Source organism: Gymnogyps californianus, chromosome 20 (genome assembly GCF_018139145.2).
Source record: "Gymnogyps californianus isolate 813 chromosome 20, ASM1813914v2, whole genome shotgun sequence".
Classification (NCBI taxonomy): Eukaryota; Metazoa; Chordata; class Aves; order Accipitriformes; family Cathartidae; genus Gymnogyps; species Gymnogyps californianus.
Genome location: NC_059490.1, coordinates 9,374,238 through 9,662,595, shown reverse-complemented (window position 1 = coordinate 9,662,595; position 288,358 = coordinate 9,374,238). Strand labels below are relative to the sequence as shown.

Below are 288,358 nucleotides of genomic sequence, written 5' to 3'. Positions count from 1 at the left end.
TGGGGAGGCAGTGGGTGACTGCGCAAGGGCCGCCGGCCCCGGTGCGCAATTTATGGCTCCGGGGGAAAAATAGCAGCCAGTTTGGGAGCAGAGCAGTGTGCAGGAGGAGCACGCCTGGGGTCAGGCTGCTGCCCGGTTTCTCTCACTCAGAGCTCGTTATTCAAGCGTTGACTCTGCCCGTCACTCCCGTGCAGACGCCACAGCCACCCCGGCTGCATGGTGGGTGCAGCGGGGAAGGTGAGGAGCACACGTGCAGCAGGGCACGGCTCGGGGCACCGGGTGGAAAGCCTGCCATGCTCCTGTCCCACTGCACATCACAGCTCCTGGCACAGCTTGGGCAGTGGGGATGTCACCCCCTGCCATGGGGACATCTGGGTCCCTGATGCCCTTCACCGTCAGGCACCTACATGCACCAGTGCTCACGGTGAGCCGGCTCGGAGGCCACGTGGAGCAGTGAAATGGCCACGAGCTGGCCCTGTCCACAGCCCCGACACAGCGAGGCAGGCAGGCGGCCCTGAACCGGCTGATTAAAAAAAGCTGGGTGACCTGGGATGACACGGGCGGCTGGTGAGTCAGCACGGCCCCAGCAACGCACCCAGTGGGTCGGGACTGGAGCATCGCTGCCAGCCCCAAGGGCGGGAGCAGGAGGAAGGGCCCATGGCTGAGACACCCGGTGTGGGAGGGCCTGGGGGGCTGCTTGTGCTTCCCCGCAGGGTTGGGGTGCAGCCCTGGCCGGTGCCCCCAGCCCTGTGCCTGCTGCATGCCCAGGACTGTTAGTCGCACCTTGCCTCAGTTTCCCCTCTGCGCAGGAGATAGCGGTGCCCCTGTCCCCGGGTGCCCAGGGCAGTGCGCTGAGCTTTCGTAAGTTCTGGGGCTGAGTGAGCTGGAGAAAAGCAAAACTGGGAAAGAACGAATATTTTTGCAAAACCTGGCAAACGGGTGCCAAGGTCCATCTGCCCCTGGCGCAGCCATGCAGGGAGGAGTGCGGAGGGTTGCGATTTCGCGGCTGAGCCCCCTCACCGAGGACGTCAGGGTCTGCGTTAGCCCGAGGCTCCCTGCAGTGCCAGCCAGCACTCTCAGTCCTCCCGTTCACTCACAATTCAAAATAAATACAGGGAGTGAACATGACCTTGAGTGTATAGTCTAAAGCTTTTAAAACTCTCCTCTAATTCTTTTAACTTCCCGCACATCTATCCTCTGCACCAGCCGCCTCATTTCTCTTTCTCTACAGTAAACTTATACCCTTTCTAAAGTGCCCAGAGAAGACGCCGCAGATGAAATGTTGCTTTAGCTTAATTTCCTATTCCTAACATATGCTTTAATTAATGTCATTTGCTTTGATTTGCTGCCAGCATGCCAGTGCGGCACTTCCTTCATTTCCCAACCTTTACCGTAACCTTGTGGGAATGAGTATCAGGTGTTCCCAGCTGATTTCATCTGTTTCAGGGCGTTTATCTTGAGCTCCGTGGCTTTTCTGCGCTGCGTCGGTGGCACCAGCACAGAGGCAAAACCGCAGCGTCCTCCTTCACTGGAAGTGCTGAGTATGTGTGGTACGCAGAGAAGGATGCTTGTACATAGAGCACTGACCAACATTTCTTATCCATGTTTTTTACATTTTCTAGGGCTGAAGGTTCAATCCAGAGTAGTGAGGAAGACAGCAAAACAAGGGAGAGGAGGGATGGGACCCTTGGCTCCTGGTTTCTCTGCGTCAGGATCAGAGAGGTGTCCCTGCTGCCAGCCTGGGCGTGTGCTCATGGTGGTGGAGTGGTGGTTGGGGTCCGGGGCAGAGCCCCCTTTGCTCCCGCCCGAGCTGGCTCCCAGCTAAGTGCGGGGAATGGCAGGGGCAGAAGCCCCTGGTCTCCCTCCATAGCAGTGGTTGTGCTGAAGCTCAGCGGTGCAAACCTTCTCCATCCCGCTGCACTGAGCAACGGGGCTCCGTGGGCGAGAGCAGCATCTCCTGCTGTCCCCACTGCTCCTGCTTCTCCCCGAATTTCATCCTATTGGTTTACGACAGGTGCAGATGGACCAAGAGGACCAAGAAGCCCTTTTTCCATCCCTCTCGCTGTTCCCACTGCATGGTGAGATGCGTGTGCCCACATCATTCAACACAGCTGCAGACATGCGATGCCCTCCCTCCAGCTGGAGCTGCCCCGGCCTCGCTGCACTGCCAGGTCAGTGCCCTGAGCTGCTGTGTGAGAAGGAAAACTGCTAATTTTGGGGGATCTTTTTCCTTCCCTTCTCCTGATGGAGTCAGCTTGGTCTCCTGTCCCAGGCATAAAAGCACCATTAAGCTCCCCACAACTTTCTGTAACTGGTATGCTTGAGAGCAGCTCCCTGCACAGTGGAGCCCGGAGGAATATTTAGCAATTGTCTATTCTGGCCCCAAATCACTGGCACTTGCATACAGCAGGCCTGAAATGGCCCCTTTCCCAGACAGCTCCTTAAGCAAGGTTTTCCTGTCTCTTTATTTAATGAATCTCAGCCATCCTTTCTCTCCTCGCTGGAGCCAGGGGCAGATGGAGGAAAGGGAGCGTACTCCGCTCCAGCACTTCATCTCTCCTCTCTCTCCAGTTTCCTTCCTTCTACCTGCAGCATTTGGGGTTCCACAGCAAGTCATGTCCCACGGGGAGGAAATTCCCAGTTTCTGGGCCCCATCCCAGTTGGCTATCGTTTCTCTTCCCATTTGCTCCTATTGAGAACCTCCCCCAGGAATGGGAGCGTGATGCCTTTTTGCAGCTCTTCCCCCCCTTACTATGGGGGCAAAACCACCCCGAAGGCTGCGCCCTGCTTTCAGAGCAACCCCGCGCTCAGGGCGAGGAAGAAAATGCCCAAAATGGAGAGTGGCATTTGTCCCAGGCCTGGCCCTGCCCTGCTGCAGCCTGAGGAATGTGTTTCATTGCAGCGTCCCAGGAGCAGGACGCAGGCGTGGGAGGGATGTGATTGAGCAGGGAGCGAGCCGCCACATCCCGGAGGCCGGCTGGCGATGCGGGGTGGCTTCCTGGTGAGCAGGGTGACTGGGAACCAAACCTGGCCCGAGGGTTTGCCTCTTTGTGGGAGATACTCGGGGGGGGGGAAATCCCATCCCAGCATGTCCTGATGGCAGGTGGTGGGGAATTTTGACGGGCTTTGCCGACCTGCTTCCTAGGAAGGACCTTTCATTCCCCCTTCCCTCCCTCCCTCCCTCCCTTCCCACCGCCAGCTCCCCAGCAGCTCTGCAGCCTCCCAGGGCTGGGGCTGGCCCCGCAGCTGCTCCCCCCTCATCTGTGGGGCAGGAACCCGAGGCCATCGTGCTGCCCTGCGAAGCAAAACCCCTCCCCGAGGCGGCCCCTTCCCGCCGCAGCCTCCTGCTCCCCAGACCCGAGCAGCTCTCTTCCTCCCTGCTCTCATCTGCCTCTCACCTCGCCTTCCTCCATCCCGTCTGGCCGCCTCCTCGCCGGCAGCTCCACATCCGGATGCGTGTTTGTGCCTCTCTGCTCCAGCCCGTGAGCCCCTACGCTCAGAGGCTGGCCGCCTGCGCTGCTCACCGCTTCCCTCCGCCCTTTTAAATCACGGCTGCCTTCCCGCGCCCCGAAAGCCTCACGCCCCTAAATCTGCCCTGGGTGATTTAGCAAGGACCCGGGACACGACTGACCCCCAGGAGCATGATACACGGCTGTCGTAGGCATCTGGCAAGTGTTTAAATCCCCAGGGTCCCCGTTTGCTCCTGGCTTAGTGTTTCCCGTGAGCCCGAAAGAGAGGGTGTCCCCCCGCCCGTAGCTACAGTGCCGAGCCCTGCTTCGATCTGCTGCCGTGCTGCAGGGTCTGGCCCCAGCCCAGGGAGAAGGAGGAGGTTTCCCTCTGGGCAGCACCATGGTGGAAGGGGACTGGCCAAGAAGAGCCACAGGCTCTGGTGGGGAGCGAGGGCTTGCGTGCGCTGGCCTGGGATGTGGTGGCTTTGCCGGTGGCCGAGATGATGCTTTTGCCTAAATAGCAACTGGGACACTAAGGTAAACAGTGGGAGCGTGGGCTGCAGCCTCCGGCCCAAAGCATGGCAGTGCTCATCAGGCACTACTGGCACGTGCTCGTGCGTTGCTGTGCTGCCTTGCTCGGGCTGTTGGTCAGTAGGGTCTGTCCCAGAGGAGAGGGTCCACGTTGGGATGTAACGTTTAAACGTGGCTGCTTGACCCGACCGGCCCAGGTTGCCGCGGCAGAGCAGCGTGCTGTGCCACGTCAGGGGCTCGGACAGGGTCTGCACCCAGCTCTGGGGCAGAGACAGTGCTAGCAGCTGGCTGCCTTCATCCCTCTTGCTGGGAATTTCTCACCCAGACCAGCATTTTCCTCTGTTCACCCTGGAGGACAGCAATTTCCCATAGCAATAACTTCATGCTCATCCCCAGCACAAATTAAATAATAACTTTGGGCGGGACTCACCCCAAGCCCCTCATCCCCTGCACAGTGACGGGTGGATGATGCCAAGTACGCCGTGCAGAGCCACGACGCATTGCTCTGAGAGTGTGCTGGGCTGGTTTTGCAATACCTTAAGGCAGTTTCTTGCTCTGATGCAAGGCTTCTGAGGCAAGCCTCTCCTCTTTTCTTCCTGCCTGGTGAGAAGTGACTTGCAGTGTTGTCACTTGGTGGATTTATGTGCGTCTCGTTTTTGCTCGGAGCCCATGTGCTCCAGAGCAGCTTACCCAGGAGGTTCTATGCGTCCTCCTCCCGCTCCACCAAGGTCCCCGCAGGACACCGACCTGCCCTGGGGCTGCTCTCCCCTCTCCGCACACACATCAGGCTGCCGCCCCGTCCCACGCCGCTGCCCGAGTCCCTTCTCTCCCAGGCTGTCTTCCGGGCCTCGGTCAAGGTTACCCGGTGGTGCCGGTGACCGCAGCATGTCTAACCGGGGGCTTGTGGGACCAGAGGCGCTGACCTGCCATAAACGGTGCGGAGCGGCGATGGCAGGGCCTGCTTGGACCCCGTGCCAGCAGCACCATTTTGGCTTGGTGCAGGAAGCAGAGAGGAGCTGCAGCTGCCACGGCAGTTGCAGCTAGGCTGCATAAAAATCACAATGCGCTGAGCACTGGGCATTGTTCTGCTTTTATTTTTTAAACCATTATTTCCATTTCGGCATGGCCCCATTTGCCTGCTCCCATGCTCCTGCACGCTGTAGCTTTAGGGCTCTTTTCATTAAAAAACAAAAAGTAATTGCAAAGGAGATGGAGCAATTTTTTTATATATATTGAAGTTAGATCAGACCTTTGGCTAGGAAAGACCGTTGGGAACTATCTCAGTCTGACATTCACCAGGGCAGCAATCTCTGGACTATTCATTTTTATACAGAGTGTTGCTGAGCTCACAGTAAAGTCCCTTCCATACAAAATGTGCAATGGACTTGAAATGTTATTTTTCTAGATGCTACTTTAAAGAATAGTAAGACAGCATATTAAAAAAAAAAAAATCCAGAGCATTTAGACAAAATGAGTGTGTTTTACAAATTAATACAATTCCACAATTGTTTGCTTTTATTTGTAAAATATTTAAGCTTTTAAAAAATGTTTAGATACATGAATATTCATTCATAGTTTGTTTATTACTGGTTACATAGTGAACATTGCCTGTCTGCATCCTACGTAGCTTTGCTTGAAATTACGATGGGTAAGTACACTTGGTACGCTGGGACAAAATTATCAAATATCCCCCAAATATTTAAAAGCAGATCGGGCTATGGTTGTTCATTTGATTTACCCAGTTTCAGTGGAGCTTGGTGCAAGACTGAGTAACACATTAGTTTACAATGTTTTAAAACATTCGTTAAAATATTTACTTAATGGTCTAAAACAAAGCCTTAGAGCCTACAAACGTGCCCAGGTCAGGCAAATACATGCGGATAATTCGACTGAACGATTTAGAAGCAGAGAATCGCTTGCATTTAAAACCGTGCATATTTTCAATACCCCCTTAGTGCATCTATTTTAGGCAGATGCTTAAGATTAAAGGGCCGCATGTCAGCCCGTATCTTACCCATGCTTCCTGTCATCGTTTCTTTGCAATTTAATTTTGTGTTTTCCTTTCAGCCTAGAAGTGTTTGGTACCAGTCTCTTGGCAAAAGCGCCTGAGGAATGGAAGGGTAAAGAAATATGACTCAGCTGCTATGCACAATGAGGTTTGTAAGTCCTTGTATGGTATAAATAAGCATATTACACAGTTATTAGAAATTTGGCACTGTTTCTGTTTAGAAGCCCGAGTCCGATGCTGTGTAATTCCTCCCGAGTACATGCATAATTCAGTATTAGCACTCCATTCTTCCAGCCTTATTACTGGCCAAATTCGGCAACTTTTTCTCAGTCCTCATCCATTCAAACCCTCCTCGGCAGTGTAAACCGGTGAGTTTCCGCTCAAGCCAATAAATCTCTGCCAACCCATGCGGCCGAGGCTCGGTCCTCACTTCACGGGAGCCGGGGCCAGGGCGGGAGCGGGCCGGGGCCGGGGCCGGACCCCGCGGGGTTTCCCCCCGCCGCCCTCCGCCTCGTACGGGGGCTCCGAGTCGCGGCCGCCGTCGGGGCCGCCCGGCCTCAGGGTGCCGTCGGGTGCGGGCTCGGGGCTCGCTTCTCCCCTCGTCTCCGTCGTGGCTGGCAGGTTTTCTTTGGGGGAAGAGAAGCAGGTTTTCCTGGGGGGAAGAGGAGCGAGAGAAAGGGAGCAGCGCTGCCCGCCGCGGCTGGAAAAGCGGTGGAGCATCCCCGCAGATCTGAGCCCGCGCGGTTTTTCCCGGCCCGCAGACTGAGTGTAATTATTGGAGAAAAGCGACAGTAAACTTTTATTAATCGCCGGTGTTTAGGGCCAAGGCATGAGCGAGCTCGGTGACAGTGATGAGTGGTTTGGAGCGCTGGTCCCTGAAAGCGGGGCTTATCCTCCCCCTGCCTGCTCCTTTCACTCGGCGATGATGAGCCGTGAATAGGAGCCACCCTGCCGTCGGGGATCCGGCCGTTTATCTGCCGGGTGATGACAGTCGGGCTGGTTTCGAGCCTCGCCGTGAATTGCCGGAGCCTCCGGGAAGCGCACGGCGCTGCCGCAGCCGGGGGGGGCTCCGTCCGGTGGGGACGGCTTCGCCCCTCGGTGCCCGGCCCCGGCCCCCCCCCCCGGCCGGGGGATGATGAAACCGGCCGCGGCTTCCCCCAGCCCCGGCCGAGACCCACCGGCACCGACCCCGCCGTCTCGGTGCGGGCGGCGGCTGGGGGAGCCCCGGGGGGGCCCCGCGGGCCGGAGCCCGCTGCGGGCAGGTGCTGCCCGGGCTTACGGCACGGCGGAGCCGAGCACGGATAGCCTGAGCCGGGGCCGCACGGCAGGGAAAGGGCCCGACACCGCGCTCCAGCATCCCCCTCCGCATAGACGGGGAGGGCCGGGGGCTGGCGGGAGGAGGGGGAGGCTTTGGCTTTGATTTAATTTAAAATCCTCTCCCCACTTGGGCTTTGATTTAATTTAAAATCCTCTCCCCACTTGGGGATCGCCCCCTCCGCCCTTTTTTTGTGCAAGGGGGGAAAAAAAAAAATGCATTTAACGTAGGGAAGCGCAGGCAGCGTCCGTGGTTCCCGCTGTCCCTGTCCGCGGCTGCGGGAGGAAGGGGTGGAGGGAGACTCACCCAAACAAAGCCGAGCGACCGGCACCAGCCGCAGAGTAAATAAATACAAAAATTCACCTTGCCGTGGAGCCCGGCCCTCGGCAGCCGCCCCGGGCTCCGCAGCCTGCGGAGAGAGCCCGGCCCGCAGGTGGGAACCGGCGGCGGGACAGAGCGGTCCAAGCGGGGGGCGGCTGCGGTGCCCGGCTGCGCGCATCCTCCGCGGCTTTACGCGGGCTCTCCCCTCCCTCGGCGGTGGGCTTGGTGCTACGGGGCCCGTGGCTCAGAGGCAGCTACGACCCGCGGAAACCACCGCGGCCGCGCACGGGGCCGAGCGCAGCAGGTCAGCGGCGGGGAGCGGCGCTCCGGGACCCCCCCCGGCCAAGCCGGGCCTCCCCGCTCCCACCGCGGCCCCGCCGGGACGGCTCCTCACCCCCAGGCCGTCCTCAGCCCCTGCTCCATCTGTGCGGGGGCAGGATGGGCGCCGGGCGCCCCTCGCCCCGGCCCCGCAGGCGCACGTCGGGGCCCGCCGCCGGCCCGGTCTCACCTGCCGCCGGCCCCGGCCCGGCCCGCCGGCTCCTGCGGGAATTGGTCGCCGTTCCCTCGCTCGCATCCCCCGGCCCGCCCGGGCCTCTTTTTTTTTTTTTTTTCCCCTTCTTTTATTTTTTTTTTCTTTTTGGTAGGAGTGGGGAAAAGGTTCATTAAGAGGTTGACCCCAGTTTACTTTTTATTCTGCTCCTGTTCCCAATTTCGGCACCACGTGACGGTGGGAGTGAGTTTGGGTTTAAATTCACTTTCAAGAAAACCCCGATAAAAATCCTGCCCCGTGAAGCCCCGCCGGCTCATGGCGGTGTCCCTGTGAGCCCGGGGCTGCGGGAGGAGAGCGGCACCTCGGCGCCCGCCCGGGACCGGCCGGCTCGGGTAAGCGGCTCCTGCCCGCCGCCCTCCCCGCGGGCGCGGTGCGGGGCGCAGCCCGGCGGAGGGGGTACGCAGGAACACGGGGGGGCTCGATGCAGAGCAGAGCCAGGCGGGGCTGTCGCGATATAGGGCGGTGCGCAGCAGTGGGGCTGTCGTGATAGGCATAGCTACAGGGGGTAGCGCGGGAGCCTGGGCGCGTTTCGGCCGCGGGTGGATGCGAGGGGCCGGTTAGCACAGGGCGGGCAGCCCCGACAGCAACGCTGCGGGGGGGTGGGGGTGCTGTGTGTGTCTTGGTAATCGCGACAGCAGAGCTGAAGTGGCCCGTTCAGTCGCAACAACACTCGGGGACTCTCCCGAGGGGGTTCTCCCCCTGATTTGGGGGTTGTGGGAGCCCCGAGCAGGCGGTGCCCGTGGCCGGAGGGTGCGGGGGCTCCTGCCCGGGGGTGTGCGGGCCGGGGAACTCCTCTCCCCCTCGCCGCTCTCACCTCGGGGCTGGCCCCGGCGGCCCGGCCTCGCCGCTGCTTTGTCTGCGGCCGCCCCGCTCCTGCCCGCCTTGGGGCAAGGCTCGGGGCTCTCTGTCGCGACCGGGGGAGGACGGGGAAGCCCTGTCTCCCTCCCCGGGCTCTCGGGGAGACCGGCACCCGAAGACCGGCCCCAGGCCGGCAGGACACGGGCAGTTTGGCTGCCAGCGCAGCAGGGCCGGGGAACCCGCCGGAGGCTGCGGACCCTTCCCGAAGCGTGACCCCCTCCCGGGCCCGGCCCTTCCCCATCGCCTCTCCCGGGCTGCCCCGGTTCCTGCCGCGGGGTCTCGCCGCCCTGCCCTGCCTGGCCCGCCGAGCCAAGCGCCCTTCCAGCGCGGCCTGTGCCCACCGCGGCCCTCCTGCCCCCGCTGCAGCCCCCGGCCCGGCTCCCCGGCGGGCAGTGGGGAGCGCCGGGACCATCGGGGCTGGGAGGGGGCGGTGGGGCTGGGGGTGTCCGTGTCCCCCCCACCCCACCCCCAGGCTCCCCCCCGAGCAGCGAGCGGCTCCGCTTGCCGCCAGGCCCGGCGCAGCGCCGAGGCAGGCCGGGCAGGCCGGGGAAGGCCGCGGGCGGGCCCGGTGCGCGGGGGCCGGGCGGTCGTTGCCCCCGGCCGGTGCCCCCCGGTACGGGCCGTCGGGCGGGCGCGGGGCCGGGGCCGGGGCGAGCGGGCCGGGCCGGGCGGAGCGGGCCAGAGCCGGTCTGTGGGGACGTGATTGACAGCGGCAACGTCAGCAACAGGAGGGGAAGGGAAAAGGGAGGGGGGAGACAAAGAGGGAGGGAGTCGAAAGGCCCCAAACTGGATCTTTATGGAACATTTTCCGCCAAGATCAAGGGAAAGTGAATCCGCGCAGCGGGGGATGCCCCGCACGCCGCTGCCATCGGGGGCCGCGGAGCCGCGCCCGGCCTGAGCGCCCCGCGCAGCCGCCGCGCTGCCCCGCGGATGCCCTTCATGCCGCAGCCGCCCCCAGGCGAAGCCCGGAGCCCCCCGCTGCGCCTCCTGCCCCCCGGCCGGCTGTGTGAGTTCCCGGGGTGCGGAGGGAAGGAAGGGAGGGAGCGGGGGGGTCCGCGGGTGCGGGGCTCCCCTGCAGCCTGCCGAGCCCCCGGCCTGTGCCGAGGCGGCCGCCGCCAGCCTGCCCCGCTGCTCCCCCGGCCTGCGACCCTGCTCCGTCCCCGGGAGCACCGGGGGCCCTCCCGCGGGCAGAAGCCGGGCCCTCGGGGATCGCCGCCTCCCACCTGTGCTCCCCCGGGTCACCCGGCCCCGCGGTGCGGGTTGGCCGCCGGGAACATCCGCGCCTCGGCCGGGCTGGGGCCGTCCCCTCCCGTCCCGTCCCGTCCCGTCCCCCCGAGCGGGGCGGGGGGACGGGCGGTGCGTTCAGGGCACCGGGCGAGCCGCTGCGGCCGGGGGCTGCCGAGCGCTCCCTACCCGGGGAGCCGCGGCGCGTACGGTGCAACTGTGCACGGGAATTTGTGTGTGCCCGCTCGCACAGAGCCGGGCTGGCTGTCCCTCTTCGTGGCTGGAGCTCCGCCTGAAGCTCTGCTGTGGCTGGAGCTGGGGGTCTCAGCCCCGCTCTCCCCCTTCACCTCCGCAGCCCCGGACGGCGGCTCAGCCTTGGGCAGCGGCGAGGGGCAGGCAGGGCGCCGGGCAGGGCACCGGGGCCGGGGCAGAGGAACGCTCCGTCGGGAGCCGAGGGTCCGGGTGCCGTCAGCGTTTCCCCGTGGGGAGCTTCGGTTTCGGTCCCCGGGGCCGGGACCCCGCAGCCGCCTCGGGGCCGCTCCCCTCCGCGCCGGCGCTGCCCGTCCGCCTGTCCGTCCGTCCGTCCGCCCGTCGAGCGGGGAGCGGGGCGGGCGGCCGCGTCCCTCCGCGCTGTAAAAGTCGGGGTTGATGCGCGGCAGCCCCGGCGGAGCTGTCAGGCCTTATCTTTATTGGCTTTTCCCAGTCTCCGTCCAAGTTTAAGAGGGGCCCTTTTATCTCGGAGCCCAGCACTCCGCCTGTTTACGCGGCCCGGCTCCGCCGCAGCGCTTCCCCGCGGCCCCGAGCGCCGGCGAGAAGCCCCCGGAGCCCCCGCAGCCCCGACGGGACGGGGCAGAGCTATCGGCCGGGCCGGGCTGCCCTCCCCGACGGGTCCCGGCCCTGCACGGTGGCAAAAAGCTGGGGGGGGGCGGAGAGGAGAAAGGGTCGGGGCTGGGGTGCTGCGGCCACATCTGAGATGAGCTGCCCGGGCCTCAGGCGGGAGCGCAGCCACGCGTGGGCGGCTCCCCCGCGGGGGCAGGCGGGCCCGGCCCGGCTCTCCCGGGCACAGCGGCTTTCCCCCGGGGCCGGAGGTGTCACGTCCCAGTTTCGCCGAGTGCCGCCGCCTGAGGAAGGACCGCGGGCCGGGCCGGGAGGGCCTGACCCGGGAGGTGGCCGTGCCCGGGGCTGGGCGGGGGGGGGGGGCAGGGGCTGGACGTGGCCCCCGGTGCTGCGAGCTAACGGTGCACCTCTCTCCCCCCAAGGAAATGCTCCAGGAGAAAAGCCTGTCTGAAACCGAGGAAGGGTTTCCAACAGCCCCCGCGCCCGGCCATGCGGACTCCTCCGCCGGCTCCCCCGTCCTCGGTGTAGCCGGGGGGAGCAGCACGCCGCTCAGCAGCCCGCAACTCCCCGACCCCGAGCAGGTACGCACCGCCCGGCCCCGCGTCCTGCCCGACGGCTTCACCCCTCGCTCTCCCCTCCAGCCCGGCCGGAGCGCGGGTGGCGGTGCCGGAGCCGGCCCTCCCGCGACCGCGCATCTCCCTCGGCCCCGACTCGGGGGGGAAATTGAGAGGAATTCGCATTTTCCTTTCCTTTTCTTTTCTTTTTTTTTTTTCATTTTTGCCCCGTGCAAAGCAGGCCGCCCCGCGCCCGCCGTCGGGTGCGGCAGGTCGGTAACGGCGAGCCCGAGCGCCGCAGAGCCGCGGCCATCGGGGCCCGTCGGGTGGCAGAGCCGCGGCCGCTCCTCCCGAGCGGGATCCGGCCCGGTGGTGGGTTTCGTTGGTTTTTTTTTTCCCCGCTAAATAAAACGCCGGGTCCGCCCGCGGCCTCTCGGCACATCGCGGCTTCTCTGCCTTCGCCCCCCGCGCCTCCGCGTTGCCCCCGGCATCCCGCGGAAAGGAACGGGCCCGCGCAGAAACCACGGCCTTGGACGCGCACGTTGCTGAGCGGATCCGGGTGTCCCCGCGGATGCTTCTGGCCCCGGTTTTTGGGAGCCCCAGGGCGACAGCGGGGCCCGTCTGCCCCATCGGGGCACGGAAACCCCTACGAAAAAAAAAAAAAAAGAAGAAGAAAAAAAAAATCCCTTTGGCCGCAGTGTCCCGCCTGGATGTGAAAGTCTGCAATTAAAACCGGCTTCAGTTTGTTTCTCTTATTTTTGGCAAAGAGCAGTGGAATTTTTGGGACTCCATCCTCCTCCGGCACAGGCAGGACCGAGGCTGGTGTGGCTTCGCCCGGCGCCTCGGCTGCGGCGCTGGTCCTGGGTGCGCAGCCACCGAGCCCCACTGCCCTTCCCGCGGCCCTGCCCAGCCCCTTTCCTAGGTTTTCTCAGTCATTTCTTGCTATTCTCATTATCTTTATTTTTCCAGACAATAGAAAATATCAAAGTCTATCTCCATGAGAAGGAGCTATGGAAGAAATTTCATGAAGCTGGCACCGAAATGATAATAACCAAAGCAGGCAGGTTAGTGAAAATTCCCGGTGAACGTGTATTGCTTCTGATCCATATGAAATGTCCCTGTTTGCCGAGACTGGGTTTTGCAGACCTACTGCCATCAGTGGCATTTTAAAAAATTATTATTGTGATTGCAGATTTCAGTAAGATCATTTTTTTCGGTGTAAACTGTGCATGTGTTTGAGTGTGGCAACGAGATTGTGGATGCAAGAAAGAGTTGCGGAGTCATTTGCTACATTTAGTCCCAATTCTCTTCGGTAATTCTTCATTTTATTATTTGTTTTTTTAAGGTGTTAGCATGATTGTGGCTCTACCTTTTTTTTTTTTTTTCCCAAAGCAAACCCCGCTCCCCTTTTCTGCACAGTGTACTAAGACCTATGCTGGGATATTTGCACCAAAATTTTAGCAATGCGAAGGCTTAGGCTATGCTTTTAATCTCACAACTGAAAGAGAGACAGGTACCACTTTTATCCTCTTAGGTGTGGGACAAAATTCTGCCTTCCCTTGGAAACAAACAATGATTTTTACCAAATCAGAGCCCCCTCAGCATGCACACGCAGGCCCGGGCGGGAAGGAGCTCAGCGGCTCGCAGAGGCTTCGCTTCCTCAGGGAACCCATCCCTGTGCCTGCTCAGGGTTCCCTTCCCACCCGGGCTGCTCAGGTGGGAGATGGCAGAGTTAATGTCAGAAAATTAAACATCAAAATGAAAGCTCAGACCATCACAAGCCCGTGAGTCAGATGGTTCCCAACAAAACTAGCCTGCTCCCACTGTGGGCACCAAAATATCTGTCCCTGGCTTCCATGGCAGCGGGCTCGCATCGCTGTTGCTGGAAAAGAAAAATTGCCAGGCTTAGGTACGAAAATCTGTTTAATTGTAACACAGCTTGCCACGCCCTGCGATTGCTGATTTTGCACCGTGCTAGAGAGCTGTGGAGGAGGACACTCAAATAACGGGGAGAAAGCAGAAAAAAAATCCCACAATCAGTATCCATGCGGTCTTTTTTCCCTGTGGTCCCTGATCCTTCGTGCAGGGCAGCCGGGGGGCTCGGGAGGGGCATCTTTTCTCCCCTGTTTTCGGCTTGCACTGCGAGACCCAGGCTCCAACCCCCGGCTTTGGATTTGGGGAGTGATGGGCGGTTTCCCTCTCCTTTCCCCCGTCCCCGGCAGTGCTGCTCTGTGCAGCAGCTGGCCAGTGTGGGAAGCTTTACTCTAATAACCAAGATATTCCCATTAGTCCCCCTGGAGAGGGGGTGTATGTCCCAGGGATCTTCAATTTGTTTGCTATTTGGCCTATTTATGAAGTGATTGTGCAGGTAATTCTGTCCTTATCACACTACATTTTGGTGTATAGAATCTTAGGGCTTGTTCTGTAGCGTCTACTGATGTGAAGAGCCGGATTCATTTTGATAGGTCTGCTACCTAAGTCAGCTAAGACTAGGGGATCAAGACCTCAAATATTTCACCCTTAATTTATAGTATCTGAGTGTGTCTGTGCGGGACGTGTAATATCTTTACCAAATTCTAGACCCTAAGCATCCCAAATGTGCATGTTATCTCTTTGTAAGTCTTAACGTGGATTGTTTAAACAAATCCATATGTATAGGGCTCAGTCCCACATTCTTTGTCCGGTGGAGCTGGCAGTGCACACGTAGTCACCTTTCATGAGCATGTGGATAGGACTGAGAGGATGGGGGGATTGACCCCAAGATGTACAAAACTTTGTTTTTTAAAGTTTTCTAAGCCAAATTCTCAATTTGTGAAAATCAGCGCAGCACCAGCAAGCTAACAGCATTTTTATTTTTTTAATAAATAATTTTTAATTAAAAAAAAAAAAGAAATGGCTGAAATGCTGATGAAACAGGATAGTCACTTCATTTCTTTTCTCTGCATCCGGCTGCAAATGGTGTCAAAATAAAGGGCGACATTTTTATCAGTGTTAGCAGTGAGCCCAAAGAGTAGCCAGCTCTGGAGCCCACGCAGCGGGACCGCAGCCCGCCGCGCTGCCGGCCGGGGGCGATGCTGCCGGGCTGGGGCTGAGCGGAGCCGCCGCCGGGGACCCGCCGGTGCCAGGGCCCGGCTCTGTCCCGCCCTGTCCCGGGCCGGGCTCTCCAGCAGCACCGAAAGCAAAAATGCACCAAATAATTAGTACGAGGACGGCAGAAAAATCGAGCGACTTAAATCCCGTGATCGCTTAAGTCTCTTCGGTCATACCGAGGGCCAGGCTGAGCCACTCGTGTCCGTGCTGAGACCGGGGCAGCCCAAAAGCAGGAATATGCCGTTAATCGTCATGCAAATGACGAAATGAAAATTATTACTTCATGCAGATTTTATTTTACCCAAGCTATTTAAATAAAGAGTAGCTATAATAAACCTCCTCTTGACCCAATTAAAAAAACGATGGTTAGTGGAGATTTGTATGCACTTGCATTTAGCATTGGGGGGGGCGGGGGAGAAGAGGGAAAACGGCTAATTGCAGGCACTAATTAGGACTCTAATCCCCCTCCCAGCAGGCACAGAGATGCCCCTGAATGCAGTTAGTTGAAATCACTTAAATGTCGGTCTGTCTGACCTCAAGGGGCACAAACGAGAAGAAATTGAAGCCTGATTTTTGAATTTCAAACAACAACAAAAAAAGTGACTTTAATGACAAGTTCACTCAATGGAGAGGAAATGTAAAGCTCAGCGGAAGCGTTAATTCCATGGCAATGGTGTAAAATAGCCTTTTTGTATAAACAAGGCAAATATTGATAACTTAGTGGGGGGGAGAGGGGGAGTCATTTGTTTCATTCTTTGTAGAGCTCCATAGAACGAGCCAACTATAAATTATCGAGAATTTAGGGCTGAGAATTACTTTGGGGGATTATTACTCCCTCTTAGGACTGATCTGTAGGAGATATTAGGGGAACACAGCAAGCTCAGCATTGAAATAGAAATCATGTTGTTGCCAAGAAAGCTTGATTTATAAAGTGGAAACATCTTTAAAATGCACTCGCTATCTTTTTAATGTTCGGCTGCTTCATTGTGGGAGGGAAAAAAAAAAGAGATTATTTTATATTAAAAGGATCATCAAAAGATAAAAAGTTTATGTTAACAAAGTTCCCTGAACTTTGCATAAAACCGCTCGCCTCCTTCAGACATAAAATCCTGCCCATCGCAGCGCCCAGAGGATGGGACGCTGGGCTCCATAAATCAGGACCTTTTCTTGTTCCTTCTATTTGAGGTTTGTTCTAATTACGAATTGCTGCTCCAGAGGATTTTCTGTTGACGGTTTTTAAAGGCTGAATTATATGCAGTGCAAAAAGTGCCCCGTCTTTGCCGTTGCCTGGAGCTGTAGATACCCAAGGGCTGCCTAAACCGGAGGGAAACGAGAAGAAAACCGGCCACGCGTGATTTCTTTAAGCGCTGGCCGTCGCGAGTGGCATTTTGCAGAGCGGCTTTTTCGGAAGGCAGCGTGGCTCGGGCGCTGCCGCCGGTTGCAGATGAAACCCCGCTGTTCGGGTGGCTGCGAGCCCAGCTCGCTCCTCCGAGCAGCCTCTCACGGCTGAGCCCCGGCGCGGCGGCTGCAGCCGCTCCCCGCTCCCCGGTCCCCGGTCCCCGGTCCCGCTCCCCGGTCCCTGTCCCGGTCCCCGTCCCCGCTCCCGCTCCCAGCGCTGCCAGTACGCCTTCCCGGGATGGATGAATGAGCCCAGCACCCACACCGAGCTGTGCATGCCCGTGTTTATAAATAAGGCTATAATTGTTCACAAATCCTCCCATTTATTAAAAAAAAAAAAAGGCATTTTCCGGTGAGGTCCTATTAAATCGAATTAATAAAATCAATGTAGATGGTAATAAAGGGGACAGGGTATATTAGAGGATGGAGATGCAGAAGTACATCTGAATTCCTCCCTTCGAGCAGCCCTGCTGTGCGGTGCATCGCTCTGGATGCGCTGTCGGGCTGCTCGGAGCCGCAGCCTGCAGCAAGGCGCACACCTTTCCTGCTGGAGTTCAGGCATTCCGCAGTGAAGAAGTTGTATGAGGGGTGGGTAAAGCAGAAAGCAAACGAGAGACTTCATTATAGATCTTGCTTTCCAATTCCATCTTCTTGCTCTCATGTGCTATTATTTAACTGAACAACTGTAATTTTTTTTTTAACCTTGTGGCAATCCCCACTTTGTCTCTCATAATTCTTTGTGAAATCTAATCTTCCAGACCTTATTTCTGCAGAAAGTTAATCTTTGCTTATACAGTCTTCCTGGCTCAGGATTCCTTTCTTTCTGTTAGTTTTTATTTAGCTCTAGCTGTTCCCTGTTTTTTTCCAAGGTGCCAGTCTTCGCAGCATTGCAGTTTCTATCCAGATATTGCCAGGGACAAACAATTTGATGAAGCTTATGGCTAATCAGTGAAAAATACCAGTTCACAGGATCTCTGGTCACATTTTTGTGAACAATTACTGAAGAGAAAATAATGTGTCATTCCTCTATGGTAGCATAACCGTCCCAGAGATGTGAACAGGAGGCTCAAGATACTGAGATTGAGTTTTGGCTGGAGTGCAGGATGTGCGCAGGTACAAAGATAGCTTCACTCTTTATGGTAGCAGGTTTTAAGAAGCATATGTAGGAAAATATTACACAGAAAAAAAAAATCAATAAAGCAGCTTGCATGTGTGGAAAAGACGCAAACCCCCTTTAGATGTTCACGTTTCATTTTAAGAGTGGCTTATTTCAGTTTTAAAAAATCTGTTCCTAATCAACTTTAGTAAACCAAAATAAAACTAGTTTTTAGGACATCAAGGTCTGAAGAAGTATAAATACTTTGGCTAAGCTGGTGCAGCTTTCCTCTGCGAATAATCCTTTAAAAGTTAAATTTTCCATGGCTCTGTAGGGCATATGGATGCCCAGTTCTCATTACAATTAAAAGGAAATATTTGTCCAGAATCTTTTGAGGCAGTTACAAGAATCTCTGCTAAAGGTTTTTGATCCAAAGGCAAACCTTAATATCCGAGATCAGCGATGGAATGCGAGCCGTCAATTTAAAACTTGGAAATAAAGTAGATATTTAAGGAATGTTTGATCTGCTTAGTCCTAAATTCGGGGTCCTGGAATTACCCTGTTCGGGCAAACTCCTGCTTTTAGAGAAAGGAGCAGGAGCAAGCTCCAATGGCTCTTGGCCGTGCTGCTAAAGATGTCGACAGCTTTGGCAAGGAAGACAGAGCTTGTGCATGCCGAGTCGGGCAGTGATGGGGTTTTAGTTTTTAATACGCTTCTCTGTTCAAACAGCAATCCTTGCTTTTAGTTTGTGAAAGACATGGGATGCCCATGGTTAAGGGTGTTCCTAAAGCTTTCCCTGCTCGTCCTTAGGCTGGAGCTGCAGCAGTGCTGGCCAGGGTTGCAGGGGAGGGTTTGGTCAAGCCCAGACCAGCTGGGGAAGATCCCCACCATCGCTTAGGCTCTGCCTTTGCCTCGAAGGCTCCTGGGCACAGGGGCTGCGGATCATCTCCTGGTCTGCACCGACGAGCTGGCGCATGGCCTGGCGCCGCTGCCAAGGCTGCCCAAGGCTCCTGCGAAAGCCCCTGCGGAGCCCACACGGCTGGAGGGGCTGCACTGCGGCGGGAGCCGGGCTGGCGAGGGAGCAAACCTGCCCTGAAATGCTGCAACGCTGGGTCGTTGGCCACGCTCTTGCACAGCTTCTCTCTGAGGTACCTTTGTGCTGTGCTGCTGGTGCTGCTGGTGCTGCCAGCACCCACCTCTCCCATCCTCCGGCATGTTGAGACCTTTTCTGCTCAACTTCAGTTACGGCAAAACAAAAGCACTGGAGAAGCATCCCACGGCAAGAAGCCTGCCCGTGTTTCGAGTTACCGTGGGGCAAAGAGAGGAAATGTTTCTAGATCATGAAAGCAGCCATCCAGCTAACCAAGTTCTCAAGTATGTGAGAAACAATGTTTTATTTAAAACTTAGATGCGCGAGCCAGAAGAAAAAAATACAACCTCGCCATTCCAAAATATAAAAGTCCCTTAACTGTCTGACCTTCTCATCACTAGGTCATGGTCCTGCCACCAGATAAATCTCTCCTATCTGTCCATAGCCTGAGAGTTCAATGTTGCTTGTGTTAGTGACAGTGAATTTGGGGCTGAAAAATGAACTACTGATGAGAACTCCTGTTGAACCTGTATTGTTTGTTATTCTGAGGCAAGGATCTGGCATGGGCTAATCCAGCACTTCAAAGTTAACTGCTCTTACTTTGTATACAGAGCGTCATAGCGGAGTGGCGTGGGTGATAAGAGAAATAAGGGACTGAGGGTTAGGATACACTGGGAAAATGGGACCCTGTTGAAAAACTCTTTGATCTCTTTAAAGTATTTTCTGAAAGCAAGAATCTATCAAAAAGGAAATGCCATTTAAAAGGCTAAAAGAAACAGCTGACATCCCCAAATTTGTTTTAATCTGCTCTGGAGAATATTATTTTTAAAGATGCGTTAAGTCAGTGGAAGAAATACTTGTCAAAAGAAGGGAAATTAGAAAAAAACCAGAAAGGTCATCAGAATGGAAAGGTGGTTCTTGAAGCCTCCGCACACCATTCCTTTCCCTCCTAACAATGAAGATGAGGAGAAGCATCCTTAAGCAGCCATGGCCAATTCTCAAAAGAATTTAGGGCCACATTAGTCATTATCAGGGATGTAGGCACGTCATCTGCCTCGGTGCTTTGAAACCATCACTGGAGGCATCTTGGCATGCCCAGCAGCTTCTGGGGAGGTGGTCTTTCAGCCATGATATGGCTTGTTAGCCAAGACGTTGAGTGATTCCTTGTTTTTCTGATCCTTTCACAACCTGATATGCCATAAGCATCACCTTTCCAGACAGCATGGTACAGGAGCTACTGAAAATCCAGTCGTTGCTTTACTTGACCACCCCAAACTCAAGGACTGTAAATTCGCTGTCTGTCTTTGGAAAGCTTTGTCTTCTTGAAACTCCTTTTGAAAACAGGACTTCAGCTGCTGAGCTGCTGAAGGGCTGGGGGACATTTTTACTCCCTGAAGGGACAGAAGGAAGCACTTGGTAGTAGCTGAAGCACCATCCACACCACAGGGACATGCAGTGAGCACCAAGTCCGCACATTTCCATGGGCTTCAGAGAGCACCGAGAGCCTTTGGTGAGGACGTGACTTGGGTTGCTCCAACAGGACTCAGGTGTCTTGTTTCCGTGCAGTTTTCTTTATGGAAATACCACTTGAGTTCCCCATGGCTTCCCTGCTTACCGTGTGCTGGTCAGAGAAACCCCTTCCCAGCTAATGCATCAGTAGGAGCATCAGAAATGATGTTTGCATCTAGGCAAGGAAGGTCAGATCAAATCCCTGTAAGCAGGAGGGTGGTGAGGCCCGAAGGGTTTGCAGGCGCCACCTCGTCACCCAGCAGTACCAAGGCATGAGCCAGTGTCCCTGGGACACACAGGTCCCGGCGTGCAGTGTTAGCGCGGGGCAGTCGGTGCTCAGATGGGTGCTTTGAGCTCTTTGATCAGCTCTGACGCTCTCGGCTTTTCTGGCTGCACTGGATTGCTGTCCCCTCCCCAAAAAATAAGACTTTATTGGACCTGGGAACCTTGCAGTCACCCAGGTCTCCAGGACCAACCAGGCCTGTTCGTATGGGGATTAAAACACAAGATGCCCACAAAGTGGCCAAGCCAGGGGAGCCTGAAAGGCTGGGAACTGCTGCCCCAAACGAAAGCAAAGCTTTCCTCTTATCGCTCTCTTCCAAATCCAACCAACCAATTACACATTAATTAAACTTTGTTTGAACATAATAGAAGCTTTGGCTCCATGTCAGTAACTGCTCCATGGTTAAGGGGATTGGATAGTAATAGAATAAATAAATAAACAAGAGATGCTTATTCTAACAGTTCATTTTAAAACAATTTGTGAATATCATGTAGAGATAAAATGTGCCTAGCATAAACTTAGCTAAGCAATGACTGCTTCATTATCAGAACAAATAATTCACTCGCACATCATCTTTGAAGCTTGGGAGGGCCACAGAATTGTGCTGCTTGTTTATTTTCCTGGCTTTTACTGTTTTTGCTACATTTCATCTGCACAGAGCTGTGGGGAAGGGTTTAGCCGGGGCTGTGGCAGCGCGGTGCCAAGCCCCAGCGACGCTGCTCCCACCGCCCGCAGTCCCCAGAGCCAGGCTCAGCCCCTCTGCCCTCTCCAGGGCATCACCCTGCACTTCAGCCCCCAGCGACCGGGTGCCAGACGGTGGTATTTTAATGCCGTATCAGATGTCCAGCTTGCACAGGAGTGAGGCACCGTAGCCTTTCTCCCGTGATCGCTTTCTTTGAGGGCAGCTTTCTCGTGTGAATGTAAAAACTGATTTAAGTTTTCCCCTCCGAAGGGCAGCGAGAGCTGCTGCCATCGCACAGCAGCGCTGTGCCCCTGCCAGTGCAGGCAGGGAGGTAGAAACGTGCCTGTCAGAGCCACTAAACCCAGCAGAGAAGTTGGAGGGGTGCAGGAGACCATCAGGACGGTGCTGAGGAGCCTGGACGGTCCCTTCTTCACTGGCTTGAGCTGGAGGGAGGGAGAAGTGGGTTTTGAACGTGTCCAAAATTGGAGTCTTACTGAGTTGGTGTTTTGCAGAAGGAGACGCTGTCGGGGCTGATGCTTGGCTGCTTGTGCTGCGTCCCCCGTGCATCGCCGGCTGTCACACAGGCACGCCGTGGTCTGGTGGCCGGTCCTTGGGTGGGCAGGGGAGCTGCGGGGCTGGTGGTGGCTCTGTGGCTCCCGCTCACTGAGCTGGCTGCCCCGTGTTGGCTGGGAGCGGGCATCGCACCTAACGTGTGCTGGTGGGTTAGACACGCACTTTGTGTGGCTTTCAAAAAAATGAGCATAAAGGGGAAGAAATTGGTCCGGTCCTGGACTCCCCCACCCCAGGGATGGCGGTGGCGTTTGCACGTTCACGGCACTCGCTGCGGCCCCCAGACACCGTGTCCGACTGGGCTTTGGGTCTGAACAAAAGATGATGAGACCAGGAATTGCTGCTCTTAATCTCCTGATTACTGGTGTCTTAAACTTCACCTAACAGTTGGTTTATCCTGTGCTGCACATGTGCCCAACGCTTAACCTCCCTGAGCTTCCCCGTTTGCACAGCCGCAGCAGGGCTGCAGCCGCCCTTGGCGCAGGAGGTGTCGCTGAGGATCAGATGCCGCCTGCTTGGACACTCTTCCTGGGAAGCCCCAAATTCCCAGTTTTTGTAACCAGTTTCCATGCAGCGAAGCTCTCACCCGGTTTGGAGTCGTGCGTGGCAGCGGGAAGGAGGGTGGGTAAAATGTGGATCTGCCCGGGTCTTGCTTTAGACCTCCCACCAAAGCCAGGCTGAGCTTTCCCAGAGCTTGGCAAGACATTGGCAAGTTTTTATTGCCACTGCTGGTCCCTGAGCAATAGATGATGAAGCAAGCTATTGTCAGGGAAAGCTGGCCGAAGCGAAGCATCCTCTGCGGAGACGCCCATCCGCCCGACAGCTCCTGCCTGCAGAGATTTGGCAGAGGGGCCGGTTATGCAAAGCTACTACTGAGTGTAGAGCCCATGGCTGTGAGTAGCTCCATTGACCTGTAGTAAATTTGGGGAAGCAGGCAGGTTTTTGGCCCCTTCCCAGGGCTGATGGGGAGCTGTATAGACCCACTGTAGGCATGGCCTCGCTCCTGCAGCGGGCTGGTGCAGCCCGGTGCCTCCGCCGTGGTTTTTTGCTCCCCTCTTTCAAACGGGACATTTAATAAGGGCCAGGACATGATATTAGGTGCTCTCTCTTGCTTTTTTTTTTAAATTGAAACTCTATGACTGCATTTTCTTGGACCCAGCTCTTCGGTTTGTCATGCCTTCCCACCAGAAATGCACAACCCATGTTTGTATCGTATTGCAAAGAGATATTTACTAAATGAGTCTCTGCCAAGGGGTTGAGAAATATGTTTTCATTAAGAAAATTAAACTGACAAGTCCCTGGACAGCACATTAGTTGCATATTTTTTTTTAAGGCCAAAATGCAGCAGCTAATAATAATGATGAAATGTCCGTGCACAGCCAAATTACTAAAATCTACCCCGTGTTTTCCTGGAAAAGAATGCGGAGAGTTGGCAAACTTGGTTGTAGCTGGGTCTGTCGACTGCTGAGTACAATGCTACCACTGCAAGATAGCGAGCAGTTTGCAAGTTAAGCAACACCTTCAATCAGATGTGAGTCCCCATTTGTTATCCTTAAAGAATTTCAGCTGTATATATTATAGTAGTACTTTGGCTCTTTGTATTTATTTTAGAGGGCTATACTAAAGAACATTATAAACTCAGGCATGTCCATGCTATATGAACTCCATATGCTGAAGCTTAATTTTAAATGCCATTAAAAAAGCACTTAACATTTACAATATATCAGTCCAGCTACTTTAGCAGCTTGGATGTACTACAGTAAATGAAATGATTGAGAAAAAAAGAAATTCAGAAGCTAGATGTTATAAAAATCCCCGATGCAGGACGTTCGCCTGGTACGACGCAGTAACTGTCAAATCGTGTCCATATAATTTCTGGTTTTTAATCAATTTCTCCTCTTTTTTTTGTTTAATTTTTAAATGTCATTTTAAGGCCTAATTTTTTAAAAAAATCTTGGCATTCAGATTGGATTCCTTATGCAATTTTTTTCAATGTGTGAATTGGGCTGTGTATTCGCAAATTGAAATGTCCTACTGTATTTATCCAGGTGCTTACCTGTAGGAGGACAAGGTTAAGAGGAGTACAGAGTTTATGAATAAAAATCAAATACGGACATTGGTAAACCACCCCTTTTTAGTCCCGGCTAATTACATGGTAAACATCTGGAATTTATGCAGGGCGGTTAAAAGAGTCAATTGAAATGATTTCGAACAGGGCCCATTTTGTTGCCTTCTCCCCAAGCAGCGACAAAATGGTGCTGCAGACCTGGGCCAGCTCGGCCGGGCGCGGGGGCAACGCGCCGGGGAAGGAGGGATAAAGGGCAGGGGGCAAAGCGGCCTTGACGTCCGATGGAGAAACGACATCAGGATTTGGGCCCTTGTTAATTAGGGTAATTAAAATGGCTCCGGGATGTAGCAATTCTCATCCTCCTTCCCCTTACGCTGGTGGAAAGGAGAATTTTCTGCTCTGGGTAGTTGCTTGAAGGCTGTGGTGAGCCAGTTTGCTCAATTGACTTGTTTTTTTTACTGGATGAGGAGGAGGTTGGGAAGATGGAGCCAAGAAAATAGTTACTCTGAGGATGTAAAGTGCCTGATCCTGCAAATCCTGGCTCCTGCTGCAGTCTCGAGGGCTCGGGAAGCCCATGGCAGTGCCTGTACCCATCAGGGCCACCTCTTTTGGATCGCAAGACCAGACTGTGATGGTATATACTGGTTTCACGGCCATAGCTTTATAAAAAATATTCTTTAATATTGCAAAGATTATTTAGATATGTAAGATATATATAAATGTTCTTTAATGATACACTGGTTTATGTGATGTTCCCTGTTTGGTGTTGGTTGCTACGTGTCCACTAAAGTCAATGGTAAATCGGTGGGATGGGCGCATTTTCAGCAGGGAGCTCTGCAGTGCTCCTGGCTCAAACAAGGTTTAACAGGCGTGCTGTGAATTTGGGAAATTCGGGAAGGCCAGAGGAGCGTGGCTGCCCACACCACCGCAGGGTTTAACCCTTAGTCTCCCCCCAGGCTTTACTGATCCTCAGTTTTCAGTCTGTTGAAGGAAACACAGGTTCGGCTACTGCATAGGAGTAGTGGTGGGACTTGGTGTCATGGACATTGGGAATGTGTGAATGAGAAAGCTGTGTGTGCTTATTTTCTTCTGAAGTGTAGTCAGATCTCATGGCTTTTCATCCACTTTCATGGCAACAAGAAATCTGCATTTTTGAGGCTGCCATAAGCCACGTGGAGCTTCCTGGGGTAGTGAGGGCTCTCTGTCCGAGCCTCCCATAAGGAGGGATGTGCTGACCCCCTCCATATCTCTCTCTACACACACCTTTTCCTGGCACTGGCCCATAACATATACCCTCATCTGTATTTGTGCCCCATTTTGCACTAGCCCTGTGCAGCCCATGCGCTGGAAAGGGTGAGTTTAATTCAGGTGACGTATAAGCGGCGCTAGTGTTTTGTAGCTCATCTGTCCGAGCGTGAATTCATCACATGGTGGATCTGCCTTTTGGGGCGCTGCTCCAAGTTTCCATCAGTTCCAGTGCTGCTCCAGGTTGCTCACTAACGTGTTAACCCTTTGCTTTTCCTAAGGAGGATGTTTCCTAGTTACAAGGTTAAAGTGACCGGAATGAACCCCAAGACCAAGTACATCCTGTTGATCGACATCGTCCCGGCTGACGACCACCGGTATAAATTCTGTGACAATAAATGGTAAGAGAACATTTCTGTTTGCCTTCTTTTCCATTAGAAAATTGCAATTGGATCGACCATTAGCTGTGCGAACTCAGAAACCAACATAAATACCTTCCCACGGGAGGGATGCCAACATCCCAGAGCTCTCTTTTGTGGAGCAGCGATAGATACAAGAGCCAATGGCTGGAAGTTAAAACCAGACAAACATAAAATAAAATATTCTTAACAGGCTGGGTGATTAACTGCTGAAACAAACTGCTGATGGAGGTGGTAGATTGTTCATTTCCAAAGCGCTTAAGATTGGATGTCTTTTCAGAGGAGATGCTTTAGGCCAAGCATAGGTTATCTGGCCATGTGCAGGTGTAAGAGGGTAAAGCCACAGCCTCCAGTCCAGAGGCTGGACTAGATGATCTAATGGTCCATTTTGGCCTTAAAAATTAGGTATCTACATGAGTCAAGAAAAGTTTTAAATTCCTTTCTTCTATAGCAATATTTTGCTTTTAGGTGATCAGCTGTAAAGCAAGACGTGGAGTGGTTTACTCAAAGCCTTGGTTCAGCCACGCTGATCCGGCAGACGAAGGGAGCAGCGATTCCCCCTACTGCAGTCCAATGCCCGATCCAGTTTAGAGTTTTTTTTCTTTTAATTCATTCTTCCTCTGGAGTTCCTTCTGTTACTCTTTCCTTCCCTGTGCCTTTGACAGTAAAGTTACTTACCCGAGGGGCAGCTATGATTTTTGCTTTCTGACAAAGGAAGCATGTTGTTGTGTTCTCTTTTGATTTTTACCCCCAAATACGCCCAGCAGCCTCCCTCACTGCGACTGTTCGCTGTGCTTTTCCCAAACCCTTCCACCGACTGCTGCCTGGTGAAAAGACGAGCAATGGAAAACTTCATAGTCATCTTAATGGGAACGAGCCTGGTGACATCCTATAAAACTGTAATAATTTACTTGCACATTAGGGCTCCTCTAGTTTTAAAAAATCTCTTTTCCGCTCGCTTTTGTCCTGGAGTGCCGCTGGGTAGGAGGAGTGGACTGAGGGCCTCTGCGGCACGGCGGCCACTTTGTGTTTTAACCATTAAGCCCTAGATGATGGATAGTTGTTAACTCCATTTAATTTAGCTTTTGCCAGCCCTAGAGCTGTTTCCCCTTTTCATTTTACTGCTGCTGGAAAGTCTCTGTTGTTTTTGGTAACATTGCTTTTATTGGTGTTTTATAAGAGGAGAACAATGCACAGTAAAGGGGGAGTTGCCATTAAGTGATGTCTCATGGCTGGGTTTTGTGTTCGTGAGAGTTGGTGGTGGTGTTGAAGCGAGGGCAAGGGGAGCTGGCAGAAGGGTACGAGGGGCAGCACCGTGTGCCAGCACGCAGCTCCGGAGCGGGGAGCAGCCCCTTCCCACCAGAGCTGCCGCCCGGCTGGGGGCTGTGGGAGCCCTGCACGGCTGCAGAGGGTGCACCCACGCCAGTACCTGCTCCTGCTCACAGGTACCTTCTCCTGGGGAAGTGTGTGAGACCGTCTTCCCCTTGTAGAATGGCCTTTGAAGGCTTCATCCTCTCCAAAAGTGCAGACGAGCTTTCCTCCTTGACCAATGCCAACACAATTGCCAGGTAGAGACACTGCCCCAAGGAAATACCACGCAGGAGCAGAGACGAGGTTACTCGGCCAGCCTGTGATGCTGAAACGAGGAGCCCTGAAACCCCACGAGCAGCAGGAGCCTCTCCGAGCCCCCGTGCCCCAGTGCACCCCCCCAGGGCTGGCGGGAGGGTTGCTGGGTTGAGTTCAAGGACAAAACGCTCTCCTACGTCTGGGCTGGTGAGCGCTGCCGAGGTGATGCAATCTGTATCCGCTGTGTTTGCAGGATGGTGGCCGGGAAGGCAGAGCCGGCCATGCCGGGGCGGCTGTACGTGCACCCCGACTCACCGGCCACGGGAGCGCACTGGATGCGGCAGCTGGTGTCATTTCAGAAGCTAAAACTCACCAACAACCACCTGGATCCCTTTGGACATGTAAGAGAGACGTTCTGCAAGGGTTTTGGTTAGACGTGGGCCCGCGACGCTGAATTTGTGTCTGGACTGGGATGCTGGTTGGGATATCGCAGTTAATTTAATAATGAGGAGCAACATTTATTTTGTGCTGCCAGTGCTGCTGGGTGGGGAGTGTTTAATGCTGAGGGAGGGGGGCCGCGGTTGCTGCCTGCGTGCTTCCCCTGCTCTTGGAAATGCAGCCTCTGACTTGCTCGGTCGTGTCCTGCCGGATGCCACCGACCTTTTATTTTCTGCCCAGGAACTTTCCAGGCAGCGCTGTGGGATTTTCAGCCCGGCTGTTGCTGCGTGCAGTACATACAGCTCGCAGAAACAGGTTGCATAAACTCATGATTTTCCGAGCTGGCTTTGGCAGCTCTATAAAAGATGAAGTATTTTATTTGGAAAATCTTAATTCATGTGTATTGCGAATGCAGAAGTGGGAAGTACACAGTTATCTACCACAGTGCATTTAATAACTTAGCACAAGGGCCCTTCCAGCCTGCTAGGCAAATGAGTGCTTAGATAATGTGTATAAAAATACAGACCTGTCAGGTTTGCACTGTCTGAGCTGAAAGTCACGTGAAAATAAACAAAGCTTGCTCGCTGGAGGAAGGGAAGATAGAGTTTAAAATCCTTTTAGGTTTAGTGCCATCAGCTCCTCCTAGTACCACAGGTAAGAGAATCTACTTTGTATCATCAAACGCGGTTTTTAACCTGCCAGTCTTTTAAGTAGCAGCAGTTTGGGGGGTGAGGGAGGCTGTGAAAAAGTCCTGAAGAAGCGTGCGGAGGGAGAAGGGGTGTATCTGTCTTGCTCAAAATGGTCATGCATCAAGCTTTTAAAGAGCAGGTTTTCACGTGGAGCCAATGGTCCTGATGCCACCTAAAAGCCATACATAAAGCGCGATGCTGACAAAGCTAAATCAGACAGAGCTTTATGTGGTTGACTCTAGAGGCAGGGTGACCCTACTAGCTTAAAACACTGTGAAAAATGCAGAGTTTTTCCTGCATTCGTAATTTTCTGCAAATTTCGAACTTCAAAAAGCAAGTGCGCCTATCCCGCGTGTCACTGCCGCGGTGCCGCGGCAGAGCCGGCTCCGGCAGCGTGACACGGTGATAACCCAGCCCCGCGCGAAGCCGTCAGCTGCGCCGGGCACTGACCCTCTTCCCCAACCTACTGACCCCGGTGAAACATGTGTGAACTTCAAAGGCTAATCAGGACCATTTAATGCTGACATTATTAATCACAGGCGATCTCGCCCCTTCACTCTTCTTTAAGGGGGAAAGCACCACGGAAATGAAATGAAAACAACTGCGTTAAGGGTTGCCCAGTAAAAATTAGGTAAAGCCCACAAAAGCCGACGTTTTGGTGTCAACAGCCGTACCGACCTGCTTGCTTTGCACGTGGCGTTTTTTTACTCCCGTGTTTTTCTCTTGGTTAACTGTGTAGCTTAATATATGACTGTTTATGCTGTAAAATGTAAACCGTAAAACATACAGGATGTTCAATGTGGCTGTAAAACAAACAGGATGTGCAGTGTTGGTTTTGCAACTTTAAACGTTTGCTTTTCCTGACTGTCATTTTTTAACTGTGATTTTAACGCTGCGTTTTAACAGGGAAGATTTCCGCCCCCCGCTTCTAATAAACAGCCTGTTTGTCCTCCCACAAAGCTTCCCTAGTGACACAGAGGGGACCCTGGTTTGTGTTTTGGGGTGATACCTGCGGCATGATGCAGTGGCCATGCTCCAAACGAGCCCTGCTCCGTCCCCTTGTGCCATGCAAGCCTCGTACCACAGCCCAGCACACCCAGTCTCTCGCTGCTGGGAAAATGCCTGAAATAACCTGTTTTAAGTGCCCAGGTCACTGGGCTGTTCAGGCACTGACAACCTGCCTGGTTAAATGGGATTTAGCCCCTTCTCAGACAGCTCCTCGTTAAGCTTCTAATCATCTGCTTTAGCAAAGAGGCACTCCGCTTTTGCTGTGCACACGGAGGAGAGCGGGACTCTGTACCAGGCGAGCGTGAATTTTCCTATATCAGTTCATGCTGAGAACTGTTCTGCTGTTGCATGGGTGGCCGATGTCCCTGGGACAGGCAGTACCTGCAAAGCGTCTGCCCGGCACAGCGCAGTCCTCCCAGCCCTGCCTGCGAAGGCATTACATTATGAATAATAACAGCTTCTCATTTCTAGGAATTTGTTCCCAGCGATTGCAAACGCTCTCTTAAAGCTCCCGAAGAAAAACAAGTCAGAAAACCCACAGGGTTTGTTTGCCTTCTCGTGCTCCAGCGAAGCCTGCCTGCCATTTCCTTTTGTCTTTGATTTTCTCCAAACCTCAAAACCACGCCGAGCGATGATTTCTGCAGGCTGCCGCTGGTGCTTTTTTTGGTGTGCGGGCAGCTGCCCAGCCAAAGCTGTGCCGGCTCGCCCTCCCTGGCACCCTCGGCCGCTGCGGGCACCCGCAGGTGTCGCGGCACCGGGCTCCCTAACTGGCTCCCACCATCCCAGGCTCCAGCTCCTCCCGGCATCCCAAAATCCCGCAGAGCCCAGCCCTGCCCGCAGCTCTTTGCTGCTTGTGAGCAATTTCCTCCAGCCCCTGCCGTGCTCCGATGTGCGGGGCTCGGACAGAAGCCGCTTGCTGCTTGGGGGCAGGAGGGGCGAGGAGGCAGGGGAGAGGCGCACGGCGAAATATCTTTGCACTAAATATTCCCTTTCTGGACTAACTGTTTTTTTGGTAGACGCTTATTTGGGGGGCAAAAAGAAAGGAGCTCTTCCAGCTCCCTTGCCTGTTCACCTGCCGGTTAACATCGAGCGTAGGGAGCTGATCCTGGGGTCAGGCTGGAGCGTGCGTGGTGTTACGGGGATCTCGCAAGAAGGACGTGGTGGATTTTATGCGCTTGTGGTCGCAGACGCAGCTGGAGCATGACAGGCTGCTGGGCTTCATCCCCGTCCGCAGCCGCCGTGTGTGGCGTGGGAGGGATGCAGGTTGGAAGGGCAAACACATCACGGCGTGGGGCGCAGCTCCTCTGAGCCTGGCTCCTGGGCACCTGGGATCTCACCTGAAAAATAATCGGGCAGAAATTTTGCATTATTTCAAGGAATTCGTTGATAAATGAATCCATGCCCTGACTCTGTGCGCTGTAATACCTAACATCAGGGACAAGCAGCCCCACAGAGTTCATAAAGAGAAGTGTAGGTACATTTGAGGCTTAAAATAAGTTAAAGAGCTTAATTAATAAGCCATGGAGCTGAAGCCCTTGCTGCAATCCACGGAATTAGATTGAAGGTTATTTACTGTGCTGGCGGGAGGGGATGCCTTACAGGCGGCGCTGGAAAGCCTCGCTTTCTGACACCCAGCCCATAACACCCAGCCACCAACTGTTCCTCTTCAGTCTCAAAAACCTCACTCCTGCTTCTTCCACTGGCCAGTTATCTATTGCGGTAAATTATTAGTTACAGTCAGAGGCATGGGAGGCATTTTTCAATGCAGACACATAAAAACATGCAGATTTTAAATAAGAAGAAATTAAGTGCAGAGCTCTGTAATCTGCCTGCAAACCCCTCTGCTTCAGCAGGGTTTGCGGCAGGTAAGCCTGTGCCCAGCTCACGCACCACAGCCTGAAAATGTGGGCTGTATATTTTCCTCTTGGGGGATTTTTCGACCATGAAAGGCTTCTTTCACACCAGGCTTAACAACTGAGAAATGCTCATGTTGAGAATGGATTAAGAAATCAGCAGCCGCTGTAATGTTTAGCTACGGCGAGGTCTGTCTGATCCTAAAGAAAGCATTGTAAGCCGCCTATGCTTAGAGTAAAATCTTAATTTATGTATTTTCAAATCTTTACATGCAGAGATAATCAGCCTGATAGAGACTCTGATTTACGCGGGGCTGGTGAATGACAGCGTTAGTGATTCTGGCAGAGCCGATGCTTCGCTCTCTAATGCCACGTGAATAATAGGCGGTTGCATATGGTCTGTCTGCGGAGACAAAGATACTCTCTTAAGTGCCAGCACGTCGTGCAAGGCTGGCACATCCCTTACCCATTCCTGTGTTTTCCAGGTGAAAAATGGGAATGACTCCTTCATCATGAACCAGGTTATATCATTGCATGTCCTAACAGGTCAGTTGGCTAACAGCAGCTGTAGATGATGCACAAAAATAACCTTTCAATTGGAAAGGATAACGTAATACTTGTATTTCTTTCAGAAGGTTAGTTCAGGGCATATGGGGAAATATTGAGCGAGTCCTGACGAGTATCTCTGTAGTGATAAATGCTCATGAATGGAATTCCACTTTCTTCAGAGGTTTAAAGTATGTAAACAGCAGAGTGGAGGGTGCCCGTGAGATGGTCCTTATGGCCGGCGAGCTGCAGGGCGGCGCGGGCAGCTCCCACTCCTGGCCCCACCAGGTGAAGGATGCTCAGGGCGGGTGTGAAGCCGTTGAAGGGGCACGGAGGGTTTGCAGAGGGGCTTCGGCTCGGCCCCGCAGTGAGGCTGTTCTCCTGTGCAACTCATTTCAGTTAATCAATCAGGCTTTTGTATTGTTTCACTGTTTGGGCTTTTCTTCATCTCCTGACTCAATGTATTATTTAAGCTGCTGAGACTGGCAGCTCTTTGAAGCAAAAATCATCCCTTTTCTTTCCCGCTTGCAGTGCTGAGCAGTACAGCATGAGCGCCTGGGGCACGGCAACGGCACAGATAGCCGTAATAACCCCACGGCACACTCAGGCCCTCAGCCCTGGCTACCTGAGATCCTGCAAGTGCTGCCCTGGGCTTAAACAGTGGGCAGAGCCGGCGAGGGTGCCAGGAAGGGTCCCTGCTCCCACGGGATTGCGTGGGGCACGGGGGCTGCCTGCCCCGCAGCGCCCGCAGCACCGGGCGGCGTGCCATGCCCGACGGTGAACAACCTCCCGGCGCAGCCAGGCCTCCTGCTAATGGTACATAATAATGTATATAAAGGTGCATAATAATGCACATAAAGGTACTTAATGTACCTTGAGGGATGGTGAGGATGAGCAGCAAGGGCTAGAAACTACCCAGAAAGGGGTAAGCAGTGTCCTTAAACATGAGGGCGGCTGCAAAGAAGCAGAGGCTGTTAATTAGGGCAGACTTTAATTTTGTTTTACACTCTATACATGATAGATAGGGAGGACATGAGGACGCCTTTCAGGCATCGGTGAGAGATCTGGCCATGAAGAGTGCCAGCTTTAGGTACGGCATCGGGGAGGGCTGCGGGCCGGTGGCTCCTGAGCTGTCTCCAGAGATGTGCTGGCAGCGCCGGAGCCCAGCTTTGCTTGGATCTTTCTCCTGAGGACCTTTTGAGTGGGGTTTTCAGTATCCAGAGGAGTTAACGATGAGCTGGATGGCAGCTCCGAGGGAAGCCCGTCTCGCCAGATGCAATGTGTCTGGAAGCAAACGCTATCTGACTCTCAGGCCCGCTCTCCCCCTGGGTTTAGGCAGGCTGTGAACACGCAGAGCCACGTAAGGCCAGCGCTCGTAGGTGTGGAGTAACGCTGGAAAATAGCAGGGGAGCAAGCACATTACATCAGGGGTTTCTGCTTTTGTTGTTGCTGTTTTGTTAATGACTCCACTGAAATTAAACCTCTGCCAGAGGACTCAGCCTTTCTCATGGGCTTCTGCAGCCAGGCCAGCTTGGAAAGGGCGATAGCATCACATCAGTATTTCTGGCAGGTTTCAGCTGGGACCAGATCAATTGGAAATGATTTTCTTTTTTTACAGAATTTATAAAGATATTCCTGCGGGGGAAAAAAAAAAAGACAAGTAATAAATGAAGATTAGAAATGGAGGTTGTGACAAATAAAAGTAGATATTTAATTTAACCCCCCCCCAGTATCGCTGAGCTTGGTTATGTTACGTACCCTGTACCTACCTTGCTCCTTGGCTGCTGATGGTGTCTTCTAATTGCCGTAATGGACTTTATCTGCTTTTAAAGTATGGGGTTATTTTAGTTTCTGAGATGTAACCTACTGAAGTTTAAAGCTACAGGATATTATAGATGGTCTGTCACTTGTGATATTCCTGGTTTTCTTGACCCAAATCTGCTATTTACTGACTTTACTCTTTAATATTGATGGCTTTACTCTTTAATGCTGATGAGTTTGTTATTTCTCTCCAGATTTATTATTTGCACACTTGGTTTTATTTGATTATCACTGAAAGACTTAATTTTTCCCCTAGTCTTGGGGTTTCCCTCTCTTTTTTTTATTAATTCAATTTTAGCATTTTTCTGTCTTTGCTCGGCAGGCGCACTCAGGCACTTTAATTAGGTTAATGTCCTAGTAATCTTACGAAACCCTAAATTTTATTTAGAATTTTTTTTTTTATTTGTTTGCTTTATGACTTGCGGCCAAGCAGTTTCCTCGCTGCGCGCTGGTATGAGGTTTATGTGCCGCCTCGGCAGCAGCCTTCCCACAGCCCCGGATTGCCTGCGGCCGAAGGGACGGGGCCACGGCAGCTCCCAGGCAGCGTCTTGCCCGTGGGAAGGGACGCGGCCTCGCTGGCTGCACCCCGCTTGTCCTCATTTCGAGCAGTGCTGTAGTATCTCTGTAGCAAGAGAGCAGTTTCACATCCTTATTCCCAGCTAAAGATTTCTTGTATTTATATATATAAGACTTATTTTTTATATATATGTATGGTTTCTTATGTATATATATATGATTCTTTATATATATATAAGGAATATAGATAAAAAATATTTTTTTCTTGTATTTATATTTAAAAATAAGAAATATATAAGAATTTCATATATATACATATCTCCCGTTACTAAACTAGCTTTTTCCTCAGTCCATTTAAAACTTGAAAAAACCCTTTTGTCTGGCCCTAAATTTGAAGTCAATTTTTTTGGAGCATCACTAAGTCTTCTGCTGAAAGAATTTCCATGAAAAGGTTTGTTGGTTTTTTTTTTTTAACCATCCATTCTAAGAAATGTCTTACAGCTGATCTGAGAAGTAGTGGTGTCCAAATAAGTTATAAAGCCCAACGTGAAGTTTTACATTCTCTGCTTTGTTCCTGCAAAAAAAAAGAGGCAGAGCTGTGTGCTGCTGGGGATGGCATGTGTTTCGCAGGGATGAATAGATCCGAGTGTGCAATTTAAATAGCTGGGTAAGAAATGACCAGTGGAGTTCTTGGTTGAAAAGAAGATTTACATCTCTTGTGTTAAATCTTTTTATTGTTACATTACTGGTTTATATGAGTCAAATGCAGTGGGTTTTACTGAAGTTTAACTAGAATCAGATCCTGAAATTGCCTTCCAGTCTTGGGTGGGGAGCTGGCCTGGAGAAGGGCAAGTGGAGAGGTTACAGCTTGCCAAAGACCTTTTGCGTCCACGGGTGACACGAGGCCACGCAGCAGCGGGGGGGGGTGCAGGGGGTGCTTTGGCTCACGTAGCAGTGGATGGTGGGGTCCGCCCTGTCCTGTCCATGCAGAAACACATGCTCGTGAGCTGGTGTGGAGGTGGACTTCTCCTCCACACCAAAGCTGTATCACAAGGCCAGGAAACACTACGACAAATTTCAGCTGACATTAGATGAAAAAAGACCGAGGGGAAAAAAAAAAAAAAAAAAATCCCAGCTTTGGCCCTTTCGTAAGGAACAATTTGTCTGAGCTCATGTTGAATCTTTTCCCAGGATTTTCCAGCCTTTCTTTTTTTTCCCCATTGTGCGGCTTGCCAGGGAAAACGTGTGGGTTTGGGAGGCTCCTCCTCCGGCAGCCCGGCGGGGAGCAGCCCGGCCGGCTTCAGGGCTGGGGCCGGCTGGGAAGAGCCCCTTCCCACCATCGATGGGGTACTGCAGCACAGCCCTGCCCCGGGCGGCTCTGCGAGGCGGCCCGGCTTTGGGCAAGGCAAGGTGAACCCTTTCCTGGAGACGACTGAAAATAAATAGGATGAGGTTTAGGTAATTTTAGAGCTAGTGTTTTAGCTGCTGTCGCGGTTGTCTGAATACAGCGTTTCATTTGGTTGAACTTGATGATCTTAAGGGTCTTTTCTTTTCCAGCCTAAATGGTTCTGTGATTTTAACTGCTTGCTTTGGGGTGATGCATCTCTGCAAGCTCCCGAGGTGGATGCAGTGAGGGCAGCTGACCCGGGGCGGTGGCACTGCGCTCCCATCATCTCTCCCCTGGAGATGTCCCGTTCATCCTGGGCAGCGCAGCCGGGGCAACTCCTGTACTGGTGTGGGGCATCTCTGAACCATTTACTCGTAAAGAAAAGTTAGGTTTGGGATGGCTTATACCATCGAATGCTCTAAATATTAATCAAGATGAACTGCAAGCAGTGGTTGCGATTCTGGAAGAGCCTCGTTGATTAACGCGGTCTTTTTTCCATGCAGGAGGCTGAATCGTCAGGTTTTTGTTCTGGTCCTTCGCACCCCAGCTCAGTGTCACGGTGTGGGACAAGGGCCAGCCTCAGCTCAAAGGCTTTTTCACTTTGAAAGAATAGAAGGAAGGAAGAAAGAAGCAGAAAATATATTAAAATGAGAGATTTTATATTAGTTATGTGATCCCCCAGGAGCAACCATAAAATTATATGGCTTTTTTGTAGCCATTTACTATTCAATATAAAAAGGGTAGTTGCCATAACAACCACTGCATCATATGACATTTGATACCTTGGCGAAACAGGGAGCGCTCTTAAATCAACTCCCCAAATTTCATATGAAAGTAAATACATTTTACTGGTGATTTCAAGGCAAGTTTGCATTGTGACAAGCAAAGCAGTACCATTACTCCACTAAGCTTCTGGCCTCTGGGCCCGATCCTGCAAACTGGCAAATGTCTTCAAGCCCTGAAGCCGACATTACTCAGCAGTGTGCGAGATTAGATGCTAAAGGGGTATGTTTTCCTAAGTAAAATTAAATGGAAGGAGCAAATGACACCATTTTTTTTGACATTTGTTGCTGACTAGGGAATGCCAAAAAAATAAAGAAGTTGAGCTATATTACAGCTTAAGTTCCAGCTGCCAACTGTGTGATCAGCACAAAGGAGCGAGACGGGGGGGAGTTGTTAAAAAAAAAAAAAGCTGTTTGTGTAAGCTCACATTTGACTTTGGAGTTCGTCTCCCTCACAATCTGGTCTGCACGTGCGACGTTGAGGGGGTAGAAGTGACATCACCCTCGAGATCCGCTTTGGCTCCTCTCTGGCCAGCAATAACGCAGTTACGTGGCGACGCGGGGAGGTGCGCGGGCAGGGGGAGGCATCCCTGCCTGCTTCAGGCAGTGCGTCACGGTGCCTGCTTGGGAGGCGAGAGGCGTACGATGGTTCTCAGATACCAGGGGAGCTGTTTGGGTCTCGCCCGGCGCAGCCCGAGGAGGGTCCCCGCCGTTGGGTCCCCGCAGCAGCGCAGGTGGTTCATCACAGCCTTTTGGCGTCATCCGCACTGATGCTCTTAAAGAAGGTTGCCATTACCCACATGGGTATTTTTTAGCAGCCATTTTGTTTCCGGAAAATGTGTATTTTCCAGGCAAAGAGAGTGCTTGTGTGGCGGTGGTGGGAGATGGTATCCCCAGGGGGGCCCGTGTCGGGATGTCAAGCCAATATCCCCTTCCTAAATTTGGGGTTGTCCATCTAATTTGAGGATTCAGGTAGGGATATCTGTTTGATTTACCTTTTGTTAGGTTGTTTGGGTTTTGGGTTTTTTTTTTTTTTGATATGGAAAAAAAATACGTTTATTAGGCTGTTAAATATGCCCCCATCTTGTGTAAGCTGAGCTGTTTCTTTCATAGGCAAATAGACACGATCCCAAGATGCAGAGAGAGGCTTTCAGTTACTAAACCAGCATGCTCCAGTGTTGCTCAAGAAACACTTTTCCAGTTTCCCTTACTAACTTTGTATCCTTGTCCGTTGTCACATTAAAATTCCCCTCTAACCCATACACCAGTAACTATTTTCCGTGGCAAGACAAGACAAACACCGTTTCTTTTTCAGTAGTTAACCTATTTCAGACTACCTACGTTTTGTACCAAAAACAATTTTAAAATGTGCGTGACAGTGTCTGACACTGACTTAATCTCCCCATGCCCTCACAATGAAAAAGCTAAGTACAGGAAAATATGAAGTTATTGTTTTAACGTCATCTTTGAAGCTGAGAGCTCCTACATCACCTTCTGTCCTGCTCCGTGCTGCTGCTGAAGCCCTGCCTGCCCGGCACTGACCAGCAGCAGCCATGCTCTGTCCCGTCAATTAAAATACTTCTCATTTTTGACACAATTCTTTAAGTTAATCTTTCCACTGATGTTCGTCATCGGAGTGGAATTTACATTTGTTTTGTGTATTTTTAGCCAGTGACCAGTTTTCCACAGCAGCCTTGAAAACTATTTAGCCTGAATTGTTGGAGTTTCACTTTGCACAGCCCCAGTGTTTTGCAGCTAAGGGTTGGGAGGCTTTTTTGAATGATTTGTAGGGTTTTTGAATGCACGAGACTTACACCAAGCACAAGTAAGGAGGAGGCGTGTGCAGACGCAGCCTCTGTACACAAGTCCTTGTTTTCAAGCCTGTGAAATGTTGGTTGTGAGTGTGCGGAGAGTGGTCGCTGCCCCCCCAAAAAGATGTGAGAAATCACCCATGCAGCAGGCACAGGGTGCACCCATCCGAAACAGCACCACGACTTCCCATTTCCATCCCCAACCTGACGTGCTGACCGCTCTGCCAAATAGCTGAAGGGATTTTTCTTTGACATATGAGAATGGCATATTTTTATGGGGCTTTGCTTTGCTGGAAGCTGTTCCCCATCCGCCTCTGTGGACACTGACTCGATGAAGTTAACCTCAGAGCTCTGCGGTTCTCACATCTATTAATCATGTTTCGCGCTCAGTGATGGCTGTTTGGCTTTGATCTGGCACATCTCAAGGCACCTCCTTTCATGGTCGCGCACTCAAAGAAATTCGGCACTTTCCAACGGGTACTTACACTGAGACACGCGGGCAAATAGTCACTTTGGTGCAAGGGACAGAAATGCCCAACCTTGTAAATGCAGTGGCGAAATTAAACCATTTACGGTCCCCCACCCCAAACATCCCGCAGATACCAAGCAGTTCATGATGAACCTCCAGGCAGGTTTGCAGCCACAACTGTAACCTTGAGCATTTGTCAGAAATCTTTTCCTGCATGTGTCTATCAGGCTCCAAAAAGTATTGTCTTGTTCATTTTAGAAATTGTTTGAATGCCTTGCGTTTAAAGAGGTTATAACAAAAAAAAAAAAATATTTTTAAGGGGGTCATTATAGCCCAGTGGATACTACTTTGGAGGGGGAATACAGACTATTCGTCCAGAGCGTAATTTTCCCTTTGGAAATCTCAGTTTAAGATTGTTTTCTTCGTCCTGCTGTTGACTTGCTCTGACTCTGGGGACAAGTCACCCGTCTGTGCTAGACCTGGGCAGGCAGGGACAGGCGGTGAGGAGAGCTTAGCACACCGCAGTTTCTGCTCCAGACAACCATTATTTATCAGCTTGGCTCAACTCTTAATTATTGAAAATTAAAATGCCCCTTCTTATGAAAGTCTTGGCCCTCTGGCATTATTCATCTTGGCTTTGTTTTACGAGTGGCTGATACATGAAAGCAGAGAAAAGGCTCCAAACTCAAACCTGAGCCGACCCTCTCAGATCTACACCCTGCACATCAACAGCCGCAAAGTGGTTAAGAGACTTGATGCAAAGCTGATAAAATGCCAAAAATTCCTCATTCTCTCTCTTGGGGAGCAGGGAGGGTTGTCTGGAAAATGTCAACAATAAAAATTGCATTTAAGTGGTATATAATGCAGCCAGCTACTGTGGGCAGAGTTACGTGCAGCCAGACGAAGGGGTTTAAAGAGCACGAGCTCCATACGCTACCTCCCGTCCCAGCTGGAGCGCACAGAGCAGCGCCGCCACTGCGAGCTCTCCCCAGCGTGGACGGGCACAAAATAGAAAGGGTTCCCGAACACAAAAGCCGATCGCGGAGCAAATGTCTTCTGTTTCTTAGTAATTCTCATTTAAAATTGGCTAAATCCACGATTAGTGTAAACTGACGCTGTTCTGCTGCATTGTGTACATCCATCTGTCCGTCCGTCTGTCCATCCATCCATCCATCTACCCCTTTATCTACCACCAGTTGAAGACACCACCCATTGCAGTCTTCCCTACTTGGCCCTTTGCCTGTGTCTCCGTCGGGGACGGACATGTCCTTGCCAGCTGCTTTGGGCACCCCAGTAAGGGGAGGGGTGTCAGCCTGGCTGGAGGTCCCCTCGCCTCTAGGACCAGCCAGGCTCGGGGAGGACAGACTCAATTAGCCAATTTGGGAGAGGGAAGAAGAGATTGAAAAGGGTTACGCCAAGCAAACAAGGAGAAAGCAGTATTTCTTCTTTGCCCACTAAAAGGAATAAAGGCTTTTCTTAAAACCATCCCAGTTCTTAAAAGAGATTCCATTTTTTAAAACCATTTTCTTCTGTAGCATCTGGGCACATCCCCTCTTTGTGGAAGATCAATGCTGCGGGGCCAGGCTGGGACGGGCAGCATGGCCGCTCCCCGCTTGGGCAGCCCCGCTCGGCCCCTAATGCTCCATCAGAGCAGCCCCGCGCTGGCCTCAGCCCGGGCTGGGCAATCCCCGCTGGACCTCAGCCCTTCCTCGCCTCCCCTAGCCCCCGCCATAAAAAAGCGCTTGGTCGGCTCCTGCCTCTCACTCGCAGAGACTCGAGAAGAGGGCAGAAGCCGCAGGGTGGCTGCGAGAGGTGCCCGGACCCAGCCACCCGCACGGAGCCGCTCCACAAACAGGAGGAAAAAAAAAAAAAAATCTCCTCTTTTGTAGTTTTCTTTTACCAGCAGATAAAAGAAAAATAGCTTGCTTTTTTTTTTTTCCTGTGGTTTGTGTGATTTTTTTTTTGCCTCTGCTAAACTGTGTATTTTTCAGCTCAGTAAAGTATTTATTAGGAATCTTTATGGACCAGTCTGCTGGTGAATTATACATATTGTACAGCTTCAGCATGAGCTGGGAAAAAATTTATGACTTTTTTTCCACCCAGACTGACTCTATCCAATAGCAGTAAGAAAATGAGGGTTTACCAGGAAAGCTTTAAGTTCAGTTCTGCTTGCCAGAGCAGCAGATCCCTTTTCTGTCTTGGTTCATGTGCATTTATATAATGTAATTTTCCCCTCTAATGTGAAAGCAAAGCTAAAGCTGAGCACTAGTGGGCTTTGGTGTCCTGCTAGTAAAGTCTGTCTTGGTTTTTTTTTTTAGATTGGATTTCTCACTTTAGCATCAATTGTTTTTCAGATCATTCTTAATTCAATGCATAAATACCAACCACGACTGCATATTGTGAAGGCGGATGAGAACAATGCTTTCGGGTCGAAGAACACAGCCTTCTGCACCCATGTTTTTCCGGAGACATCCTTTATATCGGTGACTTCCTACCAGAATCACAAGGTAGGGTGCTTTTCTGGCTAAAGGTGCTTACTTTCTGTTCGCGGGCTTTTGCAACTCGCAGCTCTCTGCTGCCGACGGCTGCGAAATGATCTCCCAAATTGCAGCAGCACAGCAACGTCGCTGTGGTGCTGTGCTTTGATGAGCAGGATCTGTTTGCTCGGAGGGAAGGGGTGAGCCTATTATGCTGCTATTGTGCAGCAGAAAATGCCTGCTTTAAAAGACAAGTTTCCGTCCCAGCGTTAAGCAAGAGTGACGAGCCAGAGGATGCAGCTAAGGAGCAGCATGAACAGCGCTGGGTAACAATATTTTGGCAAACCCCGTGAGTCCAGACACTAATGAATTGGCGTGCTCATAACGCTAAGATGTCATTCAAAACAGTGAGCAAATCTAATAATGACTAGTAAAGCTTGTTCATAAATCTACAGTGAAAAGTAATTATAGTATGTGTATTTAGTGAGACATACGAGGAATGTAACCATAAAAACGCAGCTAAGAGCCTGCGCTGTGGTTAGCACGTGAAGGCAGGAGGGGGGCTGGGGGGCTGGATTTGTTTTGGGGGGAATATAAAGTACAAAGGGCTTGGTTCTGCGCATTGGGTGTGTGTCACAGAGACCCCTGTATTGTGGGGTTTGGCTTCTTTTCTTTTTTGAGCGTGTTGGTAGTGGCGGCAGTGGGTAGCGTTCTGTCTGAGGATTTTACCAACCCAGGTTACTAGCAGGATGGACAGCAATGTGACAGTTAATTGTCACCTCCCCGTGACAGCGGGTGCACTGCCACCAGGGCAGGGAGAGGAGAGGATGCCAGGCAGGGGATGGCAAGGCTCCGTTTGCAATCCTGCTACCGATTTGCCTGCCTTTGCACAAGCTCCTGCTCCCCTGCAGTTTTCCTAACGGGAAAGTCCGACTGCGGGGTTGTATGAGGATTAATTGGAGTTTTTAAAGTACATCAGGATTCATAAATAAAGGTGCGGAGTGAAGTGGCACCGCTGGAGCCCTCCTGTCACCCCGAATGTGAAATCTGCCATGTGTTACTGTCTCAGCTCCTTTTCTACACACTCATAGGAAAATACTACAGGAACAGGCACAGACGTGAAATTCTTCCTCCCCAATAATCTGACCAGACCTTTTCCTCCCAAGCAGGATGCCTGTATGCCCTTTGATGCTTGAAGCATAGAGTCCTTGCAAGATTTTGCAATTAGTAAGCCAGTTAAAAGACTCAGAGCAGAAACATGGATGTGTGTGTTATGGTAAGACGGGGGGGGGGGGAAAAGTCCCTATTTGGACACTGAAGTGAATCCTGTTTGAAAAGTTGTAGCTGTTGGTGTAAAATGACCAGTTGCCCAAACATGGTTAACCAGAAAGGCTCGAAAGAGCTTATTTAATACCTACTTAAAATGTCTCGCGTGTCAATAGTGCCTTTCATCCCTAAGGTTCCCAAAGTGCTTCATAAACTTAACACTTCCACTGTCATTGCTGTACAACCACTGCCGGGGGGAGGCTGGTAGCTGGGTGGCAGCACAGAGTGGACCTGAGGGGTTTAGGGACAATGTCCCAGACGAGCCCTAATTCTTTTGGGAAGATCCTGTGAGGAGCCGTCCCGGTGCTGCCCAGCTCTTGCTCTGTGATCTGCAGGCTGGGGGGGTTGGATGCCGCCCGGCGAGGGGGAGCACGGCGGTCTGCAGCAGAGGAGCGGGAGGCAGATGGTCTCGCCACGACCTCACTGTGCTCTTGAGAAAATCACAACCTCAGAGAAATATCTGAATGGCTTTACTTATTCTCTTAGGCATTAACAATTAAAAACCTGATCGGGGTATCTTTTAGAAAAAACAAACCACTGAACTAGTTTTAGCTCAGAAATATCCTGCTAGCAAGAAGTGTCCTTGCGAATAATCATCTTTCTAAACAAAAAATGGGAGTTGTGGTTACAGAGCTGAGTGTGGGCTCCCAGAGATGGAAAGCTGATGATAGAGGCTACCCCTAAGTACAGCTTGGTGAGGAAGGTGTAGGTGTTTCCCCAAAACTCCCTCCTGGGTCGGATGAAGCCAGGGGAAGGTGACAAGGAGGGACTGAAGCCCTGGTTCTGCTCATGTCAGAGGAAAACCACAGTCACTAAATAACAAAATTAAATTAAGATCTACAAACCTGGTGTTGGGCTGTGGGTTAGGAAGGGCCCTATGCTTCTTGTGGTTCATCAGCTGTTTGGGAGCTACCCTGAAGCCACTGTGGGCTGCGGGAGCAGAGAGGAAAAGCTCGAGCCCTCAAGGCTGGTTAAATTCACATGTCACCACCTTCCTTCTCCATCACAGAAACCAGCCAGCTGTTTTCTCAGGAGTTTTTCGGCGAGGGATATTTTTCAGCATTGCTAAAAGTGTAGTTGTTGGTTATAGCAATACTCTTGGAAAATCATCCGAACGCAGAACTTGCTTGTTATCCTCACCACTAAAATCGGATGCAGGCTGGTGCAAGCCCGCGGCCGGCTAGCAGGGGGGAGCAGGGCTGCGCTGCCTCGGACAGAGAGGGGACCCGAGGGCAGTGGGGCTGCAGGGAGATCCGTGTCCTCACCTCCCCACCAGTGTCCTGCCGCGCTGTCACCTCTCCTCCTCCTGGAAAAGGTCTTTTCAGTGATAACCGGGTGCCCAAGGAGATGATCCTACACGCTGGTGTCCTTTAGTAGGGAAGGACATTAATAAGACCTGTTTCTGACCAGTTCTGTCCGTGATATGTGTTAGACCTGTCTATAACCTTACTATCAAAGAGCCTTAGGCGTATGTTTGTGCACAGACACACGTACATCTCTTTGGGAGGCGGAAAAGGGATATTTTTAGGAGCTCCTGTGTCCCTACAAATGTTCTGGTGCTGTTCTGGGATTTTGCAGCTCTTGAAACCCGCTCAAGATGATCTTGTTCACTGCCTGTTTGACTTTACAAAATCCTTTGTTAAAGAGGTAGTTTATTTTCATTTTTCACTGGACAACTACGTACCCCTTCCCGGCATTCCTGACCATTGTATAGCTTTGGTTTGTACCTGCCTTATAAAGGGAAGGGATCGGGTGGCAGGATTGGGAAGGGAAAACTGTATTTACTGGGGCTGTAAGACAGATGAGCTAGTGAATATTTTTAAAGGAAATTTCACACAGAATTTTTTTAACAGAATTTTCATGAAATGGCAGAGTTTTCACAGTTCCCTTACAGAAGCTGAGCTCCATCAAAATTAAGTCTAGTCTAAGTCAATTCTAAGGCATTTTGACCCTTTGAATACACTGCAGCTCCTGGGGGGGAAGGCAATTCTTGCAAAAGGTAGCAACTTTCCCTTGCCCAAAGACAATTCACTATTTGAGCTATTAGTCTTTTCACAGAGAAAAGATGACTGAATGAAGAATGTAAAGATATATAAAGTTGTTATGGAAATGAGGGAGAGCCACACCATAAGGAATAGGGGTCTCTACATGGAGACATAGGAAATCTTCTTTTAAATCAGACAAATATATTCTTGCTAACAAGAGCCCAGAAGAAGAACACAGGACCTAGACTTAAGGAGATTTGCATTCCTGTCCTCATTCACAATCAGCAATTTTGCCAGCTTTAAAAGTTGCTTCTGCAAGATCCAGCACCGAACTTCACAGCTCAGTTTCTCTCTCAGGGCTGAATGCAGAAACGCCGTCTCTGCCACCACGTCTTTAGACGGCTGAAACTCTCGTGGACTCTGCGTTTCACGGGGTGTCACGTAGGACAGGGCACCTAGAGACCTACAGCTTCGGTCCTGCTGCTGCGCCCGTTGGTCTGATCTACTTGCAAACGCTTTACCCTTGGTTTCATTCTTTTAAAGATAACCCAGCTGAAAATTGAAAACAACCCCTTCGCCAAGGGATTCAGGGGGAGCGACGACAGCGACCTGCGCGTGGCACGACTGCAAAGGTAAGAGCGGAGCGGCGCGAGGAGGGACGGCGGCGAGGAGGTGCTCAGCGGGGCGGCCTCCTGCCTGGCTCGACGGGGTCGGGGAGCTGCTGCAGCGTGCACACGTGTGCACGCGTGCGTGCGTGCGTGCGTGGGTGCACTGAACCCAGGCAGCGTCTATGGGCAGGCGGTGTGCAGCACGCAGGCAGCCAGCGCACCCTTCAGACCCGTGCCCTGTGCAGAAGTAAGCCTTACAGCTGGGCTTTAATCCTCCTGCTGCTGCTGATGTGCTGCACCTCTCTGGAGAAGAAGAACTTAAAAGGTGCCCACACCGTGGGGGCATCACGTTTTCTTGTGCTTGAGGGCATTAGGGCTTTTAATGCCATTTATACCCCTGAAAAGCTCTTCCTGTAATTCAGTGACACACTCTGTGTGTTGTCATAACGCTTGCCCACACCCAGCAGAGTGTGATGAGTATGAGTTCATCGTATTTGGCAAAGGGTGTTGAAGTCATTGGATGGAGATGCTCTAGGGAAGCCAAACTAATATTTCATCTTTCTGTTAATGCTGATTGCGGTCTAACTGGCAATAATTTTTCTCACTTCTTTTAGCAAAGAATATCCAGTAATTTCCAAAAGCATCATGAGGCAGAGGTTGGTGTCCAGTCATGGCCAGCTTTCAACAAAGCCAGATGTTAACCCACTTCATGGGAATCACCAGACCCTTCAACATTATCAGTATGAGAACGGTGCTCACATGCAATTTGCAGCTTCAGATACTCAAGATCTGCCACTCAACACCTTCACAGCACAGAGAGATTCAGGGCTCTTCTATCATTGCCTAAAAAGAAGAGGTAACTCAAGTTTACAGCTAGAAAAATATTACAGCAAATAAACCTAAGAGCATGAGCACTGAAAGACTTCTTCGTAATTCCAGTTCTTTTTGGATCGGTCTCTTAGGCCTTGATCTTCAAAGATACTGATGTGATCAAAGTGCTTTGGAGGGTCAGTGCCCAAGAGCTGGGTTTTTGGGCAGTTATTAGTGGCTTTGTCCCATAGAAGGCAAATTCAGACTCCGAGTCAGAGCCGAAAAAAATAATCAGAATGCATAATTCAAATGGCACGAGGCTACACTGGAAAATTATCCATTGTTGGAATCAGTTGAATTAATAATTGTTTGGAGGAGGCCTTATCTATCCTGAGATGTTCTGACACTGCCATTAGCATTGATGAAGTTATACACATTCAGCACTTTTCCAGGATGAAGCCATTAGCAATTCTCTCGATGTCTGCAGATCAGTGGGACTGTGGTAGCTGGGTGTAAGCATCCCTTTCTTCTTATCCACTAGTTCTCAAGTTTAAGTGAGCTGTAACTACGTTCTCTTCCTTTTAGTCCAGCATCAGATGAGATCATGGCATGTTTGAAGTGAAACAGAAAAATTTTGCACAGAAAAAAATCCTCCTATTTGCATGTCTCATTGGCCACTAATTTATTTAAGCTGTGAGAACCCTCTGATCATGGGCAAGTGAAGACTCTAACAGCAGCAGTAATGAGGACTGCAAGGCAAATGTGTAATTTTAGCAGATGTTTAATCTGCAGATGAATTCACTAATTCATCCGGAGAATATTCCTAACAACTAACAGAAAGCTGCTGGTAAACACAGCCACGGTCACCGTAATCTGTAGGCGAGGGGCTACAGCTTCTCAGCGTAAAGCTGAGGGAGGGACTGATGACTGGGAAAGGGCTCCTTTATCTGGAAATATTTCTGCAGCTTTTGACACGAATATCTGGGAAATGTATAGTCATTTTTGTAATGACAGGAAGGCAGGCTGCGATAAGACCCTTTAAGAGACTTCTTGAATTTGTCAGGAGTAACACTGCAAGAGTGTCAGGGACCTCTGTTATCTGGATGAAGGTGAAGTAATCTCTGATGTGAGAATAGTAGCCCAAGTCACTCACTTAGCCTGATAAATGTCACCAGAATGCTTTGAGGCTGAGGGGATTAGCCTGACATTTGCAACACAATGTCTTTTTGACGTTGTACATTGTCTTTCCAAACTAAAATGGTTTAACTGGATTAATCTGACAAAAAGCACCAGTTGTTTAGCGAAGTAATCACAGATCGCATGCTCGGCTTCTAAGGGGACTCCATAAAACCACCCCAGGCTCTTAGCAGATTGCTGTTAAACGCCATCGCCCGGGAGCGGCTCCTGAACATGCATTTTTTTTTTGTTTGCAGAAAGCGCTCGGCACCTGGACCTGCCCTGCAAACGCTCTTACCTGGAAGCCTCCTCTTCTGTAGGAGACGATCACTATTTCCGTTCCCCGCCTCCGTACGATCAGCAGATGTTAAGCCCTTCCTATTGCAGCGAGGTGACTCCGAGGGAAGCGTGCATGTACTCTAGTTCTGGGGCTGAAATTGCTGGTGTCTCAACGGTTGACGACTTGCCGCCTCCACCTCCCCCCTTGAGCTGCAATATGTGGACTTCTGTCGCACCTTACACCAGCTACAGTGTTCAGACAATGGAAACTGTCCCTTACCAGCCTTTCCCTGCTCATTTTACTGCCACCACCATGATGCCGCGGCTCCCGTCCATCACGGGTCAAGGCTCGCAGCCACCAGGTAACAGCCACTTCAGTGTCTACAACCAGCTGTCCCAGTCTCAGGTTCGGGAGCGCGTTCCTTCTTCATCTTTCCCGAGGGAAAGGGTGCACCCATCTGTGTGCGAGAGAAAACCCCCCTCTCCGCACCTAAACGCGGCGAACGAATTCCTGTACTCACAAAGCTTTTCCTTGTCGAGGGAGTCATCGCTGCAGTATCATTCAGGGATGGGGACTGTGGAGAACTGGACTGACGGATGACTCTGACGGCCAAGCGATGCCACAGCCAACGTTACTGCTCCAGGACAGTGTTCAATCAGTGTTGATACCTGTGGGTAACTTGCACTTCGGTGAGATAAATGTGCATTTCCAGAGGGATTTGTGTGGGTGAAGAGCTTGTATCTTCAGACACACAGAGAATTACATCTCCTGTCTCGGTGGGCTGGATTCATCAGTCTCTTACTGACTCCCGAATAAATTAATTCTTGCGTCTTCATTACTGATCCAGTAGAAACCATCTTCATGACTAACAAGTGAAGTAGCTAGTCATTTTCTTTTGCTTGTAATATTAAACATCCATGAGCAAATTTTGGCTATTTGGGAAAAATATGAGCTTCACTTTTACGGTACTTGGTTCATGAAGTCACAGCATCCCAAAACGTAAAGGAAAAAGCGATCTGTTCGGTTGCGTAGTTCAAGGACTGCTGTAGCAGCACTTCTTTAGCTCTTTTTATCTGTAGAAATTACTTCTTCCTCTGGAAGTGACGGAGCCGTAGGAGCGCAGGGGCCGGCGGGGAGGCTCGGCGGTGGGGTCAGGGAGCTGCGGTGCCGCTCCGGTACCTCCCCGGCGCGGCGCAGGGTTCGTGCCATGGTGCGGAGGGGAGAAGGCACCGATGCACAAATGTCTTTTCTTCCCCCTACAACACCACCGTTCGTGGCTGTGGGAAGCTAAGAAGCGAAGCGTTATGCCCAAGGCCAAACAGCAAATTAATTGCAGTGTTAGGAACAGACCCAGTGTCTTCAGACTCCCATCCATTGATTGAACCACACTTGCTTATTGCAATATATTTATGAAGTTTAAGCTTAAAAGTCGCTAATACTTTCCAGAAACGATTTCTGTATTTGCTGGTCCTTGATTTCTTTCGTATTCAGCTGAAACGCGCCTTTTGTGCTATGTTTTTTTCTTTTGCAGCTAACTCGGAAAGAATTGTTTTCAGCATAAAGGAGGCATATAGTAATATTTTCTTAATTGTGGGGTGGGGTGGGAAGAGTTCCCATTACCTGTCAGGCTTTACAGTGTACAAATATTTGTAGAACAGGTAAAAATCTGTAACCAGTGTATACATTGCTACTATTGTTTACTGTGGAAGTATCTTGAACTGACTCCTTCAGCGCTGGCTTTGCCTACCAGAGCGTCCCTACGAGGTAAGGAGGGATCACTCAGCGACAGCCACGGCGCGAAAACAGCCTCACCTGGGAAAGCAAGCTGCGCTCTTTCTGGAACGAAACTCTCATTGCCTTCACCCAAAAAGCTCCTGAGCTGGGATGCGTCCTCCTCCGGTCTGCAGTGTGTCCATCCCGCTGAGCTCCCAGGCGATGCTGTCCCAAGGGATGGCAACACAGAGGTGACGCTGGGAGTTTGGTTCCACTAAAGAGCGCGACACGTAAGCTCTAGTCATGCACAGCGGGGAGGGGGGGGGGGTTCCCCACCCCCGCTTCCCAAACGGGCAAAGGCAAAAAGCTGAAATACAAATTTGGAAGTCGGGAGGTACTTCTGCGTTTTGATGAATCCATTCCAATGAAGAGAGGCTGATGGATGAGGGCGGCTGCTTGCAGTGAGACAACCCTGAGGCCACTAAAGTGGAGGTCACGTTTCAACCAGGACAAGCTCATACACCCATTCAGCAGACTACGTGTGTGACTGGTGTGGATTTTGTAATCAGATTTGGGAAATCACTACAATTTTTGCATGCTGAATAGCTATTTATATACATATATATTTTATATATATATATATAAAAATATATATATATCACAAATGCAGGCCACGTGTCCAATTCAGCTTTGCTTTTTACGAATGAAATACTTAATAAAAATGAATGTTGCAAGGTTTTTTTGGAAAGACATCTATTTAAGATTTTTTTATTACACACCTTTGATGTAAAAACTAAGAATTGGTTAGATAAAAAACATATATACTACAGATAAATCTTTATTAGAAACCACATTAGATACAGGTGGTATGGAATTTTAAAATGTTTGTTACATAGCATGGACATTTTATTTTACATATCAGAACATAAAGTCATTTTACTACTATAAGCTGTCTCTGGGTGCATTTCAATAATTAGTATAAAAATGTTCCGTGATGAATTACTGGATGCCTCGTCTCTCTTCTGTCTCCTGCTGTCCGAATATACCAATCTCACACTTCCCCAAGATGCGCACTTGAACCTTTTTTTACCATCTCAAAGCTACACCGTCAAACTTTAACTGCCCGCTGCAAGGCTAAAGGGTTTTGGTTTGTTTGTGATGATAGCAGCTCATGTTTCTTTGTTTTAATGGGCACATGAATTGATCTGAATACACCGAGCACTACTAGGCTAAGTTAAAAGGAGCCACTGGCCTGATAACAAGAGCACCAAAATGCTGCTCCTGTACTTACGCGCAGATCGGTTACAATGAGCATAGTGAAGAATTAAAGGTCGGAGGCGGGGGGAGAGGTCCGAGGGTGTCACTACCCATAATTTGAAATGCTCAGTTCATTTCTCGTAGTGACACTGAATCAACACTAAAGGAGACAAATGCTGCCACTATAACCTAAAAATTAATGGGGTCAGCAGCCCAGAGTCCAAATGACAAACTAGACTGGATCTTTTACCTGTTTTACAAATATGATTCACAGAATAACAATGTCATTTTTAATGACTAATCATTGCTTCTATTTTTAACCATTTTTCATATGGCTCTGCTCATCAATGCAATATCTATTGATTTAAGGCAGTTAACTCCTATAAGAATCGTTCCAGCAGCTTTCAGTTAATGCAGGGGATGTAGAGGAGACTTGAACATGTAATTAATCCAAGTTTTAACTTGCAAGCCCACAGCAGGCACTGCTGTCAGCCTTTGTAAAGGGCACAGCGAGGCTCAGCCTCAAACCAGCCACTGGAGCTGAGCGAGCGCCCTGTGAAACCCTGTGGCAAATAACAAGCTTTTAGTTATAAAAATAGTACATGATATTTGCGAGTTCAGGACCTAATTGTAAAAGGCTGAGTTAGTACATAAATGTGCAAAATTTGGATATATGCTGATCTGGTCATCTGGGCTCCTTTTATAGTCAGTGGAGAGAGATCAGGCATTTAGATTAAAATGGGATGAATCATTCTCTAGCGATGATCTTTTTCCACTCAAGAGAGGAATCTAGCTCAGCCACTTAGACTAGATTTCCCATTTCTAAATGGCAAAAGCTAAGTTAGTAGGATCCCCCTTCTGCCTGACATTGATAAAAGCATTTAGATAGCATTAAATAGTGGTCAGCTTACAAATCACATTCGACCTGAGCACAGATCCATAGCTAGCACATCCCCAAAGCACGTTCTGGTTGTATTAATTTATGGAATAGAAATGTGTTGTTCTTTTCTGGTTTTGGGGGTTTTCTTTTTTTCATTGCAATATTTCTAACCTGTTTAGGTATCCAATCCCAAGAGCAAGCTCATGGGCAAGGCGGGCAGCACTGGTCTGGCCAGATGAGGCACCCAGGTTCCGCTTCATTTCTTCTGCATTTCACATCTGGGTAGGTTTGGCAGTTGCTGAGTGTGCGACTCCCCGTCAAGCGCCCGGCTGTGCAGCATCGCTCCCGGTGATGCCTGCCTGGCAGCGTGCTGCCCAGCTGTGGGCATTCAGAAACAGAGAGCACAGCAATATCGAAGTATCCTTGAGGATTTGGTCTATTCGTTTTTCAAATCAGAAACACTAAACTGTGGACATCATTAAAAAAAAATCCCAACAACCTGCACAGCATTAAAATAGATCAAGTATGCTTACTGTGTCCGGGTTTGATTTACTACAGTTTAAGTAGCTTTTACTTCTCAAGAATGTGGAGAACTTCATGTGTGTGGAGGCTTTTTAAGCTCTAGCTCTGATTAGATGGCTTGTCGCATCGTAGCAGGGAATGGCAATCCAAGCGCAGAAAAACTAGGTCCATTTCAAATCAGATCAAGGCAAAAATTAGCAAGCGAGGAAAACTTGGATACACATGAGGTCTCTTTTCCATTGATGTATTCTAATCTGCACCTAAAAGGCTAGGGGATTTTTTAATTCTGTTTTTCTTTAAGGTAGATGTTCAAATTTAATATTGGCGCAAGCAAGCGTAGTTCCACCGAGTCCAACAGCACTTATGCCAGCACTGAGTTTGGACTTCACTCTAAATAGAACAAATATTTGTATCAGTTTGCTGAGTATGTGAGCAATACGAATATTTGCCAAAATTTAAACAAGCTAAACTTAAGTCATGCCAAAAGCCCCACCATTCAATTTGGTATCATTGGCAGCTCACAGGCTCAAGAGAGGCCTAAGTCTGGAAGAGCTGGGGTGTTTTTGGCAAATATTATTTTTTTTTCTCTCTCTCTCCACATTTTGGAAAAATTTGTGCCTCTCTCTATTAATTTATGATGTCATTAAATAATTCTTTTTGCAGCTTGTATAGAAAGAATGTTTCTTTTGAAGATGAGAACTCCCCTGAGGATGGTTATAGTGAAAAATTCCAGCAGGAGGAAAAAAACTCCTCTCTCCTTGGCCACTCATGTTTCTGCAGTAGTGTTTGAACAGCAAAAAAATTTTACGATATTTTAATTTAAGGACCTGCTCCAAGGAGGTGCCATGCACTTGACTGTGACAAGAGGCAGCCTAAATTCAATGTGATTTGAGGGTTTTTATTGCTGTGATAGTAGGCTGGAAGAGAAATCGTGAGTCCGTGACTTGCTGGTGGAGAGAGTAAGGTTTTGAACTGGTTTCCTTTCCACAAAGTACAGGATCAATATTAAAAAATGAAAGAGAAGAAAATATTGGGAACGGTACAACAAAAGCAAAAAGCCTTGTCCAACATGAACTGTGTTTTAATGTGAAAACACTGTCACGAGAGCAACCGTCCCTTGGGCTCTGCCTATAAAACAGTCACTGCAAGCATTGGCGTTTAGGTGGCAGCTTCATGCTAGGATTCACAGCCCCTCCTTGCACCAGCGCTGTGCAGTATAGGCCGGCCTGTGTTGTATTTCAACCGAAGTGAAGTTTAAAATTAAACTTGGCATGGGCTGCTCAACCCCGTTGAGAAACTGCTGGGGTAACGGCAAGGGAAGTTAAAACCCTTGGAGCTTTGTGCCATGGGGCTGGGCGGTTACGGCTGCCAAGCAAGCCCACCTACCTGCCTTCTGTCAGAAAGACCATTATTCCAGTCACGACCAGCAAACGTACCTGTCTGGCTACTTTTGAGATTGACTTTTCAAATGTCACGGTGGATTTACGCAGGGTGTGCAGCAAGGCAGACCCTCCGGGCTGAAAATTACACTCCTGAGCCTGAGTCTGCCTTGGAAGCGGGTCCTGAGAGAAGGAAATAAAAAAGTGTATTAATTAATGCAAAGTGCTGATAACGCTAGTTCAATTAAAATCAGGATAATTTTGACTTCTGTTAATTAGAAACTTTTTTAACAAAAGAAAAGCAAAACCCACTGGAATGAAAACAGGAGGAATAGCTGTAAGAGGTCAAAAGGCTCTTGTTCCACACAAAAATACTGATGGGTAAGAGGTCTGAATGAGCATTCTGCAAATGCCAACTTCTTTCATCTGTTTTTTTTGTTGCCGTTTTCCTTAGTTTTCAGCAAATACTAATTTTTGGCTTTCAGCCATACATTGTTACAGTTTTGATGAAATATTCAGTGGGGTTGTATGTACAAACTGGAGGAAGTCTTTTTTTTTAAAAAGAGAATTATGTGGAACGTCGGCACCATCTGCTTGGACATCAATGATTTTAACAATTCCGAAAGACAAAATTTGACAAATGTAGCTTCTAGTTGGGTGGTTTACACTGATAGCAGGAAACTGGGCCAAATTTGTGTACTAAGCCTTAGACCCTGCCAGCAGGAATGGATGCATCCTTTGACAAGTATTTACTAGAGAACAACATGTGCGGAGAACAATATGTGCAAAACTACTCTTTCCCCTTAACAGCCTCTATCTTACGTAAGGCAGACAACAACATGCTGCAGTTCAGCGTTCAGCAGAGATGAAAAAGAATATTTTCATGTTTTTGTGCCAAAATCATAAGGCTTAGTCCTATTTCTATTGAAGTCAATAGGAAAACTTTTATAGACTTCAGTATAGCAAGACCAGCCCTCTAATCTTTTCAACAAGCCCAGCTTGCAGCCTTGGCTGCGCAGTGTAGTTTAGGTAGGAGGCACAGCGCATTTGAGTTTGATGGATGACACAGCCACGCTCTGCAAATTATGGTTTACTCATGCCCAGTGCATCTGAGCAGCTACTGAGAGAATAATAAAATTTTGAATCTAATAGATTGTATTGTATTTAATGTCAGTTGTGAATCTAATACACAAATGGATAGCTCAAAACATAAGAAGAATGAGACTCAAACCATTGATTACCCCCACTAAATCCAAGCACTCATTTTAGCCTGAAACTTTAGAGCAGATTGCCCTGGACATGAGGAATCAATCATGAGACATCCTGGAAAGGTGATGAACTCGCTTTGTGCACCAGAAGTAATATGAAACAGTCAGCATGCAACGGATACCTAGACTGAAAGCAAAGGTGACAGCTACTGAGCAGCTACGTACAGGACAAAAATGGAAGTAGGGACAGGTAATCAATTCAATTTACAGTAAAAAATGAAAGTAGCCACAATGTCTCACCTGATTAGACATCTTTGAGTAAGGATTTGGTCTAAGACTTACTTATGAGAACCCCAAAGGTGACCAAGAGGAGAAAAATACCAAGGATTTTAGCCATGTAAAAATTCTCTTTTAAATGAATCTGCATTCTTCCTTCTCATGCTTCTTAAGACACAACCAGTTCAAAGCTTAGATAGTTTTCCCCCGTCCCTCACCCTTTCCTTACCACCATTTATCATTATGAAGGCAAGTAGACAGGTTAGAGGCAGGAAAAACTTCCACTGGGATTTCTGTCCAGTATCACAGAGAAGGACTAGATTTACACTCAGTGTTAGAACTGAGCACATGCCTGTTACATAGGTTTGGACGACCTGCAGTTTTTCTACATTTCTTCATCACTAACACGTAAGGAGAATGGGGGTTTAACTCTTTGTATAAACATTGTCCAAGCACTTCAAGACTGGAAGGTGTCAATGCAAGTAGGCTGGAGGGGTGTGCTTGAAAAAGCGAGAGGGCAAATCTCATACTTCAACATGTACAGGATATTTAGAGTGAGGCAAGGGAGGGCTGGAATACTGATGTCTTGATGGATCCACTGACCATCCTCCCCGGAGTGATACAGAAACTCGGGAGCAGCAGAGACATTAAATCAAGAACCTAGAAACAGAAATACCCTGAAGCTCTGAGAACCCAGGGGAAATGAGGACCAAACCTGCACATCCCATGCTAGGGCACGTCCCACTAAAGCAGAACAGCGTGTTCACAGTGTGACCAAATGTGCTGCCGCTAGCTCACTGCGTGTTTTAATGTCTACTGCAGACACAGCTCACTCTCCTCCTAACAAATGCTAAACTGAGTTAAAGATGCAAAGAAGCCACTACTAAGTCCTCATTTAGACCAGCTACTAATGAAAATCAGCACATTTGAAGCTAGAAAACTGTACTTACTTGTATTCATCTTAGCTGTGGTTTCAAAGGAGAAAACAGCTTCAATTGCAGGCTAAGAACTCCAGTGAAATTTAGGATTTACAAATGCTAATACCCTCAGTAATGATTCAGTCTACAGCCATCAGTGAACTACTGGCTTCGCTCATGCATAACATGAAAGTAATATTCACTCATTTCTGGGAAGTAGTTAATTAGATTGTTTGAAAGTTGGTTTTCATCCTATTAACAGCAAAAGCAGGGGAAGCAGGAAGTCAGTAGCCAGGAACTAAACACAAGGAAAACGTGAACTAGAAAACTAAAGAGGAGAGAAGGGGATGGAAAAAAAAAAACACAACCCAAAACTCCTTTTCTTGCCAAAAAGCAAAAGCGACTGGCAACATGCAAACGAGTTGCCTGAGGATCTGACTGTCGCTGGTGAATGCATGCACTTGTGCTTACATGCTGTGAGTAATGCAATCGACCCCCGTGCAGCTACGTGCAGTGCATAAGGTGAAGTTCCCAGTTCCATTTAATTGAGACTGGGACCCTAGTTTACCGCAGTCACATATTGCAAAGTTTGGCAGTATTGGATGAGATCATGAATGGTGTACACTGCAATATCACTTAGTGTGGAGTCAACAACTTTAGTGTTATGGAGAGAGGTTTAGGTTGTTCTCCAGGTTCACTTGTTTTAACCACTTCTCTTCTCATAGTATGCAAAGAACTGTGGATAACACAGCCATGCTTTTCATAGTATGAAAAATAGGTCTCTGAAAATGTGCAAAAAAGGAGAAAAGTAACTTTTATCCTATTTAAGACAGACTAAACATCCCCTTCCTCCTGGGATCTCTTATTACTTCTTTGGTTAAGTTTCAATTTTACAGGTATACGGGCCAGTCCTGATCATGTCATTGATGCTAATAAAAAAAGTCCTATTAATTTCAAAATGACAGGGTATTCTCCTACCACATATACTGTATGACCCTTTCCTGACAGGCTAATTTAGTAATAATTCCTTACTTGGCTCTAACACTATGCTCAGGTGTTTCCTTGGAAATATTTTGTTCCTTTCTGTCATTTCTTACTGCAGATTGAGATTCTTTGTGTGGCAATGGTTCCTTGAATTGGTTTTCCACAGCCTGGCTTCTTTTGCATCCTTCCCAGTTTTCCTTTCCATAGACACTAAAGTGCACCATTTCGATGAATCATGCTTTCTTCTAATAAAATATTATCTGAGTTCAATGCCAAAGGCCAGATTTCTATAAAAGAAATTCAGAATGAGCAATAAGTACAGCAAAAATGATTTTTTGTTGTTCTGTGGGTTTTTTCCCCCTTCGTTTTTGGGGCATCAGAGACTCCTTAGAAGACCAGTAGCATTAGAGGAACTGAGCAAATCATTGCATCTGTAATATTTGATAACTTTATTCTCATTTAAGAGCTACCTTTTCTGCTGGAGTCCATTAGCTAAGTAGGCTGGGTATTGCTGTCTTCCTTACGCTCCTGGGCAGGGCCATCAAGAGCTAGTTCAGTTCTTGGGTCAACAAAATATCTGTCCTCTTACTACTCTGACCTTTCCCACCCCCAGTTCCTAAAGCATACTGACAGGTAGCCCAGAGGCAGCTGCAAAGGGTCAGAGCAGAGGGGAAGGAGCAGGGGGCCCTGGGGTACAAGACTTTTCCTGAGCCCTCCAGGCCCAAGGGAAATCGCTCTGGTTATTCCTCTCACTCTCCCACCTCCCCTCTGGGCAAGAAGGTGACCCAGCGCCCAGTAAAGCGTTCGACCAAATACTCGGGACAATTACGACATAGAGCAAAGCTGAGCCAGGCTTCCTGGCAGCACGCATGGACAGCTTGGAATTAGGGATATGGTTACTGGCTATGAATAGCTGTTACCCAAATACCTTCAGTAGAAGGATAAAAGTCGGCAGACAGTACAGTAAGGCTTTGGCGTATAAAAGCCACTATAACTTATCAACAGCGATACAAAGAAGAGTTGCTGTGTACGGCCCACCGCGCCAGCAAGCCAAACAAAACTCATTTGTTCTGGTGTTGCGCAGATGACTTGGCTGTCTGTGCAACGAGCTTTGGATATCTTCCTGCCTAAACGGGCAAGATCTTCAGATCTTCAGAGTATCAACAATGTCTTTCATGTGTTGGTGCAATGCCTCACACAGGGGAACAACTGGGAATTACCAATATAAAGTGATAATAATGGCTGTCCACACATTTCATTTAACAGGGTACATTCCTCTTTGCAATATTACTGAAAATCACTAAAATAGAAATGAAATAAAAACTGTTCTTTCACTTACTGCTAATAACAGCCAGTCATACTGTCCTTGATAGCCACGTATAATAACATTCAAGAAATATTTTAAAATGGCTTGCTCTATGGTAAAATACTACACTATAAATGAGACTTCTGGAGATGTTACCTAAATTAGTCTTGTTCAAATGCCTTTGTGATATTTAATTATAATAATAAAAGTTAGAGTGCTTTTGCCTTTCCATCAGAAACCGGTCTTATATGTTTTGCTAGTCCCACTCTATACTGGCAACCTGGTGTCGTGGTGTATAATTTCATAGACACAAAGACACTTCACTACCATAGCTCTCATTATTAAACAATATATTTTAATTGTCACCACCTTTCTCATATAGACATGGGCCAAATCTATCCTTATTGGCTTCAACTGAGCTACACAAGGGATGAATTTGGCTCAATATATATAAAAATACAGCAAGTCAAGTAATAAAAAGAAATGTTTGGGTTTCTTTTTTTATAGCAGCCAATGCTTTTTGCCATAAGAACACACATGCCTGGCCAGTAAAATCCCATGATAAAGGACTAAAGTGTTTAAGACTTCATATGCAGAATAGCCCATGGTGTTTAATTACAATAGCAAAAGATACCATGTTATAAAAGCATTTCTTACCTGGAGAAGGGATCCATGCTCTCCAATGAAGCTTAATTACCCAAGACATGCTGAGTTTTTCCCTCCTGGCAATAACCTCTAACACCAATAACTCTGCTATTTCTTTTGACATCTCAATAGCTGAATATTGTTAATTTTTGTTCTAATTTCCTTATTTGGATTATAGCCTTCCAGTGTTTTACTTCCGATGAAAGTTTTGAACATTATAAGAGCTTCATTCCTGGGACATTCCTCTTTCTTTCTTCCACTTTTCCCCTTGGAATTTCGCGCTCTCTCAGCCCTGCTCTGGCACTCCTGCTCCCCCATCTCTTTACGCCTTCCCAGCATACTTGGCTCCAGATGTAGGTTTATGCATTTCCCCTCTTGTGATTCTTTCCTGCTCCACTAGAAAGGTTTCAGCTTCATCTCAGGCCCAGAAGATCCACATTTCTGCAGCATGAATTTACTTAAGACAGTTAAAGAGAATGCCTTGCCTGACTGTAAGTCCCAAGCACTCCTGAGTCATTGGTTTTACAGCTCACACACACACAAACACACAGATCCACACACAGGGCACAGAGCAGTAACTCTGAAATAAGCAGCGGAGCTTATAGGGAGTCCTTCTTTTACTTGTGCAAAAACCCCATCCAACTGATATTGTTTTGGGAAAGTGAGTCTTCATTATTTATTAAGTTATATTAGATTTATAGCTCAGATTTGTGTTGAACTTTTATTAATTCATAAGGAGAAGATTCAATTTTTATATAGAAAAACCTGCTTTTTTTGAGGCGAGGAGGAAACCTCTCCCTTGGAAAATGATGTGATATTGAGCCATGATTTAGAATCATCACCTGCGTTATCCTCCTCATCCTCACGCCTGCATCCTCGGCTTTTGATGAAGTCAATTTCCTGAGTGCATGTGAAAGCCTGTGGCTGCAGCCTGGAACAATCCTACCTCAGTGCTTCCCTTATGTTGTTGATCCTTTAATTTCCTCCAGCCGACTCCTGCAGGGGACTAGTTCGAAGTTTTATGCTACTCTTTTGGACTAATCATTTACGACTGACTTCTTAGAAAAAAAAAAAAATCACTTACATACTGCTACTGCTAGATAGAAGGGTTACTAATTGGGATGTGCTCCTAGCCAAATGGCAACAAAGGTTTAACACCAATTCATAGGAACCTAAAAATTCTGCCCAGAGCTTTATAACCAGACCAGTTATTTAGAATCTTATTCAGAAATTACGGTTGCAATCCATAAAATACCTCTGCAGTGCAAATTTTCACACCTTGAAAAACCAGGCTAGCAGAAAGTCATATAAAACTGATTAATAGACGAAATCACAATGGCAAGAGAAAGATCTCCTATTCTGATGGTTATGAAAGTGACACACAGGGCTCTTATCATGGGACCCAGTTCTATGTGTTAAAAACACAAAAGCGAAGAGTATCTGAAATTACAGATCTGAAAGAAAGACGCATGCTGGATTAGAAGCTTAAAAATATGTGCCTTAGGGGCTAACTGTTGACTAATGACAAAATAGGAAACAAGATGAAATACAGAAGGGACATACATTAATTTCTCCAAGATTATTGATGTTAGTACTCAGTAAAATGGAGAGCAAACCAGTAATCTTATTATAGAAGAAAACCAATATTCATTTAACACTACTTTTGTAATAAAATCTATTAAATTCCAACTTAAAGTTGAGAATCTGATGCTCATCTCTTAGGCAAGAGCCCTATTGTTTTGTTTTATCATGTTAATTACGTTATCACAGATGCACATCCTTCCAAATACTTTCTTTTTGAATAGTGTAGCTTTTCTGAGCTGTGCTAATGAGGAATATCATGACAGTTGTGACCCAGGCTTAAACACACAGACATGAATGGTCAATTATAATAATTATTTTTGTATTTGTATACATTATAGGTGATAAAATTGTTCGTGAAGAATTTTTTTTTGTTACATTAAAGGATAAATTTGTACAACAGTTTGATATATTTTACACACCAGCTACCACTACAAGCTATTGTTAAATCTTAAAATCAATACAAATACATTACTTCAAGTGAAAGCAAAGTCACACACTGTTTTCAAGAACAGAAGTGGGTTCTGCTGCTATTTCTGGCTGCATTTGTTAGCCTGGCTCAGATTCACTCACACAGTGTGGGTGAAAGCTAGCAATTCAACCATTTTACACGCCCATGATAAAAATCTGAGATCCGATTAAAAAATTATTCTGGCATACTAAACCAAATGTATTCCAAAATACTTTAGGAAACAGAAAGGAGGAGATAGAAAGGCTGAAGCGATCATTTGTATGAATGGTTATGTATGGCAGAAACAGAAAAATCTCAAGCAGCAGCCGATTTATACGCTGCTAATTCCTTCCTTAGACGATCAGACTAAGACTGGTCTGATTTCAGCAGGAAAATCTCTGCATAGACATCAACACTGGTCTCAAGCATAAGATCCTAATTATTTGAAAGGCATTTGTTTTCATAGCTTTTTTTTTATGTGTCCAAGCCGATGGCATTTTAATGCCTTATTAAATGGTTGTTTTACAGCAGCCCGTCTGTTCAGTCTCTGTGCCCATGTCTGTACTTTGTGCTGCAGGATTTTACCTTTCATGCTAGCCAAAAAATATTTTCCGAATTCCCTATAAAAGTTTTCGATATTTCCTAAGACAAATAGAGTGGTTTTTTACATACTCCAAAATGACATTGATATGGTAGATATGACATGTATGCCTCTCCATTTATGGTGCAAAAAAGGTGAAGGTTTGTGTTCATTAAAGGGATATGCTCGCTAGCTTGGGCCCAACTTTATATGACTTTTTTTAATTACATAAACAAATGCAAATGTTTTCATTTCTGTTTTTCTTTAATTCCGTTTAAATCCCAGCAATACAAAATATGCGAACTCTCCCCTACCACGTTTTTAGCCCAGACATTGCCATGTGCGATCTCTAAATGCACAAGAAATAAAAAAAAATGAACCAATTCAAAACCAACTTGAAATAAAATGAAATTGATGAGAAGCTTTTATATCACATTACTTTGAAATGCATGTAAGGTAAACAAACATTCAAATGTGACAAGGAAGGTAAATTTAAAAATTGTATGTTTACCAGCATTCTGACAATAGTACCAGTGAAATATTTCTCTTAAACATACGGTGAAGCCCTTGCTTTGTTGAAGTCAAGTGGCAGAACCCCTCCTGACTTCAATGGGGCCAGAATTTGTAACCAGGTAGCTCTCTCCCATCACTTATACACAAAGATTGTACTGCCTCTCCACTTGCGCGGAAGAATAGCTTTATTAGAGTTGGCATTAAATAACAAAAAGTCCTTTACTTATCTGTCTTATTAGTCCTGATGAATATGTGGTATGGATCAGCAAAAATCTTTTAAGATAAAGTATAATCTAAATTGCCTGTTTTCAGTTCTTGAGGGTTCTGTAGCAGTAAGCAATAATGAACAGACGATGGAAGCAGCCAGACTTACAAAAGAAATAGTATTTTAAAAGTACTGTACTTAGGGGAAAAAAGGTTTGCCTTTGTACATAAAGACCTCTATTCATTAAAAGAAGTTTTTACAAATGTGGTTATTTCAAATAGTCAAAAAGTGTGAAATACACTTAAAATGAATAAAATTTGTGGGTTTTCCTATGGGTTAAATATGTGCCATACTAATAAAGCTCTCCTCACACCTCTTCCTACCTCATAGTCTTTGGCCTCATTCTGCAAGATGTTTTGAATTGAGGGAGCTCAGCACTTTGTTGGAATGGACCATTAGCCGTTAAAGTCCCAGCTCTGTAAAGATTAATGGACTTTAAAGGGATCCAGAAGAAATCATCTGAATCTGACATTCAGCATGGCACACATCACAGTGTCCTGCACCAAGCCCACGAAGTACCTACGTGAGTGAGCTCCATGTGCTTACATGGGTCCTAACAATTCTGCCCCGAGGATCCCACTGGAGGACAGAGCACCCTGAGGAGTAGCTGTTACGCTGAGTAGCTAAGCAGGCACAATAAAGGTGAAATGAGAACGGAGACCAAGTCACACAAATCAGAAACATCAAGCAACCTCAAACCTTCTTCCTTACAGCCCCCAACAGGTCAAATTTTAAAGCACAAATTACTTTGAATTCTGCCTAGGTGCTCGGATCTTGTGTTACTCCAGAATCCAAGCACCTCCCAAGTACATACGGATCTGGGGTCATTGATTCAGAGGCCCTCATATCAGGCACAAATAACAGCTAACTGAGTCTGCTATTTCATGGCAATGTGCTTGTTTCTGCAGGAGGGCTTCCCACATTCAGAACCAGTTTTCTGATGCTCTCCTTCCCACTCCTGTTTTTAAAATGTACCTGGCACTTACGCTGCATAAAAATCCCACATCAACAGCTTACACATGAAAAAACCATCCCTGCTTCATGTTTCATGAGATGTACCCCTGCTGATGTAGATCAGTATTACTGGATAACCCACAGTAACCTAGCAGTACCGCTGATTTACATGCGAACTCATTCAACAGAGGTTTTACAAAGTGATGAAAATCTTTACACAACTGATTTTCCAGTGTTTGATCCCTCCTACTGTTTGAAGAAAGCTTCAAATAGCTTTAAAATGAAACAAATGTGTTAAAATCAGATTATTCATAAGTACCCACTTTCCTAGCTTTTGTCCTTTCAGTTTTCAGCTGCCTATGATGTCCAGAAGTTGAGATATCTGTGTTTAATGTGAATGTGTTTAAACCCATGCACTTATTTCCCTTTGCTTCTGTAACTCTGGTATCACGGTCTGTTGCTGCACATGTCAATGAGACATTAGAAATGTAACATGACGGCTCCATGATGGTTCAGATATAGAAAAACAAGACATTTAGGAAAGCATGGCTTTAGATACAAAAACTTTAAAGCTGAATCTCTGTTTGATATAGCAAAAAACCCTCAAAATTTCATAGGACTTGGTTTAATGTAGCAAGAAAATTATCAGTCTATTACTTAGTTCACGTGCATAGACCCCAGAAATCGTAATGATATTTTACAGATAGATAGGTATAAAACCACATATGTTTCAGCCACATGGTATTGTATCAGTCCTTCACTAAGGCACAGATTTTTCTTTGCTTTGTCTAACAGTAGGGATGGAGAATTTAATAGCAGCATACCTCCTTGAACACTAACAAATTAATAAAATTCAATTTATTGCAGCATACTTATGTCAGGAGAAGCTAACAGATGATAGAGCCCTGTGTTTCTTCAATACAATCATGCGTGTTTACAAAAAAAAAGTCCATAATTCTGCGCACAGCAGGAATCCCGTAACAGGAGATGATACCTTCGCCCACCGCTCCAACTCCCTGTCCCAAAGGGACACAGACTTTCAGGAGAGCCATTTTGACAACTGGGCATTGGGCTATTATCAGGGTTTCCCCAGGCGACCTGTTCCTCGTGTTCTGGGATAGGGCAGTGTTGGTAATGAACGTCCAACCTTGCTCTCTAGCTAAACCTGTGCTCAAGCCTGTTTCACACCATGGAAGCACAACATTCCTCCTTTCTGCGATCAGGAGGCAACGTGCCCTTCAGAGTCCCTCCAGCCTGCCGAGGATTTGTCCAAACCATATATCCTTTTCCAAAGAAATGGCAGTGAAAATGTTCTATAGATTTAACCACTGTCAGATGTTCTTTGAGCAGAATATTAATTTCTCTCCTGAGAACATAAACTTTTTGTTGTAATAAGCCACCATCCCCTCAAGTCCTTTGATTTCCTCTGTCAATACTGCCCCCAGACCATAAGCGCTAGCATCTGTGTCCAGCCTGAAAGGTGTTTGAAACATGGGGAGGCTAAAATGGGAGCAGTTACAAGAGCTTTTTTTAAAAACTGAAAATATTAAATCACACTATGCTAGCCACTGAAATGGCTTCCTTCTCACCGAACTCATGCAGTGGTTTTACAATATTAACAAAGCCACAAATAAGCTGCCTGAAATAGTAGTAGCAGTAATCCTTAAAAAACCCCAGAAACCTTTACCTGACTGCCATTGTCTGGAGAGCTGGTCAGGATTGTCCTGCCTCCATTTTCTTTTGGTCTGTGAAAACCATTCCCTGGCTGGCTGTGTACTCATTATTAATTACTTCTGCTTGCAATGATTCACTTGTCTTTGGATTTGATTTCAGGTTGGTGACTTTCAACGTATTACAGACCATTTGTAAATACGTCCGTTCCTGTTCAAATGTTTTACTTCATACCAAGATATCATCTAGAGATAATCTGAAACAGGCATGCTGTACCATACCTTCTCCCCATCCTCTAAAACGCAGCAGGTGCTGAGCCAAAAGACATCTTTTTGAATTGCAGTAGGTCTTGTCCTGCTCTGAAAGCTGTTCCCTCCCCCTTTTCCTGTTACTTGGCTCCACAGAATCTGCTCAGGCCACCATTTGACTTTAATCAGAACTGTGAGTGAGGTCCAAAAATTGTTGAAAGCTCACTTATCCCATCCCAGTTCATTTCCTTGATGCCCAGTAGCACTTCTTACCGCTTTGCTTTTGCTAAATAGCGAGGTGCGGTGTAATGGGTTGGTTTCCCTCAGAATCAATCTGTGGTAGACCACTGTGTGCAGGCTGTATATTTATTGGATCCAGAGAACTGATTTTTAACTGGAAAAAACTTTTAGGCAATCTAAACACTACACCGAAATTGTGATTGTGGCACAGCCGTGGTGTCTTTATCCTTGCTAACACAAGTACCAACAGCAATGGTGACTAACTTCAGTAGAGGCTCACAAGCTCAGTGTAGCGTGGCGGTACTTTGTGGACCTTTATGACTTGTACTGATCTCTGAGCTGTTGTATTTTCAAAGTTACAGTTAGCTGTGCTAGCTGGGTTAAAGCTAGAGCAAGTATACCTACCTACTGCATCATATGCTGCGAGGAAATCACTTGAGAACATGCTGCAGCTCTGCATTTAAATGAGTTTCGAATTTGAGTTTCTTAGTGCAAGAGAAAATTAACCTCTCCTTCAGATCTAGCAGCTAAGCAGCTAAGGTTTCTGCAAGGGCTTGGCCCTGAAAACGTGATTTCCATCACTCTACCTTTACTTGGATAAAAAGATACTGCAACAAGTAGCTGCTGTACTAGTTCGCTGCTGTACTAGGAAAAATTGCCCACTGCAAATCAGTTATCTACAAATATTATGCTTCACCTGGGCCACATAATTAAAGTAAATTTCCAGAGATTTAATTTGTAAGACAATACTTCCAGCATGTATTACTTTATTACTAGCCATAATGAAATCCAAATCCTTCCATAGCTTATCCATCATTTTAGTTACATTTCTTGCTCAGAAGAGGACAGATTTTCAAAATCAATTTTCCCACCTTTTGGATGCTTCATGTTTGCCAGCAGTCACTCTCCCTGCTCGAGACCAATTTATTCTTTTTCATTCCACCTAGTCCAATAACTTCAGTTTGAGAAAGGGTACTTGATTCCATTCATTTCACAGATCCTAATATACATTCAAAAAGTAAACTGACCAAATCTAGAGAAAAGCTATAAGCTTTATGCTCATTCCTTTGGAGCTCAGCACTTTCAGCTTCATGTCTTCACATTTCCTGAACTGATTGAAGAACTTTCCCTAGACGTTTCTGAGGCTCTGTCCTGGCCAGCCTCAGAACGGCTTATATGGCCAATTTTTTTCATAAGTCTAATATTTAACTGAATTACTTCCTTTAATTTTTCCACAGCTGCCAATTTTTCTTGTTTTACAAACCAAGATTATCACTTTTCCTAATGGTACAGTAAGGCCAGGGATCAGATTAGGATCGCCCCTTTTCATCATTCATTTTACAAACAGTACTTGAGTTACAGGATTTGGCTGCTAGGAGCTCCAGTTTCTGTCCATCTTTCCAGTCATTCATCGGGGCTGTGATTTGAACAGACCATATGTGCTCCTCCTGAAGCCCATAGCTCAGAAGTAGAGGGTTTGATATTTTTTGAGCTGATCTGAAATATCCTACCTGAGTATCTGTAAGTTTCAAATTACAAGTATTTTTTTCTCCTAATTTCTCATCTCACAGAGATCACTGACTGACAAGTGCTTTGTTACACTATGGACTTTGAATGTGACCTAAGATTCTTTGATTTCATTCCAAAATTGATCTTCATCTGTGCTAGCAAGTTCCAGGCTGGCCAAAACTTTCCTGCTTTCTGCTGTCTTCTGGTAAGCTTTCTGGGTGGCGGCAGTCAGATTTGAGACCATCTAAGGAACCTGAAGGTGCACAAGTCCATGGGACCTGATGAGATGCATCTGTGGGTCCTGAGGGAACTGGCGGATGAAGTGGCTAAGCCACTGTCCATCATATTTGAGAAGTCTTGGCAGTGCGGGGAAGTTCCCACTGACTGGAAAAGGGGAAGCATCACCCCCATTTTTAAAAAGGGAAAAGAGGAAGACCTGGGGAACTACAGGCCAGTCAGTCTCACCTCTGTGCCCAGCAAGATCATGGTGCAGATTCTCCTGGAAACTATGCTAAGGCACATGGAAAATAAGGATGTGATTGCTGACAGCCAACATGGCTTCACTAAGGGCAAATCGTGCCTGACAAATTTGGTGGCCTTCTGCGACGGGGTTACAGTGTTGGTGGATAAGGGAAGAGCAACTGACGTCATCTACCTGGACTTGTGCAAAGCATTTGACATCCTTGTCTCTAAATTGGAGAGGCATGGATTTGACAGACGGACCACTTGGTGGATAAGGAATTGGCTGGATGGTCGCACTCGAAGAGTTCCGGTCAACAGCTCGATGTCCAAGTGGAGAGCAGTGACGAGTGGCATTCCTCAGGGGTCAGTATTGGGACCGGTGCTGTTTAACATCTTTGTCGGTGATATGGACAGTTGGACTGAGTGCACCCTCAGCAAGTTTGCCGATGACACCAAGCTGCGTGGTGCGGTTGACATACTGGAGGGAAGGGATGCCATCCACAGGGACCTTGACAGGCTTGAGAGATGGGCCCATGTGAACCTCATGAACTTCAACAAGGCCAAGTGCAAGGTCCTGCACATGGGTTGAGGCAATCCCAATCACAAATACAGGCTGGGCGAGGAGTAGATTGAAAGCAGCCCTGCAGAGAAGGACTTGGGGGTGTTGGTTGACAAGAAGCTCAACATGACCCGGCAACGTGCATTTGCAGCCCAGAAAGCCAACTGTATCCTGGGCTGCATCAAAAGAAGCATGACCAGCAGGTCAAGGGAGGTGATTGTCCCGCTCTACTCTGCTCTCGTGAGACCCTACCTGGAGTACCACGTTCAGCTCTGGGGCCCCCAACATAAGAAGGACATGGACCTGTTGGGATTGAGTCCGGAGGAGGGCCACAAAGATGATCAGAGGGCTGGAGCACCTCTCCTATGAAGACAGGCTGAGAGAGTTGGGTTGTTCAGCCTGGAGAAGAGAAGGCTCCGGGGAGACCGTATAGCAGCCTTCCAGTACCTAAAGGGGGCCTACAAGAAAGCTAGAGAGGGACTTTTTACAAGGGCAAGTAGTGATAGGACAAGGGGTAATGGCTTTAAACTGCTAGAGGGTAGATTTAGATTAGGTGTAAGGAAGCAGTTCTTCACTGTGAGGGTGGTGAGGCACTGGCACAGGTTGCCCAGAGAAGTTGTGGATGCCCCATCCCTGGAAGCGTTCAAGACCAGGCTGGATGGGGCTTTGAGCAACCTGGTCTAGTGGAAGGTGTTCCTGCCCATGGTAGTGGGGTTGGAAATAGATGGTCTTTAAGTTCCCTTCCAACCCAAACCATTCTGTGATTCTATTGCTGGAGGAGACAGTGATCTTGTCAATTCAGTTCTTGGAGGTCTGTATCCAGCCTTCCCATGTGGCCTGAGAATTTTGTAGATGTCCCCAGATCTTTCTTTCTTATCACAGGTCTCAGTCCTTCCAAAAAGGGCTCCCAGACATTGCAGATTCTTGTTGAAATTACATCTGGCCATCTTTGATTTCTTCAAGTCCTGCAGAAAACAAGGTACTTGAGAAGAAAAGAAAAAAGAAGCAACAACTTTTCAGATACTGGTGCTTAAAAACACTGTCTGGATGTTCTGAATTAATATTGTGTTAGAAGCAGCCAAATGGCTGTATGCCAAGACTCAGCTCAAGGTGTATTTTTATGGCAAAGCTATAAACCCACAAAATAAGTGGTTTATAATGGAAATTCTGACACACTTTTAATATTAAGAGCAGAAATATACTGGTTGTGGCAAGTAAGTATTTGACAGCTGTGGTACTCACCTGTCAGCTGTACTGCCTAAACAAGTCCGTTTTGATGGTAGGATTCCTCCTTTATCTCATCCTGTTTCAGCCACACGATTTTAGGGCAGATGGGTCCAGCCATATTCTGCAATTCACTCTGGAGCCTTTCAAAACCCTTTTTCTGGCTGATTACAGGGAAGAGCAACAATGGGGATTCACAGAGTACTGAAGCCTGCCGTGTTCTGAAGCTTATTGCACCGACTTGGTTCCAGGCAGAGCGCAGCTTTCATCAGCGGAAAGATGAGAGTTTTCTATTGACACCGTTCCTTTTGAGTGGCACAGGGTGACAAGGTATTGTGGTCGGGAAGAACTGTGGGACTGAGCATATGGGCCTTGCTTTCAGTTTGAAACTCAAGCAAAAAACATCCTTGGAAACATGTAGATACCAGAGCTACAGATCAGCCCATGCACGACTGGAGAAAGGAGCAACCTCGAGTAATATTTAGGCTACTCTATCAGTTTACATAGGCATAAAGATTATTGACATGTTGTGAATGTGATAATAATAAGAAAATATTGGCAATAATGATAAAGGACTAAAAAGAATTTCATAAGGCTGAAACGTCATACAAATAAATACTATACCTAACACAATATGTTATAACTCTGATTTCAAAAAAGACAAGGAACAGTTTTATTCACGCAGGAATGCTCTAACTGGTCACCTACATTAGTAGCCTCCCATCACATATCATTTACTATATATCTATCTATCTATCTAAAGGGAAAGTAGGAGGGAGAAGTGTGAAAAGGCAGAGCCATTTTTCATTAGAAATATTCAAGATGACAATGTTCAAAACAATGGTATGCACTGGCTCTATAGCTGATCTGTCTGTATGGCATGTATTAAACCTGAGATTTCCAAATATAGTTAGGGGGGTTATGGATACTTTTCCCATTCCAAGCATCTTGATTTGCAGTCATGTTCTTCAGGAAAACCAAGAAAGAAATGAGTCAGTCTTTGATTGTCAGAATAGAGGTTGAGACATGCATACACACACTTACATACACATCTTGAACTTATTTCATACTTCACACACAAGTTGGAGAGAAAAGATTGTGTCTCAAAGTGAATGAAATCTAAACAGCTGACAAATAAACACAGGATGATGGATTAAACTTTCCAAGTAGCATGCAAGCCTTCTATGCTATAAGATTAACTTTTGCTACTCTTAATGCACAGATTAACTGCAACAGCAAACAACAATGCAGAAAGCTTTTTCTTTTAAATAAAATGGAGAGGAAATGAAAATCAAATTACACATTACTTAAAAATAAGCTATCTGGAGATGAAATAAAACATTTGTGACTATGAACCAGGATCCATACCTTTACTTCCAACATCTTCAATTAACACCTCTAGGAAATTTAACACAATTAAATCAATGTTCTAAAGGGTATGCTGGATCGAGGGAAGCAGAGCCTGGGGCACACTAACTGACTGCAGTCTTTAAGAGTCTAACAGCTTAAAGACATAAGCAAATTTTACTTGCATCTTGAGGATATTATTCATAAATTTACATTAGCTTAGTTTGGTAGATTCTAAGGGCATTTATAGAATGCCTAGAAATTAAATCAAAGCTAAAAAAAAAGGCATTGTTTTGTTTCAAATCACAAGCAGGCTGCTTGTCTCAGATTTGAAAACCTCTGTGGTTCTCCACAGAACTTTCTGTAAAAACAAAATGTTGCCATAACGATTTAAGACAGGACTGAAACACTATTGACCAACAAAAAAAGCTGAATATAAGGCAAGAATCAGATGGAAGCTGATGGAAAGACAGCATATGAACGAATCTTAACAAAGATACATCTAGATACAGCAATAATTATGTAATTAGAAGTTTTCAGAGGGCTGCGAATTCAGAAGAAAGTCAATGCTTATACAAGCTTGCGCTTTCCATGCTGGACACATTAGTAGAGTCAGCTAAACCGTCTACAGTCTGTCTGACAGACAAGAACGCCTTGGTGGTTATGTGCTCTAGCGTTTTAATTTGGAAATACAACTGGTCTGTGAGACTTCAATGCCCTGGCTTCAGCTTGGATTAGGAGATCATTATAAGGTAACAGACACACCCCCTTTTATCAGTTAGGGCCGATATTGTTTTAAAATGTGGTACAAAGCATGTTGCTGTTCTACTTAGTCGATGTATCTTTAAAATCTGCGTATCTACATATCTAGTCTACATACCTTTAAGTTAATTATTTTAGTGGCTCTTTTCATGTTTGTATATAGATAAAAGACAGATGGGTGTATTTTTAATATTCTGGTAAAGGAGGTTATGCTCAGGCAATCTTCTGTCATCAACAGAAATAGAGGATCCTGCCTCCTGCCTTCATTCTATATCTTTTCTGAACAAGTTGTACCTATTATATTTTGCGCTATTTACTTCAGTAAGCTTTTTGGGTGCTCCAAACATATACACACACACATAGTTAGAAATTAACTTTCATTTTTAAAATATAAAATCAGTTCTGATGCAACCTGGTGAGCTGAAGGAAAGTATCAATGTGTCTGGGGAAAGAGTCTTTGGCAAGAGAGTTTATTTTTCTTTTTGTGGAGATCAGGCTTTTCTTTATGATTAGTCTCATATGTTTCTTGTTGGTTACTTAGGTTAATTTTTAAATATAAATTAATGTCTATGTTAGTTTAATCTCTCTATTTGGATGCTATTGGAATGGAGCCCCAGCCACGGGTACATGCCCAGGTCTTCTCCAGCTGTGCCTTGCAAATGAGGAAAAGGAAGGAGATTGACAGCAGCTCTTGTTGCTCCCCAGACCAGCTCTGCAAATCTACAACAGCCACAGTGCTTTCTTTGGACCAGCCTTCCTCTTTTTATTAGCTCCTAGCTGCTTTTCTGGGTAAGAAAATCAATGGAAAATGGATTTTTGAAAATACTTGTTTTGGTGTAAAACAAAGATAGCCCAAGAAAAGTACTTCAGGCAGAAATCTCATGACTGGAAAATTAGACTGGTAAGATTTTAAAACCAAGTTAAGAGTTAAGGGTTTTCTTGGTTTTACTTTCTTTGGAAGCAATAGAAACTAACAAACCCTTTTTTGGTACAATGATGCTCAGGACCCTTTAGGGTCTAAGTATCTCCTTCTGACATGATTTAAGTCAAGAGATTTTTCTTAAATAGTATTAACTATTAGAATATTAGATTTAAAGAAAGATATACAACTTTCACCATTGAGATGTAAAAGGTTTAACAACTCAGACCGCTCCAGTCCAAGGAGCAGAAGAGCTAGAATATTTCCGCTATGGCATGGGAGCAGGATGTGGAAAGTTGGAAGGTCATTGGAAAAAATATGTGCCATAGGAACTCCATTTTGTGCCATTTTGAAATCATCAGGGGAAAATTGAGGGATGCAAGCCATGAGTATGAATGCAAACCCAAGCAGGGGGAGTGCAGCTGTTATGGAGCTGCTGCAGCTCCGGGTCTGCAGTGGGAATTTTGGAGATCCGCTTTGTCGGCGTTCCCTGAAATGGCCACCCTACACCACTGTGCAAACCCCATTTACCTGGGCATTGCACAGAGGCAGAGAACCGATCCAGCATCTGTGAATGTGTCATATATAGTCACTCTGGATGGAGTAGAAGAAATCCTAAAATCACTCAAAGATAAATCTGTTTCTTAGGCCCTGTCCAGACTACGAAAAGATGGCTCCTGTCCCTCGCTGCCAGGGCTGGAGAGGATGTGGTCAGCTGGGTACATTTGATCACGTATATGGTTGGACTGCACAAAACAAATTGCTTTGCAGAACCAGTGTTCGCTGAAAATATTATGCTAACCCTAGCAGTAGCCTTGCTGGGCGGACAATGTCAACCTGCCAAATACAAAAAATGAGGTTTTGTTAAGCTACTTGTTATTAGCTGCTCAAACCTTGACTGCAGCTGAATGTAGAAACCCCAACATTCCCACGACGAACACATGGCTTAACCAAAATACAGGAGGTCCTTTCCTCAGAGAAGATGACAAGCCTAGGAATAATTGTTAAAATAAATACTTGAAAACTTGGCTTTCTTTCTTCACCTACACAAAGAAGTTAAATCCATAAGTCAAAGTTTTGGACTAACTTTTACAAAGTATTTCTCCTTTGAAACAGTTAAGTAGCATACTTTGATCTTTGTGTATGAAATACTTCATCTTTCAGAGTAATCATAGTCAATGTCCAGTCTCATTTTAAAGTATAATTTGTGGCTTTAATATTTACAATGTTATTTTGAGGAAACACAAAAAATATAATTCATTCAGTATTGTTTATGTCTGGTTTGAAGTCACAGATGTTACAAATTGAAGTTAAGATATTCACATTTTTCACATCTTTTGGAATTTTAAATTGTGCCTATGGGACAAAATTTCATCCTTCACAGGGCTCCTTCCCTGACTGATCTCCAGTTGATTTCAGGATTATTTGATTTCTACCTGACATTAGAAGACAGAAATTGGATAAAAGTAAATTCTGGATCATATTAAGGATTATTTTGCTTGCCAAGTAATATTATCCTATAAGTCTATATAGCATAAACCACTATAGTAAAGGAATATTTATATATGAATTATTTCCATACAAAAAGAAACTGGTTAAAAAATACAGCACATAACTTTCTTGTATCAGTGTAACACTACTGTACCACTTACATAGGGCTGTCTGAAAAGGTGAAGCCTGGGGTAAAGGCTGGGGTACACATGGTGGGAGAGACTGCTTGGAGCGTAGATTAATGGAAAATGAAGAGCATGGAGGATGCTCACTGACTCTAGCGCAAAGTACAGCAACATTTAGACACAGATCAAAACAAATAAAAGTTTATATTGACAGAAATCTTACCTAATATAACACATACCATTTTATATGTAGCAATAATAATAAAAAAAAAAAAGGAAGAAAAAAGGATTGGCTCAATCCTGTAAACTCTTTAATGGGAACACCTACAACATTTTCACATTTTCCTGTCTTATTTGTGATTGTTTTTATAAGACTGGATAAGCTGTACTACCTTTAGTTGCCTTAGGAATAACATCTCTACTGTTTTGACAGTGTAAGTCATGCAATACTCCTTGTGCAAACAAGGAGGACTGGACAAGAAGATAGCAGTCTCTTTTTTTGGAATGACTTTACTGCATCCCCTCCAAAAGAAAACTGGTATGTGCTCCTTAGATGAGAAAATACAACATTCCTTCATGTACAAACCAGTGTTTTATTTGTAATAGCATTCATCTGATCCAGTTTTTAAACAGAAATAAATGCAGAAGACAACATCTTCAGAACCCAGAAAGAAAAAAGGCTCACATGCCTTGAGAGCTATTGTTACCAGAGAATGAGTTTTCCCAAGAGGCACCAACAAGATTAAATATAGGTGGCAAAGATAAAATTAATTAAATGCCTATAAAAAAGGAACATCCACTATCTCTGTTCCTTTCCAACAGACATCTCCATCTGGAATTTATTTTTAGGATGCTCATTCCTTCTCACAGGTTCAATGCTACCCATTTCACACCATTTAACTATTGAAAGCTCTTGAAATTCCGGACCAGAGAAGCCAGAGCCCAGTGTATTTCACAGTGATGTAGCTAATGTGTCAGACTTGTAAAATAGCTCTTAGTGGTAGACCTCCATTTAGAGAAAGACGGAAACTAGCTTTAAATACTTAAGGCTTTAATATCTAGTCCATTACGCTGCAGCAAGGTCTTGTAAAGAGTCAATTATGGGATACTTCTGATTTGATCCACATGCAAGGGAAATCCGCTTCTTTGCCTTTAAACCTCTGTAGTAAGTGTCCTGTTTAAATAATTAGTGACACTTTTTCTTTGATCAAATTGATTCACATTGTTATTCTTTTATGTTAATTTAAAACTTAATCCATGTAAAATCCAAGACAGATCTTAATCCATCATTCAGAGAGCTTTTACAAAAAGGCACTATCATGAGATTGTCCAGAAAACACGACAGGTTAAAGACAGTAGTGAACCAACTTGAAGTAAAATGCTTTTTTCTTTGGCCTTCTGAAAACCTCTGAATCACCAACCAAGTGAATACTAGTAGCACGGGTAAGCAGTGCGACGATGTGGAAATAATTGTGAGCAGAGACACAAAACTAGCAGCTACTCTAGCACAAAACCTATTCTCCAGCATATTTAATGATGAAGCCAAAATCTGAGCGTTTCCTGCTATTAAAAATGTGTTAATCATGGAAAATATTTTAAAATAAACTGCAGCTACTTTTACTTATATTCTTGCTTTCTATTCAAAGCTTAGTTGTCCAGGTTACAGGGAAGTTACCAGCAACAAAGTTGGAAGGGTTTTCAGGCCAGACAGAGCTAGTTAAGGTGCTCAGCCAGTAGACTACGTAAAAGAAAAAATACTCTCAATATTTATCGTTTCATGTCCATGTCATTGTCTTTGGTAAGATATTTCTGTAAATCTATGAATGAGAGGCTGGTAATAAAGTTACCTGTATAAGTGCATAAATATTTAAGTTTTGTCCAAGCCCATAAATTCAATAGACCATGCCAACTCTTTACTTGCTGTACACATTCAAATAATTTGAATTAGTATCTCTACAGTGAGGTAAAAATTAGTTACAGTCTTAATTGAACATGAACTAATAATTTCTGGATAGCAGAGTTATATTTTACCATAACATTTCAGATGCTTGTATGTTTTCTAATAATAATTAAGAAGTTATGCTTCTAGACAGCAGCACTGCCATTTAATGACAAATGAGGCACAGGAACTACTTTGCTAAAATACTGCTGCATGTTTCTTCAAAAGGCTTGATGGAGTAGTACTTAAACCCTCCAAATGTTTTTCTAAAATATTACTGCAACACTGCAAAAGAAATAATAACAGATAGTATTTCACAATAATTAAAAAAAATTTAAGGAAAACAAGATGACCATTTTGTTTAACTGCATGACAAAATCCTTGAGCAAAATTGTTTTATAAAATGACTAATGGAATGTAATTGCTGCAAAATTTCTACTTGAGCATGAACAGCTAGGACTTGAGGACCTCTGCTGTTCAGGCAGTGCACTGTACAACCGCATGTTCAGAATATTATCTCTGCTCAACAGTGAAGGTGAACAATTTTGTCTTATCTTTAGAAATTACTCTGGCTGTACAGTCACACTGAAATTTGAAAAATTATTTCATTTAGTGTAATAACCTCAGTACTTTTGTAAGAGAGTATCTTTCAGCTATCTATCATTTATAAAGTTAGAAGCTGCCGTGAAAATTTAAATAGCCAGTATTTCAATTCACCTGCTTAAATCTGTACACTGACGACAAAACTTGGAGATTTGCGTATATTTTCCTTTCACCATTTCAAATAGAGTGGAGCAAAAAGAAACTCGCAGATAACGTTGGAGACCAAAGCACCAAAGATATGGTAGCTACAGTCTGGTGAGCTGTACACTGATAAATCAAACGGAAGATAAAATCTTCACAGAGTTCCTTCTGTATAGGAATAGTCTCCATCTTCTAGGACAATGGCAAATCAAAACACGTAACACCCAAAAGCTGGAGACAATGGCAACAGCCCAGCGAGGCTGCTTCCGATACTGCAGGGCAACTCGAACAGCACAAGAATGCTACCTGCAAACCAGCCAGACCAATCCACTACTGATTGAATGTCACTGGCTACAAACACCAGTCCTTCTTACGTGCAAAGGAGAAATATCTAAGTTAGGGCTACAAATGCCAATAAGAAAAAGAATGTCTTGTTATTAAAGTAAGGAGGCACTTTCAGGGAGCATGAGAAAGGTAAGCATTTTATTCTGCCCTTTAGGCTTTGGGAAAACCACCCTCTCTGTAACATCTGAGCATTGTGCATACAGAGTTCATACACAATCTACGGACTTGCATGTGCTACATACCTATAAAAGCTGCTAGGGTATATTCTGATCTTGTTTAAGCTACTAATTGTCCTTTATTAAGAAACAGGTTTTGGGGTTTTTTTCAGGAAAAGTTGGACAGTAAAAATTTGCCCCAGAACTTGCTATTTGGCTTTTGAATACCATTTGAAGAAAGACTGCACTGAGAGCGCAGGCAGTGTTCTAACTCCACCCTTGGTGTCCTGCCCTTGACAAGTATTCTCCTTTTAGAGGTATTAAATCTTGGCAACATCCATCGCAGTTCCCACTTAAGCTGAAGTAAGTACATGTACAGAAGGGCTCTGTCAACATATCTGAGTGGAAAGATGTTTGGATTAACTAAGAAAACCTATTTCAAATCTCAGATAATAAAATGTCCTCCCAAATCCTAATTGCAACTTTCATCTTGTGTCTTAGGCCTTGCCACCAGCTGATGTGCCGATACAGATCAAGTGTTTAGTTTGATAAATGCGGCTTACTAGGGTCTTGGTATTGCTGACTGACAGAGTAGCTGAATAGGATCCAGGCTTCTAAAGGTGATTATCTGCCTAAAGAAGGAAGAAGATGAGCACAGGACAACCTTGTTTGTCATTTTGCGCACTTAATCAGACAAAGCTCATAATACTAAGAGCTTCTCTATACTATCAAAAATAAAACAAAAGCAGCTTTCAAATAAATTACACTACCATTTTACAGAGGGGGGAATCCATAAGCACGCATTGAAGAATTATCTTTTAGTTGCTATTTTCCAGCAAAAGAACTTACAACTGGAACACTAAATCATATTCGCAGAGTCTTTTCCTTAGACTGTTGAGTTTGGAGTTTATTGCAGCCAAATCTCACTATATGGCACACATAAAGCAGCATTCTTGTTTTAAACAATATATCCAGGTAGAAAGCCACGAGATAACAAGACCTGTCCTTTTAGGTTAAATTGTTATCTAAAAGAAATAGAAATATAATGTTCTTTCAAGGAAGATACCAGACTGACAAGGCTAACTCACTACTACCCCTTTTCTGTGTTGAGATAACGCCAGTGGTATGTGGTCATTGCTTTATCTTTGTGTCTGTACAAAAAAAAAGGCATAAAAATTCTAATGTAATATGACAGTGGTATATTTCTTACTTATGGATTTAACTTACAAAGCATTATGTTTAAAGCAGGTCAGTGAGCAGTGTCTCATTACACCTTACCTTCAGCTTTGTTTTATATGACAAAGAAAAGAACAATTAATTTTCATGCAGTTCTCTCTACTTTCAAAAGTAAAAATATGAGAAGGGGAAAAAAGAAGAAGGTTTACTTTTGGTTCTACTTCAGGGTTAATATAACATCTACAGCTGTGTTACAAACTCCTTTCTATTTTGTAAAAAATCTGTGATATTTACTTTGCATTTCTTTAACCAAAAGCTTGCATTAAATTGGTTTAATACCATTATAAATATAAATGGAGTATTAAAAGCAGACATAATCAAAATACATACAAATAAACAGCATTTTCAGTGGGGAGTACTCCACCATTTAAATAACAAATAAAGGAAAAACCCCAAACCTGAAGAAGCAGTAAAGATGCCTAAGTAACATTGCTTTAATACTAGTATTTCAAAAAGAATGAAAGGAGTCAAAATCTCAACTGGAATGCATTCAATCCAGAAAAAACATTACACATTCAGAATTGCCAATAACTTGTTATTCTCATTATTATCACAATTTAACAGCAATTGAATTCCTATTTCATACTGAAAGGTCCTAGTCTTCACTTGTACATCACATACAGCAAATATTTAAGCAGCCAATTGTCATAAAACAAATTCTAAAGCAAAGGCCATTTTCTCTAAACCCTTAGTATGTGAGTAGGCTCATTGACATCTCCAGGACTAGTCACATGAGTGCAGTCTTGCAAGGTCCAGCGCTGACACCAAGAACTGCACTTTTTGGCTGTTGACTGGTATCAGAAAAAAAGTACTTCAGTTCACAATTTCAAAATTTTACAACTGATTATTGGCAGTATCATTCATTACTATTAATTTCGTAGCTGAAAGGTTTCGATTATCAACTCTGTCAATCCAAGCAATTTCCAAGTGTCTTGTAATCACACCTAATTCTACATCTAAATCATTAGAAGGATAAAGTTGTTATACTTGTAATGGTATTTGTCCTACTTTGAACATTACCAAACTGTTTTATCTAATCCTTTAGGAAACACCATAATGAGGCTCATCTAATGGCTTCTACTAGTTAGGAAGGCAAACTAAAAGATTTAGCTCCTCAGTCTGTCTCTAAATCTTCTAAGTGAAAGATGATTTACAGTTAAGCTATGAAAAATGTGACCACTCTCAAGTCTGGAAAGTCTCACTCTGATTTCAGCAAACTTAAATCATGAGAAAAGATTGCGTCTAACTATAGATTGGCTTACCTAGGGAAGCAGCATCTGGTGTGAAACATTCATTAAGTTATAAAAGGTTTATAGACTTGTCTGAGCTTCTATTAGGAAAAATTGTTAGATTTTTTCACTGAAAACACTGATCTGAAAGGTTAAGTTTATAGCCTCTGTGTTTGATACCTAAAATAATGTTTTTCTGTCCCACTTCCAAAAATGTTATAAAATCAAATAAAATATAAATCATTATTGTGAGAAAAAACAGAGTCATCTCAATACATTGAGACAAATATTTACAGAAATTAAAAGAGAAAGTGGGGTTCTTCTTGTTATGATGAAGCTAAATACCCATCCTTTTGGAATTACTTGATCTCCAAAGTGTCTGAAGAACAAAAGAGGATAGTGCTGACATTACAGAAGCCATAAAACATTTATAAAGACAAGACTACATTTTGTTTAGAACTTAAAGCAAAGATTTATCAACTAATAGTTTCACAGCAAGCAAATCAGGAGGTGAGAAGGGGAATGGAACCTATGTAATTCAATCAAAATATAAATTTATTTGTACCAAGCTTTTGAAGGTTGGTGCTTGCCTCTCACCTTGTCAGAGACCCATGCTCCCTCCCCCTATTAATTTGTATGAGTCTCTACTCAGCACTCACAAATAGGTTGGAATTTGCAATACAGCTCTACATCCAGCACTACCCAGTTAAAACAGCAACAGCTGCTCAGTATTAATAAAACTCAAGTCTCCAATAAACCAGCAGAAGCTGTTTTGTTGAAGCGAACTGAAATTTTCATTTCATAATTAAACCCTGTGCAGTACAAAAAAGACAAAAGTGAACCTGCCAACTCAAACGACAAGTCATGACTGGGACTGAGAAGCTGAATTTAACAGAAAGTTACTATCATCGGGGGGGTGGGGGGGCGGGGGACAAAAAAGGGACATATCAAGGCCAATATTGACCTAAATATGTATTTAAAGAAATGGATTTCAAACATCTGTGCTGAAACTCACTTCCTGAGTCTTCACTGGTACGAGAAGAAGCACTAACGTCTGTAGGTTTCAGATCGTCTCTCGCCCTTTGGGAACACTGCAATTACAGCACATACGCGCCTCTGCAAGCATACATTTGTCATGTGTCCTCCAAGTCCCCTAAACCAAAAATCCACCTCATGGACAGCGGAGGGAGTGAGGCTGAAGTAAGCACTGGAGGTGGACTGTGAAGAAGAGAGTGGGAGGAAGCCGGGACAAGCAGCCAGAGACAGAGAAGCCCTTGAGTATGTTCTAGTGGAATAAGAAAGTAACAGGCTCATGTAGATAACTTCAGTTTTGCTGGTGGCAGAACCTCCTGCTGATTCAATGACAGCAGGAGCAAAACACATGGTTTCCTGTACAGAGGTCTGGAAAAAAAAAAATGAGAGAAAGCAACCTCACTAGAGATCTTTGCTGTTGGTGCTGCCCTGCAACCAGGGAGAACATCCTTTCGTGTCAGATTTTAAATATTTGTGATAGTTGTTATTACTATGCTTAATTCCTTAAGAATTCACTGTTCTTCCTAAACAACAAGAAAACATTTTTTATTGTTTTCTTTCTTAGGCCTCAGGCTTCCTCCCTCTCAGAAGATCTCACAGTTGACTTTCGTTCCCTATTAAAGTGCATCCTCACTGTCCGCAGAAAGGCAGGGATGCAGGTGCCTCTGCACTTGTCACCAGTATTTCTCACTTAACCAGAGAAGTCCTGCTAAATGACATGTGGGAACCTTGCACTCTAAAACCAGAAGAGCTGGCTTTAGATATAAGCTTTTAAGTAAAACAGCCTAGGGAATATGCAAACTACCTCTCTGAAAGGAAATTTGGGTTTGATCCTAAGAACCACTCCTAATTAGAGTCAAAGAGAACTATTTCCTTGCAAAAATATTCTTCTGTCTTAAAAATAAAGTTTTGTACATTAAACAGGAATTTTATTACTAGTTTGATGGCCAAACAATAATCACCTAGGTATATAAGCAAGTCTGCTATAGCTGACACCACCTTGCAAAAATTAAATCCCTGCTCCCCTCCTCCCCCCCTCCCAAAAAAGTAAAGAAAAGAGAAATGTCTAGAAAGAAAAGCAGAATCTCAGAAAGGAAACTTTAAAATGCTTTAGAATAGAGGTGAATGCATATACAATATGATAATTTGTAAAACCAGTAAAAGTATTTGGAATAGCCACAAGTTCATCATATTTAAATGAAAATTAAAGAAAAGATTAAAGCATACAAGTTTAGCACCATGGGTTAACGTGCCCATTTCACCTTCCTCCCAAGAACATATTCCAACAGAAATCTGGGAAAGAAACTGTTTTCATGGCCTGTTCAAAGGGCTAAGCATTGTGCAGTGTTGAGTGGTTTTCAGTTTGAATAGCAATATAAGCACACCTGCTGAAACATTATTCTTCAGTTAATGTTTACTTGGGGAATAAGAGTTTGGGTTTTGGAGTTTCTTGCTATGACACCATTGAAAATGTAATTTGAAGAGGTTTTTTCAGTAGTACCTTTTCAATGATCTGCATTTGACTGTTGATCTGTTCTGTGCTTTTGTCTGTTGTCCTGGTGTGCGTATTCAAAGTCTTTGTTATTAGCAACTTGCTATTCATAAAACCTGTGAAAAGTTTAGTATAACTAGTGATCAAATGAAAGCATCTTCAAAAACACAATAACTTTTGTGGCACTGGGTGTAACCTAAAATTGAAAGCTCTTCAATATTATGTATCATTCATTTAGCACATTGATATAACTAAATTCTATATGAAACTTTCATCATACACAAAAAAGCCCTTCCAATGCTCAAGGTATTATAAAGCCGAGTTATTATTTCTGTTCAATGCCGTGCTGACAATAACAGAACAGTATGATGTATGACTAAGGCAGATGAAAACGAACATCTGAAACAGTCCATGAAACTTGTGAATTGCTTACTTGTTCTGAAGAATATATTCAAAGTTTGCTTTGAACTTCCCTCTGCTGTGAATGACGACTCTGAAGAATATGAAAAAGTGGAGAGAGAGCAAACACAATCTATTTTCTGACTTACTACGGTATTACGGAGAAGTTCCTTTATAGGTAGTAAAGAAAAGGTTTGATACATGATCACATTCATATCACAGCATTGTCAATCTATCCACAGTACACACCAACAAGTAATTTGTATTTATTTTATAAATATTTCTATAGTATTTCAGATTTCTAGGAAAAAAAAAAAACGTACTCTGACAAATGGTAGACACAGTATTATTGTTCTCAATAACAACTCCAATGCAAAATATGGTAAAAATACTGTCAAATAACATACACAGAAGATGCCTATATGTTCGTCAGAGAGGCTTAATTTTTTCTCTCCTAGCTCTGATGATACAAATTATTCACACATTCTTCAGAAAGGGAATTTAGTTGTAGGCAAATATGCCAGGCTGACAGCTCTGGAGAAAAATACTCTGTTTAAACACAGAGCAATTAGAAGTTATAGCAGTCTACTACCCCACACCTATTTACTAACGTGATTCAACATGGACCAAGAGTATCTCTACAGGTCAACTCCTGCTTTTATCACCCATTCATTCATATTTACCCAGAGTAATAATTACAACACATAAGATTTTCACATTCCAGATATAACTAGGTTTTCACTTGCCTCACAAATATACACAAAGAAACCTGATAGATAAAGATATTTACTATACTGGAGGAAGTAGTTACCATTTTGATAGGCTTGGTGGAATCGTACTGAGACCAAAGGACATTCTCTGGGTGCCAGTTCTTCACCATGCCCCAGAAGCATCCATGACACCAACCACAACTTGTCTTTATGAAAGCTGAAGTTGCACACACAGCTAGAATATAAGCCAGTAGTAACACTTCTCTGTTAGGACAAATCATTTTGTGAACAATTTCACTAGACAATGTGCTCTGCAAATAGCCTCTATTTGTATTTCCCAAAGGAAAATTCACCCCCCCCCCCACTTTCTAACCACATCTTTTTACAGTTTGTGCCTATTTCACTTTCATAACACAAAAGCTAACGGATAACTTAAAATATTCACTTACAAGCACGTTATGTCTTGTATTATGGTGCCACTTACAAATATTTTGTGCGTTTTACAAAAATTTACAGGATTCTGTACAAATATATCTGGCAAATTACCTGCTTATATTTAAAGTTACAGTGCTAATCTCGCTCACGTTTAACATTCCATTTTCCGGCTTTATACACAGCATTTCAGTTTGACCTACAATTAAGCTAATAAGTGTATATCTGCAGATAAAAATCTTAGAACTTTGTCAGACCGGAATGCTCTGTAATACTGAAAAGAAAAATTATTGCAAAAAATAATTCAAGCTGCATATAAAAAAAGTAAATCTTTCAACAGCATTATCAACTTTTATATTAATATCCTCATAGCAGTCCATTTAGACATTGGGACCGGGTGAAAATAACACTAGTGTTCTGCTGCCACCTGCAGCTGAACGAAGAACGCTTGTTCTTCAGCAACAACCCAAGGCCAGTGCTTATGTGTGAAGTTATATACTATTTCCAACCATTAAAATGATCTCTCCTGGGTTATAATCCACAAATCTGTATGAGTTTTATTGTCTCGCATTACTGAAGAGAAAACTGGTGAGAAATTCAAAAGGCTGATCCACCTACTTGAGCAATTCATAATAGACTAGAAGAAGGATAAAGGTATGAAAGCTTTGAAGAGTATGAAATATAAGTCAATTAAGCATGCAACATTCAATACTTGCAGAAAGAATATTTGAAACTGGTCTTTATTTAATATTTAAAAAATGGTATTAATAACCGTAGGTATTTTAAAATTTCCAGTGTCCTTATCTGTACATACTGTTACAAGCAATTTGACTCATTCAGAAGCTTTATTATCACTTTGCTAAGGGAACTGTGCAATATGAATAAACTTTCATTTTTACACTGAACAAAACTGATTCATGTTCTGGTGAACAGACAGCAGACTCCAAGCACCCGAGATACACACTTGTCTCTGCAGCCGGACTGCTGTGTGCCAACAGGAGAAGAATCGTATATATCCATCATTAGTCTCAATTTATTAACTGTATAGAGGGTCTTAATAATGCCTTGTGTGTCTCAGAGAGGCTGCAAAACTTAAATGTTCCAAGATCCCAAAGACAAAAAAGTATTATTGATACACATTCTGCTGTACTGAAGCTAAACTATCGCTGAAAACCATTGAAAGTTTTCACGAAGGACTCTAGTGGATATTGGCTGCTATAACAGCTAATCTCACTCTACCCTTCCATTTTTAAAAATGTTGTGAATATTCATATCAGCATAAAACAGAATATTAAAATGCATATTAAAATCCATACTATAAAAATGCATTAACACTAGGCATAAAATTTCAGTATCAGCTGTGTTAAGTCATTAAGCACTACCTCTGACTTAATTTGTATGGCTGCTTGCAAGGGAGGCATTAATAGAGGATGCCGTAATATTCTATGCCTCCTTTCGGTCTTCTCAAACAGAAACCAAGAGTAAATAAAAGAAAATATAAGAATTTATTGCTGTTCTGTATGCGCAATGACGAACAAGGTAACACAAAAATAGAATTCTGTTTCTTCAGAGCAAGCTATTAACAAAAAAATGGTAAAGAAATAAAACCCATGTAAACATACTGTGTTTAAAACCTGTAAGTGTTCAAAAAGAAATGTTAGCTACTTGTTATTCTTATCATTTCTATAAGCTTTTAATCTATTTAGCTTTTCATTAATAAAACACTCAAAATATTTCTAGAGCCATCACAAACATACTTGTCACAACTTCTTATGCTTTACTTGTCACCACAATCTATATAAATAGTTTCTTGAGATTACAGGTCATTCTTCTTGGAATGAGGCAGTAGTAGTCCTCGTAAAGATCTATTACAGCCTCCTACCACATCCTGATACTTTTCTCTGGGCATGTTATTTCTAAACATTTATTAACATCCAGAAGTCAACCCAGCTGTATATCTGAAATGACATATAGGACTTAAGACACACAGTCATACAAATTAAATGAACAACCTCTCACTCATCCTTCAGCATTGTGTAAAATATTCCTAATTTATCTATAATCTTTAAAATAAACAAAGCAATTGCCAAGAAAGGCTCTGAAAGCTGCAGATTAAACTAGAAACTTTCTGTAACAGACCTACCGCTTCGAATGGTCAGTTCTGAATGGCCTAAATTCTTATATAATGAAAGTCATATATATGTACACACATGCCTATGTCCTTATGCATGTATGTGTATATATATATGCGTGTTTGTGTACACACACACACACCTATTTTTAAAAAGTATATAAAGATACGCCCTAAAACAACGCAGACCCAAGGTATGAACAGCCAAAAAATTAAATAGGTCATATTGTGCATAACTTATCACATATCGCTTCAAGAAGATATAAAAGCCAAAGAAAATAAACAGATATCAATATTAAATCAGAGGATTAGGTAAGAAACTGGAAATAAAGCATATACTCTTTTGAAAAAATATTTTGTAACAGTAGCATGTGTTTGAAAATTAGCACAGAAAATGTGCCCAGACATCAAATAATGTGACAGGTGGTACTAGTGCATGAAAGATAAGCATCCCGTGCAGGCCCCAGAAAACGAGCAGGGACCGCTTAGTATTTACTCATCTGGGTATCCCGTCTGACAGGCTCGAATAGTGACGCTACCGCTCACTAGTGCTGCCTGCCTCCCTTCCTTCCAGCATCAGAGCTACAAGCTCCACTGCAGCTTCTTAGTTCTCTTGTCAATATTACCATCTTATAAAATGTAGTGAACCTCTAATGGCATTATAATTTAATCATAGCAAAAAGAAGAGTGACTGTCATGCTGACAGCCAGTGATTGACATGGCCTGGATTTCTGCTGTTAAAGATTTGCATGTCAATCAATAAGAACCAATATGGCATGTGTTTACAATGGTCAGAAGTCATTTGATATCAGTATCTTAGCAAAGCTTTGACAGAAATGAAATGAGATCCATGTTCTATATTCCCAAACATATGAACTACAATAGATTCATGCAGAGTTCTCAGTAGCTGAGTTAATGCACATTAATGCTGAGATGGGTTTGAGAACACAATGCTCTAACAACAAAACCATCAGGCAACGTTTGCTTATTAAATTCAATGAGGATGCCATGTCTGCTCCCGGCACTCTGTCCCATAGCTGTTCCTATTGATTTTGCAGCTTTCCATTTTATGAAATAATACATCTCCTCTAAATGTGTATGTGTGTGAAACTCATCACCTCTGGTAATGTCATCAACCATGAATTATTACTGAGCTACATCTAGACTTCTTTCATAGTTTCTTTTGGCACTTCATGTGTTCACTTCCACTTGCTGTCTAAAGTATTGCAAGATCATTAGCTAAATTTGGAATGCAATTGGAGAACACTCAGGCTGACAGAAGGATCTGAACATTAGATTCCAGAGAGAAAAATAACTTATCAGGCAGATATCCTTATTGCTTTAAGTATCTGGCATGATGTTCACTGGGAAACCATTCTGGATGAATGCCACAAAAACTCACATGAACTCATGCTGGTTTTATTGCAAATTCTTGATAGCAAAAAAATGCGCGTCTGGTAGTAATCATAGCTGGGCATAATACCATCCTGTAATGCAATTCTGCGCACCCAAAGAGTGATAAAAAGTGTCTTGACCCTTCTTATTCATGACTGAGGAGGCCACAAATTTACCCAAGTGTACTGCAAGAGCAATAAAGCTTTTCTCTCCATAAGTGAGTTTCATGTTCGTAATCCTGCCCGCACGCTGACAGATCGTATCTGAGCATTCTTTCGCACTGATATTCTGACACACAAAAAAATAATACACCAAGACTGCCGAGTGACTGTACAACTCCTTCTATTTTTTGGTAATTTCTTCCTATTTCTTCACACAGAACCTCTTCTAATGAGTGACCTGCTACAGCTGGTAATGCCAGTTTTTCCAGATAAGCTGAGTATCAGCTGGATGTGATATTCAATCACAGTCAAAAAGTGTAAAGTACACTCACATTATATGTAGCACTACCTGGACCATTCATTAGAAGATGGATAGCTGTCAGATTTCCCATGTCTCTCTGGGGACGTATCTAAACATATGACCAAATGAGTTATCCAGTAGAACAATAACAATCTGAACCTTTTTTTGATGGCAAAACATGAAAAAATGTTAGAACTGGGGGAAAAAAATTAAAAAAAAAAAAAAGAAGAAAAGAAAAGAAAAGAAAAGGAAAAAAAGGACTAGGAAAAAGCCCAAGTTCTCTCTGCTCTAACTGCCAAGCCCATGTTGTCTTGCTTGTATCAGCTACTTGCATTTCCTGGATGGTCACTTAACGAAGTAATTAGTTCATCATTTTTAAGTCTAAATGCTATGTGCCTAGACAAGTTTTGCTTTTGTATATATATAATTCCTTCATCCTTTTACTGGCTTTAGTGCAATTCAGCGGTGACTCAGTTTATGAAGGAGAGATGCACAGTTTTAGTTTGGATAAGAATTAACTGGCTATCCAGTAGCAGCAAGTTTTTCCTTCCTGCACAAAATGCTTTTTCACTTTAGCACACCATTCTTCCATTGTGACCCTAATCAAATAAACTGATGAAAGTAAACATCTGTAATTCAGGAGGCATTTGATCACTGCCTTTCCTCTGCATTTGAACCAAGGGGTTCTTTTACAAGATAACTGCCCTCTCCCAGGGTGGTATATGTGATTCCTGTTGTTACAACAGGCATGCTTAAACCACCTATTATGTGTACTATCCATAATTATATTTGTGGTTTTGTTCCGTACTGTCTCCTGGTCTGTGAGCTCATGCCTCTCCTAATCCTCTTTAAATGAATGACACACAGTTCTAAGGCCCAGAGATCTTGTTACCAACAATTGCCAATTTCTGCCTTTTCGCAACACTTAAGGAATCAAACATACAAAGAGGATATTAAAGATCTTTCAAATACATGAATCAAGAAGTCACATTGGATTAAAAGAATTTATCAGCAACCCTTTAATAAATCTGGAAGCATTAAAACTAAGAAATATTACAGTGACCCCAGGTTAAGTACAATAAGGGAATATAGATGATGAAATATGTCTAATGGTTGTATTGAAATATGTGTGCAGAAGACACACAGGAGGCTGGAAATGCAGTGCTAGGTTGTTCCCCCTCCCCCTTAATCTCGTACCACACTATTATTATTTTCATTGTGTCAGTACACCATGAATGTTCACAGTCCATGAAACTAATTAAAGCAAAAAGCCTACTCTTCGTAAGAGAAACACTTAAGGAATTTGAGGTACCCACATCCCTGCAAGGTCTGGTTCTAAAGCATTTAAAAAAAAAAAGTATTCCCCTGCTATCAGCCCAAAACAGCTTCGTTTCTATTATTTATGAGATTAAAATGTGCTATATGAGAGAACCCCACATTTTCAAACATTGCTTGCTTAGACAAATACCTGGCAACTACGAAGGAAAAGAAAAGCCCCTCCCCACCATGGTTATACCTGCAAGGATAAGGAGGAAAGAAACTTTATTAATACTAAAGTAACCCTGTGGCACTTTTCTCCTTTACCATTTTGATAACCCAGTAAGTCTTCTCTTGGTATACACTGTGTGATTTCACCTGGCAAACAGACCCTATACTTGTTCCTCAAGTATCAGCAGGTGACAAGTCCCTTGAATTATTACTGCAACATTTTTTTAAAAAGCGGTTTCACTAAACTCTTCCTAGTAAATGTACTCAATATGCTGCACCCAAAAACTGAGTGGCATCTGAGAGGAAGGTATTTAAAGGTATTTAAAAGAGAAGAACTATGCATGAGAATTCACTCTGACACTAGATAACTAAATACCATACGCCTGCAGAAAAAAAGCTGACCAGTCCTGCAAAATACTATAAAATGAGACAAGTATTTTCCTGATTGCTCCTGTTGCATCCATTTTGTGATAAAGCACAAATTAAGATCTGCATATATTTAACAAATACAATTAAAAACACACTTTACTGATAGCTATCAATTTTATTCTCTGCATTTTGCAGTACAATTTACAGGAATCAATCTAAAGTAGCAATCCCAAACTATTGGGACTTCTTCACCCAGTAGTAAAACACAGGTTCAATAACAGAAATGTTTTAAAATGCACAGTATCATTGAAATCAAAGTTGGGGAAAACCCCCTCTCTTTAAAGGTCAGATGTATTTAATGTTTGACTGAAATTTCAAAAACATCAGAATAATAAAAAGTACATTGAATTCCGGACACACACACACAAAAAGTATAAAAAAAATAACTTCCGTAATAAAGCCAGTTTTGTTTTTGTGTCATTTAATCTATAGAAAGTCTTATACCTTACTAAAGCTATCAAATAAACTTCTATTGATTTTATTTAGACAATCAGCTGCAGTATTACTGAATGTTTGTTACATTTCAATCTAAGCACTATGTCCCTACAATAATAATATTCATTCCAGAGATTAATATTTTATACAGACACCTTACTATAAAGTTAATATACTAACTACATTCTTTTCTCAAACACAAGAGACAAATTAATATCTACTTTATGCTGACTACCACACATAAAAGGTAGTTAATTTAATTGGAATATCTGGTAGAGTAAAGGTAAAAAAAAGATTACAGACTGTATTGGAATACCAACAGCATTTTGCGGTTCATAGCATATTTATTTCTTTATTGCCTAACTCTGATGGTTTTATTTTCTTCCTTCTATATAGAACCCTTACATCTAAATTGGATTTGAGAGATTAGAAACTGGCTGGAAATTTTTCATTGAAAGCGGCCAAATTCTGAAAGCCCTTATAACCGAGTACATTTTAGAAAGTGTGGGCAGATCTGTATGAGCATATACATGCACGTCAGCCTATGTAAAGTGCTTTAAGATGACAAGAATGTAAAGATTCAGGTATACACAAAATCCCATACAGGTAAATCTAATCAGCAGTTTAATCCCACGCCCCATCTCTAACAGTGTCCAATACTACTTGATTCGGACCCTGTCGGAATTGAGGTAACAGGCAACCACAGAACCGAGGTGTACAGTTCTGGACCCCCAGTATAAGACAGACTGATAAACTGGAGCAACTTCAGCAGAAGGCCACCACGAAGGTCAGGCTGCTGGAGTAGGCACTCTAAGAGGAGGAGCTGGGAACTGGCTTGTTTAGCCTGGAGAGGAGAAAGCTTAAGGGGGGGGCACAACAGCAGCTTGCCAGTACCTACAAGAAAGTTACCAAGAAGATGAAACCAAGCTCCTTACTGATGTGTAGCGTGGAACGAGAGACTGTGGTCATAAATAAAACAGGGGAAGTTCTGACTGGATTTAAGGAAACAAAACAAACAACCAAAAAAATCACTGAGAGGATAATTGAGCAGTGCAACAGGGGCCAGGAGAGGTAGGGAAATCTCCACCCTTCCTTGAAAATTTTTGAGATTGGACAAAGTCCCAAGCAACCTGGTCTGAATTAAATCCTGCTTTGAGCAGGAGGCTGGACTACTGATCTCCCAAGGTCTCTACCAGCCTGAATAAAGCTGTTCGGGGCCAGGCTAAACATCCATCTGAATCCACAAGACCATTCTTCTGAGAGTGGCCAGAAGTGACCAGGAAGAGAAAAAAATCAGGATAATTATAATGACCCATAGCCCAGGTTCCAGTTTATGGATTTCCAGAGCTGGTAGGGTGTTTTTTCTTTATTAACATCTTACTTTCAATTCTTGAAATAATTTAATCAGTTCTTGTTGAACTTGTTGCAGAGCTTTCTTCCATGAGTATTTCTAATTGCTTTTGGAATCCATTTATGCACAAGGCACATGTTACAACCTGTTTCAAGGAGTCTCACAATTTAATTCAACAATATATGAAAAGTATCACAGTCTTTCATACACATCAAACACTTCTAATTCATTGTTGAGCTCATCTTTTCTTCTCATTAGAAACCCTTTTTTTCTTATTATTTACAAAGTAATCAAAATGCAATCAAGTTCATAATGATCACTTCGGAAGAAAGGCAGCAGTGATAAAATCCCTTTTGGATCCATAGTAGTCGATCATTTTTATCTGTTCCCTTTAAAGTTCAAATACTAAGATTAGATACAACTAAACACATAACACTGAGTCACTATTGCAAAATGCAGTATTGGCCTAAGAAATTATTAAGAGCATTCATAAGAAATATGTTCCTTCACAGAGAGATGAGTTCCCTTTCGATTTGCTTAAGGGCCCCATCTAAAACCCTTTTACATCAGTCTTTTCATGGATTCCAACAGGATCTGCATCAGATTTTTACTGAACAATAATTACAGGCAAAAATGCCCTTTTCAGGTATGGGTTTTTTTCCTCTCATAAGCCTACATACAGGTCTACTACTTGGTGTAACCAGAATGCACCTCCAGCCAACTAAGGCATTTCATTGCTGTTTGACTCAGCCAGGCTACAGTCAGCCACACACACGGGCAGGATCTGGACACAGAAGCTCATGCAGGAGGGCACAGTGGTTTAGGATTTGGTATTGTATGCAATTTCTTATTTTTAATATATTATTTCTCATTATGACAGTTCCAGAGAAGAGGGGTTAATAACGATAAATGGCTGCCCTCACTTGTCTTTCAACAGCTATTAGATACTCTTCTTCGGAGTATTTGTACCAAATTTAACTTCACATTGTTACAAAAGTTGACTCCTCCCAAATCTTTCAACATGTGTTTGATTCCCTCTCATTGAAAAAGTGTTCTTTTCCTCTGTTGCTGGATACACAAGAAGAAACGAGCTTAATTTGCAGCAAAGATTAAGGTTGCATATAGGAAACCTTTCTAGCTCTAAAAGTAGTGCAACACTTGAGCAGGCTACACAAGAAGCCTATGGAATCTCTTTCAGTGAAGATTTTTAAGATGACAAACATTTGACGAAGATGGTCTAATTATATTTGATCTTGTCTCTGTATAAGGGGCCAAACTGCAATGTCTGTCTAATCACATTCTTCAATGAGTTCTATGATTGATGGATTCTTTTTCAAATTTTAGCTTCTGTGCATTGTGCAAATAATACTTTTATTTCAAACCACTCCAATCACTTGCTCATTCATCAGACTATAAAGTTTGTAAACACCGTAATACCTAAGCAAGAGACAGTGCATGCCATGCAAATTCTAAACATGTCTAAAGAAGTTTTATGCAATTCTAGTAAATTACAGGGCTTTTTTCTTTTTAAAGATAAGTATACCACTAGAATTTTGTCTTATTCTCCTTTTAAAAGTGTCTAAATATGCTCCTCAGGGATTTACCATTCATGCAGAGACCAATACAGTCCACGAAACTAGAAAGACATAAGTTTTTAAAAATCTAGTTACAGAAACAATGGCATTTACTGGGCTCCCTTATTCTACTAGCTGAAGTTTGTTTTAAATGACTATGGCCTATAACTTGGCATAAACTATTTATTCCAATACAACTAATTTTCAAAAGTTTTACTCAAACTAGATAATTTGGGAAAGTCACTTTTTTTACTTTGTTTTTTCTTTTTTAAGAGAACAATGAAAGTATGATATTTACAAAGTCTGCTCTAAAACAGAAGGCTTTGATATGGACAAAGGAAACATTATGTTCAATTAAACCTGTAAAACCATCTTTAAACTGGGATTTTCAAAGTTGCTAAAATGAGAAACCTTCTTGAAAATGCCATAATCAAAATGAATACATTTACATGTATTTTCAGACAACTAACAGTTATATCAAGGAGGCAAAATAGGGCAAGTTAAGAACAAAATGATAGACTGAACTATGAAGTGCGTTGCTACTTTCAACAATACCTTCAATGTTACATTAACATATTTTTAACAGAATTTCAACTAAACACAAACCCCTGTATATTATACATAATCCTCCACTGGGAAAAATACTCAATTACTTTCTGCATGCATAATGACACTACATAATAATCTTAAACATATACAAAAGGAGTTTAAGTTTTTAACTAGGGATTTAGTCACACTTCATCAGTATCATATTTACATGAGCTCAGCCAAACACAAGTGAAAGTTTTACTGTCAACTTACTTTGCATGTTCTGTTATTAATCCATACAAAGTCCATTGAGGTAGTCCCCAAGGTACAATCAGTTTTCAAATGTTGTGAAGAGTGTTTAAAATCTAGGCTAAATGGATTTGCCAAGGTATGGATTTTGTCCTATGACAAGTTTAAAATGTGTAACACAATTAAAAACAATCTGTAGTACCAGATATCAGCTTTAAAGATGACAGAGATAATGCAGGATATTAAATATGTGAACATTGTGTATCTGTATGATTTGTACATGTATGTATATTACAGATTTGTAAATATATGCATTGTAGAAATTATATAAATCATTACTATTAATACTGTTTTATTCTTATTTGCAGTTGCAAATTCCCAAAAGGCACTACTTGAGGGTGAAGCCCCATCATGCTAGGTGTTGTCTAGACAACACAAAACAAGCTTTCAAGGGTTTGCCATCTAAACAGACAAATCAGACAAGTCCTATCTCTATTAATGGATTTATACATCCTATAGATACAAGATACAACAACCACCAACAATACAAGCACTTACGGTATGGGGCAGCATTGTAAGTCTGCATACCATTACAAATGTTTAATGTACATTTCTATATAGCAACAATACTTTTTAGCTCTAACTATTATAAATAATTGGAGGGATGCGTATATGGGAATTTAAGGTCTAAAAAGTAAGTGAATATGAGCTATTCTTAAAGTAAGTCACATAAAACTGAACATTTTAAAGTCATAAACTTCCCAGTCTATTAGAAATAAAGCACATTTGTATTTTAAGAGGTTTTCCAAGTGCAAGTGTGATTTACATTGTTCAGACACTTACAGTTATTATTCATTTCCATGAAGCAATGCCCAGGAGAATGGCTTTGCATGATTCATCTTAAGCTTGCACCAGTTCTGTACTTTCTGTTTACACCTGTGTAGATGGCAGAGGTTCTGGTGGTGTTTGTGTGTTTTTGTTTTTGTTTTTTTTTCTCCCAAAGCTGTATTTTCCCTCTGAACTACCTAAACAAACACTATACCCCTTATTTTACAAATACCTGCCATTCTCACAGAATATTTGATATACTCTATGTGTTAGCTCTAAAAAACTCCATATAGTAGTCAAGAACTATCAAGGTCATTTCCTTTAGATGAGTTATGTTTTGACTGGATTTTTCAATTTTTTTACTATGGTAACATATGGCCAATCAGAATAAGAAAGTCCCATCTGTTTGCAATTGGTTCCAGCTACTATGTTTTAGTCTGCTGGTAATATTTTGCATTCTAAGCTAAGTAGGACTTAAGCTAAGATTTTTTTTTTAAATAGACCTCTACAAAGGAGAAGATTCCGAAACAGGTTTAATTCAGCAGTGATACTTTGAGAAACAATTTTAAGGTTTTTCATTCTATACTATTATCAGAATCAGAATAATTGCATTTGTATAGTATCTGTAGTTCTATAACACATAAAAGCACAGAGGAAGTTACAAACCCACCTACAACTGTACGTGTCTTTAATATTTATATTATAGCCCAATACAGCACTCAGTGTGTTGAGAGATCAATAATTGTCTCAAGCTATGATTTAAAGTATTTAGAGGAAATAGTTTATAACAAAGCATGACTGCTGCTGGCATTGAAACTACATGACACTGGACTTGTCCAACCAGCTTTCAGTGAAATTCCTCTCTCATCATGTCTCAAGAAGACTTCCTGCTAAACAAACATCTGGGTGGGGAAAGGAGCTGGATGAACCAGGACTGCAAGCCTGGGCTACATTTATTTTTACTGGATTACTTATAATCCATACCATTGCTTCTTTCTAAAACTCTTCCATTTATAAATTCTTAGAAAGTTTTAGTACAACATATCACCACTTTTAAACACAGCTAAGCTGCTTTATAAAAAAACCCCACAACAGTGGCCACTGAATGATCAAATGGTACATTGAATTTTTTTTAAAAAGAGGGCAATATTTGTTATATTTAAGCTTATATTCACTACATGGTATATTATGTACCTCTATACCTTCTGAAGCAACTAACCAAGTGGTATACCAGATGCTATGAAAGGTGACTTATGAGATTGTTATACTTGCTAGGCATCAGCTAAAACAAGCTGCATATTCACAGGACAAGGAAGTCTTTAAGATTAGTGTCTGATAAGGGAGTAAATAAACTGCACACCAAACAGGAATAATAATCTAAGCATTTAAGTTATTAAACCTACTGTGCATCAAATCATCTCACCACTGTGTACGATGAAAACTTTTGAAAATAAACACCTGATAAATCATTCATGCAGAGACACAGTTAAATATAAACTTATACAATGTACACAACCAAATGAAAATTTCGGGACAGATTTATTAGCTTGTGGATGTTCCTAATTATTTGAAAAACTATAGTCTTACTACCAATAGTAATAGCAATCTGTAATAAGACTCTAAATCTCAGAAAAAAAGAAGTCACTTATTGAAGAAATGAAGAATAAAGAGAGAGAAAATTAAACCAATCTTGTAACGTAAAGCAAACATATGGTGGGCAAGGGCAGTGGTCCCTTGCATCAGCACTGTTATCCTGTCACTACCAACAAGGCTTACTATAAGTATGAACTCAAAGATACAATGCAGAAGGCATACCAGAAGGAAGGCAGGGGAAGATTTATTGCATTCAATTATTTTTGTTTAAAAGTTTCCTCTGGGGCACAAGCACGTAATATATTGTACTTTCCATTACCTGGTGCAAATGTAAAACATACCTGAAAAACACATTTCATGCTTATAACATATTAAAACAACAAGTAAGATGTCATGGCATGAGTTTGATAGATTAACTGCCAGTTACTGATGTTGTACTATATTAGTTAACAGCAAATTAATATCATCAGGCATATTTCCTCTCCTATACCTAAAAAATATTAGTATGGAAACAGAGATTCCCATAAATTCTTATCACTAGATTCTGGAATAGGGCTTTTAATCTAACTTGGGACAAGATAAGCAGCAATTTATACATTTGTTTGCAAACGTATTACTCATATTCAAAACCTTTTCTACCTCAGTTACCTTTTGCAATTTAGAGAATTTTTTATACAATAAGCCCAAAAACTTACATAGGTATCCCCATGATTTTTTCACTGTGACACTGATTCTACTTGACACACACACAAACACACTCTTGTACTTTATGAAGTAGCTCTTAAAGAGCATTTCAACAAATTGTACTGAGTTTACGATAACTGTCCCTACTATAAAATGCAACCAGAATCTTTCATCAACATCTTTAATTTAAATTTATATAGCTCTGTAGATTCACTGTTATTCAAAGTAAAAATAATGGGAAGCCAGCATGTTCTTGTATAGACTTTATATCACCACACTTATTTACTATATAGCCTGACCACCTGGAATGTACTGTCATTTTATTTAATTTGTTTTGGTTTGTCTTCCACACTTTTTTCAAAGCAAGGAAAGCAAAGAAACAGATAGAAAGCAACTTGATGCAAAAATCAGATGCAAACTAAAGTCTAAAATGTTGTCATGCTGAACATATGGCTAAGTTTGGTCCTTCATGCTTGGCATTCTGCATGCTCCACTGGATGCGCATTTCAATTACAATTAATTGTAGTAAGTGACACATTGCTACATGCTCTTCCTGGATCCACCTTCAGAATAAAACTGCAGACACATTAGTTTTGGCTAAAACGCTTCAACTTCCATTCAGATACCACTTCAAAGCATGTAACGAAATGAAGCTTGTTTTAATATATGGTGGCCAAGTCCTGCAAACCCCCAGCCATAACCATGATTTGGATACATCCCCAGTGTTGCTGTAAGTCAAGCTTTCCTTAAAGGGCTGCCCTCCAGGACAGCCTGTTCTTCTATATTAGATCTATATAATCTTATGCTTCCTTTGACCTGAGAAGAACACAGTAGTGACACTCTGGCATATTTCCTAAGTACAGGGTTTTAAAATTGGAGTTCACAATCCACTGTCCCCGGCCCAGTGATAACCCTCACAGTTTCTAGTTGATAGAGGTACGTCCTTCCTTACAGCCCCGGTTTTGTGGAATTTGAGACAACATGTCATCTCTTCATGTGTTTAACAGAAAAAGTGGACACAAGGGCTTTACTTGAATTTAAAAAAATAAAATCCCCCAATAAACATTGATCAACATCTCATAATTTTTGAGAATTTTCTAGTCTTCAATCAAATTTCTCAAAGTTGTCCAAGACTCCTCACCTCCTGCTCATATTTACCATCTGAATTATGAAGTTTCTCTCAATATTTTTCTACCTCTCCCTCTAAAATAATTAATTTTCTCAATTATTAGCATACTATCCCATTGCCAGAATTAATAGGTTCAAATGTAAGTTCTCCAGCAATCTCTATTAGCAGTAGCTAGACAAGCCAGCCCTTCTAGGCAGGTAATGGCAACTACAAGTACAGTCACCCTATGTGACTGGATTAGGAGTAGTAATTCGATTTAAGGCAGCCTTTGGTCAACAATATAAGCCAGCAGCTGGGGCTCCAAGCAGCACCCCTGACCTTTGATTTATATATATCAGTTTCTGACTTAGACTCCAGACCCTTGGCTACTATTTTGGTTCCTGTCTGGCTCCAGAGCCTAGGCTCTTGAAACACCAGCTACAGCATGACTGCCTACAACCCAATCCTTCACACCAGTCAAAGGATTTACTGCTTCTTCCTGGGAGTTCCAATTCCAAGAACTGTTTTGTCCCGTGCATTCACAGCTTTTTGTTCAGTTACTATTTTTAAATTGGGAATCATCAAAGTTGCTTCCATTGTCCCAGGTTCTGAAGATTTATTGTGTAGAGTTGATACGATATGGCTGACTTCACATTCAATAAAGCATTGAGTAATATGGAAATTTCATAGCCAAAATTCATAAGTTATGCATATATCATTGCATTAGTGGTATGGTCCAAAGTCACAACTCCAGTCTCTGAAACCTAGAAATAGTATAAAATCTACAAGAATAAATTATCCATCTCTGTTTTTCAGGTTTTTAAAGTATATTTGTACTGTTTCTTATTGTTACTGTACAATCCTGAGTACTAGAAATTTAATTTAATCAAAGAAAGCTGATGTTCATACATGCTCACACACTTCTAGGAATTAAATTGGGAACCACCCACCCACCTTACTTATCCCCACAAAGAACGCTTCAGAAAATCTGTGCACTTTCTCTCCATAACATTACCAATAGAAATGAAAGCAAAACAGTACCCTGGATGTTTAAAAGGAAACAGGCATCTCGTTGAAGAGCACACTGTGCACTACCTGCACCTAAGCCTTTGCTATCATCACCAGTGGTGGTATTTCTACATTTCAAGCTTGTCTTTCAGGCAAATTTTCACTCCATCCAAAATACAATTTATTTTAAACAATTTTCTTACACTTATTTTCTGTTTTTCCAGCCATCCCCCATCCTTACTGACATCCAAATTATTTCTGCAGCACTTTTCCCACTCCTGCATAAACTGTCATGTCTATAATCTATCTACTCCAAAACATACCGATTGGCATAAGCAGGACTATGCAGTGGAGATCAGGAGTCCAAACTCTAATACACACCAGTGGACAAAGGTTGATTTAAGTTAATGTTAAGCACTTAAACCACAAAAAGTTTTTAGTATTATCTATGTATGTCATTTCATCTATTCATAAACTTAATAATTTTAAAAAATCATTGATAGATATAAAAACTATAGAATAGAGGTAGACCTGGGCTACATATTTTTGTAAGTTAACTTTTCAGTGGTCTAGTGTGGCACCTATGGTTTAATATGGAATGCAAAGAGGAAGAAAGTGTCTTTTAAATGCTAACATTTCAACTTTTTTCTTTAGTATGCCATGAAGCATCAAAATGACTGATATTCATGTTATTTTGCAGAAGCAGCTAAGAACACTGCTTCCCCCTCCTTTACAAAACAACTCTTTTACAGGGTTCTAATGTAGATTAAGTTATGACAATATAAACCCAATGGAGTTCAGAGTCATGCTATTGAAAAACACAGTAACGAAGGGAGATTCAGCCTCCAGTTCAGTGATGACAAATGAGCTATATAAGCTGACATTCCTAGCTTTTGCCAAAAAGAAAAAGAAAATCAATAGCATCTTTAATGCCTAGCAATCATCTTTAATTAAACCAAACAACTGGTTGAGAACCCTCCTGTGATAGGAACACGACTGTGTTAATATAGTAAAATATATGCTAATATAGTAAAATATATGCTATAAAGTAGAGGAACAGCTCTACAACTCCTGCTCTAAAGAACAGCTCCGCTGCTGCTCAAGAGACAGCTAGCATGTGTAGAACTGCAGAAAATAAAGCTTTGAAGGATCAGGATTCAGTTTATTATAAAAATATTAGTAATAAGATGATAAACAGAGCAGAAGAGAAAAATCACACTCTAGTTATATTAGTTTGCTCTACAAACCCAAATGCAGAAGTAAACAAACATGAGTCTCTTAAATCCCTATTTTCATATTTTCCAGACCCAAACCTTAAGGAAGTACAGAGTGGAGGAAGGGGGTTTGATTAATTAAAAAAGAAGCAATACAAGACTGCAGCTGCTCCTGCTTAAGCACACAGATTCAGAAAACTTTGTTCAGTTTTGTAACCTTGATCTCAAGGCATTCCATCCTGGTTTCCTTCAGAAGAGGATGAAGAACTTGAATAATGCTGTACAACATGGCTAACATTTCATCCAGAATATCTTTTGTGGTTTTTGTTTTGTTTTAAATTAAAGAAGTGCACTTTAAAAAGAAATTTGGGAAAAAATCTGGTATATAAAAAAACCATAGCTGCTGAACTAGAAAGCAAAATTATTCTGGTAAATTTTTAATATTTTGGAGTGCTAAGCAAAAGCTGTAAAAATATCATACTGCATTCAGATTATTTTAAACAAACAAAAAAAAAAGACTGTGCCTGGTTTATTTAGAATCTAATGAGTGTTCTTAATGCAAAGGGGGAAGAAAGAAGTTCTGTGCAGGAATCCTAAAAGAGCAGGTATCAAAAAACTAGTGAAATGTGCAGTCCAGTGAAAGGTTCAGCATCTAATGATAACAGCACAGCAGTGATTCAAAAGCAAATAAATCCTGCTAGAATGAAAAATCAATGAGCTTTGAGAAATTCTGACAATGAAAACGTCTCTCTCCCTGTGAGATCAAGTGGACAAGCCCCATTAACAGAGCAGCCATCTGCTTTTTCCTGCTTGTAACGTACTGTACAACCATTCACACTGCTTTCTCCTTCATCAATACAAGGACATTCACAATTGAGCAAATAGGCCCAAAACTTGGGAAAAAAAGAAGGAAAAAAAAAATCTTCTTGGGTGACAGAGAAGGGAGCCAGAAAACAGCCTTTAAAATCAAATCAAAACAAAGCCAGCACGGTATTTGGAAATCAGAGAAACAACTCCTCGCTGCACACACTATCTCCAGTGCCAGGGAAACTGATGAATCCGTGAGGCCCCGAGCCTGATGTATATCCCATTGAGGAAACTGATTATTCACACGCAGAGAGAGACATTTGTGTAAGTTCTTTTGTAAGAGTATCTGACACAGCAGTGGGCAAAACGTTTAAATAAGCCAACATCAAACAAACCTGATTTCCCTGAATGCTGGAGAATAAAACTTTGAGATGAAGGACAAATTTGTATTATTGACAAATGGTTCTCTTGACTTGTCTCCTTTGATTACCCACCATGTTAGTGTTTCTAGACAGGCTAAATGTTTCTAATATAAAGGCTGAAATACATACTGTGGAGGAAGAAATTTTACAAGAGACACCATGGAACAAAGCAGCAGTAGATAACACAAGCTTAGAGAAAGGAAGTAAAAATTCCACTCTCTTGAAGAGAAAATTGGCTCTGATTCATTCCCTGAAGGTGACATTCATAACAAAATCCAAAGCAACAAGTGGTTTGGATTTGGGGTCTGTTTTATCAGCTGATATTTGAAATCTATTTAAGAAAGGAAACATTCTGGTTCCATTCATGGTAGTTCTCTTGTTGCTTTGCACGACTTTCAAAGCAACAAAATAGTTGGGAAATAAATTAATAAAAGTTAAAGAACTACAAAATATAATTAACATTCAGACATCTGCATTTACCAAAACACCAAAATAAAGCTGGGTTCTTAATCACAGTCAATCATGTGGACTGTGGAGGAATGCAATGAATGTTTTGGCTACAGCATTAATTCTTTTCAGTGAATAAATATATTTGCTTAAAGAGTAATGCAAAACATACATATTCCATTCCAAATATCCCAAGTGCCTTCTCTTCTTTTTCCCTATCCTTTCTGAGGGGCTGTATTTAATGGACAAACATTTCTTCAATTTAGTAGTCTTACAGCTAATTAAGAGGGTATGCTTGTTCTTTACCACTAGAATTCAGATCTGTTTCTCCTCAACAAACTCTATTCTTCAATACAATTTATACTGAAAGTGTAATATGAGCAGACTGACTTTATACAATGGCTCTCAAGTTTATGACATAAGAAAAACATTTTCTCTATTACTATAAATTCTAATGATTTATTTTAAACTAGTAAAATGTTTTTTTTAGCTCCATTGATGAACTTACATGTACAATATTGATTCATCTTTTAAAAAGCATAAGTAGTGCAATGCATCAGAAAAAAGAAACCCAATCATTCACCAGCTTGCGGCATACTGGCTTTATGAGTTACAATAAAAATAATCTTTATTTTTTTCCCCCCAGAAATATCCTAGAAGGTTAAAATTTGGCATGGAATATACATATGCATCAAGCAAAATAGTATTTTACAGCGATAAAAGGGATGACAACAGTTTAAGAGATAATAATGCCTGCTTGTGTCCCAGAAGAACGAGCTGTAATCTCTTGGTAGGGTAGTTCAAACAAAATAACATTTACTCAAAAAAACCCCCCAAACTACTCTGTAAGCTACATATTTCTTACTTTTAAAAAGAATGTACAGTACTATCATGGCTTACTATGATTTCTCAGATGATTTCCAAATGTTTCATTACTACATGTATGGGATACAATTTCTGATCCAGATGCTTAAAAGAACAAATCTAACAAAGAAACTTAATCTGAGCTAGACTTGGCAAATTTTCCAGAAAAAAAAAGTAGAATGATGTTTTGGAAGCTGCTCAAACAAAAGCCAAAATGGAAATATGCCTCTTTCAACCATACCCTAGGCTGCTGTTAAAAATAAAAGGACACTTACAGTTTCCACAAGTGTGAACTGCAGCTGAGGTTTATAAAATATAAAACTTAGATGTCAAAACTGCCCAAGAATAGTTCTTTACTTTTTTCTAAAGCTAAAACAACCATTTTCTACACTGCATTAACAAAAGAAAAATATAAGTGAGGTCTTACCTATACTTGAAAGATTCTATATCAATTAGAGTGAAAACACTCATTATTTTTAAATTATTATGTCTTTAAAAATAAATCATGGAAGCATGTAAGTGGTAGAAAACTGACACAAGTCCACTAAGCAATAATAATGCATGCTTCTATATAAACATTAATCTGACCATTTCAAAGCACTTAATGAACACAAGCTAAATGTATGTAGAAGTTTTTTCCCTCCACATACCAGGAAACTGTAGGACAGAGTGCTCAAATATGCTTGGAGTCATGTACTACTTACGTGAATTCAAATGTGCTGAGGTATTGTTTTATCTGATAGCCTTGTTCCTCCCTTGAAAAAAGACATGGCTAAATCTTTGTATAGCCACACATCTATCTATAAACACCATAAAAATCTTTAAAATCTTAGCCAATTTTTTTTATTATTATTATTATTTCAAGCCCTTCAGAGAGGAGAAAGAACCAAATTTATCCTTGGCTCCACTTACTTCAGGCAAAGAATTTGGCCAAATGTTTGTATTCCATCAAGAGGAAGAAACTATGAACTTAAACAATAAAAATAACCAATACCATATACAAATTACATATGGAAGAATGGTGGTAATTGTCTGTCTTTCCACCCTCCTACCTTATATTATTGCTGTATGGTTGTAATTTAAGAACTAGAAAAGTTCCCAAACTAGAATTCCTACAGTGAACTAGCCAGACATAACTACTACAGAGAATATCCCTGCCCACTCCATATCACAGCCTACACGGTCTGATATACACCATGGAGTTTAATTATGTAAATCTATAACACTATATGCACGTTATATAAATCAATTTTATTCTAATTTCCTAGAAAGGAGGAATGGCTTACAGAACCCAGAGGTATCTGATTTAGAAAACATCTGCAACAAATCTAATTCACTCTTTCATTCTACTACAGCCACTTGGCTCTTAAAGTGTGAAAAATGGCTATCACTTAGTAAACGTAGTGTCAAACTACTTGAAAGTACACTCACTTTAAGAATAAAAGAAAAGTTAAATTACAAATGTTCTTACCTTGATTGGAGATTTACATTTTATAATAGAACAGAAATTTACAAGAAGGGAGAGTTCAGTATACAGAATTAATGATGAGAAGTTTAGATGCATCTAGTGAATAAAAGCTCTATGGCATTCGGATGCTTTAACTACTTCATCTATATTTTAATTATGTAACAAGGTAAAGTACACTTTTAAAAAAAAGACTTGAATATAACCACTTATACGCGACGTTTAGACTCCTGTCAATGAATCGTGGAGCTTTTAATTTTTCCTGTGCATGATTGCTATTCTGTTTTGAATTCACACCCACAATGGCCAAGACATTTCCCATACTGATAACAAAGAGGGGTTTTGTTACTGCTGATTGAAGGGTCAGTGGCAGCTGCACTATGTGGCTGACAATCAGTATAAAATACTAGCTTGCAACAATGGCTGCTCATTAGAATATAAAACAATCGGAATGTTGAATCTGTAATTTCAGCAGCTGCTACTGTACATTTTCCGTAACTTTTAAGCATCGGCTATCAGTGCACTAACTTTGTGCTTCTTCACATCCCAGATCTCATTTTAGTGATAAAAACCATTTGTGGGATTGTACCACAAATCAGATGCCTGAAATGATCCAGTATAAAAATAATCCCACAAAAATGGCAATACTCTTAATCCAAACCTTTCCAGAGATGCATTTTGCAATGCAGCTTCTCAAAGAGTTGCCCTAATGTAGCTGAGGAACAGACTGAGGCATAGATTGAGACCTAGGAGTAGGGCAAGGACAGAAACTTTCCAGCTCAGGCTTTCCTTCAAAGACAGGTTTGCCTGCAAAGATGACCTGAGTTCATATAAACAAAACTTTACTCTATTTTTGCGTCATTAGAGCACTACTGCAAAGGAAGCAAGCAAAATGATTGCATTTTGCCACTCACAACTTCAATGAGCATTGGCCTTGTCCAATGAAAGATCACTTTATTATCAGTACTAGGCAGACAATAAATCACAGTGCTGGTGACTGTCTCAGCACTTTAAGAAAATTTTAATATATGTTGGGCAAGCTTAACACTAGTTATTCGTTCCTATATTTTTAAATCTCTCTCTCTAAAAAATATTTAAAGAAATTCTACATATTTTAAAGCAAATTTCAATATAGGGGAATTCAAATAAGCCTGACAACTAACTAAGAATTTTTCTGGCAGGCAGAATGCCAGCATGAGCAGGAGGGTAGGAGATTAATTAGTGCTTCAGTTATAGTTATTTATCTGTCAAAAAAAATAAAAAGACTACATAAAGTGGCTCTGGAAGTGCAGCCTTGAATTTAAAAAATAATTAGCTTATGAACACCAAACTCTTCTTTCTCTCCTGTACACAGTTTTTCCTCAGAAGACCACTTTTGCAGCAGTCCCCATGAACCGACATGCTTTCACGCATGCCTGGCAGGCTTGTTCCCAGACTAGTGCATTTTAACAGTGCAGTCCTAAAGTGACAGAGGCATAAGATTATGGATCTAGTACCACATCCAAATGGCAATAATGTCTCTGTCAGCACCAATGATAAAACCCATCCTCAACTAAGAGATCATCCTGGTAAAAGCATATATTATATCGGATGCTATGAAATTATCCTACAATACTTAGGGGAACCTACCCTTGTCTCTAACCCAGGCAACAAAGGAAAGCTAAACTTCCAGGTTGGAAAGATAACATATCAGTACATTTACTGGCTTCCTCCCAACCACTCTCACTCGTCTGGATTGCACCTCTGCTGACCAGCTTTCTCACCCATGTCTAACACCTTCTGACACTCGGCAAGCTCTATCAGAGAAGACAGAAATGCGGCTGTCATCAACCTACTGAAAACTTTGCAGATACTATCTTCTTATTCACTCTCCTAACGACACCTTACATGCATGAAGACATTTATGATTAATGAGAATTAAACTGTGGAAAGAGAAGAAATGGTACTTTTCAGAATTTAAAAATCAAATTGGGTAAGCACTATAAATTGTATCATGAGCATATCTGGGAGAAAGAATGGATTTGATGACCTAGGAGTCTGCTTCGTTCCTGTGCTTTACAGGCCAGTTTCTGCATCCCTCCTTGTATTTGGTTTAAAGGGGCAATACACTCCTTAACTAGTTAGTAGTTACTGAAGAGTTATCCCTTCTTGTCAGTGACCATGGAAACATGCATTTGTACAAGTAAACTTTTAAGTATCTGGTCCTACAATTCAAGAGAAGGAAAATTCATGTCTTAAAAAAGACGACATCAAAAGCACTAGTAACTGCAAGACAGCACTCAGAGGTTGACATGTATTTCTCACTAAATAGGACTTAGTTTCACTTAAATATAGCTCTCAAGGAATTCATTAAAGAATAAAATATTCAGTCCCCAATACCTAGAGCTTTCACCCTTATCAAAGAACAGTGTAAGCATGGGTATGATGATAAATACATGGAAGATTTTGCAATGACAACATGGCATACACTAGTATCCATAGAGGCATTTACTAAAACATTGTTTAGTCTTCTTCCCAGAGTTATAAACCCATTTTTTCTTCTTTAACAAGGCCATACGTTCAGCAAATAACAATATTTACAGAGTCTGCAAACAATCTTAATGAGAAAGGTAGAGGTAGCCTGCAAGAATTTTCAATGCATTTCATACAATTCAAGCAGCAACATCAGTTGCAAACAGAAAGGAAGACAGTGAGGAGGAGAGAGAAGGAATGAATGCATTTTTGGCCAAGTGAAAATGAACATATTCAGTGTCAAGAATAAGCAAAGCAATTCAGACGGATAATTCCTGGGAGACAATTGATTCCGGCACCAGCAGAAAGAAGCAACACAAAAGACCTTTTCCAAGGTCATCTATGGCTCTTCCCTTCTGACGGTGTGCATACAGATGCTCTGAAAATATTTAATCCATTTAAACTTAAACTCAGGTAAGTTCCAATATCCCCTGGCCTGTCAGTACATTATTTCTTAGAAATTCTCAACAAGTCTTATGCAAGTGCTCAAGAATCGGTGTAGTGGGGGTGTAGTCTTTCGTATGAAATAAAATCACACACTGAAAATAACACAGATTAGATTTAGTTATGATAATTAATTAAAATCAGTAGCTAAACAGATCAGTTAAACTCAAAGTAGCAGTGAAAGAAAAAATGCAGAGCAGAAAAAGTCATTTCATAGGAATAGAAAAATATGGATTGTGAAGCAAAAGTGCAGTGTCAAACCATTGTGGATACAAGTCCTTTTCAGCCTGATTTAACAATTAGCTGCAATGCTTATGCATGCTTTTATAGAAAGGGGTGTGTTTACATGCACAGGTATTACAAACATACACATCAGTGCAACATTATCACTGAAAATTTAGAAAGCATTTGTTAAAAGTTATGATAATCATGGTTGCAGAACCTCTATATTAATAGTATACCTGTGCCTGTTCATAGCAATATATTCCCGGTCATTTCAAATAATCCAAGTAAAATAAATAATTATTTCTGCAATGCCACACCAACTATTTTCAATTTTCATCTGTCAAGTGATTTATCAAGTAAGCATCCATATGCCCAACAGCTAGCAGTGCAGTAAAGAGAATTTGGTCGCTGCAGAATAATTTCATTTTGATTTTTTGGAAGTGTAAGATATGTCTGTCCTTCATAAATATTCAGTAATGATCTATTACATGTGAAATGTTTAAAGATATTTTACAGCTAGCATGCTCCATTTACTTTAACCTGTACTGTATGAAGCCGCCACCGTATTTAAATGGTGGTATCAGCTGACATAAGCAACTATTTAACACCAGCCAAATGCAGTTAGACTCTAAAATTATTTAATGTAAGTAATGTCGGATGAATGTTATTGTCCTCCTAACTCTCAAAGATGTCTGTTTCAATGCTTATATACAATAAATAATTGCCAGTCACAAATACTTTTCTTCAGAAATGGTCATTATATCATTTAGGTTATATTGTCAACAAAAGTAACATTAAGAAAATTTAAGCTGATGTAATGGTTTTCATGGCATCTTTTTGACAACAAAGCTTGTATCTAAGATCTGACCACTCACAATTTCTAAACCAGATTATAAAGCTAAATCCATGCAAACCCTTAATGGATCAGGATTTTATTTCTAGCGCTGCAAAAACTTCAGTTGTGGCCAAGTCTTATCAGCTACAGTGGCAGACAGATTACAGAAGATGTGCCATGGATAAGTATGAAGCACTACCAGCTTAAACCAATTACACACTTAACACAAAGTTGTCAAACTACAGATGAATGCCAAATCCTAACATGTCATTTCTATCATGCTCACAAATTTTAAGGAGAATTATACTGAATAGAGAGCCCGTAAGAAATGCAAAATGTAGCTGGGAAAACATACGGTAGAAAGAACAGTATTTGGAAATATGTAAGATTTTAGTGGTCTGTAAATAAGGAAACCATACTAACTCAAGAATTACCATTCCAGAATCTACAGGATTCTTTACTAGAAGTCCACAGTTCAAACTTGCCTGCATCTATTCATTGGCAGACATATCTATGGAATTATTTGCCAGCTGAGAGTCATTTCTTTTACAATAAGAAGTGTAGTGAGAGGCAACTACAAAGCAATCCATAGCTGTCCTAATTACTCTTTACAGGCAGGAAAATGTGTGATAAAATGCATGGTTTGTGATTCACTTCCTCTGGTTTACTTGCTTCGGTGCTGTTAACCTGTAGCTTCTGATGGCCTTCTACAGTGCTCTTAAACCATATGAAAAAAATCTAGACAGACAATCACTGTACAATTTAAGGCACATAATTAGCAATTATTTCATGCACACTTCACAATAATAATCTGTTATGTACTAAGGGAAAGAAACATTAATGAGCTACTTCTGGTGCTGCTCTGTGTACTGTGTTTGCATAATAATGAGGTCCAATCTGCTGGAAAACACATAAAGGACAAATTAATAAGGTCGTCATTTTTGTCTAATGATGCTTAATACAGTTTTAGCAATCTGCTCAAGACAAAAGACGGTCACTCAGACATAGCCGATTATGCATTCGCGTGGCAGATGAAATCTTTATTAAACAGAATGATGAATCTGATTAACATGCGATAACAAATATACAGTCTGCGAAAATGACCGTGCCACCTCCTGCAAGCATCCCTCACGTCGACTATTAAGGCTTTACTCAGATTGAGGTCAGACTGGTATTCCCGATAGGCGCATTAAGATAAAAGTTTGCCAAATGTGGTAACATGATGAACAAAACAATATCCTGTTATATAAAAGCTACTGTCTCAACAGCTGACTGTCTAATCAGTTATAGCAACAACTCCTTAATAAGTTTAAAAATTTAATTGTCAGAGTTTCATTCTCCTTTTAACATATGAAAGACAATTTATTACATTAGCTAAGCTAGATCTTAAAGCGCCCTGAGTCCTCTACATTTATGGTACCAAAATATTTTCTCTAAGTTCCAAACTACTGTCGTCTATAAAGTTGTTACTATTGCACAAAAGAAGACTGCAAACAGGAATATACAATTATTTAGGGTATCTTAAGGAATATAAATAATAATATTAATTTGTATGCCACTGATTTCACATAAAGCCTGAATAAGTTAATGGAGGTTTCTAGGTCAATGGCAAACACATGATGTAATTGAATTTGTAGAAATGTAGCAGTAAATTTAAAAATCTAATTTTCAATATAAATGTATAAAAGTAGGTTAAAAAAAGATTTACAAAATGTAATTTGTTAACCACACCTTAAATTTAAGTCATGAAAATACAGCGTTCCCTCTTCAAGTGATTACCAAACCTAGAGGTAAATTACAGATATTAAACCCAGTGACTCTATTTTAGGCTTGTTTCGCTATAGCAATGTGATTTCTATTAAATGAGCAATTCCTTGCCTTCCAGAACCAACTGTACTTGATTTACAGACAGCACATGACACTAAGTAATTTAAGATGACATACGATAGCTCATGACAATGTACATGATTTAACACAGGGTAGGCAGCAGTATAAACTACAATGTTGATTTTTATCTCTACAAATATATTGCTCAACAGCAGCAGGATCTTGTATTCAAGAATATATAACTCGGAGCTAAAACTGACTTAATCACAGCTTCTGCACTTTAATGCAGATATGTTTGCTCTGATATATGATAGCATATAATAAATCATCATTTTAAACTCCTTTGACTCATTCTATGTGTGTTCATTTACATTCATATATTCCCAATTACAGGAAAAAAACAGCCATTTGATTTAAAGCAAGGAGATGATAAAATTAAAGCTGTATTTACCTCTACCATCATTCATCCCCAGTCCATTCTACCTTTCTAAATAAGTAACGTTATTTTCACATACACACAAAAAATAGTAGTTTCATTCCTCACCCTCACAACTCTCACATTCAAGTCATCTGGCACATTAATCTAGTCATAAGGCACACAGTTTGCAACAGATCCAAAGCAGAGATGCCAGTTCTGACAATTATTTCACAAGTCTGTTGAAGATGATGGGATATATTTTTCCCTGAGCCTCTCTTTGAAACAAAGACATGCATTAAGAGATTAGATGTCTCTCTACAGAAAGCCACTACCTTTCAGAATGACTCTCCAAAGCCAGATGTGGTCTTTTTTAGCCTATATTGCTCTTCCAAGCCTAGTTTACCGAGATGTCTTTCTAGTGGATGGAAATAGAATATAAGAAAAGAATAGGAAAGAAAGAGACTTATTCAGAAAACCTGCAACAATTAACAGTGTCTTTCTAGCTAAAAGAAACAGAAGTTAAATCTAGAGGTAGGCTAAGACCATAACACTTCTTTATTTTACACTAACAAAACCACAACACTTGTAAACCTAATACCAGCTGATTACACATTTATACCTGGTGCACCTGGTATGAAAGACAGCCAGTCCCCCCTTCAGCTGCCTACCTAGCTAGCAGTGTGAATACAACTGCTGACAGGGTTTGGTTTGCACAGCCAGTCATGGGAAGCAACAAAGAAGTGGAACACAATGCTTCCGATTTCCTGGCAGTGCTACAGAGTCCCTTATTTTAAATGTACAGAAAGAGACTGTTAAAAAGATAAAACAAGAAATCACTTCATTATACCTCACAGGAACCCATTATTTCATATTCTTTCAGTATACGTTCCCTCAATATAATATTTCATTATCTTTGATATAAAATGAATGCTAAAATACCATGAAATCTTAGTAATAGTGGTTGAAATATCAACGTTCATAATGCTTCATAAACTTTGTCCCATCATCACACTGTCATATAGTGCATTTCAAATAGCTTGTACAGTGGATAATGATGCACACAGGCCAAAACATAAGGATGGTATTCAGTTTTTGGCAAAGTTTTAGTCTCAAAAATCCCTGATTTATTTCAATTATATTTATATTCACAGCATAAATGAAGGAAAATTCAGGAAAGGCATAGGTGTCCTAAGGTTACCTGCACAGCTTGTTCAGGATGGAGCCTCACCCTCTGTCTTTAACTAAGGCATTACCAAGAGTACAGTAAAAATACACATAGCTTTCTTGTCTAGATTTCAAAGAATTCTATTGAGAATTTAGTTTGCTAACACTGTTGGAAATACAATACCTATAAAAAAAAATTTCTTCCTGTTGACTCCTTTAGACCTTGTCCATGTTCATCCATCAGGGTCTGATTAACACTTTTGTTAGTGCCACAAATAATATAAAACTACCTGTCTGGAAATTCAAGTCTGACTATATCACTTGTGCAGATATGTTTTATTCTGGTTTTCCTTTCATGAAAGACATGGATAGCTGCTGCCTATTTTCCTATCCCTTTTCATAAGATGTAATACTATAGACACTGCATCAAATTACGTATAGACAATTACAAACATATTAAGTGACCTGAACTCAGCTCTTAACTATAATTTCAAATCTCTGTAGTAGAAATTAGATGAAACATATACAATTCATCTAGGAAAAAAATTTCATTCTACCTTTTACAGAAATGGTATTTTAATATTTACTATGCAAATCATTCAGTAATCATTTTAATATACAAAATAAACTAATTTGACTTACCCATGACTGTACTTTATTATTGAAATGAGTAACCTCAGCTCCTATCAAAGGACATGGAGAAATCGACTGAATGACACAGCTCCTGCATTGTAAGTAACTTGTCAGAGAATATTCCTTCTCATTCCAAATAGCATTTAAAGATAAACTGGCATTCAAGTCTTTCAAAAAGAAAGAAAAAGTGCTTTACATAGGCATCAAGAGATATTTTAAAACGGATAAAAGATCATAAGTTGCACTTCACATTTCTAAACGTAATGTTCTTATTTTGCCAGAAAGTAACATGGTAAAGAATGCTTATTAATCTCTGCAGCCTTAGTAACTTCTAAAATAGAGGCCTTGTGACAAAAATCACATATGATTAATTGTGCCATCCGAACACCAAAACTGCCCAGACACAAACAAAAGTAAGTACTTTACATTTGGTCTCTGTCACCTGAACACTGCTAAAGGATTACACATTCCATGGTCTGACACCTGAAATCATTTCATATCAAATACATTGCTTCTGCAGAGCCCTACTTTAACCACTGGGGCTGCAGGGTATATGCCTTCAATTCATGGATTTTAATTTGTTATAAGAAATGTAAGTGATTCCGTTCTCATTATCCTTATCTTTTAGATCAGAACAGTACGTAAGGACCCAAGAAATTTGGGAGTGGAGGGTAAGCTGATATGCATCTTCAGTGTTTGGTTAAACATGCAGAGCTCAACAGATCTCAGTGGAGTTTTGCCTGCTTCCAGTCAACAGTAAATTGTGTGTGGCACTCCTTTTGTGTGTCAACCAATTCTCTCAATTTCAGCTATTGCTGGTTGAGGGAACAAGATAGCGTCTCAAAGGAACAAATCTTGCCATCAACTTCCCAAAAGGTCAAAGGCAAGGGCTGCTAAGCCTTGTGAATGGCCCGGTTAAGAGAAAATAAGTGTATATAATATATTTTCTTGGCCAAGTCCCACTGTCAATATCCAATTCTCCAACTTCTGTATTTCCAGTCTCCTGGAAAAACCCATTGACCCACGTGGTTTTGCTGTTTATCAGCTTTCTAGCCAAATGCTGTGCCTTGGACAGTAAGCTTCTACCGCCTTCAGTGTCCTTACTCCATAAAATAGTCAAACTTCTCCTTATAAGCTTTAAATAATCTTCCTCCTTTATCTAAGGTTAAAGACATAATTTATGGTTCTCACTAACATGTTTCAGCATGATAGTATCACTTTTATGCTTGTTTAACCTTTAAAATATTTCCTGAGATTTTCAGAAATATTCACAATCCTTGGGAAGAGGACACAAAAATACCAGTATCATTGAAAGATTTTATATTTTCATTTAAGAAAAAAAATTCATTTACTTTGAGAAGCAAAATGTTCCTTTCAACAAGCTATGGAAAGGAAAGATGTCCTTGAAAGAGAAAGCAAATAGCCAGAGCATTTCATTTATATCCAGTAAAGAATTGTTGGGTATCGGACTTCCTTCAAACTTACAGGAAGTTAAGTAGGAGCAATGGAAAGGTGTGGAAGTTGAAGAACAATGCAGACTCAACTACCACTCTGTGGCAATAAACAAAACATTGTTAAACAGAATATCTCTTGATCAAAGATGTAATGAAGCAAGATGCTAAGATGAAGATCACACAAAAAATGAAGTCAGAATTATTGACCAATAGGTAGGCAAAAATCAATACCAAGACCTTATTGACACAAAAAAGAAAACGATGTTTGAAGCAGCTACACTCAGCCAATTGCTAGCAGAGAAGAAAACAAGTAGAATGCATGATTTGTAACATGGTATTCAATGTCCCTTACAAGGAGGAAATTTCCTAATAAGGAAACAATTATAACAAAGCTTTAGTACAGCTTTGAACATTCCACATAACAATTTAATGAAAGACAGGTTATAGTCTTTTTGAAAGCTCACGTTTCTCTCGGCTTAAAAATGCTTTCCATTAAAAATATCTGCAAAACCTGTACAGTGCTATTTTGGAGAGTAAGAAGTAGTGGGGCAAGAGACTCATACTGGTCCGCTCCATAGGAGATTTCACACATAGATCAAGAGATGAAAACATGTTACCAGAATCAAAAGCATCTGCAGGAAATGAAAGAAAACAATGTGGTGTATTTAATTTAAAGCTAAAGGACTTGACAAACGTTAGGTGGTATTTATCAGTAATCAGTAAGATTTACCTTCACTTTTCACTGGCATCTGATAAACCTTCAAAGTTTCTTTAAGATGACTAAGACTTGCAGCATCTGAGATGATCAACATCATATTATCATCTTCTGAAATGGCATCTAGTTCACACATACAATTATTAATGGATTCTTTACTTCTTATATTAGTATTTCTGAAGAGTTTCCAGATTATTTTCAGTTCAATATTACTGTAGCAAGCTTTTCTCAAAATTCCTATAATTTAAAAAGTGGGGTGTAAGACTTATATATACATGGTTTTGAATACAGTACTGTTTGAACATACAGCAAACTTTCCACATTTACAAGATGGTAATTTAGGCCCTGATCCAATACCCACTGAAGTCAGTGAAAAGACTTCTATTGATGTAAATGGACCTTGGAAGAAGGCCTTATTTAAATTTTTTAACATGTCCAAAACTTACTTTTCAACAGATAATTTTCCCCTTGTTATTACTCCCAAATTGACCAGTGAGTTTGAATCCACTTTGAATAAAGTAATTTATTTTTCATTTTCTTCAAACTGTGGCAGATTTTTTAACTTTCATCAATCAACTGACATCTGAGATTCAGTTTAAACAGCATAAAACTTCTCACTGACAACGGACACCTCAGTAACTGTAGGCACTCAAGTACCTCAGTGATTCACAATGCGTTCATTTAATACATAGTGATTCCATTTCACAGATTCTACACCAAATCGCAAAGATACGACGATGCTGATAAATTAATATTAAGGAAATGAATGAAAGTCTACTGACGAGATTACACAAGTCTTAAAGGAGATACATTATGGTTGCTCTGGGAAAACAGAGAGGCAACAAGTGGCCTCCATCACCTGGACCTCCCTTTCTTTACCCGTAAGGCAACGTGGACTTTGTTAGCTGGCATATGACTTTAATAGGTCCAGCAGCAACAGGGATATCTCCCACTCTCCCTCAGGCTCAGGTTTGGTTTGTGAAAGAGGAGACTTGTCCTTTCTTGATTTCATCTGATCCAGATACCGTCTGGTCTAGCTTCATGACCTGACGTCCAGTTCAGCACACAATGGAGTCATGAGCCGCTAGCACACAGTTCCTGCCTGCTAAGTCTGGCCTCCCTCACTTTTGTGGCTGAAGAGGATGACTTTGAGAGGGTTGGGGTTTTTTTGCTAGTGTCATTTCTTTGATACCAGTTCCATGCTTGCTTCATCACTTAATGAGCTTTTGGGGCAGTGGAAGGGACCTTAGAGAAGCGGAGGGGATGTTTAAGGGTCCCATAACATAGGGGCTGCCGTAAACAAGACTCTGCACAAGAAACAGGTCTCTGCTCTGTGTCTAATGCACACCTCTCCACCTCAACCTCCATATCATTTCTAACACCTCCTAAAATGTAGCATTCTGGCTTGCTTTCAAGGTCCTGAGACGTTCTTGCAAGGCACACAAAAGCAAATGTCTTCTTACCTTCAGATTTGTAAAACCTGGGACCATTTAAATCCTCACTAAATTCTCCTGAAGGACAATTTTTTATACATTGTTTAAGTGTATTAAGCATCTATATCTACTTGTTTCTGCATGTAACTGATGAGAACATTTTGTAATTAGGTCATTACCACACATGGCCCAGCAGCCTGAAGATACAGTGCATTTTTAAAAAGTAGCAGAGTTGTTATTACCATTATCAGCTTTTAGACTTTCCCAAATTAAAGTGCCTCACAAAAACGTAGAGACGATTTCCAAGAACATCTAATGCACATTTCTTACAATGGGTCATCCGAGGACTAAAAAGCAAACTAAATTAATACAAGGTAGGTTACATATTGAAGAATAACAGTGTAATCATACTGTTTTTCAGCAAAACTTTTGACAGTTTCATTAAAACATGTATTAGATTCACAGAGTTACTGTGCCAAGATATCACCAGACTTCTCACAGCAACTGGTAGCAAATTAACACCTAATCCTTAGAAGGAACATACCCCAATGAATGGGCCACTATGTTACAAATAATTTTTTTCAGCCTCCCATAATGTCAGGACCAGTTGCTTTCAGTTAACTCTTAAATACCAGTCAGATTCCCACTGTACTTCAAGATAGGTCAGTGTATCAGGACCACTGAATCAAGCAACAGAGATATGTCAGAAAGAGAATGCCACTGAAATGGCAAGTAAAAATAGTTGCGTTATTGTAACAACTCCCTCTGTCTCCCCCCAAAAACATTTTCTGCAGGTCTCCAGTGCATTTCTAACAACTCATTTATCTAGTTACCATATCCAGTGGAAAAATTAACCAATTATTCTAAAACACCCCTCCAGTATCCAAAACTGCGAAAGTAAAAAGATGGATTAAAAATCCTATCATTTCCAACCTGAAACAAATGACCAGTTACATAGATGTTACCCTCTGCTTTTGGCAGTATTTCAGCTCCACAGACAATACAATAAAGTCCTTTCTTGCAAGGCTGGTGGTGTGCTTCCTTCTAACAAGACAATATACAAATTCAGGTAAATACTAGTTTGCATATAGTAACTATGCAACTATGCAGATTGAAGCATTTAAATATAAACACAGAGAAATATATCAAACCTGCTTCAGAGAAATATACTACTTGAAATACTCAAAGAAATCTATTTGAATCAATATTTATAATTTATATTAACTAATAATTAAAATATGCATCATGCTAAAAATGCTTAATCTAACTTAAATAGAAATACTTTCATATAAAATATGAGGTATTTTATAGCCTATAACGCAGCAGGCTATCAAAGATTTAGTTCGGAATTTTGTAAAGGAGCCTAGGAAGATAGGTGCCCAACTCTTGTTGAGTTTCAGTGTGATTATGTTCTTACACTTTGCAAATCCTGCCCTAAAAATTTACATACTAACCAGAAATCGGAGGCACTACTTATATTGAAACAGGAATCACATCTGTAATGAGTTATGAGCTGGACTCTGTAGGCAGTCCATATCTGCAGCTTCTACCTGTGTTAACAGGACTTGAAAACACTCAGCCTTTTTGTTTCCCATGAGAAACAAAGGTATCTATTGAGTGTGTAAATCGTAAAGATCTAGAGCAAACCATACAGACCATGAATAAACTATTTCATCTGTATTATTTCACTTAAAAGATTATATAATAAATCGTTCTTGTTTCCCCTGCACCTTAACATTCAACAGTAGCCACTTAAAACAGGTACTTTATTCTATCTACATGGTACCTTTCTTTCACAGGCGTAGGCACTTTGCCTAACTGTAGCTTTTCTTCGTCTGCATTGTCTCTGAACTTTCAATCCTTTAATAAATTCAAGATTTTATGATTATTTTAGACAGAAGAGATCATACCTAGCTATTATATCAAAGTATGAGGGGAATTTTCAATAATTTAGCTTTTATAGATTTGGGAAGTCCAAACAAATAATTCTAGGAAAGTTGGTACATTGACTTCACTTCCCTTCTATTTGCAGGCCGGGCAGCAGGGTATTTAGTTTAATATTAGGAATCACCATAAATATATTAACTATAGAAATAAAGCATATTCTTACCACTAACAAATACCATAGCTAGTTAGATACAAAGACAAATTAAGATTGAATTTACACAGCTTTTACACCAAAAGAAACTGTCCACCCCCTACCCCCCAAAAACCAGCAGTAATACAAAGGCTTATTATCTATCAGTTGTCCCAAGCAACACAGCTATGGTCAGGATTTGAGTTTAGTGAATTTGTGGATAGAGACTTTTCAAGAAAAATCTAGTATCTAGTAGGCCAAATGCTGATATTTCAATACATAGTTTAAAAAAAAAAAATGGTTAAGGAGTAATTTTATATAAAATGTAGACATAAATTAATGCAAAATATTTGACATGAAGACGGCCATGTCTTAAAGGATTTCTAATCAAAGTAAGATGCAACACAAGATCAAGAAAGGAACAATCTGCTCCAGATAAGGAAAGGAAGATGGATTTTCTTTTTTTTACTGTTACGGATTTAAAGACAGACAAATCTTCTGAAAGACAAATAAGGGATAGTGGTCTATGAGATGAGCAGACAAGCCACAAAGCTTAAGTTATTTCTATTATCTAGATATTCATAAACATAAAAAGCTGTTTGGTACAGAAGACTTATTTTAAGAAAACTGAGCTATTAGAGACTCATGAGGATCACGTTGATCAACTCATGGGAGCATAGCTGCAAAGCCACCTGCCACAGGCTGCCTCAGCATTTGCTGTGGGATATGGGACAGTTCTAGTCCAGAAGCCAGTTACAAACAGAATCATGACTACCCTACTAAGTCCTGATATTCAATCAACTACTTAAATCTAAATTAAGTATTTTTATCTTTAGATGTGTCATATGTTTAAATTGCTGTCAATATTAGAGCTTGCTTCTGCCCTATCAACTAGTTCAAAGCCATCAGCATTCAATGATTAAGCAAATACCAGGAAACCTAAACCAAGAAAACATGATCCTTACGTGGCATCAATATAACAAAAAGTTTAACCAAATGCCTTATACTAAGTACTGCAAGATAATGCTTGTTCAAGAAATTCAACACTATTCTTGCCATTGTCGCAAACAGAGTATCTAATTTTATAAAGATGCATTTATTGTGTAAAGAAAGGGTAGAATTTAAATCCTATTGATATGAACACATTCACAGCTCTGTAGAGGTGGACATCAGAATGTTATTTAGATGAACTTCTATGGAAAATGACCAGTTAACAATTTCATCTCTGCTCTCAGTCAAAATATATAAATATCTATGAGCCAATCTTAAGATTGTAAAAATCCTGCATCTTCATATGAATATATCATGAAAATGCACAATCTTTTCTTGAAAAACCAGGCATAGTATGTTTTATTACAGCAAAATCCTGGCTGTTTTGATTGCAATAAATGAAAAATGTTTAAAATACTTCAAAAAAGGTAGACTGAGGAAGATTTAAAGACCTTTATGTACAAATTTACATTGTTATATATTACATAGAAAATGTGTTTGTAGGGCGTACAAATGAGTACACATTTTGATATGAATACATACAGAATCTGACCGAAAGAAATTAAATCCTCTCACAAAAGAAAATTTTAAAGAAACCTCAACTTTTATATAAAACAAATAAAGACCTCTGAAGAAACCTCTCATCATCATCAAATATCAAAATGTTCAAATACTACTGTACTACTACGACACAGCTTCTGATAGACATTTTGACAAAAGAAATTTGAGGGAAACAAAGTACTGAAGACCACACCTATTTCAGTATCTAGGCTCAATCTATCATATTACTTGATCTGCAAAGATGCTGTTCTACGGATTCAATTAAAAAAAAAGCCCTAACAAATGCAGAAAACCATAATTTGATTATATGGGTGTTCTGCTTTCTGAGAAAAACGCAATTGTTTGATTGTATTTAATGGCAGATTAATTAAATCTGTAATAGACAAACCTCCTCAGCCTACAATTACAAGTCAAATGCTACTTGGGCTTCTATTTAGAATTTCCACACATGATGTCCTTTCGTCACACAGGATGAAGAATCTTAATTATAAGTATAGAAAACTGCATGTTGTACAATTTTCACAGTGAAAAACAAAAAAGTATAATGAAAAATCGAGTCTGATAGCAGCACATATTAAATGAGAACTAGAAAGCCATCACTGCTCTATAGTGAGGCTATGTTGTAAAGGCTGCTCACTATGTTTCCTACAGAAGCTGTCACTATGTGCTAGTATTGCTCAACAGAAAGGATGACACACCTTTATTTCGTGATCTGGAAAGATTGATTTTCCGTTTTTTGGTGTCCGTCTGTTGAGATGCTATCTGCTCTGCTTCTATTTCACTAGTCATCTCTACATTATTAACTGCATTATTCTTACTCCCCTCATTTTGCATTATTCCATGTAAATTTGTGCTTCTGCCATCATCATCATCAATCATTTTTTTAGTCACGCTTAGTATTTCTGTGGTGTTGATTGCAAAAAGATCGTCAGCAACTGTGGAGTTTCCACATTCAATCAGATTCTCATTTGTATTAGGGGTTGGAAGCAGTGGTCTGATTTTCTCTTCCTCTGATTCTACATCATCATAGAGTTCTGGTGTGAAGTAGATACTCTCATCCTCTTCTTCAGCTTCTGCAGATACATTTAACACTGAAAGTTCAGATTTCTGTCCTGCTGAAGGAAACTCACTGCGGGGCTCAACTTGAAGCTGTAGCTTATCAGGATGCTCTTCAGCAACTGGAGCTTCAGTATTTTTAACTGAAAAATTAGTTGTTTCCAAACATGATTCTGGTACACTTGGTTTATGTTCTGAAATTAATGATGACTGGCATTGATTTACACTATCAAGAAGTTCACTAGCCCTATTCACATTCTTTTGTTTGCTACTAGCTGTGGACACACTGTTCTTGGCTACAGGCAAAGGTGTTGAAGTCAGTGGTTTAAAGCAGCAATGTTCTTTCATAATATCAGCATTAGTCCAACCATTCTTTTTTTCTCTCTCTATTTTAGTTACTGCCATTTTGGGTGTGGAGTCCATATGTTTTCTTCTTTGTGTTACATGGTGAGAATGACTCTCTACATCAACTTTCTGGCCACCTGTGAAAAATCACAAAACATTAATTAATTGTATATGCCTTCCCCCCACTGATTTACAGCACGTTTAGCACATCAAAATTACCACTGTTTTATTGGGTTTACAGTTATTTTATAATACTCATTAAGATCCAACACAAACAAAAGCCCAGATGTTACAACTATCTTTGCACGTGAATTGTCTTAATTAAATCAATAGATTAACTGGCATATGTAAAGTTAAAGTATGACTGGATTTTAAATTTGTAATTTTTTATTATTGTGCTCTTATGTTATTTACATCTTTCTTGCCTGAAATGAAGTCATAAGCTTTCCTAAAATTTAGGAATGGATAGATATTTACTTGTAAAGCTGGTACCGGAAGAGATTATATGAAATGTGTCTCACAGCAATGTCTAAACAACAGATGTAGCTTGAACCAAGGCACTCATCTTGCAATAATGCCAATCTTTATGTGTTTCAAATATATTTTAAATTATCTTCATAGTTCTCAGTGGAAAAAGAAATTTAAAGTGAAAACATTTTTGATTGTACTATAAACTTATCAAACATTATCAATTGTTTTAAGACAACCAGATGGAATGACAATTAATTTCAGTCTGTTGAGCACAGCTTATACACATTTGTGAATAATTATCATTTTGCACCATAGCACTTCTGTAATTTTAAAAACAATTTGTTTATTCCAAAAAAGATGCAACTTCACATTTAAAATTGTTAATGAAGTTTTTTCCACAGGAAATGAACATACTTTGTTTCATTGTTGCCGTGATGTTACTTGGCTGATTTGATGCTGTAGGATTAACTGAGCTGCTGGTAGTAGTAAAACTAATTTCTGAAATCAAATTTTGCTCCTCACTTTTAGCAGGAACATCTGGTGACAGACAAATAGTTGCCTCCCGTTGAGAGGCTTGTGACAGGTCTTTTGAATTTGAAAGTACATGGAGAAATTCACTGCTGCACTCTGATGAACAATCAATGCTTTTCTGGTTTCTTATAGCAAATGCATGCAAGGATTCAAGAGCACTACTAAAATTTTCATGGTGCTGGATTTGTTGACGAATCCATTTAGATAACCCTAAAGAAAAAAAAAGAAAAAAGTGTGTTACTACAAAACTACATCATCTATACCAGGTATTCCATAGCAGTAAATAGTACCCTAATATTGCAAATACTTCTACATATGTATAGACAGATTCATAAAGCTTTCAAGAAGTTGCTCATGAAAGTAAGACAATGCATGTCTTCCTTTCCAGGGCCGGGAACTTGATTTAATCAATGGTAGTATTTTGATGAGTAATACTAACAATATAATTCTTTTTTTATTAAAAGACCTTTACCTTTTTCACTAATACTTTTTTTAAGCTCAAACTGCTGTGTTGCAAAAACATCATTATACTTCTTTTATTCCTGGGTGTTGATTTTGCTTTTTATCACGAATTATTAAAAAGCAACTTCCATAAAGTACAGCTATTTATTATCATACTGATAGGGTCTGACAAAAATTAGAACATAATGAAGCTTTTACAACTTTATTTCAGAGTAAGTAACAGTATCTCAGATATTCAGAAAGAATCACAACTGCCCAATAGCTAAAATATAATACAATATGCTCTTATACAGCAATAATTTTTAAAATTCTCAAGTACCAGATGTTCTTGAGCATAATAGCTGGTTAGATGATGTTGGAACACACAAAAGTGAAGTAAAAACTAACTTGATTTTTTAAAAAGTGTTTTTAAACTCATTTAAATATTCTTTTAATATCAATTAAAAAAAGAGAACTTGATTCTTCTGTGAAGTTTTACTTTTTAGAAAAAGTACTAATATTATCAAGTCTTGAACATATAGATTATTTGTATTTCTATATTAATTACTTCTGTTTACTTAGATAATTTAAATGTATTTTTAGTAGACAGACAGACATGTCAGAAAAGCGGTTTGATTTGTACTACAGCAGCTGAGCTCCACCTGCTGACTAGACTGCAACATTATCTGTTTACATCATCTTTTTGCCCATCTCTTCTAACTAGGCAGGAACAAAGATACATAATGCATTCCTAAGCAATTTCTTTTTTAATTTTTTTTTTTAAATTTTATGTATTTATTTAGTTAGTGTGCATGACCTGTTTTATTTTCTCTACATTTATTTCTAGCCAGTATAAAACTACAAACAGAAAATACTTTTTGCGTATTGAGCATTTGGTGGTTCCAAATGGCACAACCTCTACCTGTTCTTACCTAAAAAGCCAGAATGGTAAATTCACACTGGTAACCCTACTCATTAAAGCTCCCTATAGGCAGAAAGTATACATCCACTAGAGACTTATCCAAAGTCCAAATAAAAATCTAGTACCTATTTTTTAATGCATACATACATATACATACACATATGTATACCTACATTACATATATTTAATATGGAAAGATTAAGAGTCCTTAAGTTTTTATAGGTCCATTGTAAGAAAGAATTCTCAAATTCTGCACACTGAAATTTCTATATCATTATCTGAATATCCAAAAGGGGAAATAAATTAAATTGACTGAACATGGGTATCAACGTGTTTCAGTGTATTTAATGAACTAGCAATACACCAGGGTACAGTTTTAGAGTTTTCAGTTTCAGCTGCACAATTTGAGTTCAACGGATATATTTCATTATGACTTTTTCTACTCACCTGTATTTGTATAACCATATTTCTGTAATCTTGATTTTTCACTATTTGTTAATATTAGGAACTTTCCCAGAAAGATTTTTACAGCTTACCAGTTATGTACTTATTAGGGTTATTCCGGAAGCGGTCATCAACTAAAATAAGAGCACCCCAGTCATTCCTATGTCTTATACACCTATAAGTGAGCAACAAAAAAGAGCGTATATATAATTAGAGTGCATATAGTAAAAGACTGTGGGGATCAGTCAACAGGGATCGCAGTGAGTCAGCTAGAACACGCAAAAATATACAGGAAGTGCTCTCCTGCTGTCTCGCACCAAAAATTGTTATGAATGTCATGGAAGCTTAATTTTCTTTCAGTTCTTGAATTTAGTATACGAAAACAAAAAACCACACAAATATTCAGCAGCTAATCAAACCACACATCAGTTGTTTTCCACTCTTAACTCGGTAGTGTAAATACTGAAAGGAGAACATGGAGAAGTGTAGAAGAAAAGAAAATGGACTGATGCAATTGCAAGCAGTTTTTTAAATAACTATGCACTTCTTTGTTTCTAAACCATGTTATTCCTAACTCTCTTTAGTAACGAAATGAATAATGCTACAGATCAAAGCTGTGAGCGATACCGTTGAGTTCATAATTCAGTTGTTAGAGGCCTACAGAAATAATCCAATAGCCACTTTACATGCGTTGATATTATTTTTAACATTATTTGGATTTCTATACCGCCTGCCGGAAAAAAAATTCTTAAAGAACAGTGATAACATAAAAGAATTAGTTTAGGATTATTATCCCCATTGTATAAGAAGAGGACAACTTTTGAAGAAGATACTTACAAATGTACACAAAACCACAAGTGTATCAGAGCTGGGGCTTAAAATGGGAACGACAAGGCTGGCTCTCCAAAGAAATATTATTTATTTATATTTGAAGTCTCTCCACGATAAGAAAAGCTACCAAAACATCTTTAAGAAACAGATTTCTTTCAACTTCTCATTTTTTCATTGCTTTAATAAATGTTCTTTTAATTCATAGTTTAAATGAATTATGCCCACTGGAGACATATCCTACACTTTTAGAAAAAGTAGCACTGCAAGGAATTCATAGCATGATTGTCACCTGGCCATACACACCATCTGTTCTATTCCCAAAGGCTGCTATTTCATATCATGGACTTGTGTTACTTCATATAATGTAACAGCACTAAATTAAGAGAAAAGTGCCAGATTGAAGACTATTACAGTTCTGCTCACTTCTACCCCTGCAGGCATCTTTGCATTAAGAAGCTTGCCTATCTACTATATAACTTAGTATCAACTCAGTAGACTGTTCTGGTTTTATAAAAATAGTCATCAAATGCTGTCATCCTTTGCCAAATCTTAGTTTAGTAAGAACTTAGTCTAATGGTATTATACACAATTTATACATTTATGTCAGAACAGAAGTCTATTTTCTCCATTTAAGTTTAGACTAGCATAATTTCATTCAAATGATAAATTATACAATAAGCAATTTTCACTAAAACTAGATTTAAGTTAAAACTTATTTCAGTGACAAAACTTCAAATTAATTTCTTACTATTAGCATTCTACAGCTTTCTTAGATTTTTCTTAAAAAATTTTAACTAATGCTCTTACTCTGCAAAGAGGAATCTAAGAAATCAGACCTGTAACAAAAAGAATTTACAATGAGATTTTACTAACGTAGACTATTTTCTCTCAATCTTCTTTCTAAACCTTCATTTAACGTCATCACATTTGTCTTAGGTCTAATTCAAATAACAAGAGTCTTCCAGCTCATGTTTCTCTTCTTATCTATAAATCTGTGTCTATACCTCTAGATATCCATGACAGATCTCTGTCTATGGTATCTATGATAGATATGGATGACAGATAGCTATATCTATCTATGTATATGATAAATTTTGTTGGAGAAGGATGAATTAATTCTATCCTGTTAATAAAATTTGGGGGGAATTTTTTCATTTGAGAAAGTAAGCTATACCACTTCTAAACCTGGAAAGAGATCAGTGAGCATGATAATTGAATTGACCTTTTGCAAAGGTCTGAGAAAAACCTCCGCTAGTTCCTCCCTTTCAAAAATACTCGTAGGCTAAACATCAAACAACCGTTCCGAGCCCACCAAGAGTGCGAACCATTAGTACCTTTGAAAAGACCTAAGAATTTTCATTTGGTTTATAAGCTGTGTGTCTCAGCAAATACTTTCCTTTCTGTATATCTGGACTACATGCAATAAAACCTGCAACCAAACTAAAGTGGATTCTGAATGTAAAACAAAAACTCTGAATTGTAACAACGCTCAAATGCACAACAGACTGAAAACCAGACCGTTGCCAGTACAGAACAGCTGAAGACCTGATTTCTGCAATATGAGGTTTTTGGCCTGATCTATCCCCTTTGGGTTAACAGTGAGGAATTAATCCTTACAGATGTTGCAAAAAAAGTTCTACAAATACATATATTTTTAATTATGTTCAGTTTATCTCACCTTCCCAGGGCTTGGTTCAGAGCCCTATAAGCTTGAATTTCATACCACTGACTCCCTGGTAAAAGGCCTCTTGTATTTTTGTGCTGGTCATTGTACTTCCTCTTTAATTCAACCTAAGAAAGAAATCATAAAAAATTGTTTTTAATAATGATGTGGAAAAGGAAATATTCTAAAAGGGGAAAACAAGCAAACATTGATTAAATAAGTGAATATGTAAAGTGTGCTTCAGTGTTTCAACTTTGTATTTTGCGTACTAAACAATTATGGCTTTTACCCTTCTAAAGTTATTCTTAACATGTGATCTAGTCAATAATTCATATGTAGTTAACACAACAACCAAACACTTATCCAAATCTCTGTGCTAGCAAAAGAAGGATAAGCTGTTCACACAGGCAAAAACCCCAGATACAAGTAAATGGACTAACTAGACCACAGTTTTATTTGCTCATCTGGAAGTAAATGATACAATGGAGAACTTTATCCTTTCCTTTATCACAAACGCTGACTCCTAGTCTATTGCTGGGACCAGACCATACTTTTCTCAAGTGAGGGTTAAGCAAATATAACCCCTTCTTCTACAGAAGCTAAGAAAGTACTTTAGAGATAGAGTGGCCTCGCCAAAATACCAGAAGTCAGCCACACCAACTAATTCCCAGCTTGGCACCACCTTCTGTGGTTTGGAAACAAATGTTTCACTGGCTAAATGTGAGGCAAAGGTGCCAGCTAAGGTTTGCAGGCCCATGGGCTAGCATAAGGCAGAAAAGAGCATGCTCCTCCTTTTTAAAAAATGCTCTCTCCCAGCTACTTCAAGAGCAGATCTGATATCAACTGCAAAAGAAATCCCCTGCCTCCCCTTTCTAATCATATGGATAACTACATATACAATGCATGATCTGAATTTGAACAAGAGTTTGTATTTTGACATTATACACAGTTCCAAAATACATCAAAAGGATTTATTGTTACTGGGGAGCGGGGGGACAATTTAAAAAAAAAAAAACAAACAAAACAAACCACAAACCAAACATAAAACTACACCAAAAAGGGTCTTTGCATTGCTCTTTTGTAAAGTATTAACCTTTCTAAACTGACAAGTGAAAGGACACGCTTCAGGAGAGAAAACAGCGACTTCTAACCTCTTCTGACAGGTAACTTTCAAGTTGCATTTGGATAAGAAATTTTATTTTATGTACTTATGCCCTTTAAATTGCCTGTCAAATTTACAAATTCAATCTTTACAGCTGGAAAGTAAATTCAGTTTGATTTCACAGATTTAATATTTGTTCCAGTCACTCAGAATTTATTGACTGGCATGTGAGGTTTCCTTTGTAATTTTCAAAGCAGAAGACAATTTCTTCTGAACATTTTATGAACATTAAAACCATTCCTTACAAAGGAACTTAAGCATATCTGTGCACTTCTACAAATGGAAATACTACCTGGAGAAACAAAAGGGTACTCCTCACCATTTGAAATGAGGAATGGTGTCAGAAAATTTCACTGAAGTCTTTAAAACATAACCTATGACAATATGCTCCTGTACATACTTTGCATTTGTCTTCTAGTCCTGGTAAGTTTTCTAACAGTTTCCTCTTTTGAAGAATTTCTCTTATCAGTAAGATTTTGGCCAATTATAACAAATGTAGTTTCACCACAGTTTCTTACTTTGCTAGCAGACTGTTCAAAACAGTATTAGAATAAAGTGTCATGTGTCTTACACCGATAAAAATTATGACATTTTTCATTATGTGCATAAAACCACTGAAGTAACAGGAGAACGCAAACCAGTCAGATCATCTGCACTGTATTGCATTACCCCGTGAATAAAATACATTACTCTTACATTCTTCTAATACGTGTTAGCATTATGCAAATGTATACTGCTTGTACTGCACATCAACAATGACATTTCATTTCTCAAATTATATAAAAATCCATATTCTCTTGGTCTAAATGTGCAATGTATCTTTAAAACCTATCCTTTCTATCTTAATTAAAAAAAGAGTTAACAGAAAATAAACATTCTGTTTTCTCACTTAAATGATCATGTCTCTGCATGAGATGACAACTTACATTGCTGAGAGTTCAGTTTTCATTATAAGTCTACTAAAGGTAAAAGGCCAGGGCATGTCATTTTAATGCGATCAGAATCTATTTCATTGTATAACTCTTACATTATCAAGCATCAAATCAACGCCCAATTCAAAATGACATGTTACATATGTGAAAAAGCCAGTCCCTCCTGCTAGCAAATATCCTAAATGTGCAGTAAACCACAGGCTAGAAGGGATTAGTTAAAATGTCAGAAGACAGCCTTTTACTTTTACCTGTTCATCCTTAAAAATATACTCTTAGCTATCAGGCATGCTTTACAGACAAATAGCTTCAGCAAGCAGCAGCAGAAGGCCCGTGGCAAGCTCTGCCATCTTGTAGCTGTCAGACAGATTAGTCTTTGATCTGTCTGGGAGGTCATGGTCACATTCACATTAACTGAAGTCTAACAACATTATACCTGCTAACCGCTCGTTCTTTTAATGCTTAATTAGTTCGACATCTTTCACTATGGTATTTTTCAATCAAAATTAGTAATACAAGTTTTTCTTCGACGACGACAACAACAACATTAAACAACATACATTATATTAGATTTTAAGTGTTTGATAAACCACAAGAAAAGTTACCTGTGGTAACATTGCTTCACATGAAGAAACTCAGACTTATTCAGGATTCAAGTGATATATAAGTACATAAAGTGGATTTATACTGTGATGACCATGGATTATATCAGTTAGCTTATGGCACGAAGCTCAGAAGACTAGCTCAAAAACTAGAGCTTGTTTTTGAACCCCAAAATAACCTGCAAATTCAGATACAGAAGCCTGCAGCATGCCTTTTTAGCAACATGCCAGGCTGAACTAGATTTATTCAAAATTAAGGAAAACATGGCTATATTTAACAGCAAGGTATACAAATATCAATCTATTATGAACTATTTGTTTCTACAGAAAAATCAATGGTTAGACAATAAAATTAAAGCACCATTTTCTCCTTTAAACTGAGTTCTTTCCATTCTGTAAATATAAAGCTTCTCCTTGTTTTGCAGTCATAATTACAACTGAGACAAAGACATGTGAACTGCAGTTTCAGTACATTTTATGTATCTTCAGCTAAAGGTCTGCACAGCATCCTACGTGCTAATTTACCTGTTAAGAAGTTTTAAGGAGAAAGCACTTAACCTACAAAGAATAAAACTACTGTGTTACACAATTAATTGCTTTTTTAAAATTTTACTTCAGTAAAAAACAAGCAGATAGTCCAGCAGACACTCAGCATCATTTTGTCTCAGCCAAAGAACAGGACCTTAGACGTAAAGAGCTAATAGCAAAGCCTAGCAGGACTGGAGAATGTGCCTTTGGGGCAGTTACCATTTATAATCAGAGTACTGTAAACCTATTTATCAGCGCCAGTATCACAATATGAAGGTTGAATGGGCTAAGCCACAGTATAAAATTTTTTATTTTGTGCAATTTAAATCAGCAAAATAAACTGTGTTTGGTTTTATTTCACCTGGCAAAGTTACGAGATTTTTTTTTTTTTTTTAGATGCATTACTTTATTTAACTAAATGCAGTGCTATACTTTGCTTTCTAAAAACAAATAAAAAAATCCTAAGCTGCAGTTAACAAGCCAGGCCTGTTCTTTGACAAGACATCACTTCACAAACATCTTCAACTGTCTCCTATTTTCTCTGGTAGATTAAAAATGACCTCCAGTTTGTAACCTGTGGGATTACAAACCAGATTACCCAGAAGTCTAAAGACAAGACAGAAATTCATGAATACAATGGCACTATTGTGAGCAGTTAAACAGAGCACTCATCTAAACCTGCATTTCTCTTTGCATCAGCACTTAGCAGTGTTGTGACAGCCTGGGTTAAAGAAAGAGACAACTGCTGAAAGGAAAAAGGTAAATAAGCTTGGAACTGTGTCAATACATGCACACATGTGTAGGTAGGTACATGTACACACGCATGTGTAAACTCATGCCCTTCACTCCAGAGCACTCTCCTCCATCTATCCTCCATGGAAATAAAAGTCAGAAAATGGATTTAAATGTTTTCTGGCATTCCACTGACTTATTTCTCTGGTTTTATGAGAGGAAAAATAGTAATGAAAATAAAGACCATTGCTCATATCATCCAAAAAACTTTAAAAGACACATTCATGTTTAACATCTACTAATTCCCCACCTCCTAAAAACAAACAAGCAAAATATACCAGGTGGTCATTCCCTGCTTCCATCCCCAAAAAAGACATAAAAATGGTTTTTAAGCAAATCTACCGTCTTAAAAATCTCATGTGTCCAGTTAGAGTCTCTCTTCCACCTGAAATAGCAATAATTAGAATTCTTCAAGAACATACTTGCCATCTACTTTCCTCCTGACGAATGCCAAGTAATCATAAAAGTTTGTAAGTACGGGAAAGTAAAAGACATGAAAACCCATTTCTTTTCTTTTACATCTGAAAATCCTTAAATGGAAGTAGCATTAAATAGCGCAGCATTTAACCTTCCCCCCCTCACTTCAAAAGCAGGAACAACGTCTGTGAGATTTAAGACTAAATAATGCACGTGTAAAGACCTGGGTGAGTCATAGAATATGCTTCAAACATCCTCACTCCTCAGTAGACCTACTAAAAGCTGTATCTAAACACAATGTCTCAATTTATTGGCCCACAGGAAAAAGATATTATGGCAGGACGTTATCTTTAAATGCTCCAGGCATTCCAAGTGCAGTGCTAATTCATATAAAACAGTATGAAATAAGCAAATGCTTATTACCTCTAATTTATCAAACTAGATTCTGTATATGACAATAATTTAAAGCCATTCTAACCATCTCATATACCTAAAGATGGTCACCAGACACTTAAATATAAGTGTCTTCTGCTTTCACACACAAATACTGCGTTTCTTTAAAAAAAACAAACCCCAGCAACAAAACCCCAAAACTGTGAGCACAGCAATACCATATACTGTGAATAAGATATTATCAGCTAGAGACATGATCAATACTTCAAACTGCTCAATTATCTTCAAGATGCTGTTACACAGCTCCATCCTAGAAGAGCCTCTTTAGCAGATGAATCGCTGTGAGGCTGAACTCTGCACCCACCGCCCTCCAGCAGCTGCCCCTCACAGAGGCTATCAACTCAAATCAATAGTTTGTGCATCAAAGCCACGTAAGCTTAAAAATAGTTCAGGTGACCTTTTCTGCCTGAAAATTTCTATGCGCACTTAAAAATTTGCCTTCCTCGGATAATACTGAATAAAATAAGGAAATAACATCTCTGTAGATCTAGATCCCAGACTAGCTATATCCTGCAGACTGTTGCACAAACAGCGCACCTGAAAAGATACTGGGCATCCATGGGATTTAAGTGTTTGCTGCCTGAATGAAGATATAATCAAAACTAGGAAAAGTTACTGAAACGGGGAAAAAACCACGAAGGTGACAATAAAGAAACTATATATGGAGAAACGCTGCTAGCTTGTTTCCCCATAGCCCAAAAACTTAAATATGACTTCAAAAAGTAAAGCCAAACAACCCAACAGCAAACTACTGTCTATTAGAGTCTACTAACTGGCCAATACTATCTTCTGGGGCAGAAAAACAGTACTGCCACTTTACACAAAGCCGTATTTCTCTTATTTTGAATTTACCAGGTATTTTATGACTAAACGCTTCCCCAGTATTCTCACTCTTAATCCCAGTGTTAGAGAGACGGGAAGCTTATGTTATGTTGTAACCGCTGAACACTTTTAGTATTGTCAACTACACCATGTGGCATCTCAGAGATCTGGAAGTTTTACAGTTTGACAAATCTTGTAGCACATTCACCCCAGGCCCATCTACTCATCTCAGTCTTGTAAGCTTTGAGGGACTGCGAACAAGTGACTTGATTAAAATCTAATGCAACCAAAACTCTCCTCTGAAGAGAAAATTCAATCCATTTCCAGTGAAGCAGAAGTGAAAAAAATCAAACAGCTTCCCTTGAGGTACAACGCTGCTGCATATGCTCACTGCTACTGCGTCTAAGGTGAAGCGGTAAGTGTCAGTCATCCTTACAAATCCCCAAGGTGATAGCTTCACTTTTAAAGCTTTCAACATACTTTGACAGTAAAGTAAAAACTTAAAGGTCAACACTACTTGCTAAGGACAAGATAAACACAAGAAAATCACTTCGGAATTTTTTATGGATCAGAAAAGTAAACTATTAAATGTAAAGGAAAAGTTTTGATTTGCTGTATTATTTATCCAAAGGCTTAACTTCCAGATACATTCAGGGATGATTTCTGTGATCTGTGCCAACATATTGACATTAGCCTTGCACCATTAGAAGAGAAATGCCATCCACTAGTCTTACATGTTAAGTTGAACTTAAATGTTACCTTTCTTAGCGACAGGAATGCTGTACTCCATAGGATTTTACAGCTACTCCCACAAATTAAGCATCTGCCATCAATATTTTTTTTCTTAATTAACACAATTTCTATTGGATGTAAGAAGAGTGTGGATGGCTTTCACTTTTTACAACCATTCTAATTTCTCAAAAAGCGGGAAGTAAAAGGCTTGTGAGATATCTTACTGCTTCAAACTGACCTAAGACATTGCCACACCGTCATATAGTAACACAGGTAGTTATACCTCCTGACATTTTCCTTTGGGGAGAAGAAAAAAAAAGTGATGGAGATCTGTAATATCCAGCCAGACATCTTGTTATGATGTGATTCTGCACACTGCATTACCCCTTAGTAAGCAGTATCACAGTAGATTGCAATAATTTACAGTGTACTGCTGCAAGACAAGAACAATGCTGGCTGAATAATCTGAAAGCACGCTCTTTTACAAAATTTAGAAGTATATTGTCTCAATAATTGTTACTTAACATCTAGAGGCTTGCTGCATAACATTGTCCATTTCATTGATGTAAGTATATTTCTTATTTACATCCTTAACTTGATTGTTTCAAGAAGCTACTTTACAATTAAAATACAAAATAAAATTGAATATGAAGTGGGGCATGGAAGACAGACAAGTGTGTCTGTGTGTTTGTTATGCACATATATACAAACATATACACACATTGCACTTTTACCCTATTCAGTATTTCCCCCTCAGAGAACATTCAATAAATAATATACCATGATGTCTGGCTTTCCTGTGAAAGTTCCATAAAAGTTTTTCTGCTCCCCACTTTACATTTGTAATTTTTTTTCACGGTAATGGAATGAAGAAGAAAGTAAAAGTGGCTCAGGTTTAGACAGCCATTAACATAGACAAGCAACAACAACAACAAAATAGATCACTTTTTAAAAACATTTAAATCATACTGAAAATGATAGCACACACTACGTCTCAAGGCTTTTACAAAGAATGTCAGATTTGACTGGAAAGTTGTGGCAAAGTTGCTCAGAAACATTCAGGCTGCTTAAAACAATCACATCAATAACAGAACAGTCAGTCTTATATCTCTAAAAAAATGCTTAACTTCACAGGGAATTTTCAAATTCTGCTAAAGATAAACACAACAATGACCTTCCCGTAAAATGTGATTTTCTGTACCAGTTTGCCCATATTTTAAAACAATACTTTATTTTGAATAAGAAATGAAAATATTTAAGTGATGCAAGGCTATGATGAAATTCATACAGTGCATGGTATTTTTTTCAACTCAGGTTAAGCATCTAAAATAACAATCATTTTCTTAGAAATTTTTCTTTTCCTAGAATATAGTATGCAAGAAATGAGTTATTTCAGCAACCACTTATCTAGCACAAGATTCTCTCTCCTTTCAATGGAGAAAAAGCATATAGGCTTAAAAGTTGCTACAAGGACTAGGAATTAACTTAAATATTTTGAAAAATGCCATTATTCTGAAATGATACAAATATCTCAATTTGTTGAGCCCTCAAGAAAGGAGAAAGAGACTTCAGCCAGATAGCCGCAAACTCTTTGTATCATTAAGTTACATATAACCCAGAAAACTGTAATTTAAATGATGTGTTCCATCGTGTTTCACAAATTATGTTACTGGAAACAATAAAGAAAGTATTTGCCATCGTAGTTCATATTCACCCTACAGCAGCTATGGGAAATACTTCTCATTAATGGCAAACTCAGCTACAGTTCTCCAGTAATATCATTGCACAGAAATCCTAGCCTTATCAAGTTTATTTTCCTTGCACATCTACTGATGTAAAAGAGTTTGACTGCATTTTCCTCTATACTTTGGTAAAGTTCTCTTAGCTGTTACATGATTAAGTACACTCTACTGTACTACGATCAAAAGCATCTGGAAAGGTGGAAGTGGAGAAATGCTCTCTGGGAAAGTTAGCTTAATGCTTGCACTTCAGAGTCGCCCATTATCAACATTTCATAGAGAGTTTCTTTATTTTCAGGTCCCCAAGGTAAGAACAGTAAATTATGACTTGAACTAAACAAGTCACACTTGGCTCCAAAATCAGATTTTCCTACCTCTAGTTTCAGGTCCCAGAGGTGGGCAGAGGAAATCCTGGTCACAGCCAAAGTAGTCATTTTTGGCTCTGAAATAAATTTTCCTGCTTTACTAGAGCCAAACCCTACCATTGAGAGTACCATAGCTTTAAGCAATACTTTAACTTTTCTTTTATATATTTTGCTTTAGCAACCTGATTCTTCAGCAATATGAAACCGTTTTCAATAACACAGAATTAGGGTTTTGGCCTCTCTTTCTTAAATCAGTATTGTTTATTATCAAGTACACTTCTGAGCCTTAATCATTTCTTTCTCCCTAACACTGACAAAGTGTTTTAGACTCTTCTCTTTGTGAAAATGAGTGAACGTAAGATACTACGTGTCTAAAATTTTTAAGTGAAACTAAATGATACTCTTTAAAGGTTCTACAGAAAATAATGTAACTTATAAAAGCATACAGTTACTTAGGGACACCAAATACTTGCCATTTAATATCAGAAGTTGTGGCATATATTTCGCACAAACATATGGAGAAAATAAAATTGGATATTATACATCAGACTTGACAATGAGTTTCTTGCCCAAGTAAAGACTGATGTCTGGATCCAAAATGCTACAATTCAAAATATATAACAGAAGTTAATGAATACTATGTTAGCATCAGATAACATGTATATGGGATTACACATCTTTTTCTGTCACATTATTTATGTTCTTTAATATTACAGATCACTGGTATTAGCATCAAGTTACAAATCATAAAATATATTTAGAAAGCAGGTTGACCACAGACAAGTAATATTAGTGGAGATGAGCCAACACCGAACTGCCAACATAAAATACTGGTCTCCAAAGGTATGATTCTACAAACCCTTATGATTGTGCACAGTCCTAGAAGTATTAAAGGGATTACTCACACAAGTAAAACCTATGTGCAGGAGTAAGAGGTTATGGTATTGAGTCTTAAAAGGACTTTTACTAACCCCAAAAGCAGACATGCAAGTGTGTTTTCATGCAGAAGCAGAGCACTTTCTAGTGATTTAAACCAATCCCAGAAGTATATCATTCATGGACATCCCAAGGGAATTGTTAATCACTTGCATTTCCTATTTTTAAAGGGATGTCATTATTAATCATCTTATCAGTTTCTTTGTTCGGTATATCTGCTAAGCACCTACTGCTACGTAAAAGAAACAGATGTACCTGTGTTCACAATTTTATGTCTATATAGGTCTAACTTGACTTGTGTCACTGTGTTTTGAATTTTCTTCTGTCTGCTCAAAACTCAAGCTCCTCCCAAAACTTCAAAGCTGGAAGTTTTAAAATTTCCAGGTTTTAATCTGTTTTCTGGTTAGCCTACAAAATCTAAAGAAACACTAACTGACTATATCATAAAAGCAAATGTCTTAACTATCCTATAAACTTTAACTGTTTCGTCTGGGAACCTAACATATCCTAAAAGCCTACCAAAAAAGATAAACTCTACAGTGTCCTCTAATGTTTAAAAATCTGGATTCTTCTATCCCCAGAAGAAAAAAAAGAATTCCAATAGAAAAAACTGTTAATAAGGAGGAACATTTAAAATAAAATCAGCTACCCTAAAAGAAAGTCACTTGGTTGTACTTGGAAGGGAGAATGAATATCTTCTTAGTATGATGAGCACTACTGATATGCTTTGAAGACAATCCTGAATAGGAAAAGGTATTTGAATAAAATACTGTAATCATATTCTTCCTGATAGTTGTATCATAAATTGTTTCTACTGTTTAATGCAAGGAGTATTTGAACATCAGCTTTCACTTTAAAACCCAACTCTATTCCCACCTCAGTTCCAAAGGATTTAGATCTGATCATAAAAGTATGCTTAGAAGATGAAATTGCATCATAAGCAGGATGGCACAAGTATCATTTAACTCCCTGGCAATTGGGCTTGTGACTTTTGGATTCTAACTGCTAATGAAACAGTAATACAGCCAGCCGAACTCCAACTGGTTAGGACAACAGGTTAAGGCTTAACTATAGACAACCAATTGTCTATAATTAATAAAGAATCTCTTTTCATTTCAGGTAATACTAATAACTATCTGCTACATGAGAGCATGGTTTATGGCATCCCTTCCAATCCCTACAAGTTCCATGTACCTTTTTTTTTTCCTTATTGACAAATTAATATTAATTCAGTTCTATGAAGTTTTACTCACTGAAGATAACTCCAAAGCATTTAGAAGAACTATAATAAAGCGTACAGGAATAAACCTTTGTTTTCCTTTCTAATATTCAGGTAAGGTCTGTTGGTCTAGGGGGACTGAAGTAATAAACAACAATTTGCATTTGTTAATACACACAGACTATTAAAAATAGGATATCACATTGGTTTTACATAAAGTTAACAAATTTTAAAAAATGTAGCGTTTACTTTTCTGTACCCTTTTATAATACATTTGTTTAATTCCATTCTGAGAAGCAATACTAGTGGATCAGCTTTCCCAGAAATATAAAAAAATAACAGTTTCAGGTGAAAGCTGGTGTCATGTCCCATTCTCCCTCCCCTCCCCTCTTTTTATTTTTCATTTTACATGCCAATCTTCACTATCAACAGCCAGTTTTCCTTAAAAATATAATTCCAATTCCTTTCCTGAGCTGACATACCGCTGAAAAAGATGCTTAATCTTCCAAATTTCTTTTGTATCTATGCTTACGTTTCTACAAAGCTACTAATTAATCTTCTTCAGTGAACAGAGTGACTATTCTTCACTCTATCCTTCACGCAATTGAGCTCAACTGGTAAAAGAAATGTGCGTTAATCCAGAACTTTGAGGTATCTGATAAAACTAAAGCCTTGGACAAAACAAAACATCGTTCAATTTAAAGGGAAGTACTCCTAGCCGGATATCACTTTGGATCCAAGTTCTCAAGCAAAAGACACATTTACAATAAAAACAATTTCCTCTAGGAGCACTGCCACGCACCAGACAGCTCCTCAAATCTGATGCTAAGAGACTGGCGCATGCCCTTCTCTCACCTAGAATTGATCGCTGCAGTGCTTTGTGCATTACCGTATCTAAATATATACACTCAAACCTTTAGCTGCTTGCAATTTAGCAGCTAGTGTTTCTATCCCTACTTAAAAATTTAGAGGTTTTCTTCAGTCTAATTGAAAAAAAAAGTTCAACACAACACTGATTTTTTGGAATTTAGTTATCAGTAATGGGATGTACTGCCTGTGATTCTATTATATTACATATTTGGTTGAACTCAAGGCAAAATCAAATACACTATTTTAATCTTAAGGAACAAGTAATTCACTGTGAACATAATTCACCCTTGACACATTCTTTTCAATTTAATTTTGTATCATTTAGAACACAAAAATACTGACTTTCTGGAAATCATTTGGAGTAAATTGTAAGAGTTCCAGCCATACTACAGACAGTATTTCCAAAATATCATTTCAGCATATGCTTTTAAAACAAAGCATTTCTAACTCTAGAAAGAGTGCTAAGTATTCTTTGAATGTAAATGTTTTTATACTAAAGTATATATTTTATACTAAAGTATTATATTTTCGTATGACAAAAAAATGTTGTGGCTGAATAAATGCTTCAAGAAAGTTATGCAAACATTGAAAGAACATTGCACTAGGCAGCCACCACTAATATAACCTTAGTAGTCCTTATAGGATGTGGTTTTTTCCCAGCAAGGCTGTAATTAGGCACACACTGTAGACAACAAAGAAGTCTTTGGTTGTTCACTTAAGCTCAGAACACATCTCCAAAACCAAAGCTGAGTCTGTTCGGGCTTTCAAGTGTGAACCTATGATTTTCTTGTTTGATTTGGCATTACTAATAACCAGAATCCAGCTGTTCCTGGTATTTATTTATTCTGTGATACTTCACTTTGTTTCTCAGCTTCACAAAGTAGTCCCAAAAAGCTCTAAAAGGTACACATAAGACAAAGCAGTGACAGTGACTGTTATCACTGGAAGGAGTGTGCCAGCAACTGGGTGACTACCTAAGTGGCATGCACAGACCACTAAAAAAATAAGTGGTCTTACAAACTAGTCAATAATAAATGTTCTTTTTCAGTAAGTAGAAAGAAAGTCTGGAAAAACACTTTTCCATATTCATTGGCTTTCTTTTCCTTTATGAATGTCTGGCTTCAACTATGAAGTGCCTATTCTAATGGAACATCATCTATCCATAAGACAAGATCTGTTGAAATCAAAAGGAAGTAAGTGTTAACGTGGGTATGTCGTGGTTTAACCCACCCAGCCAGCAGCTAAGCACCATGCAGCCACTCCCTCACTCCCCTCCGCTCCCAGTGGGATGGGGAAGAGAATCAGTGAAAAAAGGTAAAACTCACAGGTTGAGATAAGAACGGTTTAATAACTAAAGTAAAATATAATACTAACAATAATAATAATGAAATATAATAATAATTGTAATGAAAAGGAATATAACAAAAAAAAAAAGAAGAAAAAAAAGGAAAAAAACCACCCCAAAACCAGTGAAGCACAATGTGATTGCTCACCACCCGCTGACCGATGCCTGAGCAGCGATCCACCCCTCCCGGCCAACTCCCCCCCGCCGTTTATATACTGAGCATGACATTCTATGGTATGGAATACCCCTTTGGCTAGTTGGGGTCAGCTGCCCTGGCCGTGCTCCCTCCCAGCTCCTTGCACACCCGCTTGCTGGCAGAGCATGGGAAACTGAAAAGTCCTTGGCTTAAGATAAGCACTACTTAGCAACAACTAAAACATCAGTGTGTTATCAACATCATTCTCACACTAAATCCAAAACACACTGTACCAGCTACTAAGAAGAAAATTAACTCTATCCCAGCCAAAACCAGGACAGGGTAATTACACAGCAGTGCAAGCAACAGGATGCTACTTTGGCCACCTGCTGAAAAATACAAATAGTCTCAAATTTCTTTAATTGGAGGCACTTCAAGCCACTATTTTTAGAAGGCACTTAGAAGTTTTTGCCTAAAGTTAGATGAAGCTCGAATTATCAAAATAGTAATGTCCTCAGTATCCAGGAAGAGGTTATGTTATGTCATAATTTCTTACCTCAAAATTGCAAGCTAATAAAGCAGCATTAGCTTGGAAAAGGTTTACAATTCCACTCTAAGTGGGAAGTGTCATACACATAGTTACACTAAAGACGACAATAGGGATTAGAAAGGTGATATACTGCAACAAATAATGATCTAGTGTGTGAAATACATGGCTTCATTATGTTATTATTTTACAACTATCTTTATCTTTCCACCTGTTTTCTGAAATAATCTTTTGATCAACCTGAATGTCTTATTAAAAGTAGTATTTTCCTAGTGTTTATCCTAGGCCTTCACAATCAAATGCCCCACCACAGTACATCAGGAAGTAGCTTCATTTCTATACAAATGACATAAGTTTCAGTGTATGAAAACAGGCAAGTGAAGATGGAAACGTGTACTGTTGCTTGGCAGAGTATGAAGTTAACGAGCATTTTAAGAACCCAATAGCCTTCACTAGCAATGTCAGACAAAAATTTACAATATATCTAGCATGATATACATTTATTTAGAATGACATAAATGAGTCCACAAGACATGCTACGCTGTTCCTCCTCTTACCTGTGTAGAAGGTAACCCAAAGAATTCAAATGGGATTGAGAGGAGTCCAAGGGTAAACATTTGGAAAAAATATTTTGTGCACATTTTGTGTTTTAAACATGACATAAAAATAAAGTACAACTCTTTCAACTGATATCCTACCTGCAGGTCTTTCACATTTGGAAACGGAATACCTATGGTTATAACTGCACGGGCATTCTCATCACAGAAATCCAAGCCTTCACTAACTTTTCCTCTGCATACAGCTATAAGGAGTGCTCCATCTTGAACAAGCCAGAAAGGAACATACAAATCATTCCCAGTGGTAAACTGAGTATCAGAAGAAAGTTTCACCAACATCTTTTAAAGAGCTAAACATAATATAGCATAATACACCATGTATCAGTCTGGAAAAGGTGAGTGGATATAAAAATACAGACTTCTTTGTTAGAGGTATGAGATTAACTCCACTTTGATCAATAATATTGTGATTTTGAATATCAACTAGCAAAACAGTTTTGCACTATATAATATAGTGACACTTAATTATGCAAAAACCATATGTACCTACAAAAAAATTTTAAATTTTAAACCTTGAATTTTGCACTCCAAAAACCATGCTATTTATTTTTTGACATACTATCATTCTTTATTCTCTATACTAATATTGAAGCATTTTGAGAAGAAATCCTATAGTGGCTGTAATATAAGATGGTAAATCACAGTTATGCAATGTACTATAAGTTTGATTCTTTGAGAAGCCACTCTGCACACTGCTGGACACACAAACGCACATCCTTACACAGCTCACTGCCTTTTGAATATCACTATTAGGATTATGCATCACCCAGTACTTCCCTATATCCTCATGCAACAATATAAATAGCAGTTAATCTTCCTCATTTATCACAATAACTTATCAAGTTGAGGTTAATTTAACTGTTTATCCATACCTTACTCTAATTCTTAAGCACTTTAAGAATCCCATTTTTTTTTTTTTAAACTTGAAGAGTCTGTATCAACTATTTTGTATGTTTGAAGAACGTACCTTTTTCTCCTTTACATTTTATTGCATCGTAGTATATTTTCAGCAGTTCATCAAAGTCACTCTTTGCCCCTCCTTGAGGCTCTGCAATGACTGTCTTAGCCAGCTCCAGGTTTCTCCATAAGCCAGTGTGCATCCAGCGATCTTTTAATTTGTCCAACAGCTGAAAACAAACAGAAAAATCTGGAAGAGCTGTAATGAAAGGTCAATCACTTGAACTGTTCAAATAAAGCACACAAAGACACTTATTTTAGTGAAATTATATTATTCAGTTTTTGCATTTATGAATACAAGTTTCCCTACTGTACACAGTTCCACAGCTATGCAACACTTTCTAAACATGATGGCCACTAATTTTGCTAATTAGAAATAGTGCAGATTGAGTTATCAAAGCAAAACTCTCTAAGTCTATGAGAGCGGTCACTAAAGAGCATCTTCTGGTTCTCCTCAAAGCACGAAGAATGTCTTTCAAAGAAAACTGGAAATTACGTGTTTTTCTGATTACCAAATAAGAGATCCATAAGTAAGACTGGAAGCAAATTCTAAATTAATTTGAAACAAGCCTTATATCTTAAATTTCCACAATATTTCAGTATTTTAAAATTTACATAGATAAGTTGGGGGAGGAAGTATTGATGTAGGATTTATCAACAGCCTCCTCTGCTTCTTGAAGGGCCTGTCAGCTTTGTTATATCTACCAGATTCTGAACTGTGCACAGATTTACTCCAAATCAGTACATGTTCAAATCTTGCAAGCAAATAAGCTTGTTCCACATTTAGTGCGAACATAATGAAAATATGTATTGCATTACAAAAAACTACCACAGAAACTGAAGTCAGATGGGCGGGGGTCATTTTGCAGTTAGCAGTCATTGCGTGCCCTTTTCTCATCAATTTCTAGACTGAATTTTATCAAGACAGGGAGCAAAAAAGTCACTCCTTCACCTGACATGTTTGTCTGATGGTGCACAGCATTGGCCTCAAGACAAAAGCAAGGTAACCAACACATTTTAGAACGAACTGAGTAGATCTGGTTCAGTGGACAGAAGTAAATACTTTATTTCACTCCTTTTACTGTTCAGTGATCATTAGTGTGTCACTATTGTGCAGTAGAGTTACTGAGCTTCACGTGTACAGAGATTTTAAATTCACAGATTCTGTAATAAGGGTTATGCTCTTAATTTGTCTGTATTTCCCTCAACTCCACTCACTGAAGACCTTCTCAGCATTTTGCTTCAGGCTATATAAACTGCTCCATCTGGAACCTGCACTCGCCCCAGTTCATTGCTCAAAAAGCCACAGCATCCCTTAAATCCAACCCACTTGCCTTTCTGATGCACTCCAGCCAAGATCTCAGGATCTTGAATGGTTAGATTGTTACAAAATTAATCTGTCCCACATCCAAATATACAGTTTAAGTGTTATTGTGAAGCGGAACTAATGGTCACTAATTGTTGTCACATTTGAGTTTACAAAGAGAACACTTGCAAATTTATAGAAAACTGTTTACAAGAACCCTTGCATATTTCATGTTCTCAGCACTAGAGATCTGAACTTATTCTCTGACATTAAGTATTTGGATTGGTTCCTTTTGAGGTACACGTGGTTCAGAGGGGACAAATACTACGTTATTCTTGAATTTTCACTAGCTTTGTTCAAGCCTCTATTCAGGAAATTACACTTGCTTACTACTGACGTGACACTATTCTTAAGCAAGCACAGAGAGACTAAGCGATGAATAGTAGGAACAGTTTCCTACACATACAGATGTTACTGTAGAATAAATCATCTCTTCTAAATGTGTCTGTCCTACTGTTTGTTCCCTTCTCTACCAGCTCTGTCATTTCCTGGCAGCATCCTGTCTGTAATCTCTTTTTATATAAAAGGTCGTAATACTATGACCGAGCAATGACTGTCCATCTTGCCATCCACAGCCTGCCACTATGCCTTCAGTTCTTGGATATGATATGGAGATAATTCTGGTAAAGAAAAGAATCAAACAAATTACGCCTCTAAGTACATCCATTTGGGATCTGTTAGAGCTGCCAGTGACTGTAATATTATTAGCTTTCCAGATTTCATTCTTCCTTCTGTGAAATTAATGTCTGCCTGGGCATTCACTTAGCAATCTATGCTAAAAACTCACTTCTAGCACTGCCTGCTATTTACCATGCATGACAAAAGGAGGCCAGTAAGACAATATAGACAGGATATATTTGGGTATAACTGAATTTGACATTTAGGTACATAAAACTAGCCATGCTTTGACTTCTAAGGGTCACTCGCCCCGACTTTCTCCTCCTCGTCTCAGCTACTGAAATCAACTGGTATTTTTCACAAACACACCCTTATGAAGTGTTCTTAGCATAAAAATAGTTTCTTAATTTAAGAGAACCAAAGTCTGTTGACAGTCTCAGAAAGGGCAAGATTCCTTACAAGAATTATTTAATCCCTCAATTCCACTGTATTTCTCTCATATTTGAAAGAAGTATAACTTATATTCATAGCTGGAAAGATGGCAGTAGAAAACCTTCCTCCAAATTCTTAAGAAAACATCTTTTCTCTTTTGTGCGTTACCCAGCCCCTCCAGGTAAGTATCTGTTAGACCATAATAGGTTCCGGTTTCTTGTTTAAATCGACAGCAACCATCACAATAGAAAATCTACAATTTTTGATGAAAATGTGTGAATTATTCATGAAAATCTTTGGCAAGAATGGAACAATTCATTTAATTCACACAAAAACTATTACCTCTTCCATTTAATGGAGTTCACTAGATATGGAAACTTTCTTGTACGCAGGAAAGTATGCACAATACCCATGCTATAGACACTGAAACGATGAGAATTATGGACATGACTGAATACAAATAAATAAAATATAGAACACATACATGCCTCATAAGAGCTAGGAATCAAGCGCAGGTTTCTCATAAAAAATTATTTCACTTTGGGTTGAAAACATGCAAATGGGAGCAAGACATAATGCCAGGAATCACAGGAAGCAACCATTAATGCCCAGTCAGTCACTTTTTCTACCCAAGGGAATAATAGTTTCTGCAGTGGAAGGCAGTCCGTGTATATTTTATTAAATCCCTTAAAAATGGATTCTCAAATGGTTTATTAACAAATGGTCTACCTCCAGGAGAGCAGAAAATCTTGTTAGAAAGAATCTGTCATCCTCCCATGCACTGAAGGATGTTTACTTTGATAGCTTTTTCCTTTTATTCCTTTCTGCAATTTAAAGACACCTGTAAGCTATGATCCATAGAAACTATGAGCTCAGTATTTAGATTCACCATTCGTCTTTGTCAGCATCTCCCTTTTTAGGCAGCTTTTGAAGCACTCTTGAAGTTTGAGAATGGCGAAAACTGTTTTCTCAACATCTCTTGCCATTATTTTGCACTCCTAGGCAAAATCCTCTCATCGTGTGCCCACGAAGGAAAAGCTTTGCCCCTTTCCATTTGCCGCTTCATTTTATACAGTGCCAAAAATTGCATTAGGGGTTTCCCATGTCATAAAGCAAGACCAAAGATTTGTTTAATGTATTTTACCCTAAGGCAAGCTCATTGTAATTTCCAGCATCTTAATGAAGTTGAGAAGTTAACTTGCAGCAATCAAGTTGCTGGAGATGCACTTTTTCCTGCAGTATTCATTACCTCCTGAGAGTGATTTTTGAAGTAGCGAATACCCGAGATGAAGGAAGGTCTAACAGAAAACACTGTAGCATGATAACTTACTTATTCTGGTTGATAGTTCCCTAGCTCTTGTCCTGCTACAAGCACCTGCTACTGAATTTCTTTACATAGAATATTCCTTAAATATTTTAGCATTGATTCATGTAATGAATGGATTGCACCTTGCCAGCAGAATAAAAAGGCATCACAGAAATAATCCCTCCATCAAGAAGTGCTTGGGGAAGCAATGGAACACTTAAAAATATGAAAGGATGTTCAAGAGCAGTACAGGACAAAAAGGATAATGACCTAAGCAGCACCTGACAGCAGAGTAAAATAACTCTGGCTTTATTGGCTAGTTTAACAACTATTAACTATTTAATAATAACTATCAGTTACAATTGCATTGTATATTCTTGTGCACCTTTAAAATTGTATGCTGTGTTGTCACCCATACATTTATATAATGATAACTGAACAAAAGGTATTTCAAGGTGCACAAAATTTACACAAATATCTTGTAACCCTTTTAAAAGTCTGCCATTATACACTAAAAAACCCACTTCTCCAAACTTTGGCATTTTTTCATCTTGTTTCTACGTAATTTTTTTTTTAATGATACGAAGTTCCACTTTTCATTGTTATTCAGATATGAAGGGTAGCTGCGGAGAGAAAGGAAACAGCCATTAGGTTTTTCTTAATAAAAATCACAGTATTGGCACCACTGTTAGTGCAAAAAGTCAGAGATTCCCAAGGGACTAACATTGATCTAAAAGCCTTTTCCCAAGCAGAGCTCTTCATGTGTTTGCTACCAGAATTTTCTTTTTGAATAAGCACTGCTTCAAATCAAAGTGTGTCTCCAGCGGGCTGGAAACGTGTTTGAAGGGTCAAATAGAAGTTCTCCACGCAGTCAGCACAAAACTTCAAAAATGGAAAAGACATCTACGGCCAACCCAGAGGCTGAGCAACAGGACTCACTTCACTAGACTTTGTTTTGGTAGAACTAAGAGGGCTATGCTACACTTGCGACTGAAATGGCCGTCACTTGCAGAAAACAGGGTTATCACCCAGTCCACCAACATGGAAAACTGACAGACAAAGCTGTACAGTGCTGCTATAATGATGTACTCTTACATCGCCTTTTAAGTATCAGTCCATTAATGCACATTCTACATATAGACACCACAATTCTACATTTACATGAAATGGAGTCAGGAAGAGCTGGCATCAGTTTTAGAAGCAGCTAAAAATCTCATAATACAAACATTTTCCCTTTAATTTCAAGGCTGACTTATGTGGTAGTATGTTTTTTTTAAAAAAAAAAGTAATATAGACATATGCACCTTAAGATCATTTCCAGCTATGGTTTGTAAAACCTGAAGTTTCTCGAGAAACACTGAGTGGAAGAGACTGGCCTGGGCCATTCCCTGCTGAATACCTACACCAGATTATAGAAAGTATTTCCAAAGGTAATCTAGACTAAACTAGAACACTACAGACATGTAGGTTAGGGACTTCAAACATGGAATAAAGGGATCCCCCAAAGCTCTAGCAGATGGAGAAGAATATACTTTTAAATCTACAAAACTGAAATAGATCACGTTATTTTCCTAGTATACAGACTAGGGAGATTACAGATTATCTCATTAAACAGTTTCTTTTTCTACATAACTTTGGAACTGTCTTACAGATTTATTCTAACTTTGCAATACCAAAAACATTTTAAGAAGCTGCAGATGCATGTACCCGCATCCAGCTGCGTCTCTCTCCACATACAGGATGAACAACTGTTTCAGCAACCATAATTAGATTCAGAGAGAGACAAGAGAACCTGTCAAATTGAATTGTGCTCTTCTAGTCCTTTCACAATCTTACATTGTGAAAAAGGCCATAAATTCCCCATGTACGCAAAATCAACCACAAAGTAAGGAAAATGTATCCAAAGACAATTCCAACTGCCTAGAAATCTAGCTAGGATGAAGGAACAAAACTAAAACCTACTCATTTAATAAAACAATAAAACTTTTTCCAACGCATGGTGCTGTAATTTTAAAACTAGTGCTTCCTCCACTCTCATCTGAGTCATACTTAAACTTATGAAAATGAAACATGTATCCCTGCATATTTTAAACATACATTAATAAGGTCTTATACCTTTCCAAAGTATGCAACACTTAATGTCTTACCAGCATTTCAATTTCAATAACACATTATAAAAGAGAACAAATACATCATAAAATAGACCATGGGAGATGCAAATCTGCAACTGATGGATACTGTGATTCAGTAACCAAAAAAAGCTGAATAACCTAGAGACAGCACTCCAAACATCTAACAATAAAACTTAATAGTATTAAATATTTTTTTCTCTTTGTAAAATCTTTTAAGTTTTCCATCTATCATTAAGAATGTGCATGAACTAAAGTCTTTTAAAACCATACTATTTAAGACAGACCTCACCAGCAGCGTGCCCAACATTTTAAATAGCTTTTCTTTAAATTTTGTACTAGAGGTAAATATAATTTATACCTTCCCCAGTAACAGAAGACATTAATTTCTGTATCTTTCCTCTCCTCTTCTTCCACTGATCTCAGACTCTGTTTTGTTTCAAGACATTGAGTAACTCAGTCCTTCAGTGAGTGCTTTTATCTTATCTAAGCAACAGGAGGCGGCAGTGGAGTGGAGGAGGCAGAGGAGTGCAGATACCAAGTTCATACATTGAGTTTTATCAAATGTTTTTGCTTCAATGCAGTGCTTGTATCCTGACAGAAAAATAACAGGTGTCAAAACCAAACAAATAAGAGGCTTTTTTTCCCCCTCTGCATCTACTGAAAACCCTTACATTCAGAGAGAATGTCAAGAAGAAATGCAGTTTTCTTGTCCTACTACAAAAATGTTTCCCACCATTTGGACTGTCTGCAAAAAAAAGTAGTACAGGTTGCTTTATATATCACAGGACAACTCAACCTGCATCTCCATCAGCTACCTCTTCTCTTCCTTTCAGTAAAAAAACAAAAACAAAAAAAATCCATACACTCTGACAGATCCTTCTGCAAATTTAAGCTATTAGGATGGAGGACATCATATTTTCCACTAAAGTAATCCTCTGATGATCTCAAGGCACAGATGTTTTTATAATGTATCTAATTCCATAGGTATTGCATTACCTTTAATAAGCTTCCAGGATGATGCAGTTTGCTGAGTCAGCTGGTTAGCTACAGCTATAACGTTTTGTTCAAATCACTCTCCCACTGGTCTCAAAGCTCTAGTCTGTTCAGCATGATGGTTAATTACCTGGTTGAATGTTCTACTTTTAGTATGAAAGAATGAAGCTGTCTCTATATTAGTGATAATCCCAAAATATATTCAGTCATTAAATAAATGCATTTAGTACGTCGCTTAAACACTAGTGGCCTTAAATTCATGTTATTTTAAAGTAACCCTGGAGAATGTATCTGGCCAGACTCCACCCACTTTTTTCACATCACTTACATACTGGTATTACAGGCTTCTATTAAACTAACTTCTTCAAGAACTAAGATGTTTTGGAAAAGTACAGAATTAGCAAAAGTTATTCGACAGTTCTCTGAACTAAAAGGGTTGCCAAGCCTCTGTACTAAATGACCCGGAATCCTATAGGTAACTGACATCCAGGACTGTTGGAACTCTTCAGTTTGGGGGAAACGACAGTTTACAATGCCAATGTGGTGGCATGGGATCAGTAATTAATTCCATTTCCACCTTTAGTTAAAAAAAACCCAAAACCCAACAACAACAACAGTCCTTTGAGGTTAAAAGCGAACACAAAGGAAACAGTAGAAGGAAGAAAGTAAACAGTAATGAAATGGGAATAAAAGATTGAAGGGACAAGAGAGAACTGCCTGGAAGGATTCGTGTGAAAGGAAAAAGCTGAGTTTCCTTCCAAAAACAGGAAGGAAAATATTTGGGCCAACTAACAAATAAAATCTAATGTCCATTATCCAAATCTTTAAAATAAATCTGGAATAGCATTCTAGAACTATTAAAAATAGTACTATAAAAAGCACAATGTCCCTTAACAAGAATAAAGAGTCACATGTATGAAAAGAAAGCAATGAAACCCAGTAACTTTTATCAACATCACCAAAAATATTACAGGCTTTCAAAAGGACTGAAAGAATATGCACCTTTTAACCACAAATCACCAAACTGGCAGAGCTAATTTACATTTCACCTTTTTTCCTTCACAATCAACCTGTACGCTTTTTCAACGGTGATTTCATTCTTAATCACATTCCTCACCAAAAAAGAAAAAACTTCAGTTTTGCTTGACACCCAGACATTTGCACTGCACTAGGGTGGGACTATACCAGCCAAGAATAACTTAGTTCATTGAATTATTTAAGCAGTTGTTCGCACTCAATTAGATTTTCATGAAAGGTTAAACAATAGACTGATTCACAGAAACCTCTTCATGTTTATGGGAGGTATCTAACATAATACAAGGAGGTATTTAAAATTCATTCTTTTGAATGACTAAGCTGATACAAAATATTAACGTATCTATTAACAAAAAAAAGTATTTTAATCTTCGAACTCCATTTCTACTTCTAACAGATTTCATTTAAAGAGAACATGAAAATCTGTGCCCAAAATATTTCATTTGTGAAGTAAAATCTACTTTCAAAATAGAATGTTAATTTCCCACTGTTAATGGGAAACTGGAGAAAAATACCAAATGCTCGTATAAATACATATGCACAGGTAATCTTTTCTTTATGTGCCAAAAAAAGACTGATTTAATGCAGCATTTTAATGGAAACAGGCCACACAAAGATGCTATTCTTATCGAGGAGAGGCTACGCCTCCTTTCTACTGCACATTTCCCCAACTATTTATTATCATCGTGGGGCTACGACCAGCAATGCAAAGAAGTGTTCTTTTGAACCACACTTGGTTTACAGAGTACTAACTCCAGATCAATTTCTGTCCGATTTCCTTTCCCAAAGTGTCACAGAGCCTCTGTAATGAAATGCTCCATAATGGCAAAACAGAAAATATTAAAAAAAAATTAAACATTTTTTCTGCCATCCTGAAAAAGAAAGCATTCTATTGTAAAACAAATAATTAAAGAATACAGGGAACATAATATGTTCAGAGACTTTAATTTCTTTGTTTTAAGGAATATGAAGACTAGGCAACACAGAGAGGAATTTTAATGTGGAAAGACCTTAGAAAAGTACTGAAATAGAAGTAGACATTGTGAAGGAATGAGACCAGAACGTATACTCATCTACGTACAAGTTCCGAATGAAAACACACATCCCTCACTTTTTTCAGAACCTCTCCTTTTCAGCTGATGAGGAAGATTTTCTAATGTGTATTTAACTGCTAACCCTTACCATCTGTTACAGCAAAAAATCAAATCAAGTGCATAAAATAAGAGCGCATATATTTAAAGCAAAAGTAGCTAAAAGGAAAGTGATTTTAAAAACTTAAGCTTGCACAGATAGTGATGATTCCAAAATTTAAAAAAAATTGCTGAAGTTGATGAATGCTCAGCAGGTTATTCTCTTCCGTAAGAAAAGTTACATTTTATCAGAAAGACTTCAACAGTCCAGAGATGGAATCCAGGAAGCTGCAAAGGGACCTTGACCCGAGTCACACATTTATTCTGACATTTTACATTTCTTCCAGAGTTATGAAGAAAGATCATACAGTCTTTTAATTGTCCTAACAGGTGGTCTATATCATGGAGTCTTTCCTCAACACATCTCCTGGGAACAAGCTGCCCTCAATTGGAAATCTGTATCACTACTACATGTGCTATTTCAAGAGATTTTTCACTCAGATCTCTCTTACCATTTCTTTGCAACAGAAAATGAGCTTGAAGAATAAAGCTTTAAAATCATGTAAGTGCCTGTGATTTTCAAGAACTTGTGTGGGAAAAGTGTCTTTTTAAGTTTACAAGTACTGTACTTATTTTCTCAAGGAAAATTTTAAACAAACACAAAAGAAAAAAAAAACATTTAGGACCAAGTCTCATGTGTTGAGATACCTACATATGCTAGGAAATGTGGGGTAAAATCTGTGCCAGCCCACACAGACTTGGCAGACACGCTGGGGGGGGGCAGGGAGGGGAAGAGATAAAGCTACCGTGCAACTTAACTACATAATTAAACTAAACCCTGAACATGGTGAAAAACTCTGTATTATGAACAAGATTCTGATCACCATGTGCACACTCCAGCACAATAAAAGGTGAATAATTCATAATCATTTTCAAAGAAAAAGTATGCATCACTCAACTTGGGGGAAACACAGGGGATTTCACTGGTATGATTTTTCTTTAGGGACAATGACAAAGTGCCGCTCACCAGCAGGAAACTGAAGCACTGAACTGTGTTCCATGTGCCATAAATCAACACTGCAGCCTACAGGATGTCTCTCTGGTACCAACATACCATCAATTTTTCAATAACCTCCTTAAATAATGGAATATGTGAATGGCGACAACAGTAATGAAAAATGAAATGTTTTGCACACCAAAGACTCTAGAATAACACGGTTAATATGTTGCTTCTACAGCTAAAGAAGCTTTTTTATATAAAATCTTTTCCCAAAAACCCCAACATGCTTTACCACAAAACAATCTGGATAGCCTTTGAAGTACTCAGTCTCTGAGCTCAGACACAGCTGTTTCTAAACAACCTGCTTCAAAACAGGGTTTCTTTCGTGGTTTTAAAATTAACCAAGACAACAGCTTTCTGTGTTACAAGAACTGCTTGTACATTCACCCTAGGCTATCATTACACTTTCACGTTCCAGTGAGAGAGCAATCCTGCACGCAAAGAAAGCTCTCCAGAAAAATTTATTTTTAAAAGGATTGTTTAGATCCTGGTCCGGAATCAAAAACAAAATTATTAACCATTCATGAATGAAGTCAGCATCCTATACTGCTGTCCTCTTCTTCACCAGTCAAAAACCAAGCTCAGTTGTCTTTGACATCTTTTTTTCCAGAATAAAGGGGAAAAAAAAGACAAGGTTGTCTTAGCGGCACATCAGCAGTGAACCACAGGACCATCTGGGAAAACTGATTCAAACAGACGTGCAGTGTAGTCCTAGGCACAAGGCTGACCAAGTCCACAAATGCTCACACAGTAAATGGGGGCAGGCAGACGCCTGTCATGGGGAACTGACTCCAAGAGTGGGAGAGTAACAGGTTTTAGCTTTTAGTCTTCTAGTAACACCAACAGAGAAAATATTTTTAAATTTATAGAAGGCATTTTACACCTGTAGTTATTATATCGTTTCAAGAAAGACTAATATTCTCTTTACTTTCTCATAAAGGTTAGTCATTTTTCCCTTGTTATACAGCAAATCAGTGCACGTAAAAGAACTAAGACAATTTCTCAGCAACAACTATGTATTTTATGCACGATATTTAGCTCTGAATAGGTAATTACATAATGATAAATTATGATAACAGGGAACGATATCAGCTCTGATTCTTGGAGACATCGAAAACCTCTCATTTGGGAAGTAGGACCACTAAACAGAAAAATCAGTACAATTCCAGACCTAAGTCAAAGAATGAAGCAAGTGTTAAAATACAGAAATGCAAAGTGATAAAACTTTCCGTAATCATGACAATGCAAATGATGACCCTCACCAATGTCACCAGTATTAGAAACATGTACTTCAGTCAGCAGCCATTAAGGAGAGAACAATAAGCAATTAATCTCACACAGCAAGAAGCTATTCAATGACTTTACTGAACGAAAATTTTACAGCGATCTGCCAGTTAACTAAGTATATAACATTCTATAGCAAACGAGAGATAAGATAGGGTTCCGTAGACAAAAAAAAGCATGAATAAGAAGAATGAATCATAAACTGTTATCTATCCCACAAAAAGAATCTGATGCTGGGGAGGAAAACCTGAAAGCAGGATCCCTAAACACAAACTTTACCATATGAGGTCCACTGACCTCATTGGAACTGTGTGAAGTTACACTAAGTAAGGAGATGTTTTTCTGGTCTGGGGGGGCTATTTGGATTTTTTTTTTTTTTTTTTTAAATTAAGTATCCTTCCTTCCCAAGTGAAAAAGAATTATCTGACCTTATGTAAATTGGACCATCTTTTTTCCCCAACAGTAAATGCTTCATATACCTTCACCATGTATACTACACAATAGAAAGAAGAAAAAAAAAAAAAAGAAAAAGAAAAAAGCTAGTGTAAGTATTTCTTCAAAGTAGACAACTCTGTCCTCTCTCCCTCCTTCCCTTCTCCCCCACAAAAAAAAATGTAGGAAGAGAGAACAGACTTCTCTGAATATCTGATTCTTAGGAAAATAATTTCTCACCTCATCATCAAAAACAGGAAGAAAAAGCTGAAAACAAAGTTTTAAATTTGATACACAGCAATTTGGCTACCAACAAGCCAAGTGGCTCATTTATAAGCCAAAACCAGAAGTTTTATGGTTTGTACAAGTTGTTTCAAAACATTTTTGCTGGAAGTAATCCATTAACAAGCTGTGAACTGAATCAAAATGCAATGAATACTCTTTAGAATACACCATCTCACCAATTAAATTTTATCACCAAGAAGCTTGCTTATCCAATTAGCAACTAAGTCTAAGGCATGATTTTCTAAAACACGATTTGACAGGCTTCCTGATTTTCCAATGAAGTAGAATTTTTCTGAATTTAAATTAGCCCAAGTATCCCTTTCAATACATTTAATATTCAAATTCGTGTATATGCTGTTACATTGTGGATACAGAATATACTACCTAAATATATGCTTTTGAGTATATTTTATCTCATATATAGTGTTTTTCACACATGAAGAAGTCACATCTCTACCACATCAGGCAGTGAACCTCTCAGAAATGCCAAAGGGACCAGGAACTCTGCAGGTTGCAATGGTTCAGAACAGAAATGTCAAAGTAACCTGTGCAAGATACACCTTCTTAAAAATAATGTTGCTTATGTATATTGTTCCCTATTAATAACTACTGTTTTCCATCCCGCTTTCTCTCCCCTTCATCAAAAGCTCTTGAGGAAAAAGACATGTTCACTGTAATTGTTATTTATTATTTGGACTCTATCATTTACAGAGTGTAAACTCTTGACTGTGAAAACTCATTTTCAATGCAGTTACTACTTAAATGGCAGGAAAAATACGCAAGCAGAAAGTGTTAATTACAACGGAAATTGGAGCATGTGTTAACTAGATACAACAATTCAGCTTGCAGCACTTTGACAAGTCAGAGCTCAGAAGTGAGAAACAATAATAGATTTTTAGTTTATTTTCCTGATGCTGTATGCTCAGGGTATTTAAACTAACAGCATAATAAAATATTAAACTGCACAGCTCTCAGGGTGTGAAATTCACAAGCAAAACACTCATCTACCAGCATGGCATATAATTTTTTTAGACATAATACCCAATAATCTGCCACAGACTGTCGCTATGGATTCCACTTTATATGGTGTGCAGACACTATCAGAAAGTATATCTGCTCTATGTAAAAAGCAAGTGCCACAGGGCACTTGAATAATTGCAAGTCCCTTGCTGGTCACCATAGCAGTTCAGTAAGCCACAGAAAGTGTATTTGTTCATTCTTTGCAGCTAGTAATTCAAAAAGATAAGGTAGGACCCAAATCACACCTAGAAATTTCCCCTGAGCCAACAGCACTGAACTGCTAGAACACTCAACCACAACGGCCATTGTGTACTTGAGGAGTGGCTGTGTGTAAAATGTCTGATGCAGCAAGTAGTACATACAAACAGCTCCTCCATTCCCACAGTTTCTGCGGGTTTCCACAGAACGAGAAGTCAGAACAGTTCATTCCTTTCATATCACCTCACCCAAATTTCCATTCACCCAGAATATTCACCTGAGTAACTCACCAGTTTATTTGGTTAACATGCGGTAAAGACAGACTCAGTTAACAATGCTGCAATTTCATACTAACAACTTTATAATATAAACCATATTTCATAAAGAGATCAGAATTTCCAAATGATTATCTTTATAGATTCTCATATTAAGGTCAACCACTGAAAAATGTGTTTTAAAAAAGCACAGTAATGTTTCACCCCTGAGACTGAGCTCTAGCAGTAAAAGGGATGATCATGCTCCCTTCCTTGAGTGTGCAATATCATCTCTTCCCTTGAACTATCTTTGACACCTCCCTGACCTCCTGATGAGCCAACTCAGTTCACAAGGCCAGCAAAAAACTAACCGGGGCGGGGGGGAAGGAGGGGGGTAAAAACTCTTCCTTTGTTCTGGAGATCTGAATCAGTCGACACAAAATTCAGAGTAGCACAAGAACGATCACAAGGAAAGGGGGAAGAACCTCATCATTCAGCAGCAAGCTGCTGGATCATCTCCTCTAACTTCTCTAAGCATATCTAATGTTTGGATTGTCTCTAATTTCCCAGAAACCAGGAAAATTACTCCATATCCAGGATCCTGTTATACTATTTAAGAAAGAAAACACATATTGTGCAACTATTCAGATTGTCAGTTATCACCCCCCAAAGATAAAATTTTATCTTTGATGTAGCCCAACATTTTTCTTGTCCTGCTTTGTAACAAACGTGGATGGTCAAAACTGAAGTTAGCCATTGGTAACCAAGCAGTGGGGAAAAAACCAATCACCAAAAAACCCAAAACCCAAACAACTCAAGAGGTTAAAAAATTCTAAATGAAAACATTCTAATAAAGCATTCTAATAAAACAAGCATCAGCTTTAAAAGTTTAGAACTTCAAAACCTCAACTATACAGCACTTCAATTATTCCTTTGGAGCGTAATTCAGCACTAGTCTGGCTTTCTTATTTCAAGGAGGTATGTTTGCTGTAGCCTCTATAATTACACAAGAAATGAGCTTGCCAGGGTGTGGACTGCCAGCTCCATCTTCAAATGTAGTTTGGCAGAGTAACTTGATTGAACTGATGACATGAAAGAAGGTGGCTTGCCAACATAATGCAAGGATAAAGATTATATACCTGGTTATAGAAAAACACTTACTCTAATTCTTTTTGTACAAACTTCACTATTCCTTCTGCTACTGTTCTTCTCTATTTGAACCAACATCACCACAATAGCCTTCACTGCCCGAGGCAGAGAAAAGAGCGTTGTGATGGAATGGTTGAAATCTTCCATCACACACAGCGATTTTTACACACGTCTTCACTATGCCCAAGTCAATGGGAAAAACTGAAACTGTAGACTTCAGAAATCACATTAAGATTTACAGGAGCCGTTGGAGCTCTCAGAAGACACCTCAGATAATGTACACCAAGCCTGAAAATTGTTCTTTTGGATGAATGGGAGGGCCCCAATAGCTAGACAGTTTATATTACAGACATTTAAATGTTTAAATGATGGAAAAATAGAGAATAAAACTGAAAGTAGATATTGTATATGATTAATGGGAGCAAAAAAACCCATAAAACATGAAGAAGCTGAGATAAAGGTCAGAAAGAAAACTACCAGTGCAGGGTAAGAGTGAAAACAAGCAATGAAGAAGCAATAGTGGACAACAAGTAAAATAAAATTCCTTCTATGTTTCTTAGGTAGAAATGTTGAAATGCATAGTTTTTGAGTCATTAGAATTCAGCTTTTTGAGATCACATTTTCCCAAAATTATGCCCCATCAGACAGAAATCACTTTACTAAGATTTTCAGAGTAAGGCAAAAGACACAACTTTAGAATCTGGCAATAAGCCTTTCTTTTCAAAGAAAAAGAAAAAAAAACCCCAAAGGGTCACTTCAGTGTCACGAGCCCTACCTCAGCCCTCTGCAGTCACCGAAAAAACTCCAGTGACTTCCAGGAGGCATTGCACAGTCTCGGTAGTGCCAGGAAAGAGAAACAGAGTGCTTCTCACATGTTGTTTAATTACTCTTCCATCATTTTGCTCTACTTTTATTGTTAGGTACTTGCACATAATTTGAGATAGCAAGGATGACAGAATTCTATTCCCTAAAGTCTTTTCTTGTTTTTAGGGTTTCTTACATACTGTAATAGCACCATTGCAGCTGTTCGGCTCAAACAAATAAGGCTTCTGGAGTAAGAGAATGCTTTTCCCTTGAGAGCAGAAAGCAAATGCTGTGCAGAAAGTGAGTATCATTATTAATTTACAATTATTTCGTAACTTACCCCTTGATATGCCAGCGTGTTTAAAGGCCTCCTTTCTTTTCATCCCAATGAATGTGATGTTGGATATTAGCTATAGTTAAAACATGTAAAACTACATAACACATTGAAACATTCTGTTTCCTGTATCATTTTAAAGCTGTAACAGTGTAAATTACATTCTCTAACATGAAAATTATGCAGAAAGTTAATGTTTATGTAACTTCAGAGAACAAATTTCTGTCATAAAACATACTTGGTGCAAACAGCTCCCTACATCCTGCAAATATTTACACACAGGAGTAAATCTTTTCCTCGAAGTATTCCTACAGCTGTCAACAGGAATATCAAGGAGAATATTACTCTTGATAAAGCATTTATCCTTGCATGTTATACCTAAATACACCTAACGGAAAAATTTAAGCAACCTTATGGAACCCACTCGACATTACTAGATAATTCCTCACATAGCTACTCTGCAGTCAGTGCAACTGCACCACAGAGCAACCATCTGTGGTGCAAATAACTATTTTCCTATTTAATTTCAAATTCACCTTTTAACTGCACAAACCTAATGGTTTCCAATTTTTCCTCCATAGACATTACAAGCAAAAAGACACTGTGGAATGTTTATCTCTTATCTGGATATTGTCATTTTACTGTCTCAAACTTCTTAAAACAAGCTTTTCGCTAGGGAGGAAATCAGTCAGCATCAGACCTAGTGGGGAAACCCTGCACTTGCTCAATGTCTATGGCTCTTACATAGTTCCAGATGTTCAGAACATTAATAATGCACTAACTCAAAACCTCTTTTTGAAACTTTAGAATGTGCAAATTGCATTAAAACCTCTTTGCCCTCATTAATGGTATTGTTACAATCCCAGTACTCTGGAAAATGTTTTTTGGCATTTGTTTAACTTTGTGATATTGCCATTTACTCATTTTAACAGCCAGTGCTCAAATCTTAATGCTTTTAATAGGCCTGGCTAAACAGACTACCATCTTTCGTAAATTTATTGAAGTAATTTATTAAATAAGTAAAAGTTGTCTGAAGGCAGTGTTGGGGTTTTTTATTGATGGCAGAAAAAAATGGGTTTCTTATAATTTATTTACAAAACTGTGTTTCAGAAAGTTTTAGAAATGAAAATATTCTGTTCTTTTTTCAGTGTTATGACCAATTCATTTCTGCCACTCTAACATGGACTTCTTAAAAAAAATAATTTCTACCAACCTCACACAAATCTCAGTAAGAAAAGGGGTCTGTCTTAAACTAAGAAGAGCTAGACATTCAGAATTAATACTGAAACTGTATCCCACCCTCAGCCTGTCATATATAGGGGTGGCACATTTATGTCCAGGCCAGGAGACAGTATGTTGAAGGACTCGGGCTCATATCCAATGCAGACGCACTGCTGCGCAATGGCAGAAGAGTGCAATAGTCAGAGGTGAAACCGAGGTCCCTCCTGTTTATTCCAAATAACTACCTAGACGGAACCTGAAGATTCTCAGTCTGTTTGAAAACAGCACAAGTTAGATCTATTGCCATGCTCTACACCACTCACAGAGTTAATTAATATTGTTAAGACCTGCGTGCCTAAAGTTGTGTAATACTGCCAAGAATGGTTTGTCAACAGAATGGTACACGGCACTTGTCTGCAACTTCACCACAGCTTTGGTTGATACCTTAAACATGGAAAGGGAGCCAAGACAATAAACAGAGGTGTTCCAGTCGAAATGGATTTACTGTTACCCAATCCTGCCTGTTCTCACTGAAGAAAACATGATCAGCCAAGAGAACAGGAAAATGGGATGAGATTGACAGAACTTAAACTCTGAACTAGCAGCTCTTAAAATTATGAGATACATAGAAACTCAAATGTGAAATTCAGCATTTATTTTTTGCAAGTGACAAAAGTTACTATATACATATCATTATAACCTTACCCCAAAATTCTCAAGGGAAACAGCAAATGCAATGCAGCATTAATTGGTCTGTACCTACATGTTAATAGTTCCACCTTCCTAACTAACATAGTACATGGCAATGCCAATTTATGATAAAGGGTATTTGTTCATTAGTACTAGGACTGAGACTGCCAGGTGTATTCAAGATTGGATATTGAATAGTTTGTTCTCAGATTTATTGTACACAAAACTTGTGACATTCTCACTTGCATGAAAAAGTAACAACTAACTGTTGTTAGAGCTGACTGTATTGCAAATATTTACCTTTATATTTAAACCTCAAGTTCAATAGCATCTGTGATAAAGTGACCTAAAAATTATTTTCTCATGGTTTTGGTTGCTTTTAAATTACACCCTTAGTTACAAAAGTGCTACTTCAATAATGGACCAGTGCTTTCAATTAGCCTTGTAATTCCCGTTTCCTCTTTTACTTTGTCTGTTCTGTTGTTCTTTTCCTCAATTCCAGCTCCCAACGAAGGGCTGCTGAACAGCAACAAAACTCAAAACCACCGCTTAATATAGGATGTATGAGAACCTTCTTTAGGATATACCAACTAACCTTAGGAGAAATAAGTCAGTCTGAAAAAAAAGGTCATCCACAAGAAAAGTGCTCTAGGAAACAAATGCCTTAGACCACTTTGTTCCAACACAGTATTTGTTAGTTACTCTTCAACAACCCTTGGAATCCTTGCAGTACACAGCAAAAGCTCTAGACAGTTCAACAATTTTCCAGCAGATATTGTTTAGCTGTGAGAAAGTCTTGCTACTTTTTCATTATTCTCCACTAAATTCTCCTAAAAACATTAATTCATTGGAAGTCATACATACAAAAAGAATCAATGTTAATGCAATGTAAGAAACGCTTAAAAATTCTGCATTCATTTTCTTTTCCATTTCTGTTATCTTCGCTACTACTGTAACTACTCATTAGAGGTAAAATTCATATAGCACCATAGCTGTAAACCTCAAACAACTGTCACCTGCATTTTAAAACAGTAACACAACTGGTATGAAAAAAAAGTCTCTATTTTACAGACATTTGGATACAAATACTTCTTAGACAGCATAGCAAAATAATTTTTAAAATGTAGATTGAGATCATTCAGCCACTTCTAAGAGGTTCACAAGACAGACAACAAAACAGTTACTATTTCTCTTAAGGCTAGTATTTCCTGAAATTCTATTCATTTTTCCAAGACATTTCCCTCTGCAAAACTATTTGATACAATATAATGCAAAATACACAGCAACACTGCAACTACTGAGTAAAACTGCTATTTGACCTCAAAAGTTAAAGCTTTGTAAAGGAAAGCAGATACAAAAGAAATACGATTAATCTGAATCAATGGAGAACACTACATCTTAAAGGTGTAGGAGAAAAAGAAAAAAGTAGTAAACAAACCTTGGATTCTCAAGCAAAGAACACTTATCAGTTCATAAGTTTTACTGTTGAAAACAGTCATTCAAACCCTGTTGAGCAACTATGTTATTTTAAAAATTTTACTTCCAAGTTATGGCTCAACAATTAGCAGATACAAATTAACCCACAATGCCTCACAGAAAAAAAAAAAAACCAAACCAAAACACCAGCATTAACATTATTGTCCAAAGCTTATTTTGTAAAAAAGCTACTAGAGAAAGGTCAGTTAATTCATCATGATGGATTATCACTAAAATTTATAAGCATTAGCATTTTTCTCCTTGCTGGATACCTTGACTTATATATGACACATATTGAATGAATCATCTAAGATGCAGGCACCAGGCAAGATATATCTTAATGCAGACAGGTCGGCAACATGAACCCTAATGGTCCTTATCTTAATCTTGTTTAAAAGCATCTTAGATTTCTGAGTAATCTTTTCACCTTCTGATATTCTCTTTTATAGAGTGTTTTTGCTGGAGTTGCTACTGATTTTCACATAAATGCATTTTTGTTGCGTAGGATCACCAGTTTTAGTAGCCCTAAAAATGATCTAGGTTTGCAATTTAGTAAATGTTAAGATTAAGCTTATTTTAGAAAAAGCCAATGTGCCAGAACTCCGATAATGACAATAAAAATTTGTATGTTATTGTAGATTATCCCATTTATGAAACGTGGCATCACAGCTGTTCATAACAGACACCTATCAAATGTGGAGATATCTGATGCATTGTTTTCTTCTCATCCATATATTTTCCTCTGTTGCATTATTAACCTCGGATATTTGCCATACGTATATTTTAATCAGTCACTCTTCAATGAAAAATATGTTTATTCAAATACCCGATTAGGATAAAGGGAAGTTTCTCTACTATTGCTTTTTTTGTATTCACATTGCATCTAGTAATTCCAAATTACACAGAGATAACAAGGTGGCAGACTTTCCCCACAAAACAGCACTGAGCTCTTTCTGCTGCAGCTGCTTTGATTAAAAAAAACCCAAGGGATTGAGGGGCACAGAGGAACATAACAGGTGAATTATTTTTAATTCAGATTTTTTTTGCAGTAACAGCAGTTGATATATTAGGTAAAAAGGTCTTTGGAAAGTACCTTCTCAGCTTGACAAAATATTTTCTTAAACTGATCATTAGGAAAGGATGCAGCCTTACAATGTTGTGGACTTTAAATTCTTTACAAAACAGCTGAATAACATTCTACAGATTATAAATATCTTGTTGTAACGGGCAGTCCAGAGCAAAATACAGACAAGTGACCACTACCTCTTCCTGGCAGTAGACAGCTTCTTCAAAGAAATCTAGAATCTCCCCAGAAATAATCTACCTGAAGAAACACTAATAGAGAAAAACACAAGCCATTAACGGATGCTTTTTGCACGCATTAGCACTGCAAGGAGTATGTGACTAAAATGCTAGCTCCTACAGCAACGTACTCTGCTGACATTTATAACGTTCATCTCAGATGTTCTATAAGCAGCATCCAGTTTTCTCATTTTATGATTAGGTTAATGTGGTGACATTTAGAAATTTTACTTGCCCTCTATTTATTTGCACATGGAAACTTTCTGGTAGGTTGATATCTTCTAGGTGAGTATGAGATATTTTTTCTATTATACACTTCAGAAGTCTGACACAAATCACTAAATTTCTGCCAGAGTTTGTTTCTCCAGCTCTAACATGAATACAGGGGTCATCACTTTCACCAAGTATTGGTAGATTACTTCTTTAACAGGTACAAAGCAACCTGAAATTCCAGACAAAATATAGAGAAATAAATATTACTCATAAAAGCCCCTTAAATTCCAGACTGGGAAGTTCAAATGGTATTATTCGTTCTATTTCTGGCATAAATTTATTTTATTTCTGACATCATGTACTGAAGTTCTGAATAACAGGACAAGCAGTAAGAGAACACTGCTTAGGTGCTAGCTCTAGGGTCGCAACATCGTTCATCATAAACGGTGTCAGGCAGGGTTCTCAACTTCTGCTTCCTGTGGCAGGTGTTAGACCCTCCATTCTTTCTATTCCCATAGACTGAGCCCAAAGTGTTGATTTACCATCCTTACAACAAAAAAGAACATATACCTATATTTTATTAAAGTGAACAAAAGTCTACGAAATTCAATGTGAACGGAAATGAACGAAAGTGCAGTAAGATGCTATTTCTGTCTCTAGCACTCTCCTTATATATAAACAAAGAAAGTAACATACAATTTACTACTTGAATTAAATTTCCAGAAAAATAAAACTAACTTTATTTACAACAGCAAAATAATTAGGGATAATTTTCAAAGAGGTTTTCAGGCAAACAGGTAAAAATGTGCAGCATGAGTGCTGAAAGTGAGGTACTGAAACAGACAGAGCCATCCAAGAAGCAGGGCTTCTATTGGAGGTGCAGAGCAAAGGACGTCATTGCTGAGCCACAAATTCTTAAAACTGAAAGAGAATGTTGCACTGAAAAATGCATCTGTGAGTGTAACCAAACTGAAATCCAATGTACATGCCTAAATTCAAGCTCCATCAAATTACCTGGATAGATGGTACTCAAAATCCAGAGCATTGCCCCAGCCTTCCAGACATTTAAAAAGACTTTATGTTTCACTTATTCCAAGGTTGAAACTCCAATTCATAAAACAGGTTGAGCCCTCAAAAAATCTGCTTAACTCATAAAAGTTAATGAGGTACTTGACCATGTATATTAATCAGATCCTGATAGCCTTGAACAACTTATTTAAAAGCTGCAGTTTTTTAAAAAGACGTAGCAATTTCCCCATGAAAATCTCTGAAAATCAGTTTTAAAATGCAAATGCGCAGGTAAGCAATATTCTGTATGATGATGAAAAATACCTTGTTTTCCCTGTACTAATACGCTTATGCGTACATTATTCTGTGTTTTCAACATATTAATCTCAGACTTAAAGGCAACCCAATCCAGAATAAAAGAAGTAGAATGAAAAAGGGCATCCGTAGAAAAATATTGGCAATATGATTTTAAAATACCATCCTTCAATTGTCTGCAATTTATATTTATCAATACTTTTGCTAGGACCACGGAAGTGTTCCCACAAAGGAGAAAAAAAACAACCAAAAAACCCCACACTCAACATGTTTAGCTAGATGACCTTTCAGTAAAGCATAAGGGCAGTGAGAGGGGGAGGGGTACCAGAGCTGTCCAGCAATCTCTTTCCTTCTTTATTAAATGTCATTACAAAGCCTCTCCATACTTTCAATTCAGATTACTATTCTCATAAAAACCTTCATAAATATTTGTCAGGTCTGTATACATAAGATCAACTATCACATACTGTTCAACATTATACACTTTAGTAAAATCATAATGATGATACTGAAAACAGAAATATGCTCCCATTTAAATTCTTAAATAAATTGGATGCAAAATTTCTTTTCAGATGATTAACTTTGCATATAAGTGCATAGTTTTGTTAGCTGGGTTAAATAAATTTATAGTCAGTAATCTCCTTTTTTCAGTGACTGTACATTACCTGGTCCAATGTGGTCACCTAATGGTTACTGTCAGTAATTGCACTGACGACTGCAATTCTTTATAGACACCCAGCAAAGAAAAAACCCTCACTTTGCAGCCTCTTCAGTTAAATAATAAAACTAACATGAAGGTTTTGTAAAAAAGAAGAAATCGTTTTTATTTCATTTTTTAAAATATTCTCTGTCAAGGAACCTTAGAGATAAGGGAAATGGTCTGAAACCTTTATTTGCATGATGCTGGGGTTTTTGTTCATTTGGTAGGATTTTTTGGGTTTCGTTTTTTTTGAGAGGTTTTTGTTTTGTTTGTTGAGAGGATTTTTTAAAATCATAAAAGATGGTTTAAAATGAAAAAAATCACACTCTTGCAAGGATTACAAGAAAAAAATGGGCATGAATTACAGAATTCTATTGCAAGGTTATATTCCTGTTCCTCAGAGCTGACCATAAATAACAGCAAGAACTAACAGAGAAGAAAGCAGAACTACTGTGAGGTACAGATTAACCATAATTAGATATCTGTTGTCAGTGAAATTAGATATTACATAGTCTGAAATCGAGAAATTTGATTCCTTTCAGCCAATGCCAGTGAGCAATTCTCCCGACTCAAGAAAAATATACTAGGATCTCCAATGCAGTAAAATGGAACAAGAAACAAGGAAAGAGGAAATTAACTGTATGAATACTGCACTCAAATAGCATACAAAGAACATGCAAAGGCATTCTTGCTGCTGAGTAATACACATAAAGTTTCCTTTCATGATGTGCGATTACATGGAAGAGATATTTTTAATTTTTTAAAAAATAATTTCAAAACATTCAGGGAAACAATTTAAGAAAAAACTGCAGATCAGTCTGGCTTTTTTTTGGTAAAACTAATCGAAACAATTGTACTCATTAACTAAGACACAGACATCTGTTGAAAACAAATATGAACACGTTTTTTCATGAAAACAAACTTGTACGGCAGCCAACATGAGATCCAAGAAGTTACAATAATATAATCACAATGTGTTATTACAATACATTTATTTTATAAACATTTATATATGTTGATGCATAAAGCAAAAGATTACACAGTACATTTTCAAGTAGAGTGGTTTCAGAGGAAGAATATGAATTAAGATTTCCTTACCTTATAGGACGGCAAAAAGCACAAGATTCCCTGGCCAACTGTTTTACACACTGAAAGCAGAAGTGCTCCCACCTCATCTTGGAACTCAAAGGTCTCTGTATGCTGGAACGTGGCACACAACTTCCGACCGTTAGGGCCTGCTCCAACGGTGCCAACCCAAACCTGGTGTATTTCATATTAAAAAAGGTAATTCTAAAATATGCGACCCAAACTATATTAAATTACATTAGGTTAAACAATGAAATTTTAAGTGTGAAGAAAAATATCGAGATATTTCTAAAAAAATTAATTCCAGTACTTAAAAACAGAAGAGAAAGTGCAATAACTGATATAAGATGGCTATTACCAAAATAGCATGACTTCATCTTTTCCAGGGGAGTATGTGTCTAAAAAATGCCCCTTTTTTCATTTGAAAGTGTACTTTATAATTGCATTAATCCAAGCAATAGTCTGTTCTGTACATTTCTTTTTACTTACGGAATGGGTTTGTCATCATTTTTATTTGCAAGTTATTGTTTCTTTTACAATGGCCAGTATTACACCTCAGGAGAGGGAACAACGTTGCAAAAGTTTACCTGTGAGTTCCGAATAATGTGATTTGCCTCCAACTGAATAGAAAACTTCACGCCAAGCTCTGAAGAAAATGAATCCATTGGAGAGAGTGTACCAGATGTCAGAACAATTGTTCTAACATCACTTAAGTCTGAAAAAGCCTAGGTTGGAGAAAGAAAAGAAGGAATTTAGAAAATCAATACAACCACTTTAAGATCTTATATGTATTTGTTATCACTCAAATCACTTGAGGCCTTCTACTTCACACTCAGCTTACCACAGCAGGATTCAAGCACCAAAAATTAAGCATGCGGACTACGGTTTTCTGCCGCAAACTCCTTTTATGCTTGGGCCGTGTAAAGAAGGCACTTGTATCTGAAACATCAAGTTGGTTTTCATTCATCCAAGCGTAAGTTTGTTGTAGAGCAACTCTGTAGTCATCTGCATACCTATATAGAGATACAGAAATATCAATAAAAACTACAATTAAGCAATCAAACTGTAAGCATTAAGCTCATACAAAGCGAAGACAGTGTTGCTACAATGCATTTACAATTTAAGTATTAAAAAAAATAATTTTCTACTTTCCAAAAAAACCAGTGAAACTTTACAATAATTAATATTTAAAAATAAAAGTTTAAATCAGAAATTTTTAGTAACTGCTGGCATTAGTAGCCAAGATAAAGACAGTCAAATGATAAGTGCTATGTAGAAAATCAAAACGCATACATGTTTAACTTGGCAACACATCAAGAAAATTTACACCTAACCTTCAAATAAATTTCGTTAATATTTGAATTCATTTATGAATGAAAAAATAATTTGGTAGTATTTAAATTCTTTCCACATAAATAGATTTTCCAAAGCTTTCTGAAATGTTAGTTTTGCTCAGAAGGCAGACACCGTAACTGAGGTGTTCACAAATGAAAGAGGCAGTTTGGTAAAGCAGCTGAATTAAACACCACCACACAGCTCAGGCCATATATTTGCACTGACCTGCTATTATCTTTAAAAAGACAAAAGAGAACCATGAATAACCCCTTCAGCACAATCTGAGTGGCAGGGCTCACAATCGGTATCTCAATAAGTTCCTCTCTACCGAGCACTGATATTTTTTCTTCTTTTTCCAGGACAGTGGCAAGATGTTTCTGTAAGAGGCAAACAAATTCCACATTAACAACATTGTAAGTATCTTCTCAAAAACAAAGCTAATGCAGATAAAAGACTATCAGCACACTGTTTTAAAAGTTCACCTAAGGTACCTATAAAGTCAGACTGAAGACAGAATTGGAAAGGAAAAGTTACACCACTTTTAACATATTTGGCTTACACAGAAAGGAGGGATAAACTGGAAAATAGGGTAAATACAGTTCAACAGTCAATAAAAATGCAGATGGACAGAACAGACAAAACTATCACTGACTCAATGGTTCAACTTAAATCATTGTACATTATCAATTATATCCTTTAAAACATTGATTCTCCACAAATTCCAGTAGCTCAAGTGGATTACTCCTGGTTTTCATCAGGTATCATTTTCAGACAGCTTTTCAGTATTGCAGTAAATGAAAAGATCTGTTAGCATTTAACTTATGTACATTTTAAGATGTTTAACATCATCAATGTTATGCACTCTGGTACTCATTTACATAGCATACAACATTACCTGTAAAATGGGAAAAGTAATACCAGTTATTCCCATTTTGTGCAAAGTGGTGAGCATTTCTTTTCCACTCCAAACCTTACAGGAAGTTTCATACCCTCTTTCTACTAGTTGACTATAGCTCTCCTGTAACCAGCTGTAAAAAAAAAAAAAAAAAAAAAAAAGAGAGAGAGAGAGAAATGAGAAATAATTTCAGCATTAATTTTAGAGATCCTTTGCAGGTACAAACCAAACCAGACCAGACCTAACCTCAAAAATTGTACCAGACTTCTATGATGATGATAAATATTTTACTACATTAAGTAGAGAGATTCTGCTTTTCTGTATGCCAGTTTTTCACTGTTGAACTAACTTATGTAGAACTGCTCTTGATGCAGCTCATTGAAGCGAGAGAAAAATTTGTCCCTGTATGTTTATATTTTATCATCATATAATGTCTTCACAATAAAGAAAAAGGATTAAAATATAGTCTGTTCTTATAACATGTCAGGCTCATTTAAGAAAGATTTCTGCTGTACTTTTAAAGTCACTCATTATTACTCTAACTGATGCAAGTTGGTTTATCATCCCTGTCAATTGTAGGCTTTCCTATTAAGAACAAATCTTGAGGCATGAAATGAGTACTTTTGATATTTATACACAGTAAGGAAAGGTAGGGTAATAAAAAGCACATATTTTAACCTACTTACAAGTATTTGTAACTCTGCTACAATTTGAAAATTAAGCAGAATTATAATTGTACTGACAATGCAAAATGTGATAGGACTTTCTAAAAACATGATCTAAACATGCAGACGATCTCATTTGTGGCAGAGCTAAAATTTTCTCTAACTGAATGTGTCCTTCATCATCCCTGCAGTATTACAAGACCTTCCCTCCGTCTAGAAAAGCAAGCAGGCTTCCTCCCTTTCAGGAAATGCCGAAGCTGTCTGTTTCATCAACCAGCAGGAGGCATCAGAAAGACAGCTGTCATTTCTACAACAGTTCAAAATATTTACCTGTAAAATCAGTTAATCATTATCAACTAAAGCAACATGGCTTTGCGACTGTTTCAGTTCCAGATTTCCTGTCCTGTCACTGCAAATAATCTGATCAATGGAACAATTAAAAAAAAAACCTTTCCTTTTGCCAGGTTAAATGCAAACAAAACCCCATAAATACTACCATGACAATTGCTTCTTTGGCTATAATTTGCTTTATCTTATTAAGGAATGATGATCACTAACACAGGCAGAACTTCACCAGCGTAGTACTCTCCTTCATTTCCTCAAATGTAACGTCAAAAGGACTTGGAACTAAAATTAGGAAAAGGACACTATGATAGAAATGAAACAGATTTACAATGGATAAAACATTTCAGGAAATGTAAGATTTGTGTTTCCCTGTTCTGAACTTCAAACACCATCACATACTTTTGAAATGGCCATGCTACAAATGCAAATACAAACTTAACACAACGACCTTCCTAATACTGAAATACCACAAAAAAAGCAAATCCTAGAACAAATTACATCCAATTAAATCTAACGTTAAAGCATTTACTTGAAATACATGTGAATTTATTTTTAGAGTAAAGCAGTAAGCATAAATAAAATTAGCTTGATTCCCAGAAAGATATCTATGGTTTTAAAGTGAAAACTGGTGTATGCAATATTTTCAAGAAAAGATTTAACGAATGTTACAAACATACCTTCAATTCAAGAAAGTATATTTGCTCCTTCCCTCTCTACCAGAAAATCCCATTGTTGATACAGCTTACTCCACTGAACAAAGTAATTTGTCCTGGTAAATCTGCATCTCATCAGAAAAGCTTGCCAGTATACCTCTATCAGTGTATCTTCAAATTCCTCAGAAAGGTCATTTTAGCACCTCTGTGGCACTAAGCCCATGCTTAAGTGCTTTCTAGAATGAGGGCCCAGGATCTTTATAACTGAAAAAAGATTCTTCTAATCACCCATGCATTTGGCAAAGCCATGTCACTATGCAACAGCATTTTACCAATTACTGGCCATTTACACCCAGTCTTCTGCTTTCCAACAACTGCTTTTCATGCTGTTGGCAGATTTGCCAAGACAATCAACCTTAGTTTTTCTGATAAGGTTAAAAACCTTGAGGCAATCAAATCTCCAGCCATGCTGTTCTCATCTTTTACTAAAATTTAACATTTGAAATATCCAAGCTAGGAGAATTAGCTTCTGCAAAAAAGAAAAACAAAAGTCACTTGTCTCTGACACAAACATTAACTCTCAGAATAGAGAAAGGATAGGAAAAATGGTGAACTACTTACTGTAGTGTACTCCAAAGCGTATTTCACCAACCACTAATGCAACAAAATGACAATTTGACATGCACTGAATCAGAGTTCAGTTAACTTCAAAGCCACTTGTACCATTATTCACTTTTATTCTGCTGACTGTTGTTCAAGGTTTCACTAGCAGTGTGTTTCTGAACTCTTTCAGTCCCTGGATCCCTCAAAAGACAGGTTCAAAAATTAAGGGCTACAGAGCTGAATTCCAAATTCTCTAGTGGTGACAGACTCTTCTGACATTGTTTCACCTTTCTCATGTTCCCACTCCACACAAAATACTTTTGCCCTTGACCCCTTATTTCTTTCCCTCCTTCCTGAGCTTCTGCCCCCAGTCCATTTGCTTCTGTTCCATCCCCTCTCATCATTTTCAACTTCTGCTCAGGTCCTCCCCTTCCAATTCTGTCTCCATAGCTTCTGGGGTTTACCTTCTTTTTAGCTCTTACTACCTTTTCCTCTATGGGTGCAAGGGCAGAAAGAAGGAGAGGAGAACATTTTGTATTTTTTCAGCTTCTTTCTGTCTTACTGATCAACTCTTGCTTTCAAAACCACTCCCTCAATCATTCATATTTCTCTGTCCACTGAACTCCACAATCCTTGTGTTCCAACATGGCAGGTACCAAGAGATTCGGCACATCCTTGATTTCAATTTCAGTACAAAAGCAAATCATCAAAACCACATTGTACTGACATAGTCCAGGGAGAAAGAATGATCAGTAATTCTGTGTGAACAACCGTTGCCTGAGAATAATCAGAAATTTGAAGAGGATAATGCATGCTCTGTGCAAAGAGTTTGCTACCTGAATTCCCTAAAGACTTCAACAAGTCTCTTCTGAGAATTTGCATGTACCTCAATTTTTCAGACCCTTATCTCTTTGCTCAAGTTCGAGTTGTTTCACGGGGAAAACAAAGGGCATGACTGATAAATTCACTTTCAACTATGAATAATCTGTTCCAAATAGATTCCAATCAGATTCCAATCTGATTCCAAGAACAGATTCCAACCTGTTCCGAACACTTCCTGTCCAAGGCTCTGAAAGCATTTTATAAATGTGAATTAATTAATGCTTTGACAAAATAATGCTATTACTATTTGTCAAATAAGCAAACAGAAGCATGTGAAAGACAAAAATGATTTATCTTAGGTAAAATTTTCATACAGAACTTCATAAACTAGGACAGTAAGCCCCATAAGATCAGCACATCACACAAGAGCATAACATACTTTTCCAAACAGAATTGTTACTTCCCTTTGAGTAAGATGAGTATTTTTTTTAAACAGATCAAAACCCTCTGGATTCCTCAAATGAACAAAATCAGGCGACTGCATAGTTTGAAGTATACCTCTGTTGCATTTCATCTGATGCAACACAGTAACCAGTAAATTGCATCAGCAAAAGGAATCTAGATATAATTTTAAAAAATACTAATTGATATAATGGAATTAAAAAGAGATGCCTTACTTTGTCAAAGAGCAGCACACAGCCCGCAAGGCCTCATGATCTTTCTGTCTGATGTTGTTATTGACCATGAAATCTAGCTCTTCTCGAGCAGCTCTTAGTTGACTTTCTGTAACACCGTAGCTCACTGACTCCCGAGCACAGTCCTCAATATTATGGGCTTCATCTAAAATGACTACTTGGCCTTTTAGGTTAATTTCCATCTAAAAAAGAAAATGATTACCTAGTAAAACAGAGTGAAAGACATCAACGAGAAACACCAACTAACAGGATCCCGTTAAAAAAGTGCATATTCTGCATCATGGTGCAAGCAACAGAGTTTTCAGCTTTTTGATCCAATCTGTAACCTAGAAAATAACCAGGGGGGGTAAAAAAAAAAAAAAAAAAAAAAAAAAAAAAAAAAAGGCTTATCTCAGCCTGGATGAATATAATCTGAACCTACTACACTCTCCATAAACCAAACAACTGTGAAGTTTGCAAGGGTTCCTTTTCCACTGATTGAAAAAAACATGTGACTGATCAGCTAGAGTATGAGATCAGTGGAAGCATTATTTGGAATATAGAAACGCTTATTTCAGAAAGAAGAAAAAAGCAAGAGAGGAAAAATTCTTTAACCCAGGAGTTATTTTGTAGATAATATTTTGGATATAAATCAGATTTCAGTTGACTGTAGCCACTGAACATTATGTTTTTAACTTCCCTTTAACTTCAGTTATTGCAATCTTATTGCAATCTCTTTCTTACAAATATACTTACGCTTTCCCGTATCTGCGGGTCGAGGAGATAATTATAAGGACAAAATACAATATCTGCGCCCACCATGAGTTCTCTGGCTGCAAAATATGCACAGGCACGAAGCTTCTTTCCCAAGCCCACTAGATCTTCAATGTCCCAAGCCTGATACATCCTATGTGCAGACTGTAGGGCATGATGTTCACTGAGTTTATGAACACCGTGATAGTAAAGACAGGACTTGCCCTAAAAGCAAATAAGTGCAGATAGTTAGTGGTTACAAAAAATAATGAAAAACAAGTAAGCTTAAATCCTCCAAGTTGTTATGTGCATTTGACTTTATTTCCTAGAAACATTTCTAACAGCTACTTTCTATGTCAGACAATAATGAAAAACATATCATGTCAGAAAGAAAACAGGCAAATCCATGTTCCTAAAATGTACATCAATAAACGACACTTCTTTCTTCTTCATCTATAAAACCAAAGACAATTTAAGTCTTACTAAGAACATTAACCTAGCAGTCATAAATATTATTCCTATCATCATAAATTTTTTCAGTATTGATACTGTCTATCAACATTTTCTAACAATTAATATTTAATTTAAACCAAATTACTGGAGGCATTTAACCAACATAGTATAAAGTAAAAATGTTACTCATTCCAACTGTTCAACTACCTTTCATTTTAATATGTTTAAATGAATGCTCATTTTCTGAAACAAAATTACTCACATGTTTTCCTTCCAGCAATTCTACACACATTTCGTTCCTGTTACTACCACTACTAGACACCACTGGATGAATACAGGTATAATCCCGGCTAGAAAGAACTGTCATAGGGACACTGGAATACGCTGTTCTCTTCAACTCTCTGGTAATCTGGGATATTTGCTTGTGTGTTCGTGTTCCAAAAAATATTTTGGGAACGAACGACCGATCTCCATTTTCTTTCTTCTTTGTGTTACTAGTATCTTTATCAGTTTCTTTTCCGGAAGAACAGGAACACTCAGTGCAAGGGCCAGAAGACTGCAACCCAAGACAAAAAAAAGATTAACAAAATCCCACTGTAAGATGAACATGTTAAATCTGCTTACGGTCTATTTTGAAAACCATAGTTTTTAGGATAGTTCAAGATAGCCTGTTAAATCACCAGGTCGGCCTATCAAACTGCATAAGGTTTAAAAAAGTTAAAGCATACACATCATGTCCTCATGCCTGAAAATCTTAAAAAACTTCTAGCAATCACTAGATACAGCTTTATCATAACCCAATCATAGAAAGAATTATTATTCCAGTGGAGTATTTACACATGTGAATAATGCAAATAAACTTCTCACATTTAAGCTTCAGCATAAGGACACTCCTGTTACAGAACAAGAAGTATCCAGCACCTTCAATGAAGAAAACCTTGGGACCAGACACCCAAATTAAAATACTGAGAACATTTTTCCTTAAAGCAAGCAGAAGAAATCTAGACAGTTTAATGAAATCTGTTTGCAGATAAAACAGATTACGTCATATACTCTCCATTACAAACATGTTTGCCATGCCATTATGTCAAAGGCCGTCTAGTAACTATGAGAATAAAAGACAAATAGGGAATAATTCTAAACAGAACCTAATCCTGTAAAATATTTGTTAAAAGCCAATTTTTTCTTCCTGAGAACTACCATCTTTCATAATATAAAATACGGGAACAACTGTCATGAAACTGTAATAATTAGTGTGAAAAGACACATAGAAAACAAATAACTCATGAGTAACCATGTCCACACACACCTCCCATAAAAAATAATGAATTCTTCTAGTGTAAAAGAGTTTGTATTTGGTTTTCAGGTGATAGTGCAAGTAACAACATGTAGTTGCCCGCTCAAATACTCCTCCCTCCCCTTTTAATTGTAATCAGTAAGATTATCCATTATAAACAAATGCTAAGTCATGCCGTGTGTTACACCACAGTTCTGGGGATCAAGCTGTCTTTTAGCCTCCACTCTGAGGAAAAGCAAGTTCATATTACCCTTAGTCCCACTCAGCCTTGTCCACCATTAAATATTACAATACATGATAGAATGCATGTAAGTGTAACCCTTCTGGAGCTGTCACTCACTGGGATAAAAGGTTCACTGATGTGCCAAATAAACAGGCCCTCAAAGCAGATAAAGTTACACCCATGCTGGAATTGTTACATTCCCCTCTCAGGTTGCCAGTAACAGCAGATTTCATTACGGTGTGCTGCCACATTAAATAGCCAGTTCCAAATATCCTGCCTTCTATATTGAATAATTACTTATTCACTGAAAGGATAAAAAGAAGAATTATGAATGGGGCTCTTGTCAACAGCGAAGCAGGAAACAGCTGACATATGGTATACGTTACATACGTGGCAATACTCAACTTCGTTTGTACTCACACAGAAAACTGCAATGCAAATTGTACCTTGATATTTCTATCACCTATATTCTATTTTGCTCTTTGAAATAATGAAAACCACATTACCATGCTAACAATTAATAAAACTGAAGCAGTTACTGTGTAAAACCTTTAAGAACATGTGTATCTTCTGATTTTAATTCAAGTCAGATTGTGTTTTCAGAGGTAAAAAGAATACACAGAATTCAAAGATGATACCATACCACTAATACTTCACTGCTAATGCTAAGCCTCACATTTCGTTTGCCAAATAAAAGCAATAGAAAAATATTAGGACCAACCAGGCAGCTATTTTGCAAAAGTTGTTCTAACAACAGGAAAATGCAGTTCAAATAAATATATACATAAACATGAACAGAAGGCTCTTCTATGATGGATGTAAAAAAAAAAACCACCCAGATATATTCCTTTTTTATGAAAAGAATTGAGAGTGTTCTTATGTGTAAGGCTTGTAAATTACAGTATTTTACAGGTGGCCTTAAAAGTTTTTCTTAAAAGGTTTGAAATTGGTATAATACTGGCTTTAAGAAGCACTTTAGCCAGTATTCCAGTTTTAAAATGTTACCTTTAACTTTGAAAAAAATTTAAAAAAAAAATCAACATTGAGAAAGTTGTAAACTCAGACTGATTTTATAGTAACCAGGAAGAGTATAAAACTGCCTCCAGTAGTCATAAAATTTCTGAAAGCCACAGACACCATTAGCCCAAAATACATAAATAAATAAAACCTTTTTAGAAGGTCCTTTATAATGAAGATAAACTTTAAGAAAATGGTTAAAACATAGTTTAAAAATTGAGTTCTTCATGTTATTTGCACATTATTCAACTGTGTCAATTTGCACTTGAATTCTTTGTTATCCTTTAGAAAATGGTTTGGCCATCTTTAAATTTTATTAAAAACAAACTATTTTAATTCTTTATTTCTATAAAAAGATTTTACTGTCAATATCACATAGCAAAATCTAACATGGTGTTAATCTCCCATTACTACAGCAAAAGGAAAGAGAATACTCTCCAGCTGAACAAAGTGATAACTCCAATATGGTAGTTTCCATTGCAGTGTTCCCTCATAAAGTACAAATTTTTAGACACATAACAGCAATACTGGTTAAACTATAATAAAATTAGAAAATGTTTCAATTTATTTATGAAAGAATGGGGATGGGGAGGGCTGAGTAGAAATAATTAAGACAATAGAAAACTATTTCATAATACCCTCTGGCTCTAGAACTAAACCTGTTTTCAGCTGTTTGAATCTGGGATAGAGATTTTCATTGGGGGGGCTGGGGGGGGAGATACTCCTCTACTTTCTGCACTATTTAATCAGAAACATCCAGTAACAGATGCTGTTAGAGATCAGATACCAGACTATATGGACCTTAGGCTAATCCAGCTTGTTTTTACTTCTGTCAGGGGGTAGATAAAGCAGCCTAGCACATCAATATTTATATGGCAAAAACATGGAATTCCGATTAAAAAAGGAATAAAGTCCACCAACCTGTCCTACGTGTAAAGTAGAGCTAAACAAACACTGAGGCTATGATCTTTGAAACACAAAGAGGTAAGAGGAGTTCTTCATATCTTCATCTACATTTCCCAGTTACAAAGCCATCTAAATGATACAGCAGTGAGTACCTCTTGTGTGAAATATCACACAAGCACAATCTAGTAAGATATCAGCAGTGACATTACCAGCGCTTTTCAACTATTCCTTTATAAGCTCTCAAAAAGCACAGTATTCTGCTGCTGCTGCAGCCTCTTGATTAAAGGACACAAAGCAGCTGTTTATCCTCTCACAGTAACCAGCAGGTGAACCCGGTTCAATATTTATCACAGGCTTTCACAGATCACTGCTAACCAAGCAAACGTTTTAATTAAGCTGGAACTTGCTTCAAAGAGCTCATTCAAAATGTCAATCAGCAGGAAAAGGATCAGATACGGTGTCAGGTGAGAGCGTGTAATACAAATCCACAACTTTCTTCATCCCATCGTGGTAAATTAGCCTATTCTGGAGTCCAGACCCTGATTGTAACAGGCTGCCAGTCTCCTGGAATGTGTAACAGAAGTCACTCAAACTCCATTGTGAAGGTTGTAAGCAATATGTTAAACTGCAATGGGCTAGCACATTAAGACAGATTCTTTTCACAGCTGTTTTTTGATACCCCAAGTGTTTGTTACACTACTCTCCATTTACTGTTTACTTTTTTTACCTAGTATAAATGTCCTTAACCCAGCTGCCCCAGTTTCTCAGACCGTATGCTTTGACAGAAGTAATCAAGAGAGTACCGTAAGGGTATAATTTCTCATCTAAACTCACACTAGAACTGCCCTCTCTTGCAAGAATTAACAGCAGAAGGACAGAAATGGATTCCCAGGCTCTGGGCTGAAAGCAGCTAAGAACAGGCAGTCACCTTGGGCAGAAGGTCCTCACCCACTGGATCTACAAGTGGCATTCTGATGCAGCAACGCTGGGCAGCACCTCTCATGCTCTTACAACAATCAACCCATTCTCTCTCTCGGGCTATAAAAAGGACTTGACAAGAACTAAATTTGCTTAACCACAGAATTGACTACAGTAAAACACAAGTTATACAAAGGCAGGGCTATCTCATTGATTAAGAAAATATTTTTATTGCATTATTATATCATCCTAAATACATAGTCCATTATGATAAGTGTTGAACATAACCTCAGCTGACTTTATTTCATAAGCTACACTAGGAAAGCATTTTTATACCTAACAGCCTATGCTGTGATGCTCTTCATGTCTTAATGTAGTTAAGCCGCAGAACTACTAATGATAAATAAGGCCTTACCTTCTGCAATTGTTTCTTGATACCAGACAAGTTCTCAGTCTGCTAAAGTAAAAGTTCATCCCAGGAAAATACCACCTTATTCTTTCAGTCTTAAAAAGAAACTTTTTTACAAAGAAATAAACACCCCTTTCATTCTTAAAAAGAAACTTTAACAGAAATAAACACTTTTATTTCTTCTTAGGTTACTTTTTTCTAAAGAAGTAGTAAACAGTATAGTGTTTAAACTTTGAATAGTATACTGTACTGTCTATCTGCAAAATCAGACCCATGGATAGCACATTGTAACACACACATGTACAGCTCAACTACTGTTACAAAAATGAAAAGTTTTCTTAGAAAATCAGACTATGATTCAGTATTTTATTATTTAACAGTTAGTTGATCTATACTAAAAGTTTTCAGTTTTCTTCACTACATGAAATTTCTAGAAGTTGTAAATCAAGTTTTTCAGATACCCACACCAAAGTACGAAAGCAAATTTTACAATCAAGGAAGGAAAAAAGGTCTTTTTATTTGAAAATCAACAGCACACTCTGCTGGCCTTTGTATTTCAAACTACCAATTGAAGTTCAGTGGCACAAAGCATTTCAAATCCTATTCAAAAATCTACGGAGCTTTCCGAAACTAATAAAAATTACTTCCCATCAAATGACCTAGAGCACAGATTCACCTCTGTCAAGAAAAGATTTAGCTCCCGGTGTCTTAAAGTAATACCAAAGCTTTTGGCTTCTTTTGTGTTTACAAAGGCATAGTATACTGGAAAACAGCTATTGAAGTTAAAACATACACTGATTAAAATAGAAGCTAATTTAGGACATACAGAGAGCCAAGTGCTGTTGGAAGAGGTGGAAAGAGAATTGAAATGCTTGTTGAAACCAAGCATATTTCCAAACATGCATAAGAACCCCTGTACTTAGAAGCCGAGTTACCTACAGATGGGTATTACCATAAAACAACATTAAAAAAATATATATATTGGAAAGGGAGAATGTTCTTTACCTTTTGAAAGAAGAAAGTAGATTTCTGTACTGAAGAAATAAAGGTCAGACCTCATTCCTTTCTTATATTTGTCTCAAACATACAATTTCATGATTTCATGGTATGCTCCTATATTTTAATATTGGCAAGAACTATTCTGTCACAGCCTTTGATAAGCATTCATGGGAACTACATCACTAACATAATTTGGCATCTGACATTCATCTCTCTACTGCCTCAGATTTCTTCTTCTACTGGTTTTGCTTCAACAAACTTTTATGTAAAAATCAGTAAGATTCAAACACCAAAGAAATGCAGAAAATGCCTAGCAGAAAGCTGCAGAAACAGCTGCATATTTGTATCTCAACTTCTTATGTGATACTTCTGCTACGGAAAGTGGTAATTAAAAAAAAAAAAAAAAAAACCAAAAACAACCAAACCTAAACCATAAATCTATCACAGTAACACCGAGGATTTTTCTTCTTAATCATGTGCAATATTTATTAGTCATTTTTTGTTACAATATATTGTAATGATCAGCTCCAACTTTCTCTATACTAGTTTTTTAAGGTCTAAAAGGCACATATGTTAATATTAAACGCTGTCTTTCATTTACTACATATGCCACGAAACAATGAATGGCAAGTTAAACAAAACCTACAAACTCTGATGTCACTTAATTTCCATGGTCCTAGTTTCAAGTTGTTCCATAATGTCATAAATCTACTATAAATTGGAATATAACACACAGATTTATATCTGCTGTACAACTGCTGTCACATATTGAAAGTTTTCAGGCTGAATTGCTGGACCAGATTCTCTGCTATTGGGGACCCACGGTGTAAAAGAGTTCAACCCACTGCTTAGAAGAACAACTTTCACAGAAATAATTTACACTTGGCAAACCACATTGGTTAGACAGCACCATGAGGAGTAAAAGCCACTGCAGTTCTCGCTATTGATAGTGACAATATATTACTTTAAAGCAACTAACTTACTTGGGAACCTTTACATTAGGCTGTAATGCAGCCATAGGTACAGTGCTTTCTGAAACTATACTAACAAGCTGCATTTCATGCATAACCTCTTTACAGTAAAATACTTTTTAAAAATTGCTCTTGAACTAACAGTCCTGATGTAAAAGATATTACTATATTACTTACTGTTTTGGGAGAAAAAGTAGTGGTTTTCACACTTTTTTCAGAGTGAATAATCAGCTCTCCATTTTTTCTCTGATGATAAACTTCTAAAGCATCAACTAGCTGCACTCCTTTTGCAAAACAATGACGTTTTCTAACCTGCTGGGGGAAAAAAAAAAAAAAAAAAGTACTGTGTTCAAATACACTGGAGAGAATTATGTGCTTACACTGGCAGTCAGTGGCCTTGTTTCAAGTGTTTTCCAGTGAGTCTGTTTCAGTAACAGAGTGCATCACTAATATTCGTTAACAGTTTAACCAAATCTAAGCCACACAAAAGTCATTTGGGAAAAGCTATAAAGTTTTAATTACAAAATTCAGTAACAATAACAACAACAAAAATCTGTAATTATTGCTGAGCTTTTCTTCTTTAATTTCCCACTGTTACAAAATTGATAGAAATTGTAATACTATATAGATATAAGCAGAAAACTTCCACAACTAAAACAAGAAATAAATTCAAGCCATATTGATCTAAACTTAAAAGTAACCATCTGAGCAATACTCTAAAGCAATGTCAAAGCTATTTACAGTGCACATCTGAATACAAGTACTAAGTCATGTGATACCAACACTGACACAGATGAAAACATTACAGAAATATTGCACTCCACATATTAGGCCAGAGATAACTACTTTTGACAGGATATAAAACAGAACTCTAACACATTCACAATATTATTTGTATTTCTAAGACGTATTTGAAAGAGCACTTTCAACTCTAGAATCTCATACTTTGACTTAATATTACAGATCAACTGGGGATAAATATATTTTGGGGATATTAGGTGTTTAAATATGCAAGATGTAATTTAGGACATAGTATTATGAACGATTTAATGGACTCCTTTGTAACAAGTAACAATAGAAACGAACAAAACCCTGTCAATCTAAACTATGACTGTGACATGACTCAACTATTCTCTATGCCCTTCTCTGAAATGAAATGTTGATTGGTATTTGACAGCTTTGTTGAGCTACGCCTGGATTATTTTACTGCCAATAAACTTTGCTCACCTGCTGCTCAGTTTCTAAAGGACGAATCCTTTTCCTGTCTACTTGAAAATCATCATTCTCATTGTCACATAGAGATAACCTTTTTTTGGCAGACAATTTTGAAGCCAGCGTTTCATTTTCTTTACATTCTGTAATTAAAAATAAAATAAAAGGTATGTCCACTACTAGGAATGCATTAAATAAGGGCAACATTTTAAAAATAGAATTTACTATAAATACACATGATGTAGGAAATAGTATTAGACATTTCTAGACCCATTAACCACCATTTCCATACAGATTTCCATGCAGGGCAGAGTCACAGAGTACTCTGCTATTATGATGGTAGAAAAAGTCCCTAACTTGAAAGTAAAAAAATTGACATCACTGACTACATATTTTACTTCCAGAACAGATTTTTAGCTGCTTATGTATGAAGTTACCTGTGTTTGTTAGCGGGCTTCCGGGTTTTACGGAACTTCCTGTTTCATAATTATTAAAAGAACAAGACGCACCATGATTCACACTTGTTGCAGCCTCGTTGCTCTTAGGCTCAACATGACACGTGCAGCGACATGGTGGTGAGGTCTCTGGCTTTCTGTCTTCCTTTTCACATGACGACGTAAGCAGTGATTTTTCTAAAGGACACAGTCATTTGTCTTCCATTAAAAACTACTCAAGACTATACATGAGAACTAGACTTTCAAAACAGTTAAGATGAAAGCTTTTGTTTAGGTACCAGTTATAAACCTTGTGTCTCTACAAAGTCTGAACAAGCTACCATCACCCTCTAAAGAACTGCAGTGCAAAGAACTGTAACAATTTGCAGAAACAAAAAATATCCCTCTTTTTCAATTCAATCTGCATAACTACAACCCACAAGTATTTTCTTTCAATTCCCTTATGATAACAGATATCTAAATCCAGCTTAGTATTACTGGCCATTACTGTTTTATGTTGCCAATAAGGCAATATGTATAATGGTGGACAAAGACCTGGTTAGATTCCTGAAACCAAATGTTTAGAGGCTGATAAACAACAATTCATTATAATAAAAACTGGGCAAACAGACACTAAGACAACTTACCATACAGAGACCGCTGCCATGATAATGCAGAACAAAGTAATGCCAAGCTTTTGCCACTTCCTGTAGGGCTCTCCAACAGACAGTGTTGCCTGTTATTTAAGCCCTTAACAATCTTTAAGGAGAATAACAAGAACAAAAAAAGAATTACTGGAAAAAAACCGAAGAGAATGTCTTTAGCTAAGCTAGAATAAATTCTAAAAATAGACCAGGACACCTGCTGTCTTGTAAAAAACAAAACAAAACCCCAACCAATCAAACAAACAACACCCCGCCCAACCACCTTTACTAATAACAACAGGTCAACAAGCCTTAGCTGTATTTCTCTCTAGAGGAACACGCCTCATGAGCAATGCTCAGAGGTTTACTTACAGGGGGCTGTGAAATACTTACTTGCTAACAGCAATACCTGATGGGGCTAGCTTGTTTTCTTTAGTCTTACAAAATATTGAAAACATCTGTCATGCAACCAAACCATTTGTCCCACAGAGAAAAAGCGGTTAAAAATGGTTAAAATTGTTCAAAAATGTTTAGATGTGAAGTGTGATAATTCGTTTTTAAAAACTCTCCAAAAAGTGAGAACTTATTGAAATATTACATTCTGTTTAAAATACAGATCTTTTACTAAATAATTCCCTCCTTATATACTTGCAAAATTACATAAAATTTCTATTACAGTATATCTAGTTAAATAATCATACATATTACATAACACATAACTCATTTCTTAGCATAAGTGGTCACAAATCCAAAAGGTACTTCAGCATTCCCTAGTCATGGGCCAGATGTGATTGTACGGCACAGAAAACAGTCAGTTATGTTACAACTGAAATTCTCAAGATATTGGAGGCTCTGAATTTAATATGTTAGTTTTCTAAATGCAGATAGGTACTGGAAAACATAAGCTATTAGTTTAGCAATGTTAATATAAATTCTACTTACAGCATTCATCATAGCAAGTTGTGAAGGGTAAGCCTTGCAAGGGAATATGATCTTCACTCCCCCAATAGTATATTCTGACACATCAGAAGGCATTGCCACTTCTTCCTGCCGTTTACTTCAGGTTTATAACTGCAATAAAAAATAGTATTAACAAGTCAACCCTAACAACCAGGCAAAGTCTGCAACAACATATGGCACCAAACAAAAACAAGCAGAAACTGCTAACCTGATAAGGGGGCTAAGCAGTTCAGGATATTAACAGAACTGGCATATAGGAATTTATACTACACACCATCATCAGTTCAGACTTGGTCCTTGTTACAAATGAGAGCAAGTTGCCACCATCTGATGAGTAACATCAGCAATTTAAATACAAGTATGATAAACTGCGCACATCATTTCACATTCTATTTCTCAGACTGAATATTGTTGGGATAAGAACCCAAATCCTTGGGGGAAAAGTATTTTAGGATATTTAATAACTAAAAATAGCCAGTTTTTCAATTCTGCAGGTCCATTAGCTTGAACTCCAAGACATTGCAAACTACAAGAATACAGCTGACAACAGTAGCTTGTACTGTTCATTTTATAACAATGAGAAAATAAAACTGGACACTGACTTTAAAAATGAGATGCTTAAAAACCAACACTTTTCTTCCATGAATAATATAGTAATTATTCAGGAGAAAATGAGGTGTCAGTCACTTTACTATTCTGTGAGTATTATCTTGCATTTCTCTCCCTCTGGATAGTAAAAGGAAGTCAGTTTCCCTATCATGCTAGAATGTTGAAGTTATTGAATTAAAAATACTGGAGAGGCATAGATGGCTTAAAAAAAGGACCACATTTTTAAACAACACAGTTGGTTTTTTTTCTTACAGGTTTTCAGTATCTACAAAATAAAAGAGCAGTTTTAAATTGGCAGATTCCCTGTGATAAATTAACTCACTAACCTGTGTCCTCATCTGACTTCTAACGAGTAAACATATACATCAAAAAAACACCAACATATGGCATGATTCAGCTTCATCATCAACTTTCTCAATAGGAAAAAGAAATCCTAGCAAAGAGAGATTGCTAACATGAGCTTACATCCTACCTCTCCTTCCAAAAATGTAACCACACCCCATTAAAAGGCTTTTCCCTAACACATTCAGAGGGGGTTCGCTTAAACGCGCGCTACTTCGAATCGAGCTTTGCCCAAGAAAAAAGCAAACCGCCGTCGGGGCGGTGGGAAGGATTTAACACCAAAGCGGGCAGGAGGCGGCAACGGTCCGGGACGCCGGGAACGAGGAGGGACCCTTCGTCCCAGTCTGCTCCGCTCCGCTCAGGAGCGGCTCTGGGAGGACCGGGGCCGTTCCCCAGCGAAATCCCGACGCCACCTTGGCCCTGCTCTAGCTCCAGCCCTGGGGAGAATTTTTCTGCCTCTCTGCAGCTGAGGGCAGGGAGCGCTGAGGAAGCTGCTGTCATTCTCCTGTACGTGTCGCCCCACCCCAGCCTACACAGAGACACCTGGGCGTTTCCTTTATCTTCTTTAAGAGGCAGGGGCCCCCATAAAGCCACTTTCCTCCCACCCCACGCGAGCCCGGTCCCCTCACAGCCGCGCCGCGCTCCGCGGAAGGCGACGAGCGGCGCCGCGCATCCACTCACCTCAGGCGACGGCGGCCCTCTTCAGCGTCCGTCCTTCCCGCCTCCGCCCCGGCGCCAATCAGCTGACAGGAAAGGGCCCTGAGCCGCCAATCAGCAAATCGCAGACTGAGCCGCTCCCGCCTTCCACCTCTGCGCTACTAGAACCAATCACGGAGGGTCTTGTTGGCTTCCGGATTATACTCGTTGCTGGGCAACCACGCGTTTACCGTGGGGGAATGGTATTGCAAAATACTTTAATACTTTTTATCATTTACTTTGTTTTAAGCATAGTGCACTGAAAACACTGTATTGGGAACTAAAAAATGAGTAATTGTTTTTAGTAAAGTCAGTGGCTTTTAAATATTGCCACGCACGAAAGCCCCTGGAGGACAAGGCCTGGGCCCGAGGGCGGCTCCGCCAGCCCCGCGTCCTTCTGTTCCCGTGGGGGTGTTCTGTGCCCCGGGGGAGCTTCCCTCGGGTTAAACTGGGTACAAAACTTAACATCAATACCGGCAACTCCCTTTGAAATTAAAAGTATGAATAGCTGTGACTTGATCCAAATCATACACTAGGTTTTTTTTTTATTTAAATACCACTACAGCATATAAAATTACACTTAGAACAGAGGAAAAAAAAAATATACATACATTTAGATTATTTACATACTTTACATCAAGATGATAAAAATATACTTGGTAGCCAGATGGTGTTATCGGATGGTTACAGCACGCTGGTAATCCTGGAACGCAAACCCAAGTGTGTTTGGCAATTCAGTATTAGCCTTCCTAAATCACTGTCCAACACGGGCAGAAGACAAGCTACGCCAGACTTTCTCAAGGCCACACTAAAGAATCAGACCATTATTTCTGGAATATAAACTGGTTTTAATTGAAAAATATTTTACTTATTTAAGGACCCTGGACGCTGTCATTTAAGAAAAGAATAAGCGCTGGATTGACAAGTTTAACAGTTCAAGTGTGTTGAAGTACTACATTCACTTCTGGCACTTAAGCCAAACCTTAATTTTCTCTCTCTGCCGCAAAAGCCCGTGCTGGCTCACATAAGAGCTTGTGCAACCTTCAAGAAACTCCCAAGTATTGCACCACACACCCCCTTTTGCAATGCCACGAAACACATCTGTCGAGGCTAAATCCTGCAGCTTTTGTATATGAAAGAACAACCAACTTCATGCAAGAAGCACAAAGGATTCAGCCTTCTTGTCCACTGAGCTGCATGTAACCACTTTGGCATGGCTGAAATCTGTCATTCCTTTCATTATAGGGAAATTCAGCTTCTGTCACAGTCACCTTCAACACTAATTTCTTTTTTTAATCTTATCCTAATGACAAGATACCTTTGCACTTATTTCTTGAAGTCCTTCTCATCTCTTTTAAACTAAGTGATGTTAAAAAATACTAAACCATCTGAGCTGCACAAAAAATACATACCCTTTAAAAATCACATTTATACAGCTCATTTCGTAGTACTAGTACTTTCTTTTAAAGAAACTTTTAGACCAGTTTGAAACTTTTAATGAAGGCTGGCTGATCTTCAAATGACGTTCCTGATATCATGAACTGAAACTTTGACCAATGGTTTGAAACACAAATAAAAAAAAGTTAAAGCTCAATGTGATGGTGCAAGTTTCTTACACCACTTTTTCAAGTCTTCCTTGGATTATTTTATTTCATCTTGCTCTGCAAGGCTCTGGACAGTAATTCGTTTAACTTAAGCAAAGTGCTTCAATCTCAAATTTTCTTACCCATCATTTTGCTGTTTGCTCAACAAATGAAGTATTCACTTTTCAGAGTGTTATAAAACCCTTTCGGGTGTGTTGCTGTATCACTTCAGAAACCGAGCAAGCCTGAAAACCACACTTGGTTTTACTGGAAATTATTTACTGACCTCATCAGCCTCAAAAGTTTTCACTGGAAGCAACATAAGCCTCTTTAAAGAATTCTTTTCTTTTCAGCCATAACTGAATCGAATGAATGAAAAACATGGACTTCTTGTGCTCCAGTTCCTCGATCCACTTTCGCAGCTTTCTCCAAATTTAGGCACCATAGACCGTGGGACCAGCTACAGTACAATTTCATTTGCATTCTTCCTAAACTCCACTTACGCTCATGTTAATTATTTCGATGATAGTATTTTCAACACACTGGCATAACCGAACGTCAGGGTCCATGCTTGCAATGTCCCTTGAACAACTTTTGTTAGATGAATCTTTACAAAGTCCTGACACTTCATGTGGTTTCTCCTTTAGTTGCTGGAGACCTAGAAAATTAAGTAGAAGCAGCAAAGTACATCTAAATAAATAAAAATTGTTATATTACACCCATAACACAAACATGTATGCTATGAAATTGCAAATTTGAGCCATCACTATTTCATGCACCAGGCTTAACTCCACAGATTATTTCTAGAGACACTACCACATTTCTTTTTCATTTACCTATGTCTGACTCCTTTGGGGTTTTTTATATTCCCTCTTACTTCTTTTAACATAAATATCCTAGCATAGATAGCATCAGGGAACCTTGTATCACACGAACAGAGCATTTGTCTTCAGAGGAAAAAAAAAAGAGACAAAAACATGCTCAAGACCAACTGATAAACAGTTATTTGGTGTTCACACAATCACTATATATTTATCCAACCATGCTATGACACGTGTAAGACTTCAGGTAGCTCATTTGACTTTGCATTTCCAACAGATTAGGAAGATTTATATGGCCATTATGCCTCAGCTGAGGGGCTGAAATGTCCTTGTGTTCTCAAAAGCCAATGGCCTTTGCTCACGTCTTTCATCCTTAGACTACAATGGCAAATTCTGTGCACAACACTTGCATGCAGGGATACATCTTGCAATGATACAAGCAGGGAAATAAAACAGAAGAAAGGTAGTACAAAGTTTAATAAAAGGGGTACTTTCAGCCCCTTTAGCCTCGAAACTCTCTCCTCCAATCCAGTAAATCCACCTATCCCTATTCCTTCTATATTTACAAGACAACAGCAGCAAATTTCACACTGCATTCCAACTACACTCAAACTTTTGAAACATTAACATAATTTTCTCCCTGGGACCATGACGTTACTTTTGAAATACTTTTTTTTTTTTTTTTACTTACGTGTAATAATTGGGTCGAAGTCTCTTGTCTGTGTAGCAACATCAGAGGCACAAACTTGTCCTATTTGTATCAGCAGAGACATAATATCCTCATACAAAGGAGGAAAGGCTTGACAGAATGACACCAAACAAGGCAGGGTCGGCATAAAAAAAGCATAGCGCTTCGTCTGGGTTAAAACTATCAAGGAAAAGGAAATGGTTAAGTAAAAAGGAATTATTATGAAAATCCAGTCAAGAATTGTTGTTACTTTTACAATCGTAATTAACACAGTCACACTTAGACAAAACTGCATTCAACCTAGACAAATAATTCTAATTTACACAACAATGTATTTAGGGGTTGCTGGAGTGCTTACCTGTGAGTAGGGTTCCCATCACGTTGATAGCTAAACGAGCCACGCTGAGAGATTTAGGTAGTGCATACTGGATACACAAAAATGAAAGTAACTGGATGGCAAAGATCTGTTAAGTGGGTGAAAGGTAAAAGAGAAATAAGCAATAAAGTTAGATTGCTTTGCACTTTCTACCCAAAGCTCTTCACGTAACTTATGAGTTAGCAAATATTCTCTATTTTACCAACGAGGAAAATAAAGCCAGAGGAGCCTTAATAATAGTTATTCTGAATTTCTTCTGCTGACATTAAGAAAAAAACCCACATATATTAAACATTAATCAAAGTACCAGTGTTAGTGTTTCAGAATCTCCCCCACAGACACAATTTGTTCCAACATTAACAATGAGCAACAAAGCAACACACAATTTACAATATAACCCTTGTAAAAGCTGTTTCAGGTCCAACGTGTTCTAGTTTTAACTTCAGTTGAGTGTCCTCTCATCAGCAGTAACTTAATATTTGAGAAGGGATTAAATAAGAACAACTACAAAGTCGGCTTGATATAGAAAACAGAGGAATCTTTAGCCCAACAAATTCCAGTTACCTACAACTAGCCAAATATGTAATCTCCCCTTGTGACAGTATACTAAATCAGGGTCTACAAATTGCTTAGAAAGTAACAATAAACGATTATTTGCCATTGTTTTTCATAATCATCATGAGAAGACCTTCAAAAATATTGGTGAAACATTTCAAAATAAAACTCTTGACTCCCCCTTTGCTGAGCCTGTAGTGAGAAGAAATGAACACTCTTCAGATTCAAATAGCATAACTTTGAGGAAAGCTGCACGTCATTCTAGCAGGCTTTGTTCTTGCAGTTAGACCAGGGAAAGAACTGGTAAGACAACTGGCAAAGGAGAAATTTAAATTGATTTAGAAATTTACACCTTATAGTCTTGTCCCAAGCTTGCTTCAAGAAACAGTAGTTATATTCCCTGGAAAAAGACTTAGTAGTCAAATTTTACATGACAATGAATATAATTCTGATCTTAAGGCTGCTTCATCTGTTCTACCGAATATCTTTGCAAAAAAGGTTTTCAAAATTTAAATCTTCATAGAAGTTCCCGTAGCTATAAAGCGTCAGATAAAAACTAAGTAGGCAAAACTTTTGCCAACTGATTTATGCTCAATATAAAGAATGAATGAAAGTCATTATTGAAAAGTGCTTTTATTCATGTTCTTGAAGGTAATATTGAAATTCATGAGTATTTCCTAAACAAGTGTACAGAGATATGTTAGAGGAGTCGCCACAATCCCTGATTTGAAGGGGATTTAAAGGCCGGGCCTTTAATTTAAGGTAAAAGTGCTACAGATATTACCTTAATATCCCAGGCAAGTTAGAACAGGACATTTTTTAGTGATCCTTTTATTTTCTCCCCTTAACCAATACTTCATCAGGGTTAACTACTTACAGTGATTCTCAAACTAGATGACTGTACAGTACCTGTTTTTCAAGTTCAGGCTGGGCAATGAGCTCCGGTATGAAATCCAGACAGATGTGCATCGACGGAATGCCCGCCACTGTCAGTGCCAGAAGTTCACATGGATAACCCTGTGTCATTAAGAAAACAGATGTGTCAATGTGTCAAAGGTGTTTCAAAAATTCTGCTTCAATTAAGATTTTACATTAGATCTGCATTAATTCTTTTTTCAAAACTAATATACTTGTAAATCTCTTGTTCAGAATTATAAGCAACAGGCCTGTATCCCAAGGCAACACGAGGCAGGCTGGGTGACAAACCCAGGGTCTGAAGCAGTTCTTTATCCTCAATACTCAATGTATTATTTGCATATACACTCCCCTCCACTCCCCAAACTAAACCAGGCTGCAGTGACCCTTTCCTTCTGTGTCTTTCCCCCGTGTTCCAAACTTCACCATAGGCCCCAACTTGCTTATTTCACGACTGCACTGTTACGACTTTTTTAGTCACTTAATCAGTTCCCGGTCAAGGCAAATTAACTCCTTTTAAAGAGACTGCCATCTGGCAATGAGCAATTTAATACACACTAAAAACATATTTGTATTAAAAAATTTGCTAATCTTTCCCCCCTTCTTTTTTTGAAGGCATACAGCTGCTTTGGCAGGGGCAATCTTTCTCCTTCCACTCTAAAGAGATAAACTGTGCCCTAACAAAAAGGAAAGATAAAAAGATGTTTACATTTGAAGCCAAATTACAGTTTTGAATAATGGGTATACTAATTGAAAAACATGGTGAGAAAAAAAGTAATCCACAAAAGATGCGGAACGAGTAATTATAAGACGATTAGGCAGTTTTCCTTGGCCTAGAACGGACAAACTATTTTGGTATAAAAAAGGGCAGAGGCACAAAGCATGTGTTCAATGATGAGGAACAGGCATAGTTTAGGTGCTCCCTTCTCAGCTACAACACAGAATCCAAGCACTGAAATATGGAGGAAATGTAGGTACTACAAATTTGGCGAGATGGGAAGCAGAAAAGTGGGCCATTATAATTTCTGAGGAACACAACAGCAGCATTCAACATCCTTTGACCACTTCATTTGGCTCTTGCTTAACCAGAGAAACCATGAAAGAACTAAAATAGTGCAAAGCAGACCTGGAAATGAACTAGTTTGACTATGTTGGGATCAGCTATATACATCTGATGCAGCAGACAGCAGATCAGACACTGGACCTCTCGAAGATTACACAGCAAGCTATCTTCTTCTTCTAGTTCAGGACTCTTAGGGCTTGTGGTACTATGAACACTCTTTAGCAAACTGTGGGTATTACTGCTCTGGGCTTTCTCTTCTTCTGTAGGTAAGCAGATCTCTAGAAGAATCTGCACAGCAGCACTGTCCTGTGAAGAAAATAAGCAACAGAACATGCATAAAAAACCCCAATGAAATCAAAGAAACCAAACACAAAGTAACGACAATTTAAGAAACGGAAGACAGCCAGGTGGCTAGAATTTCTAGCTATAGATTTGTTTTTATATAGAATAAAAACAACTCAGTTCAAGAATCACAAATCCTGTAGAACATTAAAAAAACCCCAACACTTTATCTGAATCAAGACTCAAAGAAAGAAAGCTTAAATCCAACAGATAATCATAACCACAGATCAAAAGAGTAAATTCAACGGAATCTCGTATTGTTTCAAAATAAATATCGAATGGTCCCTTAAAGCATCCAGATCAGACAAAACATGCATGTAGCCATGTAATTCACAGTATTCAGGGGAGACTACACTATTCATTTAAATACAAAACTTCCTGTTAACTCAAAAATCATCTTCTAATAGGGACTATATATGTGACATTCTTTCAGACAGAGGTAAGAAGAGACTGTCCGTGAACAGGATCGCTCAAGAATTCCCATAACATCAAGCTAAGTTAGTTGACCATTCTTCAGCCTCACACTTTACAATGCTGGCTGCTTCTCTTAAATAACATAGTTCAAATGATCATGCATAGGTCTGTCACATTTATTTATGTTTTACTGCTCCAAATCTAAGTGCAGAAAGAGCCTCTGGATAACACAAGCAACAAGGCAAAAGGGCTAGTAAGCAGAACTCTTCTGTTCTAACTAAGAGAAAAGAACGCTATCAAAGCAGTTAACCAACACAATTCTTCAGACTGTTAAATATTTTCGGTCTTCTGTTTTCTAGTCTGAATACGGAGGAGGTTTTCTTTTTCACGGTAACAGAGGTTGGTAAAAAAAAAAGAAGTAAAAAGGTCTCCTTTTTTAATTTCCTGTTTCTGTATTTCTGTTTTATCATTGTCTTTCCTCATATCATTTAATATCCATTTCTTCCTCCTTACCTGAGCAGCAAGCAATGCATTTTTTAATTCTTCCCTTGTAACTTCTGGGGCCTCTGGACCCATTGCATTGTTTTGGGATGGTCTTATGTCCTGCTCTGCTGTTTCTTTTAGGTGAGAATTGAGGTAAGCTTTTGAAGCAAGAAGATATCCGTTCAACATGTGCAAAGTTATATCCATCAAAGGAGGACTCCTGATACGGGAACACATGATAAAATAAAGGCATTTCAGTAGGTGGAACAGTAAGACAGTAATAATATGAACAAACTAAAAGCACTCCTCACAGGCTCCTTTGGTTGTAGTCTGGTTCATACTAAAGCTGTTTTCCCTAACACAGCAAAATACTAAAGGTCACAATCCCTTCTGCTACCCTGCCATTCAGTCCTACTTCTGTCATGCACACACATGTATGCGTACACTCTACAAAAACAAGGAACTGCTGAAGAGACTAATTTCTAATGAACAAAGGAAACCCAAAAAGTGTTGGCTGTATGTGAAGTAAGGAAAAATAATTATCTGAATGATGGGGAAAAATAAGGCAGACAAGCTCTGAACTGCTCCCACAATACTAAGATGATCGTTTTCAAATCACATTGCATTATAAATCTCCCTAACAGTTTCAGAAATGTAGGATTTTCAATTTGCATCCAGGGCTGAAGGGAGATACATTTAAATATTTCACCTACGGGCTGGGGATTAAAGATGTCATCAACAGAAACTTGAAGTCTAGCAGAGTTGTAGCAACTCATATGAAAATTGGATTCACGGCTCAATTGCTAAAAGGCAAGGGGGGAACAGATGCATACAAACAAGAACATGAAGAACAAATCAAGTTGACTATTAGACATTTATTATGAACAAAAGGATAATAAAAAAGGGGAAAAATAAAACCACAGCTGACAGAAAACGTGAAAAAGAATATACAAGGAATAAAGCTAGGGGCTAAAGTACATTTAAAATCATTAACCGTATCTTTTTAGAATAACAGATACAATTTTCTTCATTACTATGAAAAAGCAAAGTTATAATTTACAAATTCTGACTTATTTTTTGCATTATTTCATATTCTCCTTAAAAGCTGGTCCATTGCTATCAGTTATGATCATTTTCACTACTTAAATTCTTGGCTTATTCTTCTGCATCAGAGCCATAAAGCAGCATTACACATCCTCCTCTGTCATCACTGACATCTAGAGGAACTAATTTCTAAGTACTACTAAAAGACTTTCTTGGGAAATTAAGCAAATCTACCTTTGTCATATCCATCAAGCACCCACTGGCAGAAGCTGGTACCCAAAAAGATGGAATACCTACAGGCCCATGAGGGATGGCAAAAGACAGTGTGAAGTGGAAGGATGTTACAGCTACAACCTCAACCACCACCACCACCATGTGGCAGCAGCCATTTTAAGCATGCTGCAACGTCTATTTAGAACAAATTCACACACACAAATCTAAAATGGATGACCTATGTACAAATCCCAAAGTTTCCGAAATAGAACTGGGTGTAAGGTTGTCCAACAAGACACTCAGCTGGACAGCATGACATGCTGAAACAGCATGCACAGCTCGCTCAGTCCTCGGACCAACAAGCTTAATACAAAAAAGGTGGAACTTACAAGCTCATATGATTAGTTTGAAAACATGTTTTGAAGTACTGAAAGCTTCTAGAAGTTTTCTGAGACACCTTTATCTTTAGCATTCACTACGTACCAATGTAAGTACCACAGAACATAAAAAGCTAAAGGAGGGAGATGCTTACCTATGAACTCTCTGATCGCATCTTAGTACAATCAAAGGATCAATCATCAGATCATTCTGAGTGTATTTCTGCTGTCGGACTATTTTTAGTGAAGGCTGCAGAGCGTTAACAGTCATCACCCACAACCTAAAATGAGATTATTTTTACGATTTTTTAACAGATAATCCATATGAGAAAAGGGATCACATAAGCATCCGGACACTCACTTATCCCAGTTAGCTGTATTTTTCTAGGCCTATCAAGGAGCAAAGATCCCATACTTCATTTGCAGCCCCCGAAGTTAACCAAGATACAGTTAACTTACATTCACTGGAATTACAGCAATCAAACTGTTTTCACTGCAATAGAGCATCCACTTCCTCAGAAAAGGCATGGTCTTAGCGGAGCGAGTTCGTGTTTCATCAGTAATTTGTCATAAACAATGTACACTATAAAACCATACTCCTATATTTTAAGCGAACTGGTGACTTCCTTTCCCCTGAGAAGTACCTTCCTTTTAAATGCAAAGGTTAAAAAATTCAACAAAGCAAAAAGGAATGCAACTCCAACACATTCTATTCAGTCACAACCTCCAATTTCCCAGACAAAGGCATTGTCTCATTATTTTTGAAACAGAAAGTGCCATTCCATCTATCTGCAACAACAAACTAAACAGTATTTTGAACCTACCTTCTTGGCATCACAGTGTTAAGAACCATCCAAAGTTTATTGACAGTCTGAAGAATCCTCCGAGGGACGCCAGCATTCAGCAAGCGATTCATATTTGATGTCAATACTTCTGCATACGGGATCAATTCACCAGCTGAGAGAAGTGTTAGATGTTCTAAGATCTGCATCAGCTGGGTATGATTTCCAGGCAGCATGGAAAATGCTATGAAATAAAGACAACGGGACCTTGGTAAAAGTGGACTTCGGACATTTTTTGAACATTTTCATTATACAAATGCAGTATGATCAAATGGCTACACACTTCCAAATCCACTATATTCCAATTCATTTGGAAAGAACATTGCTTAGTTCAAATGAAGTTATTTACCTTCCTGGAGCTGTTTGGGAGAGTGATTCTTTGCAATGTTTGTAAGAAGCATCCTCCTCAGCAAGGCATCAGTGCCCGTGATCTGTTCCTCACAGATCCAGTCTTCCACAATGCAGAGGTGTGGATAGTTAGTTGCAAGAAGGCGTAACAGTGCAGAATGCAAGCCTTTAGGGGTATTAAGAAAGTATACATCTTAGATTTGAGTAGCTACATCTTTCACCTGAACATATTTGTGCCTATCATTTCAACAACAGACCTTAGCTGAATCCCTACTCAGAAGTTCAATGAGCGTGCATGTTTATAGCCTGATATTCTAACTCCAATAGAAAGGAAAAGTTACCTTTTGGAAAGGTGGGAGGACCCTACAGTAACTCTCAAACTCAGTCTGGAATAATTACAAATTCTCAGGCAACTCCTACTCTAAAACCTACCCTAGGTAGGTAAGACCCACTCTAAAAAGAACTGCCTTCCTCAAACTTTCACTATTACTCTTCAAACGTATCTGTAATCTCACTAGTTACTACTGACAGATTTTAAAAGAAAGAGAAAGGAAGGCACACTATGAAACAGACGATAGCTACAGAGCTGGAAACACGCTTCGCCTTCCTTCAGGCACACTGGACATTCACACACAGATGTACCTCCCAGTTCCTGCTGCAGTCCTTGTGCCTGCCGGATGAGGTACTTGATTGGAATCTGATCCATTAATGCTGAAGAGTAAGACTTGGGTTTTTTCTGCATGGCAGCTATAAGGGAACAGGACAAGAAACCACGCGTAACAGTTACAGTTGGGAAAAATTATTTCCCCAGCTGAATCAATAAAGAAAATGTAAAGCACTTGTCTCTATATTATCCAGGTAAAATAGAGAAAATCCCAAATAACACACCTCATTACTGTTAAAGTATTAAATTAAGCTCTTCAGGAAGCCATTTCTGTGAACATTTCCATTTAAAGACTTTCCTGGCATTTAGATTTGTTCGCAAGATCGCCATACTATCTTTGACCAAGTCCAACTGATTTTGAGATCATAGCTCAAATCTGCACTTCCTTTATTCAGGATTTTTTATTCTTAAAAAAACCAGTTATCAGTTGGTACATGGAATTCAAACTGGTGGCACACACAACACCCTGTAGTGAGGTGGAAGTTATAAATGCAGGAAGAACTGTAATTGATTTTAGAGTATTTCAGTCTTTCTTGAATAGCACGAAGAAAATAGCAGTGATGAATGCTGGAAGTTTTGCGACCTAAAAAGGGCAAGTAAAAACACTCACCAGATATAAATACTATGTTTTCACTGAAATTAAAGCCCATCAATAAACTACACAACATTCTTTTAGAATTGATTTAAAGTCTCAATTTCAAAGGTAAAAAGGGATCATCCAGTATTGCCAACCCAAAGAAATGTGTGTGCAAGTTTGATGACACATGAATAAATGAAGACCTCAAGTAATTAAGAAGTTTTTGTTAATTGTTGCTCCATTTATTAGATGGTCATAAACATTTCCGGTAACTTTTTGGCCAGCTTGGACCTTTCTTAATCTGGAAAACAAATTACTCAACTACAGAGTTTTAGCAGAAACTTTATCTCCTGAATTTCTACAGCAATGCTGTATTTATTACAAGAATCTAAACCTTTTATGCTGTGCTTGAACCTGACAGCAACACAAATTTTGGTTATTGTAAGAATTCCTCTCTTTGCATCTGATTTTCAGTTAAACTGTTTTCCACTGATGCACTCACATATACCTAGTATCTTTGTGTTTGCCAGAAGTGCTTCTTCGTACGACAGGACATAGTAGAGGACGAGCAATTGTGTTGTGATGCTGTATCGTTGAGTAAGACGAGTATTTTCTCCCTGTACATAAAACCACATACAAAGGTCATGTTGCAATCTGATTCTTGAGAACAAAAATTTGGATTTACCTGAAAATATGAAGAAAGATAGGCAGCAAGCCTTGTATAAAAATATCAAGCCATATGAGGTCCAAGCTGAAAGTTGCAGGGAACCTTTTTTTTTCCCCCCCAAATGAGCTTGAAACATAGAATGTATTTTTGATATCGTGGGACACTAATAAGGAGTAATCCCAGGATTCCAATGCAAGTCAATGCTTGCCACTCATTCTACATGTATCCAAGTGACCATTCTCATAATTCCATCAAAATGAAAATGCTTCTTTCAAAAACAGCTAGAGTGCTTCAGTTAAGCAGTATTTTTATCTAACAAGTTGGTACAAAAATTATACAAATCCTACATAAACACCTCCGGTTTTCAATCCATGAAGTGCTTTTCTTTGCATTTTTAACGGAGTGAGTTGGTGAGTTCCCAAGGAAAAGGGCAAAACAGGGACAAATAGCAATCCTCCTAAAGATCTGAGTAGCACTAACAAGATTCACTTCAAAACACATGACCATCACTGTAGTAGGAGGCAGTTTACTACACAGGCATTAAAGACAAAAAGTGAGGCAACTTACAGAATCTGCGTCAAGCATATATACAAAATACTGAACCACACGGTCACATTAAAGTACATGAAAGAAGCAAACAAATCATTTACCCCAGAGAGTCCTTGAAAAACATTCAGTATCTCCTGTTCCGTGACAGGCTGATTTGTGGCCTCTGGGTTGGATTTAGATGCAGGAGTAAGAATAGAGTTAATGTAGACATCAATAAGAGGAAGCAACTGAGGATGGAGTGGAGTGGTGGTTTCACAGAGCTGCCGATAGATCCAGTCCTGGAAAAAACCATGCCATTACATGTTCAGTTTCAAAGCTGGAGGGCAATTTTTTTTGTCTGCAAGTACATCCCCTTTTAACTAGTCACAAAAAATGTAACTGAATGAGGCTTTGACTTTGGAAAGCGTAACAGCAGTTCTGAGTTGGGCCTGGTCATAAACTGTGTATCCTGGGCCCTGCTCTGTACAGACCCACCAATACAACTTGTCCTGGCTGGAAATACCATTCTGACTACAATTTTACTAAGCGCAGACACGAGGAGAGAAATAACTTTCTTATTATTTTTTAACTTCACTAAGTAGCGGTCTCTGGATTACAGAGCTAAAACTGGGTACCCTAACTTAATACACAGTTCCTTCTTAAATTACATGGTAATAGGCTATAAGATTCATCAAGAATTCTGTTCCTGTAATTCAACCAAAAAAACCAGCCTGCAAAACCTAGTCAGCATTCAAAATTATGAACAGAAATAAAATGAAGGTCATACCTTAATGGATACTTTGTGCTTGGTGAATGATCGACTTTTTAAAAGCTGGTAAATGCAGTGAATAGGTAAAAACCCAGTAATGTTGGCACTGAGATTCCCTGTAACAGGCACGCGAACTGCATGGGCTGTAACAACCTAAAGGAAAGTTATAATTAACAAAAATAATACCACAAATATTCAACTTATCGCAATGCATAAGCACAAGGTGACAAAGTCACACAGCTACATTCTTTCTGGCACTTACTTATTTTTGGTTGTTTGGAAACTGAAGAACATTTTTATGTAGTTTAATACAGTATGTGTAAAACTGTAGCACACATACTACATTTGTGAACGATTTCCTGCTACTGCAAAAAATAATGTCATAGTGGACAATTTTTCTCCTTTGCTGCCCCATTATTTAAAAAGTCAAGTGTTCAAAAAGCATAATCAGATCAGAGTACAAAAAGAAAGAGCCAAGGCTCTTCAGTACCAACAGGGCTTGCATTCTTGTAGGTCAAACTGAAGCAATTACAGAAGACAGACAGACAGACAGACAGAAAGAAAAAGACAGACAGACAGACAGAAAGAAACAGACAGACAGACAGAAAGACAGAAAGAAAAAGGGGGGGTGGGGAGGTGGTGAAAGACCTAGGCTTAAAATACCTGTTCAGTGAAAATCTCCTGTGTGAAGATTGTCTTCATTCTGCTGAGTGAGCTGGGCTTAATAACAATCTGAAACAAAGAAGAAAGTACTTGTAATTTTAAGTTCTGTTAAGTTATTTTATAAACTGTTAACTTTTAACCTTTTTAAACTTGTTTTCACCGGGATACCAGGAAAACATTCACATCTATACTTCAAATGTAAAACAAAAATATTTTCAAATATCATTAGTTCATCAGTCCACATCTTCCTTATCCTAAGAACTACCTACCTAGCTTTTGCATTTGATGAGACACTGTTTCACGATAGTAAATTGAAGGCAAGTCTCCTTTGGTAATTTTCAGAAATTAATTATTACATATATAGATATTTATTTTAAATAGTTTAAAGAAAAAGCTTGCAGCTCAGTTGGAAACTACTTCAATCAGTCTTCTAAAAAAGTTCATTTCTTGCAAATAATGATTTCAACAAGTCAGCACTTTCTGAAGATACTTTTACCATAACATTCCTCTGTATCAAGAGGTACGCATAGTTTAATGTTTTTCTAGAGGAACTAATTTAGTTGCCTATTTTTTTACTTTACATTTGCTTTAAGTATATTAGCAAAACCAAAGTTCTTTATATGAAAACTAAAGTAAATACAAGAGTATAAATACACAGTAAAAAGTTCATTTTAAGAGAAACGTATGCTAGAAACGGTTTAGGATTTACCTTCATTCCCAAGGTGGAGCAGACCAAATCAATGATAGCACTGAGCTGATTACTATGGAAATACATGGCTACCAAGAGAAGCATCTCTCCAAAAGAAGCAGACACACCAGAAATGCTAATGATAACAAAGAGGAAGAGTTAATTTCCAACAGGACATAAGTAAATGCGTGATTACTGGAATCATTAAAAACAAAAGAAGCCTGCTCTCACCTTTCAAAGTAAGCTTCTTCCTTTATCATCCAACTAAGCCACATTACCATGAGTTGCTCCTGTTCTGGGGTGCTGCACAAAGAAAATCCATAAAAGATCCTTTTCCCAGGAACTACCGTTAGTTTTACTAACAATAACTAGCAGAAAAGCCAGTATTTGAGGCATCTTATGCCAGGAGACTTTTTGTCACTGTCACTTTAGCATCAAACGGCTGATAAGCACTGATATTTAGCACAAACTTCAGTCCAACTGTCAGGCAATTTCCTGTCTTGAATGCACACAGCAGAAAGCTACATCCATTAAATAGCTATATTGCTGCTCTTTTGAACAGGGTCTCTAAAGAATTTAGCCATAAACTTGTTCAATGGAAGAGTGAACTAGTAAGGCCTACTTCAGCCTTCAAAAACCACTCCAAACTAAGCTAATGCTGATGCTCCCCTCTCAAAAGATTTACTATAAACAAGAGGGAGAGCAGAGTGGAATATCAATTTACTCACCGTAGTGTGAGACAAATCCCTTCAACCAACACATGGAGATTTGTATAAAGAATTAGGAGAGAAAAACCATGCAGCTCTGGGGAGGTCATTGCCTTAATGGTGCTAAAACAGTAACATCTTTACAAAGCTTCTCCTTTACTAAGAGGTACCTGACAAGAGTGGAGAAGGCCAGAAGCATACAAAAGGAAAGAGATACAAAGCGAACACCAGCTGGAGTGGCAGGAGGCCGGCTGGTCATCAGCTGCAGTAGCTGCTCAGCTTCTTCATCAGTTGGCCTGAATAGGACAGAAAAAGAACAAAACCCATGCTGCTAATTTAAAAGTGAAGAGATTTCCAATCTCATCACAGTGGTTAAAGATCAAATTTTCTCTGTTACTTAATCTGTTTATCAAGCTGCCATCAATAAATGAGTATCAAGATTAACTGGCAAGTCTCTTTGAACTTAAAGACATAAAAATCTCTGTTAAGAGATAACAACAGAGAGGAAACTTCCCCAGGATATAATCTTGCCTATTAGTACAAAATACCTAAATTAAAACTAACAATGCATGAAGATGCTACATTAGCACTCTCTAAAAAGTAAAAGCAGAGGAACAGAAATTCTAAATTCATGTAGTGTATGTTGCCAGTTTTCTCTTCTACACACTGCTCCAACCATTTAGGCCTAGAATTCTTTTAACAAGTCAGTAGAACTGATTTTGCGGCTTTAAAGAGAGCACCACATTTCCTGCATTATTTTAGATTTAAAAAAATCAGCAAAGTTGATAAAAGGATCTTTACCATTAGAATGAAAAAACTTTTCCGCTCAGAATACTACCGGAAAGTAAAAACCATATGTGTTTCCACAGACATTAGCGTTACATAGTATTTGCTCTCTGCACTATAAAGAAACTTCCATCAACGGCCCTCAGCACGTGAGAAGGGCCTCCCCTAGCACTAAAATTGGTGAGTCCTGCCAAGACTGTTTCAAGGACACAATGGCATTAAGAGACAGCTCATGTTAAAAGTGCCCAAAGCTCTCAACCTCTCTTTAAATGGACAGATAGTGAATAAAAAACACAGAGCATTAAAACATTCATTACTTCAGCCCAGCAATTCCCATCAAAGCGCAATAGAGACGTAACAATGCGCTGGCTTTCACGACATGCTCTTCCTTCAGTCCTGAATACACAGACACATTTGGCTCCATATCAACATCTGCTTCTTCAACAATGTGTGTGCTGCGAACCGTGGGAAGGATTCCCATGAGCTCCAGGAGCAGCTGCCTCCTCATTTGCCAAAGCACAGAACTGATATTATCTCTTTTTCTCTGTGTAAGAGGTTAAAAGATGAGAACAACGTACAATTCATCCCATCAAACAATGCATTACATCAGAGCTTCCATAATGATGCAGTCAAGGAAAAAAAAGAAGCGGGGGGAGGGGAGAGGAATTTATTTAAAATACAGTTTTCAGTACCAGGGCAACAGGCAACACACGATCATATTACAGCAGCTTATGACATCAAAACACAAGCTTTAACTAACTCAACTAACTAAGCAAGTCAAGATGCAGCTTCCTATTGTGAACACTGAGGATGAACATATTTATCAGGTAAACATTACAAACTTACAATTCCCTGGTTTCCACGCCTAAAAATCTCTCAGAGGAACAACCAAATAGCTGCCTTCAGGGATACTGTTTATAAACCCGATAGTCCCATAAGAAGAGGTTGCCTTGTAAAGGTTGCTCCAAGACATGCAACAGGATTTATAGGCATTCAGACAAATACTGGTGCCCACATCCAGAAGAGTTACAGCAAGCTATATTTTTTTAAAAAGCAGAATATTCAAAGATTTTCATACCTGTTGGCCATTTCGGATAAAAGTTCCAAACCAAGTTCGAACCTTTGCATTTGTTCCAAGTAGCAAACCACTCACAAAACACACCAGGTCGCTCACTCCATCATCTGAAGATTCATTTTTGGTGTGATCCAAGGTCAAAGCCACACCAAGACCTGGTAGATGACACTCTTCCACCTAGATAAAATGCTCAGGCTCAAGCATCTTCGTTGTTTTTAAAGCTCCAATAAGGATCACAATTATGATTCTCATGACAGACTAACGACAGACTTACCACCATGCCTCGGACCCTTAGAGCTTGGGAAGGGTTCATTTTACACAGGTGGCGAAGTGCTTCTGTTCTACGACGGCCTCCAACACTTTCCTCATCCTGCCGTTCACCATTCTTAATCAAACCTCTACAGACTAAATATCCAACAGGAGGTGTAAGTGAATCTGGCCTTTCCAACCGAAAGCCACTTAAACAAAAACAAACAAAGCCAAGCCGTTCTGTTCAGCTCACTAGGATTTATTAGCTGGGCCACACAGACCTTGTCCGGACGAGAATTTATGATCAACACTATATAAGCAGAACAAGGAAATGGTCTTTCTCCTCGGAGAAATTACACGGTCATTACAGATTTATGCGTCATCCAATTACTACTCATACTCTAGTTAATGTAACCTGTGCATCTGGCAGCCCTGGAAACTGAAATCTTATTGCGAGGTAAGGGATGCTAAAGAGGCACCATCAATACAAATTTTTCACCTCGTAGTATGGTTCGGTCTAAGGGACAAGAACTATTAGCAAGGCTAGACCAGGTTCGCAGTCCCAGTCAGTCACTGCCCGAGTCAGCCTTTGTAACGGTGACCTACAGATGAAAAGCTGCAACACGCACGCAATGAGTGTACAAGCAGACTGCCAAAAAGGGGAATCAACGTGATAAGAATGGGAGTCCATCAGCATCTCTAAGTGTAAATGCATTCAAATTGTATTTCATAAGCCAAACGCTCTCCCGTTCAAATATTTATGACACGTGGTTTAGCCCAGGACTAACTATATTGCTAGAAATCATTTCAAACCTTTAGAAAAAGTAAGCTGGACAAGAAGAAACTGTAACTCACCCTCATTAAAGCTATCAGGAACATTGGCCACCAGAAGGCAGAGGAACCAGGCTCCATTTTTAACGTGCAACAGAGCTTCAGCGACATCAACTATCGGCAACAGCGATGGCAGCTCTGGATAAAAAGACGGTTTTAAAAGTCACAGTGTTTCACTATGAAACAAGTAAAACCTTGCTTTTAATATGCATTTAAATAACACACTCAAATCAATGAATGGAAAATCAATCTACGATCTATTCCTCTTTCAAAGAGCTAGACAGCCCTGATTAACCTTGAATCAGTCACAACCGCTCCAAAAGTTATTCTGTTGCATTTGTAAGAGGTTAGAAAACATTACAAATACAGAATACTACACCTGCTTGCAAAATGCAGAGAACATCTGCTGCCTCTTCCAGATAAACAGGACTCTCGAAGAGCTCAGAAGATTTGAGAAAAAACTCACCATTTGACTCCGACACCTACAAGACATTATTCATCATCACTGAACAGGTTTTAGGAAGCAATTTGTCTAATCAGTCTTTTATGGCTTTAAATTCAGCAGATTGAATACATTAAAAACTGTCAAAAAGGTACAGGTATAAACACAGAACAGGCAAGAAGAGTGTTGAGAACAAGAAATATTTACTAGCGGAAATACTTCAATATGGCTGGTATCATTGCTTCTTTCCAGAAGAAAGAGAAATAGCTCACGAACAATTCTAAAAACATGGTAAGCTTACACAAGAAAAATAAAATGCTGGGGGGGCCGGGGGGCAGGGTAAAAGAAATACAGTGGCTAATATGACACTGCAATAGGAGTAACAAATTAGATGGAGAAAAGTCATAATTTTGTTTTCAAATACGGTTTCTGTACTGATGCATCACAAAATCACATTGTATTTGAGTACAGAATATACAGAGCCTATGTCATATTAGAAAAGATTACCCTCGTTTGTTCTGAGGAAGAAAGACTTCCTCCAGGAAGCTGGGTTCATAAGGAGTTTAATCACAAGCCACCGTTCAATCAGACTGAGACTGTAAGCCTTGGTGAAGCAGGTGAGAACTAGAGAAGAGTACTCACGCACAAGAGCAGCACCAGCAACAGAACCAGAGAACGTATCAACCTATCCAGAGTGCCTTTTCATTGACAGAAAATTCGCAAGCGTCCAGATACGGAGAAATTTACCTTATTCATAATTGCTAGTAATTCGCTAAGGACGAGACGAAGCCGACGAGGTGAATCGCTGTGTTCAAATTCCAGCGTCAGCCCGTGCTGAAGCTGCGACACCAAGATGCTTTCTCCACTACCTCCCCCAGCTTGTGCCTAGCAGAGAATTAAAAACAACTATTAAATGCTTCTGCAAACGCAGAAATTTTATCAGTTAAAGGAAGACAGCAATTCTGTAGGGATTTCTCCTATCGCGCCAACGATCAGGAAAGACTGTTGTAACTGTAGGACGTCATGAAACCTAATTCAGTAGATTACCAAAATTTCAAGGGCCTCCGTTCCCCAGCAGCACAGACAACGCTCAAGAAAGCACATCCACCTGATCTGTCTCTTCACCTCACAAAGGCGCGCCGGCCACTCTCCTGCCCGCTCGCAGGCTGGGCTGCTCCCCGCCAAAGCATCACGCACCCCCAGCCCCCCGCGACACGGCGAGGAAAAGATCCCCGCGACAGACAATTAAACCCAGCTCCTTGTCTGTTGCTCTGCCAAAAATCGGGGGTTTTCCTGAGAGATTATCAAGGGACAGGAACGCGACCGGCCAGGTCAGTCCGGCACCTCAACAGCAGCAACACACAGAACAGCCGGGAAAGCCACACAGCGGCTTTCGCCAGAGAAGACGCCGTTCTCCGCGTTACCGGAGCTGCTGCTCTTTGCTGGCGTCCTGCTCCAGGGCGTGGAAGTCCACGGACAGCAAGGCCACGATGGAGTTGACCGCCTCCACGCCCGAGAGGAGCCGCAGGATGAGCTTCTTGTCCTGCGCCCAGCTCTGGCTCTGGTCGGCGGGGGCGCAGAGGGCCATGCGCACCAGGCAGGGCAACAGCAGCCGCAGCTCGGGGTCGCTCAGCGCGGCCAGGCGCACCACGTCCACCTTCTGCATCGCCTCGAAGGCGTAGGGGCTGACGAACTGCAGGCCGCAGCACTCCGCCATGGCGGCCCCGTCGCCCGGCCGCGCCTTCCCCGCGCCCAACCGCCGCCGCCGCCGCCCCGTCTTCCGGCGCACGCCGAGATCGTCACGGCGGGAAGGGCGCAGGAAGTGAGGTCATCCCCGCGCGGCGCGGCCGGCGGGAAGGCTGAGGGGGGGCCGGGAGGCCGCAGCCCCCCCCCCCCCCCCGCTGTAAATAAGGAGACACCACAATCAAGGCTTCATGAATAATTTATTCCATTTGAAATTTTTTTAAAAAGTATAAACCTTTTTCATTTCCTCAATCACAATTTGTACAACTCAGTGTTTATGGCATTCGGCAGCAATAGTGTTTGTTCCTTAATCGCTTTTTTTTTTTGTTTGTTTTTTGTTTTTTGTCACGATAAATAACGACGACTTGGCCCATGGCGTGTGGCGGCTGTGTGAGAAGGCAGAACAGCTCCCTCGGAGTGACCCAGCCGCGCTGGGAGGGGCGGGGAAGGCGACATGTCCAGTCCGGAGGCCACAGGCTGTGTCATCCCAGCCCCATCGCTCCGCAAGGTCCTCACATCCAGTTTACTCGGAAAAAAACCTAAAGCTAGATTAGTAACGTCCTGAAAAAGTGACCCTGAGGATTGTGGTAGGTCCCAAATCCAGTTTTACTGTAAATTAAGCTTTACTCCACTGAAAATAAAAAGTACACCCACAAACAATAATAAAAAAAACTTTAAGTATGAAGCATAGTCCTGGGTCCTTTACCAAAAAAAAAAAAACCCAAAAACAAAACCCCAACCAAACCTTCCCAGCTGGAGGTTGTCAAGACAGTAATGTCGTACAATGTCACCTAATTAACGAATTCTCAAAAGAAACCCAGATCAAAACATTGTTTATGCAGCATTACTATCAAAACAGACTGATATGCTGTGCCATACTGTTGTGCAGCAAATTATATGGTGCAATAGCATTTTTTTAAACATTTTACTCTTATTTTTGAAAGCTTTAAAATAATGCAACATAATATTTTGATATTACAGTATTAACAAATAGTGCTTGATTAAAGACATCTGCAAGTCTTCATAGCAACACATGAAGTTAAAATTACCACCAGAGGTAAATATAGAAATACAATAATCTGCGCCATAACTGACAGCTAAGTAAGAACATAGCTGAGGATTTAAATATAAATTCATTTATCTTTAATTATTTCAGGAAATGTTAGAAAGATCTAAATGTTACAGCTACTTTAAAATGTAAGGGTTGTTTGCAAGTACAACTGGTGGCCTGCTGGTCTAGCAACAGGGTTTTCAGAAATCTAATTCAAATAGTAGTGAGTCAAAGGTGACGAAATGGCTTAAATACAGTAACAGCTAGGTTAAAATACATATTTTTAATCAGAATGGAAGGATCTCAGATTCTTCTTTCATTGGATACTTAAGAGGGGGTAAACCTCCACAGCTACTTAACAGAGCACTGCCAGGAACAATATTTTCTTGCAAGATCATTTTGAAAAGCTATAGCTGAGATTTTCAAATATTTAAGTTTGTACTTGCTAAAGAACCCAAGTTATTGGATTGTGACAATTTTATTTATAAATCAGCTATTCTGTGCACTTGAAAATAGTGAAATGAAAGTAGCTAACAAAAAAGTATGCCCAATGTAGTAGTTGGCTCCACGGTGCTGGCAAGTTTGATACGTACATTGCCGGCTGTGACTATCGCTCCAGAAACGGCCCTCCTAATCTGGTCTAGTGGTTACAATATTATAGTTTCCTTTAACTGCATTTGGGGGGAGTGGGAAACTGGCACCTTTCACAGTTGGAGAGTTTCACAGGGAAGGCTGTGGTCCAGGTAACAGAACACAGTTACACCCATGTTCAGGCAGCTGATTCACTTACCTTTATGAATACAAGTCAGATTTAACCAAAGCAAGCCACACCAAAACCCAGGCCTTGGAACTTGGTTAACTGAGCCAGGGTTAAAAATGACCACAAAGCTTAAAAAAAAAAAAAAAAAAAAAAAAAAAAAGATAGGACATATGCTTTGAAAATTCCAGTTTTAGGAGCACTTTTCCACTTCAAAAATCTCAGCCAAATGAGAAAAAAACCTTCCGTAAGACAGTAATGTGCTGTTTAATCTGCGGTGCATTACCGTCATCAAGATAAAGTAATGGACAGACCCAGTTTTTAACTCTATTTATCAAAATATGCTAACTTCTGATTGCACTCGTTATTTTGAAGAAATGACTGAAAATTTTCATCACCAATTGTACAACTTCTTTATACAAAACCAAAAAAGTTACTAATATTGTATATACATGATTCAAGGAGACTGTTTAATATGAAAAATGATCTCAGGCAGGTATTTTGCATTTACAAAACATGATTTTCATTAACACAGTAAGTTTTGTAAATGCAAGCGAATTCTTCCTTGTAGAGGATTAACAGCGGGTGCACAAATGGATCTTAAAACTTGCTCCTTTAAAGGTTGAAACCAGCGAGACGGACAGTGTTAAGACCCAGGACATGGGTTATCACAACAGGCTCACGTGAGCGCTGCAGGAGTTAAGTTTTTAATCTGGCAGTCAGATGAGGAACCCAGAAAAAGCATATGCAGTTGCTCTTCAGCACCCGTAGGGGCTATCTTAGAGCAGCATCAGACATTTGGCATGTGCTAGGAGAAAGGAAGGAAACTAGGGAGGAAAAAAACAAAAAAAACCGCTGACTGTAGATAGAGGGAGACGATTACAAAAGCCTTGTGATTTGTCAGTCCCTTCCTTAGGGAGGGCTAAGCCTCCTTGGCACGTGCCCCAGCCAGAGCCTGAAGAGGGGATATGGGGAAGGCCATACACTGATACTCGGGACCTTCACCACAGTGCCAAAAAGACATGAAAAAGGAAAATGTTCAGGGTTTCGTGCTGTTTTTTTACTAGTGGAATAAAATCTGAATACCAGAACTCACTGAGAATCTATATACACCACATTTTAGTTAAACACACACCAATCTTAAAGTCAAGATTGACTATTTTTGCGTTTGTAAAATGGCTAGAGCTGGGCTAAATTTCAGCCTTACAGGAGACTTTGGATAACATCAGAGTTTTCTGTGTGTTCCGCCTCGGATTCACATTTTATCGCAAATGTGGAAGAAAATAACGCAGTCACCACAGTGCCAAGAATATCTAGGTAACAACAACGCACAATAGATATTCTTGTAATATTAAAACTTGTATACTGGAAATAGATCTGAGAATCTAGCCACAGCCCTGAACCATAACACAAACTTCAATTGAAGAGTTTATTCATTTTATTCTCACTACAAGTTAAACCACCTACAATATCACTTATATATTGCCATTGTTACTCTGTAAAGGTGTGATATAAAATGCTGTAAGACCCGGTACCTTTTCAATTTATATAAACACAGTGAACTTCATTACTGTACATGTACTCTGCAACTACAGCTTAGCTGTAAATCCCCCACACACAATGGTATGGACATTAACCCCTCTATCCCCATTAAACTGTACATCAAGACAATACAAATTTACTGTCCCCACCCACCCCTTACAAAAAAATAATACTCTAAAAGCAACCTACTGCAACTTTTAATTAAGACGATTACATATATTTTAGACCAATTGCTTTAAAGCAAGAAGGCAGTATAAACCTTCTAGGAAAATTTTTATAAAAGAGGTTAAGAAATATAAGACAATTTATACATTTAAAAACTTACAATAAATAAGAGATGCAGGCATTTTTGAATACTAGGTACTATAATCCAATACAAGAACATCTTGATGTTCTGAAGCCATAGGTTGAAACTTATTGTTCCTCATGTTTCTTCTCATCTCCATGCTTTTAATATTCATTAACCATGACTGGGTACTATGGCTCATTACTCTTCACAAATACTGTGGCTGGGGAAAAATGGTTAATTTTGCTACTAAAAATGTTATAGTACACTTTCTGATCATCATTCTAAAGCGTCCCCCATAGTCAATGACTCAAAGACTGTAGGGTGATAGGTGCCCCTCTCACAAGTCAAAACAATATTTGCTGGAAGTAACAAGATTCATACCCCATCACACACAACTTGCACTGAGAAGAATTATAACTTAGTCCTGCAGTGAAATATCCCTTTTCCTCATTTTTGTCTTGCAAAATTCAGATGAAGATCACAGCATATTCATGATAAAGTTATACAACTGATTCAGCACCACAAAATGAATTGGGAGACACGACCGTCTGTCCTGGGTTGCAGGATCACAGGTTAGCCAGGAGAGTGCATTGTACTGTTCCAGAACAAACCTGAAAAGCAAACAAGCTTTCATCAAGCCAACAGATTTTCTCACCAGTATTTTACAGTCCTAATTTACTATAATCCAGCTTCTTTGGCATTAAAAACATAAAATAGGTTTGCCAACATTCTGAAGTAACATGCCTTCAGAATTATTACAAGCAGTTCAAAGCTAAACTTGCTTTCAGTGGAAAACTGTCATTTTAATTGTCTATGCTTAATTAATGTCAAGAGGTTCACATATTAAAAAAAAAAAACCCATGAAGAAAAAAATCTGACGTTTTCTCAACAAATGTCCTATGTTTACATGAGTCCACACTCTTGTACTTTAGCATTTCAGTAGTTCCACAAGATTGCCATGCAAGATTCTGGCTTAACTATAACTATCTTTCACTCATTTATGCACTGTCTTCTGTATTACACCTCAAACTCTCTTGTAGCTTGAGGAATTCAATTGTCTTTCAAACATTTTCAGTTGTAGTCAACACTGATTAATTAAAGAAGGGCTTAGAGATGTTTGTTTTTAATTGCACTGTTCTGTGATAAAGCCATCTTTTAATCACTCAAAGCACAGCAATTTATATTGTCTCTGTGATGTACTAAGGATATCAGCAGCGCAAAGAAAAAACAGCAAGAAAAACAAATATGTAGCTTCACTGCAGCAGTATTAAAAATGAAATGCACAATAGTTTTGCAAGTGATCAATCATAAATACCTGAGCACATCAGAAGTTTGATTAGAATCAAGTGGATGGGAGTGTTTACTGTGGAGTAGCTCGTCTGATTGCACTGAAGGCACGTGGAGGTGCAAAGAGGCCTAAGACAGGAAGAAAGATGCCAGCAGTTACTGCCTGATTCAACTACAGCATATTCTCTCCCCTCTGTATTGTTGACCCGTACCTTGCAGTCGCCTTCTATTCTCTGACATGCAAACCAAAACAAATCTTATCCTTAGGCCATCAACAAATTCAGGAATTATCAGAATATGAAGGAAACGCATGCAGATCTCTCCTAAAAGCACAGTGCTAGTAGAAAATTTTTTTTAATCCCTTTGCTACATTAAGTGATTACTAAAAAAGCAACTCCAGTGGCCCAAGTTGTCTACTAATATACAGACTTGGAAGTTCAGTTGCTTTCCATAAGACTGGTCTTATAAGACTGTTATATATTATACCATAATATATATGTCTGTATATAATAGACTCTAATATAATATGACTCTATGTCTATATATATAATAGATTTTATATAATAGTCTTATACCATAAGACTATTTATATTCCATAGATAGAGCTGCTTAGGGTAAATAATAAATCCTCTATTAAAAAAAATGTCTTATACCAAAGCCACAGCTGAGCTTAGGCCAAGAGGAACTGCTAATCCAGACACACATAAGGCTGCATAAGAAATATCTGTATCATTAGAAAATAAAGCATAGTATTAGAGATGCTAATTTAAGTCAAAAGTGAATAATGTTAATACAGGAAGTTTCTCTGTATGCTAATGTATAGCCTTAAATGTGCCAAGTATGTCTTGATTGTGCCATAAAAAGATAAGGGGATCAGACAATATCCAGACAGATGATACAATGGCTATCACTTGGCAACAGCCAACATGGAAAACCTAGCTTTTATGCTTTGTACAATACTTTTTTTTTTTTTTTTTTTTTAAACCCAGTGTAAACGAGACATTACATTACACTTGTGCGCTTCCCTCTTTACCACCGGTCCGCACGGGAGTCAAGCATTAACCAGAGATCTGTCTAGAAACTCAACCTATTCTTACTAAATACCGTAGCACAAAGCCAGAAAAAGTCCAGACTACCACGAAGAAACCATTAGAAGAGCAGAACCCATCAGAACATTTGCTACTTCCATTAATCATTTTTCTTCCCTTAAAAAAAGCGAACATAAAAAGCCAGAGCTCAGACATTTAAAACCCGACCTCTCCTGAAGCAAAAGCAGACATATTCCAAGAGACATGCACCGACTTTGTTTTAAACATTACAGTTCTCATAATGCAGATCCCTGCACACTGCACAATTTTCTATGTCAGACTGTCCAGGAAGGCGGCTGTACAGCCTGCTGAAGTTACAGTACCTTAAGGAACAAGGGACACTGATTTTGTGCTTGAGGACACGCTGACCAAAACCAGTCAGGCAATGGACCTGCTTTGGCAGTTGACACAAAATAACCAAGGGCCAATGGCTGCTGCAGTATATTTGTTACTTCATCATGAGATTCTGTTGAAAGCAATCTATCTGTACCTTGACCCTGTAAAACAACAGGCAACGGTTCAATATTAGGAGAGCACAAATTTAATAGAAATTATCTGTAGCTTTCAAAACACAAAGCATTTTGAAATATCCAAGCATTACAAGAATCTTGCAAAGACAATCCAATATCCAATTGATTCAAAACATTTCATAGGAACGTTTCATTCCACAAAAGGAAGTTAGCAGATGGAGAAAAACCAAACACCACACACACAACTCTGCGTTTACTCTAATAGTTACCTTGCCCATATCACCTCCATGGGGGTAGTGGGACCCTGGAGAATGTACAGGGGATCCAGTAGGGGATGCAGGAAGAATATTTATAATATCAGGATCAAGATCATCTCCAGTGTCTAACAAGTCAAAGATTCCCATTCCATCTGCTCCATCTTGAAAAAGAACAAGACCAGTGAATTTCTATAGTTTCCCTACATACAGGATATGACAATGCATTCTGAAATCAAGTGATTTTCCATAGAAATCTTGTGGTTCATTAGAATAAACAGTCTTAGTCTTATTATAGGGGGAGTGAACGAAGGGTTTTTTGGTTGGTTTGTTTTTAAAACAAGAATAAATCCAATCTACTCACCATTGTTTGTGTTAAAGGCCAGATCCAAGTTTTCAGTGGTATAAGTTGACGATGCTACTTGCACAGATGCAGACGTGGGAAACACAAGTATGTGAGTGCATGATGTGTCCTGTGGGGTATTCAGCTGAGATGTCTGCATATTTAAAGTGGTGCTGCGTCCAAATACAGAGCCGGTCGATACGGAATCTTTGGAAGAGAAATCAAGTATTTCCTTAGTTTTGCTAAACCTGAGCTATTAGTTCCCTTGCCAAAAAAAGAGAAAGAGAGAGTTTCTCAAATACCTGGCATAATAATGAAGGACCCCTGTGGTTCCATTGCCACCAAACAAGCACTGAGAATGCTGGGAGAGTCTGCAGCAGAGATACCACACATTCTGCACATGTCTTTTAGTCTCTTACTAAGGGACTGAAGGTTTCGGCGACTCAGCAAACAACTCCAGTCTGAGGATATAAAGGACACAGGTTTGTCTAGAAGAACAGTGCTTGCTGCACAATATGTATTTCACATGTAAGTGTGTGGTGCAAACTTCACGTATGTTAAGTTTCGAATACACAAAGGAACTCTAAAACTATTTGTTTTCTTCCAGAAACAGACGCTTTATATTACTGAAAAATGAAAGCTTCAAATCAAGTTTTAGACTCTAAAAATGCTAACATTACCTTTTAATTCCCCATGTCCTATTCTTCCTAAACGGCCTATTACAACTCTCCATGGCAAAGAGCTCATCTGCACAAGTCCCAAGCACCATTCCCAGAGTTTCTGAAGACCAAGTCTGCGGGCAGAGCCCTTTTTCCTGCGAGCTCTAGAATTAAGAAAGAAGGGAAAACAAAACTAGAGCTCATCTGCAACAAGTTTTTATTGCCACGTTTGGAACTTCTTTGTATTAACTTGAACATTCACAGGACCCAAGAACGTTAGTATTGTAGTACATCAATTGCAACTTTGGTTTGTTTGTGTTTTGGCTTTTTTTTTTTTTCTAATTAATCACATTCTAACACTGACATCAAAAGCCAGCAAGTCTGTGTGAGGAGTATGAACACACATACGAAAACACTCAAGAATCACGTGAAACCAAATAATGTTCTTTTAGAAATTTAACTCAAAACAATATGCACATAATACAGAAAATAGCCATTTGCTTTAGCTCGTTTTGCAATATAGTGAGTCTACAAAAGTCAAGAGTTATTCTTACAGCATCACAAACAAACTAATTCTTCAGGGGAATGAAAGAAGATGTACATGCTAAAAATTAATTTAACAGTTTCGTTCTTACCTGTTTGGTACATCAATATTAATTATGCAAGTTTCTAACTGTTCTCCATAGAGATCTGTACAGGATGCAAGAAGCCATCTTTGATCATGAGACAAACAGTAGCCTACAAAAAGTACGTTATACTTCTGGCCGGCTTCTCCAAAAGTTTCTCCTAGTTCTGTTTGCTTGTCCTTTACAGGAGCCAGTATAAAAGGAGGGGTGTACAGTCGAATACACTCAGGTCTCTATAAAGATGACAGAACAGACAATGAAGTTTTGGGAAGCAATTATTCCCAAGAACTCTAGTTAGTTAACGTGAAAGACGCCAGTGATTTAATAAACAGGGATATTTCTCTGATCTGATATTTACACAATCACGTTAACAATACTCACATCAGGGCTCTTAAGAGCAGTTTCCATGGCTAAACCTGGGCCAAAGCCAGTTAACGTTTTGACGTTGGTGGAAGTTGGAAGAGGTCTCCGACATTGAGTAAAAGCTGAAAATGCCAAAGATTTTAAATGCTGAGTGTAAATCTGCCGGTCTTCATGTTTCACAGGTTGTAGAAGGTACTGACATGGGACAATCTAGAACAGATTACAGAGGAAAAAAAAATTACTGTTTCATCATTAAATTAAATAGCTTTTGAGATAGTATTTGGGTACGCTGCTTTTAGAATTTTACTTTGCAATCAAATTTCTCTGGTTCTTGGATATCTCCTGCCACTTCTTCCAAAGCTATGTGGGACTTCAGGCAATTATTCTCATTGACATTTTCTTCAGAGAAAAAGAAAAAGAATTTGTTTAGTAGAGAATCTTAATGATTCCTCCAAAAAGACGCCCTCTGTTAACTAGCAGCTTTCCTATACTTCACTCCTCATTGGAGCGGGCCACTACATCTCCTCTGAGACAAGACTGATGATTTGGAATCTAGTACAGGATTTGGCTTTGGTTAATAACATCCAAACTGCTCTAAAAACTATAATCTTAATGATTTAACAGCTGTAGAACTGTAAGTAATATTTACAAAGCAAGCGAAACTTTCACCTTGAGGGCGTTATCGCCTCCAAAACACAGCCAAAGCCAAAGATACTTTGTTGGCATGTTTCTATAAATGTTGGCTCACCTGCACGGAAATTATATTCTTGATGTTAGGAGGAAGAACCTGAACCATCTCTAAAAAGCAGCGCAGAAGTCCAAGTGTCCACAAACTAGATGAGCTACTGTTCTCATCCTTTTTTTCATATGTAAAAGGATCGATTATGTAAACTACAATTGCAGGTGGATAGGTGATAGCATGTGAATCTCCATCTGTAGGGACTCCAACTTTATCACGATCCATAGTGCTGGAAATGAAATTTTGAAACCAGTTACAAAAAGCTGAGTCTTCTAATGATTTATTTTTACTTTAAAACTAAGATCAAATTGTCAAATATTAATCTGAAAGACCTTTGAGTCAACTGTGGTGTAAGAAACAGTCTTTTTATTTCATTTTTGTATGTAAGCTTATCGGCAACTCAGTATCGCTTGTCTTTTCTTTAGCCTTCTTTATTACATAAGCTCAACAGCACATAGTTCTATTGCTTCAACTGGGGAACAAGAATATCTGTAAGGTCAGTCTCTCAGTAAGAGCTGTCTTTTCTACTATAACTTTGATAACAGAAAATGGAACTTTAAGATGGTGCCAGTTATCTATTTCCACACACACACACACACCCCCTTTAAAATAAAGTGAGTAGTTTGGTGAATTTTCTCTCTTTAGAGAGAGAAGAAAAAAAAGAGAAAGTTTATTTTTGTACCACAGCAGACACTGAGATGCAATTAGAACTGCAGCTAAGACTGGAACCAAAAAGTTCAGCTCCACCAGGAAATGAACTCTCATTCTCCCTAAAAAGCAGCCTGGTGACTAGAAAAGAAATACAGGATATTTACTGAGGGGGCGAGAGCGGCATTAATAGGTTCACATTAGTTGAGCTGAGGGGGTTTTTTTTAGCCAAAGAAGGTTTCACTCTGCAATTCATTACCTTTCAGAAACCTCTGGATGGGGCTGTGCAGGCGCTGCAGTAGTATCGCCAGACATCCCTGCTGTTTGCAGGGTTGGCTGTTGCTGCTGTCCTCCTGTTTGCCCATTTTGGACTGTTGCAGCCTGAGGGGGCAGAGAGGCAGAAGTGGTATTGTTCATACTGCTAAAAGGTGGAAATGAAGAAGGCTTGCTTGTTGGTATCCCACTGCCTACATTGGCAGAAGAGGATGATGAGGCAGTGGTAGTCAACGTTGAATTAGCTGTAGTAGCTGCAGAAGACATGGCACTGTTTGATGTCACTGTCATAGTACTACTGGTGGGAGCTGCAGGAGCAGACGATGGAGTGTTAGGATTTCCAGCGTTAGCTGTCACTGGGGGCAGAGTAGAGGCCGGTTGGCTGGAGGGAGGGACCAGATTTGTTTGGGAAAGTAAAGAATTGTCCAAAGGCTGAGAAGCAAGATAAGGACCTAAAACCAGAAAAAAAAAAAGCATAAGTTTTATATTGCAGCTGTTTTTAAGCATACTTCATCTATGTAAGTCTATAGTTTTAACAAAACAGAGAACAAACCCTTAGCATACATTTTACCTCTCAAATTAAAATACCTGTATTAAGTTTTCAAATTCTATTCTCATAAGACTCTTTCAGAAATATCCAGAAATCTATTTTTAAAATAATGTTTTTTCAGCCATGTTGAATTGCTAGAAACCACTGCTTCGGAATCTAAGTCACCAATACAAAAAGACAACTGAAGTCCCTGTCAGGCAGCAACACTGCCGTTCCCTAAAGATACTGCTAGATGACAAGAAGCCATTTTCGCACATATCTAAATATATGGCGGTTTTTGATTTCCCCCCCCCCCCCCCCCCCCCCCCCCCCAAGTTTAAAACCAGAAAACTGCAACAAACAATAAGACTCAATGAATAAGTGCAATGTTTTCTTCTCCTCTACTAGAATGGAGTAAGTGGTAATTCTATGAAATACGAAACACTAAAAAAAAAACCCCCTCATACCCAGCTCGTATCTGCAAACTTGGGCATACAGTTTGAGTTTGGAAAATGCTTCATTGTTGGCATTAGCTGTCTGTGAGAACCATTCTGTGACCAACTTCTCAGACAGTTTCTTTGAAGCAGTAGGTCCAACTCTCATGATCCCATCAGGCAGTAACTTACAGATAGGTCTGTGCTGACCAAGCCTGCATGACTGCAAAGAAGGTGAAACAGAAGATGCAAGATAAGGAATTTGTAAGCCTTAGAAACTGTTAAATATCACACAAAGGAGCGTATATATAAAGACAGAGAGCTCATAGTTTAGTTATGATATTCCAAAGTAACATTTTAATTCTAGAATACTACACCAGTATGAAACATTTTATAGTGATTTTTATGGTTTATTTTCAGGTTTTCCTAAATGCAAGAAAAACAGGTTGATACATCATCTACTCTAATCTTAATCACAATCCAAGTAATACGTGCATTTAATTAATTAATTAAATGTAGCTAAAACAATTAAAGTGGTAATACAGAGTTTTACCACTGAGTGGCGTTTATCAGATAAAGACTCTCAAAACAGCTATTACTAAAAGGAATGGCGAGCAGCATGAACAACCCTTATCTTCCAAGTGCCCATTCCTAAAATCCTTTCTAGCAGCTTTCCGAGATAGCATTTTGTGCAAGCGTTTATATCGGCTGAGACAAGCCTGATAAGTAATTATGAGTATGTATTAGAAACAGTCTTTCGAAAACCCATTTCACTGCTAACTGCCGTAAATAATGTACCTCGTATATTGCAGTCAGATCCCTAAAGAAGCTTTTTGCTCCGTTCAGCAGAGCCTCATTCTCAGGGCACACCACAACATAAGCAACATCTCTTTGAGATCCGTAAGGTTCCAACATCAGCCTCTCCCAATACGGCAATGCAAATGGAGACAGCACCAGAAAATCGTAATCGTATCCCAACAAAAATGTTGGGATTGGCAGTGGTTCCGGGGACTCATCAGTTCCTGGAAAAGCAAGACACATTTTCCAATATATTAAGCAGAAAGCTTAAAATTAACACCCTGCTTCTAGGAAACATGAATAGAAAAAACACTAGCGTTCCCAGCATCTAACAGGAAGTAGCACTGATTATAAACGGAATAGTTCTCATTTTAACAGACACAAATGAAAACCTGCATGTATGATCCAACCCTCTGCAATTAGCATCAGCTAATTATTTTTATTTGAAATCTCTCAGGGCCTCAAGAAGAAGTTCCCCAGTTGTTTAATATTTCTATCAGATTATAGACAATCAGGAATAGATCTTTACCATCCAGGAAGCCTTCCCCACAGAGTCTAAGCAATCAGTGATCAAAAAAAGAGGGGGAAGAAATGTAAATAGTCTAAGCAGATATGTAAATGACCACAGAAGGAAAAAAACTTAAGAACGTGCATTTACATGTACTCTAAATGTATAATTACCATGTTCTAAATATAGCTACAAAAGATTTGCTGGTGAAAGGTCACTCTTCTACATAGTGGTAAATCAATCTCATATGCTAATGAAGTCAGTTTAAATCTTGAGTGCACAAAATTTACCTTGTATCTGTAAATGTGCATCACGTGTTGGCCACTCCAAATATTTATCAGAGACAACACACTGGATAACCTCAGTTCTTCAACATAGTTCTGAAACTACTGAGCAATAAAGCACACTTTTTCAAGCATTTCAAAGCTAGTATTTTTAACTATGTTATTTTTAGAGTAATTAAAATGGAGTAATTCTTTGAGTAAAAAAAAACAGAGCAATTACTCTGTTTTTAACATTAAATCCATCTTTGCAATTTCAGTCCCTCACTTGGAGAAGTGTCAGGTGCATATAAACAGTGCAAGTGAAGCTGTTAATTTTAAATACACATATCTTTAATTCATTTACTATTTTAAGGAATATAAATATTTTCTGTTTTTCTAAAGAGAATAATTCTCCCCTGTCTAATAGCTCTTGTTAGTTTAAAGAAAGGTCAAATGCTGTTTAGAATTCCAATAGGCTGAACAGCATCCAGACACTGAGGTTTGGTGGCCGGATGAAGAAGAGATTAACAGACAGGAGTCTACACAGCAGTTTACCGTAAGAGCCTCTGCCAGCCATTTTGTGAAACTGTTGCCATGTGAGGGGGCCTTGCACACCCCAAGACCGGACTGTTCGCTTTTTCTGAATTGCGTCCTGAAGAACTGGCTGGAGCGAGAGGAGCATACGAAGGATGTCCTGGGAACACTGCATGCTCACATCCACAACTGAAAGGACAAAAAAATTGTCACGGCCTACTGCAACAACAGGATACAATAAAGCCCTCCACAAACAACCCAGAATCCTAAATCACCTTGATTTTAATCAAAGTCGCCCTCTTCTAAAACGTACACACAGGCCACCCAAAGGCCATGATATCAAAAGGTAAGCACACAGATTCAGAGTTCTCCCTCTTCCCATCCCAGCCACTTATAAAAAAACAGATGGATTTTTTTTTTAATTTTTTTTTCCTGTAGAGTTTTTTCCCTTGAAAGCCTTACCATCTTATGATTTAAACTAACAGGAAAAAACCCCTAAAATTTAAAAAACAAACAAACAAAAAAACCCCAACACAAACAAGTTGTACAACCCTTAAACTACAGGATTTTCCCTCCAAATAAAGGAGGGTTAGGCAGACTGCCACCCAGTGCTCACTTCATAGAAGTCAAGGGAAGCCTCAAACAGTCACAGCCCATTTCATCAGCTTGCCACCACTATGCCATTTAATGTACAGTGTTTAAGAATAAAAAGCTGACACAAAATCTGGTATGGCTATCACTTCATAGCCTTCCATTTAAAAGTATCTTTACATCTTTTTTATCCTAAATACCAAGGTCACAGTAACACTGAGTCTTCTCCTGGGTGCCCGAAAACATTGATTTATCTATAGCCTGGGCTTTTAAACTTAATCCCCCACTGATACACAGAAATCTAGCTGTGTTTTACTGTTAGTTCTCTTCATCCTCATTAACAACTATGAATCGCAGCTAACTGCTATCAAAGTTTTTGATTTCACTGTTCACCCTGCTAGAGTTGCTACTTGAAAAGACTATTATTGAGAGGAGAAGTATGCAAATACACACAATAAAGGGTATTCCATGGTCAGGCCCTAGAAGGAAAAATCCAAGGATCTCTGGCAGATCCAACATACAGTGAAAGCTACAATAATGCTTTATTTGCCACACATGCCATTAAACTACTGCCCCCCCCTTAAAGAAGGTAGGGGGGAAGCCAACTGAATCATAAATCTTGATTTAATTCTACCACAGTAGCCTTGACAATACAGTCACCATTTGAACCACCTACACTTCCTATGTACACTCATTGCACAGAGCCTCTGTGGATGCAGTCACCAAAAGCTGCTTTAAAAGAATAAGCCTAGTGAAGTATTGTGGACAGTTACTGTGGTCTTACGTTACACTTCAAATTTACATTAGGAATTTACAATTGACAGTAGCCAAGGCCTACACTCTGCTTGGTGTATAGTACCAGCACAGAATGTAAAAGGAATGGTTATTCTCAACACTGGTAAAACAGAAGTTTATGCAAGCATGCAGGTGGAAAAAACAGTCTTAAGCATCCAATATTCAAAGGAAAAACACAAAAAGCAAACCCTTAAAAAAAATTCATAGGTGTACAAGTAGAAAATAAGCTGTTTTCAATATTTACCATTTCTTTTTGACCAGTGGTGCAAGCAAGTAGTTTTCACAAGTGCTTCATCAACTTTCCCTCCTGACATATTGTCCATGAACTGCCGTCCATGTTCCAAGGCTAAGTAGCAGTCATTGCAACAATCCCTTTCTTCTACACGTACCAGGTTGCTAACTGCACCAACTTTGGGAATGGAATCTTGATCTGCGGCTCCAAACGGCGAGAACAAGTTGGTGCACTGATCTTGCAGCAACAGTATTAACTCATCGGGCAGTTTCTCGGGTTCTTTCAGTCCTCCACTGCCATGATCAACAGAAGTAGCTCTGAGAGCTTCAAAGCGTTTTTCTGCTTCTTTGCCGCACTCCGTATTACGTCCTAGAATATCCAATTCATCTTCAAGAAACAGTCCAGAACTGTTGCCAAATTTTCTATTCATAACAGCACTGAAACCACAGGTACACCTATACTGGGCCTCTTGTGTTGGATCAGGAATGTAAACTCCAACATCAGCACCTTTGATGTTCATATTGCAAACACATATGCAGCAGCTGTCAAAGTTACAGTCTTTGAAGAGATTCATTACAGACTCTGAGAGGATGAGATTCACATAAAGACTGTGTGCCTCTGGAATGGAAGGCACAGTTGCAGGTTCAACAGAATTAAGCGGTCTACATGTCGATGGTGTGGAAGCTGGTGAGTATAAATCAGAGTTCTCATATTTAACTGAACCCTGTGCACTTGCAGGTCCACCAGCTCCACGAGGTGTTCGAGGAGTCCTTGGTGTTCTAGGAGTTGGAAAACGAGGGGTGGAAGGAGAAGGGAGAATTCCAGCTCCACTGTTACTGGGAGGTGCGCTACTTGGTGGCATCCCAAACGGAGTATGAGTTTGTGGCGTGTATGCAGGGCCATACTCTTGATCCATAGTGCTTCCATCACTAATAGCAGCCACAAGAAGAAGGAAATACTTTAAGTACACAACATACTGGTTTTGAAGTTTAAGTCTCAAATTTCTAAAGAAGGACCTTCCTAATTAATTTTTGCTTTTTTAAACTAGTCTTCCATAATCCACAGCAAGATTTTCATTCCCTAAGGAACTTCAAGAGCATTTGTTCTAAATGACTTTGCAGGACTCCCGCTGACAGCACTGTTAAGGAATCTTTCCCTGCCTCCTTTCATCTTTTCCTTTGCACAAAGCTTCCAGGAAACAAGTGTGGTCAGAGTAAATTATAAATTCTGTGGTTGTATGGAGTCTAAAGGACACCTTTTTTGTTCATGTTTTATTTACACGTTGTGTTGACACACACTAAGAAAATATACCAGGTCTATCAACAACAGATTCAGCTGGATCCACGAGGAAAGTATCACCTGGAAACGTTTAACATTTTCTTTCCTAAGCAGCTGAGTATCTCCACAGACCTAAAGGCTAATGAGACCTGGAAACATATTGCTTATGAAAGACCCTAACAGAAGCAATGTCAGTGTTTACTCCAAGATTTAATATTCATATAATTTTATCAATAAATACATAGCCTCCTTGTTGCCTAATCCATTTATACCAGCTACTAATGCAGAAGAGAAAGAGGAATAAATATTTTCTTCAAGAACCACCAGCAAGACCATCACTACCAAGTGCAGATTACAGAAATGCCTACTGCAATACTACGTTACCAGGCAATGTCACGCTGGGCATAGCTTCCAACGAAAGGAAATGTTTTCCTAGTCCCAATGCAGCTGAGATTATTGCTATTTAAGAAAATAATTTAAGAAACAGAAGCACCATGTACTAAGCCCTTACAGTACCTACAACACCACCACAAAAACAAAGTCCCAAGTTTACATTTATCTTCATTGTTACCATCTTCATTACTTATTAAAACTGGACTTGCACCATTAAGCTTCCCCAAGAAACCTTTAAATGAGACAACGAATAAAATGTATGCACAGTTAAGAAGCTATTTGAGAACACTGTCTCTTACAGTAAGGTTTAATCACATGGATTTTTTTTAAAGGCTCCTGTCAGTTGTATAAACACAGTGTATCTTTACAAATATTTCTCATTATGGATTTCAAAAAAAAAAAAAAAAAAATTTAGAGGTACTTCCTATAGTGTGGATAACAGACGACCTTACAAAGCTTAAACATTTGCAGCACAGGTCATACCTATCTTTGATGAACGGCATAGCAGGTCCCGGAGGAAGTAAATCCAACTTTCCCACAGTCCAACTCTGGCGATAAATGCATTCTTCTGGCAGTTTGATGGGAGGAAGACACTGACTGGGAAGTGTCTTCAGTGGTGCAAACATGGAACATCCCACTAAAGCTTGACAATTCTCAGGTTTATAAACATAAGAATAATCCTAGAAGTTAGACATGGTAAAGCATCAGCATGTGAATTAGATCACTTCAGCAATTAAAATGCTTCTCAGAATAATGTGACTAAGTTCAAGCAGTAGTTCTTTAATATTAAATCCTGATATAGCTGCAAAAGAGAAAGTTAGATTTATACACACATCATTTGCGCCCATGGTTCTCCAAAAAGCAATATGCCAACACAAAACAATGAACTACAATTACTGAAATGCATTCCTTCAGCTTACTAATGGCTAATTATGTATAACTCTTTCTTGAAGTTTAGGTGGTAAAATACTATACGCTACTTACTAGAATGTGCACTACCTACCCCGGTATAATGCAGGACACAAGTTACAAACTGTACTTAATTTCCCACAGTTCCTATTCAGGATTAAGTAATAAACTGAACAATAATCATTAGAAACATTTATCAGGACTATCAGCACTACCTACCTTTATTTCAGCAGGTTTGGGGCTGCAGAAACCCTCATCTACTTCAATTCTGAACTGAGCTCCCACACTAGAGCTACTCCCTTCAAGTACTGTTCCTCCAAGTGTAGTGTCCATACTGCCATATTCCTTATTATTCATGTTCATTGGAGAAAATCCCATAATATGTTGTTCCAATGAAGGTGGAGTTGGATACATTTTATGGAGATCTGCAGTGCCTAATTTCAGATCAAAAGTAGGCTTTAGAGCATGAAAACATTTTGAAGTATTTCCTTTGTCTCAAAATTTCAGTAGGGCAAGTGAAGCATATGTTCCCAAATTCCCGCAACATATTAGCAATCAAGTGTTTAGACCTAGTATTGTATTTAGAAAAAACAAATAAAGCTTACTTATGCATGACAGCGGGTCTAGATTTCCTGCTTTTGCCTCTTTGCAGTTGGATTTGTCATCAGCACCATTCACTGTTCTTTTAGATCCAGGCTAAGAAAGAAAAGAAGTATTTTAATAAAATCACTTCAGACATGAACACGTTCCTATTTCCTGCTAACAGGAAATTTCATGTGCAGTGGACATACAAAGCTAAGACTTTGTATAATATTTAGAAAAATTAAAATAAATCAGAAGCCCAATGCCAGTAGTTGGGGGTTACACTTGTCCTCCCTTAATATTTGTAACACAGAGAATGCTATCCCATCAAGTCATGATGCTATTAAAATGAAAGACCATTTATAAAATAACTCTCAGTCTCTTAGCGGACATATTAAAAAAGCTAAATAGGGCTGCCCACAATCTATCAGAAAAAACATACACACAGCCATGCTAACTTTACTGATGTTACCACATGAACAGGAATAGAAAAGAGAGAGAAACACAAATCCTGGAACAAGAGGTACAGGGAAGAAAAGCTGTTGAAATTAAAAGAACAAGAGATATTTTACAATGTTTAGACAGGACTGAAGTCTATAGAAAATAAGAGTCTTCATGTTTAAGAGCAAATACACTTGCTTTATATAATTATGACCTTTGATGGCTATTAAGATCCTTCAGCCCTTACTCAGCTACAGCTCCCATTAAAGTTGATGGGCATTTTGTCTGGGTAAGGGGATTTAGGATTAAGTATGGAGCAAAGTACAGTTCAGAAAAGACAACTGATTACAAAGAGTATTGAAATAGAAACTAGAAAGATAATGGATTCAGAGCTATCAGAGACTGCAAGAGAAATTGTTCCAAGATAACAGCTACTGCAATGAAGCAGCTTACTCGGCAGAATGTCCACGTGTTTAAATGCCTCTTCTCTTTCAGAAGTTTTTGTTTCGTTTCAGTATTACCTTTACTGACTAGTTAAACAGAACCTAGACCATAGGAAAAGAGCACTAGTACCACTGTCGAATCTGTTAAATTATAACTAAAGGTACACTGAAAAAGCACATACTATCTGGATAGTAAGGATATGAGATCAAAAGCTTGTTTGTATCAAAAAATATGACCGTATGAGTCAACCAGAACAGTACGTCTGCTACAGAGGAGCCATGGCACTTGCTTATATGCATGTTTTGCCACCTCTCCTACAAATGCCAAAAAAACTCCCAACCCAAAAACCACAAAAAGACATACTTGTTCCCTGCAGGTTTTTGTTGAGCAGCTGCCATTACTTTTGCACATCACTTACTGTTAGTTCATCTTCATCAGAATTGAAGAGATTGTCAAGGTCAGTATAAGAGACCACTAAGTCTGTTTCATGGAACAGGCTAGTTGATGCAGTGCGAGCATGAGCAGCAATGCGTTGGGCATCTACAAAGAAAAACAAACATTACAAAAACACTGGCAATATATATTCGTTAAAAAAAAAAATAAAGACATCTTAAGAACAATATTTCCAAAGCTGGGGCGGGGGGCGGGGGGGGGGGGGGGAAGTATGCTCTTAGTTCCAGTCAACTATCTTACACATAAGTGAGGTCCCTTCAATTTTATAACACTTGGATTTTATAGCCCATATTTATTTGCAAGGTGCAACAAAGAAGATGTGTTCCAAGCAGATTCCTAATTCTGAAGGGACAGGGAAATACAAACCATAAAGTAAAAACTTAGTAGCCTATTAGAATCTATTGACTATTCAAGAGATCATTAACATAGCACAATTAAAAGAGGGGAAAAAAAAAAGTCTCTTTACCTTGCTTGACAGAAGGACTAAATAGAGACATAGCATCCTCTCCTTCATGGGATAAAACTGTAACACTAGATGTCCCATCCTCAGCCTATTAAAAAAAAAAAAAAAAAAGGTAGAAAAGTTTTCTTAAATTAACTGGGGAGGTGGGGGGCATTTTATCTCCCTATGGGAATTCTTGTGCATATCAGAAGTATCAGGTTCTCATTAGCCTTCTAGCTCAGCAAGGTGTAGTCTGGGGGTCTGGTTAGTGGTACTTGCTCAGGGAGAAGGAAGCTTGGAATACAGACAACATGCTAGCAACACACAGATGATGAGCACAGGTAAGAATGTAAATCTTAGGTTTTGTGTCGGGGATAAACTTAAAAAGCAAGCTGTGGATTCTTGCTACATCATCTTATTGAAAAACACTTGATATCAAATGCTATACATTAACTACACTAGTTATTGAATGAAACTCTCAATACCAGGAGTGCATACAGACACAACTAGTCCTAATAAGCAAATTTATTTCATATACAAGTTCCCAACGCAGTTATATTTTCTCCTTTTTTGGAGTGTGCACTTTTGTTCTAAGTAGCAGCCTCATATAGTTGGTACTGACTAAAGTGCAAGAAAAAAAACCCAATTCACTGTCCAGGCAACTAGTCAGAGTTCACCTCACCTACCCCGAAACCTTTCCACACATGAACAAAGCACTTGCCTTGTTCTTCCTCTCTTCCCCAAGCACCTGCTATCACCCGTTTCTACAGAAAGGCTACTGAGCCAGATTGATTTTTGTTCTGATCCAGCAGTGCTCTCCCAGTATAAGCCATAAACCCTAATGCAATAGCACCACCACTGTGCCAAAAAAATTTTAGGTATAGTTAGAGGCATGCTGCATAATTTCATTGATCATTTCTGCTAGATTTTTTTTTTTTAATGTACTTCTAAATACACAGAGAAGGATTTAAATTATATTTGGTGACTAAAGCAATTTGTTTTAATCTCATCAGTGATTTGTATCCTTATTCCTTCACTCACCTTGTGTTTCTTCCCGGCTTCTCTCTCAATGTTCTGCCTATCTTTTTTACTATCAGGAAATAAGAATTCCACATCACCATCAACAAAGGCATAAGGATCAATTTCAGGTTCCTGGTCAGCTTCCGTCGCTACTGCTGCTAGGTATTGGTTTTTACTCTGATACTGTTGCACCAGTTCATCTGAAACCTTTAAAGGTTTCCTACATTGCACCATTAATCTGAACAGAAGAAAAATAAAAATCACAAAATATTACTTATCATTTATTATGTGGAAATATTTTTGCTATCACACAGCCTTTACAAGAACAACTTCATCTTCCCTTCCCACTTTCTTTGTTTCCACCCCAGCTTCAGAAAACTTTTTGGGAAAAAGATTAAATCATTAGTCATTTAATATAACCTCCTTACACACGTCAGATACAGCAGTGTGATTCATTCTACCCATCTCTCCTCAAGCACTGTCGATTCAGATAAAGATTAGTAATTTATCCCAGGTCATAGCTGTCATTTATTATAAAGTACAAGTGTATTAAACTATCTATATCCACTAAAAGAAACTCACCAGGTTAAAAAATTACGCATTGCCATTCCCCATCCATGTCCAAATAAATGATCAGAAAGAAGTGATTAAACCTGAATTCTCCATATTTTAAGAATCTAATTCCTGAACATTTAATCTATTTAAATGCAGAAAGTATGCCAACCCTCCCAATACCCGGCTGTGTCTAACACCACAAACAGACCAACACTCTGTTGGCACACAAAGCCTGGCTATCCAAAAAGCCCAAGCAATAACCAGTACTAAAGCACACAAATGCCACTATGTTTCGTAGTCATTTATATCACTTATATCAATACAAATGAAGCTTGCAACACACCAATATCTAATTTACTAATGAGAATAATAAAACCACATTTGCCTTTGTCAGCATTTTTCTTTTCTTAACGTTTGGAGCCAAAAATGGAGTTGGTAAGTACACAGAAATTGAGTTTTTGTATCAGGATTATTATTTTCACAGATATAACATTGCACCAGCAAAAAGAGATGGCATATAGAAAACTATGTTATGATTATTAGCTATACATATGCCCCTCTACCTTCTGCCCCTAAACAAACTTTATTTTATGTATCCCAGTATACAAAAGGCACCATGTGAGGAAGGTATTCCTTCAAACAAGGCAAGTATTTCAGGAGTGTCAGACTAACGTAGGTACACAATTTCTTCTTGCTCTGACACCCCCTTCCTCCCAAACAGCAACAGAGTGATGAGTAAGAAGCATTTACAGAAGTCTCACACATGAAATGAAACAAGGACACTGCAAGGATGAAGATTACAGAGGGACACTTCAAGTCCAAACACAGGTTCCAACATACCTATTCTTTCCCTTCTCAAGCCTCTATCCAAAAGGAAATGCTATCCCATAAGAAACTAATGTGTCTCACAATTAGTAGGGCTTGTTTTTGACAGGCTAGATGCAGACACTAATCTGGAGTTTAGAATAAGATAGGCTTACATTTCTCCTCTGAGAGACCAGAAAGAAAGAAAGAAAACAGAACAATTCAAAGAGTTCAACCTTGAAATTCTGCACAGACAAAGGCACGGTGATTCCTCAGAGTCCTCCTCGCTGCCTTGTACATCCCTGTCAACTACGTGGTACAAGAAAGCACACAGAAACAGTTTTACTTTGTCAAAAGACTTCCTAGAAATAAGCTTTCCAAAGAAACACCTCACGGCCAACAACATTGTCAAATCCATCCACGCTCAATAAAAATCTTATTTTAGGCATGACCACCACAGCACGACTGCTCTAGACAACAGTGCAGTGGGTGGGGCTTTGTGTCAAGCACCGTTGGCGTTTATGTCTGGAATAGCACTCGATAGAGTTGAGGATTTCCTCTTTTCTAAATCCTGCAAAAATTACCATCACAAAAAAAAAAAAAAAAAAAAAAAGAAAGATGGGAATGACTTTCTAGGAACAAGGAATTAAACACCAGGAAAAATACATAGCGAAAGCAAGCAGCAGTTTCCGGTATTTTTGACCACCAAAGAGGAAGAGAAGTTAATAGCCAGATACTCCGGGGAAAAAAAATATGTTCAGTAAGTTGTTAAATCAAACTAGAAGCCATACAAGGAAAGACCATGTCTTGAACAGAAAAAAGAAAATTTTGAAGTAGAGCATATCTTTCTCTATCTGGTTGGCTGAAATGAATTCAAGGCAAAAAAAGCACTAAAAATCCTACAAATGCACATCTCAAAAGAGTTGAGACATGCACTAGCTAATGTAAACTCTTAAACAGTGAACACAAAAGATATGGCTAAGAAAATGTGTACAAGAACAGACCAACAGCTACAGCATATTTACTACTACTCACAGATTTCCTACACAGCAAAGTCAATGTAACTGCCATCAGTGGCTTTCCACTGCCAGCAACGAAACAGAAAATCAACATAAAATTTCAGTCTTGTGAGTAGCTGCATTCGAGATGCATTTTTTAATCACTCGATCACAACCCTAAGCCAAAGTTTGTCACCTCTGCATCCAGGTCCCAATCGTGTTAAGTTCAGACTGCTATTAACAGCCCTGTCAGCACCTGTTGCTTCCCATTACCATCCTTTTCCTGCGCCATGTCCTCACAAGGAAGTGTTGTAAAAGATGGATGACAGGAAGAATTTCTTACGCAGTACAACAGCAAAGGAGACGCAACCCAGAAGGCCAAGCGGTTCTGTTTCAGATTTTTTGTTCTTACGGGTTTTTTTTGGTTTGGTGGTGGGGTTTTGGGTTTTTTTGGCGGTGGTTGTGGTCTTTTTTTGGGAGTTTGTTTTTGCCTTAACTGGTAAAGAAAATCCATGTTGATTCATTCTGCAGTAAAGCAGAGCTCAAATGTAAGTTTTAACACTAAAACCACTAGTGTTTATTCTTTTCCTCCATTGCCTCTAAGCTCCATGATTTATTAAAACTTAGGCAGTATCAAAAAAGTGACCAATTCCTTTATCTTGATTGAAACAGATAGCAGCAGAGTAGAACATTTTAAAACCTGGTGCTAGATAACACTAGCTTTCAGAAATAAATTCTATTTATTCAACAAAAGCTTTTTTTAAAATAAATAGATGACACATACTTTATTTCAAGACAATATTAGCTTATGTTAAAATAAATTAAATAAATGTTTTCAAATACATTTCCTGTAGCTCAAAGGCTGAGGTTCTAACAAGGATCTAGTCTGACTGTCTCAATATTTCTTCAAGTTAGACAAGCTTTGCTTAATGAACGAGGGTTTCCCGTGTGATCTGAGGTCCAAGAGCAGTAACAGTAGACACACCAGTCACTTGTTTTCTTTGAATGATAACCTCAAATCCTTAAGCCTTTTGAACAACACAGAAATGCACCATGTGCAAGAACACCAGTTTATGTTACTTACTCCAAAGAGAAATTTCTGACATTAGAAAGTAGGTGCAGCCTACATTAAAAGTTAACTTCTTCCAGGAAACCAGATTAGCTTCCTCATTGTTCCCATCAGCCATTTAAACACCAGCTTTCAAAATCCAAGAGCTCTTCTGAATAAAGACAAGAGCAGAACTGAGGTAGAAGAAACTTTAACAGGGTAAGCCTGCAGCTGAGACCATCCATGCTTTCTTCAAATAATGAAGAAAGCAAGTATTAAAATAAGAAAGTTGGGGGGGGGGGGGTTGAGAGTGAGGGGGACACTAAGTCCCAAATAGGCATAATTTGGCTACAGATTAATTTTACAGCAGAAAAATAAACTTCATTGCCATCTGCTAAATCAGAGTTCTAATGAGAAAAAGCTGGAAAGTCTTACTACATATTTGGCTGTGCTTCATGCTCACATTTCACAAGTATTATCCTCTTGTATATGGACAGCATAGTTACGCTCACACACTCAGCCCTACTGCTCGAGCTGACGAGAACAACATTATGCTTTAGTCACAAGCTTGCTTATAACGAGAAACTACTGCCTTTGGCCTTTCAGTTTCCTTGCTTTCTCACGTTACTACTACAGTATTAAGCACTACTTACTCTGTAACTGATGTTACGTTTTCCTGTCCAGCAGGTATTACTGGATCATCTCTCAACTTATCATTTGGAAGCTGAGGTGGTAAGAATTCCACATCCTTTTTCTTTGGAACTTTATAATACTTCCAAGTAGTATCAGCTTCATCTTCCTCCAAATTCACTGCAGTACCAACATACATTGTAGGCTCTATAACTTCAGGAAATTGAGCTGGAAAAGGCTGAGACAAGCCATCGAGTCTGTCTTCCATTGTTTTTGTGGGAACCAAGGGGTCTGGTGTTGGCATCTGGTAGAAATGTTGACTCTGAGGAGTAGAAGGAGCTTTAGCTACCCCTTCATCAACTACGTCACACGGGTGAGGACTAAGTGGTGGTGGCTGAGGTGAATTTGCCATTTCAGCATTATGCATCTGAGGAGTCTTTGCTACATCATTAGTTCGGATATTTGAAAATCTCACTTGACTGTCTGGTGCAGTCATCACAAGCCTCTGACTCGCTGAATCTGCCTCCATGGCAACATCATCACTGATAGATACACGATGATGAAAAGGAGTCAAAGGGCGTTTCTGTGGCTTATCCCCTTTGTCTTGCTTCTCATTTGTCTTGTGCTTTGGAGCTGCTTGCTGTTGTTGGCCCACAGGTGGTGCCTGCCCCTGTTGACCTGAATTTCTTGGTTTGAGATTTTTGTGCCTGCAGAATAAATATAGGGGAAAATACTTCACATTAATCTTTCAAATATATCTATCATGTTCTTTTTCACTAGGTAAGAACCCGCTTCTAAGCCATTAAGGAGTCGATTATAGAAGTCTGAAACTGATACCATTCTGAGGAGAAGCTGCCTCTTTCTGACCATAACTTAATTTGAATGACTTGAGTAGCATTGCAAGATTTTAGAATACCATTTTAAAAAACTGGAAAAGCTGTCCTATGAGGCAAACATGCACATAATCCCCATAACTGAAGACAGTATTTTATAACTGCTTTTAACAGAAATAGATAAGTCACATGAACACGTTGTCGCTTTTAACTTCTGCCAACACTGATGAATCAGTAGAACAACATATGAATTAGTGAATGACTTCTTGAAATCAAGCATCAATATTAACCAATAGTGCTGTCCAAGTCTCTATGGGTTAAGGAGTGGAAAATTAACATCGAGAATCTAGAAGCCAAGCTCAGTCCTACAAAACCTATTTTGAAGCTTTTGTAGCTATTTACATAGAAATTTAGCAAGCGTGGAAAAAAGAAAAACTCAATGTCTCGACTGCATTAATACAGTTAGCTTTTTTCCGGTATAAATGCACTTGAACTTAAAGCATTTCATCTTGAAGTTCAAGATGCCAACTTTCTAGATCATCTGACAGAATGAGAGACATGAAATACCGAAGTCTAGAATGAAATGTTTATGATTAAGTTATTGAACTGCATGTACATCCTTAGTGTCTGGGTATTCTTTGCCACTCTTCCATTAGGAAGGTTAAGAAGCATGCAACTTGTATTAAAAAAACCAGGATTAGGCAGGAATAAGAGGTATCAAAATCTATTTTTACTTTAAACTGTCATACACATACACACGTTTTTCACTGCTTAGAATTCAAAATACAGAGAACAGTAAGGGGTTTTAAGTCTTTGCAATTTCTCTTTAGGCAACTGCATATTTCTAATACACACCTCGCACAGTTAATCGATTGTTTTCTCTTAACTAGTGCTATCGTATCTAAATTCTCCTTTAACAGAACATTTAATCCTCCTCTGTCTCCCAGCTCTTCTCAGGACACAAGTATTTCCACAGAACTTAAACCAGCCATTTCAATAAAGGAGGAAAAAATGCATTTCTTTCAAAACGCTGTATCCTCCAGACATTAATTTTTTTTTACGATTCCAATATTCATTGCAAGGTAATCAGTGTAACATTTAAAGCAGAGAAAGTGTTTAAACCTTTGCAACACTTCAGTCACCTGAAGATTAGTATTCTGCTGTAAGTACAGAAATTGAGAATTCACTGAAATTAATGTTTCCATTTAAACACCTGTATTAACAGTCTGTGTCATTGCACAGTTTCAAAACAAAAGTCATAACAAAAACTGGAAGTTAAATTCAGACTTCCCCCCTGTGTTTTGATCCTTTTTTCCCCCAGTTAATATAAAAAACATATACTGGCAATCAACTCACAGAATAGCAGTTTTATATACAACCACCCATTGAATGGCATATTTCCCAAGAAGTAAAGCATGTTTGGGTTTCTTTTTCATATTCATCAAGACACAATGCTACAATCGTCTTGCTGTCGATTAACAGCTTTCTCCCTTGAAGGCTAACACCACAGCCCTCTAGAAAAAGTTCTTAATTCCTAAATAAATAGGCATTCCCCTTCCATTGCAGCCCGAGAAAGTTGCCCATGAGATCGTTTCTACCCATATACAGGCCTAAGGAATTCCAGCCCAAGACTCAGGAATTGTCACTGAACTGCCAGTAGGTCCACTCAGATGATTCACTTGAATAAAACCTCTGCATTGTCTTATTGGGCAGAGTTTCAAGACCTACAATGACATTTAGGATATGAGATACAAATTTTGTTACAGCTTTCCTACAAGCAGCTATTGCTTAATTACTCCTAAAGGAGTCATCACAAGCCCTCTCCTGAGCACTTCAATCTCCATGTACATCATTGGACTGCGGGTTTGCCAAGTACTGTACCTTGAACAATTGCAATTTGTCCTCTGCGTGGCTTCAACAAAATCCCAGGATGCTACCTTGTCAGCTGTCTCTTCATCACACAAGCCATTTGATGTAGCAGAATACTTCCTCCTATGATTCAATATTGGGACAGTTATTTGGGATCAACATATGCTCTTTCCTTATCTTCTGTCAAACCTCAAGAGCAGTTTTGTGACACAGGATTCAGCAAAGAAATTATAAACAGCCTTTTACTAACATATTAAACTGAGAACTAAAACTACTAGTTAGGAACAAATTAACTTCTTTAAAATGTTTTATTACTGAGAGTAAAACACCTTCTACTAGCAGTGACAGCATCTTTAACAGAACTACTTTCTACAACGAACACACAAGATACCATGGGTATGTTTAGCTTCACAAAATGAGTACATACTTGTTCTGTGCTCTGTTCATATTGCATTCTTGCCAAACTCTGTCCACCACTTGATTGGCTAGCTTTCTAGGTATTTTGCCACCATGATGGCTAGTACTGTCAGAGATAAATCCATCAGAAACTGAAGAAAACTTCACCCATTTCTGGGCAGATTGAGCATCAACTGAAAAGCAGCACCAGAGGAAATAGTTTTAGGCAATGAGGCGATACGCTCACAACCACTATTACTCCAATTCAACCACCACAGGAACATCTTAGGAAGAAAAGTATCTTCTTAACTCATGTTAGGAAATAAAAACAAATAGAAAATTTAGGTATAGTAGCAGATTATTATAACACGGTTCCCTCTCATAGAAAAAAAAAAAAACCACACCATATATGTTTATGTTATAACTGGGCTGGCTATTCTTTATCTTCCAAGAAACCATAGACCTGAAAAAGAAAATAACTTGAGCAAAGCTACCTGTTAGCAAATTTAACAGTATTATTAAAAAAAAAAAAAAAAAAAAGGGTCAAACTAAGGTAACAGAAGACCTTGGGGGAAAAAAAACAAACAAAACTTCTTCTGCAAAGAAGAACTGTATGTAAAGCCACCTGAAACTATCAGTGAGCCTTACCCGCTTTGACTTAAAGCGGTTTACCATAACCACTACTCACACGCAGTTCAGAGGGCACACAGCCTTACTGGAAGCTTAACTACAAAGAATCCTCCTTGGACTGTGAAAAAGGCTGAAAACATCACCTTGCTCGCTAGTGACGGAGATGCACAATAACGTTTATAAAGCTATGCCAGAATATACATACATGCACACAAACACACAGAGAGAGGAAAAAACCAAAACCAAAACCTTGACCACAGAAATTTAAAGTACTGGATAACAACATCAGGTACAAAAGCAGTCCTCATTTCAGCAGCTTTCAAAAGTGTTGAAGTTAATTTTGCCCACAACTGAACAGATTTACTACAACAGACTTATGACTAAAGAAATGTGATTTTTGGTAACAAGGCAGTTGTACAGAGAACATCTGAATCCTTTCCAAACACTGCTAGATTTAAAGTAGAAGCCATCAAAATTATTTCCTACATGCAGAAGCTCATTTTATTATACCTGTTTGGACTTCCTCTGGGGATGTTGGTGGAGTCAGAGTTACCGAAGACATGGCAGGATCTCTTGTGGAAGCAGGCACTTGGTGGACACCCAAGCAAGTAGTTGAACAGTGAGACGTCCCTACAGTACTAGGAGCAGGGATGTCTGTCTGAGGAACTAGAACGAAGCATGCTGGGTATACCATTCGCACACCAGCTAAAAAAGAGCAAGTCGATTTTACAGTTGTTTACCAAAAACTTACATTTAAAATAATCAACAAATGGATCATTTTACCAGTCACTCATAAGTTTACCTACCCTTTCTACCTACTAAAGCGTTATCCTTGGACAAAAAGTCTCTGTTGTCACCCTCATCATTACCTTATGATTTGCTTTATACAGAAGATTTGGATGAATGAATAAAAAGGGCTTTGCATATACAGGTAGAGACAGCCCTGGCATCTACATGGTACTACTTGCTTCTGTCATTTTGCTTTATAAAGAAGACTGAGAACATACTTCTTAGTATCGTGTAAAACTGACAATATTCCCCTCCCCATCATCAGCAGGGTCTCCAGCCACCACTGCAATACAAGCTTGTAACACTCATTACAGAGAAATTATTGCATTAGTTGGCAAATCAAAGGTCAATAGCCCACAGCAGAGGAACAAACTACTGTGTCCCAGGGGCTTAGATTTTAGGAACAGCAGCAGATAAATGCAGTGCCTGAGTACATTAAGTTCTCCAGGACTGTGGTTTTGAAGACATCCCTGAAAGGCACGTCTGTTCCGTTTGAATTTGCACAGAATCTGAAACAGTACAACATGTTTTTGATGCATTTCAGATGTCAACAGTGATAGTCCAGGGTTTTTTATTTATTTATTTAAAAAACAATCTTGCTTCTCAGGGCACATAAACACCTCCTACTAATAGGTCTGCAAAACCCACTTTAAGCAGCAACTCATTTTAGACAGGCCTGAGCATTAAACAGAAAAACAAAAGACCCACAGCAGTTGCAAAAAGAATAAAACAGGGTCATTTTGCATTCAGAATTTTGCAGACCTAACCGGCTAGCTTATTTCAGTAATTAAAAGCTAATCAGAGCACTCACCAACAAGGACTTCAACAGCAGCTAAAGAATCATCCTCCCAATCCATTTCTTCTTGTTTTTCCTCAGATCCCTCCTTCAAGTTAGATGTGACAGGATAGAATTGTTTCCATTCACCAATAAGCTTTTTTGTCGATGAATCAGAAAGCTTGAATGACTGCCCTGTGAGCGTGCCATTTAATCCGAAGGGACTTAGAATAACTAAAAAGATAAATAAAAATACGTTGGAGATTATATCTAACCAAAATTCACTCTTCCCCACTGAAATAGCATTACTGTTATTTCAGGCACACCAAATAAACAACTTACCATCGGTAAGTCAGAATGCACTCTAATCACATTTTACCACACTGCACGAGTTGTTGGTAATAGGTACACATTGTTAAATGTATGTGTACTGTAAGAATCAAGATACCACAATAACAATTACAAATTAATCTATTTAAACAAGCAACAAGCAAGTTTTCATCCTGGCTGGCAAGGAGTCTCTAACATACAGGTGGGATAAAGAAACACTACTTCAAATTCTGACAGAGTTAAGGTGTTTCCTCATCCTTTCATTCTGCTTGGTACAGTTACAACAACAATGTATATACAGGGAAGTAATCTGTTTCATGTTTAGTCTTGTCCATATTAGGAAAGCACAGCTGCTGTTAAATTGCATTAAAAAAAGCAAGTTTGGACACTGAGCATTAATAAACAAGGGCAGTGTGTGGTCATGCAGGAGAACTGATTTCTATAGCCAACACAAGTGTGTCTGAGACGGGGAATGATCAAACAGCCCACTAACCAGACTCAGGCCCCATCACTCCTTTGTCTTCGAGAGCATAGCCTGCATCTGCTGGTGGAACCAAAGGAATTTACAGGCAATGAAGAGCCAAATAAAAAAGGGTAGGGGGAGCGAATAGGTTAAGTACGTTGAGTCAGAAATGGATTTCTAAAAGAGGGATCAATGAAGATACGCGGGGGTTATAAAGCTTGTTGAAAAAGCAAAATATTTAAGTCACCAATAGGATAGTACTTGGAAGCTAAGTTTATTGTGTCGTGAAGACAAATTATTTGGCTACATGCCACGAGATGAATATGGAAATCATCCACCTGCAGAAGACCTGAGACACACCAACTGGCTTTTGACTATGTCAAGACAGGGGACATTTGGGGAGAGTGTGTAATCAATACAAAACAGATAACGCCTCTGCTCCCACTTCCAGTCTTTGCCAGAAGTCCTCATTCTGAGCAACTCAAAGGATTGATTCATTTTAATACTCAGTACTGACTGGCAAAACCTACCTTGAAAAGGGCTGTTAGACTGCTGGGCGAGAGTGAGGTGTTCTTCACTAAGCAGGTACACAGGTTGATGCTGACTGATTTCCACACTGGTGCAAACATTGCTATCTCCATGTAAGAAGAAGGTGAATGAGCAGGACAAGTGCTCGCTGGGGAAAGAGAAGTGGGGAGGGTGCAGGAGTAGAAGGGAGAGAAAAAAGAATTCCTAAGTATAGAGCTTAAAGTAAGTTGATGGCTTTCTCACTACTTTGAAGGCATTTCCTCCCAAAATATTCATTAATGAAGTAATCAAAAGTCCCTTCTATCTAAATAGCAATAAAATGCTAAATACACATTCCCTTGGAGCATTTACAAAGTATTCCAGCATTAGACACAAACCCAAAGATCAATAAGAAAACAACAGACACTAAGTTTTCAATCTCTTTAGACTGACACTTTATATTTTGAGGTCTGGAGGAAATTTAAAACACAACTTTTTTGCAAGACAAAGAAAACTGTAACTTAATACTTTTATATCTTATATATTTGTTTAAAATCTATAAAAATATTTCTGAACATATATTAATTTTAATGAGGTCATATCTAGGTTCTCCTGTCACAGATCCACTAAGTAGAATTTAGATTTTAAGATTTGTATTTAGTATTAGCCAACAAGTCACTTATTTAAAAGTAGGAAGAAGAATGGCAGCAGCTTTGAGAAGTGGGTTTTTTTGTTTGTTTTTTTAAATTGAATCTTATTTTCATGCTCCTGAAGCCAATCAAGTAACTAAAAATGAAATTCCATACCTACACACAAAAGGGAAGATACAACTAAAAAAACCCCAAAGCTTAAGTCACTGTTAAAGTCATTAAAGCAAATATCAATGTTTAATATCAGATGCTTCACTGTAGCTTCTCTCAGTCCAGAGTATTTTAGAAAAAAAATAAGCAGTCCTGTACAGCAGAAAACACCCCAACAATAAACATCTCCTTCATATAACTCTGAATTAAATGCTGTTTTCACAGTGCTGTACATAGCTACTAGTTAGCAACTCCATGAAATCGTCTATGTCCCAAGATCGTGCTTCAGAGACTTCCCAATTTTTGCAGCTCTGCTAGTTGTTGTTTTGTTATGAAAATATAGATAAACCCCTGCAAGTACGACTATCAAAATATTTTATGTTGCATCCAAATCAATTCGGTGGTTTATGTGAAATATATTTTATAAATTTTAATTAAACAGCAGGAATAGAGCAGGAAGGCAAAAAAAGCAGATCCCTGTCAGGACACCACAGAAGCAGTACATCTTCATATCCAGTTCCATCTGAAAAAAACACTTTTTTTTCCCTTTTTAAAGAAGTTGTACAGGCACAGCAATTTTCAGTTATATTAGCTACAAGTTATCTGAAGCGTCTGCCAGACTAATACACTCCCATAGGAAAAGAACAGATGTTTAAAAGCAAGAAGATGCTATTCACATTGGACATTAAATTAGATCCACCATCTCAGTAATAGAAGAAACAAAGACAAGGAGAACCTTAAAAATACTTCATAAACTACTGAACAGAAAATAAATCCTTCTCGGTAAGGAGGGTAGCATCAAGCACCTGCTCAGTCACGGAAAAAAAAAAAAAAAAGAAACAAGTCAAGGGAAACAGACTAAATTAAGTCAGTCAAAATAGCAGATACTAGTGCATTTTTTGCAAGGTCAAATGGAAAAGACACTCCATGAACTACTGTAGCCTAAAAAGAGTGTATGAACGCAACACCACTGCTTCGCCAAAAAATAAAATCAGACCCCATCCACTAACACCCAGGATCGCATGCACGCTCTCTGACCTCATGAAATGCTTGCATTTCTTAGTCCACAGCATAAGAACGCAAAACTTGCTTTGCGTTCCTGAAAAAGATACAAACAGAGCTCCAGGGCATGAAGAACTGACAAACTCCAAGCATCTGAGCAACCCTGTCAAAACGCAACCTCCACAGGTGCAGTTACTGGATATATCTTTAGCGTCATTTCCAAGATGCTTCTTTCCTCCACCAGCAGGTAGATGGTGGGACAGTAAACAGTAAGGAGAAAAAAGAAAAAAAGAAAAAAAAAAAAAAAAAAAGAAGAGTTTCTGAAATTGGCACAGTCCGTTCAATCTATGAAAATGGAGATAAATCGGTTCACTGAGTCTCACCCCAAAGGCTCAAAGAGCAGCCACCACAGTAGTCACTACAATGAGAAGAAAGAAGGCTACAGTATTAAATACACAGCTTTGCCTACCAGCAAATTTAAAATTAGGGACCTAAAACACTTCAAGGATGAGAGAACCCACAAACCGTTCAAGGAGGAACAGGAAACGCAGCACATTTTTTATTACAGTAACTTAAAGCAGGCCATGAAGGGAACTCAATGAGGAACTGCTCTAAGTGGCTGGCCCTGACTGAACTGTAACAGTTTTCAAGGTGCATCAAGTCTGCGGTGGTATGCTGATCTGCTGTTCAGTTTTAATTGTGTTTTAGGAAAAAAAAAAAAAAAAAAAAAGCCAGGATCCAGACATACGAGTGAATTACCACTATTCATTGACAACTACGTAGCACAACTGCTTCAGTAATCCAACTCTGGACAGAATACTCCCTGCAGATGAAATAACATACTGCTCAGGAATCCCAGTAAAGTTAGTTTCCAAAATGCAGTGATGATGGAGCTAAGCATCTTGTTGATGATTGCAAGTTCAAGTGAAGTCATGTGGTTAGCAAACACCACTAAATTCCTATAGGGAAATCTGATTAAACTTTAATCCTTATGCAAATAGTTGAAGACTGATTTTCAAATTGAATTTTATTTTACAATTATATTGGATGGTTTAAGGTGAAAGAGTGGATAGTGTTCTTGGTTCTAAGTGACAGATAACAATTTAGAAGCTTAGTATAAGTGAGGCAAAGTTTAAAAATAAAAGCACATATTCTTTAAATACACTTTAAATGCAATTAAGCTATGTCTTTTGTAAATACCACATTATTACCCCGATAAAGGGCAGACAATTGCAGCATAATCTGATGGAATTCAAATAAAACAAGACAAAGAGAAGCATCAGCATGATAACAGAAGCATTTCAATTCATTACACTGCAAAACTAGTCCTAAGTAGCAGCAAGGAAAATTCAAGGTCATCATGCAAAAGCCAAATCCAAAAAACCAAACACACCCCACCCCCCACCCCCAAATTAGAGCTCTCTTCTCCCCCCACTCAGCAGGGGAGAAGTTTCCAACAAAATAATAAAGTAAGAGAGTAGCCATTGTTGTCACTGACATCATTCAACCAGCTTTGGCATGCAAGCTGCAAGCACACTACTTGTACGGCAGGGAGAGCAGATCTGCTATGGTATAATTCATTCTAGAAAATCCAAACATTATAAAATTTTCACTAATTCTGCTTATAAATTTAAGTGTTAAACAGCAAAATGATGCACACCACCTCAGGTTTTTGTTTCAGTACTTTCAGAGGTGCAGCAAAGTCATTTTATGCACAATAGGATAATATTGTTTCATAGTAGAAATACACAGTAAAAACAGTGCTGTCAAACTCAAGCTAAGGGAAACAGATTTCCACATGGTGCACACCGTATCTCCAGAAAACATGAGTCTTCTTTAAACTAAAGGTTAACATGAAAGGCAAACTAACACTTTATGTACTCAAACTTAGCATTAAATTTCTTTCTAGCTAGTCATGCTCAGAAACTGTTTCTTCACATTTAACATCATTTCTGTTAGGTTACAAAACTTTAGGAAATATCAATGTATGTGAAATAATCACAAGAAATACAATGAAGAATCCTAATTAAAGAAAAAATCAAAACCATACTGAAGCTCTCTGCAGGGGAGTGGACAAAAGGAGGAAGGAAAACAAAGAACCAGAGCTCTTAAGTTACTGCATGCCCCTACATACACCGTTTTTCGGACTTAGCAAGAAACTCTATAAACGTGCATGCTTTATATTTTTTTGTTTTTAATTAATACATTTGTACATTCTCCAATTCCTTAAGTTTCCAGAGACTGACTGCTAGTACACAATGCCGCCTCAACCTCAGCTTAGGAGGAACCTTCTCAAACCTTACGATAACCAATTAAAGTATCTCTCTCTCCCCTCCACCCCGCCCAATTCCTCTAAGTCTTTCTCTCTTATTCTCAATAACTCACCTCACAGCCAAAAATCCTAATCAAGCAAAAAATTTACCTACTTATCACTTTGGGGTAAATAGGCAAGTTACCTTTACAATTCAGTCAAGGACACAATAACAGAAAGAAAGCTGGTGGTTTCCTGCCTGCTAACGCAGAGAGTTCATCCTATGCTTTTATTTGCAGACATTTTTTTAAGTAGCTCAGAAGATCACTAGATAATTTGTGCAGAGCATCTCATAACTGAAATATAAAAAAAATACCTATACCTCAACGCTCAGAACTTTTGTCCTGCATGCAGAGAGAATCAGTGAAGTCCTTAAGGTGCAGATACAGCAAAAAAATAATAGCTTGTCTTAAAGCTCGTATTGATATCCCCCTCTTTTTTTTTTTTTTTTTGTACTATTACAATTCCAATCAGGTATTGTTGGATATGCATACATAAGACATAAGAGCAAAGGACAGAATTTTAACAGAAAATTCTGAAAACAAAATCCTAGTTCTCCCAAAAATCTCATTATCTTGCCTGACCTTGAATATGAAGTTACCCCATTAATATTTCTAATATTTCTAATTAACTTAAATTTCATTAGAGTCCTAATCACAGAACTGAAATATCAATAATTCAGTTTCCAACTGATCTCTGAATACAGACGTTAGGAAGTGTCATCCGAATGAGTGTTCTTTATGAATTTTGATCTGAACACACTAGAATCCAGTCAGAATGAGTTCCAATACTGAAAGCAACTTTAAAAATAAAAATAAGATAAAATAAAATGAGACGCTCTTTGGAAGCGATGCTATTTTAAGCAACCTTCAGTCCTCACCTATGCTCCATTAAAATACATTTGTATAAAAAACATTTTTGATTCCCCCATGCTCCCTCTTCACTCTAATCATACAAAACAAAGATGTTTTAGTTTCAGAGACAAAAGATTATGATTCTATGTGAAAAGAAACAGAAACCGATGTGGACAATTTCAATGCAATTTCTACTTCTACCTTTGTAAGAGAAACTGAAGGCTAAGAGGGGAAAGCACACTAAAATTTACATATACATGAGGTTTCTACATCTCCATTAGCAAATCTGAAAATACCTTCTTGATAAAAAGGTAATTAGGTCTGGTTTTTCCTCCACATTAGTACTTACGTAGAGCTTTATATCTTCAAAGTGCTTCACAAACATTAGCTGCATTAGAACCTCACTAATCCACGCTTCACTAGATTGAACACTTCAAATTGGCACCACACTACAGCTGAAAGGCAAGGAGACTGCAACATCAGAAGCAACAAGGAAGTCTCCAACTAAAAAACCCTGTAGCACATTTAATAGTAAATTCAAAAAAGCATCCAAATGTTTCAACTGAAAGAGAGAATGTTTTTTTTCATTTGGTTGGGGTTTCTTTATAATTAGCATCTCATATTTTCCTAGATTGTCTTTGTAAATTACTTCTGAGTTGAACCAAGAGTGTCTCACCAAGTCAAAGCATTGCTAACCCTACCAAAATATCTACCATATCCTTATAAGCGATACACTTTCTACTGCCGTTTCCTAGATGAGGAAAATGGACGTTGCAAAGTAAAATTACTGTCCCAGAACTAATGGCTGTCACAATTAGGATTCTACCATTTCCCTTTCAATGGGGTAGAACACACCTTGTTCAGGACCACAAACACATCAGCTACAGTTTTAAGTCTCTAATTAATATGCATCAGTATTTCAGACTTATAAACTATTTGCCAAAAATTGGTACATACTGGCCAGCACCCAGAATCCTTCCGGGCGTTTTGACCAAGAATCAATATATCATGACTGGCTGACAGTTATCAGCAGCAGCAATAGAGCTGAGAGTTCCCAACTGATGCATCATAGCTGCCCAAATAGAAGCATCTCCAAATAGTTATTCTTCACTACAGACTATTTTGGTATGCCACTTAAATAAATTTAAAGTATCAAAGAAGTTCCTGTTTAAAAGGTGACAGTTGCCTTCTGTAGTAAATTCTTGGGCTGGAGAACAGAGTCTTGCAATTAAATAGGCTCTTTTGGAAATAAAAATTTAAACAGAAAAAAGTTTTAAGGTCACACACACACACCATGAAGCCCTAAGAGCCTTCATATTCAGGGGTTTTTTTGTTGGTGTTTTCTTTTTCCTTTAACCAAGTTGAGAGACAACACTATAGCAACCAACATAGGATAGAAAACAAAACATAACTGCCAAAGAATAAGTCTCGAGGAATTACATACCTGACCACATGCTCAACATGCACTACATCGTCCTCTATTCTATGACAGATTACACCATACGCTTTGTTCTTTGTCAGGCAACCCTCTAGGGCTTTTCATCATGGAGAAGAAAGAGTGAAGCTGCCAAGCCACTTGAGGCTTTCTGAGCTAACAGAAGAAAAGCAGAAGCAACTCCCTCAAGACAACCCATCTACCACCTTTTCTTTGTAAGCACTTGTTCAGAATAGTTCTTTGTGACTACATACATCCTCCAGGTATAGCCATAACACTACAATGCACTAATGAAGAGAAGCTTTCTATGCAGCCACCTTCACACCTATGCTGCTTCAACAACCAATCTTATTTTAAACATGGCATCTTTAATTTCCACTCACCATCCATAATCCTGAATTACAAAACTCCACAATCTTAATTCAGACTAGAATGGAGCAGGAAATTTGCTGTAATAAGCAACATATGAAATAAATAAAATACTAAAATCAGATTGTTATATTAACACAGCACCAAAAATAACTGCCGGGAAAAATATTTGGGTTTTCTTGATTTAAGAAATGAAGGGGGGGGAAAAAAAAAAAAAAGAAAAAAAGAAAAAACCCACAAGGCAAGTACACAAATTGTTTCAATAATTAAATACTTCAGGAGCTTTCTTTGGTTTTGTTTTAATTATTTTTGGGGGAGGTGTTTTGCTTTTTAAGTGCTGGGGGCTGAGGGAAATAGACGACAAGAGACATTAGTTCCTAGTTCTCTATGAAGAACATGCTATCATACATACTCATTACATTGCAGTACTACTTTTTATGATAAGAGTTTGAATCATCATTAATCAATTCACAAACATGCCTTTCTTGCCCTTGGCTACAAGTTCCCCTATAACATCAGAGTTTGTATCAGCCCCATCATGAGATCTGCCCTTCAAGCAGACACAGTGGCATTAATATCCTTAATGTGAAAGCGCAAAGAAATCTAAACAAATGCCCAGATACATTTTCTAGCAAGTTACGTATTCTGTATCTTAACATGAAGTAATAAGATCTCGAAATATAGATGCTTCTCTAACTACTGACAAAAAGATGGAACAGTAGACATTTTTCTAAGCATCTCCGAGTAACTTCCTATGGTCATGAAGGTAAATATAGCAGAAAGCTGATTTTGATGATAACACAAAGCAAAAAACATAGCTAATAGCATCGTAGAAAAAAAACTTCCAGTTCAAAGCACATCATTAATGACTACTGTCAAAAGGCTCTCCAAAATATTTTTCACATAGCTGAGGATGTTTTGATTTTAGTTAGACCTGCGAGTTAAAAATATTTATTTATTCCATAACCAAGTTATGTGCACTGAAACAAATACAAATGTAGCAAGTGACCTGTATTCCAGAATAAGTCATATTCACCTTAAAGACTTCCACATTTTAAAATTAACTTTATTAATGAGCTTAGCTTCATCCCAATGAAAATAAGGTTGAAACAAAAAATGATTTTATTTTTGTACACTACTAGAACTGTAGCATGACATCTTACAAAGAAGCAAAACTGATTTTTTCAGAATGCAACTATAAGTTTATATATAGACACACATTAAAAAAGTATATATTTCTCCAGATACAACAATTATAAGCAATACTACAAAAAGAGTTTGCTCATGTTCCTGTATTTCAAAACTTAAATGAGACTAATAAACCTGTCGTCTTATATTTTAGCATCCTTTAATTATTGAGGATGCAAATCTCAATTATCTGAACTTGAGCTTTCACAATGAAATATACGTGTGCTATAAAGAATAAGAATCCAAAACTTATTTGGGAAACAGATAATAGCTAGACATTACTCTATTTCAAAGACAGTATAACAGCTTTCAATGTATTGCTCTTTCCCATTCTGAAACATTTACAAACATCTTGTTAAGCCAGATTTTTTCAAAGTTCAAAATTGAAATGCATTATAAAATTTTCATTTAACAAAATCTGAAGTATCTGTATGGTTTTTGTATTATCTTATTGTGCAGTGAACAAGAAGAGCATAGATTTATTGTTGAAAGGTAAAAACCAAGAGCCATATCATTTTTTTTGTTTTTCCTGATGAACCAACTACCACTGTAACTTAAGCTAAATAAGAGAAAACTGCTTTGTGATGTAAAGTGCTAAATTTGTCTGCTTGTAGTCTCTGTAGCAACCCAATATTCCAAAGAGACAATCATGTGATCAATGCTCTCAGCTCCTGCTGTTTATCCTGCACTGTCCTACTTACAGCAGCTCTCAATTCCAGCTGTCTACAGTAAAAGGAAAAACATCACCTGCTCTCCTGCCGGTACACGATGCCAGAACAGCCTCATTAGAGCTGTTGTAAAAAAACGTTGACATTGTTTGATTTAAAGATTAACATAAGGAGGAAATTTACACTGCAAAAAGAGTTGAGCAGACTTAGAAAATATTCCAGCAGTATCAAGGAAGAGCCCTATAGTTTCAGCTATTAAGGTTTCAAATTAAATATATAGAAATAAATGCAAAACCTGTGGCTACATGTTGTTCTTGTATAGTTAACTCTCTCAAGTATGAAGATGGTTTTGAGCTTTAGCACCCAGAAATCTCCTCATTCTGTTCCTTAATAATAATTCACAGCATCATTCTACTACTCTGTTCCTATGGAAAGAAGACCCATGGGAAATGGGGAGAAAGGTAGCCAAACAGGGGGACAAGGCAGAAATGCGGGCTCAGGACCGAAAGCATAGCATTCCCTTTGTCTTAAGGGCAGTGAAGACCAGACAATAGCTGATCTCGTTCATGCTGTTACATTATCAATACAAACATTTCTGAAGTAGGCAGCAAGACCATTTCCATGGCCCAACTGAAAAAAAATACCTGCCGCCCCCCCACGCTGCCACCACAGCCATTCAAGACTGCAGATTTGCCAACACACTTGCACCAAACTCAGGAATCACATCCTTCGTGGCTAGTTTTACCTCTTCCTCCCGGCAAGATGAGGTAGAGAGAAAAAAAAATACAGAACTATGACAAGCGCACCTTCAAATCAAGATAACTACATGTACAAAGGCTTATAACAAAACCAAATTTATATCTAGAATATTTTTCAGCAGTCATTTCCCATGAAGTCATACACTTATTATTTACATCAGGTAGCTAAAATAGTATTTCCATAAAAAAAATAAAAGAACAGTGGTCTGGCATTATAAAATCCTGTACCCAGACTAATGTTAAACAGCATTACCTGTGAAACCTGTGCAGCAAGTTTCATTTTGTAAGCTATGATAAGCTTATCACTTATGATTTTCCAAGTGGGGTTTTGTTTTTTGGTTTGGTTTTTTTTTTAATTTGTTTTGGGTGTGTGGTGGTTTTTTCTAGTGTTTTTGTGTGTTTTGTTTTTTAACTGAACTTGTCAGACACAAGTTCTGGTTTACCACCCACTGCAATTGGTTATATTGTTTCCTATTTACAAGGAGGAAAAAAAAAAAAAAAAAAAAAAAAAAGAGCAACCATACAAGTAATATAGTAGCTTTTAGTACTCTAGATTTTCAGTTGTCTATCAGATCCTCCCACAAAATCAGGATTACTCAATTATTTGCTCACTGGTATTTCAATTATGTTAAAGTTTAGCAAGTTGTACTTATTACCGAAACTTCAGGAGATATCCTCCACGTAAGCACTTCATACTTTTGCTTCATTAGGAGTGTCAGATTTATTCTTCATTAAGGAACTGTAGCTAAAATAATGTTTAATCTGTCAAGTTTCCTATCGTATTTATTCCAGGTATACGCTACTATTTTAGCATCCAGTTGGCAAGAGGAAAAGTCTCATCCAAAGACTGTTATTTGAGCAGTCTAACCAGAAAAGGTAGACAGACAATCAGATGCAGCAGATCACAATCTCTGTCTCGTACATTTATAGGGTGGATTTTTGAATAAAGCATACACAACTATATTTCTGAACATGGCAATAACAACACAATAGGTTAGAAAGGAGAAAAGAGAATGACATTCCTATTTGTCAAACTTTGTTATTTAATATGCAGTCATTTAAACCACATTATTGAGCTTCTGTAATCTACCTTGCTTTAAGTGACTGAAAAAGGTTGTGACAAATACCGAGGCAATGATTTTTTTTTTTCCTGTTTGGTTACAATTAAGACCATTAGCAAAACCTTCTCTTTAGTCTTTTATTCTACTGTTGTTCTCCTGCTGACCCCCATCACCCATTCCTGAAAACTGAAAATTGCCTACTTACAAACGAGCAACAACAAAAAGCCCACCACACACGCTTTAGGGAGTTAGCTGCTCCATTTCTGCCCTATCTATAAACAGAAGTGGAACTAGCATACTTGAAAACCTCAGACAGTTTCCTCAGGCATGGTAATCGTGCCTTGTTCTAACAGATCAAATTTCACCAAATACATGACTGTCTCACTTTTCTCAATGCTGGTTTTAGACTGGGGAGAAGTAGGGGGAGGGAGCGAAGAGCAGGTCATGGTTATTACCTTCCAGCCTTGTCAACATGCAGCATGTGACTGCATACTGCGAACACCTGAGGTTTTTACTTTTTCCATAGCAAAATTTTTAAGAGATATTAAACAATAATATGAGGTTAGTTTAATAAGTTAGTTTGTTTGTTTTAGGAGTCACATCATTAAACATAATTAAACAGTGAACACTTAAAACGATGTAATTCTTACTTTCTTGATCATCTACTCACATGCCACAGTGGCATTAGTTTAAGAACATTAAGGACTGTCCTTTTAAAATTAAAATGTATGCAACACAATGATGAAATGGACTTTTTTTTTTTTTAATATAACCTTATACAAGGAGGAAAAACAACAGACAGGAAGCCATGGCTGCCTGAGGATCTGTCATCACAGCTAAACACCTATTAGAAATCACAGCCTTAAGTCTGTTGCACTACCACATACATATGAAAAGCACAACAGGACTGACTTCTATTGTTGGGAGACCAGATAACAGAAAATCTCACATTCTGGAACCACATGCTTTCAAACAGAACTCAAAAAAAATCTAGATGGGATCAGCTTCAAATAAAAGAAATAGCTCTATTCACACATCCTTCAAAGAGAAGGAAAGGGAAAAAGTGGGACTAAGGTCCCGCACATCACTCAACCATAGCTCCAGAAAGCACATGTTACAAAGTTACCTCCAACACCAAGAGCACTGACTACTCAGTCTCTAATCAAAGTCTTTGAAACTAAAGACTGCCAGCAAGAACAACCAACCTTATCAAAATCTGTAGTTACAATACACAGAGAACAAGTCTATAGCGGCTAGCCAAGCCCCAAAGTGCAGGGTAGTATAAACTATGATCTGAAGCAGACCGGTAGCAGACTTCGTATCCCCAGTATACTAAGCGCCTCTAAATTATATAGGCACATGAATTCTATACTCAGGGTTTCTGAATGTTAATGCAAAGAACAGTTCCAAAGAAAGCAAAGCATACATAGCAACATGGGATGGAAGTAGGCACTAAAGATAACAGTAACAAGGTCTGAAATGAAGCAAGACAACACTCATGCAGGGATACCAGAGAGTGGGGCAAAACCTTCCTATTTTTGGGTACACGCAGTTTCTTCCTGTACTTCTCCCACTATTCAATATTTTCTAAGAAGGAAAGAATGAATAAAAATATATCAACACCACCACGGGTAACTTTTTTCTTCCTTAGGAATGAGATATACATTTAATCCACACAAGCAATATAGAGAAGTAATTAAAACCTTCCTGAACAGAAATGCTTTATTCCCTGTGACAGATGCAATATCTGCCCCATTCATCTGTGGCCACTTCTACACAGGAGAAGCACTACTTTTGAGGGAGATATATATATTTCTAACAGAGGAAGAAACAGAAAGTCTTCTGAAAAAGACTCTATTCTTCCTACATCAAGAAAGTAGCATGACATGCTTTTGAAGTTAGCATTATGAATATTACTATTCCTATTACTTGAAAGGTGGTAAAAATGCCCAAAAGACAAAAATATAGCTTCAAAACTGTTCTGATTCTTAAGATATGTGCATCCATAATCATGAACAGAAGAATGGCTTTGGGGAGGGGCTGTTCATGGTTTGTTTCGTTTTTTAATTAAGTCAGCCACGTCTACAAAAAAAGATAAACTTAGTATAGGTCTTGCTGATTAAATGGAACCTACGGAAGGAAAAATATGCCAAAGTTGTCTAGAACTAACAAAAACTAAACCTTAATACCAGTTGTCTGGTAAGACACATATTAGCACCCCGGGTGCAACATTCAGAGCATTTTCTGGCAGGCTGCAAGTCCTTTTATGTTGAGTTTGCTCCAGTGTCACACTTAACATTTGATAAGAGAGAAATGTCCCTTTTGACTAGAAGAGTATTCCAATTCATACAAGAGACCAAAATCCACTCAAACCATTCCACTTGACATTTCCTCCTCAATCACAGAGTGACACACTTTCTAGCTACAGAGGTGGTATCACAAAGCACCTATTTCAATCATTTGGGTTTCTCCCATAGGAAGTTGCTGGGAGCAGCAGAGGCCTGAATTGATACCTCTGAACAGCCTAACTTTCCAGTGAGTATAGATTATCCAAATTCTAGATATTCCTAGAAGAGATGAGCCAAATACGCCACGAGTATACACAACTGTTAACCATTCCCCTCACTTCATTTCACAAAAGCCAGTACTCAGAATATCATTGAGCTATCTGTTAGAAAACATTGAGACTTCTCTTCAACAAAATTGTCTCGCACAGATCTGTCTAATCTTTCTACATGTTTTTCCAGTAGTTCTGGACTACTTATGATGAAGTTGTTGTGTGGGTAAGCACACAGTTCCTTCAGTTATTTTCATCAAGCATGCTGACCTTCTGACCTTCTTAAAAAAAGAATCAGAGTCTCCAAATTAAACAAACACTACTATTTTATTTTAAAAGCTTTCATCAGCTTTTCCAGCTGCTGCAGAGAGCTTTATAGAATTACTGTAAGAGATGCCATGCCATAACTAATGCTAGTTTCAAATGGCAATTTGGAAAACCAGTTCGTCAAATGAGGAAAGCTCAGACTGTGCCAAGACAATATTGGCCTAAATAGTTAAAAGTAAACTCTTTACTATCGATTTATAGCAACGACACACAGAAGAAATGGAGGGACAAGGACACCCCAGAGAGGAAACATTTGCCCTGACCAGGGTGGAGAAAGATGCCTAGAACTAAAGGACAAGTTTATACATAAATTAAAAGCAGCAGTTCACAGCTACTAATAGAAACACACACAAACATGTGCTTCTGCTTCTTTTGCTCCAAAACAGCTCTAATTTTCTTTCAAGTTTAAATTTATTGCAGAAGATGCCAACAATGGCCAACTCCACACCCAAAAAGCAAAGCCACTAATCTCAAAAATTTCCTGCATGCAAGATTTAGCACATACACACACAAAAAAAAACCCCCCCCACACACAAAACCCCACCATCTAAGCTTTAAATTACTTTGGATTTTAAAAGCTGATTTGGGAACAGCGATTAAACTTATTCTAGCTAGCCTAGTTTTTATTCATTTCATTATTTATTGCTAGGCAACATAGACTGTGTCAAACCATGTTAGAACCATGAGAAGAAGTCCTTCCAATTTAGATCAAAAATTCTCCTCTCACCCTCCTCCCCCTCAATGTGGAGGCCACATGTATTCTTTTAATACCAGTGTTCCCAGACAACCTTTCTGACCAGGAGCTGACATTTCAAACTCTCTTCTCAACATCTCCCGAAAGATGCCATTTATCCAAACTTCACATGGTGCCTGTAAATAGCTCTCTAGATCCCGCTTGCTCAAAGAATGAGTCTTAGTATTTATAATCAGAATTAGTCCCAGTCACTATACTGGCAAGTCCAGAGAGCAGGTATCTCTTCACACAGTTATCCTTTTCTTCCTTTCTACAAGACCCTAGCTTCTTTTCCAGCATCCCTATTATCCATAGTCTCTATATGAGTACCACTACAGAAGAGACTGCCTACTACCCTTAGTATTACTTCCTTCCGTCATAAGGAATTCTTGAAGAACTCCGAAGAGGCAGAAAACCAAGAAAGATCAGAGATCCAGGTTCCCAAACAAACTATAAACAGAGTGCTCTTAATTAAATGTTTCTTCTAGCACGAAGCTTAAATAAACCCTGTAACTTCTTTAATAAAGCAAAATAAAACATCCTACCTTTTGTTTATAGGTTTTTCGTCTTTCTCATAAGGCTTCACAAACCATTTCCCAATGCGTACAAAATTCCGATTCATTAAACACCTCTCCAACAGGTTGTGAACGGCTTTGAAAAGTAGAGTGCGACATTCATAAGAAAGTCCATTCTCCCAAACACCATCTTCCTCTTCTATAAAGCAAAGGGAAAAAATAAATTAGCATTGAATTCCACGCTATTATGTCATGTACATATCACAATATCCTTTTCTCTCCCACAAGCTTTTAAGACATTCACAGCATAACATGCAACCGAAAAAAGCCTGTAACGTTCAGATAATAACTCTACTCACTTTATAACTGCTAAAAGTAATCAGCTATAAAAATATCTCGTCTCCCACAAGAAAAAAAGATTCGACAGCTATTTGTACACAAAAGGAAACAACTAGCACCAGTATGTTATATATTTCAGCCTGCAAGATCACTGTATACTGATCTGTCTGCAAGGTGGCTCATGTTTTGGGTAGTCTGAATTACTTATCCTGAAAAGTCAGCTAACAATTATGCTTAAAATAAATTGCTCAAAGCCAAACTTTTAATATATCCTAGCATCTTTAGCTGTCACTGACTGAGGAAAGCTGGGCACAGATGTCATTGATCAACTGACCCTCAGTGTTCAACAATTTGCTGGGCGGGGGGGGAGAAATCCAGATTCAGAAAACTGGTAAGAGCAACCTGATTCTCCCCAGAAGACTCTCACAACTGCAATTTTTCTTTTTAATTCAAAATAAAAAAGAAAGATATTTAAGCAGGCTAGTCCTGCTTTCTGATCTATACATAGAACAGAAGAGAAAAACAGCAAGCAGAAAGACAAAGCCCAGTTCATACTGATAGGATTCTGAAGTGAAACACTGAGATCTCATGTGCCCCACAAATCAAACACAGTCATGGAATCCAACTTACACAAGCCAAGTTGATTTGCCAAATTGGAAAACAAGATTCATTACAAGAAGCTGTAATCCCTTCAACCACTCTGGCTCATAATCAGTGTCTGAACAGTTTACGGGCCCTAGAAGTATATGCACTGGTCCAAAGAATTACAATGGCATCACAATTACATTACACAAGTAAGATGAGGGACATTTGAAAGTTCCTGTAGTATCTCTCAGTATATATGTGATATCATTCATTCCCAGCCACACACTAATATGGAGGATAATATAAGAAAAATCGAGATCTTGTCCTTAAATTACTGGCAATCAGATCTTACCTTTATGCCTACAATTCCTTTTATATCATGTTTTACATATATCCCTAAGGATCTGCTACTGGTCCCCTTGGACTAACCTAGCAGAGTTATTCTTATAATGCCACTGCTTTTATACTCCAGGTAGCAGCAGAGCCTAGAAGATTGTCTGACACAGATAAGGAGACACATTTTTACTTCAGTCTCTGGATAGTCATGGAATAATTTAGGTTGAAAGGGACCTGTGGAGGTCATCTGCTCCCACCTCCACTCAGAGTTCAAAGTTAGAACTAGTTGCTCATATCCCACATTCATTGCCCCTCATGCCTTCTCTGCACACCTCCAAGAAGCGAGGCTTGTGTTCAGGTTTAGCTCCGTGCAACAGGTCTTATAATAGCGACCTGTCTGTTCACCCCTCTTTCACAGAGGATTTTGGTTCAAACAGCTTTCCACTGGTTTGCTTGATGGTCAGAAAACCTCAGTAATACAGCCAAGTCCTTGCATTTTAAATCCCCCTTTGAAATAAGCCACTTCACCTTTATCTGGAAGCCACTTACAAGCTTAAAAGGTTGCAATAGCATTAACTAAAGTCTCCAGATCCTTAAATTAGAGAGCATGTAGAAAACCAGACACCTCAGAGTTTTATTTAGAAAAAAAAAAAACTTTACAGATTATTACAATAAACAATATTTAAGACAAAGATGACAGAGAAAGGAATTCCAAGATACTATTGCAACCAGAACGTGGTGGCCATATTTGTATATTGCTAGATTGAACGCAAGTAAAAGTACATTTCCACTCAAGATCAGTATTGTGAGTCAAAGAAAATTACTCCCAGTATCCTTCTCTGAGGGACAGAATAAGAGCAAACAGACCTGCCACATAATTTGTAAATGAGGAGGTGTGCATCATTACAGATGAATCATTACATGAAATAATTTTCTGGTAAAGACAAGGAAAAGCAAGGAACCGCATTTCCTAAATAAGACACCTCACCATGAGTTTCCCACCCCACCACCCTATTCCAGTTTTGAAGTTCAGCAAAATCTTGTTTTTAAAAAACATAAAGCTACAAGATAATACAGTAACTCACTAAAGAAACATCATACAAGAAGCTTGTAACAAAAAGCAAAGGTCCAAAGTCAAAGGGTATAAAATGTTTGTGCCAAGAGGACACATTTTTCCCCAGCTCAGAAATTTGTAGACATACACAAATGAGCAGCCCTATCCTACAGGCAGCTTTGCTGCTCAGCACAAACTGCTCAACTGGTGGCAAACAAGCAGCTCAATAGAGCAAACATTAACTACAAAGCTTAATGATATTGGACTTTAACTGCACAATAAACTCCACACCATTTCAAAGGTTAAATAGTTGGTTTCTATATGGCTCTCGTAATTTAAAAAAATCATTCTAAGAACATCCCCTGCATCAATTACCTATTATAAGAGGAAATAGAAAGAGCCATTTCCAGCCTTTATGCCTAATTTTGTTTTGACATATTAGTGTATCAATGAGAAGAAAGATGCTGAAATCACAAAGATACTGAAGTGTAATTCAAAGCTTCTATTTTGATGGTCATACTATGGACACAAAGGAGAGGCTTCAGTTTTCTGAAGACACTACAAAGTGCTAGGTATTTCATTTAACATTAATAGCTGTGCTGACAACCAAGCTATGAACAAAAGTTTACATGCAAGAACTTGCACAAGATTGTAATTCCTAAGAGCTCTCCTAGCTGTCTTAGTTTATTGCTGAAACAGAGAGCTCGTAGATGTCGTGGTTTAACCCCAGTAGATGAGCCTACTATGCGGGGAAAGTGTAAGGCATTAGATGGAAATTACAATTAAAACTCTAATATCTAAAAAGGATGCCTACTGATCAGGAAAAACGTCTGGTACCCAAAATAAGACCACCTGTTCAAACTGAAGTGCATCTTGCTATAGAAAGGGAAGGTTAAGTAAGTTGACAGTTAAAGATACCCTCATTTCAGAACATTATTCAAATTCATGCAAAAAAAATAGCAGTAAGTGTTCTGTGTCTTTTTGAAGTCTCTTTAGTCATTCCCCCCCTCCCCCTTTTTTTAGGGTGGCGGATGGAAGGAGAGAAATATGACATCAGCTCACATCTCCTAACTATTTTTCTTCTTCATTCAAATTGTTGATTCTCAACATGAGAAAAATCCTCCTACTTAATAGAAATTGTACAAAGTTAACCATTTTTAAAAGAGAAAGAGAGGAAGAGGCACTTTTGTCTTCTGATCTTTCTTAAACACAATAACTTCAAATGTTCAATCTGATAGTGATAACAAACCAAAATAAGTTGCTGACTCATTTTAAGAGGGTGTTAAGCCACAATTTCACTTCAGACAAGTGTTATCCACAAAAGTGCTCTGGCAACCTGAAGGTTACAAATATTTTATTTTTATTAGTTCTCTTAGCTGTCCAAACCACTCAACTCCAACATACCTATAATGTCAACCCACTAAATAAGTTACACACATATCATCCCACTATAATGAATTTAGTTCCCTCTCTCTTTACACCGCATATTAGGCAGCGAGTTTTCCTCAAATGAAGCTAAAAATTATCAGGAAATGAAGAATTAATGGAAACAATGGCCAGGAAAAAGCAATTTTCATACTACACATAAATAACAAACTTTCTCAGTCAACACCTTCTTGATACTACCACCATCCAATTTTAATGGAACAGTTGTAGGAGGCTATTTGCTTTCAGTACTTTTATGTTCTGCTTTACGTACTTCATACAGTTCACCTGGAACAGTAAAGTTCATTTTTACTGATTATGCCTTGTGTCTTTCTGGTGCTCTTGGACAAGCATACTGTGAGGTAGGAGTTTGGAATTATGCTCAGAATACAAAAGCCTTGCAATTTTTAGTGAATTCTGAAAAAGCAGTATCTTTAAACCTTTTCATTTAATTCAAGTCAGATGTTTTAAATCATATTTGTTACCCACAGATCTTTAGCCAAATTTATTAATCAAGGATTGCTAACAAATAAACAGATCTTTGCTTAATGTATGTTTTTTGCAAGAAAACCAATGTTGAATTTCTTAATCTATATTGCAACAGAGAAATATACAGTATTAAAAATGACACTTTCAAGACGACTTTTAAAGAATGCGGATTTTCCCCCTTCTTCCTTTTAATATAGAGCCAGCCGCATCAGCAAAACACCAGTAAGCATCAATTCTTGAAAAGGCTGAATATGTTTACCATACCATTAAAAATATCTTCCTAATGCTCAATGAACCTCTCAAATAAACTATGCAAAGAAACAAATCACAGTCAAGCCTCCACTTTGGACTACAATTCCTCCCCTCCCCCAATTACTTCAATTACACAGAGGAAAAATCCATTCCTTAGTATCATGACTGAGACGCATCTTTTAGAAGTATTACTTACCTTCATAGGCTTCCTTTCTGTCATCATTTGACAGCATGCCAGTTATAGAAAGAGACTGATGCAAAACTGACTTATACAATCAAACTTCCTATATAAGCTTCAGATTACAAGGGAAATATAATAAGCAAAGTACTGTGAAATTGCTGCTGTATACAATATTGTAATAATATGACAGAAACACTTCAAGCAAAGTTCTCTATTTAAAAAAGCAGACGCTTAAATTCAAATACTTTAAGATTAAATAAAATTGCCTAAAGCAAGAATTACCCAGTTAACCTACTGAAAAATAATTGGGAGGGCCTATATCCCTTATGAAACAAGTGAGAAGCAACAGATCTTGTGTGAAAAAAAGGGACTCAATACAATTCAAAAATACCAACTTCAGAATCCAAGTAAGACAACTTAAGTTTGTTTCTAGCAGAGTTGTATCTACATACACTGAAAAGACTCTAGATATCCAAACTAGTCGGAAAATTTCATCAACTGAGAAGGAAGCCAAAACAAGAGCTACTGCCCAAAATACCATACTCAAAATATCCAGCACCATTACAAGTCAGTTTTTGTAGTGCTAGCCCTTTACCAGCATCACATATATAGGTTTTATGCTTTCTCTACCCAGCAGAATATTTTTCTAAATATTAAAAGTTTAGAAGTATGACCTTTTTGTAAGTGTGTAGCTATGCCTGTTTGTAAGGATAACAAGGTAACATCTTTCCTTCACTATTTGTTGGACCTAAGTTTGGCTGGTCTGGTCTGCATGGCCACAAGAAAAGCAAAGCTGAAAAAACTTTCTAGCTAAATGTTCCAATATCCTCCTCCACACTGTCTTTGAGTAATTCCATATGCAGATATATTTTACTTATATTGTTAAATCTTACCCTTAGTGCCCATGGAGCCATTGCTCTTATTTATACAGGTATATTATGCATGTGACATTATACATACAACCAACGTAATATGATGCAAAATCTTCATTTACTGTGACAAAGTATTTTTCACCTTACTCCACAGATAGTTCACATGCATGTTGGTCAGGAGAAAAGAAAAAAGGAAAAAAGGAAAATATCACCTTCGAGCTGAGACTCACACCAAGTCACAGAAGTTTTACAAAGACTGCTTCAGTAATTTTTGCATAACGCTTATCAGGAGTTTTGCTTAAGTGGACACATCTCTAACATGGAGGACTGAAGAAACGCTAAAGCATCAATGCACCACGCAGCAAGGAACATTCGTAATGACTTCTTATTACATACACAGGAACATACATATCCACTGCAGACAAGTTACTTAAGCTCACCGTACTGACATTAGGCACAAAACTTTTAAGAAAGCATCCTTTTGTTTTGTAGGAGTTAAATGGCCTTAGGAAGCAAATGTTATTAAAAAAAAAAACAAACCAAAAACGCAAGCCACTAGCTGAACTATTTTCAAAGCTCGCTTTGCCAACTACTTGCAACTGGCAGGCTTTTTTGCAGAACCCTCGGTATGATAACTGGCTCATACTCTGGTTTCCATTGTATTAAAAGTAATGAGACACTCAATGCTGACATCAGCATAAACCAACCAATTCACAGATTTGTTTGGAGACAAGGATTTGCTCTATAATGCACACGTATCGAGAACTACACAACACACAGAAGTCTTCGCTGCCATGACTGTTGCTGTTTTTACCATACAGTATCAAAAGACAAGCAGCAGTATACAGACCTTTCTCCTTATTCTTTCAAGCTCTCCTACAAGCCCAAAAAGGAGCCAAGACTAGCATTATTTTTATACATTTGTCCCTCGCAGAAGCATGAGGAAGACTGTTCAGCAAACAAAAACTGATTAACTTGATATGACAGGTACAAGCAAAACTCTTTAATTTTTAAAGTAAATTAACAAGATTTAATAGACACCAGAATGAAAAAGACGCATCTTATAGCTCACCATTTAAAAGATGCAATTTGAAGGTCAAAAGCTTATAGAAGCATTCCCTTATCCAACCATTAATCAAATTGTAACCATTTCCTTGAGACTATGTCTTGTACATAATTCATACCCAACTGTTCTCAGGTCTGAAACGATCTACTGCCAATTTTAAAAAAATCCAAGCGTATAGGTAACCACTTTAAAACAAGAACGAACCTATCTGATAAAATAACTGCTCATCAGACCAGTGAGAGACCATTGCCTTCTGAAATTTGAAGAGATGTCCTACTTTAAGGTTTGAGTTGCAGGAATTACTATAATCAAGCCTCACTATCACAACAAAAACATAACCTTTGAGGTTGTTAGAAAATAAAATAACATTTCACTAACTTCTGTCTGCCTCTAGCTATGTTGGGGTAGAAATAGACTTACGGTTTTTTTGGTATTACATACAGTAAATAGCTTCCTAGGGAAAGGGGGGGGAAAAAAAAGATTGAGTGAAGTCAATATTACTGATCAATCAGCATCTCTGAACAAGTCTCCTTTTGACATGCCCCCAGGCAACAACAATCCCTGACCATCAACAAGACAGTTATCCAAGGCTTGATACGAGAATTCAGATATAGCCAGTAGCAGGCATTCAAACATATCTCCAGGGCAAAGAATGAACTTCTAGAATATACAGGCTGAAGAAAGAGAGATACAATTTTTTTTTTTTTTTTAAATCTGATATGCATAGATGTACACCCACAAAACTGTACATTCCCTTTTGAAGTGATCTTGGGAAGGGGACGAAAGGATTCTTGAAGGCTGCCATATTTCAAATCCCTGAGGGTTGATAACCAAGATGTGTTCCAGACACTGAATGTCCATTGTTCACTGAAACTACAAATCGCCACAAAAAGAGAGTCAAAAACTGTCAAAATACCAACCTCTCCTTAACAGGCATAGTTTCATACCAAAGGAAGCCAGAATCAGAAGTTATTAACATTGCTCTGGCATATTTCTAACTACAGCTCTTTCAAGGCCCACTTCCCCAAGAGAAGTCTGTCAGTAGGCAATAAAGGACAGACTAGCAGCAACATACTGCTCCTAGCCCCTCTCTTCAGGACAATTCTTCACCTACCGAGTAGAAAAGTTCTAAATGAGGCAGCACCCTAACCTTCAGCAGCAAACAATTCCCAATCAATTTTGCAGGTAACAAGCCTCTGCTAGGAAGTAATTTATCTTTCCCATTGAAAATGTAACAAGCAATCATTGGGAGAACAGGGCAACGTGAATTACTAGGAGAAATTGTCCACCAATGAAAAAAATCCACTTGGTCTATGACAAAGGTCAGATAACATTGTTTGGGTTCAGCCATAATTCTTTCTTGTATGAGGTTCACATTAAGATTTTGTGTAACAGGAAAAAGTGCAGGTGCAGGCACTCCTCAGCCATCTCCTCCACAATCTACCTGATTAATATCTTTATCAAGTTCTGGTCCGAAAAGCTAAGCAGACTAACACACTCTAAGGGATTACAACGTCTCCTTTTAATTAAAAGGAGACAAAAACACGCCTGCAAAACCAAGATGTCAGATACATCTACACATAGAACATAGGTAACAGTCTCATGAGTGATAAGCATTTATGTAGAAAAATATCTAACAGCAAGATGTGTGGAATAGCTCTACTGAAGCGCAAACATCTACAGGCAACCTGAACAAAGAAAATACCCAAAACAATTGCAAAGACATGGCTGGAAGAGACTAATCCGCTACTATCTCTCCCTTACACCCTAAGAGAGGTTAAGAGTTGGTAAGTACCTAGGATGATACGTGCTTATCTACCTGCGCAAAAGTGTAATTCCGTAAAGCATAAATACACGCTGATCTAACACCACTATTTTCAAAAGGCACCTCTCTACTAAATCACTAGTAGATAGATTCAAGAGAGAATGCAAAGAAAGTTGCTCAAACAAATAATTTTGATGGCCAGGTAGTGCAGAAATGCACTCTCCAAATGACTTAACTTCTATTTAACCTTCCACTCAAAAAATAACGTAACATATTTGTCTCAATTTAATCCCACCAGCCAACAGCATACAAAATTCACGTAGATACTTTCGCACAAGTGTTGGTCTTTGCTCAGGGCAGGCCCAGGCCAAAACCAGCATTTAGTCTAAGTTACATCTCAGTCATACAAAGGATGTTCCCTGCAGGTCAAGGCGGAGGTTATTCATAGGGCAAAATAAGGAAGCCTTAAATGCACTAAGATATCAAGCAACCTACAATATAAGTGCCATTTAAGATGCAAAGTTTCTAGTTCCAGGACAGACAGGAATACAAGCAACAGCCCAATCTTTGAAGTCAATTATTCAAAGAAATAAACATCATTTTAGTGCGTCAATTGTTTTTCAGATCATATTATTTTTGTATGAAAATTCCACACATTATTAAATCGTTTCAAGTCAACTTCCTCAGTGGCACTTCAAACTCATATTTGTTCTTCAGCTTACCCACAAACACAGACAGCATTAACAATTTCTGGTTACCAGGTCACCAAACCTTGGTCTCATTTTACACTTCAGTAATCTGAATACTGTACATTATTTGAAAGGAAATTGGAGTGACGTAACTCTTTTTCCCCCCCTAGAATTAGTATAGTCTCACCACTAGACTTACACAGATAGTTTAAAAACCTAACTTCTTTACCTTACTGATAAGCAACTGGAAAGCCATCTACTTTGGGAATTGAGATCAACAAGTAAACATTTTCAAAACAATAATGTTGTACTTCAAATTTGGCACCTTGAGAAATATAAATATTGTCAGTCTTTCAAAAGTCTAACTTTCAAAGCAGGTACAGGTTCAGCGCACTGGGAAAGGGGGAGAGAGAAATCATAAAAATACAAGGTTTAGAGATTCTTGCATGAAAACAGCCAGCTAGTTTCAGATGCCTTCTTTTGAGGGATTCTCACCGATGATTTGACTTCCAATCAGAACAACTCCATACAGTTCAAAAGCTGCCCAGATCTCTACAATTCTTATTACATAATAAAATGAGGTTTACTATTTGAATTTGAAAGTTCTAATTGCCCAACAAAAGGGACCTTATCAAAACATGTTTAAGACATCACTTCTGAATCACAGGCACAGCTTTAGGCACAGCTTTCTTGTCAAGAAGCTGCCAAAATTCGTAGGCTTGGTTTTTTTCAAAAGAAACAAGTAGGGAGCAAAAACTTTTTTCTTGAAAATCTGGCAGTCCAAGACAACCTAAACACAGACAGTAGCTGTTTGATCACTGCGCTGCCATAATAATTTGATGTAGATTGTAGCAATAAGTTTATCTTATCTATAGACAACAGTCCATCTAGTACAGATTTTCTAAGGGCTGGCAGAAGACAGCCCTGAGTTAACAGCATCCTTTCACTGACCAAAAGAAGGTATTAATTTCTTCCTACCTGAGAGATCATGATGAATAAGGTCAGCAAAGTTGGGGTCATCACCCCACCAAAATATCCATAGCTCCCTGCGTCCAGGTCTCTGGTCTCGGCGCCAAACACTGAGTACGTCCGCCTTCAGACAGCGACTGAAACTGCTCAAAATAGGGTCCTCTTCCGTGACCGGAAAGAGAATTGGGGCAGATGTTGGACCCTGCCATACATATCGCTTCCATTTAATCCCAGTTAGATCAGCCTAAGGGAAGGAAAAGAACAACTGTCAGACACTGGGGTAGGTACATCCCCAACAGAAACATCCTGCTATAACAAGATGATGGCACAGGAAGAAGCGGCTGGAAGGAAGGAAGGATTAATCCAACAAAATTTAACAGAGGCCATACTTGTAAGTTTTGTGTACCTTAGAAGATAAACTGGAAATAATCAGCCACCCTGTTTTAAAATCTCCTTTAATAACTAGAGTAAAGCAAGAGCTGTTCATTTGCACTGCAGGTTTAAGATTACAGAGAGAAAAGTCAGATTTGATTTAAAATAAAAAAGTGAAAGACAAGTGAGTAATGTAATTATTTGCAGACTGCAACTGTCCAATCTACTAAACACTTGCCTTGGCAAAGAACATCTTTCTTTTGGCTTACTTATGCATACACTACCTTTTCAAACCAAGATTACTCTAAGGAAATAGGTAATACAGTAAACCTAACTCAAGCATACATTCTTCCAGTCATCTACTACTTTGGAAAATTTCACAAGTTTCCATTGTGAAAAATTCTCTGTATCTCACACAGGAAGCCTCTCAAGTACACTTATTTTATCAAGAGCTACCACACTTTTCATTTCTCACACCACATTTTAAGAATTTAAATCCTGGTTTTGTCATTAAATTATATATGAGACTTGTGTCCACGCCGATTATGATCCACTAAATCCCCTTCTAGGCAAAAATTCATTTGACTCTGTAAGTAAAAGAGTTACTACTATATGTAATGGGAAATAGACAATTCCTGGATTATCTACAATGCAATACCTTACCAAGTTTTAGTACTAAGTTTTTTTGCTTGAGCACAGTCACCTTAAGGCGTGTAAGGGAGGGATTGCCCCTGGGGTCTCTTTGAGAAGGGAGAATGAGGTAGGCTGGCATTTCCTAAGAAGTCACTATTTTTTTTTCTTCCCAATATGACAACACACAAAAGATTACTGCAACATTTAAACCTAACATGGCAGCCTTCCTACCTTCAGGAGGAGAAGGAATTCAGACGAAAGGTAGGGAGTCTGCAACAGTTGATACTTTAGAAAGACTTTAAGATTTAAAAATGCACTACTAATATGGAGCTGCAGGCCTGATGCAGGCTGCAGACACGTTCAGGCTGTCCAGATTCCCTTCCATCCAAAAATATTAGTACCACAGCTCAGCACAGGTTTTTACTTATAACAATCTCTACAATAATAAATATCAGGCAGTCAGCTAAGATTAGCTAATTCGCATTAAAAAGCAGATGAAACTGCTCAGCACAGCCACCAAAATTGCATCACAGTCCAGTTAAATCACATTTACTTTGGGTACTACCAAAATCAACAATTTGAACGATTTCATACTTGGGTTAAAAAAGACTACAAAATGGTGCACAACAAAACATAAGATACCACCGCTTCACAGAGAGTGCATCATCAAAAGCAGACCTCCAGAACGAAAACAAGCAGCAAAGGAGATCACTTTAAAAGCAAGGAAGAAGCGAGGTTTCGGCTCAGATTTAGTCCGGGATGTCACGAGTGGGGAGAGAAAAGAGAAGGTTCCCCGAGATGTGGGGCTGAAAGAAGGAGCAGCAGATCTCCTTACCTCCTGCGAGAAATACCACGTTCAGAAGCACAGATAGGAAGATACGGAGAAAGGAGGAAAAGTTGCAGGCAAGGAAAGCGAAGGAAAAGGCGAGTTGCAGGGAGGATACTATCCAGGAAGAAAGCGGAGGGAGGGGCAAGGCTAGACAGACAGCGATGGAGGGGGAACCAGAGGGGCATGGGAGAGTTGGCTGGCTCCAGGCAGGGCCTACTCTGAGGACTCATCCAACAGAAGCTATGCTAAAAATGGCTGCTTTGCTTCCACTACCCCTTCCTCCCCTCCCCCAAACCTCCTCTCTCTTTCACTCTATGTCTATCGTGCGTGTGTGTGCCGGTGGCCGACACTTACCAGGCAGAAGAGGTTGGAATGGCAATCCTCCAGGCTGGCCCCGTTCGGCACGAAGCAGGAACTCATCCTCACAGCCACAACCCACACGCCATTATCCCACAGCCTCCGACAAGAAAGAAAGAGACAGACACAGAGAGAGAGAGAGGGAGAGAGAGGGAGAGAGACAGACACCGAGAGGGAAAGGGGGGAGGGGGGACTATGCACACGCACAAATAATAATACAATTAAATAAGGGATTTACATACAGACACACACGCACGCGAAATAGTGGCAGGATAAATAACCCAGGAGGAGAGTGGTATCGGAGAGGCGGGTAAAAAAAATACGTTTAAAAAAATAAAATAAAAAAAAAAATTAAGAGAAACTCGGAACGTTTTCTCTTCTTCTGGATATCAAACGGCGGGGGGGTAAAGCCACCGTGGAAGGGGAGAACAGAAAGAGGGAGGTGGTAAGTAATCCAACGACGACGGGAGATTAAGATCAAAATCCTCCCTGTTCCTCTTGTCTTCTCATTCGCATAAGGAGGAGAAGGAGAGGAGGTAAGGTGAAGGGGTAATTGATCCAACAAGAGAATAAAAATGGGGTAATTAATCCAGGGGGGCTAGGGGTAAAAATCAGTTGACATCCCTCCTTCCTCTCTTCTCAGATGCCAGGCAAGAGAAGTAGGAAAAAATAAATAATCCAGTGGGGGCAATTAATCCAGAAACCTCCCTCCTCTTCCTCCTGTTTCTTTAGTCATCAGATGAGAAAGGGGCAAATTGTGGAATGACTGGGAAGGATTGGCTGTGGGAGAGAGAAAAATCCAGGCTCGTCTCTTCGGAGTCCGAGGGCAACAGGGTGGGGGGGGGGGTCAGATTCTTCTCCCCTGCTCCAAAAATATTCCAAATAAATTAAAATTTAAAATCATAAAAACAAACTTTAGGAGCCAGAAGCAAGGCGAGTCTGAAGAATTCGTAAAGGCAGGACAAGAAAAATTTCCTGGGGTGTACCCCAAAAACACATCTGCGGGGGCAGGGGAGGGGGGAAGGTATTCCTTGAGAGAGAAAGGCCGCAAAAGTCTCCTTAGCAGCCCAGCGGGGGATTAAATTCCCCTGTGGAAACCCCCCCTCCCCAAAACGAAATACTCTTCGCAGAGAGGGCGAAACCAAAATATCCTCCGTTGGGTAAAAATCGTTCCGTGGGGAAGGGAGGGAGGGGGAGAGGGGTGGAAGGAGGAAATTGCGGGTGACCCTCGAAGTCTCTTCGGGGAAGGATGGAGGAGTCTCCCAGAGGCCGATCCCCAGTCTTTTCGGGGGAGGAGGAAGGGGTAAATCGCAGAGTGTCTTCAGGGAGGCTCGCCCCCCCCAGCTGTCCTCCGGGGCCGAGGGAGCCCCACAAAGTCCACACAGCTGGGCGGGTCTCTTCAGGGGAGCCCGGACCCCGCCAAGTTACCGCCGAGAGCCAGAGGAAGGGGGGGATCCGGGGCAGGGAGGGCCCCTCCACCGCGCCAAACCCCGCAAGACCCCTTCGAGCGGGGGGGGGGGGGGGAGGTGAGGCGGGGAAGGACCAGCCTCGCAGCTGGGCTGGTCCCTTAAAAAAATAAAGGGAAAAAAAAAAAACAGGGAAAAAAAAGGGGGGGGGGGCGGAGAAAAATATAAAATGATAGTCTTCAAACGGAGCGATCTCTTCTGCGGGGGAGGGGAGCAAGCCCCGAGACCCCCCGGCGGGGCGGGGGCCCCCGCGCTCCTCAGGTGAGGGGGCTCCGGGAGGGCCGGCGAGCCGCCGGCTGCCGCGGGAAGGCTCCGCGCCGCCCCGCTGCGGCGTCCCCGCGGGGGCAGTAGGCGGAGGGCCCCCTCCCCGAGGTCTCCTCGGGAGGGCGGGGAGGCGGCGGCCGAGCCCCGGGCTCTCCTCAGCCGGAAGGGCCGCGGGGGAAGGGGTCGGAGCCCCACAATTCCCGGCCCCGCCGCCGCCGTGCGCCGAGACAGAGGGACGCGGCGGCCGCTGCTGCTGCTGCTGGTGGCGGAGTCGGTGCCCCGAAGCCCCCGCCGGCGGGTCTCCTCCTCGCTTCCCCTCAGCGGTGCCTCTGTCGGCGGCTGCCCGGCCGCGGCATCCTGGTCAGCCAGCTCCCCCTCAGCGAGTCTCCCCCATGTCGCGTCGCGGCCGGAGCGGGGAGGGGGAGGGAGGATTCTTCTCCCGTTTAATTCCGAGCCCCTTTTTCTTTAATGGCGGCCACAGGGACGAGAGTCGGGGCCCCCCTGCCGCGCTCTCATTGGCCGGCGCGCCGTCACGTGGGCCTGCACAGCGATGGCCGCCGTCGCTGCTGGGGGAAGGAGGGTGCAGCGGCGCGGCGCGGCCGCCAGGCGCGTCCTCGGCGCTGGAGAGCCGCCCGCCTTCCTCGTTGAGGAGGCCGCCATCTAGCGGCCGCGCCGAGCCGTGGCGCAGCCGGCTGAGCCGCAGGTTTGGGCGCAGCGGCAGCGCGGCCGCCGGTTCGAGTCCCGCCTCCCCAACGGCCCCGCGGCTGCTGGGCCCCGCCGCCCGCTGCCCACCGCCCCCGCGCCGAGCTGCCCGCGCCCGGGGCCGTCGTGGCTCCCACCCACGCGTGGGCAGCATCTCGGGGCTGTGCAGGAGGCGTTTCTCACGCATCCACCGCTGCTGGTCAGCCTGGGGCCAAAGTCCGGGCACAGACTGTCCCACCAGCAAAGAAAACACTCGCCCTGCGGATTTCACCTCTTGGCAGGGGTTTTCCCCGAGATCTCTGTGCTCAATACTGTGCTGGTGCTTTACACCACTGAGCAAATTCCATACTAAGGATCTCGCAGCCTTTTTTAAAAAGATATGCAAGTATTCGGACAGCTTGCATTAATATTTAATGCAAGCATTAGTGCTTTCGCTAGTCCCGCAGACATCGTATCTGCTGGAGCAGAACCGTACTCCAAAATTCAATTTTTTTGATGCAGATACATATTGTGCAGTTTGTGAGGATGAAGTAGGTGGTTTCTCTGTTACTATATGCACAGATTTGCAGGAGGACTTGGAGATTATTCAGAATTAAGAGGCTACAGTGACAGGGAAAGCTATTTTTAAGAGATATTTGGAAAGTATATGCATCTTGTTAATCCTCTCATATTACATATTAATTTTCTATGCAATGGTTTGCACGTAGAATGTAAAATTTAAAGTTACTATATACAGAATTTTTTGACTGCAAAGTTAAAGTGAAAATACAAACCAATGTAAAGTGCCTAAAGTAAAACCTGAATGTCTCAGCTAACATGACATTCACATTAAAATATGATACGTTCATGCAACAGCAGCACATTGCATCACAACTATGCAACATGATGATGTTTCAAAGGCCCTACAAATTATTTCAGGACTCACGAACAAGACGAGCGGCAACCTTCTGCAAATGTCTTGATAGAGTCGGAGGAAAGAAGGACACTATAAATAAATTTGTATGGTAAGTTAAAAAAAAAGTGAGGCTAGATATTTTCACCAAGAGAAACTTTGAAGATTTACTCACACTAAGACTATTTTTGTATGTCAGTGTAGGCAAGCAAGATTCTTCTTTTTATCTAAATAGAACCAGAGTATTTTTAACGCAGGAGATTCATTCCCTCACTGCTCATCAAAACACGGCAGCTGGGGACGGAGCCGGGATGCGGGGGGAGGGCGTGTGGAACCAAACCCCTTTCCAAGTGGAACAGATGGTTTTCTCCGTGGTGACTGCAGACGAGGACCGCGGTGCGAGGAGGATTCGCTCTGCGGCGGCACTCAGAACCCGCTCCTCCACGCTGCCGTGGGTGCCGAGGGGCACGGGAAGGCCCTCCGAAGTTTCAGCGCGACGCTTTGGTCATTAGAGCGATTATCTCACTGCGCAGAGAGATGTTATTAAGTCACACCTCCCGAAGGAGAAATCCAATGCTTTGAAGGAAATAAAAGAAAGCAGCATTCAGCATTAGTACGCAAGAACTGGTCTGGTTTTCCCTCTAAGAGGAAAAAGTATCCTTTGGTAAAACTGGGATTTGGTAGAGGGAATGGAAATCCCGTACGATGACTCAGCGTGGGCTTGATGCACAGCACATGTACTCTTCCATTTCCCCACTGATTTCAGGATGACACCAGATTTTCACTAGCTGAGAATCCATTTCTTTTGCCTGAAACAGCACAGCTCAACGTCTGGAAGAGAGGATTAATCTAGTGCCTAACACTGGTTTTGGCATTGATTCACTTCACAGTTTTGAGGAACCAAGCTTCTGTGTCTCAGTTTACTTATTTGTAAAACACATTTTGAGATCTGGTTCATTAGTACTTGCATATTAGTCACAGTAAATACTTATATAGGACCCCGGCACAGTCAAGTGCAGAACATAATTTTTCCAGTAAACATAAATACAGGATGAAGAATTAAGAAAATATTGACAAAAGAGGAAAGAAAACTAACACATCAACTAGAGATTTTTTTAAGAGTCGTTCCCTTCCTGCTTCGTATCTGAATTACAGAACCTACAAGCCACCAGCTTTCCCAGTTACATGTACAGCACTAAATAACAGTAAGACACACAGGATAACAGTCATATCCATGTTTGGCAAATTTTGGACCCGAGACATCGCTTGCCCTTTGCATACTGTACGTGCTATTTGGGAAATAAAGCCTCCTTAAAAATGGGGAGGAGGCAGATAAAAAAACCCAACAAACGTTGTGGAAAAAATGCTATTGAAAATATGCTTCCTATTTTTCAGATAGGTTCTCGTATAGTTCTCATCTCTGCAACTTCCAGAAGTGCATTAAGCTGCATAATTAGCATCTGTCACATGTAGCCTTTTCCTTCCCTCTTCCTCTCCCTAGAGGGAAACTGCATGAAGAAATTTTAATATAAATTTTAGTATATACACTGTGCAGTGCATTCGTATTAGGAAAGCTAGTCAAGAGAGTTTCTGCTCGATCTTAGGTTCATCTTTGTGTAATATAAACTTCATCAGTTAAAAAAAATGCTACTGATCCAATTTAAAAATTAACTAGTCCTTTGGAAAGACAACAGTAGCGGGGGCGGGGGCGAGATGATCCCCGTTGCATCAGATTTAAACCAATGGAATTGTTAGGAACTGGGCAGTTAACGCTAGTCACTCGTCCTGGTATTATATCCTTACACTCATATAGTCACATTGAAACATCTAACCAAAAGTAGTAAGGGATGGATGATTTCCCCCTTTAGTCAAAAGTATTTATTTTGAAAGAAATAATTGTATTTTGAAAAACATAAAAAAAAAAAGTAGGACTTCATATTGCTTTTTCATTCACATTAAGAGATACTCCACTGTTGAATATAAAAAGTCAATGGACTACAGCATCTCCTAGTGAATCTCTGTAGACAAACTTAAAAGAAGATGCTACCTTTTAGAAGTAAAGACTAAAAGGAAAGAAATGCAGCGTAAGAACAATAGCAACATGAAAAACAATGACATTATTTAGCCTTCGATTTCCATTCAGACTCTCTACCAATTTTTCAAAGTATTTATTTTCTACTTAATTAGTTCAAAGAAAATTGAGATTATAGGATTAAACATATTGCCAGCAACCTGAGGTATGAAGTGCAGACTGAATGCTTAAACTTCAGCTACAGAGGTGGTAATTATTGTAATTGGTCCATGTGAAGCAAATATATCAAGTAGTATAGAGTTCAAACTCATGCCAGTCAGTCTCCAGTTGGCACCGACAGTTCTATCAGGAGGATACAGAGGTCTCAGCAGGACTTACTATTGGCAACTGTTCAACAGTTCTCTTCTCCAAATGGTTTCAAGGGGATTTGGGTGGGAAGAAAGATCATTTTTAACAAATTAAACTACCTAAAAATGGCTAGATGCCCAGAGCCACCTAGTCTGCATTAGTCACTACTACCAAACCATTTTAAAAAGAAGATTAAAAATATCATTGCTGTAAAGAAATGTCTATCCGGCTTTAACAATATGATCAGATCACTGCAAAGTTACCCAAACATGTACTGTACACCATACTACAAGTATGTATACAAATATGTCCAGAATAAAAGGTATAGCAGAAGATTTACAGTGTGTGTTTCTCGGAAAACAACTAGCTCAAGTTACTGGAATCCAAGTATCCCTATAAGGACATGCCATATAGTTTCAAGAAATTAGAAGACCACTTACTTTTTAATTAAAAACGACAATAGCAAAGCCCTCATAGGAGATAAGATTAGGGGGACTGTTTATTTCCCATTAGTATTTATCTTACAGCATTTGTAAGGTGTCCATAATTGTGGTGTAAAACGTAATTCAGATTTGCACTGAGAGTTTCCACAGGAGACTCTGCTCTGTGCCTTATTGATGTTCAGCTGCTTTGTTCAGATTTTACAAGAATGCTTTTTTCAAATGGTGAATATGTCATTTTTAGCAGAGGTCTGTAAGAGAAGATTCGAGTTTAATGCACGGCAATAAAAAGAGGAATATGAGAATTCTTGCTCTCTTTAGTGTCAGCTTTGGTTAAGACGTATGAATGCACATGAATAGTCTTGTCAGAATCTCTGGGGCTACTGACATTCAAGATCTAACATATTATTACTTCTGACCAGAACATTAGCTGCTATGCAGTAAGGAGAAGGGAAAGAGAAAAAGATAGGACCACTCCCTAATCAGACAGAAATTGTTATGTATTTCTCTGGTTGGAAATCTCTGAACAGAACTTTTCTGCTGTGAAAATACAATGCTTATTTTCTCCAATCTGAGATGAATGACTGCACATACTCTTTAAATCTGCAGCAGGAAAAACAAAACAAATCATCGTTTAATGCCTGATCTTGCACCTTTTACTCACGGAAAGGATCCTAGTTAACTCATATAAATAAAGACTGGACAAGCAAGTATTACATCCTTGTGAAGGACGCATGCTTATCAGAAGAAAGGTTCTAGCATTTCTAGCTGCTGACTATTTTTTACCACTGAAAGTTTCTTTGAAGTACTAGTTTCAGATAAAAATAAGCTAATTAAAGAATTTAGTTAAAATAAGATAATTTTAATTCAAATGTCAGTATATATCAAATCTGGATGCCACTACAATGGAAAGGTTCATTCACCAGAAGCAAAAATCTTACAATGTGCTTCTGGCCGAGTTAAGAGAAAATATATTTCAGATTTTTGTTGTTGTTGTTGTCAACAATTTGTTTGTTGTTTGTTTGTTGTTTGGCAACAATTTGTTGCCAAATAAATTGAAACTATTCAAAAGCACTGAAATTAGTTTAATCAGTATGTCTTCTGAAATTTGAGATGGATGAGTACCTTTCATTTATAGTGCAACAAAAGAGAATATCCTGCACTTTGCAACTGAAACTACCTTTAGTCCACATTCACGAGTTACAGCATGTCAGACAAAGAAACTGATTTGTTTAGTGCAATAAATGATAGCAGACCTTTACATATTTGAAGCGCAACAGATGGTCTTCCAAGAACAGCATAATGACTGGCAGACAGTACACTTCGTTAGAGTGGCTTGGAATGTCTTCAGCAATTACACAGAGTGTTTTGGGGGGGGAAGCCCTGTCATCTCCAGGATCCTTCGCATGTAAATAGCTTCCCTGTTTGGATGCTAAAAAATTTTATCTTCTAAAACCCAACAAGCTAGCCAGTGAACTGAAAAAGGAAGCACCTTTGGCCCTCCCAAGACTATACAAAATGAGGCTCCAAACATTTTGTCACCTGAAAAAGAGATGTAAGTAGAAAGAAAAAAAAAAAAAAAAAAAAAGGAGACAACTTTGGGCACATAACTGTAAAACTATTAATCCACAGCCAAGTATTCCATGGAAATGTAATTTATGAAAAAAGGAAGGTTTAAAACAAGGTCCTTCAGACATTTAGGAGCTGGGAGGTCTACAGATACAACATGTGGAATATCTAGGGGGAAAAAAACCAAAAAACCAAAAGACTAAATTACTGAAATACAAACTCCTTCCTTTGGGAAACCAGTGACAATCGAAGAGTCCTCTTCAACATGAAACACTGTGGCTACAGTTCTTCAGGGCAGAGTAAAGTGAGCTTTTTTGAGGCTGTGACAGTCTTTCAATTTTCATAGATGAGCTACTCCACAAGCCAGCAATTAAGTAAGTGTTATAATAAATAAACAAAAAGAGTAGTAAAATGCTGATCTTTAATACTGTACATGTGGGTTAGAAAAATTTAACTTCTTTCTCTCCCTCCCTTCCCCCTAATCCTAGAATTAGTCTCTTCTGTTATAAAATCTTCCCCACCAAATTCACCCTGAGTAAAATTTTATGTGGCAACATAAACACAACCAAAACATGTCCTTTAACAATGTAACTTAAATGTTGATGGAATCATAACTGCATTACTCCCTCTCCAATTAGCAGCAGCATTCTTTATGTTTGCTTATGAAGCGTAAACTGTTCGCTTGTCACTACAAAGACCTTCTGTAGAGGACTTAAAAAAACAGCCACAGCAATTAAAATGACAACAACAGAGGTGGATTGGTCACATTATGACAGAAAATATCCAGCTGTTTCTTTCTAGCAAAAGGATACACCAACTATATGAAATACTATGACCAAATTTTGTCAGTCTACATAATGCTGATGGATATTCTGGCAAAAAGTACGGATTTCCAAGAAAGGAATAGACTATTATAGAACTAAATCTAACCTCACAGACTGATTTTTTTTTCCACCCAATCAGGATTATCATTCATCCTTTTTACCCTTACAAATTTCCCTTTTTGCTAGAACTATAGATACTGTGTTCTGTGAGAAATTCTCTAAAAATAAGAAAAACTTTGGGTTTTGTCATCCAAAATAACCAAGGCAAAAAGTAAACTGATAGGGTTAGGACAAGGAAATTGCATTTTAAACTTATTTACTTCAGTTGTGTTAAAAACATTTTAAGAGTTAATTAAGACCATAAGTCTCATTACAGCCAGGCTATTACTTATAAAATACTAACCTCTGTTACAATCACATCTGTCTCTGCTGCTGGTTCCTGCCTGTTCTGCTTCACACCAGTAATAACATGGGGAGTTGTTTGTAATACATGTAGGGATTTTTAAAAATTATTTTAAACATACATTTAAATAATACAAAAGTCTGAAAAGTAAATGTTTCAGGTTAGCTTTTCCTAGTTAAGATTATAGGGACTGAACATCTGAAGTGATAAGGTAGGTTTGATTTCTAATACAGCAAGAAAGACCGTGAGAAAATAACTGACACATACAGAACCAGCCATTCAGTGGGGGGGAAAAAACAAACACTATAGAATCCACCTACAGATATTTCCTCGGAGAAAAACTGATGAGAAAATTATCAGGAAGATTTTCATTGCTGTTTGTTTTCTGGAAGTTTTTGCCTCTCATAACAGCACAGACATGGCAAGTGATATGTATCAGAATTCATCCATGTGTTATATTTTGCACATCAAATTAAGTTGATTATCCATGACTTTTTAGGCAAACACAGGAATGCAGAAAACATGTCAGCTGTTATATATAGAATATATGGGCATTTCACTCCTTACTTTACATTTAGAAAGAGCAGCAGATAATGAGCTTAACCATTACATTGAGAATAAATTCCATTTGCAAGTTCAGAAGTATCTCTGGCTCCTTATCTGTTTTGTGAACCAGAACTTACAGGTAGCTCATAACGTTTGTCTTCTGAGTTGTGTTTGTCTTCAGAGTAATTGCCATAAGTGGGCAAAAGCTTTAATGTCTTCTTCCTTACACCTTCAGCCATAATGTTTTTCATAAACTGAGAACTTACAGACTCAAAACAATTACTGCAAATTACAGAGGACAAGAAGAAAAAAAAAAAAATTAAGAAAACCAAAAACCTGTCTTTTTCCCTTCTCTAAATTCCCAGAATTCATCTTCAGATTTCATGCCTGTAAATTAGCTAAAATATTTTCAGACTATAATATTACCCTTCTGTATGTTTCATCTGATAAAATTGCTTGACAACAAGTATCTCTTTCTCTGCAAGTGTTCTGTAGTGAATTTATTCACATCAGGAAAAAAACATTAGAAAGGTGTCTAATTTTAAAGTTTGCAAATTAGACACCAATGACAAACTATTTAGTGTGACAGCACAGGCAAGACACAACCTTGAACCATTCTGCCGTTTTGTGGACACACAGACTGCCTTTTTCATCAACAGGCACAAGAAACATTAGACTGCCAAAAGTTTTGAGATCAGCAGGTTTTGACAAACCAGTAATAAATCCTGAGCAATAAAAGAAAAAAAAAATGTTTGAGCAATATCTCATAAATATAATTATTCTTTGCAGATGTTGGCTATTTCATACCATGGAAAGAATGTTTTGTTCCATCTGGCCAAGTGGTATCAGACACCATTTTTACTAAGACAATGAGCACAAGACTGTTCAATCTCAAAAGGTAAATTCCTTGACATTAGGCTGATAAAGTCATTTGAGATAAATGTGTGTCATACAATAATTACATTTTATTTTGTAGTTTACAAAAATCTATTCACAAAAATACAGAAGCTTGTCATGCATTCTTTATTTTCAAAGAATAACACTCATCCATGCAAACAGTCCGATTTAAATCACTGTGATTGCTTGCATATGAAAATTACTGGATAAAGCAAATAGTATCTTATTGGAATGTACTGAAAACATAGAAATCAGAATATCTTTCGTCACTTGTTTAGCAACCTCCTGGAAGTCATATATACAGCAGAGTGTGAAAGTAAAGCTTTACAATAACAAGCCGGAAAGTAATAACTGTACCTACGTTATTGTCTTTGTTGGCTAATTCACTCATATTTGTCTCAGAAAGGACTGACTACCCATCACTAGGTCAGAAGGGAAAGTACTATAACAATGGCTTAATAAGAAGTCCATTGTTCCTCTGAAGTCCTAAGCTTTCGTATGCTTAGGAAGCTAAAGCTTTGAGTCACTCTTATTACTTAGATACTCAAAACCAACAAGGTTTAGAAGGCATTAGGTACTAGAAATGCTATCTGCTTTCAAACACAATGGGCCTTTCTGTTCGCAGGAGTCTTGCAGGATTCTACAGTGAAATAGAAAAGAGTCCAAATGTGGAAGACTTGAAAACTTGGCCCCAGAAGGACTGCAAAATGCAAGTAAAGCATTAAGTTGCAACTGCAATGTAGGAGTGGAGAGGGAGTTCTAGCTGGAAGTTGAATCAAATCCCATTGTATGAAGTGAATAACCACTACTTAATATCATATTAAAAAAAAAATAGAATTCTATGATCTGACCAGTATAAAACTGGGTAAATTTGTCCATATATCAAAAGGCCTAGCACACTTAGCCAAAAAAGGTCTTTTTTAAATAAATAACTTTCTGGAAGATTAATTGATGTTTGTTAAGTACTGGATACGGTCTGAATATTAGCACGTTTCACAAAAGCGTAACTTTGCGATGTAATTCCAATAAGGCTGCAGACCTTGTAGAACTTGTAGAGCAGAAAACTAGGGAGAAGGCAAAACACTTCTCATGCTGGAAAGACCTAAAAGATTCAGTGAAGAAACTGATGGAAAGTGCCCTTCCTCTAAATGCAGATACCCGCGTAGCCACAGTAATTGCAATGAAACAACCAAAAGGCCGTAAAAATGACAAGACAACACGGCAGCCATAGAGCAGGACATTCCACCGACATAGGGAACCTGAAAACACAAACTTCTGGATTACAGCATCTGGAAGCACAACAGAGAATAAAACCCCACTTCTGTCAGGTAGAGCAGGAGCCTATGTCAACAAGAATCACACGCTCATATTATTGCTCAACAGATGTACTTGAACTAAAGAGATAAACTACTTTAAAAAATACATGGAAGGTATGTGCAAACTGTTTTGCCTCTTTCATTGTAGGGGAAGTGCACACTAGCCAGGATTCAGAATACCTTATTCTGTAGTAAGTGAAAAAAAATGAGCAAAAGAAATCTTGTCAATACACAATCATCCAGTGTATTATGAGAAGATGGGAGGACAACCTTGATCAAGCACAAGCACAGATAAAGCCAATACATGTATAAATTAGAATACAGTAAGTACACTTACCACTGAAAAAAATTGTAAGTAAATCTCTTTTCTGAGGAAGGCTTTAAGACTATTTTCCTTTTTTCAAATCTACGTCACCAGTGAAGTCCTGTAAATTAATATTCTCTTGCAAATAAAGTGGTCGTCTTCACTTTTTGGCAACTGCAGTAAGAACTGCCTTACAAGAAAGATCCCATAAGTAGGTTTTATTCCTGTGAGTAATATCCTCAGAGAGTGAGGAGAAAACATGAGCTAAAATTACTTGCACAATCATGTTTCATAACTGTTCCTAGCCTAGTGGTATTGGTCCTTCCCTTTCCCAAGTACAAAAATGCACAAACTTTTCTCCTTCTTTTACTAAGAGGGAAAAAAAAAAATCTGCTTATCCTTGGGTACTTACGGTTTGGAGGAGCTCAAAACAACGGAGCACTGTGTGCCCCACTCATCACATAGACTCTGAAAAAAAAGTATGGAAAAGAATGCACAAAGTATGTAATTACTGTTTCACAACATAATTTCATTATTAATACATCCCCAAAGATAGCATGCACAGTACTGCAGTTTAATTAGATAATAACTGGAGGGGGTTTGAATTTATGAGGTAATAAATATATTTTGGACTAATAAACTCCAAGGCTGAAGTATTTATTAATCTAGAATATAAAGATTATATAGTCGATAGGAGACAACCTCAGGTTGCATTGAGATGCCTATTGTTTATATATTTGAAAGTCAATATTTTCCTTCTTTTGGGAGCTAGATCAGAAAGCCAAGATTGCTGTGGACGGTACTGAACAATACTAGAAACTGTCCAGCAACTATGTGTTATCAAAGGCAAAGACTATTTAAGTCTCAGAAGATGTTATATTTTTAAAGTTTCACCTTTTAATCAATTTGTCACCTCCTAAACTATTAAGTACTGCAAATATACCCTCTATACTATGCCTACTGACAGCTGTCAATGCCTTATTCTGATGGTAAGAAAGGATAGATTCCCTTGTAGGATAACCAGAGCCTTTCCAAGACTAACAGACCCCTCCCCTGCTCCCCCCAAATACTCAATTCTGTCTCTGTTTTCCTGCTTTTGGATTCACCTGCAAGACTACACCATGTGGTGAGCAAGCTCATCAATTTTAGTGTCTCATTAAATTTTTCTCTTTCCTTAACATCGTTCTATAAACTTTTTACCTAGTACAGCACATTAAGGATTTGGAAACTAACTGTTCACCGCTGTGAGGATTTATATCCCAAACAGCTGTGCCAAGAAGTCAGAGGAATCAAATGGCATAATCTATTAACTTGTCCTCGGGTAGTTACAACTAGAGCTTTATAAATTGCCGTAGAGTTCAGTCCATTTAAGCTACATTTCTCTGTTATTTTGAAAGTGTCAATGTCCCACACAGCCGCGACAGAAGACCAAATTTAGTCCAGGAAAAAGTGTGCATGACTGAAGTCAAAGACCAGGTTGCTTAAGCCAAAGTTAAATTTAGGCCTGAGAGAACTACAAAGAAAAAGGAAGAAACACTAGGAGGACTAGCGTGTGGCACCCTCTGCTTGCAGATGAAACAAGACTAACAAACGCAAAGGGAACCCTCTGCACACGTGACTGAGTGATGGCTGCTGTGGCGTTAATGGACAAACCCAGGGAAATCCTGGATGTGCCAAAAGAGCCGTGGCACACTGGGGCAGAAGCAAGGAGAGGAGGAAAGGGGCAAGACACATCACATCTTAGATTTATCGGTAAGAAAAAATCCTGCTTCTCCGAGCCAGTCCATGTTGAGTGATAGCAGTAAGAAAGCTGTGTTACTGAGGGCTGTAAAGATTTAAAAATATTTAAGAAAATGTTTATTAATTAGCTTAGGTGATCCAAATATAATTGGCCGTGGGTTCAGACAGCTTCCAGTCTGGCTCCATAGGTTCAGAGGAAAGGCCTCAACACTAAATCTTGAGAAGACTATACAGATAATTAATGGACGATGACGGCCATTTCCAAAGCTCCTGCTTTTTAATTCCCAGGCTTATATACTCTCTCCAAATGAAACAAGCAACAGAGCTAACTTTCCAATATTAAATCTCTAGGCAGTATGTTATTCATACAGCTTATGTAGATGTCTTTACCCTCTGGAAAAACAAAGTTTAAGAAAAATGGTTCTATCTTTGGGGAACAGTTTAAGTCTCAGGATAACTACATTAGGAAATCTAACTCTATTACTTTGTATCTTACATTTTATTACTAGATTGGCAATAGGAAATTACCAAATAAAATTGGTATTTTACTTGGTAATTTTTTTCCGTGGGCCTCGTCTAATATGAAAGATGGTGATCATCAAATTTATTCAAGTTTTCCTGTCAACAACATCATTAACCAAATCCCTCAATTTCAAAGTAAATAAAAGCATCTGGGCTTCTCGCACAGCAAGACTGACTTGCATATTTAAGCCTCATATATAGATGAAGTTGCACTGGACCAAATTTGCATATTAATGAAGGACTAATTGCTCTTTGCAGTCAATTTTATGCAGATGAATTTACTCCTCTCAGTACAATTTTCATAATGTTCAGAAAGAACCAAAAAATGTAAAACTTTTTAAAAGTACACAAATGTTAGACAATCAAGGAAGAAATATCATAATGACATCAAACAGCTTTACATTAAATTGTATATAATTCATCTTTTATATTGTTACTTTATTTTAACAGCCTCCCACAAAGAACGGAAGAGTTCATAGAATAACTTCAGCCTATTCCCCCTCCTCGGTCTCAAATTTTAACAGCTTGTAACAACCCATTATATTATCTTGTTTCCAGCTGGAAGGATGGAGCCTGAATTTTTAAGAGAAGTTAAATTTGCTAAACAGGAATTTATTTTCTCTCAGTCATCCTCATGCCACAGGTCAGTTAGGAGATACCCTGCCCCCCACAATTTTAAGGTAGTTTCTACCCAGTTTTGCACTATTAAGAAAAAGCTCAAGGCCCAAATCCCTGTTCAGTCTCTCCTTCTGAGCTAAAGTACAAAATACCGAGAAAAAGACAGGAAAGTACATGGGAAAGAGAGATATCAACAAATGCTGAGGAAAAAATGGTAACATTAGGGAGGAAAGGGGAAAATACAAACGCTGGAGTAGAAGAGGAAAGGAAGTGGAAATGGAAGGAGAGAAAAATGATGATTCAATGTGTATATTCAGGTCTAGCTAAAAAGAGGAAAACTGAAGGATTTGGGAGAAAGGTCAAGACAAAGTAAACAAAAGAGAAAAATGCAGCCACAAATGTACCCACAAAAAAGAAAAAGAATGGGAAAGATGTGGAAACAAGAAAGAAAGTGAGAATCAAAGAAGAGAAGATATATAAAGAAACAGATAAAAAAGAAGATATGAAAAATACAGTTTTTCCTAATTCTGTTGGAACATAAGGGCAGAGTTAGTGGAAATGCATTAGGAATCTGAATTTGCATGTATAGCCTTCCTCTTGCCAAAGAGAAAAGCCTTATTTTAACCATGAAGACTGATAACCATTATATTTATAGGTATCATAAAATCACTTACAGAAGATGATTTTAATCAGAAAAGGAATAGCATAAAAGTTATAGCTTTAAATGACTTCAAGGCCTTTTGTAGAAGGAACACAGGAATACGGTTCACAATCACCACATCTGCCATATCTTTGATTGCATTTGTTGCCCTTCTCTACAGCTTTTGCTGTTTTAACATATCCTTTTTAAAAGACACAGTACTCAAGATGCAGACATATGATGGTTTTATAGTGGTATCAAAAAGTTTCTTGTGTTTTTTCTCTATTTCTTTTCTAGTAATTTCTAGCATCCTACTTGCTCTTTGGACCACAGAGCATTGAGCTTACAGATCTCCTACAATCCCACAATTTTGTTCCTGAGAAGCAATAGTTTATAACCATCATGATATTTCATGATCAAAATAAACCAGTCTTCAGTATGAACATCTTTTGACTGAGCTATAGAGTCCTTCCCAAAGAAGGATCAGAAGAGCTCCTGAGCCTCAGATGCAAGGTGGAGGGAGCACAGAAAAACTGCCAGAAGGTCACTTTGCAGTCTCTCCTTTTGGTCTTTCCAACCTTGATGACAGAAGCCACAACATATGGAACATTTGTTAGGGATACCCTCCTCCCATGAGCAATAAAAGCAATAGTTGTACCGAGGCAAGATCTTTGCAGGAAAAAAAAAAAAAAAAAGGCTTTAGGGCAGAAGAGTTGGCAGAAAATATCAAACTGAGGGGAAGGACAGGGAAAATGACCAAGAAGCTTTCACTAGCATTCAAGAAAAAGAACACACCACAGAACAAAGACAAATAGAGTTATAAAATAATAACAGTAATAACTGGAAAAGAATGAAAAATACTCTACCAGGAAAATATTCCAATGCTACTGCTGAAGAATTTTCACCGAGGAAACAAGACTTAGTTCAGCTGATCAGCCTGGAGGATTTGCTTTTAAAAGTTATTTGAAAACAAACTACAGTTCTTTGTGTACTTTGAAAATACAGCTTTTTTTCTGGATTATGAATTCAAAATGTCTTCCTATTTTGCTCATAGGGAGGAATGAAGGGAAATGCATCCTCCTTTATAACTTATGTATACAGCATTTGAAAACCTGCTATGGGCACTCCCCCTTTTTTTCCAAAAGATGTCTGGTTCAAGTGATTAATGCTGTGTGAATGTAAACAAAGATAATTATTCAAACAAGAACAAGATGTTCCACCCAAAACTATTAGATTTTTCAGTGGATGAGATGCCTACTTCTAATCATCAAGAAAGGTTAACCTGACCAGATTTAATTAGCTACTTAATACAATAATAAAGATGCATACATAATTGGTGAGGAAAAGACTGCAGAAGCCACACTGAATCCAAACAAAATACCTTCGTCAAGCACAAAGCCTGGGCTGTTATTACATGATTACACTGATGTAAGAATTCCCAAGGTTTTATATCCACTATACATACTTTTGCAATTGTCTATGTGGAACTTCACCTGATTAATAACAACAAACATATATTAAACAAACAAAAAAGCAAGAAACAACATGTCTAAAATTCAATGATAAAATGAACCCAATGATATTTCTTAACACTGTGCTTCAAATTCATAGACAAAGTCAGCTGGTTTATACAAATTATTTGAGGACTACAGCCTTAAAGTGAAGTTACTATTTCCTCATAATCAAAAGAACTAAAAAACGTTCATCACCTTTTTGGAATCACGGCTGCTCAACTAACCCCTGCAAAGCAAAGTTCTGACTCTGAATTAAGAGACAGCTCTTCCTGCTTAAGTGTATTTTAATAGCTACTTCTCTGCAGAACAGATGTTTTCAAGTTTTGTGGGTACCATAAATATTAAGAACAGGGCAATACATTTTTGAAGGCAGTTCTCATTAATCTGCTAGCATTTGATTTCTGGATGAGAAGGACTATGTCTTATGGAAGATTTTATAATATATATATAGAAGGAGATATCAGATAGACATTTTCAACACAGAGTTGATATTTTCAGTGAAAAAAACCCACTAGTCTTACTCTGGAATATTTCCCTAATAATGAAATGAAAGCTTTCTATTACAATAATAAAACAACTTGCAAGTATTTAAATGTTATATATTGGGAATACTGAAAAATATATTACATTTCAAAGAATGTTAGGAAATTTTATTAGCCCTGTATCCCTGGATAGCATGTATAGCACTTGCTGGTTGAGGCAGGTTGTATCTCAAAGTGTTACCAAATAATGAGTTTTAAAGCGGAGGACTGGGCATCAGACCTTCCATTTTCTTTCAGTAAAGTTTAAACATCCCTTAAAATAAACAATTCAGTGCAAACCAACGTATCTGATATTGATTTATTCTATTCATAAAAAGTAACAACATAATGGTAAATTCAATCTATTCAATGAGAAGTTTATGAGCTTAAATATATCAAAAGGGCAATGAAAGCTAATATATAGTGATTAAATAACAATCTGTGAGAAAAAGACAGACAACTTTCAATTCCATTATACTGAAATCATATACTGAAGAAAAGCAGGCTTTTGAATTGTTTCAAAGGAAGCTGCAGCCATTTGCCCTTTTTAACAGCTTGGAAGTTCACAAGGAAAGATTAATTTATAATTTAATTGAAGTGTATCTCAAATAAAGTTTTTGATTAAAATCTACATTTCTGAGCTTCCTGGCAGTGCCAATATTGCTGAAACAGGACATCAGCTGCAACGCCAGCAATTCTGGAATGCAATGCCATAAACTGTAAATCAGTTTTGTTCCTACTTTAATATTGGTTTAACAATAAAGAACTTTGATGTGTAATATTTAAATAGTATAATTATTCCTTTAGACCTAAGTCCAGAAGGACCCTTCATGGGTACACAATGCAAAACAACAAGGAGAATGTGGTTTTGCTACACTAGGAGGCTTTAATTTGTAGGACCCAGTCGCAAGGTACAGCACAATTTCTGTGTGCTGCAGGAGATTCCACAGAAACTCTTTAGAAGGGGAAACACTCTCCCACAATGAAGATGATGCCAGTGGGTCCATGCACAAAATTGACCAACGAAGCTTAAATACTGTCAAAGCAGAGAACTGCGAACAATATCCACTACAGTTGCTCAGGAATCATCACCAGCTGGCTATCCTGGTACCTTGGTTTTGAAACCTAGACACAACAGTTGCTTTTTCCATCATTGTTTCTGAAGTCAAGATTTGAGCAAGCAAAGCCTCCCTTTTCCCTTTTCCCCCCTCTCCCACCTTTTGTCACTTCACGATGGGTGAACACAGAAAAAATTAGATTTTTGGGAGGAATGCCTATAATTATGAGCTAAGTATTGTCTCTGAACATTTAGTGAATTAGTAATGTTCAAACGCAGTAATTTTTCTGTTTTGGAGGAAGGTTAGAGAGAAGGTAAGTTCTGCACCTGTGCTACAACCAGGGAACGCAGGGTGATTCTAACTGCAACTGTCAATTTTTGCCAACCATACAGGACACTAGAAATACAAAAAAATTCCCACTACTTAAATAGATCCAAGGTACTACTGTAAATACAAAGACAAATACAATTATCTGCTGTAACAGAGAAAACTCTTCTATGTTCAAGGAAATGCGAGAGAAAGATGTCATTCATTTTGACTTAGAATGCTGTTTGTCAGATCAAGCAATTACAGAGTTACACCCACCGAGGAAGGATGAGAGAGTGATAGAGGGATATAGGCTGAACTATGACTTTGTGATGCAAGGAACATTCAAAGTAGCAGGAGCTTCTGCGATGCAGAAGACAGGCATTATAACATGACTTCTAGTGGTGGGATCACATCAACTGCCTATGCCTACAAATACTCTTAACCCAGTGCTGTACCGCACTATGCAGTATTTGGCCACCATGTTTCATATACATTACAATACAAGGTATGCACTGGAACTACATCATGGTTATCTAATTAAGAAGTCAATTATTTATAGCACTCTGCCTTAATTTGTTCCAGAAATTAAAAAAAAAAAGTGTAATGAATAGAAAAAGAAAACAAAAGAAGAGAAAGTTTCATGATTAAGGCAGATGAATACTATCTAGGGAACTGAATACCACCGCTACTTCTACCATGGAGTTCCAGTACAATGAAAGGTAAGTTATATAAAGCCATGCTCTTCAACATTCGGTTACTAATTGGGCTCTCAACACGAAAGCATCATTAAATGTAAAATCTAGTTTCAGCTCTATTGCCTGGAATGGTACACTGCACAGTTCAATTACAGGAAGGAACTGTGACAGCTGGAACAAGCTCAGGAAACATAGATTCATCTGAGACTTCAGTTGCTGAAGTCTATCAATATGTTTATGTAGTTGTGGATGCAGACTCTAAAAGAGATTCTTTCCCATAGTTTTCCTTGTAAAATGCCAAATTTGTAGCTACATTTAAATTTTAGTACAGGCTAAGGTCTTTCATACAGCAGCGGTGGGATACGAGGTCTCAAACTTGAGGTATCATCCCAGCTGTGCCTGTCTGCATTAACCATAAGCCGGAGCCATGGCCCATTCTCTCCACCCTGCTACTTCACATGTGCTTCACTTCAGCCCATGCACGCACTGAAGTGATTACTTTTAGCTATAAGGCTCGTAGATCACTAGCATAGGACGGAGACCATGGTGATTCAGTTACATAGTCAGGGCCTACAAAGGCTCTACTAAACACATACACACTCAAAAAGAGAAGATGATAATTGGCACTCTTAAGAAGGCAGAGTTTGCAGTCCCACCAATATCATTAAGAAATGCTGCTAAAGATGTAAAAAGTTAAACAGTGATAATTATCATAGTAATTGCTGTTAAGATCAAAATTCATATTGATTAACATCTGGGTACTGGAAAATAGCGCTCACCTTTAATAACAATTGCAACCCTGGCTTATTACACTGAATTACTTTTGAGAATAAGGAACCTTTATATCTGAATGCAAATAAAGACATCTACTTCATCAATGTAATAAGAAACTGGTCACTTAAAGAAAACAAGATGGATTGTCTTTCCCTATTTATCATTGTATTCTTACTCCACAGTTTTCAAGAGCCATGTAATAGCATGGTGAACTGAAACAAAAACTAAACTGCAAGTTTATTTGCTCAAGCATTATTTATTATTTGCATTATTTCAAAATGAAAAATAACTAAATTTCTCTATATCTTGTATACTTGTATAAACACTCAGATACTTCATACACAATTATTCTTAGTGTTTAGTGACTTAAGTCCAGAAAGTGTATGTACACTTATGTCTAGACAGATAAGGATCTACAGATTACATGTGTATGGAGAGGGAGTGCGCATATGCAGGCATTTGTATGTGACAAAAGTAGAGCGCTATTTACTACCTAACGCAGACGGATAAGTCCACTTTGGAGATCTCTGCAGACTTGTGAAATCAGGATGACGTGTTTGAAATTCTTCCTCTCTTCTCTGCTGCTGAAGTAACTCGGGCAAATGCATGTTGGCAGCTCCTTTAAAGATTAAAACTAACCCATTTTACATAATAACTTTCAGCTGCATTAAACACAAACACACAAAAAACAAGTAGCACAAATAATGAAGTCTAAATTTGTATTACTCACATACAAAATACAAAAAGTCTGAATAATTTTGCAATTAAATCATAAGTAAACTAAAATAATTTTTACACTAAGTTGGATTGTCCATGAGACACAGTCTTTTTGGAGCAAAGTCTGCACCCAGAGCGAAGTTCCAGTAACAAAGTGGTGTGCTTCCTGAGGCAACTGAGGAATGGCAAATAGATCAAGACTTCTCTAGACTTATTGGTTCCTATCAAATCAAGAAAAATCCAGTCTCCTGGGGTATTATAAACCCCTGCTCAGAACTGCTCTGTCAAAGGCAAAGTGCCAGTCTTCTGTATTAAAGAACTCTCTTATTCCATAGCTCCTAATGAGCATTTGCCTCAACACTGAAGTGCATGGCTTTCACAATCCTTGTATATTAATTTATTTGTTGCTGGGCATAAGAAAAGCTTAAATCATAACTCTCTGAAATACCAAATGAAACTAATCTATTTCCAATCTAAATTTTAATTAACTATTTTACTTCAGCATTGCATTTTATTGCTACAAGTTACTTGGAGGTATATGCAATAAAGAAGCACTATAGAACAACTGAATGTATGAGAATGAATATAAAATATTTACTTTGAAACTTTCATTTATTTTTCTCCAAATTGTTAAAAAAAATATATTTGGTTGGTTGTGGAAATACATGGAAATAATGTACAGGCACAGTAACAGAAATATAAGGTGACAGAAGACAATGGACCAGATCCTTGTGAATCAACTCCATTCTACCAGGCACATAAAACTAAACTAGCCTCAGCTTGATGCAACTGTTATATCTCCAAAATGAATGTTAGACATGAAATAGCAAAAAGGCTGGTGAGCCAAATTTATCTTATGGGTTTTTTTGTTATTATTCCCCTTCTACATTTTCAAAATATCCCTTAATGCTCTTTCCTTTCAGAAGGAAATCTAAGTCTCTCAAAATAGTATTTACAATCTCGGCTGCAATCTCCTTCATGGCAATTCACTCTGGATGTTTGCTACTTTTTGTGAGGAATAGTTCTGCTTGAGTTCTCCACTTAGAAAAAAACAACTCTGTTTTCCTGATACACTTCATATTCAAATTATTCCAAAGTGTAGCACAGAGAAATGAATTAGATAAGGGCATAGGGAAATGTGTAATTCATACATGGCTGCCATGATGAACTCACCAGTAACTGATACAGCTCTGAACATTACAACAACTTTAATGAGACATGATATTGACCTGAATGCCAGTTATCACCACTACTTCCTTTAAAAAAAAAAAAAAAAAGATTGATTTAACTTCCACTTCAGCAGTCTCCACTGACAAATATTTTAGTTTAATATCTACTTCTGAATTCCATTAAAATACCTTCAGATCGCTACTTAGATATATGAGAATTTCAAAAGCAATCTCCATCTTAGTTTTCTAGTCCTATGATTTTTAGACTCTTATAATTAATAAAAAAGAATTCCAACTTCTTTTCTCTTTCTACCTAATTCAAAGACAGATGTAATATACCGTATCTTTTGCTACCTCCTCTCTAAATTAATAACATTGTTTCTGTGCACCCTTTCATAAAGTTTCCATATGAAAATAATAGTGTCTAGTGCAGTGGGTCTGTTGTTTCTGGTTATTGCTAACACAGAATCAGATACAATTCTTTCTTTTCTACACCTATGTCTACATTACAGTAAGAAGTGCAACCCAATGCACACAGGTACTCAGGCTGCACCTCTTAAAACCAGCAGCAATATAGCTGCAGCACCACAGCCTACAACCCCTGCCCTCAGTTTCTGAGACATTGCTGTCCATGCCAGGTGGATTAACGCGAGGTTAGCTTCCCTATGCATGTTGTCATCACACACCTGACTGCTGCAGCAATGCTGGTTGTAGGAAACTAAAACTATAAGGTAACTTTCATGATTAAGATGAGCTATCAATAATCATCTATTTTTAAGTACAGCATCCTATAAATCCTCCTAATTAGTAAACTAGATGTCTTCTTTTTAGCAAACAATCCCCAGCCTACTTCCTTATTTATTTTCTTGAATTCAATTATATTTGCCACCTGCTGGCCCAATCACCTAAATGACAGATTCTGGATGTAAGGTAGAAGCTGGGCCATAAACAATAATTTCATTATAGTTCAATTTAAAATATTTGCCTGCACCTATTTTCTCTGCTTCATGAAGAATGTTTATGCTATTTCCTCCTCCAGGGCTCTGCCGACTGCGGGACTCGGCACTCCCGTCGGGAAACGCAGCAGCAGCACCAGCAACAATTCTGCACTGCTCCCTGTCCTCCACTGCTGACCCCACAAGAAATCAAAGCTGAGATTTTTTTGGAGGGCAGGGACCACTAGAGGCTGAACAAAGAGGGGAGGAGTGATTTCCAAACCTGGACTGAAAAATTGATACCGCTCCAAAAAATTGAGTTGGTTGCTAAAAAGAACCCTTGGTAAAATAAAGGTTGGGAAACATTTCTTTAGAAGGTAAAAATAATAGAACTTCTTTTGACCTGAAAAGAAGTGGAGGAGGCTGTAATCCTGTTGTTATTTACCTATCACGGGGCTCTAAAATCCACCTACTCCATAAATCCAATGATTTACATTTCCACAAATCTTCCTGGATGAAATCCCGTCTGTAAAATGCACATCCTGCAGATAAACAGTTTAACCTGAAGCATGAATTCAAATGCTTTTTTCAGTGTAGCGGACTACTCTCAAGTTTGGTAAAAGTAAATGGGCACTGAAGCCATTCATTGCCTTTAAGGATTAAACGACATAGAGGCAGATTGCTATCCAACTGTGAAAGCACACAGTCCTATCATGTAAGAGCAGAAGGAAAGATTGAAGACTGAAATCTGTTTTGGTTCAGTTTGTTCTTGACTAGAAACTCAAGAACATCCAAACCATCAGGGTTCTACAGTTCAGGCCTTCAAAGAAATCCACATTTCCTTCCATCACCTTTTGAAACATAACTTGCAAACCTACCTTCAAAAACTCGCTGGTATATTCTGAAGCCATTACACCTTCCTCAAAAAACACCAAAAACATGGAAAAGCTGCCCTTCTGAAATTGAGTTAAAGTGCAACGTTGTGATAGGAGACAATAAAAGCAATGACCAAGATTCTTGAGCATTTTCCCCACTTCCCACTATTACAGTATATATAAATCCATGCTGCTTCCTTTATAATTGCAGAAACTTTCTCCATTATATTTTCTTATAACTAGTTAATAACACATATAAGCACAAGTTATTCTCCAGCAACTCATTTATTCCGTGATTCTGCATCTTTCATTTCACCAATCCTCTCCCAGATTTATTTTCCACTGACTTTCACAGTTTGAAAATTAATGTTAAGCCAATATTGGGTAAAATTATTATTTTACCATACTTACTTTGCAATAAATAGTAATTTGGGTGAGTGTGTAAAACTGTATTATATATAAATGAAAACATTAACCAAACTGGAGGCATACAGTCAGTTAATGCCCTAATAGAGGAGCCTTGGAGAGAGAAACTGTACAGCATTTTTATGTAGCATGTGGGAAAACTGTGCGGCATGGGAGTTTTGAACATTAATACTGCAGCTGTACTAAATCTACTGTGTCAGACTCTGTCTGCAAGCAAACCAGATTTAAGGAAGCACATTTTTACTGCAGCATTGGAGGCTGAAAAATGGTTAACTTGGTGAAGTTCTACAGAAGTAAGTTCAGCTTACTTAAAAAAGAACAGACATGAATTATGTGCACCTGTTAAACAGTCACAGACAAATAGTTCTGTATGTAGACAATTACGTGACCTGTATAAAGGTTCAAATTATGGATCAAAAAGTAATGCATTTTACAATTATATTTTAACACTGTGGCAATTATGCATGATAGAGAACAATTACTGTATCAGGATCTAAACAATCAAAAACATAAAACAGTTCCATTGACCATAATTTCATTGCTTAATGTCTTTTATCTGCTCTCATGTCTTTCTCTGAATGTACCGTAAAATGTTAGATGGATATCTGAGTGACCCTGGGCAGGATTCGCAGATATTCTTTTGTTGTAGTGTTTCATATTTTCTTATACGTTAAAAGAAAGAATAACGTTCTATTGCACACAGAAATACACACAGGACAAATGCTGTTCAGCTGCTGTTATCACTGTGACGCATTCAAGAAATTTTAAACAAACATGCCAACTCTTCTGCAAGCCTTGAATTAGCTGTTTTTCCACAAGCACCGAACACAACGTTGGCCTCGCTGAAGACGGTGCAGAAGACATTCTGCAGGCCCTTTCTGACAAGAGGCACAAAGAAATATCCTCTGTACAGAGAAGTTCTGTAAGATGGGATGCTCGACTGGGAAGTTCGGAAAAGTATGTATGCACACATCCACACACACACACACAGAAGTTTTGGGCATCTATTATAGTATAGCTGGAGTCCTAACAGTGCTATGACATATTTAATTTATAGGTTAATTTACCTATATCTGTCCCCCTGTCCTCATGCTGTTGTTCTCTAGCTCTCTCCCCTTTCACTGAGCCGAAGAGAATCTTTTGTTGGTCTGTATATACTCAACCACATGTTCCTTGTCCACAGCCCCTGCTCACATAGTTGACATCTCCATTTGGTCTTCTCTAGGAAGCTACTGTCAAAATTATAACTGTAATGATTTCAAAACAAACAAACAAACAAACACACACCCACCCCCAAGCAGTGTGGTGTGATGACCTCAGCATCAAAAGCAGAAACTACAGAGTGGTAGACCAAACTTTTCAATTTTGAATGCCTGAAGTTACACATCCAGATCCTTATTTACACATATTAGGAAGCCTGTTTTTCACCAGACATGCTCAGGCCTCCCAGTTACTAGGACCTTCTGCATCACTTGAAAAAGGCTTTTTATTTAGGTACTTATCTATGAATTTCTTGCCTAACTTCAGACAATCAAGTCCTACAATTTTCACTTACAAATTTCTGTGCTTCAGCTGCCACATCAATAAAAATCAGTCTGTTAACTTGCTGGAGCCTGAATGGCCTTCAGCAAACTTTTTGTTTGTACTTTTGATCTATGAGCAGTCAGAGACCCAGCCGAAACTGATGGACAAGACAGTCATTTTCTACTGAAAATAGGGAAGACAACACCAGACTTCGAATCATGCAAGCTTACATGCTTAATTGTTATAATGTCTCCTGAAAGAAGTTATATATGAGCCTAAGATGAATTCCAATATTCCTTCACCAGTGTTTTACTCCATAAGTAGTTCTTAGTTAAGTAGTAAGTACTCTTGTAAGTAGTCTTCCATTAATTCTTTCTATTAATGAAGAAAAGTACTGAGTGAGCTAGAGCTCACTCTTAAGATAATCATTATCATAAACAGATGTTTTGTTTGACAGTAGGGATATGGGTGTGCTGTGATTTAGTTCAGAGACTTGAGTTCAACTGAAGACTCAAACCATAAGATTAAATGAATTAGCCTCACCCTCGTCTCTAATTGTATAAATCATAAAATCACCACTCTAAGGGACAGAATTGGAGATCTTTGCAAAAAGACACTAGTTTTGTTTCATGACATAAGTGCAAACATACTGATTTTTCTCTACCTACTCAGAACTGGTTTTAAGTATGCCACTGCAACAAAAGTGTACATTACAGCAAGATAACAAATGTGTCTTGCTTAACAAAC

General features: G+C 39.7%; 4 protein-coding genes across 5 annotated transcripts; 1 reads left to right on the top strand and 3 right to left on the bottom strand.

Moving 5' to 3' along the window:
- Positions 1–11,503: 11,503 nt before the first annotated feature.
- TBX4 (T-box transcription factor 4) lies at positions 11,504–47,245 on the top strand. Its single transcript, XM_050908951.1, has 8 exons — positions 11,504–11,674; positions 12,617–12,711; positions 24,960–25,079; positions 26,917–27,064; positions 40,338–40,490; positions 44,315–44,403; positions 44,994–45,235; positions 46,623–47,245. Exons 1-8 carry the CDS (start codon positions 11,519–11,521, stop codon positions 47,243–47,245), a joined length of 1,626 nt encoding a protein of 541 aa, XP_050764908.1. The 5' UTR covers positions 11,504–11,518.
- A 13,888-nt stretch (positions 47,246–61,133) lies between these two features.
- BRIP1 (BRCA1 interacting helicase 1) lies at positions 61,134–182,015 on the bottom strand. 2 transcript variants are annotated; one of them, XM_050908940.1, is made up of 25 exons: positions 181,954–182,015; positions 181,001–181,129; positions 180,062–180,173; positions 179,418–179,612; positions 178,996–179,123; positions 177,946–178,080; positions 171,291–171,584; positions 170,579–170,800; positions 169,826–170,025; positions 166,061–166,193; positions 165,391–165,542; positions 164,672–164,843; positions 164,418–164,555; positions 163,843–164,004; positions 139,998–140,157; positions 139,112–139,233; positions 124,835–124,947; positions 122,418–122,500; positions 120,429–120,728; positions 118,814–119,653; positions 116,274–116,347; positions 115,453–115,531; positions 113,070–113,291; positions 110,891–111,052; positions 61,134–61,225 (listed from the first exon to the last, which is right to left on the bottom strand). In XM_050908940.1, the coding sequence occupies exons 2-25, from the start codon at positions 181,091–181,093 to the stop codon at positions 61,134–61,136; spliced, it is 4,383 nt and encodes a 1,460-aa protein (XP_050764897.1). In that variant the 5' UTR covers positions 181,094–181,129; positions 181,954–182,015. The 2 variants fall into 2 exon arrangements, with proteins under 2 accessions (XP_050764897.1, XP_050764898.1); XM_050908941.1 differs by lacking the exons at positions 61,134–61,225; positions 110,891–111,052; positions 113,070–113,291; positions 115,453–115,531; positions 116,274–116,347 and having other exon boundaries at positions 117,992–119,653; positions 120,402–120,728.
- Positions 182,016–183,190: 1,175 nt separating this feature from the next.
- Positions 183,191–203,092, bottom strand: INTS2 (integrator complex subunit 2). The gene is given in 24 exon segments (XM_050908942.1): positions 183,191–184,906; positions 185,761–185,937; positions 186,116–186,221; positions 187,598–187,705; positions 188,730–188,972; positions 189,936–190,125; positions 191,695–191,820; positions 192,364–192,565; positions 192,731–192,895; positions 193,372–193,476; positions 194,479–194,587; positions 195,288–195,464; positions 195,953–196,087; positions 196,598–196,666; positions 197,307–197,421; positions 197,517–197,588; positions 198,163–198,288; positions 199,096–199,322; positions 199,857–200,030; positions 200,128–200,258; positions 200,958–201,071; positions 201,313–201,415; positions 202,123–202,253; positions 202,783–203,092. Coding segments are annotated over 24 exon segments (3,585 nt in total). The 3' UTR covers positions 183,191–184,736.
- A 3,525-nt stretch (positions 203,093–206,617) lies between these two features.
- Positions 206,618–261,692, bottom strand: MED13 (mediator complex subunit 13). The gene is made up of 30 exons (XM_050908845.1): positions 261,569–261,692; positions 259,390–259,624; positions 249,389–249,557; positions 234,804–234,949; positions 233,517–233,714; positions 232,427–232,621; positions 231,318–231,480; positions 230,903–231,013; positions 228,212–228,895; positions 224,175–224,391; positions 223,158–223,242; positions 222,657–222,778; positions 221,377–221,467; positions 220,991–221,205; positions 220,346–220,542; positions 218,204–219,120; positions 216,595–216,762; positions 215,269–215,492; positions 214,504–214,693; positions 213,494–213,959; positions 212,596–212,815; positions 211,866–212,057; positions 211,494–211,717; positions 210,880–211,022; positions 210,502–210,660; positions 210,221–210,406; positions 209,872–210,020; positions 209,456–209,629; positions 208,073–208,173; positions 206,618–207,368 (listed from the first exon to the last, which is right to left on the bottom strand). Exons 1-30 carry the CDS (start codon positions 261,632–261,634, stop codon positions 207,236–207,238), a joined length of 6,540 nt encoding a protein of 2,179 aa, XP_050764802.1. The 5' UTR covers positions 261,635–261,692; the 3' UTR covers positions 206,618–207,235.
- Between the last annotated feature and the right edge of the window lie 26,666 nt (positions 261,693–288,358).

Coding starts and splice junctions, on each gene's coding strand:
- BRIP1 (XM_050908940.1), bottom strand. CDS start 181,093: ATGCCTTCTGATGTGTCAGAATATACTATTGGGGGAGTGAAGATCATA. Junction 119,654..120,428: donor TACAGCATCAAATCAGCCAA/GTAACATCACGG, acceptor GATTTTTCACAG/GTGGCCAGAAAGTTGATGTA. Junction 111,053..113,069: donor GATGCCAGTGAAAAGTGAAG/GTAAATCTTACT, acceptor TCTTTTTGAAAG/ACTTGAATGCCAGTTTATCT.
- TBX4 (XM_050908951.1), top strand. CDS start 11,519: ATGCTCCAGGAGAAAAGCCTGTCTGAAACCGAGGAAGGGTTTCCAACA. Junction 27,065..40,337: donor ACCTGGATCCCTTTGGACAT/GTAAGAGAGACG, acceptor ATTGTTTTTCAG/ATCATTCTTAATTCAATGCA. Junction 45,236..46,622: donor TCATTGCCTAAAAAGAAGAG/GTAACTCAAGTT, acceptor TTTTGTTTGCAG/AAAGCGCTCGGCACCTGGAC.
- MED13 (XM_050908845.1), bottom strand. CDS start 261,634: ATGAGTTCCTGCTTCGTGCCGAACGGGGCCAGCCTGGAGGATTGCCAT. Junction 233,715..234,803: donor GTCTAACAGCCCTTTTCAAG/GTAGGTTTTGCC, acceptor TTATCTTTTTAG/TTATTCTAAGTCCCTTCGGA. Junction 210,661..210,879: donor AGGACATGGGGAATTAAAAG/GTAATGTTAGCA, acceptor TTATATCCTCAG/ACTGGAGTTGTTTGCTGAGT.